At 37.5% G+C, this 270,683-nt stretch overlaps 4 protein-coding genes across 11 annotated transcripts; 3 read left to right on the forward strand and 1 right to left on the reverse strand.

The window, feature by feature from the left end:
• Positions 1–21,624: 21,624 nt before the first annotated feature.
• On the forward strand, positions 21,625–90,322 carry arhgap29.L (Rho GTPase activating protein 29 L homeolog). 5 transcript variants are annotated; one of them, XM_018258552.2, is made up of 24 exons: positions 21,625–22,340; positions 29,267–29,604; positions 55,197–55,340; positions 66,994–67,090; positions 69,674–69,746; positions 70,991–71,054; positions 71,496–71,633; positions 71,840–71,904; positions 72,188–72,298; positions 72,928–73,008; positions 74,182–74,370; positions 77,273–77,410; positions 79,609–79,799; positions 80,728–80,891; positions 80,982–81,110; positions 81,198–81,296; positions 81,575–81,738; positions 81,952–82,140; positions 83,880–84,017; positions 84,612–84,841; positions 84,994–85,288; positions 85,380–85,488; positions 87,171–87,272; positions 88,360–90,322. In XM_018258552.2, exons 2-24 carry the CDS (start codon positions 29,346–29,348, stop codon positions 89,247–89,249), a joined length of 4,059 nt encoding a protein of 1,352 aa, XP_018114041.1. In that variant the 5' UTR covers positions 21,625–22,340; positions 29,267–29,345; the 3' UTR covers positions 89,250–90,322. The 5 variants fall into 5 exon arrangements, with proteins under 5 accessions (XP_018114041.1, XP_018114038.1, XP_018114040.1 ...); XM_018258549.2 differs by having other exon boundaries at positions 21,625–22,301; XM_018258551.2 differs by having other exon boundaries at positions 21,625–21,889.
• A 4,433-nt stretch (positions 90,323–94,755) lies between these two features.
• abca4.L (ATP binding cassette subfamily A member 4 L homeolog) lies at positions 94,756–202,642 on the forward strand. 2 transcript variants are annotated; one of them, NM_001095553.1, is given in 54 exon segments: positions 94,853–94,887; positions 103,921–104,012; positions 106,510–106,603; positions 108,916–109,057; positions 113,465–113,604; positions 115,740–115,867; positions 123,716–123,913; positions 130,476–130,565; positions 132,706–132,946; positions 133,912–134,051; positions 134,794–134,910; positions 135,169–135,366; positions 141,186–141,391; positions 149,302–149,478; positions 151,449–151,671; positions 155,015–155,236; positions 155,899–156,103; positions 160,202–160,285; positions 161,846–161,911; positions 163,503–163,709; positions 164,838–165,015; positions 166,001–166,132; positions 166,253–166,392; positions 166,765–166,902; positions 167,191–167,272; positions 167,274–167,282; positions 167,285–167,384; positions 168,059–168,143; positions 168,335–168,540; positions 168,640–168,688; positions 170,472–170,555; positions 172,753–172,961; positions 173,181–173,305; positions 173,570–173,668; positions 175,571–175,763; positions 177,011–177,105; positions 182,080–182,112; positions 182,472–182,577; positions 182,672–182,746; positions 183,207–183,376; positions 184,131–184,308; positions 184,903–185,018; positions 185,470–185,617; positions 187,687–187,810; positions 188,237–188,366; positions 189,039–189,159; positions 189,918–189,980; positions 192,329–192,435; positions 195,232–195,373; positions 196,277–196,411; positions 196,818–196,921; positions 197,022–197,114; positions 199,210–199,459; positions 200,642–202,642. In NM_001095553.1, coding segments are annotated over 53 exon segments (7,089 nt in total). In that variant the 5' UTR covers positions 94,853–94,887; positions 103,921–103,946; the 3' UTR covers positions 200,768–202,642.
• Positions 196,877–233,051, reverse strand: MGC146850.L (uncharacterized protein mgc146850 L homeolog). Of its 2 annotated transcripts, XR_005967025.1 has the most exons (14): positions 232,779–233,051; positions 224,107–224,157; positions 220,803–220,854; positions 217,848–217,892; positions 216,609–216,712; positions 215,921–216,036; positions 215,729–215,834; positions 213,568–213,640; positions 213,438–213,481; positions 211,450–211,507; positions 209,976–210,064; positions 206,319–206,364; positions 205,298–205,480; positions 196,877–196,960 (listed from the first exon to the last, which is right to left on the reverse strand). XR_005967025.1 is itself a non-coding variant. In XM_041590533.1 (13 exons), exons 1-13 carry the CDS (start codon positions 232,857–232,859, stop codon positions 205,353–205,355), a joined length of 993 nt encoding a protein of 330 aa, XP_041446467.1. In that variant the 5' UTR covers positions 232,860–233,051; the 3' UTR covers positions 204,546–205,352. The 2 variants fall into 2 exon arrangements, 1 of the variants encoding a protein (XP_041446467.1); XM_041590533.1 differs by lacking the exon at positions 196,877–196,960 and having other exon boundaries at positions 204,546–205,480.
• Positions 233,052–254,561: 21,510 nt separating this feature from the next.
• Positions 254,562–268,680, forward strand: gclm.L (glutamate-cysteine ligase, modifier subunit L homeolog). Of its 2 annotated transcripts, NM_001086944.1 has the most exon segments (7): positions 254,655–254,913; positions 257,877–257,942; positions 259,584–259,668; positions 260,445–260,501; positions 263,431–263,633; positions 265,194–265,308; positions 266,310–268,675. In NM_001086944.1, coding segments are annotated over 7 exon segments (825 nt in total). In that variant the 5' UTR covers positions 254,655–254,787; the 3' UTR covers positions 266,483–268,675.
• Positions 268,681–270,683: the final 2,003 nt, after the last annotated feature.

Genomic DNA, 270,683 nt, shown 5'->3' on the forward strand with positions numbered 1-270,683 from the left:
CGCCATGTCTGTCTGCACCTGAGTGGAAACAATGCTTCTGGTTGCAGGCAGAGCAGGAGTGGAAGAGTAGCATGGCAGTGGATTGTCGGCCTGAGAAGAAACTCATGCTGAGATCCGCCATTGTCTGGGCCCTGGCCTTAGAGATACTGCCACAGAAATCCCTAGACCCCCTATAAACATTGATGTGGTTGACAGCTACCCCAAGAACAACAGCAATTTGTTACATACTGGGTGGCCCTCTAAGGGTCAGGGCACACAGGCAGATTCGGGGAGATTAATCGCCTGGCAACAAATCGCCTCTTCTTAACGGCGACTAATCTCCCCGAGCTGCCTTCCCTGCCACTCGGAGCAATTCGTTTTCCGGCGATTTACATTTTTGCCGGGGAGAAGGTAGGGGAGGCAGTCGGGGAGATTTGTCGGTGGGCAATTAATCTCCCCGAATCTGCCTGTGTGCCCTGACCCTAAGAGATTTGTATGGTTTAAGAAATGACTTTGATGATTTTAAGTTCTTTGGGGGGTTCCTTCCTTGTGAGGCAACTGCGGGCGACTTCTGAAAACTGAAGCGATGCTTATGTCATCGCACCGGTGATTCACATTATTGCCGGTGGGAAGGCATTTCGGGGAGATTAGTCGTAGGCAGTAGCAATGATTTATCGCTGGTGACGAAATCTCCCCATGTGCCACCACCCTAAGCTAATGTCACTGTGTGTTTAGTGTGCTCACAAGTCCTTTATCTTTATGGTCTTGATAAGAACAGGGTGACCTAGGGTGGAGGAAATGTATGGTAACACATTCTTACTTTAAAAGTTCAGCAATATTAACATTTCTAAAGCATTTACAAAAACGCTGAAGTGACAAACAGCAACATTAGGACAAACTGTTTCATCCTTAGACAAATAAAGGCAACCAGATGAACGTTCCCCATTAACTCGTCATGGGCAGCCAGTCTGATGTATGTGTGTTTATTGGCACAGTAACAATAAAGCACATCCTTTGGGCTCTGATTTACCACCAGTCCTAGCACTATAACTATAGCACTATATAAAGGCCAGGAAAGACCACTTAGACACAATGATGTCACTTTGTGTTGTTTCCATTCAGACTATAATTTGAGCTGATAGTAGCAGAATGATAAGCTCTAATGAGCAGGGTCCTCGTTATCTCTTGTATCTCTCAGTATTTGTATGTGATCTGTGTTTGGTGTATAACCCTTCCCTTGTGCAATGCTGAGGAATGTGTTGGCACTTTATAAACACATATTATTAATAACAATGTCATTATATCAGTGCTTGTCTTATGGAACTTTATGGCATGCCTTTTTTTTCTTTTTACTGTGTTAGGGCAGACAGATTTCTCTTGGATGTTGTACTACAGGCTGCACTGTATTATTTCATCAAATATAAGCAGAAGAGTAGTTAAGGCAGAAAAATGTATCTATACTATTGTGTACCTTTTATTTTAGTATGTTATAGAATGGTCAATTCTAAGAAACTTTCCAACGGGTCATCATTATTTTTTTATAGTTCTTGAATTATTTGTTTTCTTCTTCTGACTCTCCCCAGCTATCAAATGGGGGTCCCTGACCCCCTTCAAAAAACATATGCTCTGTAAGGCTAAATATTGTATTATTATTGCTACTTTTTATTACTCATCTTTTGGTTCAGGCCTTCTTCTATTCATATTCTAGTCTCATATTCAAATCAATACATGGCTGATATATAAATTTGGACCCTAGCAACCAGATAGCTGAAATTGCAGACTATAGAGCTGCTGAATAAAAAGGCTAAACAACTCAAAAAACAGAAATAATACCAATGAAACCCAATAGCAAATTGTCAGAGAATATCACTCTCTATACCATACTAAAAGTTAACTCAAAGGTGAACAACATACATACATGGTACAAAATACATATAGGGGGCAATGTACCACAGTGACACAGTTATAACACTAGCTATACCCTTAAGAGTTTACATTGTTAATTTGGTGAAGCCATTAAGATGATTTTGATCCTGACCTGCATTCTCAACAAACTGAACAGTTATTTCCCATGTAGCCCCTTTAAGTTGATGACTGACTAACAGGTTAGAGAGCTGCATAAAAGGAAGTAGTGTTTTGGCTCTTATGTTAGACTTCCATTCACTCCAGCCTTTTTTGGCTACCTAACTATATTACAAACATGTTTTATTTTGCAAAGCCTGTCTATTTACTCAGTTTTATTTTTATACTGAACCCTGGTGACGGGGTAAGATCAGACATCCATCTTGAAAAAAGCCTAACTGGGATTTCTAGGGATAAGATATAGTTATGGAACCTGTTATGCAGAATGCTCGGAACCTGGGGTTTTTCGGATATCGAGTCTTTCCATAATTTTGATCTTAATACATATAGGGGGTTATTTATTAAAGTCCGAATGCAAAACTCAAATTTTATTTTTAAACCCGATGGTGTTAAAAGTCCGAATAAAAAAGTACTCCAACTCAGACCTGCCGAGTTCATCTGGAAGTCAATGGGAGAAGTCCAGAAAATCCTGATCTGCGCTGGGTTTTGTGCAATAATCCATAGACCTCGTGGTTTTCAACAAAAAAGCAAAAAATTTGTACGATTCGATTTTTCAGGAATTTTTCGTAAAAAATTATTGATAATGAGAAAAAAACTGGGGTGGATTTGGTCGGAGTAGCAGTATTTTCAGATTTTGATAAATAACCCCTAAGTCTGCTAGAAAATCATGTAAACATTAAATAAACCCAATAGGTTGGGTTTGCTTCCAATAATGATATCTTAGTCTGGATCAAATACATGGTAATGATTTATTACTATATAGAAAAAAATAATTTTTACAAAAAAATATGGATTATTTGTTCATAGAGCCTATAGGAGATGACATTTCCATAATTCAGAGCTTTCTGGATAACAGGTTAAGATTAATAGATTCCATACTTGTACTCACAGACAGCTAGTATTGTGGGAAAGTGTTTCACAAAAGTACTGGCTCATGTATGTTCCCAAACCACATGATGTCCACTTTGATATTGCTCAAATATCAATCAGGGTGGATTCATTCCATATCTCGTAACTCTGTATTGTCCCTCCATGTGATTTCATTGAGGGCTAAAAACGGAATATTCTCTGCCCATTATGGCCAGAGTTACTTTTTTTGGTAATCATTCTATGTACAGCCAGCTTTAGTTACTAATAACATAGGTTTTATTAACTGAAACACAGCTGAGCATAAAAATTGTTTGCAAGAAAATGTAACTAACAAATAATTGATGTACTATATGTGACCTATGAAACATCTTGGCAAATACATAGCAATATATTTCTATATTACAGCTTTTACTTTTAGCCACTATTTTGTGATCTGTGTACTTTGTTATGTGGGCTGCACCAATGGCCATGTCAAATTAGCTTGAATGCTGAGTTTGGGTTGTTTAGGGGTATGGTCAAGCAGGCATATGGCCCCTACTGGTCCTCAAGGAAACCCTGTGGCCCCTCACATAACACTCAACAGCAATTAGAAAACATTTATTTACTAACTATATCAGGAATAAATCTGAGAGTAAAAGACACCCCTCCATTGTCCATTCATTGGCTGATGTAACCTAGCATGTATGCGGTGCCCTTGGTTTGTGTGTTAGCATGCTTGCTCATAGTAACATTAAGTAACACTTAAAGAGATTCTGTCATGGGAAAACTTGTATTTTTCAAAATGCATCAGTTGATAGTGCTGCTCCAACAGACTTATGCACTGAAAGAGATTTATTTATATTAAATTTTGAAATCTGACATGGGGCTAGACATGTCAGTTTCCCAGGTGCTCTCAGTCATGTGACTTGTGCTCTGATAAACTTGAGTCACTCTTGACTGCTACACTGCAAGTTGGAGTGATGTCACCCCCCTTCCTTTACCCCCAGCAGCCCATCAATGTAACAGCTCCCTGACACAAGATAACAGCTCCCTGGTAGATATAAGAATAGCACCCAATAGTAAAAAAAAAAGTCCTACTGCAACTCATTCAGTTACATTGAGTTGGAGGAACAATAGCCTATCTGAAAGCAGTTCTATTGTGTTTCTGAAAGCACATGACCAGGCAAAATGACCTGAGATTGCATATACACACCAATATTACAACTAAAAAAAATATACTTGTTGATTCAGGAATAACATTTTATATGGCAGGGTGAATTATCTGCAGTGTAAACAGTGTAATTTAGAAATAAAAACAACACCATATCAATCATGACAGAATCCCTTTTTAAATCTAAAAATATATTTTTGATAAAATGTCTTTATCTACAAAAGTTGTGAAATATGGGTTGTTTTTATGTGGCCTGCAATCATTTCCCTTTAATAGCACTTGATACATGTTGTAATAGATGGTAGATCTCAGCGCTGTAATGAAAAAACAAATATTTGCAGATTTTTCATTGGCTCCAAGCCAAAGCTAATACTGCAGCACAACACTATAAATGCTAATCCCTAGTTAGATATTTGCCTAAACCGTTAGAAACATTACACAATCTTCGCCTGGAGTGTTGGTTACATTTTGTATGAAACTAATTCTTTCTTTTCCTAGAGGGTTTACAGCACAATACTCAATGGCAATACCACATAGAAAGCGTGAGACTACTTCTCACTTGGTAGCTGCTGAATTGTAAAAACCTCAGGACCCTGTCTATTTTGTTTAGATGAATCTGCTGATGCATCATCCAGTAGCACACAAACAGTGGCTTTCATTAGATGACAATACAATGATCCCTATGTTAAAGGGAAAATGCCTGCTATTTATAAATAGGGATTATTTTCTATTTGTGTTAGACAGTAAAGTATCAATTCACAGGATAAAACCCAGAATATTGCTTTCCTAGTATATAATATACTCACTTTTTCCATGGAGAACTATCATCTGGGGATCTAAATAGATGGGACTGTAGCAGTTCTGTCTTGTATGTAGTGATATAACGTGTCTCTGCCACTCTTTTTAAAGGAATTGTTCAATATAAAAATAAAAACTGGGTAAAAAGATAAGCTTTGCAAAATAGAAAAATGTTTCTAATATAGTTTGCCATAAATGTAATGTATAAAGGCTGGAGTGACTGATGTGTAACATAATAGCCAGAAGACTACTTTCTACTTTGCAGCTCTCTTGGTTTCCACTGATTGGTTACCAAGCAGTAACCAATCAGTGACTTGAGGGAGTGCCACATGGGTCATACATGTTGCTTTTGAATCTGAGCTGCATGCTAAGGTTCAATTGCAAACTCATTAAACAGTTATGTCCCATGTGGCCCCCCCTTAAAGGCGCTGATTAATTCAGAGTTAGAGAACTGCAAAGCAGGAAGTTGGGCTCTGTTATGCTATGTTAGACATCTGCTCACTCCAGCTTTTATAGATTATATAACTAGTTATAACTAACTATATTAGAAACGTTAGTTATTTTGCAAAGCCTACCTATTTACCTAGTTTTTATTTTTACACTGAACTGTCCTTTAAGTGAAAATTGTGCTTTTCTATAATGGGATTATACAATATAGAAGCTTTACTTGCTGCATAGATTGAAGTGTGGGCAGAAACTATAATGGGGCATCATTTGCAGCTCCTTTGCACACAGATTTCATCAGGCAAAAACACCCACTACTGACTCCCAGTGACTTAAGGAATGTATAGGTACAAATATAATGGACAGGTCATGTCACACATTTATTAGTAATGGTTAAATGACTAAAAATTAGACACAGTAACTAGAGCTTCTGAGCAAGGACCGTGGTGCAGCAAAATGATCTCTTTGGAGTATAATTAACTCCAAGTAATCACAAACACATACGATTAAAGCACACAGATTTATAATCCACTAAGACCGGTTCAAATATTTGATCTTTCTAGGAAGAGGTGACCTGCTAGAGTTATTTGCTATTGGACCAAGTCATTTTATGACTGTGAAAGGAAAACAGAGTTAGTGTGTATTTGACTTCTGACAGTTTTATTCCCAGTTTATGAATAGTAGGGGGGCTTTTGTTCCAACCTTGGCTTTCTTTCTCGCAACAGAAACTAAGTACAGAAGTCAAGCAGTGCTAGGTCTTTATCGCTGAAAGAGCTGTTGCCAATAAATGGAGTTTCAGCGATGCTTCAAAAAAGTTATTTTGTTAAAACTGCAATTTAAAGGTAAACTATAGATCAGAGACATCCAACCTGTAAGCCTTCAGCTGTTACCTAACTACAACTCCCAGCATGTATGGACAGATTTAACTGTCAAGGAATACTGGAAGCTGTAGATCAACAAAAGCTGGTTGGATATCTGGAATATGAGGAGAGCTTACTAGCACTGGTTTAATTTTTACCAAATAAATGACCTTCTAGAAACCAGTCAACTATTTATTTTATTGGTCTATTGCAATCAGATTAATGAAAGGCTTCATTTATCATAAATCCCAAAGGCAATTTGGCAAATATCAACCATACTGCCCAAATATTTGGGCAAATATCAATGACCTCATGAGGTTGGTTTACATACCATTCTCAGTTGAACTGTCCAAACTGAAATGTCTTCTGCTGATGATCCTTGCTGTATTTGCAGATGAAGAATGTAGTGGAGCCCTAGCTCCATTGTGCTTTTGTTTGGTCCAACAGTGCAACAATAGTATCTTACCACCCCCTATATACCTGATTGTATAGTATGTATCCATTTAGCCTGTATGTGATCATTGGGATACCATGGAGGTTGGTCACTGTGGTCAACTTTATTTGTTATTGATTGCTTTGATAATTAACTACTATTCTAGTTTTTCTATATTTTTTCTTGCCCTTATTGTACCCTCCTTAACATGTTATCTCTTTACTTCTACTGGTTCTAGAATTGCCACCTTTTCCAGAAAAAAATACCGGCCTTCCTATATATTTATCATTTTTCCCTATTAATAACATTGGGATCAACCATCATTTTTACCAGCCAGGTGGCAATCCTAACTGGTTCCAATACCTAATTTGCTCAGTTAAGCATGGGAAGTCCTCTAAATACAAGGGCAGAATTATATATCTTGCTTGTGTATTTGAAAATGTCATAAATCATACTGTGCAAACTTATCAGGACTGGAACTAGGCGTAGGCAGAAGAGGCGTGAGCCTAGGTTCCAGCAGTAGGGGCAATAGGCACATACCTTGTCTGTCCGCTACACCTAGTTCTGGCTGTGGGTGGGTAAATTGAGTATCATTGCATTATTATCAACAAAAGGACTGTGGTGAAAATGCTAGAAACAACACAGAACCTATAATAACACATAAGGCATAGGTAGGGCTAAAGAAGCAGAAACAGACAACAATTCACAAAGAAACAAACATCCAAATGGTCTCAATTCAATCACATGCATTAACTGCATGGACAACTGACACACCGTTTTGTTGAGTTGTAACTGTAATTAGTAAAATCCTCTGCCAACTTGAAATGACTGACCATGAACTTGACAAGGAAGGTGGCAGTGGTTAACTGCATTCATTTTTAAAAAGCCACTAAAATATTAAAGAACTCTGCTTTAGAAACATAACATAAACTCAACAAGGGAAGCTATTTAGCGAACCATTACTTACCTTTAAAACTGCCATTCAGTTTTTAAAAAGCCACTAAAATATTAAAGAACTCTGCTTTAGAAACATAACATAAACTCAACAAGGGAAGCTATTTAGCGAACCATTACTTACCTTTAAAACTGCCATTCAGATTTAGTGTATTATATTACAAAGACCTGCTGCTTGCACTGCATTATTTATGAGCATTTGTTATAACACCTGCTGTGACATTTTACTGCTCACTACATACACATACACTTCCAAAAGCCAGCAGGTCTATTTGTTAGGAGTTACAAAGGAAAGGGTTTTTGTTTTAGGTGTGTATTAGCAGCTGTATCCAACTTGGCACAAGCATGTCAAATGATGGAAATCGCTGTTTTTGGGTGTAGTAACATCAGATTTTTGTGTCATATAATAATACATTGTTTAAATCACCCAAAACAGCCCTATGTGGCATTACAAATAATTCCAGTTTACTTGGTTTTGTGTGTATGCAAAACCCATGATGCAAAAAAGTATAGACAAAATAAAACAGGAGCTTTAAATGTCAGTGGTTCTAGGATATTACTAGCTAGATCAGCAACCACGCAGACTGGTAAAAGGTGTTCCTTTATGAAGTTTCTCCTCAACTAAAGTAACGGCAACCTTAACAAACAATGCGCAGTTGTGTGAATGCCCTAACTAAGGAGAAGCGTCATAATGGAAAACGTTTCACCAGCCTGCAATGTCATCCACCTAGCTGGCAGAGGCATGGGAATATAAGTAAAGCTGGTCGTACATGTTCAGATTTTATTCATCATATGTTGAGCGTTAGGCTATCAATCGTGCATTTTACTGCCAAAATCTAAAACTAACATTCAGATTTAAACTTTAGGAAAAATAAGAAATCAGACAATGTTCTGCCCATTTAACTGACAGACTACAATTGTATGTTGTCCCAGTGTACCCATGGATATTGGCAGATACATGCAATGATATTATTGTTATATGACAGAAATTTTATAACTTTTCCGATCGACTTTCCGATTTGGAGCACACACGTTCCAAAAATCGAATGAAACAAAATTTCTTACAATTATATCTGTGCGCATATGGCCAGCTTTAAGCTACTTTTTTCTTATTTAAAAAACAATATCCATAAGTAGACTGTAGAGAATAGAAATTTATTTTCTGAAAATTTAACCAGATTCCCTTATCTTCTGACAGGCATTTCTCTTTTTTTTTATTTGAATGGGGATCAAGCCACCTGTGTACCAGTGAGTGAAGCACAACCTTTTAAAAATTATTGTATAAACCTCCTGTTTGTCTCTGTCTAGCATGGTTCAACAATGTAGAACCCACTTGACTATGCAAATAAAGCCACACACATGAAGAGCTGCAAGGTACTTAATCTATTTATTAAAGCCATAGGGGCACATTTACTAAGGGGCACATTTACTAAGGGCGAAGTGACTAACTCTGGCGAAAATTTACCAGCGTGAAGTAATTTTGGAAATTCGCCGATTTACTAGCAGTCGTTGGCATAACTTCACTATTGAAGGAGATAGATTCTAGCGGTACTTCCCCCTGTGTAGGGCAATAATACAACTCTATTTTCTTTTATTAAGGTTTCCCGGGCTTGTGTAGTGTAATGTATTTGCTGCAACATATACATCCATTGAACTTTAACTTCCCACCGTATGCAAATTAGGCAACGTTAGCGCAACTTCGCTTCGCGCAGTAATGTTAGCGAAACTTCGCCAGCGTTTGGTGCCCTGGACGCAACTTTGGATTTTAGTGAATTAGCTTTGTCCTGGCGGATCTACGCCTGGCGAAGTGTTGAGCTGTCAGCGAAGTCGTCGCTGGTGAATTTTTGGAGGTTAGTGAATTTGCCCTTTAGAGAATGACAGGCAGAATAATGTCTCTGGGGGGATACCCTCCCTGTTCATGAGCTACCTGTGACAGACCCGGCGACTTCGGAAAACGAATCGCCGCATGTGATTAGCGCCAGCGGTTTTTAGTTTTAGCTGGCGCAGAGTGAGGGAAGGCATTTGGGGAGATTGGTCGCCGCAAAGACGAGGCGATTAGTTGCCAGGCGACCAAATCTCCCCAAAACGCCCAGTGTGGCCTTAACCTGTACATACCCCAGTTTCCTAAAATAAATTAATTATTATTAAGGTTCTCTGTGTTTGCATTGTTTAGCTTGTAAAGGCTGCACTCAAGTGCCTTCTGAAAAGAATCTCCCTATCACACAATCTGAGTTTTATGAAAAAGATATGCTGTCATAAGCTCAGTGTAAAATGCTTTCATTAGCATGGAATGTGAAATGAGTCATTTTTCTATAAACAGAAGCTAAATATTATTATCAAAGGCAGGACTCATAGCACGGCCCAGAAGAAAATGACTGATATGAGGTCATTATATTAGAACAATATTGCGTTCTCCACCCTAAATGTGTATATCAAAGGAATCTGTGTGCAGCAGGGTGACTTTCTCCTGATTCTTACAAATCAAACAAGAGGAAACATACGCTATAGTTTCCTAAAATATCCTCATTGGCCAACAAAATATATCATGTTTTTGAACTTATTGATATATAGGGGCAAATTTACTAAGTTGTGAAAATTCGTCAGCGACAGATTTGCTGGCAGCGCAACACTTCGCCAGGCGAAAACTCGCTCAGACAGCGCTAATTTTGTAACATTCGAAGTTGTGCTCTAGTGTTAATTCAACAAGCAGCATTGGCTAATTTGCATACGGCGGGAAGTTAAAGTTCAATGGACATATATATTGCAGCAAATATATTACATTATACAAGCACAGGGAAGCTTAATAAAATAAAATAAAGTTGTTATAATGCCTTACACATCAGCCCAGTGTATAGTTTATGTGCCATATGCTAGGAAAGGTAGGGGGGAAGTCGGTTACCCCCCCAAAAAATGTATGCTCTTTTGCACCTATCACCCTGAAAAAAGGAAAAGACGCCAGTGTTTTTTGGGACTTAGAAAATTTTTCAACTAAATTTTGAGGAATTCCTATCTACTCTATTGCACTTCGCCTGGTCTGAGGTGGTGAAGGCATGTCTGGCACAAGAGGGAACGTTCAGTAAAACCTGCATCTTCGTGAATTTGCACAGTTACGTCCCTTCGCCAGAGCGCAACTTCGCCTGGTGATTGAGTACAACATGAGCTCCAGCGTCAGTCTCTTCAAAAAAGAGACTTTACTGCTGTACTGCAAGTTGGAGTGATGTCTCTCCCCCTCCCTCCAGCAGCCTAACAACAGAAAAATGGGAAGGTAACCAAATAACAGCTCCCTGACACAAAATAATAGCTCCCTGGTAGATATGAGAATAGCACTCAATAGTAAAAATCCAAGTCCTGCTGCGACTTCAGTTACATTGAGTAGGAGAAACAATAGCCTGTCTGAAAGCTGTTCTATTATGAAGTGCTGGCTCTTTCTGAAAGCACATGACCAAGCAAAATGGCCTGATATACAGTAGAGTGAATTTGCAGTGTAAACAATGTAATGTAGAAATAAAAACTACACTATAAAAACCATGACAGAATCCCTTTAATAACACAGATTAAAGAAAGAAGCACCAATGTATTTTCTAGACATTAAAGAATAATGCATGCATAATAATGTAATAGATTTCTCACTGGAGTATGAAATGCCTCATTCACTTAGTAGTCTGCAGTGACATCAATGTTATTTATTAATCACAAGCACAATTGGAGTAACTTAAGAACATCTAGAAACATATTAAAATAAATATTAGAATGTAAGTTCCACTGGGTAGGAACTGATGTGCATGATGTAGAACTTCTATATAACACTATATAAATAACAGGTAGTAATAATATAATAATATTAAATGAATATCAGACATATGGGTAGAAGTACATTTTGTAAAGGAAAAGAAAAACCTCAGTCACTGCCTGAGTTTTATTTTGATTTCAATTCACTCCCGTTAATGATCCAATATGTTATTACATATCTTTGAGCTATCTTTTGCAGGCACCTTTGTAAGGCTTTGGGCCAGGCGACACAGATTTTCTGCAGGTGGAGAATCTGCTCTGCTGCCCTACCGCTCCCCTTCTGTTCTGCAGGCACAGCAGATTTCTGTGCGAAACGCAAAATCTAACTGAAATCTCACGGTTTCTGGACGTGAACAGAGAAGAGAATTCAGGCTAGCGGTCAGGAGCTAAAATTAGCCTGCAGATTTCTGTCCTTAAACCTGGCTCAACCTGTTTCCAACTAAAGGTGCCCATACATGGAGAGATCCGCTCGTTTGGCGATGTCGCCAAACGAGCAGATCTCCCTCCGATATGCCCACCTTGAGGTGGGCAATATCGGCTGATCCGATCGTTGGGCCCTAGGGCCCAACGATCGGATCCTAACTATGCCCAAACGGGCGGTCGGATTGCGGGACCGCATCAACGAATAGATGCGGCCGCGATCCGACGGGATTTTCTGTCCCATACGATCGAGATCTGGCCGACTTTCGGCCAGATCTCGATCGGTGAAGCCCGTCACGGGGCCCCATACACGGGCCAATAAACTGCCGACACGGTCTGTCGGCAGCTTTTATCGGCCCGTGTATGGCCACCTTAAGGCCCTGGGTTCCCAGTGAGAGGCATAAGCTATTATTCATCGCACCCATCAGAAAGGCCTGATAGTATCTTTCAGATAAAGGGTAATATACAAGATGTACATATTACTGTACTTTGTGTTTAATGAGTGAATACTCTGTATTAATTAAATATCCCTTTAATTAAAATACTGCTACTATAACAATAATGAATACTATGGATAGCATTGATCATCTGACTGTATGTTATATGGATTTCAGCAATAGCACAATGTTTCTACAACACAAATTTTCTCACAAAGGTTGAGGCAACAGAATGTGAGGACTGCGATTATTTTTGGCAGATGAGCTAAAATCTCTTGATACATGGTCACCATTTCCTAATAATGTTAACAGGAAGGAATTTATGTGTATAAAGAAGTTACAACATTTAGTAATTCCCGGCATTTTATTGCCATCGTTTTCTGAGAAAAAATGCCAACAAAGCAAACTTGTTGCACTTTCTCTTATGTATATACAACAAACAACATAATTTAGTAATATTCTGTAAGGTTTATGTCGCACAATCAACTTTTTTTTTGGACTAAGGTTAATGTAACTGATGCAGAGAATCATCCCAAACAGAACAAAAGCCCTCTATGGTGAAATCCACAATCCACTAATCTTTCCAGTCACTGTAAATTCCCAGGCTATTCACATGTATCTGCTTTGCTTGCACTGAACCCATATGCCACCCATGACTGACTGGTTGGTTACCAATTACATTACAATTAGGCCAATTGCTATTAACCTATCTAGTATGACAGTCACACCTCTGAAGAAGCCAAACAATCAAGCAAAATCCATCAAAAATCTTTATTGTCAATATGCTTGTTACAGTATATTGAAATTTCCATTTCACCCAGGCACCCCTTTTTTTGGTGCAGACATAAAAACTATTAAAACTGCACCAGGAGGGACCCGTTGTAGCCACTGCAACCTAGTGCGCCGCCAAACAAGCCAGGTGTGATTCCTTAGTGTGTTCTGGATAAGCGGTCTTTTCTTAATTTGGATCAAACCATACCTTATATCTACTAAAAAATATTTAAATATTAAATAAACCCAATAGGATTGTTCTGTCTCCAATAATGATTAATTGTAGCTAAGCTGGTTTCAAGAACAAGATACTGTTTTATTATTACAGTATAGGAAATCATTTTTAAATGATTATTTGGATAAGGTGGAGTCTATGGGAGACTGCCATCCCAAAATTCTTAGCTTTTTGTATAACGGGTTTACAGATAACAGATCCTATATCTGCATATGTTTTCAATGACCTCCAGATAAAATATTTGTTTTGTGATCACAATTATTTTTTTGCTACGATTGAATTTTTTTTAAAAAAAATTGAAATCTTGTCAGATTTTAGGTGAGGCTTTGTTGCACAATGAATAAATAATAATTACTTCTTAACACCGCAGTTTATTGCAAACAGACTGAAATAAAAAAAGAAGACCTTGATTAAAGGTTTTCCATGACAGAAACAGTATGACAGTATATCAGGTTTATTTATTTATTATTTATGTATTTTAGGGCAAGTTATGACCTAAGCAAATATGGGTCCTAGTGCCCTATTCTTGCTTAAAGGGGAACTCCACACAAACATAACTTAAGCTTTTTTCAAACTTAACATAATTTCAAGCAACTTTGCAATATACATCAATTAAAAAATATGCAGACTTTTTATTTTTTTTAATGGTTTGGAACATTCCTTAAGCCTAGCCCCCTATTCTCCTGCTGATCTGTCCAACTACTTTGCTGAGCTGGCTGACTACTGTTACTTTGTATCAACAGCCATCTGTCCTTAGCCTGCATCCTCCAAACCCCACAATTCCCTGCACACGTAATTTCAAAAGGAATGAAACATCACAGTGCAATGCATTGTGGGTTATGTAGTTCCTGCATGCTGTCTGTCAAGAAGTTGTTACAATTTGTAACATCAGTGTTTAGTCCCTCCTTCCCTGCCATGATTTCAAATGATGCAGAAAGAGAAGAACTGCTAAACAGCTGGATTGCAGCATAGAAAATGGCATTTATTAATTTATTTTGAAAAAACAGGTAAGTGTGATGGGTATATTAGGGGTTTCTGTGTTATGTGGGCCTCTTTATCAGACTTTGGAAAGCAGGAAAACTTAAAATCAGGGTACTTAAAATCGAGGTTTCATTGTATTTTACTTTTACAAAAATCCAGATTCTGTGTGGTGACTTAAGAGGTGCTCTATCTGGAAACTCTGTTGCTCAGGGGTTCCAATTACAAACAGAACAAGAAGGGAATCAGATGGCACTCACGCAAGCATAATGTGCTAAATATTTTTGGTTTATTGAGATCTCCACGTGTTTCTGGGGATCTACCATCTTTCTCAAGTGTTCTGGCACTTGATAAAGGGGGTAGATCCCCAGAAACGTGTGGAGATCTTAATAAACCAAAACCAAAAATATTTAGCACATTTTGAATGCGTGAGTGCTATCTGATTCCCTTCTTGTTCTGTTTGTACTATTTTGGCAGAGGGTACAGCTTGCACCTGGGGCTGCAAAGAGCCATTTTCTACTGTGTAGCACACTTCAACTGATTCTTTTATGCAATTGTGTTCCCTTCTGCAGTGTGGATTCTGTTAGTCTACAGTTCCAGTGAGGTAAACATTGTGTTAGGTGCCCTTTAATTAGAGTGGCCATCTGTAGGGTTTTGACCCAGGCTGTCTGGGTCAAAACTGCCTGCCTGGTTTTCCAAAAAAAAAAATCCGGACAGGACTCCCACGATTGAGGTGATGATCGACCAATCATTGATCGCAACGTGTTAGCCCCCCCCAAATAGCCCTGCCCCTGATGGCACTAGCCCCACCCTGTAACATCACCCCACTGCTCCCCTGTCCAGAGTTCAAGGAAAGGCGCCAACCCTACCTTTAATAATCACTATGGATTACAATTCTGATTCTTAAAGTATTTCTTAAAGGGACACTAAACCCTGCTGCACTGCACTGCTTAACTACACTTTACTGAGCTGTTGCTGGACTCCAAATCACAGCATACTTTAACATATCATCAAAGTTAAAGCATGCTGGGAGCTCTATTCCAGCAACATCAGGGTTGTATTCTTAAAGCAACATTGCTCCATAAAACTACCCAGCTGTCCAGGACCCAAGGCAGCAATAAAATGCAAAATAATCCTCCAATGAAAATCCCAGCTGATCTGTGTTCCTGCATTTGGAGTTGGAAGCATTAAGCACAGTTTCCCAGCACTGAACAAGTCTGGCCTTCCTCTCCATGTCTGATTCCAGTGTCATATAATGAAATTAAAAATGGCACAATAATCTCTGGATGTAAGATAAGAGCAAGATGCATGACATGTGACAAGTGTTGGGAATCAACATTTTCACTGGTTGATTCTTTTGCACCTGTAATTAATTTTTTGGTCAGTTGAACTGTCATAGGTGAATTGGTTTCCATGTATAATTACATTTTTCCTCAACTTCAATAGAGTAAATGGGGGTGCAGTGGAACACCTTCATGGTTGGGTTTAGTGTACCTTTAAGTGAAGACTACAAGCTACTACTTAACTTTGTACTTTTTTAATTTGTTTCAGACTATGCAATTACAATGCAGTGCAATTACCTAGTGGTGCTCTCCAGCTCATTTCCAGATATAGGCAAATTATTATATTTTTTTTATTACATGAACCTTTTGAAAGCTGTCTGACAAGTAGAAAAAATACAGCTTGATTGTCGATTGTTGTGTTTTTAGCTCTCTCGCAAGCTGTGGTCTCAGTGGTGACATTTTCCTGTGGTTTCCAAGTCTGCAGACTTCCTGTCACTAATGTGCTCTCCAATTCAGGTTCCATTTCAACTACAGGCATTGCAGACCAGTTCTTTGCTTAAAGGGCATATACCACCCCTACCTAATCAAAGAAAATATAATGCATTAATTTATGATTTTCAATAGTTTTAAAGTTAGTTATTGCTACTGAAAGCAGTACGGGTTTCTTGGTATTCTCTGTCTCTGTATTCTGAGTGCTGAAACAATGCAACAGACCTGTGATATTGCATGCAGGGCACTGTGGGAAATTAAATCATTTCTGTTGGAGAGTTTAGTTCTACTGAATATTTTCAGGCATCAGAGCCAGAAGTGCAGAAAGACAAATAAATATCTTCTTATGGTTACAATTAAATTTACAATGTTTAATTAATGCATAATGGAAAGCTACTTAGAACATTTTCTTTCATTAGGGGAAGTTTGCTTCAACAGCTGAGTTTATAATCATATACAGTGTAAATCATAATCCCTTTCATCAAGTACCCTCATTGCGTATATACAGTATATATATATATATATATATATATATATATATATATATATATATATATATATACACAGATATGACTGATATTTCTCAGTTTTTGTATCTCTGTGTTTGTATCTCTCAAATAAATTAGACTTCATAAATGCTTGAAATTACATCCTATACAGGGAGAAAGAGTAGTGTTTCAAGATGCACACAGTGCCACTATGCTGTAAGGTTCAGCTGATGGTATCGAGAGGTACTCCTATAACCCAGCTTGTTTAAGGTGGATAAAACATGAAGGCTGCATTAAGAATACCGTACACTTCCTGTAAATGTTCATCACATGACAGGAGAAAATGTTGAAATGGAGCTTAGTACCCAAAAAAACAGTATAAGTATTAATTAAGAAATATTAATTTCTAAGCTGGTGATAAGTGCAGCCTATAATTAGTAAATACTGAATTCCCGAACATGAGCAAAAGGAGTCATAATGACTTAACAAAGGTCACAGGGAGAACATGGAGAAAATAAAGCCAACTCCCTCCATTCACATGTTAATCACTTAACCATAGGCTTTCAAACCTGTTCTCATGTCTTCTCAATGCACATGAGACCAGCATAGGTGGATTACTAAATGAAACTATAATACTTCCAAATCCCCCTGAAAGTCATACTGGAAGATCAATAGGAGAGGGCCTGCAAAGAAAGATAAGAAATTAAAAATAGCAATAGAATTGAATACCTACAGTCTATTTGTTTTTTGTTGTTGCCAGGGTCAGTGACCCTTGGAAGCAAATAGAATGACAGTTAGAGGCACATTTACTTAGCTCGAGTGAAGGAACAGAAGAAAAAATACTTTGAATTTCGAATTTTTTTTGGCTACTTCGACCATCGAATTGGCTACTTCGACCTTTGACTACGACTTTGAATCGAACGATTCGAACTAAAAATCGTTCGACTATTCGACCATTCGATAGTCAAAGTTTTTTATAAAAACTTCGACCAAGTACCTAAAACCTACCGAACATCAATGTTAGCCTAGGTGGAAGGTCCCCATAGGCTTCCTAACAATTTTCTGATCGAAGGAAAATCGTTTGATCGATGGATTAAAATCCTTTGAATCGTTCGATTTGAAGGATTTAATCATTCGATCGAACGATTTTTCCTTCGATCGTACGCTCGTAGGAAATTCAGTAAATCCTTCGACTTCGATATTGGAAGTCGAAGGATTTTACATCGATGGTCGAATATCGAGGGTTAATTAACCCTCGATATTCGACCCTAAGTAAATGTGCCCCTTAGTTTGCCCTTCTTGGCAGTGCATGTTCTCCAGTTGCCGTTTCCCCTGGTACACAAATATAGGAGCAAACTGGAACAGCGCCACAAAATGATTCCAACGAAAATGCCTTTGTTACACACTTAGGACATTACAGTACAGTTTCAGGCCATGCGGCTTTTATCAAGATCAGTGACCCAAATCAGATAGCATTTTTAGTGACAGGCTGGTCCCTCTTTCTGCTTGAAAGACTGTTAATTTTCTTTTTTTGTACATATCCCATTATTCCTTATTGGTGCCCTTAAGTCTTTTGCTCATCCAGTGCCAAATGGTGTTGACATTCCATGTGATGCCATCATGCAGCACCCAACTCTCTGTAGTTGATGGGACAGTATAATACATTCCTCCTGGGTTACCATTTTACAAATTGTTGCACATTCTTGTGAAGAAAAATATACTTCCCAGCAACAGTAGTTACTAGTCAGCAACAGGAGTCACTCCAAACAATTATGAAAAAAAAACCCTCCTGGAGGTCGGACCCAATTGAAAGCATCTGAGATATTATGAAATAAAGGGACTGTTATTAAATTAATGATTACTCCACCAGGACAAAACCCCTTCCAGGACAGCATGTAGCCATTAACCAACACCACTGCAGTTGCTGAAACCAGAGAAAACAGAAGGGTATGTAGGCTGCACCCCAGCCTGAAGAGCTATATTGCTGGGTGTCCATCTAATCAGAACACAATACCAAGTAATGTAAATGAAAAGGGAACACAGAACTGAGTGCCAAGAGCAAGCTGGCAGCCTCGTAACTTTAGTTGGTCCTCTCCAAAAAGAGTCTGATGTTTACAAGATCCTATATTGGGAGATAAGGGAAGGTCCACTGATCAGACAATTAAGATGGTGTCCGTTCTAGGCACATCTGGACTACAGATTTCCTAACATGAGGGGTTTGATAAGGTGGGGAACATGCTGCACAGATTAGGTGGTATCTGAGACTTCCTCTGATAAAATGGGGTAGAGCCCATCCTTAGGGAACTGTAACACAGCTGAAATATTTAAAGGGTGATTCACTAGATTTGTGAAACATAGTGTTACAGCTATTACCTCTGCAAAGTCTTAGATAAACATTTTCTGTTATTCTATATTCTGATACAGTATTATTCATCATAATATTGTCCAGATAGGGGACATAATTGTAAAGATCCTAAGTTCCTGTATTGGGTGGAACCCTTCTTTGCATTTATTAAACACGTTTTTCTGTTTAAAAATACAGTCTTCTTGAAACATGGGTAAATCCATATGCGGTAGGGTAAAAAAATCAAACTCTTTGATCACGTAAAATATTTCTATGTACAGTAGGATGCTTTATGAAATTAGTACAACTATATCTTTAGTATAGAGATAATAATAAGAAAATAATTAAAATAACACTAATAACAACAAACACAAACCTCTCTAGTGAGGCCTCTCTATGTACCCTGTTACAATAACAAATGTAGAGATGCACCATAAAAAACTTCATGCAAATGTGGCACTTTGGAGCTAACTGCTAGTAGGTTTCATAAACTTCTTTGTTTCTTTACGCACAAGTAGCCTTTTCTGAGCTCTGCTACAGTAAGGGCTACACAGTCATTTAAAGGAAACTATACCACTGAACATTGCAGGTTTCTATAAAACATATATTTCACATAAAACATTGTTTAAATAAACTATTTTTTTTTACAAATATACTTTTCTAGTAGTGTGTGCCACTGGATAAATCCTAAATAGAAAACTGCCATTTTAAGTACTAAGGGCTGCCCTCTATGATATACATGCATATGCATTCACTTTTCTCCTAAGCAGGTTTGTAATTATAGAGTCAAAACTCTATAGGGCAGTCCCTGATTTGTGCAAAAGCCCAAGCCTAGGGTGGAATGCTGCCAAGTCACTTCTAAATTTATATGAAAATTGTAGAACTGGGCATGCAGGAGATTTCACTGCTCTAAGTCCTGAAATCAGAGGAGCATGCGTGTGCAAAACAAGTGGGGGGAGCGAGCAGGAGTGTGGATCGACCATCCTGAGGGGAGCCGGGCTAGCAAATCTGGGCTTGGTTTGGGGGCAATTCTACAGGGCAGGGACCTCCTTGCTCTTATATCTTTAAAGGGGTTGTGCACCTTTGAGTTACATTTTATTATGATGTAGAGAGTGATATTCTGAAACAATTTGCAATTGGTTTACATTTTGCATTTTATCTTATTTGTGTTTTTTAAGTTATTTCATGTTTTGTTACCCTAGTAACCATGCATTGATTTGAAATAAGACACTGGAATATGAATAGGAGAGGCCTGAATAGAAAGATGAGTACCGGTAATTAAAAAGTAGCAATAACAATAAGGGGCAAATTTATCAAAACGTGAGATTAGAACTCACCACAGAAAAACTCACTCGCTTTCTGTTCATTCCTATAGGATTTTTAAGAACATATTTATCACATGGTGAACTCCATTGATAAACACCATAGAAATGAATAGAAAGTTAGTACGTTTTTCTGTGGTGAGTCACATTTTGATAAATCTGCCCTTAAAGGGTCAGTGAAGCTGGAAAGAATTTAGAAGAAAAATGCAAATAATTCAAAAACTAGAAATACATAAATAATGAAGATCAATTGAAAAGTTGCTTAAAACTAAGTAAACTTAAGGGCAGAGACACACGCTCAGATTCGGGGAGATTAGTTGCCCAGCAACAAATCTCCTCTTCTTTGGGGCGACTAATCTCCCCAAACTGCCTCCTGGCGGCTACAATGTAAATCGCCGGCAGGATGGCCTTGTTTTCTGAAGCCGCCCAAAATTTCCTTGTGAGGCAACTTCAGGCGACTTCGTAAAAAGAAGTGCACAGATTGCTATCCCGCAGGCGATTTACATTCTAGCCGGCGGAAGGCAGTTTGGGGAGATTAGTCGCTCCGAAGAAGAGATTTGTCGTTGGGCAGCTTATCTCCCCGAATCTGAGCGTGTGTCTCTGCACCTTAAGTTTACTTAGTTTTAAGCAACTTTTCAATTGAAAATTGATGGTGAACCATCCCTTTAAAACTTAGCTCTTCTTAGGGGGTTTGAACATGGGCAATAACCCAAAGCAACCAATCAGCAGGTAGCATTTGCTGGTCACCTGTTTAAAAGCGAACTTCTTATTGGTTGCTATGGGTTACTGCTCCTGGGCAAACGTAATGCCTTTTATTACATATAGGGTTTATGAAGCTGTACTTTGTATCTTTTAATGTAATGAACCTGTTTATTCTATGTATTTGTCGTTCTGCTGTACAGTGCAGCATACATAAGTAACACTATATAAATAAAAATATACAAACACAGTGGCACACAAGGTCAATCGCCCCAATAACTGCTTGCCTTGCTACCCAATCAACGAATAGTAATAAGCCCACGCTTACATTTTTATATACAAAATGTTTTCCACAGGGAGCGCTGCTGGACAACCTCCTTACTACTTTCCCCTAAATGTAATAAAAAGCACTAAGTTTGACCAGGAGCAGTAACACATAGCAACCAATAAGATGGTTGCTTTTAAACAGGTGACCAGTAAATGCTACTTTCTGATTGGTTACTATTGGTTACTGCCCATGAGCAAATTTAGTGACTTTTATTAGATATCCCCTATAGTATTTATTGGCCAACCCTTCCACGCTGCAGACATCATGAGACCATTCCACCTGTTGCTAGTCTCCGCCTCTAATAATTATGCGTGGGGGCAGACATTGGAACGTCTCGCCAACAAAGTTTCATTAGTCTGAAAAGGAGTTTTGGTATGTGGGCGGGGCCAGAGCGTTCCAGCGGCGTAAAAGAGGTATAGCTTGTTTGCATACCAAAGCTTCATGCGCGCCAAGTGGCTAGTGCTAGGGGAGGCTCGAGTGTGAAAGGAAGTGTAGCAGAGAGGGGCGGGCTTAGGCTAATTTGAAGGCGTGGCCTCTAGTGGTGTTTGCTTCGCCGTAGAGTGCAGAGAAGTTGCTGTATTAGTTGGTCAGAGGAGGCGCTGCGCGGCGTGTGAGTGAGTGGGTGCTGATGAGGACTGAGTATCTGCTTTAAACCGTTACGGGGACTCCGTACCAGTTTAAAAGAATTGGGATTCACTGGTGCCCCGTTCAGGGATGCTTCGGATACGCTGCTCAGGTAATGTGCCAGCTACTGGGCTGATATCGGACACCCGTGCTCTCTACGCTGCTGTGGAATTTGTTCTGATTGTTCTTTACTTGAGGAACTTACTTGCGCGACGGGGTCTTGACTGAGAGACGGCGGAGCCAGAGTCAGGGACGCACAAGCCAATCGCGAGCAGCGTGAACTGAACCAGGCAGAGCGCTGCTGCTTTCCTACTCGGAACAGGCGGCGGGGGTCGGACTGAGAAGCGAGGCAGGGTCTGTGGCCGGACTGGGAGTGCGATGATGAGAGTCAAAGTCTGAGGGGCTGCTTGCACTTTGTACTGGGACCTTTGGTGGGAGGCTCACTACGAATTGTCAGGTCTTGGTGGGGCTGCTTGGCTGACCTGGTGACTAATGTTGGCTGTGTGACGAGAACTAGTTACCTGGTGAGTAATGCTGGCAATGTGGAGAGAACTAGTAACCTGGTGAGTAATGCTGGGAATGAAGCTGTAGAACTAGTAACTTGCTGGGAATGTGGAGAGAACTAGTAACTTGGTGACTAATATTGGGAATGTGGAGAGAAGTAGTAACCTGGTGAGTAATGCTGGGAATGTGGAGAGAACTAGTAACCTGGTGAGTAATGCTGGGAATGAAGCTGTAGAACTAGTAACTTGCTGGGAATGAATGTGGGACTTTGTTGCATGGCTCAAATTAGGGTAGTTCAGCAAGAGCATTTCTTGGACAGTGCCCTCAGCATGACAGGGGCTCCTTGAGGGGAAAAGGTAGATACAATTACAAAGGAAAGTCAGGTGGGTGGAAATATTTTGCTAGGGGGCATTGTAGCTAAATGGTTTCTGATATAATTGCACTGTGACTGCTAACACGGGCCTTCAGCTGAACATGTTTGAAAGTTCTTTGATAGTCAGTTAGGGTCATTGACACTATGTGCAGCCTGTATAGTCCGTTACCCCGAGGGTCTATTGTGTCTCTGAAATACCCCTTGGTAACCTGGAGAATAGTGTTGTGAGTACTGGATAGGCAATATGAGACTTGGCTGAACTGATAGTAGGTGGGAAAATCCTGGGTGCAGGTGGTATAACTGATATTTGTAAATATACTATATGACTAGTGAAGGAGATGTGTGGGAGCATAACAAGTGTCTGGTTATTCTAGTCTGGTTGATAAAGGACAGATGCACAGAAGAATTCATGAATGGAATAGAAGCATCTACTCTATTATGGAAGTATGTATATATATATATATATTATTTTAATAATTGTGTAAACCGCACTTTACAGTATAGCATGATTTCATGTTGAGGGAGTCCCATAGAAACCTAGAAGTAGAAATGAGGATTTAGTGATGGAATGTGCGCTATCTAGTGTTGGGGATATGTCTGAACATGGGGTTTCTGTTTGATTGACATGTAGGCACTCTCTCTATATCTATATAAATATGTATAAAGAGAGAGAGAGAATGAATGTGTATATATATATATATATATATATATATATATATATATATATATATATATATGTGTGTGTGTGTATATATATATATATATATATATATATATATATATATATATATATATATATATATATATATATATATATATATATATATTTTCAACTATTGTTTTGTGGAATTTCCATCAGTTACCTTTTCTGTTGGTCTTCAGTCATTTGAAGTTATATGATGGGAGTTTGAGAATACAGCAAGGCATTTGTTTTGTGCCATTTTAGGATCACATGGTGCCGGGTGTTGGAAGCAGAAACTACTGCAGCTTATTAAAGTATGGAAATGTGCCATATTAAGCATCGTCTTCATGTTTTTTTTGGCAATGCTGGTGAGGCTATTAAAAAATTCAGTTGTCTCTCAACTTCATACCCATTTGCCATGCACTTTAGCACTTTTTAAGTATATATCCAACCTACGTTGTACAGATGTAAATATTTGTGTATGTTTTCTCAACAGTTCATAAGACCAATGCAATGAGTTAATAACACCTCTTATATTTTGAGTGGTATGGGTGTTTAAGAGTATATGAAATCTTAGTCATTTTGAACTTGCATTTTCTTTTGTGTTGTTTTTTGTGAAGTGCTAGAAAATCCCTTGCCGATATGTGTGCTGAGAATCGCCACATGTAATAATACACTGTAATCACATAATTGTGGGAAAATTACTGTAGGTATTTTCTGCGATTACATGATTTGAATGTTGTACCTGCAGTGAAAGCGGTGTCTGTTCCTTTCTTTTTCCCGGGTTCTGACTCTTAGCACCATGTAACAGGGTACCATTGGGTCCAGGTCTGTTAATCAGCTGGCGTGCAAGATTGTTTCAGGAGTCGGACCCAGAAGTGTAGAAGTGTAGAATAAAAAACAGGCATTGCTTATAATGACAATTATGTTTACAATAAACAGTTCTTAAATGGTTTTAATGAATATTGTGAAGTTGCTTAGAATTGCATTCTCTCTTATTTTTTTGGTGTAATTCATACACAGACAACGGAAGTGCTGCTGGTTGTCAACAAGTTATCTGGTAATTTTCTGGTGTAGGTTGAAGACCAAATATTCATATCCACCAGTCTATCATGCATTTTATATCAGTGATATTGGGGATAGCTGTTTTATTTACTCTGAAATACAAAAAGATCAGTTTTTATTTTCTCGTGTTTGCCAGCTGTATAGAGAGCTTTCTCCATAACCTTCGTTTACCTCTTAGAAAGTATGTTTTACCTCCAGATTCCATGTATCCTATTTTGTAAAAATCTCTATTCTTCTTTCTGGCTCTGTCTACATACTTTGTAATGCAGGACAGTTATCAGCTCAACTCTCTCCTGTCCGTATTTATGTTTTCCTGTTAGTGAGTGCTGTCGATTGTATTTATGTATACCAGAGAGCGTGCAGTTTGGCAGCTTTTCATATTCAAACTTTTCACTGGGGCCCACTGCTTTTAAAGGTTTAGGAATTTGAGCTGTTCTGTAAAAAAAAAAAGCCAGAGGTGGGAGAGAGACTGGTTTGCACACGGCAAAGAATATTTCTTCTCTGTCTCTGAGTTATTAATGTGTGTTAGCGTGTATATGACTAGCTCACGTCAAAGGATCACATATGGTTTTTATATGATTCAGATCAGACTGAGAAATCACACGATTGCCTCGGTTTCTTCTCTAACCAGTAGGATTGAACTGAAGGTACAACATCCTGCAACTGACATTCTCAGTTTGATATGCTTAAGTCGATATGACTGTGGACTGTGGGCCTCTTCATTCGAAATGCTTTTTATGTGGTTCCACTTCCCTAGTTCTTATTATGCCAATCAGAAAATCTTGGACTGCACTGATAAATTCTTAATAAAGGGGACACAGGTCTCTACTTGAGAGCTGGCCTGGCTGTGTTTTTAAAGGAGACATTTTGTGTAAAAAAAATAAGAATGTACCAGTGCATTATACTCATTTAGATATAGAAGAATTGTGCTTAAAAAGTAGTGTTTCAGGCTGATTTATTGAATATTTCGACAAAAACCCTAATAATCCCTCCCTTCCACTTCCTGCTCCCTGAATTCCCAGACTGTGCGAGGGGAACTGGCGGCTCTCGGCTCATTGCACTGTAGGACATTAACCAATCAGCAGCCAGCAGGGCCTAATAGGGAACTGACGTGTGACTGCAGGGCTGTGATTGGCTGTCCCCCCTCCTACTGTGCTTCTAGCAGGGACCATTAGGACACACCCACCCCTCATTTGAAACACAGACAGGGACCAGGGAGCTCCAATAAAGGGGCTATTTTTAAAGATAATAATAATTTTTAGCACCATGTAAAAACAACACCATATATTACTTATAATTGCCTACAAAATTAGAGTTTTTTTCATTTATCCTATATGTCTCCTTTAAACCCAGAGGGTTAGTCTCTGTCCTAATCTCTTAGGAGGGGCATAAAAAAAGAATGGTCCAGGAAAATTAATAATTAACCTCTACACCCTCCTTACTTGCCAAAATAGAACAAATTTTACTGAAGCCCAATAAGATTGTTTACTTTAGCAAATACACAGCTAACTAGAATTTAAAGGAGAAGGAAAGTTAAGGTCGAGGGCCAGCGCATGCATGGTCAACATATTAATATCCTCTGTGCTTTCCCCAAAATAACTTTCTATTGTATGCCGAAAACAAAGTTGAGAACATATGCAAAAGAATGAAACTCAGTGGGTAGTGATGTAGGCCCAATAGAAAATGGTGCTGGCTAAGTTTAGGAGAGAGAGAAATCGGGTGCAGGAGCAGAGGTTTATCTCACTTTTTGAGAAATACAGTGGTTAGGGCCAACACAATCTGGGGTAGGGTAATATCTATGTTTTAGATTTTCTTCTCCTTTAAAGGGGATTAGTCACCCATGGTAGCAAAGATTTATCACAGGCTCCCTAAGGGTGCTGGCACACAAGGTTTCCATGCTAAATCTACTCTACTGCAGGTGCCAAATATCCTGAAAATGCCTTCCCCTTGAGAAAGCTTTGGATCACCAAAAGTAAAACATTTGACTCGTGGTGATCTGGCTTAAAAATGCCTTCGAATTTTCCCATGATTAAGACGGATCTCTGCAAGTAATCTGATTTATTTGCGGCAATTTGAAGAGGATTTTCAGGAAATTTGTCATCTGCGGTAGAGCAGGTTTACAGCGCATGACAAATCTCCTTCTGTGATCTTTGCAAAGACTTTTACAAATGCTGTGGACAACAAGGAAAACAAACGTGCTTCAAAACAGTAAGAAGTGTGGATTCAATTCCTTAGACCTATTAACCACTGCTTCCACCCAATGAAGCCAGTAATCGGCAAACCAAATGTGGTAATAAACGGTCAAACGCAGGTTGTTGCTGCAAAAGTTGATGTGTGGATGTAAGGTTTCTTTGAGAAGAAACATGTAGTTTTCAAATGCACTTGTTTTAAATATTTGCTTAAAGGAAAACTATACCCCCCAAACAATGTAGGTCTCTATTAAAAGATACTGAGTAAAACAGCTCATGTGTAAAACCCTGCTTCATGTAAATGAACCATTATCATAATAATATACTTTTTTAGTAGTATGTGCCATTGGGTAATCATAAATAGAAAATTGCCATTTTAAAAAATAAGGGCCGCCCCCTGAGATCGTAAGATTCACTGTGCACACATACAAACCACATGTAAGGTCACATGAGCCAATTAACAGACAGAGTTGTGCCTTTTGCTTCCTCACTTCTTCCTGTTACAGTTAGTGTTGTAGTATTTCTGGTCAGGTGATCTCTGAGGCAGCACAGATAGAGTCACGAAATGGTGGTTCAAGGCAGGAGATGTAAAAGGGCAATATTTATGTAAATATTTATTCCAGTTTGGTAAGATTCTTTAATATGTCATTCAATTTGATATAAACTATCTGTTGCTTAAGTATTCATTTTGGGGGTATAGTTTTCCTTTAACTTGATTGATTGGCAGAGGAAACAAATTTAAACAGACAGAAAATATTCTTTTGGTTACGTTGTACTTGGTTTTTTAAAACATTTTCATAAATGGTGAAAAAATTTTCATAAATGGTGAAAAAATGTTTCCTGTTGGCCTAAAATCAGTTTAGTTATAGGCGCATGTTGAGTGTGTTTATTCATATTAGCGAGTGTGAACCTGCAGTTTGTTTTAGTGCCCTGACAAATGGGAAGCTTCATCGCCTGATGAGAAATCTCCTGCAGACGATGAAGCGCACAGCAATACCTGCCCCATTACAAGTGTAAGAACTTACCAAAGAATGCAATGTAGGAATGCAGGGATTTCAACTAATGTAAAGGGTTTGTGTGTTTCATTACCCACAATGTCCGTGCCCTTAAAGGGATTCTGTCATTTTATGGTGTCCTTTTTATCTCTAAATTACACTGTTTACACTGCAAGTATAAATCTGACATGGGACTAGACAAATTGTCAGTTTCCCAGATGCCCCCAGTCATGTGACTTGTGCTCTGATAAACTTCAGTCACTCTTTACTGCTGTACTGCAAGTTGTAATAATATCACCCCCTCCCTCCCCCCCCCCCCCCAGCAGCCTAACAACAGAACAATGGGAAGGTAACCAGATAATAGCTCCCTAACACAACATAACAGCTCCCTGGTAAGAACAGCACTCAATAGTAAAATCCAGGTCCCACTTTGACACATTCAGTTACATTGTGTAGGAGAAACAACAGCCTGCCAGAAAGTAGTTCCATCCTAAAGTGCTGGCTCTTTCTGAAAGCACATGACCAGGCAGAATGACCTGAGATGGCTGCCTACACACTAATATTACAACAATAAAATATACACTTGCTGGTTCAAGAATGAATTTTTATATTGTATAGTGAATTATTTGCAGTGTATACAGTGTAATTTAGAAATAAAAACATCATCATAAAAATCATGACAGATTCTCTTTTAGCTACTTTCTGTAACTGCGTTGCATTTGGAGAAAATTACTTACTGCTGGCAAGGTCTGGACTAGGGTTGCCACCTTTTTGCACGGGGCGGGGCAGTGACGTTGGGTGAGGCTATGACCCGGCGATTGGTCGGTCACTGCTTCAATCATAGCAAATCCTGCCCAGTTTTCCTAATTTGGAAAACTGGGCAGGCAGTTTTGACACTCAGCCCTTCAAAAAACCAGGTCAAAACTGGGGCAGCTGGCAACCCTGTCAAAACTGGGGCAGCTGGCAACCCTAGTCTGGACTGAGATCCAAAATAGGCCTGGTATTTTAGGTACACAGTGGCCCAAACAGCCCCCTACCAGCTGATAAATAGTGACTGTCTATGTCTCTATGACAATTTACAGCAGCATTTGCCAGAACCCACAGATTATTTCATTTAGTAAACTACACATTTCTATTTAATGAAGCTTATTTGAAAGGTACCCTAACTTAATGTTTAAATGATTTTTAGCATTCTTAAGTTAGCATTCTACATGCAGTTATTTTGTTCGTGCTGGAAACCGTTATTTGAGTTAGCTCTAATACATCTGCTTGGAAAGGGAACCCCCCCTTTCCAAAGAAATATTTAATCTGTCAATCAAAATTAGAATCATGCATGAGATGAGAATGAAGAGAAACAGATACTGAGAGGGAAATATTGTAGAGTTTATCAATTTATTATGTTTAGAAAGTTTCTTATTTCAGTGAAATAAAACTAAAGTTCGCCTTTAAATTAAAAACTGTGCAGCCCTTATATCCTTATTAGCAACAAAGAATTGTTCCTAATAATTAGTGTGTTCAAGATGTTGTGGAACGCTAGAAAAAAACCATCAAGCATTCATAGGACATGCATTGATACTGAATACAATTCTAATTGTATACATCTACATGCCATTTAACCCTTTTCAGCGATAGAGTATTCATGTACAAGGGTTGTAATCCTTCCATATAAATATCTTTACAGGTTTGGATATTTGGCCAATGGGCAGCAAGTGGCACTGAATGGTAGCTGAGCAGCTCTCCAAAGCATTGCAGCAGCTGGGATGTTGCGCCAGAACGGAGGAGGTAACAGACGTGGTTTGGGATTTTCCCGGTTCTCTACCTCAAACTTTTTTACCATATCGAACTCTGCCAGCTGGGGAATGGGACGGAGTACAAAAAGCAATTCGCTGAGCAGTATCAGCACCAATTCGGATTATGACAACTCCGCTGTGGATCCTGAATACATTATGTTGCTTGTGAATGATGTTAGGAAGTTTGCCGACGTACTTCTGTACCTCAAAGAAGCATTTGTGTCAACAGGTGAGTTGTGATTCTGCTGCCTGTTAAATGAATGTGTGCATTAATGTCGTGTTTGCTGTAGGCTGTTCGTAGGAGACCTTCAAACAGCTGATCAAGGAATTTAAATTGGACCCCTGCCACCTGTACATTAACTGTCTGTGATGCTTAGGGTAGGACGCTGCGTTTTTATCCGACAGTCGGATCAATGTAGTTGTTACCTGCGATTTCTCCTTCACTTCCTTTATCTTTAAAACATCCGACACGTCGCATGTGTAAAGTCGCATTGTGACGTGTCGGCTCCTCGCGCACCATGAAGTCCTACCCTTATCTTTGGGGCTTTTATAAACAGCCCGTGTCTAACTGCAAGTTTTGCTTTCAAAATTATACATGCACTATGTTTAGAGTTTCATTTTCAGGGCCATCTTTGATGAGCTACATTTTATAAATTAAAGGGATATTGTCATGGGAACACGTTTTTTTCAAAACGCAATTGTTAATAGTGCTACTCCAGCAGAATTCTGCACCGAAATCCAATACTCAAAAGAGCAAACAGATTTTTTTATATTGAATTTTGAAATCAGACTTGGGGCTAGACATTTTGTCACTTTCCCAGCTGCTCCAGTCATGTGACTTGTGCCTGCACTTTAGGATGGAACTACTTTCTGGCAGGCTGTTATCTCTCCTACTTAAAGGAATTGTTCAGTGTAAAAATAAAAACTGGGTAAATAGATAGGCTGTGCAAAATAAAAAATGTTTCTAATATAGTTAGTTAGCCAAAAATGTAATGTATAAAGGCTGGAGTGATTTGATGTATAACTTGTCAGTCAGAACCCAACTTCCTGCTTTTCAGCTCTCTTGGTTTACACTGACTGGTTACCCTGGCTACCAGGCAGTAACCAATCAGAGACTTGAGGGGGGGCCACATGGGTCATATCTGTTGCTTTTGAATCTGAGCTGAATGCTGAGGATCAATTACAAACTCACTGAACAGAAATGTTCCATGTGGCCCCCCTTCAAGTCGCTGACTAACTCCGTTATAGAGCTGAAAAGCAGGAAGTTGGATTCTGGCTGTTTTATTAGACATCTGTTCACTCCAGCCTTTATATATTACATTTTTGGCTAACTAACTATATTAGAAACATTTTTTATTTTGCACAGCCTATCTATTTACACAGTTTTTATTTTCACACTGAACTATTCCTTTAATGCAACTGAATGTGTCTTAGTGGGACTTGGCTTTTACTATTGCGTGTTCTTCTTAGATCTACCAGGAAGATGTTATCTTGTGTTAGGGAGCTGATATGTGGTTACCTTCTGGTTGTTCTTTTGTTAGGCTGCTGGGGGGGGGATAATATCACTCCAACTTGCAGTAAAGAGTAACTGAAGTTTATCACATGACTGGGGGCAGCTGGGAAACCAGCCCCGTGTCAGATTTCAAAATTGATTATAAAAAAATCTATATTCTTTTTTGAAAAATGGATTTCAGTGCAGAATTCTGCTGGAGCAGCACTATTAACTGATGCATTTAAAAAAAAACAAAAAAACATGTTTTCCCATGACCGTATTCCTTTAAGTTGCCACTTGCCAGTTTACTTGCTCCATTAAAGCTGGTATTTCCCATAATCTATATTCATATATTCTAACCCTAAAGGTCACATGAAATTCCACGATTCTGTCAGTAGCTACCTTCTATGGATGGCTAATAGACCCCTTTTCAGGTTTATTTTGCTTTTTCTGCATTGCTGATTCTTTGCATTTCTATGTCAAAGCTTTATTATAACACCTTCTCTATTTATATATTTTGAGTAAATCATTTTACACAGTTTTATAAATATGCCCTTCGGGCAAAGGCACATGTTGCGCTTTTTAAAGGGATGATTCACCTTTGGGTTAACTTTTAGTATGACGTAGAGAGTGATATTCTGGGACAGTTTACAATTGGGTTTTAATTTTTTTATTGTTTGTGGTTTTTGAGTTATTTTGATTTTTATTTGGCAGATCTACCTTTTGCAATTCCAGCAATCTGGTTGCTAGGGTCCAAATTACCGTAGACCATGCATTGATTTGAATAGGAGACTGGAATATGAATAGCAGAGGCCCAAATAGAAAGATGAATAATAAAATGTAGAAATAACAATACATGTGTAACCTTACAGAGCATTTATTCTTAGATGGGGTCAGTGACCCCCATCTGAAAGCTGGAAAGAGCTGGAATAAGAAGGTAAATAATAAAAAACTATTAAAATAATAATAATATAGACCAGTTGAAAAGTAGCTTTGAATTGGCTATTCTATAACATACTAAAAGTTAACTTGAAGGTCAACCACCCGTTTAAGCAGCCTGAACGCTCTTTTGCAAGCACATGTCAAGCAGTAGATGCATGGAAAAACGGACTGTAGTGTTTACAGGTAACTACACTGTATCTCCCGCAGGTCTGGACTGGAGTTAAAATAGGCCCGACATAGGCCCAAACAGCCCCCCCCCCCCCACCAGCCCAGTAAATCGTGACCGTCTATGTGGCATCTTACAGCAGCCCCTCTGGCATTTTCCAGAACCCACAGATTGCCAGGCCGGGCCTGATCTCCCGGTAGTGGAGAAAAGCTTTAAAACCCGTTACATTTTTAGACTATTGAAAAGCACAACACAAAGCCATTACCCTTTAAAGTTTACTTGGTGGTGAGCTTCTATTGCTTTATTAGGAAAAAATGGTAGCTGTTACAAGAGGTAGGGTTTACTACTCGAATGAAATGGGTGACTGTTATCTATGATCTGAAAATATAATGTATTGGTGTGAAGCGATTAGTGCTTTAGACTTAACCACTTATCCAGTGCCTTTGTAATGGAAATGGCTAGACAAGGCGAGAATGCCTTTCTTTTCATGCTGGGACATGGTAAATGAGAAGGCTTTTATGTTTTAAGTGCTGATTTTGCGGGAATTTTTATTTTTCTCAGAACTTCAATTTATTTTTAAGTATGTTTGTATGGGTAATACATGAAATAACAGCTGGAATGGAATGTGCAATTTAAACAAGAGGCATATATATATATCCCTAATTCTTAATTTTTGTTTTTATTGCATTAGTTGATTAATTGGACTCTATTAAAGCACAAGTCAACCCCAAAATATAAAAGCTTGCCTAATAAAAGAAAGCATCTTTCGAAGAATAATATTTAAATAAAGAATAAATGTTTCAATATGCATTTATTTAATTTTAGTGCTTTTAAAGTTATTTGTAGAAGCAATTGCTGTTGAAATTGCTGCTTGTTACTTTTTAAACAATGTTGCAAAATCTTAGTTCAGGTCTGTTAATCCGCTGCCATGTCTTACATTGTAACAGTCTAAACCACCAGGGCAGAAAATAGAAAGAAACAAACACTTCAATGTTAGCAATACATATACAAATAACTTTAAAAAAAAACCAGAGAGATTGTAATGTATATTACAAATTACTTAGAATTATGTTTTCTTTTATTAGGGCGAAAACTTTTGGGTTGACATTGCTGTTGATTAACTGTGCTCACATTAAAGGCTAGCAATTTAAATATACTGAATTTTAAAAATAAATCATTGGTTAAAACAATTGAATGAAAGGATAGAAGAGTATGTAAGTATCACACTTATACAGGTTATAAAGCTTCTGATTTTTATTGAAGACTTGACCCCCCTTAAGTCTACAGTGCTTGAAGGACCTGTGACCCTTCAGAAAGCATGTAGTGATTTCATATATTGTTTCCTATAATTTTGTCTCTTCTTTGCAGTTTGAATAATCAACATATGTGCAATTACTCAAGCTTTGTTGTGTCAAAATAAAATAATTTGACTAACCAGTGACCCTACTCTGAAATTTGTCGGGGTAATTAGCAAACCATAAACTGCATGGGTGTTACTTTTTCATGGTACATTACAATTTCGCAGTCTACTCGTATAAACTACTTATGAACCAAAGTCCTTATTGACCAGCTGTGTGTTAATAGGATAACTTGATGGTCACCAAAAGTCTCACAGATGACACACGGGGGCATATTTACCATTGTGAAATGAAATGTCAAATTTGACAAACTTTACCCCAGAAAAATTAAAACACAAGCAAGGTAGTTTTTTTTTTTTTTTTCGTATTGACTAACATTTTGCGACTCTTCACCATGGATAATTACACCACTGCAAAACTTCAAAAATATACCAATTTACCAGGAGCCCTAATGTGTTATTTATTTTTGGTTAGCCAAAAGTAGTTTGGCCAGATACAGGCTGGTGAACTACCAATATAAAGATACTGCAGACAATTTAGTATATTTTTATCTGCATCATATTCTCCGTGCTAATATTATGAATACGTCATTGCTTGTCATTAATTACCCAGGTTATTCACCCATTATAAATGTATGGAAAGATACACTGGCATAATTACACAAAGCGTTTATACAAGCAAAATTTGGGCACATTACACTTCAGTGGGGTAATTACTATTTTAGAGAAATGTGTTCTGTTCCTGCTAAAATACACTTGCTGTATGCACATAAACATTGTCTGAGTTAAGGCCCCCTTACACTGGCCAATAAAAGCTGCCGACAGACCGGGTAGGCAGCTTATTGGCCCGTCAGTGGGGCCATCCGACGGGTGTCCCCGATCGGTATCTGGCCAAAAATCGCAGGGTGAAAAATCAGATCACTGCCGGATCTGTTCATTGATGCAGTCCAGTGATCCGACTATTTGCCTCCATTCTGATCCGATCATTGGCCCCAAGGGGCCAAGATCAGATCAGCCAGATATCAATCAGCTCAATGTGGGCATATCGGGGAGAGATCCTTGTTCAATGTAATACTTAAACAGGCCCTTATACTTGATCCAAACTAAGATATAATTAGTCCTTATTGGAAGCAAAACCCTAACGGGTTCATTTAATATTTACATGATTATCTAGCAGACTTAGGGGCAGATTTATCAAGGTTCGAAGATTATTATGGCCAAAACTGTGAAATTCAACTAGGGAATTGTTAAAATTCAATTTAAAATTGCAAGTGGTCGAATTTATGGGAGTTAAATGACTCCCATGAACTTTGGTCAAAAATCGCTGTAGTGCTCAGTTTTTTTTAGCTAATTTTATTGGTTACAGCCCTTTCGTTGTAAAACTTGTACTAATTCTTTTGCACATCCCAACATCTAAGGGCAATGACAGACTTTGTCGTTGCTTTGCATGAGGTACTACTATCATTCTGGTTCAAAGTGTGTTCTTTCACCCACAAGAGACCCACAAGTGCCCTGAATGTCATTGCCCTATGGGGAAAACTCTTTTGTGTTGGACACTGTATTGTTTAGAAATGGTATTCTATGCTGGCAAGATAAAAATCTGCTGCACCTATGCTATTTGATGAAATACTGGTTACCTAGTGATTGTAAATGTATTATTTAGTTAAAAGCCCCTATCAGCCCCTAAGGCATGTGAACTCTTGTCATGCTAGGGTCAGTGCTATGTGGAATAATTGCACTAAACCAACCTGTGTTGCTGAACCCATGACTAGCTTATATGCACTTTGTACAGTTCAGCACTATACCGCTTTAATTCTGCTCACTGCAGATTTGATAAGTGCCCCTGCTCCATTCATTTGAATTCCATCATCTTTGTGAGGTCACACACAGTCTGAGGTCATCCCAAATACTGACCTCTGCTTCAGCTTCACTGTGTGTCACTGCACACAGGCTGACTGGATTCAAATCAATGGAGCAGAGGCACTGAGCAGATCTGTTTCTCTCAGCCTGCAAAATTACTCAGGCCAGGCCCAGACTGGCAATCTGTGGGTTCTGGCAAATGCCAGAGGGGCTGCTGTAAGTTGCCATAGACCCTCCCTATTTATTGGGCTGGTGGATGACTATTTGGGCCTCTGAGTACTTGGAATGACAGGGCCTATTGTGAATCCCAGTCTGGACCTGACTCAGGCTGACAATAGCCGCTAACACCAGCCTGTGTGCCTATAGCCTAAGGGCAGAGACAGACGAGAAGATTCCGGGATATTAGTCGCCCGACGACAAATAGCCTCTTCTTCGGGCGACTAATCTCCCCGAACTGCCTCCATGCCGGCTAGAATCTAAATCGCAGAGCGGGATGGCACTCGGAGCGTTTTGTTTTCCAAAGTATCCCGAAGCATGAGGAAACTTCGGATGACTTTGGAAAACAAAGCGTTCCGAGTGCCATCCTGTTGGCGATTTAGATTCTAGCTGGCAGGGAGGCAGTTCAGGGAGATTAGTTGCCCGAAGAAGAGGCTATTTGTCGCCGGGCGACTAATCTCCCCGAATCTTCTCGTCTGTCCCTGCCTTAAAGGTCGCACATTTCAATAAAAACACGTTTATAGGAACATGAAATTAGTTTGTGTTTTAATATATTTCCATTTAGCATGTGTAATGTAACTTCAGCTGAAACGTCTTTGCTCTATTGTCACAGTGACCCAGACAGACATTAAATCAGATGAAATTGGTAATATACTTTTCCCAGTGACCTGTGAAAAACAGCTACTGAAGCAGGGGAAGTTCCCATTCTTACTTCTGTTTCTCATGCTCGAGGCTTTGTAAGAGATGTACAGTCGGTTAACTTCCTAAACAGTCTATGGGGGAAGGCTCTGTACATTTCAAAGACTTGTTTTATAACCTCTGGAAATGTGTGTCTAAAACTGCTTGAAATCACTGCATATATTTTAGCAGCTGCCTTTTCCCATCCCTTTAGCGTATTATGGGACATATTTATCAAAGGTCAAGTTTTTGAGCTTTGTGAGGTTTTTTTTTTAATAGCTCGACTGAACTCACTAAAAGAATGGTTTCCAATTTAAGAAAAAAACTAGAATCTGGAATTTGGTGAACAATCCAAAAACTTAAAAAAAAAAAAAAAATTAATCGAGTTTTCTGCGAATTGCTTGAATTAATGGCGTTTTTGAGCTAAACCCCAAGTTTTTTTTAAACCCGACAATTCTGGATTTTGACTGAAAACTACCCTTGAAAAACTTGAATTGTTAAGGAAAACACAACCCGACCTTTGATTAATTTGCCCCTTGATGTTTATTATTATAAAGTTTTCTAAAACTAATAGTATATTCTCTCTTTCTCTGTGAGAACCTAAATGACAAGATCCCTATAACATTTTTTTTCATCTGTCCCACTATAACTTCAGATAGTCTTTGAAATGGAATTTGCTGTTATCACATTCCTTATTGCTGTGGGGATAATTTAGAGATGATTCTATAGATGAAAGCCCACCAAAAGGAATCTGTGGGATTGGAGAGTGAACTGTGCTTCTCAGCTGTATCCCCTCCCCCACACACATACCCTGCATTCCTTTGTAACAAACCTCTACTTGTTGCTATAGTGTCTCACATCAACAGTTATTAGGTGTGTGACCGGTTTCCTATCTTTATGTTTTACCCTAATTCAGTATCATAATGCATTTCCTATTTCATTGCAATGTATGTGTATAAATCCTTTTTAATATTGTATCACTAAAATATATTGCACAAGCACCCAAATATATACAGTAGTTAGATGGTAAGCCCTACAGGAAAGAGATTGTTGTGTCTCTGAGCACCTGGCACTATGTGTATTCATATGTTTAATTATTTGTCCAGCCTGTTTGTACTGTATTGGAGAAATCTATACAGTTACACATTCAAGTAGATGTATATCTAGATCAGGGGTGTCTAGCCGGAGGGCCGCATGCGGCCCAGGATGGATATGAATGCGGCCCAGCTTGAACTTCCGCCAATCCAGGAAACGTCATGTTGCAGTGTCACGTACAGAGCGTATGTACACGGTCGCTAATTGTGTGCATGTGTGGTTTAAGTTTAACATGGGGTGTGTGGCTTTCTAGAGCAGGAAAAGTGGTTAACAAGTGAGTGTTCGGTTACTTACAAAGGCAGGTAAGCATTCTTCAGTGGCATTGCCTAATATGCTAGGGATATATGCAGCACCTACATTTGTGAGCAACTTATTTAAAAAATGAACACACTTGGGGCGTTATTTACTAAACTCCGAATTTTCGGACTTTTAAAAAATGTATTAAACACCAAGGATGGAAAAGTCAGAATCAGAAAATCCTGCATCTCAGACCTGTTGAGGTTGCATATAAGTCAATGGTAGAAGTCTCAATGATTTTTTGATGTGCGCTGGGTTTCGTGCAATACCCCAAAGTTTTCAAGCAAAAAGCCGAGTTTTCGGATGAAGAATCAGAAAAAATCGTGAAAAACTGATGAAAAATCAGAAAAATCCGTGAAAATCAAGTCAACCCCAAAATATAAAAGCTTGCCTAATAAAAGAAAGCAGAAGAATAATATTTAAATAAAAAATAAATGTTTCAATATGCATTTTTTTTAAATTTTAGTGCTTTTAAAGTTATTTGTAAAAGCAATTGCTGTTGAAATTGCTGCTTGTTACTTTTTAAACAATGTTGCAAAGTCTTAGTTCAGGTCTGTTAATCCGCTGCCATGTCTTGCATTGTATTGTGAGGAAACTTTGGGCGACTTCAGAAAACGAAGAACTCAGAGTGCCATTCCGCCAGCGATTTAGATTCTAGCCGGCGGGAAGGTTTTTCTGGGAGATAAGTCGCCCGAAGAAGAGGCGATTTGTCGGGCAACTAAATCTCCCCGATTCTTCACGTGTGTCTCTGTCCTAAAGGGTAAATTAATTCTTATATTTTTTTGATAAAGCAAAACATTCTTCAGATGGCATAGTGATTGTTATATATTGTATGTAATCGATCCATTTTACTTACACAGGATGTAAAGTCCCCCCAAATTTTAATTAGCTCAGAGTGGTTTTATACTTCCAATATATGCCAACTTCAGCAGCTTCACCCCTTCAGTTTAGCAAATGTGCATCCATATTTGTGCCTTCTGCACCTTGTATGTGCAGGACATTTTAACTTTGTCATTACAATAGTATATGTATGATTTCAGTTACAGTGTAAACCATGACCGTGGCCATACAGTGAATCATAGACATAATCAGATATATACATTTTTACCACACTATATGGGTCTGTCTACTGAACAAATAAATATAATTATAGTACTATTTTAGTAAAAGTAGCTGATTAGACATTAAAGGAATTGTACCCTGCAAAATTGCTGAGTTGGGGAAAATGACTACTATAACCAAAAATAACCGTTTGTGTAAGGGAATAAATGAAAATCTATTTATGGTGATTATTTCTGTATTGTACCCTGTTGTGTTTGAATAATTACATTCCTTTTGTTATTTTTCTGTGTAAAGTGACATCTATCCATCTCAGATGACAATGGAGCAGGGATTAGATTGCATACTGTATAATGACTGAGTGCAGTAAGCAGAGATCATGGTGCATAATGATGGTGGATGAAGTCAATGGTAATTGCAGCATTTAGCACTTGACATGATAGCTTCTTGATTGTGATTGGTTGGTTAATTATCCTCACAGACATGGGATCTATTATTTATAATGCTTTTACACAAACAAAAAAAGCAAATCAGTCAGAAATGAAGAATTGTTTGTTTAACAATCTTTGTGTGTTTCTAAACCAACCTTCCGAATGAGTATGCAGGTAATAGGTCCCTACCTGCACTCTGAGAATAACTTGCATAGCTACTTGATTGAGAGTATGTTCAGGCACCTCCATTCAGCACTCAAAAACATATTATGAAGAACTAAAATATCCCATTTATATGTCTCAAATATATGCCTGCACCAGCATCCCATCGGCCCCTATCTTAGGGATGTGTACTTCCAGAGTTATTCACTCTAGCCTTTTACCCACAGAAGAGCCTAACGCACACCCAGAAGTCCGGAGCTTCTTCAGCTGCTCATGTGCAAATCTGGCCCAGTACTAAGATAAGAGAGCATTTATGGTCTGTTACAAACCTGTTGAAATTAGAGGCTAAAAGAAAAGTGTGTTGCAGGGAAGTAATTCAGCAGGTAGGAACCAAATATGTGCCTCTACTTACGGGTATATTATTTGGAGGGCTTTATTATCCTTTATAATTAAAGTCACACTAGGTAGTAATTTCGGTGTCTTTTACAGTGACATAATCAACAATAATATTAAGGCAGTTCTTTATCAAAGCTTGAATTTTAGAGCTTTGTTCTTTCTTAGACCGCAAATGAATTCACAGTTTGAATGGTTTTCTAATTTAAGAAAACTCCAATGTAAAAAAACTTAAACCAGGTAAGTCGGGGTAAATAATCCGAAAACTTGAATTGATCAAGTTTTTGGAGAGAAAACAAACTCAAATTGCTCTAATTGATTGAGTTTTCGAGCAAAACCCACCGAAAAAAGCTCATCATCAGTTCCCCTTTGTGCTTTTGTTCCTCATGCTCGAGGCTTTGTAGTAGATGTACAGTCAGTTCACTTCCAATACAGTATATGGGGGAAGGCTCTGTACATCACATTGCCCTAGGCTTGTTCACAAAAAAATACTTGTTTTATAACCTCTAGAAATATGTGGCTAAAACTGCTTGAAATTACTGGATATATTTTGGCAGCTGCCCTTCCCCATCCCTTGCAAAATAGGCTGCAGCCGCAAAAAAAAAAAAAATCAGCATGGGGTGGGGCCCGCACCAGGGCCCGCCCCAACCTAGTTCCGTTACTGCTGAAAAATACCAGTGAAAACACAAATTTTTTGTGGAAAAAGCAACCCTACCTTTAATAAATCTGCCCCTAAATGTTGCTTCATGCCAATTCTGGGATCCATGTCACGGCAGTTTTTCCCATAAATAGTCACAGAGATCTAATACCCAGTATTGTTATAGTCTAAGACAGCATAAATGCTTAATGGGAGGGTCTGGACATGCTTTCACTTATTAATAATTCCTGCAATTGTTCATTAGGAATTAAAAGCGTTATTAGATTGTATAATATTTGTTGTTACAGAGTTAAAGTATAAAATATTAAAGTAAAAGTATAACAATGGGTACCGTATGTTATATTGATACGTTACACAGAAAAAAGCAATCCTTTGTTGTATTTTCTAATTGGAAGAGTTCACATCAGATTATAATTTTATATCTGTATAGCTGCCTATGCACTTAAAAAACTGCTTATTTGGTAGATCTTTGCCCAAATTGCTTACCCACGCAATTGCCTTCATAAGCTAACCGTGGGCAGCAATCGGATCTTTATGTCAGAAAAGGCCTGCATCAATATTCAAATACTATCTTGACCTGACAAGATTTTAAAAAGTGACTGATTGGGATTTGGCCAGATATCAGGCTGGCACCATTCATGGCACAATAAGCCTTTTATCAACCTCTTTATGAACAGCTTTAAAGGGGCGGTTCACCTTTAAATTAGCTTTTAGTATGTTATGGAATGGCTAATGCTAAGCAACTTTTCAATTGGTCTTCATTATTTTATTTTTTTAGAGTTTCTAATTATTTGCCTTCTTCTTCTGGCTCTTTCCAGCTGTCAAATGGGGTTCACTGACCGCTTCCAAAAACAAATGCCCTGTAAGGCTTCACATTTTTTGTTATTGCTACTTTTTATTGCTCATCTTTCTATTCAGTCCCTCTCTTATTCATATTCCAGTCTCTTATGCCAATCGGTGCAATGGGAGAACTGCTGGATAAAAAGCTAAATAACGCAAAAATCATAAAAAATTAAAACCAATTGCAATTTGTCTCAGAATATCACTCTACGTCATACTAAAAGATATTTTTAAGGTGAACAACCCCTTTAAGTAGTTATATGCCCAACTGCATATAATTCATGTGTGTGACTCCGTTCACAATACCATTACATACCTGAATTTGGTCAGACTGCCTGAGCAGCCGTGCATATATCTTGCTTCCGTAGTCCCTTTTGACAAATGACCCTGACATTTAGCACTATCATGTCACTTTTACAATAAACCTCAGATACTAGGGCTCTCTCCTTTATGGTTTTAGTCAGGCTGCTGCTACACCAGTCAGTCAATGGTTTAACAAAATTGGAATTCAGTGAAATGTCTGTCCTGCATCTAGATACAGGTTGACTGGTGGCATGGCTCTGCAGACAACAAGCTTTTTTTTGTGGCAACACCATTAAGGGTCATAAAGGCCACACTGGGCGTTTTGGGGAGATTTGGTCACCTGGCGACTAAGCGCCTTGTCTTTGCGGCGACCAATCCCCCCAAACGCCTACCCTCACTCTGCGCCTGCTAAAATGAAAAAAATGCCAGTACTAATCACACGCGCCGATTCATTTTCCGAAGTCGACCAAAACGCCCAGTGTGGCCTTACCCTTAATGTTTTTGTAAAATCCTTTACAGATGTTTACTTTACTTTTAGAATGTCTTAAATATAAATTAGTAATGCTATAACAAACTAAAGGGATGCTTACATTTCAACATTCCCCTCTACAATGGATCTTGCTCAGTCGTAGGATCTTAATAGTGCTAAATGTTCACAGGTATTGGGGTCACTTTAATTTTCTTGCTGTTTATGGTCTTCTAATCGCTGGCAGTGAAATACAAGTACCATCTTTCAAGGTTTCCATTTTGCTGCGCCACAAGTTTACTGACAAATCTTGCACCGCAAGATCAAAAGGGTAATGAAAATGTAATTCTAAGCAAATAAATTAAACCATTTCTATGATGATAAAGTTGTAAATGGAATTTGAAAGCAGTCGCCTTCTTTTTGCTAGACTGCAGAAACAATGTAGCATAAATCAACTTCAATGCCCACAGTGTGCTGCATGCTGTTCTGCTTTTTCTGTTGATCACAAAACATGTAAGGCATTGTAAGGTACAATGTTTCAATGGTTTTAGCAGTTTTCCAGCGTTAAACAGTGTTTTTTTTCTCCGAAATCATTTAGGTGTAGTGTATAATAAATGCACTGGCAGACACGGGATCCACCTGTTAGTACAAACAACAGAATGAATTTTGGCACAAAAGCATGTATTTTTGCTCAGAAATTTGCCTTATGGGACGTATTTATAAGCACTAATCAAACTTGAACCTGGGCAGTGTCTCATAGCAACTAGTTATTAACTTCTTTCAATCAACTGCAGGTACAATAATAAATATCTGATTGGTTGCTGTAGGTAAGTGCCTGGGTACAAATTTGCCCAGTGTTTGTGTGTGCACTGAGAGACGGGTACCGTTACTGTCAGAAGACGCATCATGTGAAATTAATCTGAGTGGTTATAACTTTGAGTCGGCTTTTCTACCTATTATTATAGGAGTACTGGTAAGGAGGGCTGTGTCTGACACAAGTTATAATGACTTGAATGACTTTGAATGACTTGAAAGGCATTTTTAATAGGCTAATCTTTGCAGCTTTGCTCAAGCAATTTCTATTTACGTTAACCATATCCAAAAAAAGTAAAAAGGCAAAATTTTTGATGTTGTTACTGTAATAGTTGTGGTTCACAATATTTAATCTGTGTAGACCTGTGTTTTCACAAAATGGCTCTAAATATAGTACGTTGGCACCCTTTTCTGCTGGGACATGTGTTTTCCTGGTATGTTCCTGGGATTAAAGTAATGTGTCTGGGAGCCCAAGGGTGCAATTACAAGGAAATTAGGGGTTATATAGCTGCTTGTATAGAGGAGACAACAGGCAAACCTCCAGCCTGCAGTCTGTTAATCAGACCTCAGTCCTTTGGATGTAAAGAAAAGGTCAGTTGAAATTTATGGCTTGCTATTTTTCTCTGAAAACAGAACAAGCTGACTAGCCTTACAGTTCAGGATATTTAAACTCAGGCATTTGTTGAACCTAATATTCTTATAAATAGATGCCCCCTCTCCCCCTTTTGATCTGGTCAGTGACCCAGGGCCCAAATGATCAGATGAGGATAATTTTGCCATTAACTTGAGCTCAGACAACAAGCACATCTACACGTGTCTTTCTAGAAAAAAATAATGGGGTTGTATATAGGGATGTACTGAATTCAGGAATCCTAAATCTAAACCTTAATTTGCATGTGTAAATCAGCACATACAGTATGCAGCATGTCCTGTAGAAGTCATTTGTGGCATTTGTGTTGAGAGTGACATTCTCACCATTCGTTTCCTGCATGAGTGCTGCGCCTATTGATGCAGGCTGCTTTGGGAACCCTGCAGCCACTGGGGGTGGGGGTAGCTCCAGGGTTCCGCTCTGTCCATAGGTACAGCAATGCTTTATTTGGAAAAAGAGACATGGGAAGGCAGCACAACAAGTGCAACTGTATGGAAGTGGAAAGAGCATGTAGACAAAAGTTGCAAATATGCAGGCCCAAAACTGCAGTGTCGCAAGTAAATGATTCCTAGTTTTTTGTACTCTGTGGCACACACTATTATATAAATAGTCTTAATTACTGGTGAAAGAAATTAACCCTTTACATAACACTATTACTATGAATGACACTTCAAATGGTATCTTAGACCATAAAGTCTACAGAATAGGCTTTGTTATCATACTTATTGCCATTAAAGGCATTGTTCCAAACACGTTTTCAATTCAGTTGTTTTTAGATTGTTCACAAAGTCATAAAGACTTTTTTTCAGTTGTTTTCCATTCTTTAGCATATTTTTTTTGCGTTTTTCCAAAAGTGAAGTTTAACATTTAATGCTCATGTCTCTGGTGTTTCAGTCTGGCAGCTCTGTAATCCAGATGTAGATTCTCAACTGTTACCATTTACTACATTTGTTTCCAAAGAAAGGAAATGTATCTATTTAGAACTGTTTACTGAGTCGGCGACCCTCCCCCCACTCCCAGAGCTGATTCACAAAGACATAGGAAGGTGAAAAGTGAAACATTAATCCTATAAGACTTTTTTTTCTAATATTGATTTCTGGTGAACTATTTTAAAACAATTTAACCAAAAAAAATGTGTTGGAAGGTGATCCACCATTTTTGGCAGGGTCACCAAATGAGTGATTCAGACTTGGCCAAATTAACATAACATGAGCAAGATTGCCCCATCTGACAGTATCCATACACCATGAGGTTCACCTGTTGCTACTTTTTAATGTAAGAGAAATGCTCTTTTAACGCGCACAGAGGTGTCCTAGGCAAATTTTTGCTCAGAATGCTTAATGGATCATTTTAAGTGGAGGTCTGCCTGTCATTTTGGATGGTGACAAAAACTTTTCTAGTAGCTCATGGTTGCCTTATTATGAAGTATGTCTTAATATCACTGTCTTGTAGGAGACGGATCTACTTTATAGCTTTATCTTCTTGGCTGAATGTTTTCATTGGCATCCAAAATTTACTGATATTTAGTGGATCTATTTTTTTCCTCTAGACGTACAATGTTTCCTGTGGCTCTGGCTGCCATACAGCCCCAAAGCATAATAGATCCACCCAATGTTTAACAGTTGGCCAGAGAATTAAATTTTTATTTCATCAGTTCACAACTGTTTTCAAATGGCCTCTGTCTTGTCTGGATGCAGTTTTGCAAACCCCAGGCATTTCTGAAGAGGTTGCAGATAAAGCTTCCTCCTGATAACTCCATTCAGTTCATGTTTGTGCAAGCACTCTGCACAGTGCAATGGTGCAATTACCACTGCTGTGGTATTCCGGGTCTTGACTTCCATATTTTCCTTTAACTGACATTTCTAAATGACATTATGGGCAGTTGAAACTGTAAGTCTTTTGGAGGCAACAATTAGCTTTATTTTCATATCCTCAATTAGTTGCTTAGCGGAGCCCATGGTTGTTGAGTGACAGCCCAAAGTTTCAGTTTTTCATTCATGGGACATGCTTCAAGGTAACGTGTACGTTAACACAGTCCATTCATCCCTATGTACTGATGTATATATTTCTACTTGGTAATATTCTTGAATAGGCTACTTAATATAATCTAAATTATTTGTTGGTAAAGTATTCATTATGGGGGTACAGTTTTCCTTGAACTTGTGCATTGCCCTTCAGTGGGGACCCTTATGGTTTCCTTTGTTCCTATGTTCACAAAATAAAATTCAACTGTGGCGTAAGATTGCTGTTTACTACTTTTCGCTAAATATGTAATTTGTCTAGGGGTGCCCAAACTCTTGCAGACAACTGTATCTGCATTTCTAGTCCTAGTTAGGATTTTACTCTATTGCGTAGGTGCAAGTCAGTCTGCACTAGGGACCACTGGGAAATTCAGGTAAGGTGGCCGTGCTGGGTGGTAAATTTCGAAGGCAGTACATTTTTTATTCTTTTTTTTAAAGAAGCATCAACTGGGGAAATTCTTAGTGATAAATTTCACTGTGTGTGTCTTTGTTTAAAATATTAACATATTGCCCAAATTGGACCAGTAACCAAATGTAGCACATAACAGTGTAAGGCACTTTTGACATATTTCAACCTGCAGAGGAGCAGCCTAAATTGCCTCTCTTAAATTGCTGTCTTTCAAAGACTGCAGTGAGACCCGCATGAAAGTGCCAGGAACTGCTGGTTCTTGGCCTAAAAATGAAACTAGAATATTTATTTGTGTATTTCACTTTACAGCTAGGATTGCCTCCTTTTGGTTGGCTCAATACTGGCCTATGCCTTGGATGTGGGAGCAGGACCAAGAAGGGGTGGTGCTATGATGCAACAGGTACAGGACTATGACATAAATGCGGGTGGAGTTGCGGTGTTGGCTTCCAAAGGGGAGGCAGAATCCAGAAAAAAGTGGTTGAAAGAGGTAATGGGCGGTATGGAGGCAATGTAGGGAGCAAAATTGTTGCAGATTAGTGTAATGTTGTTTCATCCATTCCTAAAAGAATGTTAAATGTTCATTTTAATATTCATTAGCAGCTTAGCACTGGGTGAGTTATGAGAAGTTATGGACACAGGAAGGGGAAGTGAAGGGGGAGGAGCAGACAGGGAATAAAGATGGCATCTCTGTGTGGATTCTTGGGGTTGTACAACACCCTGCACTGGGTTATCACAATCAGGGGTGGGCTGGAGGCAGAACAAATAGGGTTTAAAAATTTACCAGCAAGTACACGACAAGTCAGTAAATTTGTAACACCAGCCCTGGCTGTTATTATACCGGCTAGGCTGGTGAAATACTGGCCGGGTGACAACCCTATTTACAGCCAACAGTAGCAGCATGGGCATGTTTGGGCACCCCATATATGCTTGGTTTGATGCTGTGTAAAAAGCAAGGAGGAAAATAAAGGTATGCTAACATTAGGTAAGAGCAGAATGTTGTTGTGAACCTACAAAGCAGACATTTGGATTTGTTTGTTTTAGGTCTCTTAATGTAGTAACATCTGTTTCTACAGTGGAGAGAGCAGACTGCTTTAATTAATACGGATGAGCAGCATACATACATTTATATCATCCTCTGCAAACTGCATGCAGCATTGTTTTTGCAAAAAATTGAGTAGATAAATTATTCCAGAAATTAAAATGCATGAGTGAGTACGTCTAGGTTAGATAAGATTGGAATCTGAAGGCTAATAAATACAAACTCTGGTATGCAGCATAAAGCATACTGAAATAGGATAATGAAAAGATGTATTGTGATGGTCTCCTTGTTCCTAGTGGGGGAAGGAGATAATGTATGAATTTCATTGTATAGCGAATTCTGAAACCACAAGTATAGGGAGTGTTATCCAGTGACTAATCTGTTAGTTTAGTCAAATATTTGCTAAATTTGCATCTTAATTGATATGGATAAAGGGTAAGTTAAATGTGCTTGATTTCATTATTCTTTTATGGATTGTATGAGGAGAGAATAGGCCATGCATTTATCATATCCATAAGCATTTTTCTTAAAACCCAGAGACATCAACAAGATAACGGTGCGTGATCTAGGTATGAAAATTTTTAAATTTGAACTCTGAAACCACACATGGCCACGTTTGTTCAGGCATATTGGACAATTACAGCCATAATGCCCCACTATTTGGGAATATATGGGAAGTCAGAGAGTCACATCAAACTTTAAAATTTTCTTCTTGCCAAAATGTCAGCAGATCATTGTGAAGAGGAGCTACATCTCCTCTTCAGTCTATGCAGTTCTAGTCATTCAGACTCTCAGCTAAATGAATGGACCAATGGGATGTGTTTTTTGTATAGCATGGCATTGTATGGCATTTGTCTGATTGCCTGCACAGCATCCAGGTGAATACTGTGGATTAACCGTGTATGCCACCGTCAGTGTAATGTCATATTGGACACTTTTTTTTTTTTTGACTATACAGCACCAAAGCACCCTTAGTCAACCCCCTTTGACTTGCATCTTAATCACCTGGAAATGTTCGTTCATATGCGTACCCACTCCCAAAAAAGATGCAATATTCACCAGTGAATGATTTTACACTGTGAGCAGCTCTAAACATTTCCAAAAACACCATTTTGAACATTGCTTGCAATTTTTAATTACATTCCCCCTAAAGTGTTTAAACCTTTCTTAGAAATATCCATATATTTTAATATTTTTTTTTTCTGGTCCTTTAGACCTTCTTGTTAGCATTAGAACAGGTCTGTCCTCTGTGCCATAGAAATATGTTTTGACTACAGACCAGTTGTTTTTTATTTTTTTTGTTTTGTTTTTTTGCTCTTATTTTAAAGGAGAAGGAAAGGTTAAAACTAAGTAAGCCTTTTCAGAAAGGTCCATCAAAATATACCAGTAAACCCCAAAAGTAGTGCTGCTCTGAGTCCCCTGTCAAAAGAAACACTGCATTTCTTTCCTTCTATTGTGTACACATGGGCTTCTGTATCAGACTTCCTGCCTTCAGCTTAAACCTCATTGCCCTGGGCAAGAGCATGCTCAGTTTGCTCCTCTTCCCCCGCCCCCCTCCCTTCTCTACTGTAATCTGAGCCCAGAGCAGAGAGAGACTCGGGCAGGAAGTGATGTCACACCATGTTAGTACTGCAGCTCCTATCCTAAACAAACAAGAGAGTTTCAAGAGCTTTTTACTCAGGTATGGTAAAACATTATACAGAATAAATATATCATTCTAGCTTGCTATATTGCAGCTAATCTATTGGCAATACAATGCCTCTGTAGCTTTCCTTCTCCTTTAAAGGGATAATTCACTGTCACAAAAATGATTTCCAATTGCTTGCTGTTTTAAGCTGCATCTCTCTGACTTTCTAAACTGGATGGTTTAGGACACATGGATGATAAAGCCAATATGTTGACTTCTCTTATATGTGGGCATGGGTATCCGCTCACACTACAGCGGAAAAACTCTTCTTAAAGTGATGGTTCACCTTTTAGTATGTTATTGAATGGCCAATTCTAAGCAACTTTTCAATTGATCATCATTATTTAATGTGTATACGTTTTACATTATTCTCCTTCTCCTTCTGACTCTTTCCAGATTTCAAATGGGGGTCACTGACCCCATCTAATAACAACTGCACTGTAAGGCTACACATTTATTGTTAGTGCTACTTTTTATTACTTGTCTTTCTAGTCAGGCCTCTCCTATTCATATTCCAGTCTGTTATTCCACTCAGTGCATGGTCGCTAGGGTAATTTGGACCCTAGCAACCAGATTGATGTAATTGCAAACTGGAGAGCTGCTTAATAAAAAGCTAACTCAAAAACCATAAATAATAGAAACTGAAAACCAATTGCAGATTGTCTCAGAATATTGCTCTACATCATACTTAGATTTATTGAAAGGTGAACAACCCCTTTAAAAAGACATATTCACTACGAAATGCGCTCTGTGTACGCCAATCCTGTGCCTTTCAGTGGACACACATATGAAGTGCAGAAGGTGCATTTATTTGTACATTGCTCTGCAGAAGTCACTACTATTCATGCTCTATTGTTTTTGTTACGTTCTAAAACCAAAAGTTCACTCAAAGCCTGCACTTTGCTATGTGGTGGTACCCACTTTTGAATGAATGAAGAGTCTTCCAAATTATCTGTGCCCTCGTAGTCTAATTATCTACCTTGCCAGGACCAAACAAGGAGTAACTCCTGTTTCCGTGTGCCCTGTTTCCTGTAGCTCAAGAAATAACAATTTACTAATGGTTTTTGGTGATTAAAACAAAAGGAAAAAAAGTATGTTCTGCACAAGCCCTATTCATTGTTGGAAAAGGGGTGGTGGTCCTTTAACTTGTGGATTCACATTTGCATTTGTAAGGTGATGAGGATACCTCTTTTTTTGTAGAATAAGTGATGCTGGTTTTCTTCATATTGATTGAATTCCACTGTGGAGCCTATCATTTCTGGCAAAGAGAATCTTTCCAGGAGTTTCCGTAATCCCCTACCTCAAAGGGAGCTAGATTATGTTTTATCGTCATTAGACAGGGTGCTTAGGTTATTGAATTTTTTGCTATTATCTGTATTACACAAACGCTATAGTTTGTTTCTTTATCTCTCCTGTAGATACCATTTTATACGAAGGGAAAGTAGAACAAGAGGTATTCTGTTCTAGCTTAATCAAATGTGCTGAGTTCAGTGCTACCGTGGATTGTTATTTACATGCTTTCACTCAGCATTGCCAACACCACAAAACCATTGTTTGCTGATTTACACTGCTAAAGAGAATGTAATCAGAAAAAAAGTATTTCATCTCTAAATATGTTTTTGTTGTGTATGTTCAGAAAATTTATTGGCATACTAAGTTACTATATCATTAAAGGAGCAGTATACCCCCTTATTCAGTGTGAGTTCAATGAATAGGGCTTTTAATCAATTTACCTTTTACTTATTTAATCATGAAAAGCCTTTGGTTTTTGTTCTTTCTTTAGGCAAATAGAAATTGAAGCATTCTGCTCCATGGAAAATGTTACTTAAAGGGATCCTGTCATCGGAAAACATGTTTTTTTTTCAAAACACATCAACTAATAGTGCTACTCCAGCAGAATTTTGCACTGAAATCCATTTCTCAAAAGAGCAAACCGATTTTTTTATATTCAATTTTGAAATCTGACATGGGGCTAGAAATTTTGTCAATTTCCCAGCTGCCCCCAGTCATGTGACTTGTGCCTGCACTTTAGGAGAGAAATGCTTTCTGGCAGGCTGCTGTTTTTCCTTCTCAATGTAATTGAATGTGTCTCAGTGGGACATGGGTTTTTACTATTGAGTGTTGTTCTTAGGTCTACCAGGCAGCTGTTATCTTGTGCTAGGGAGCTGCTATCTGGTTACCTTCCCATTGTTCTTTTGTTTGGCTGGGGGGGAAAAAGGGAGGGGGTGATATCACTCTAACTTGCAGTACAGCAATAAAGAGTGATTGAAGTTTATCAGAGCACAAGTCACATGACTTGGGGCAGCTGGGAAATTGACAATATGTCTAGCCCCATGTCAGATTTCAAAAATGAATATTAAAAAATCTGTTTGCTCCTTTGAGAAATGGATTTCAGTGCAGAATTCTGCTGGAACAGCACTATTAACGGATTCATTTTGAAAATTATTTTTTTTCCCATGACAGTATCCCTTTAAATACTGATTTATTGGAAAATGTATATTGCTATATTTAACAAACAACTATTTCTTATGTAACCTTAACATAATAAATATCTGAATGAAAAGAATGAAAAAGGAGGGTGATTTAGACAAGCTGTTTGTTGACAGTATCTTGAGATCTATTGATCACCAGTTAAAGGTCTACTGGTAGATCCCTTTTGGGCACCCCTGCTCTACATTCAGAATTTGTGCCAAAGTCAGTTATTTTGTTAGGTTTTGTTTGTGCTGGAATCCATTAATTGAGTGAGCTGTCAATGAAAATCTGACACCCAACTCCTGCATGATGAGAGAATGAAGAGAAACAGATGCTGAGAGGGGGATTGTGAAGAGTAACATGATTATTTCAGAAATGTTTCCCGAATTTTGAATTGATTAGAACATTTTTGTTTTCGCGATAGTTACACTTTAACTGTGTGGGTAAAGTAGGCCGCAGCAAACCTGATGCAATGGTTGGTGTCTGCTTTGGAATACTAAGTGCAACTGAGCACACATTTTGTTGCAAATCGGACTCAATTGCACGGACGTGTGCCTGGTGTAATTTCCGGTGTGAGTGATGTCTGCGCCTAATCCTTTAGCACAAGTGCTCTGCACCTGTTGATCCTGAATGAGAAGGTAACCTTTAATGAAGGTCAACTTACTGTGGGGAAAATTGTGGGAGCGCAACTATACTTGCAGTCATAAATGACCTCTTATGTGCATTGAAGGCATTATTTTCCCTTTTAATAGGTGAGTAAATAAGTTAGCATTGTACAGAATGCAGAAGAACTAGTTATGTGCAAATGCTTAAAAGCCTTTGGCATGAGGTTTCACCTTACCTGTTCTAATTCTGAACTCTTTCTGCTTCCAGATTCTTTATTGAATTTGGTTAAGTTGCTCTTGTGTGTGAGTTGATCTAACTGAAATTAATCTGTTTAGATGTCCACTAAAAAAGTGTATAGTGTAGCAGATTCTACAACATTTCCCTATGGATTTTCAAGAACCTTGTCTCATAATCCTAATTATTTTAACTTTTTATTTATTTAACTGCAGTTCAATGGGTTCCATCTCAAAGCATCCATTTATCCCTGCGAGTCAATAAAAACAAGGGTACAACAGAAAAGTGTCAGACTTGTGACCATTACACCATTTTCTGAAAATCTGGTTACAGTATTACACAGGATCACTTGAGTTGAAAAATCTTTGGCACAGCAAAAAATATTAAAAATAATACAATTATACATAAAATGAAGGTTCTGTGCTGGACAGCACCCATTTTGCTATATTTATCTTATATATTTTTATACAGATGTGTGAAGTGGCTGCTGCTTAAAATGAACATTTTTTTTTCTTCAGAATGGAATGATCGGCTATTTTATTTCATTAAATACTACATTCGAATTTGCGAGGCCCAGTGCAATAGCATTTTCTGAGCCCCCCTACAAGTAAAAAAAAAAAAAAACATTGGTGTAGTGACCCCCCTACAAGTTGAAAAACCATAGGCTCCTACTTCGAAGCAACTTGGCTCCTACTTTGGCACAACCTGGCCCCTTTTCTTGGCACAACTTGCCTTCTACTTTGGCGCAACTCAGCTCCTACTTCTGCAACTCAAGGGGGCCCGGCTAATCCAGGAAATGCAGCACAGCTGGACCCCCCCCTTAACATATAGAAGTCATCAGGTGACGATTTTGCCCCCCTGATGCTGGCCCTGACTACAATATTATTAATTTGGTGAATCAATATGTTTTTCTGCTTCATCCCCATAGCCACCTTCTCATAATCGCATTACTTTGTTGGAGATCGCAACGCACATGGGGCCTCGTTTACTATAAGCAGGGTCAGAAATCCACACAAATTTGTGTCCACTTCACACTTGGACTTGTCACCCAGATGTAGCGTCAATGCTTTGCCTACTTGAGCCACACCCATTGCAGACTAGACTGTAAAATGGAGCACCCAGCCATGTAATCTTCAGCAACAGTTCCAAACAGTTCCAAACTGTTTCTGGAAGCAACATCAGTACAAAAACTATTCATCTGGATCGGATGGGTTGCCAGGGGCAAGAAGCTGCAGAAAAGACTAACATCACTATTTTCACATTAAAGTGTACGTTGGTGTGGTGCCACCTTTGGTCTTTGGAACCAGTGAATTTTCCTTCAATTCAACTGGGGGAAGACTCTGGATTTGCCAATGATTTCAGCAGCCCTTTATCTCTGGAGCCAATAATCTTACTGACATACATTTGTTGCTGATGGGCCTGTAAATCTCTAGGTTATTATTATCCTCTAATCAGTAGTTTGATGGGAAGAGAAAATAATCTGCCTTAATAACATGATCCTGTTTATTTCTGTACTGGCATTCTAATCATGAAGTATGGAGTTTCCAGGTTTAGCTGAAGAAATAAATGTTAAAAAAGTTGGAAGAAGGTGCTATACTACCCCTTTAGTATAAATTGAAGTCTCCTTTGTTACTTTTGTGTCTATGGCAGACATTAAAGACAGTGCTACCATGTGCCTGCTCTGCACTTCCATTCAAGTGTTTCTTGAATGAGCATGTTTGTGGGTTTCTCGCACATACCAAAATAATAAAACTGAACCTGCTGTGTGTTTGTTATAGGGATCTTTGATTGTAAACTCAACTGTGGCAGTCACTGATATAAATTAAGTATAATCTCTGTAAAGCTCTGCATATTAACCATGTTAAATATCGTGGCCATTTGGGTAGTTCCACATTGGGATGATCTCCGTGCAAAGTAGCTCACCCATGTATTTTCATGCTGAGAACTGCTGTGTATGTCTGCACCCAGGCCAACGCAGTGCCTGTGAGTGCAGACACACAAATGAGTAGACCAGAGGATCGGCTGATTTTTGACCTGCAATTATACTTGGCCAGAGTATCAGCCCCTTGTTATTATGTATATCCAGCCAACCCAAAAGTGATTAACAACTTACAGGGATTTTTTGAAGCTGCAAGAACAAAGAGTAGAGGCGAGGCAACTTTGGGTGACTGCAGAAAACGTAGGGTCTATGTTTTACCAGTGGTGATTTACTTTATTGGCGGAAAGCTTGTTCAGGATAATTTTCACCTATGAGGCACAGATTTAACTGTGGATGACAATTCACCCCATCTGCAATCACCCTTAAAGGAGACTTTTAGTATGATGTAGAGGGTGATATTCTGAGACAATTTGCAATTGGTTTTCTTTTTTACGGTTTTCGAGTTATTTAGAATTTTATTCAGCAGCTCTGGTAGCTAGGGTCCAAACTACCCTAGCAACCATGCATTAATTTGAATAAGAGACTGGAATATGAATAGGAGCAGGCCCGGATTTGTGGAAAGGCCACCAAGGCCCGGGCCTAGGACGGCAGGATTTTAGGGGGGGCGGCATGTTGCCGAACCACACCATAATTGGTTCAGAAATGCTGGGGATGAGCAGGAGATACAATCATTTTTTAAATTTTCTGTGCGCCAATCCCCAATTGATCCAGTCCAGATGAAAATGTGCACGAATTAAAGGGAGGGAACTGGGGCAACGAACAGCAGTGGGCCTAGGGGTGCCCACTATGTAAATCCGGCCCTGAATAGGAGAGGCCTGAATAGAAAGATGAGAAATAAAAAGTAGTAATAACAATGTGTAGCCTTACAGACCATTCGTTTTTTAGAAGGGGTCAGCAAGGCCCATTTGAAAGCTGCAAAGAATCAGAAGAAAAGGGCAAATAACTATTAAAAAAATTAATTAAAACCAATTGAAAAGTTGCTTAAAATTGGCCATTCTATTAGATACTAAAAGTTGCCTTAAAGGTGAACCACCACCTTTAAGCTGCTTCAGTTTGCAGAAACTGTTCATTTGATCAATATACAGGTATGGAATCCATAATCAGAAAACTCTGAATTATGGAAAGAGTGTCTCCCATAGACTACATTATAATGAAATAATCCCAATTTCTAAAAAAGATTTCCCTTTTCTCTGTAGTAATAAAACAGTACATTGTACTTGGTCCTAACTAAGATATAATTAATCCTTATTGGAAGCAAAACCAGCCTGTTGGGTTTATTTAATGTTTACATGATTTTCTATACTTAAGGTATGAAGATTCAAATTACAGAAACATCCGTTATCCGGAAAACCCCAGTTCATGAGCGTTCTGGATAACTGGTCCCATATCTGTAACTGGAAATGCATGTCTGTTGCCATTGTCTTTTATGTTGATATTTTAAATTGAACCTTCCTGTTACTGCATTTTGCATAATTTAGATGTTTTTGAGTTCATGGTACTTCTGTTTTTTTAACCATTTTTATTTGTTCCTTTGTAGAAAATCAGGAAAGCTTGCACCATGTGGTCCATGAGCGCCTTGGAGAGTTGTTACGAGTGCTGAAAGCTGTCATTAATAAACACCACGTCCTTAATTCTGTTGATATCCTTGGAGCTGCCGGCACAGTGATTGCTAAGGTCAAAGGTAGGTAAGGATAGCATTGTATTCAGAGTAGCTGCTTTGTATGTTTTAGTAACCAACAAACACAATAGATCAAACAGAATTGTGTCCTGTGTATATTAAGTCATATAATACAACTAAAAATGTCTTCATTCTTTAATAATAACAAACTTGCCTTCATCTAATTGTCCATGTAGTAGTGTTTGTTCCTCTCTATAGATAATGGCAGTTGCTGGTTCCTGTATGGTCTTTGCCACTGAAAGATGGTAATCACAAAAGCTCACATTGCTATGACTATATTCGCCTTGTAGGATATCAGTCAGAACACTGCTGTGGCAACAAAGCAATGGAAAATTCTACTGGCAGTGTGATTATGCTGCTGGCTAAAACACATTTATTGGATAACATGGTCGGACTTCGCTAAAATCGGGCGTTCGGCAAGCGAAATCTTTGCGTCTATGGGGACCTTTAGTTTAAGGCTCCTTCACTCAAAATACCTCCCAACTGTCCCATTTTTCCCAGGACAGCCCCAATTTTGACAGCTCACAGTCCCGAGTTTGTTACTGAAATCTCTTTGACCTCCTGCACTGAACACTGTATACAAAAATTGGGAGTCCACCTCTGATTTAAACTTAGTTAAGCCCAAGGGACTCGCCCCAGTTCACAGGCGATATATACATCAAGATTCCTTTTATCCAAAGATAGCTGTCCCAAGGCTTTCTTTTCCATAAAAAATTTCTTTATTTAAATTAGCATTAAAAGTTCAATAACAAACAGACCCCCCCAGGCCCACCTTACGCGTTTCGCACCCTCCGGCGCTTAGTCATAGGTGTATCCTGCACTGAACAGCCAAATAAAGATACAATGTTTCTAACTTAATTGGCTTTTGGCAGAGAGCCCAGAATAGATACTTTTGTAACAATTTAAGATAACCAGGTCTCTTTAGGGAAACTGACTTGCAGCTTAAAGGGCAATTCACCCTCATTAGCAAAACTGTAATAAAAGATAAAAAACACAGAAATGTGCTCAAACTTTCATAACCTACCAAATTTTGTAAAATGGACATGGTAATTAGGGGTTGTGTCCACAAAAAATGGGCGTAGTAAACACTTTGCCGCACTCTGCTTGGCAAATCTTTTTGTCCCTCATTCTATTTCCAAAATGTTGGGAGTTATGACACAGCATTTACTGTTTCAGTATTTCTTGTGCAGTTCATTTATAATATTGGTGAAGGCAGGCCTTTCTCTTTATAAATACCCACTGACAAAATTATACAGTAAAAAGCAGAGGGGTTTTTTGTTTGTTTGTTTTGAGGATCAAAAAATCTTGTATTGTATTATTATAGATGCATTAACTGTGGAACCAATAGAAAATGTACTCTGTTTAACGTGGAATAAATTGCTGGCTTTATCTGGCTGGTTGCTTTGTTATTTGCTTATATTGCAGTTGTTTGTAAGGGCATTTTGAAAGGCACAATTGCTAAGCAGTGACAAAGAAGCATTTTGAAAAGTTCTTTAGAACGTTCTTATTGAGGCAAAAAAAAAAACCAGCATCTGATAACATGCAAAATGCAGCTATATTGTAGATTAGTGGGCTGGCTGGAGAAGGAGGAGGGCAGTGACAATTGGGGGGGATACCCAAAGGTCCCGTTGGATTCTCTGTTAGATGTCTTTGATGGAAGGTTCATTTAGTGCATGCAATATGACTTTCCTAAAACTGGGACTTTTTGCAAGTACAGGTATGAGATCCATTATCTGGAAACCCGTTAACCAGAAAGCTCCAAATTACAGAATGGCAATCTCCCATAGACTCCATTTTATCCAAATAATCCAAGTTTTTAAATTGTTTTTTTTTCTCTGTAATATTAAAACAGTATCTTCTACTGACTTGATCCAAACTGAGATATAGGAAGCAAAACTAGCCTATTGGGTTTATTTAAGGTTAACGTGATTTTCTAGTAGACGTAAAGTATGAAGATTCATAATCTGGAAAACCCCAGGTCCTGAGAAATCTGGATGTCGGGTCCCATACTTGTATTAGTTCTGCATCTTAAGTAAGTGCTAATCAAGAAACGTACACAATCTAATTTAGTTAAATAAGATGTAACAAGATACCAATTGTTTTGCCTTTTGTATTTTATAAAGAATTGCAGTCATGGCTGTCTATTTTTTTGCATACCTGCTTAAATGTTTTTCTTGTAAAACAAATCTTCCTCTTTCATATCCTGATGCTGTTTCATAAAAAAACAATTAAGGAACTAGATCTTGTGGTTGCTATGTTATGACTAATTCTTGCAACAGTTTACTGAAGTTTGACTCCATTATTATCAGTGCTCTTTATGGTCTTACTCAGTGGCAAAACTTCTTGATCATCAAATAGATTTATTTCACAAAAAGACATGTGAACTAGGGACAACTCTAACCACTGGAATAGAACTAAGTCCTTTGAGGTTGTCCTTTAAAGGGATCCTGTCATCAGAAAACATGTTTTTTTCAAAACGCATCAGTTAATAGTGCTACTCCAGCAGACTTCTGCACTGAAATCCATTTCTCAAAAGAGCAAACAGATTTTTTTTATATTCAATTTTGAAATCTGACATGGGGCTAGACATTTTGTAAATTTCCCAGCTGCCCCTGGTCATGTGACTTGTGCCTGCACTTCAGGAGAGAAATGCTTTCTGGCAGGCTGCTGTTTTTCCTTCTCAATGTAACTGAATGTGTCTCTGTGGGACATGGGTTTTTACTATTGAGTGTTGTTCTTCGATCTACCAGGCAGCTGTTATCTTGTGTTAGGGAGCTGCTATCTGGTTACCTTCTCATTGTTCTTTTGTTTGGCTGCTGGGGGGGAATGGGAGGGGGGTGATATCACTCCAACTTGCAGCACAGCAGTAAAGAGTGATTGAAGTTTATCAGAGCACAAGTCACGTGACTTGGGGCAGCTGGGAAATTGACAATATGTCTAGCCCCATGTCAGATTTCAAAATTGAATATAAAAAAATCTGTTTGCAGAATTCTGCTGGAGCAGCACTATTAATTGATTCATTTTGAAAAATATTTTTTTCCCCATGACAGTATCCCTTTAAGCTGACTATAGACGCAAAAATCTGATCGTACGATTTTCGGACCGTATGTGGAGAGTCCCGACATTTTTTGTCTGGTGGAGTTTGGTCGTTTGGTTGATCGGACAGGTTAAAAGATTTCTGTCGGCTGCCGATAATATCTCTACATGTATTGCCAATCAGACGATTTTCAGAGGGAGACTGTCACTAGCTTAGGTCAGACATAACTTTGGTACGATTGCTGTCAGGGGCAGAACATCGGCTGATCTATTCTTTTCTACTTTATTTGATCGGAATGGTTAGTGGCAGGTTGGGAAAGTCCGATCGTACGATCGGATCTTTGCGTCTATGGCCAGCTTTAGTCTGCATCCCCATACCTTCTTAGCCTCACCTTGCCTTCCTCTGAATCACCTAGTGGCTATGCAGGTTTCACAGGCAAATTCGTTGAACTTGATGAGTGTGTCTTTTTCAACTTTATCTACTATGTTACCTCTTGCCAAGCTGTAGAAATCTAATTGGAGGAGCAGATAGGGCAGATACTTATATGGCAAATTAAAAAAAAATGTTGTCAGAAAAAAAAGTTTACTTTCTAGTGTCAGTATGTCTTAATGTATTTTTAATCTGTAGTTTTTACATCAATCCACATCATTTACAGTTCTAGTGTGGTTAAAAACACCCCCAATTAATAGGGTTGCTGTGATAGTATGCAGGATTTTTCCATTTGTTAACTAATCTAGTGTTGGATTTATAGTATAAATTAATGCTGAATAGGTTTCTGTTAAATAACCAGTTATGAATTTTATTGAAAGGTCAGTGAATTTAAGAACATTTCTACCCCTCTAAATTCTAAGCTAGTACTTGCCCTCCTCACTGCTTCATTGCTATTCTGTCTCCCTCTTTTTACACTTCCATGATCTCCTGGTTCTTCTCTCTTCCCCTGCCATCGGGGGGGGGGGAGACATAGGAAGTTGGACTGGTGGCAAAAATGAATAATTCTAATCATGAAAGCCCAGAGACAAATGGCATGAATGTGATATACTGTAATACATTTGCAAATAATTTATGCATCCTTCTTCCTGATCCTCTAGCTGTGTTATCCCCCTTTCAATGAATGGTTAACCTTAGGTAATAGTATAGTACAAACTATTCTTTCATTTTCATTTGAAGAGAAGGTAAATAAAACCTTAGCACAGTGTTTGCTTATTGGCAGTATTAATGCACAGTGTTGCTGTACTGATTCCTCTGTTTAAACTGAGGTAAGCTTCCCAAATCTGGCTTGTTTGGCCTTTGGTTGTCCTTTAATTATGTACGAACTTAACTACTTTTTTTTAAATAAACCCTGCTGTTTCAGTTTTTTTGGTTTGAAGCCAAAAATGTTGACCAACCAGTTTCCATTCTAAAAAAAAAAAACATGTTTTTTTTATTGATATCTTAAATCTTGCATGGTTATAGTGTAATGATATGTTGTTCAATTATATGTATGGGACCTATTATATAGAATGCTTATTTATATCTTAGTTGGGATCAAGAACAATGTACTGTTTTATTATTACAGAGAAAAAGGAAATCATTTTTTAAAATGAAAGTAATTTGATTATAATGAAAGTCTATAGGAGATGGTCTTCTGAGCTTTCTGGATAACGGGTTTCCGAATAACCAATCCCATACCTGTATTAACCTGGCCATGCATTTACAGATGGTTAGACAGCAAAAGAAATACTGCATTCATCGTTGCCCTTAGTCTAGTGTTGTTCTTGGATATAGCGTGCGTATTTAGTTTGATCATTTGGCACCTGTTTTTGGCTTGTTTAGATCTTGACATTTTTTTTTTTGATGTTAGGTACAATTTTATACTATCTTTGCTATATCTATGTCAAAAGAACAAAATAAACATACTTGTGCCATTAATATTTATTGATTTGTTAGTCTGCAGGTTTGAAATCAAAAGTGAGTTTGTCATTTCATCCATATGTTTGTACAGTACACAATGAAACTAAATGTTCCTCTAGGACCATGGAAATGTTTGTCTGCTTGGCTAAAGCTGGCCATAGACGCAAAGATCCTATTGTACGAATCGAAGATTCGTACGATTTTCAGAACGTGTGTGGAGAGTCCAGACATTTTTCGTCCGGCAGAGATCAGTCGTTTTGTCGATCGGAAAAGGTTTGATTTTGTCCCGACCGATCCCACCGGAGCCTGTTGCACTCTCATCGTAATCTGATTGTTCGGCCATAGGGCCGAGGCGTACAGATTACCCCCGATATAGCCATGCCCGTTAGTGGCATATCGGGGAAAGATCGGCTCGTATGGCGATGTCGCCAAACGAGCGTATCTTTTTGTCTATGGCCACCTTTAGACAAGTGATAGTACAGTATAGATCCATATATTCAGGCACCTCTTCCTGTTAGGCTGAGGGCACATGAGCACTGTCTCCGCTGCTCTCAGCCTCAGTTTTTTCTGCAGAATGAGAGAAGATCTGCTCCTTTCCAAGCTCAATTGATTGCTGTGAACAGTGCAGCTTCCTTAGGCACGGGGAGTGGAAATCAGGCTGAAAGTAGGCATTTTCGGGCTGCACTTTTCAGTGCAAATCAATAAAGCTGGGGAAGGGAAAGGATTCATTTCTCTCAGGCTGCAAAAATAGCAGTGACTAAAATCAGCAGAGCCAACGCTCCATATGCCCTGGCCCTTAGTTAAACTGGATAATTTAACCACACTAATTACTGACTTGGCCGTATTGTTATGACCATTTCATCTCCAGCATCTCCAGCAGCAAACAACTGGAAGTAGAATGGTTCATACTGAAAAGCTCTGTGACATTCAGCATTTCACCATCATATGATTCCAGCTATCTAACAAATTAGTTTCTCAAATTTTCAGGAATTTGAGTGAAATGGTTTCTCCAAAGAGTAGAGGCCGTTCTATCATCAAGTAAAAGACTAATTTAATTTAGACATGGTTTTTGGATAAGATCTTGGTCTGGCAGGTGTCTAGATACTTTTGTCAATATATATAGTGTATATGTTCGTGTAGCAGAGAACGTGACATGTTTCCCCACTGTCATCGTGCGCATTAGCGCTCGGCCAACCTCTCTTTTTATCATTGTTTTGTTATGACATTCAAACATTGCTTTTTGCATATGAGGAATCATCCCACCACTGCTGGGTTTTTTTGGGGTTTTTTAAGTGGTCACAATTAAAGGGGTGGTTCACCTTCACGTTAACTTTTAGTATGTTATAGAATGGCTAATTTTAAGCAAATTTTCACTTGCTCTTCATTATTAATTTTTTATAGTCTTTGAATTATTGCCTTCTTCTTCTGACTCTTTTAAATGGGAGTCACTGATCAATCAAATGCTCTGTAAGGCTACAAATGTATTGTTGTTGCTACTTTTTTTATTACTCCTCATTATATTCAGGCCCTCTCCTATTCATATTCCAGTCACTTATTCAAATCAATACATGGTTGCTATGGTAATTTGAACTGTAGTAACCAGATTGCTGAAATGGCAAACTGGAGAGCTGCTGAATAAAAAAGCTAAATAACTTAAAAACCACAAATCATAAAAAATTAAACCCAATTGCAAATTGTTTCAGAATAGCATTTTGTGCAGCATACTAAAAGTTAATTTAAAGGCGAACAACCCCTTAAATTCACAATCTGCTTGTCTCTTTGTATGATTGACCAAGCAAATTGAAGTGCTTTTAAAAGCCAGTCACAGAATTATGTTACTTATAATGCTGTCCACTTATTTTCCCTTAAGATTCAGTATTTCTTGCACATGTATTTACAGGTTGGTGACTCTTTTTTTTCCCCCTAGGAGCAGTATTTTTTAACAAGTAGCTGATATTTTCAGTAGTCAGTGTGCAGTCTCTGTAGGTGTCCTCTAACTGAAATGTTATTAGAGTAGTGCACAGTGTAAGAAATGATTATGTATTTTGACATTGAAGTCATGTCTATTGTTGGTTGTAGCTATTGTGTATAGTCAGGATGTCCTGGGGAAAACGTGTGTGTGTTTTAAAGAGCTATGCATAATCACTGTAGCAATGGACTCACTGACTAACCAGCTTTTTAGGCATACAATGTGAAGCCTGACAATTCTGTAGAACGATTTTATTTTGTATTCTCTCACTGGCGTTCATTCCTGCTGCATATGTTTTTCCCTGACACTGAGCAGTTCAAAGGCATAACACAACTGTGACGACAAAGCCTTCCTGCGACAGGAAAACTATTCACTACAGATACATTCTTCACGTTTCAGAGGAAGATAGCAGTCTAACAAGCTTTTCCAATCGTCGTGGTTAGCTTGTTGAGACTTTTGCTTTATTTCAGCTTTTTTTCGCATTCGAACTGATAAAATACATAAATACATTGAAGCCCTTGGAGCATTTTGGAATTACAGCTTCTATGACTAAATACTGCTTGAGTTTTGTAATATTGTTGGATCGGTTTTGGTAAGTAGCCTTTGTTATTCCCTTTTGGTCTATTGTGTTACACAGGTCTCCCCTTCTGTGATACAAAAAGTTTTGCGTTAAACGAAGTGGAAAATTGTGTAATTTTCACCTGTAAAACTTTGTGTGCATGTTCAGTGATTTTAGATTTCCCTATTTTTACTTTTTTTTTTTTATCAGCTATCATGGCAGCCCTTTTTGACTGTTTTCTGTTTTTCCTTTTAATAATAAAAAAAAATGAACTCTAACTCATGATAACCGTGTGAAAAAAAAGAGACAAGTGGTTTAACTGTTTCTACAGTTTTTCAAAAGTTAATGTATGTTTTCACTGCAAAATAGTGGTGTCAAGTTCGTATTTAGTAGGTAACTCAGTGTTATTCTGCTTCAGCTGATATTCCTAGTAAGAACAAGTGTTTTATGCACAGTTTGGCATAAACCGTTTACTCTGGGGTACCATCTGAAGAGCATAAGGGGCTCATCTGTATAAATATTTTTCGAAAGTTCACTTTAATTATTTAAACAGACAGTCGGAGCACTCAGTAAAATGCCTACCCAGAAGTGCCTGAGTGCTAGATCCAAATATACAAATATTTTGTATTTAAAGAGTTAAATAGAGATCATTATATCTATATAAACAGGCTCTTCCCTGCAGCCCAGGTTGATATGAAGTTGTTTATTACACAGGGACTGGTTTAATTGTGACTGTGAATCAGGTCTGCAACTAGGGGTAGGAAGAAGAAGCACATGCCCAGGGCGCAAAAATGTTGGGGGCGTAGTCTGCACTCAGGGGAAAATGATTGCCTTGGGCACCCTTAGCATTTGGCTCATCACTGCTGGCAATTTAAATATTTGCTTTGATTTGCCAAAAATCATAAATATAATTCCTATTCATTTTATATAATTTTGTAAAAAAAAATAAATAAATATCAAAATTATAGTATATCATGGAATGACACACTCTTATTGGAGTTTTTAATACCAATAAATATAATATGCGATTATGGCACATTTTTATACAAACTTATACTTCTTTTTTTTGGGGAGAGGGCAGGGAGTGTAGGGTTGGAGGTGCTTTATCTTTTTACAGTAGAACCTGTGGCAGATAAAATGCTGTAAAGTGCAAACTTTGAGAGCTTTCATAAAAACCTCTAACTAGCAATTTAGAATAGAACATCTTTACCATTTGGAATTCACTGCAATGTGTAATTTCCAGAATAAAATGTAGTTTTGTGGGGTCAACTTACATTTAGGGGCTTTTACTACACATAAAATGTGTTTCTGTGCTTTGTGGTCCCTAGAAGAAAGTATTTATGGTACTCACTCATTTGTGGTATCTACTTAAGATGTCTTGGAAGTCATTACAGCATGTTGTCTCGCCCAAATTAATATAAATGTCATGCAGGAAATGTCAGCATCCCTTTAAACTTGTCGATACACAGGTCAATAAAAGCTGCAGACTTTTCTGACCAGAACAAGTTGGCAGTTTTCAGTCCATGTTTTGGGGCTTTGACTGCCTGCCCACCAAAATCTGGTTTCAAACTGGCCAGATATCAATTGATCGGGGGTGATACTTGTTGATGAAGAGTCACCATAGGCCTGCAGTATGATCCTATCTTTGTTTGGTTGGCCTAACCGTGCAGAGATACGTTTGTGTGGTAACCTTGCCAGGCAAGCTGATATTCAGGTTTATGGCTATCTTAAATATGACATAGTACAAAATTAGCATCACAAAATTCCTGAGGAAGCATTAGTGATAATTACTCGCCATACTCGTGCAATTTAAATTGATTATTATAGGAAGTAATCAATGGCAATTTTCTGTGGTTGTTAAAATGTTTTAGAATTTTTGTGTTTCTGATTTTTACAGAAATACATGCAATAGCCAAAGGATAGGAAACCTGTCTAATCCGTTGTTGGTCATTACTCTTTTTACTTTCATTCATATATAAACTTTTTGTCTACTGTGTCTTTTTGAAATGGCTACTGCAATGGTACCCTCAGTGCTACAGGTTCTATCACAGGCCTTTCCACAAACCATACATATTCGGTTGGGGTGGTTTAAAGGTTCTGTACATTAAACATTAACCACTATGAAGTAATACAGGAATTTTAGCCGCTTTTGTCACCTCTACATTTCCTTGGAAAAGTAACAGCAGCTGGAAAATTGTCATCTGTTGGTTTCTGTAGTGGAAGTGCTTTTGTAGTTGTCATAGCTAAAACATACAATTTTAAAATAAAGGAGTCCACCATCCAAAAAAACAAACAAACCGTTTTTTACATTATGAAAGCAAATATAAACGTGAGCATTTGTAAAATTACTAAAAATGTTTGAATTTTGTCTTTTTTTTTTTTGGTTGTTTGAGTCTGACTCCTAAAACAAAAAAGAAATCCGTTGTCCTCCAGGTCTGTTAATGAGCCGGTTTGCAACATTGTTTCCGAAGTCAGAACCAGGAGCCCAGAAAATTAAAACAGACAGGCAAATACTACATATAAGAGCAATTACTTTTACAAATTGATTATTGTTACATGTACTTTCACTATGTCAAAAAAGTTTTCAGTGGAAAAACCATTTAAAACATCGGTGTTATTTTACTCCTGGTATTTTAACCACTTTTTATCTTGTATTTAATACAGCCTATCTGCATTGTGTACATGAGCCATTTTGCCATATTCCAATTGAATGGCAGCCCCCATGGCTACACCGCAGGTCATTTATATAGTGAATAAATTACCCCTGTGGTAAAATATAAGCATATTATAAGGTACATAGGCGTTCCATTCCCATATAAAAGCATGAGGCTGAAGGCCGAGTGCTTTTATACAGGTCATGGAACTCCGAGGTGACTTCTAATATCCTCATATTTTGCAACAGGGGGTACTTTATTTATTATAATACACACTTGTCAGTGAGTCATGTGACAGAAATGACATCACTAAACTCAGATTATAACCGATGACATCACTAAGCACCGTTTTTAAGGATATCTTTTACAGGATATTCATGGCTCTTGTGTATTATAAAAGTATTGTTATATAGTGTTAGTATAAAGTGGTGCTTCTGAAGCAAACAGGTTTTTTTTCACCAGAGCTGAGTAATGGCTTTATAATCAAATGCATATAAAAAGCTTTAGTCATCAGCCTTTCTAAATAGAATTCAAGGGTGCAACCACACAATCATATGCCAGTCATGAATGTCCAGTGGCTTTTATAATCTCACATACAGTTGTTCTTCACTTATAAGCAGCCAATCACATACTGATTGTCACTTTAGTCAAGGTCTTGTCTGTGACAAATTGAAACAGATAGTATAATTCTGATTGCATTAGTTGCAATGTGTCCTCAACAAGTATTTGGAACATTTTGATCACATTGTGATCCAGAAGGATAGATTCTTTATCTGGGTGTGCAGCTGTTGTTTTTAGTTTGCTAACTGTAATCCGAATAATGTACATTCGATTGCTTGCCAAATTTCTTTCTTTCTTCTATGACTAAGGAAACCCTAAATAAAATAATTGGAATCAAATCTGAACAAATTATGATTTTCTTCTCTTGGTTTATGTACACTAAAAAAATAAATCATTTTTAAAAATTTTGATTATTTGGCTAAAATGGAGCCTATGGGAGATGGCCTTTCTGTAATTTGGAACTTTCTCGATAACTGATCCTATATCCTATAAGAAGCAGGACAGGAAAAGCATAATGTTTTGCTCTGTGTACTAATATATTTTAGTAGCATTAAGATAAAGTGATACTGGCACATTCTTTAAATTGATAGTGTTACTATCAGTGAAGCAGCTCAGTGTTCTTTTTGTTTACAAAGCTGCCCCTAAGCAACCTACACCTTAAATGGTACTTACCTCTCCTTTCCCTTAACTATGAGGAGAGATGCTACACTGGGTTTGGGACAGTGTGATGCTTTGTAATGCTTGAGTACCAATGTAAACAGGACCCAGTCATAGCAAAGGATCTGCTATCTTCTGCCCAATCTGAGTGACAAAACCTGCCCCTTCAGTCTCAGACAACTTGGTCAGCATGTAGGCAGAGGTTAGGACCACTGAGTTGGATAAGGGGCAGCTTAGTTACTAGTAATATGCTTGATCAACTTGTCAGAAAAGGTAAGGACCTCCAGGGATCACCCAGTATTAATTCTTTTTTTTCTCTGACTTTCCAGCTGTGAACTTCAAAAACATTAATGAGGAGAACAAGAGGGAGCAATTTGGTGAAATCTTTTCATCCATTGACTCATTAGCCTTCACCTTTGGCAACGTGTAAGTCTGAGAGATTTTTTTAAAATAAAACATATCTTTACATAGGCGTTGTAAAATATTTATACAATGCTGGCTTGTTGTGTGTAAAATGTTGTTCTTCATCTAAAAACAAATAGTTCAAATAAGTTGCCTGCAAATATACTATAAGTGTGAAGTCCCTCTCTAGCAGTCTGTGTATACATAACACGTAAGCTTAGACCAATGGTATGAACAGATATACCCAGCATGGGTGGCTGCTTTATGGGAATTTCTGGGGGTCTTTGAGCTTGATATATCAAAATCCTATGCATTGACCCATATCAATATATTACTGGACCCACACATTAATGGGTACTGAGTGACAGGAAGTGCTGTAAAAATTGTAAGAAAAGAAAGGAAAGAGCTGGCAGTGAGGGGTGTGGGAATGAAGGAGTGAGCAGAGGAGTAAAGGACAGGCTTTAGGATAGGGACAGCAGGGGAAGGAGAGAAAGGGAAGACAGAAGAGAATGAGAGAGTGAAGAAATAGAGATTGGCATAAAATGAGAAACGTTATCATCAAATGAATATAAAATAAAAAATGTATAAATATCATTACCTTATGGCCTATGGCATACAGTGGTAATCCACAAGCTGGCAATAAAATGCTCAAAATCCATTTTACAGGCACACTTTCATGGAGGAAGATGGTTTGGTTTGAAATTGCGATTTAGTGCAGTTCTGAGCTTTTTGTTGCCTGTGGAACTATTAATTGCTTGGCCGGCAAATCTCCCATAACTGCACTGTTGCCATAGCGCTTTGTTTCAGCTTAATATGTGGGAAGGGGTTGAAGCTGTGGAACTTTCTCCCCAAGGTTGAACTTAATGGAAGTGTGTGTTTTTTCAGCCTCATCTACTGTGTTCTTGTGTTATTTCTTGGTTTTTAGTACAGGTATTGCACCTGTTATCCAGAATGCTCGAACCTAGGGTTTTCTGGATAACGGATCTTTCCTTCATTCATGCCTTAAGTCAACTATAAAATCATGTAAATAGTAAATAAACCCAATTGGCTGGTTCTGCTTCCAATAAGGATTAATTATATCTTAGTTTGGATCAGTACAAGGTACTGTTTTATTATTACACAGAAAAAGGAAATCCATTTTTTTCAAATTTGGATTATTTGGATAAAATGGAGTCTGTGGGAGATGGCCTTTCCGTAATTCAGAGCTTTCTGGATAACGGGTTTCCGGATAACGGATATCATACATGCAGTATAGAATCAAGTCGATGTTTTTACAAAATGTTCAGTGGTAATGGCACACAAAGAGATTTGTTGTCCATGGGATCACTGCACTAGCGCTAGCACAGGAAATTTCTCACATGCAGTAGTGCAGATTTCCTTGTGTGCAATTACCCTAAATGCAGTGTCCGACTGGCCCGGCGGGACACCGGGAAAAAACCCGGTGGGCCCCGACCCTCGTGGGCCCCCGCCGGGCCAGACCCCCTCTAATAGTATAAAAATTTTAAAAAAGCTTCTGGCGATGCGCATTGCATCACCGCTTGCGCATCGGCACTTGCGCATGCGCATCGGCACTTGCGCACTGAGAAGCGCCGCTCGCGCATGGCGGCGTTCGAGCGGCGCAGTAGAGGGGCGGGGGCCCTGGACCAGCAGTCCCGGTGGGCCCCGGGCCTCCCAGTCGGACCCTGGCTAAATGTCTTTTATGTATTGATATGGAAAAGTGCAGATGGTCTATTTTGTTGCCTACAAGTGTTATGTGGTCACATCCTCATTCCACCACCCCGCTTGGGATGTGGAATGAGTACAACGTTTTCGTTGGTTTTGGTCTGTGAACTTAAGACAGTGTGGAGTTCAAATAGGTAATTACCACCAACAAAGTAAATGAAAATAAAATAATTTCAATTGCAAAACCAGTTATTTATGTTCTGCAAAATGTGGTTTTATTGCAATGTCTTTTCTATTCACTTGTATCGGTTCGGGATTCGGCCGAATCCAAAATAGTGGATTCGGTGCATCCCTAATATATATATATTCGACGTGTGTATTTTATAGCTGTCCAAATTTAAAGTAATCTAACAAAATACTTCCTGTCAAACCAAAATTGTATTACAACTTGCTTATGATTTGCAGTGTGTAATTGCCATAATAAAAAAGGACATTTTACACAATGTAACGAAGGTGCACTGTGAGGTTTTTATAGATGTTTGTTTCTACATAAATATAGTGGAAACCTTTGTTATAGCCACAGCTTCTTACCAAAAGCCACTAACCCCGTGCGTCATCTCAAAGCATGGACACAGGGTAGAGCTTACCAAGATGAGTTATAAAGCTATTTAGGAAGCATTGATATTGTCATATTGATGTTAAAACCCTTTCCTCATACAGTAAGCCCATGCCTAAGGTATATCTTATATAACCAAAGACATTTCAGGCAAGCTGCAATTTGATTATTTCATTTAAGAAACCAGAAGGCAGGAGGAGGGTTGATACTTGAATGTTCAGCATTACAAATACTGGGCTTACATGAGTAACAAAGCTTGACAGAAACATTGTATGTGTATCAAGAATGTTTCCTTTGTAAGCCCTATTCATGGCTTATTTCCGTTACAGTGTGTCAGACTTCCTTATGGGAGATGTAGACAATGGGTCAACACTGGGACTTCATGCATCACGTAGGAGTCGGGTAGGTCTCGTTGTGCTTTTTGTGCTTCTCACTTCTATTTCTAGCTATGACATATTTCCCCGTGTACAAAAGAATCCCTTTTCCACCAGATTTGAGTTGCAAATACAACTTTATCTGGTCATTTAAGATTAAATATTTAGGTCTGTGGCACATGGTCTTAACTGTATATATGCAGTTTAATGCAAACGTTCGGTCAGCCCTTGCCAACTAACATATTTTGTTAATTATGTAGTGAAAAGTAGTAAACAGTTACTGCTGGAAGCATTGTGTTAAAAAACAATATATTTACAAAAGTTAATGTACGGTGAAGTTGCATGCTTATTTCACAAACTTCAAAACAAGGAACAAATACAATAGTGGCATCTGCAAAAGTTTGGATACCTTTTCCATTTGTTGACAACCACGGCCTCCTCTAAGTAACTAGGTGACTAAAAAAAAATTTGACGGATGCCTACAAAGCAGGGGAAGACTATGAAAGGATTCCAGATGCTTCCAGCTTGCAGTTTCCACTGTTTGTAATATCCTCAATAAATAAACAAATGTTAAGAGGAAATGTAAAAGTCAAGGCAAAAAAAAAAGTATTCTATTATATTGAACTTGCCTTTGAAAGGGTACAATTTAATATATTATTTTAAGGAATATAATTCCAGTATCTGATATATGTAATCCTCTTTACAGTTGTATGTTTTAACAGAACCTACATTAGGATGTGTAGCTATTACTTTGTGTTTGGTGTGAATGTACTATGGTCTGTGTTGCAGTTTATTGTATTTCTGTATGTTGCAGAGCTCTTCTCACAGTACAGTCATTCTTCCCACTGCACTCCTTTTTTTTTTTTTTCTTCGAAGGCTTGAAACTACATTTTTCTGATTGTGACAGGACAATGGCAGACTGAAAACTGCTCTTAGTGCTTAGCATTGCAGTCAGTTTTTTTATAATCTAAAGCAGTTTATTTTTACTCAAAAAAGCCTACTATCCCTTATTGTAAAGTGCTCAATTTATAATCTTGTTTATGTTTACAGTACTGTTAGGGGCATAAACATTGTTCTGCATAAATATAGGTTTTAAACTTAATTCATTGTTTAAACCATCTTTAAAACTGCTGGTGCTGGTACCATTACTTTCTTTTCCCCTTGTACATGTTATTTCCCTGTCCATTAATAATAAAAAAAAAACATTGTGTTTTAAGTATTTGCAAATTCTGACATTCTCTGTCTTATTTGTTTCTTTTATTTGTCAATTAGTCTTTTGAAAACATTTCTGTGGACGATTCAGCTGGATCAATTCATGAGAGGGATGATATTCCAGGTAAAACACTGAATGGACATGACTTTTTACATTGGAGTATATGCATTGCTATTATGTATTACATAGATTGCTTTACAGCAAATGTATTTTGTCAAGTAAAGGAATATGCATTGATTAACAGACCACAGTGCAGTAGTGTAGGAAATGTATTTTTTGCTCAGGTTTAGACATTATATTAGGTACAGAGCATAAGAGAATTTGGTTCAGCAACATGCACAGGCATTGCAGTAGTCATGTGGTAGGCAACAGAAGCATCTTAGTTGCTTGTGACTCTGACCCCTCTTGAAAATCCCTGTCAGTCCTATTTAGTGTCATCCAGCATTAAAGAACAATCCAAGATCACAGTAACTACAGCGTTCATGGTTGGCTGACACTGCCTCCATCTCTGTGCACGACATTGCAGAGAAATACATTTCTTATTCAACTCTTTTTTTGTTTTAGGGCACCTTAGGGCAGAAGAAGTGGACAACATGCTTCTGCGTTACGACAGTGGAATTGAATCTGCTCTATCATATGCTAAAGCTTGGTCAAAATACACCAAGGATATTCTTTCCTGGGTAGAGAAAAGGCTTAGTGTGGGTGAGTGGCTCCTCTTCATGTCTAATGAGCTTTGGAATGAAATCTGTTGTCAGGCATGTTCTATAGACTGTCAATAATGTGATTTCTAAATTAATAGCTGTGTCAGTGACTAGAACCACTGACTAATTTTATTCTATTCTGATTTTAACTTGTGCTGTTGTACTTCATGTTATGGACTTCATATTATGATCTCTTTGAATCCGTAGAAATTGAAACTGCCAGAAATCTTGCAAAAATGGCTGAAAATGCAAAATCATTGGTAAATAATCAGGTAAGTAAGTGTATTTACTATAAAGTTCAAAGGCTTTGTGTTGCTCAACTGAATTCTTACTGGTCACTAACTTTTTTCAAATGAAACTGGAATGTAAAACAAAATAATGGGCTATGTTTCTGTAATGCTAGAACTGTGTGTATTTGTTTAACTTGTTTATCTACCTATCTATCAATAGCATGTTCATGATATTATTTTTTTTTATTTCAAATAGTATAATGCCTTTGCATGTATTGTACAATTTGCTAAACTAATGATTAACTTAAATGTTATTTATTTTTAGGAATATATGCCATTCCAGTCCATCTTCACAGCAGCTTTTCAGAATGATATTGAGAGCAGCCAAGTATGCTTTCAAACAATCGGTGCTCTTCAAAGCAACAAGTTCATCCAGGTAAATATTCTAATACTATGACGTAATGTTAACACTAACCTTTTGGGAAAGCTTGTGGTTGGAACAATAAACAGATAGACACAGAATATATCTTGCACATGTTTCATTCAGCAGCCTTTTTGTAGGAAAAAAAATTAAGGCTAATCACTAAATTGGCAAAACTGCAGATGAGTGGCTAGATCTGGACTTTTCACAGCTTCAGAACCCAAAAAATAGTTGTCAGTGTTTTTTTATTAGGTTGGGGTCTGCAACTTTTAGCAATTTGACATTTCAATTGTCTTTTTTTAAATTATTATTATTACCTGTACCAGATAGGAATGCCTAGAAGTGTCTTTGAGAAAAGCTTGTCAATGGTATTAGTTACTTTCTGTAATCAAAGCTGACTTCTTTGAAGTCACTAATAAAGTATAACCTCTTATGTATACAAGAAAAATATTTCATGTAAGAACTGTAATTTTCATGTAAAATAACTTTAATCATTTACACATCTTATAATTCCATGTCCACTACTTTATATTACATCTCTCACAAAGTGTGGTGGAAAACCAAAAATTCCATTAGCGTGTATTGTGAATGCAACACTGATTTAGCTCATTGTGTTAACTTGTTTATTTTTAATTATTTTTCAGCCTCTCCAAGCTAGAAGATCAGAGCTTGATAGACAAAGGAAGGAAATGAAAGATCTTTGGCAGCGAGAGCAGAAAAAAATGGTTTGTTTTCATTGAGAATGTGAATACTATTTTCAGATCTTCTTACTTTAACAGGGAAATATACCTGAACAGTCTTGAAAAAATGTTTAATTGTTTTTAGCAGTGTCAATGAATGACACTTCAAATTATGGAAAGATCCATTATCTAGAAAATGCCAGAAAGCATTTCTGTATAGGAATATAATATTGTTAAATGCTAGATCTGGTCCCCCATGTCCTTTTTTTTTAATATAAGACCCTGGCACAGCATGTCCCTTTAATATTTTCAATAGTTTGTGGGTTTTGGGCTATGGTACCCCTGCATTTTTTCTCTGACAGGGACTAGTGCAGCTAGAGCTAGGCATTCTGTTTAAGGGCCATGATTCTAGCCACATCCTCTGTGCTGGCAAAATTATTATGATTACTAAAGCAAATTGCCAAAGTCCAGGTCCTTGACATTTGCTGTAGACACTTTCCACCTCCAAACGTACATGTTTCACAGGACATCTGTACTGAAGCCAAATGAAAGATGATATGCAAGGTCATGGTAAAATAAAGAGACAAAGGTGACAAAAGTGAAAGAGTAAAACATAAAGCAAGGATAAGGCCAAAAGGAAGGAGAGAAGAAGGAATATAAAGGGAAATTGTGACCATGGGAACATTTTTAAGAAATGGCAATTAGGGAGCAGAACTTAAATGGTAATTGGGAAGGTCATAACAATTGCTGAAAAATGGCAAAGCAAAATAGGGAAACCAAAAAAAGCTGAGCATAATAGCATAACTACCATACAGCAGACCCCACAACTCTTGCAGGGGATCTGGACCACAGGCTTTGCTGTATGGTAGTGCTACTCGCCAGCCCCTTCTGCTTTTTAAAATTTCACCGTCTGAGACAAAAAATAGGCAGTCAGTGAGAGGGTGGGTGGAGGCAGCTGAATTTTTTTACCTTTGCATGCTTAGCCTCCTGAACTTTTCTTTTGTGGGGTTGGGGCTTGACCATTACTACTTCTGCCACTGGTAGATGAGTCATTGAATCCTTGTGGAAGATATGCACAAATGTAATAATACCAGGGGTACATATTTGAAAGCCCTGATAAATACTGTACATGTTCACCATTTTCATTGCTGTATTTAAGGAAATCAGAACAAAGAATATAAATCTTTGATACCACAATACAATTTTATTTTTTTGCAGCAAGATCTGGAGGCAGCTTTACGCAAAGCTAAACTATTAAATGCCCAGCGACAAGATGAACATGAGAAAGCAAAGTCCAGTACAATTCGGGCAGAGGAGGACCTGCTCAGCCTAAGTGGGGGACTTCTGAAAGATGGTAGCAAACAGCTGGAAAAGAGGCGACGTCTAGAAGAGGAAGCTTTGCAGAAGGTCAGAACTTTTGATTGGGACCCAAATCTGCTGTGAAACATACTTGTTTCTCCAACTTTTGTCCTTTAGAACATAAGTTAACAAAAAAAGTTGTTGCTATTGGTTAATAGCAATAATAACAACGCAGGTAACTGAATGAGCAAAATATTCATATAATTATCAGCTAGCAATATAAATTGCCACTGATAAATTATCTCCAAGGTATTTTTACACAATTACATGATTTAAATAATTTACCCACAACAATTTACTTGCCACAGCTTTTCATTGTTGTTCCTTCCAACACCCTTTTCACTTCGGTTGGTTTCAGATAGTTTAACATAAAGAAAGACTTTTTCCAATTACTTTCTATTTTCTAAGTGTAACATGTAATTTTTCACGTTCTAAAGCAGCTCTGGGAAGGGGGGGTCGCTGACCCTGTGAACTGTTCTAAATTGATACATTTCTTATCTTTGGCCCTGCTGAGCACAATCCCTGAGTTTCATTAAAGGCAGTTGTTAGAATTGATACAATAGTTGCTAATACTTCACAGATACTGCTAAAAAATGTATCAACTCAATGTTGCAAAATTGTACCAGTTCAGATTCTGCGCCTAAATTACTGAGCTGCCAGACTCAAACACCAGAGACTGGGACATTAAACTTTAAACTCAGATTTTGGAAAAACAATAAAAAATGGAAAGTAATTGAAAAAAATCTTTATTTTTGGAGAACAGTCTGAAAACAACTCAACTAAAAAAAGTGTTGAAGGTGAACAACTTCTTTAAAGGACAAGAAAAGTCAAAAAACGATATTTTATCTATATATAAAAAACACTGTGCACAAGCAGTACCTGGGTTCATTTCTGCAGCATTTGCATGCCAGAACCAGGATTAAATAGTCTACACACAGCGCTGCCATTTACCTGACCCTTGTTAATGTATAGAAAGAGCAATTGCTTCTTTTTTTTAATGTTGTTGTTACACAGCTGTTCTGTTGTCACAAATAATTTACAGCAGTGAGATTAGATTCATTGTATGAAACCTGATTGATATAGATATCTTGATACAATGCATATGCTATGTTAAGGTAATTATTACAATAAATGGTTACATTCTTAGTAACATGGTTTCTTAAAAAGCTTCAGAGCAGAGGTTTTAGCATTCTGCTGTTTTTAAAATATAAGATAGCATGGGGGTGGAGCTGATTAGAGATGACTACATTAGGAGAAAGTAAAAGAAAGAATGGAAACTTACAGGAGAAATAATGGGAAATGGTGTGTGAGTTGAAAAAAACAGGGAAATACACTGGCAAACTGATCATTATAGGGGGAGGAAGTTGCAGTAGCATTTGTTGTTGACTTTTCCATATCTGAAAATGACCAGACATCCGGATTTTTTGTTTTGTATTTTTTTTTTTTTTTTTTTTTTATCAGGATTCTATGTACAACGGGTTTCTTTCTTTAAATGAGATTGGGAGAATTATTTACGAAGAACATGTCTTTATTTTCTGTTTTCGAATACCCTTATGCTAACATGTTTTTGATCCAGTCTTTTGTCTAATTGCCAGACAAAGTGTGATATTATTCTTATTCAATACTTGGCCAGTACATGGTTGCAGTTAAATCCTGGCACTTCCATTGTCCTTCTACTGTCGCAGTGTCACAATGTACATTACTGGTCATAGCCAGCATTTCATCTTAGGCTTGGTGGCATTTCCCCCATCAAGTATTTCTGCCAAAATGTTGCCTGCAGTTTTCAGGGAAAGGGCATATTTTATCAAGTTGTGTAAAACAGCGGGATAAAAATATCAACACCGATGTTGCCCATCTTTGCTTTTGATTTCTATCTTGTAGGTGACTGTTAAAGTCTAATTGGTGGTTGGTTGCTATGAGCAGCCAATCATCTGTGATGTTTTTTCTCTGCTGTTTTACAAAGCATGGTAAATAGGCCTCAAGTGTATAATTTCTCTTAGTATACGTTTTTCGATGACAAGTATTATAGGAGAATTTAAGTTTTCTATGTGAAGCCTGATGGAAAAAAAACATCTCTTCATGATCTCTGTAGTGACAGCGTACATTTAATTTTTATCACAGCTCTTCCTTGGTAAACTAGCTTACCTCTGGTATTTTGGTCTTGCTTTAGCTTCGTGTTTCAGTTATAATTATAAATGCACAATCCTCTTTTGTTCTTAGGTATGTTGTGGTTACATGAAACGTACATTGTTTTTGTCAAATAGTTTCATTTGCCACTACTGCAAGGAAGAAAATGCAGACCTGCTTTTTATATCACAGGCTGTCTTGAATATGTTATGATGCGAGAAACTGTTAATTATGGTAGTCTAGGCATTTAAATAAAATTAGTTTATTTTCTGCCAGCTGAAACTGCCATGCATTCACTGCAAGCAGGGCTGTGAGCTTGAGCCAACTTTCTGTTAAAGCTGCTTAGAGATTCGCTGTCCTCCTTTTTGGATGTAGTGGGTGCTCTGGGGCCCAAATTGTAATTAATATGATCATGTCAAAATCTGAAGTGTGTGAAGCCCTTCAGCAGGCTGGGTGCCCCAGAATTGTTTTTTTCTGAGACTGTACCTCCAATACCATACTAATTGCAAAGAAAATATCACTGTCTGCATCATAAGAAAAGGTAATTTAAAGATGAACTATCCCTATAACTGTATTGTCTTTCATAAAACAAGAGATGAAAACATAATTTGCCTCTTTATAGATCCACTCACTTGAGTGTCTTGACTGCTGCCCAGAAACAAATCTTTGTGTAACCCTCAGCCCTTTCCACTGCAGCCAAAAGGTGTATGGGTTGAAAAATATTTTGCGGCATTCAAGTAATCACCACCCGTTACAATTAAGTATATCATATTCTGAATCTGACTGCTTTTAGATGATTGTGATTTCTTTTCTCACTTGGCAGGCAGAAGAAGCTAAAGAATATTACAAAGTTTGTATGGCAGAAGCTGAGGAGAGGAGGAATTCTATGGAAAACTTTAAGAGTGATCTTTTAACTCAAATTCGAGAATTTATTTATCAGTGTGATCTTACTCTTAAAGCTGTAAGTAAATATTTTCTGGTGATTTCTTTTGTTTTCTCAAAGCATTTATTGAACCATCCATTTTTATATGGGAAATATACACATCTTTTTTAACATGAGCTTATATATTTGGGTTTCTGTAAAAAATGTGTGAACTTCCACAAAATAAATATAAATGTATTTTTTACAGACTTAACCGATTCCACAGATTGAATGATAATCTGTCTGTGCTGCAGGGACCATCTTCCCACTTCTCCCATTGACTGCCAAGATAATCCAACACATCCCTTACCTTGTTCCATTTGAAGTGATGAATTTTGGAACTTGAAGTCTCTTTGCTTTCCACCCAGTGTGTAAATTCAACACTTCCCAATGGAACAAGGTGAAGGAGTTGTTCCATTGCCCTGTGATTATAATAGTTCCCTTTCAATCTATGGGATCAGGCATGTCTGCGTAAATAAATAAATACATTTTTGGAAGTTTATGTAATGTTTATGCACATTTTCTACATAAGCCCTACTGAATGAGCTTGTGTCCGTATATTTTCCCTTTAAGAGCAGAATGTGTTATTTATAGTTATTTTTCCATATTTCTGTGAAAGCGTTGCTGATTCAGTTAGTTTATGCTTATGTATGCCTTTTTTGGGGCACTTCAGGGTGCTTTGCATTCAGATTTTATTTCCAGCCTGGCAGTGCTCAAAGCCCCTGAACAGAGTTAGCATCAGATTTATCATATGATGTTGCAGCATGCATAGGGAGCTCTTGAATTATCCCATCCTCACAGAGGCTGTTAATCTGAGTATCCTTATGTTTGTGCACTCTGTGCTTTGTACCTTTTTACCTTTTGCATTTGGATGGACACAATTTTGCACTTTTCACTGCACTTTATATTCGTAAATGAGCCCCGATATCTGTAATTAACAAATAATAAAAGCATTGACTTTGAATACCCATTCATGTCCATGAATGAAAGTGTAATTTGTGGTTGAGCTGTGGCAGTTAAGTTCTCAGACAACATGAAAATGGTAGATTTTAGAGCAGCAGCTTCCACTTCCTGACTCCTTGCTACTAAAGCAATAAAACCAATGGCATTGTTAAAACCATGACATGCGATAGAGTTGAGTGCAGCACTTCATTAAACCACACTTGGCAGGGGATGTGTCTAAAGTGGCAGTTTGCCAAGCTCTGTTTACATTGTAGTTATCTAGAGGTTTGATTACACACAGACTTGCAAAACTTTGTTTGTACCTAAATCAATATTTTCATTGTATTGAAAACCTAAGGTTATTACTCTATTGGAAGTGGGGATTTTTTTCTTAAAGGATCAGTATACTCCCCTTATTTAACTTGCACTGAACATTACCTTTTGGCTATTCTTTTAATGAGGAAATGTGTGTGTTTTTGTTTCTTGTACCTTAACAGGGTAAAATATGAAGTTGAAAGTCAAATGCTGTTTATAGCTTGTGTGAGCAACATAAAAACAAATCTGCATTGCACCGGGAAGCCCTCTGTATAAACAAATACAAATCCCTCCCTTACCCAGCTACAGCCTGTTAAGCTTTGAGATAAAGAACAGCTCATTATAGGAGAGCTTCTTGGTGGGATGTTGATTTGTTTTGACTATGCTCCTATAGACAGGAAGTAGAATGTGATGTTACTTATCATTTCAGATGTTGCTCTGTTTAATGCAAGAAATAACACATACATATTTCCTAATTAAAACAATAGGTAAAAAGTATGTTGAGCATCCTATTGATTGAACTAAAGTTGAAAAAGGTGATATACCACATTACATTTATGAATGGTGTGCTTAGATTAAAGCACTGCAATCTCTTTATCAATTGTGCTTCCAGCATAAGCATCCTTAAATGTTGAAGCCAATCTTCACTGCATTCTTTCAGCTCTCCTTCATTTTTGCTGGGATTGCACAGCACATGGTGCTTCAATGCTTCTGAGCTTTTACTGGTAACCAGTGTTCTCAGTTTTAGTCTTGGTAATGAATGAATTCATTATTACTGAGTGACAAACTGTTAATCCTTGAGGCGCTCTTTAAAACTCCAGAACTTCTATTTCTTTCCTGTAGCACACACATTCTATTTTATGTAATGCATACTGTGTTTTCACACAGTCAGCATGTTAAGACACAATGCTATTTTGCACTTATATGCATATCTTCTTTTATTTGATATTACAAGTACTAATCAAGTCATTTGTCTACAGGCAACAGTGAATCTATTCCAGTTACAGCATAGCCAAGTAGTATCCCTTCCGGTTAATTGCCAGACCCTGTGTGAGAATGCCAAACTTTATGAGCCAGGACAGCAGTATTCAGATTTTGTCAAAAACTTGCCCAAAGAGGACGGTCCCATTGAGACAGGATCATGTGATGCTCCAATTACAAACATTGGAGGGTAAGTAAACCTCCCATGACTCTGCACAGCCTGTTGTAGCAAAGACTATGTCACCTAACACTAATTTACATTTTTATGAAGCAAATGGGATACAGTGCCAGTTAGCTCCATACACTTCCTAGGGACTTTAGTTTTGCAGATAAGAGTCAGCTGTACGGAGTTAAATTACATTTTTTTAAGTACAAGTAAAAATGTATTTGTACATATCTTTTCAAACTGAATACCCTGTATTGTCAGAACTGTGAGAGGATTGTTAAGGGTCTCCTCCCATTCATGGCAGTAATTAAGTGCTTGAGTCACAGTAGCCATTCATTACAGTTTCCATAACAAGCAAATGCATGTTGGGTGACCAGCCAACGTACATGTTACACAGGCAGCTTCAACTTTCCACTCAACACGTAAACAATGCAAATGATCTGCTTTAAAAAATCTCTCAAAAATGGGTTCTATGAATTATATCTCCCTGCAGGCCATTTCACCATTTCAGCTAAAACTATATCCTGTCTTAAGAACACTTTAAAAAAAAGCATTAAATATGTTGCCTAGTTTATTTTTCCTGCTTAATAATAATGTGAATATATTATCATGAAATAAGCATTATGCATTCACATTTATTTAAGTGGGGCAGGCTGTAAAATCAATTTCAACCCTCAAGTTTTTTTTTGTTGCTCCGTCTTTCTTTTTATTAATGATACTTTCTATTTGAGGACATTCTGGAGACTTTCCAACATGGAGTTTATTGCAGATGTAGAATGTGGCATAAACATGCCAACTAATAATTACATTTAGATATACAAGTTAGTTTCTGTGTTGAGACTTGCATGATTCCAGGTTTTAATTCATACTACAACTTCATTGTAGAATAATTTCTATATGAGATTTTGCATTTACTTGGAGCATTAAAAGCAGAAAATCTTTCAATATTAAGGTCACTTCTGTCTAAGAGACAAGATGCCCACGCATCTCAAGGCAACTTATCTCAAGGTTCAGGAGAATTCCATTGTCAACCACCCGATGACATCGGAAGTCCTGTTTATAGGCGATCTAACAAGATGGAGCAGAAAAGGTCCAGCAGCAGCATAGATATTCCTGGTAAAAACATTGGTGATAACTTAATAGTGTTCAGTTGTAAATGGAAAACTGTTAGCTAAACATTATCATATTAATTTCTTATGCTTAAAGGAATAAGAGGACCACCACCTTTTAGATCTTGGTCTGTAGGAAACCAAAGTGGAGGCATGTGTAGTGATTCAGAGAGTGCAGGAGGCAGCAGTGAGTCTCGTTCCATGGATTCTCCATCTGCAAGCCCAGGTAAAAAAAAACTTTGTGACCAAATAAAGGTGTATTCATGTAAGAAGTAAATCTATTTGAGAATCCACATTGTACATGTAATTACAGGGGGGTTTAAGAGGAGGCTTCCCAGGACACCATCTACAGGAACTATGTCATCAGCTGATGATCTTGATGAAAGGGAACCACCTTCACCTTCTGAAAATGGTAAAAATGTTGCACTTTATATTTAATTATATTACCTTTTATGTTTATTATATTACCCATTTTTATATTTTACCATGAGCCATATGTTGTACTTTGCATGCTCACTCAAAAAAGTGAGTGAAAAGCTGGCCCATATTCCCCTTGTTGTTTGGCCCTGGGGCCAAATGATCAGATTAGCCCAATATGGCAAGAGCCACTCATTTGACTCAGGCTTTCCTTTAACACTACAGTGAACAAATGCATAATAGCCATTGACTTATAATTGCTGCTGTTTGCAGGTTTGAATGACCTTGTTTCTGAGATTGCCAATTCTCCAGGACCATTTAGAAATACCATTATGTCGAAGGCAGCCCAGACTCACAAACTGCGGAAATTAAGAGCTCCATCTAAATGCAGAGAGTGTGACAGCTTGGTGGTCTTTCACGGAGCAGAGTGTGAAGAGGTAAGAATAACGTTTTAATCAGAGTACTTTTCATGTGCAATTTTTGCCCCTTTCAGGAACATAAAGTAAAATTCCTAACTATTTAGACCTGAGGGTCTTTCAGGAGTCTGCACTAAATATACACACATGTTAAGTTAAGTCAATGATCACACAATTGGGACTAGTCAGAGCTCAATAGATCAACGTCTTATTCACAGTGTTTCTATATTTTAGTGTTCTCTTGCTTGCCACAAGAAGTGTTTAGAGACACTGGCCATTCAGTGTGGACACAAAAAGCTTCACGGAAGACTTCATCTGTTTGGTGTGGAATTTACTCAGGCGGCTAAAAACACCCATGATGGCATTCCTTTTATTATAAAGAAGTGTACAACAGAAATTGAAAGCAGAGCATTAACTGTAAAGGTGAGTTTATCCTGAAATAAAAGCAAAGCTTAGAGTGTTTTGGTACAAATTATGAGTGTCCGAACTCTCACAGCTATCATGCTATCCCTAAAACTTTAGTAAAGCTGATCTTCATTGCCGCAAAGAAATCAAGCAGTATGCCTATGAATTTCTTAGAAAGACACTTGCAGAGCACAGTCGAACACATCAAAGCCATGTATATACCTTGTCATGTGACATCACAAGAATATCGGCTACAAGGGTTTAATATTTGGCTTTCAAAGCACTTGGTAATTGGAAGTGCATTTTTTAAATGAAAGTCCTTAAAGCCAATAACCTCCTTAACAGTAAAAGGTAGATGTTTAAAAGTCATCTCATAAGTAGCTGTTTTGGATGACATTCTTTATAATTATGCTTAGCAATAGCTGATTGCTTCCAGTGATTACATACATACATACATACATACATACATACATACATACATACATACATATGCCTGTAGACTGCTTTGATCAGTCTTCTGCACTTTTTCTGGCTGTTCAGTGCAGACAACATAGGGACTTTCCAGTACAAATGAGGGACTGCAGGTTGAGCTGTCAAAAGAGGGACTGTCCCTCTGAAAAAGGGACAGTTGGGAGGTATGCAGTTTTTCAGGTTTTTTGTACTTTTTTGTAGTCTTTAATGGGGTGGTTCACCTTTTAAGTAACTTTTAGTATGATGTAGAGAGTGATATTCTGAGACAATTTGCAATTGGTTTTCATTTTTATTATTTGTGGTTTGAGTTATTTAGCTTTTCATTTAGCAGCTCTCCAGTTTGCAATTGAATTAGTCTAGTTGCTAGGGTCCAAATTACCCTAGCAACCATGCACTAATTTGAATAAGAGACTGGATTATGAATAGGAGAGGCCTGAATAGAAAGATGAGTAATAAAAAGTAGCTTTACAGAGCATTTGTTTTTAATTGGGTTCAGTGACCCCATTTGAAAGCTGGAAAGAGTCAGAAGAAGAAGGCAAATAATTTAAAAACTATATAAAAAAAAAAAATAATGAAGACCAATTAAAAAGTTGCTTAGAATTGGCCGTTCTATTACATACTAAAAGTTAATGTAAAGGTGAACCTCCTCTTTAAAGGTGAAGTATACCCCTTAGTCAGCACAAGTTTATTGAATAGGGGTTGTGCCGAACATGCTTTTTGCTTTGATCGTGAAAAGTCTATGGTTTTTGTTATTACATGAGCTAAACAGCTCAAACATAGAAATTAAAGCTATTCCCTATTTGGTCCTTGCAATATATATATATATATATATATATATATATATATATATATATATATATATATATATATATATATATATATATATATATATATATAGACATGTATATATATATAGACATGTGTATATATTATATATATATATATATATATATATATATATATATATATATATATATATATATATATATATATATATATATATAACCAGTATATAACACCAACCCTCCCCCTTCGTGGTGACTTTTTTTGTTAGCAGGTGTCCACTATGTAGGGGAAATATCTGCACTGGTAATCCAATTATCTTTCTTGCAAGAACATGGAGTAGCTTCAATTTCCATGTTTGTCCTTTTGAGCAGTATACATACCCATGCACAGCACTGCAGAATACGTTGGCACTTTAAAAATGTGTGCATTGCATTTGTCTAATAGTAAGAACCCCTGAAAAAAATGACTCCAGTATGTAAAAGATAAAATGTTTTTCCTAGGGTATCTATCGTGTAAATGGAGCAAAGTCTCGCGTTGAAAAGCTGTGCCAGGCTTTTGAGAATGGAAAGGACTTGGTAGAACTGTCAGATTTATATACACATGACATCAGCAATGTTCTTAAGCTGTACCTTCGCCAGGTAAGTCATATGAAGTAATACTCTATATTGCCTGGTGTGAAAATATATTTACTTTGATTTTTGTTTTACTGATAAAAAAAAGTTCTGTAACTGGCAAAATTCTGTGTCAAGAGCCACTTATCTGACAACCCCTTGTGCTATAGGTGACACTAGCATTTAAAGAGATTTCTCTTTGCATTTCATTGACCATGGGGTATCTTGCCTAGTCTGACACAGTGAGATGAAGTCAGGCAATTCAATTACATGTTTATAATTAAACCGATCAACATTTGACCAAATAAATCAGATTCCAATTGTACATACTGGTAAAGCTTTTGAGCTGTGAAAAGCACTTTTTTTAGAATTACCAACCAAACAAATGCATTTGTTTTAGCAATCTCTGTGTTGTCATGTGGCCGGTATTCTGGGTTTTCCACTTGTAACCCACTGAGATTGGCCCCTGTCCTTTGCTTACATTGTTCTGTAATTCATTCAGTATGTGCTGTATATCCATGCTTTTTTATACCAGTAATATTATATAACTGATTATATTGATACTTGAATTGCTGCACATGGTTTGTGATTTAAAAAATGCGTATCTTTTATTCCCTGTAGCTTCCTGAACCGCTGATTTTATTTAGACTCTACAGCGAATTGATTGGCTTGGGAAAAGAAAGTCAACGTTCTAGAGAAGAAATGGGGGTTACCTCAAGTAGCCCCACATTAAAGAGAGTGCCTTCAGGTGTTGAGCTGAACAGAGTCATTCTTAAAATAAGAGATCTGCTGAAACAGTTGCCAACACCAAACTATAACACACTACAATACTTAATTGGGCACCTACACAGGTAAGTTGGTAAATGGTTTTTTTTGTATAAGAAATATTATTTAGTCTTTTTTCCTAAAAAGAGTAAGAAGGTCTTTATTCATGTCATTTTTATAAAAAATCTTTTTCTATTTTGCCTGCTAATACAGAAAAATCTGTTGTGATTCCTTTCAGGGTAACCGAAGATGTGGAAGAAAATAAAATGTCAGCCAGCAACCTTGGAATAATATTTGGGCCCACTCTGATCAGACCACGTCAGACTGATGCCGCAATTTCACTTTCCTCTCTTGTGGATTATCCATATCAAGCACGAATTGTTGAACTACTTATAACATACTATGATAGGATATTTGATGTGTCAAGAAAGATGTCGAATCCTGAAGAAAGTCAACCTGAAACCTTGAGTTCTACAGATGAGAGAGAACCACAACAAATCAGGAAGTCACAGTCATTACCGGTCGGAAAGGAAGTAAGACCAGCAGTTTAAGTAAAATAATAGAGTTACGGTTTCTTTTTAAGGAATATTGTAATTAAATGAACCTCTCTTCTACCTTTACTAGGATTTTTTACTGTCAAAACGGGCCAGCTCTTTGGATGAAAATTCATTTGATTTCAAAGGTGCGGAGGAGAGAGAACGAAAACAAAGCATGGATGTACTAGAAGAAATTGGTAAGTATAGGTTTTCTACTTTTAAGCAGCTGTACTTCATTTAGGCGGTCTCTTTTTCAGTTAAGTGCCAAGATTCCTCTTATCATAAAGGAACAATGCCATAAGGGGAGGTTGTGCATTGGAATGTGTATTATAATTCAAATGCATTCCAATGGATGTGTAGGCAGAATAATGCCCTTCTATAGCAGTCAAGCTCTGTATAGTAGAAGAAATTAAATGAAACAATGAATATCACTCTGTGTCTGGTAATCAAATGTTGCATGTTGCAACTTTCCGCATATCAGCTGGATGTTATCATCTCCAGAAGTTCAGAAAGATGATTTAGAAGGGTGACAGTTATGTGTGCCTTGCTGTTACTGCGCAGAACTGTCACCTGCACTGATGTCTTGAATTACATTTGTTGAAGTCTTTGACATCATTTGCTTTAATAGGAACTCTTAGGGCTCCTATACACTGGTGATTAATATAGAATACCGATAAAGGAACAGTAACATTAAAAAATAATATTTTATAACACTTCCAATTTGTAGTGTTGCTGGCCATTTATTGAAAAAGTGACATGAGACACTGCATGTTTGATTGCAAGTGTTCACAGAGATATATGATGCAGGACAGTTGTGAATGTCACTTATTTTAAAGGGCAGTCAGAGCACCCATTTGTTACCTATACACATGAATGGAAAGAGTAACAGGCCATCTGGTACGGGGATTTTTGCCCAAGCACTTTATGAAGCAATAGCCCTTTTGCTACTAAAAGAGATACTGTCATGGAGAAAACATGTTTTTCCAAAACACATCAGTTAATAGTGCTGCTCCAGCAGAATTCTGCATTGAAATCCGTTTCTCAAAAGAGCAAACAGATTTTTTCATTTGAAATTTTGAAATCTGACATGGGGCTAGACATATTGTCAATTTCCCAGCTGCCCCCAGTCATGTGACTTGTGCTCTGATAAACTTCAGTCACTCTTTACTGCTGTACTGCAAGTTGGAGTGATAGCACCCCCCCCCCCCAACAGCCTAACAGAACAATGGGAAGGTAACCAGGTAGCAGCTCCCTAACACAAGATAACAGATATAAGAACAGCACTCAATAGTAAAATCCAGGTCACACTGCGACACATTCAGTTACATTGAGTAGGAGAAACAACAGCCTGCCAGAAAGCAGTTCCATCCTAAAGTGCTGGCTCTTTCTGAAAGCACATGACCAGGCAAAATGACCTGAGATGGCTGCCTACAAACCAATATTACAACTAAAAAAAAACTTGCTGGTTCAGGAATGAAATGTTATATTGTAGAGTAAATTTTTGCAGTGTAAACAGTGTAATTTAGAAATAAAAATCATGACAGAATCCCTTTAATGATTTGTGTTCCGAGGTGGAATGAGTAGCTACCCCTAGTAGCCAATTTATTGGAGAAATCACATAAGATTATGATGCTTTTAGAATGCGTACCGATTGATTACAAAAACTGTGACCTAATGACAAAGTTCAGTAAGGCTTCATGCCTTCAGTTTTCTGCTTTACCTGTTGTGTGCTGCTTATGGGGCCTCCTCTTGTTGGCAGTGGAAAGAGATGATTTCTGATTACCTATCTATATTGTGACCTAAACAGTTGGGAGTAGATAATGATCCCTAAATACAGAATATGTGGAGATGTTAATTTGGCTTTATATATGTTTTACAGAGAACAATTGCTGTCCAAGTGATGACAATGTTAACACGGATTCCTCCTCAGAAATGGTCAATCCTGTGTCTACATTGCATGACTGTGCTTTAGATGAGCCTGGTGAGTGTGTACATTTTTTTTTTATACAGTAGAACCCCCATTTTACGTTTTTCAGGGGGGAAAAAACTAAAATCAGGGAATTGAATTAAAACAATGTATTCTTCAAGTACTCAAACGATATACAGGAGTGTTTTCTTTAATGACATTGGTTAAGCATTGCAACATTAATGTTACACTGAGGGGGGGCATGTGCAAGGCCTTTCTGACAGCCACTGGCACAACCTAAAGCAATAGAGGGCAAACGGCTATTTTTGGGAACATAAGGCAAAATGCTTCTATAAAATCTTGGAAAGCATTACGTTAAATCAGGAAAAATCACCAATTGAAATGCATTATAACTTGGTAGGTAATTTATTAAAACAAAATGAATAAATAGGTAGGTAATAATGGTTACAAACTAAATATCCATGATGTGTTGATATAAATTCATACTAAAGATATTTTTACAGCTTTATCGGCAACACAGTTGAAAATCAAAACAGTTTGCAGTGGACGCTTTGTTACTCTAAAATGATTAAAGATGGCTGCTATTCTGGCATTACCGAGCCATCGATGTGTAATCGTATACGTTTTGAGACTTTTTGGGTTGTCCATATTGACACTTGACTGCTGTTGCTGACCAATTGAAAATATGGGTGCCGTGTCTGTCTGTCACCACTTCCAGTGTTAGAACAATTGCTGTATGTGTGACCTACCGCCAATGGTGACAAATTAGCATTTGATTTTTAGTCACTTTCTGTGGCAACACTGCAAAACTGACACTTTAAAGCAATCTTAGAAAGATTAGCAGAGGGGTGCAGATATTAAGAGGTTTTTATTTCCTGCCGACTACATTTGCTGTTGTAACCCTTTCATTTTCATTAGCTAATGAGCAGACATCAGAAAGGAGACATTTTACAGTGTATGTGCTACAGGGAAACCACAGTTTTACGCCCTCTGATTTTAAGTCTTCCCTTAATCCTGTCTTAAATTGCAAATTCTTGTTTAGCCTGGCTGTGTTTTGTAATTGGCCAAGTGTCACCAAGGTTAGGGCAGGTCCTCCTAAATATGTTTTTCATGAATGTTTTTTACTTTTATTCCTTTGTAGATTGTTGTATGGATACTATTTCAGAAGGAGAAGTCAGCCCTGCTAAAATGAACGTGGAGGAACTGTACAAAGCAAACGTTTCTGCTCATGGAAAATCTTATCAGCAGTTAACCAAAGTTCAGTTGAGGGCTCCTAGAGCCAGACCTGTGGTTCGTCCTGTTAGTTTACCTGTGGATCGACTTCTTACTTCCTCGGTGTTGAATGAAAAGAATTCCAGAAATGTGGGTGTTTCTAGCACAGAAAAACTTGGCAAGAGTCCAATTATTGAAGAAGTTTCTGAAAACAAACCATACCCTACTGTTAATTTATGTCATAGACTTTCCTGTTATGACACCCAAAGTCAAAGGAAAACCTGGGATAAGCAATACAAACAGTATGACATTACCCCACGGACAGCAATGATTATGACCAATGTTCCTCAAGAAATCAGAGCAGATGATTCCGGATCTGCAGTCGCCAGTTTGTCCTGTAATGTCAGTTCAGTTAAGTCCACACTTCCCAAAATACCTGCATCACTTGCCAAAGCTGCTGTCATGACAAGTGAAGGAAATTGTGTTGAGGCCAATCCACTTTTGGCTTTAAGGGCCCCAAGAACTTTGCAGCCTCCTCCGGGAACTTTTTACCTTCCGCCATCAAATAAGACAATGCAAAGTGAAGAGACAACACAAAGCAATATAGCAACAGTAAGCTCAGCTAAAATACACAGCCAGTTCAACAACAACAACGTCAATCTTGTTGCAGATTCCGATGTAAAATCTGACATGCAGGGACAAAACAAAAGCCCATGCAAAATGAATGACTTGCAAACAACAGAAACAAAGCCCGCATATCAGAGACTTAGACCAAAACGCATGCAGGAGCTAGAACACAGAGAAGCGCACTTTGTGTAGACAGAATTCAAGTGCTGCCATCTTGTAAATAATGGGAGAAACTTTGTGCCAATGTGGGTTTTTTTTTTATGACCTTAACTGGAAAAAAAAACGAAGTAAAGTCGGTATTTTTTTGTATATACAAAATATCTGTTTGTTTCCATTCCTCCAATAGAATCCCTGTATTCCCAGGATATTCAGGCTACAGCCCTCTTCCAACAGCTGGAGGGCCATGACATTGAATAGACCTGCTATATAAGGTGCACTTAGTGAGGTATGATATTAAAAGTAATGTGCTTATTTATAACAAGACACAGTATGGAACTGTGGAACAAAATGGTTTTTTGAACTGTGTAAATTTGTGTAACTAAAAACAATAAGGTGAAGAATTTCCTATGACTGCAGCAAAGCATTTGGACTTTGCTGATTGACCACATTTAATCTGTGCAATTCATTTGTGCTTCTTTTTAGATAATGGTATAAAAAGCCTTTATGGAATTTTGTGGATCATAACTGTAAATTTTACACCTTTTGTTGTCATCAATTGCTATTTTTTATCTGTTGTCACTTTAATGTATTTTTTTTTTTTTACAGAGATGATGCACTTACTTTGGTTGAATTTACAAAACGTGTAAAATATAACTTAAGATGTGAAATAAATTCAGTTTCTTATTTCTTCAGATCTATTGTGAATAGGTCAATATACAGCTTTTATTTTCTGCCACATTTCCATTGGTCAGGCTTGGATGAAAATCCTGGTTCTACAGACTACCAAAAATGTGACTGCATTCAGTATTTTTTTGTATATTTTTTTTTTACAATGTAACTGTTACATAATCTCAAACAAATATATTAACTTTTAACATATTCAGAGCTCTATAATTTTGGTTTCCTTTAACTTATTAAAGTGTAGATTGTCTGACTTTGACTACATTTAATGCTTGATTTCACTTAAGCATATTCTCAGTATGAAATGGAAAGCAATCTGTGCACACATGTATTGCAATGAGTTTTGCATATTATAAATATAAGGTATTTTATTACATTAGCCTATGAAGCTTTTTTTAAGACCAAAAATAAAATATTTTAAGTAATCAAACTGCCAAGGCTGAGTTGTCTGTAATGTATGCAGTATGATGTACCCACCCCCTGGCATCATTATTCTATGTATTAGATAGATTTCATGCTGTATGGAAAGTTGCATAGAATGTGGTGTGGAGTTATAGGGTGCAGAACCTAAACATTGCCATATTTATATATGGGGGACATAAAAAAATGGTTGAACTTTGATTGAATCTTCCTTCCTCATGGCAGTTTAGTACCATTCATTGAATCAGTGTGTGCCTCATGCACAGTAGTGATTGGATTGTCTCTCTGTGAGAAAGAAGTTACTTGTCCGTAGTTGGAAATTTTGTTTGGAAGGATAAAGAAAAGGATTGTTATTTAAAGGGGAACTCCGCTTCCAAACCAAAATTTGATAAAGAGGCCCACATAACACCGAAACACCTAATATACCCATCACAGTTACCTGTTTGTTCAAAAAATATGAATAAATGCCATTTTCTATGCTGATATCCATCTAACAGTTCTTTTCTTTCTGCATCATTTGAAATCCTGGCAGGGAAGGAGGGACTAAACACTGATGTTACAAATTGGAACAACTACTCCACAGCTTACAGACAGCATGCAGGAACTACATAACTCACAATGCATTGCACTGTGATGTTCCTTTCCTCATTGTGTGCAGGGAATTGTGGGGTTTGGAGGATGCAGGCTAAGGACAGCTGGCTGTTGATACAAAGTTAATAGTAGTCAGTCAGCTCAGCAGATCAGCAGGAGAGCAGAACTAGGCTCGGGGAACTGTTCCAAACCATTAAACATCATGAAAAAGTTTGCATATTTTTTATAATTGATGTATATTGCAAAGTTGCTTGAAATTATGTTTACTTTCCAAAAAGCTGAAGTTATATTTTTGCAGCGTTCCCCTTTAACATCACTAAATGAGAAGTATTGATATACAGGGGTGATTCCCCACCCATGGCCGCTTGTACTGGACTTTCTGATGCCACCTCCCCTTACCACCTCCCCTTACCAGGAGCAGCAGAGGTAAGTTTCTCAACTTGCCTCATGGTAGAAGCTCCCTTGATGGTACCAGGGCCGGATTTCTGAACTCGGCACCCCAGGCCAGATTCAACTCACACATCTAGTCCAGCCCCCAACATGTTCCAGCCCCCTGCTGCTCATGCAAACCCCTTCTTTAGTTTCTTTACTGCCACTGGGGACTGGTCACTTGGGAGATAAAGTAAAGCTGTCAAAATCTTTAGCACCCAGTCTCCAGTTCTCCAGTCCAGAGACAAATGCAGCCCTAGGCCCAGGCCTTTGATTCAGTGTAAAGGAGGGTTTAGTTGACGTAGGGGAGAATTCAGCAAAGTTGTTAGAAGTACATGTGACCCGAGTAAGAAGCATAGTGTTATGATAGGATGTGATTTTGCAAATAAATTTAAAGGATTTTAAGAATTAAACTGGATCTGTCACTGTCTCTGTTGACATTGCAAATGATTATTCCATATTCCAGGGTTACATCAGCTGGAAGCTCTATTAAATGAATAACTAGCACTTTATGTAACCCTGGAATATGTGTCATTATTTCCTATGGGGCATAATAGAAAACAATGAACCTTATTTGTATCCAGCTGCTACTAATCTTCCTTTGTAATGAAGTGAAATGCTGCAGCATGTCTGTATAGTTTTATGGTTTATATTTTGTTGCTTAGAATCTTGCAAAGTGTCAGCAGCGACTGCTTATTTTCCTGTTTATAACGTGGTTCTATCTTGACATCCTCTCATTTCTATTTGCTCGCAGTAATTGTGAGATCTGGTACGTTCTTTGTTTCCTGGAACTGGCTTTGTGGTAATAACAAGAAATCAGCCTCTTCTGACAGTGGGCAGGCAAAATACTTCAAAAACCCCAATGATTAAAACATGAAACAACTATTTGCAAATTGTCTCAGTATTTCACATCATTTCAAAAATCAATGAGACATACTGTACATGTATACAATTCCAGACACACATTATCATGCTTTTTGTTTATAATGCAACAATTTTTTTCCCATTATCTCACGCAGTCACGTGGGTAGGCCTCATGAGAAGTAATTTGGATGTAGGTTGCAGTTAACATGTTACATTGGGATTGTATCACTTATACCATTAGGGTAGAACTTCATGGGCGACTTTGGTGCGTTTCCGGCAGATTTCTGCAGAAGCTGAAACTTTAGGCTGGTGCAACAAGTTCATTATTTAAAAAATTGCATTTTTAGCCACATATTAGCCATATTCATTTTTAGGGTTTAGCTCATATTCTACTTTACGTTATGCTGTTTGCAGCAGGTAGAGTCCCAAACCTGGTTATCAGATATGTTTTTGGGAAAGCCAACACCATCAGCTCTTTGTATAGGTATGGGATCAGTTATCCAGGAACCTGTTATTATTGTACATGAGTTAGGGTCTGGCCACAGGGGCAGATTAATCGCCAGGCGACTAATCTCCCCGAACTGCCTTCTGCCGGCTAAAATGTAAATCGCCTGGGGGCAGGCACACAGAACGCTTCTGAAATCGTAATTGCCTCACGAGGAAACTTTGGGCGACTTCGGAAAATTTAGCTCTCCGTGTGTCTGCCCCCAGGCGATTTACCTTTTAGCCGGCAGAAGGCAGTTCGGGGAGATTAGTCGCCTGGCGATTAATCTGCCCCTGTGGCCAGACCCTAACTCATGTACAATAATAATACAGTAGGCAGTGAGTCAACACATCTACCGTCATACATGTCATATATCCACATGAACTGAACTGGGGACTTCATTCAATTTCTGACTCAAGACAGATTTCAACACACAGACATTTTTAGTTCTTATAATCATTATACATATGAAATAAAGTTTCTCTGCTTATACAATACTTTCTAGGAGGAAATAAACATAGTTTGTTTAAAACATTAGGGACATGTGCCAGATGCTTGCTCATTATTAGTTTTGGCTGTGGTATGTGAAAGTATGTGTATCTCAGGGCAGTCCCCTCACTGATGTATTTAGCAGAAGGTGCAGAACACATCAGCAGATGGTGGGTCATGTTCAAAGCTGGAATTTAAGCTCCTATTTAGCCGCTGAGTTTCCCATTCTATAACATAGGAAACAAGAAAAGACAAACACAATTCTGATTACATTTTCTTTAATGCTGGGCAGCATAGATAAGAAAAGAATAATATTAGCATATTAGCAACAGGAGATCTAGAAGGCAGCTGCAGATTTGTTTGCTTATACTGGTTGCAAATGGTTATTTTCCCTTTATTCAGTCATTTCTTGTCTTGGACAGGTTTTATTAATTTCTAAGAGTCTATTAGAGTATTTTTGTAGAACATTACATTCCAGGGTTCCTGCCAGAATTATTGCTAATTAACGTTTTATAATTCTACTAATTATACATAGTACTGTACACAGGATTATCCAGGCACAATACGTTTCTGCATTTTAATGCTTATAAAACCAGAAGCCAAGAGTAAACTAGAGTAACCCTCTATATCTAAATGGGAAAATATAAGTGGAGTGCTTCTAACAAAACTGCGCATAACAGCAATGCAGCGAAGACTCACCCCTAGCTGACCTGAGATTTACATGTGGGCTGCTTTCAATTAACAGATGTCAGAGAATGTTGGACTTTATAGGTTTAAGTTTCCCTTTGTGGTCAATCATTTCTCAGCCCCCCTTAACCCATAAATAAATATGCATGAAAACATTGCTGTGAAATCATACCACCAGTCCCAATGGTATCTAAAACAACAAGTAAATGTTCACTGCAAATATCACATAACTAAAATTCAAGCTGGATGATTCTCTAGAATAGCAAAAATTTTCCCCCAAAATCTCCCTCTAACAGGGACCCCCCCCAGCAAATACTGTGGGCCTTCCTTGAGGGCCAACCTCCCCCGCTTTATTTAATCTCTTCCAAAGTGCAAACAGTCCATTACCTGGCAGTGACTCCCAAAAATTTCGTGATACGAGGTGCCAGGAGTTGTTTAACTGTCAAGATTCAATGACTGTAGTAAACCACTTGCATTAATGCAATAGTTAATTTTTTTTAGGAAAAAACTAAAATATTTGAATAAACAAACTGGCGTCAGTAAATCTAGCAGAATATGTGCTTAACTGTTTCTTGCACAGCTTGTTATACAATGGCTAATTCTTCCAACACAGATGATTTGCCAGCTACTTAGGATTCTGCAGACTAATGACTTTCATAATTTAATATCCTAATTGGTCCTGACAGGTGTTCTGTACTAAAGGGTCATCCTTAACATCCCCTTAATTTACTAATTTGCTCCTAAACACCTCAATTGTTGTTTTTTTTCTTGGCCAGAGTTTGCATTTTTACCCAGTTATGTGTTGAAGATTTATTATTTTGTGTTTCGAACACAACGTACAGAGATTTAATTCGCTCATTGGGCTGCTCCATGTTGTAAAGGGGATTACACAAATCAGATTATTACTGAGCCGCCTGTAGAAGAAACGGCCTCGGGGAAATGCTTCTCTTTCATGAAATGCCTGTCTTAGACATTTCATTCATTATGGGGGCTTCTGCCGTGCTGTAACTTCCAAGGATATATAAGGTAAGATGAGTATCTTGTGCATAGCAATTTACTAGAGGTAGAGTTGCCTGTGTTGTGTATTTGTGTAGCCTGGTGCGGGCTGTGAGAATATGGCTTCCAAATGTGTGCAGACATTTCAGCACAACCCAGTACAATACAGATTTCCATAAGCCTCCTGTTTAAAAAGGACTGTTAAAATGAGGCATTAGCATGTATTGTTGGGCTTTTAGCCAACTGCTTTTATATTTCTTCCCAGTTAGAAAGTACAGTCGATACGGAGCATTATATTTACTATACCCAACAACCCTTTTGCCACAATTTGTGTAAGCAGAGAACTCTACAGCTCTGATCACATATACAGAGTTCTCTTCTGGCAAACTTTGTGCTCATCTTGATAAATGTGGCCCAGAACAGTTGTTTTACTACAGTGTGTCTGTTCCCTGTCGACTCGACTGTAAGTTGTATGTGATTGTGTCAAAAATACATGGCTCTGTTGTTAACAATATATTTTATACACAAAGCAACCAAGACATATTCTCTCTGGGGATGTAGAGGAATGTTGGGTGTTATGATAGAAGTACATTAATCAAATAATAAACAATGCAGACTTTAGAAGAGAGTATTCTCTCACATGGTTTATTTGCCTTCTCATCTTTACTGCGGACATAAGTTTTGCTTAATATTGGGAATGATGTCACAATTAGCAGCTTGCACCGTACAGCGCCCTGGATTTCTCGATTTGTAAGAAAAGGGTTTATTCACTTTTTATTTCCTTCTAAAACACAAAAACCACGCCTATCCTGTTAAATATCTCCTGTATAAATATCCAGTAAAATACAAAGGTACATAGTAACATAATAGATGAGATTGAAAAATGGCACACGTCCATTGGGAAAAAAATCCTTCCTGACTTCCAAGAGGGCAATCGGACCAGTCCCGGCATTAACTTTGTACCGGTATTGGATCCGTTATCCGTAAACCTGTTATTCAGAAAGCTCCGAATTACAGGAAGGCCATCTCCCATTCACTTATATAATAGTTCTATAAGTGAATTAATAATTAATTCAATAATTCAAAATTTTAAAAATGCTTTACATTTTTTTCCTTATAATAATAAAACAGTACTGGACTGGATCCCAGCTAAGATATAATGAATCATTATTGGAGGCACAACAATCCTATTGGGTATAATTAATGTTTAAATGATTTTGTAGTAGACTTAAGATGGCCATACATGGAGAGATCCTCTTGTTTGGCAATGTCACCAAACGAGCAGGTAATTGGGCTGTCGGATCGTGGGACCGCATCAACGATTAGATCCAATGAGATTTTTAGTCCCGTCCGACCAACATCTGGCCCACTTTTGGCCAGATATCGATCGGGGAAGCCCGTCGGAGGGCCCCATAAACAGGCCAATAAGCTGCCGACTCTGTATGATGAACCAAATTATGGAAAGATCCGGGAAAACCCCCAAGTCCGGAGCATTCTGCATAATAGGTCCCATACCTGTACTAGAGTTAATTTCAGTAACTTCATATTTTCTTACTTTCTAAAAAGGCATTCAACCCTTTCTTAAATCTATCTTATGTTTTCGACTCAGGTTAGCAATAAATTATTAATATAAAGGGAACCTGCCATACTAATTATTGTGTAAATAATTATCTGCATATTCTCTTCTAGCGTTTTTATGATGGAAAAGGGTAGCATGCTTACTTTGATTTACAAACCAAAATATTTTTAAAGAAACATCTAGGGCCGGGATGAGACATGTTCTGCATGTAGTACAATAAGTAACAACTGTAACACAATGCCAACATAATCCAAGGGAGCCTGAGATGCTGGGGTCTCAGCCCTACCCTAAATGCTACACTGAACACATCTTTTAGACCTGATTGTGAATGTGTTGGCGAGGTCATGTCAACCTGGCTGCTCAATATACTTGGACACCTTTCAACAGAGACGGCTAAATTCCACGAATAACAGTTTTAAGGATCTCTTCTCATTGTAAGCATTTAACCCCTCAAAAACAGCCATGAATTATCTATATAAACCATGGACTTCTGAACACTACTAGGGAATCACATGAAAGATCTGTACTAGGGAATGTGGTTTGTTATTTCTATATGCAAACTTTGCTCTCTGCTTGGGAATGTCTAGGAATTTAACAGTATTGCTTTATATATATTTACGTTTTCATAGAGGAAGTAATGTTGAGAAAATTCTCTGGATCTTTCTACGTGCAAGTGATTCGTTCGCCTTGGTGAAAATGAACTTCTAGTCTGAATTAGAGCATGATATTCTGAGACATTCTGCAACCAATCTTCATTTTTCTGTTTATATTTCAACGATTTACCTTTTTCTGCAGCAGCCTTCCTGTTTGCAATTATTAGCAGGTATCTGGTTGCTAGGGCCCATTTTACCCTAGCAACCAGGAAATGGGTTGAATGAAAGAATGGAAGATTAAAAAGAAAGGTTTGGAATTGAAAAAAGTAATAAAAAATAGTTTGTAGAAATTGTAGCCCCATTGAGCAATAACTTTTGGAGGCCAGGGTCTGTGAGCCTCCAACAACTAGACAATATTTCACATTTCAAGCTGGAAAGAGGCAGAAGAGGAAGGCAAATAATTAAAAAATGAAGACTATCTGGAAAGTTGCTAAGAATAGGACATTACAGGTGGACTATCCCTTTAACTGCATAATGTTTGTTTTTCTTACAGGAAATAAGAAACTTGTGGGTTTGAAGCATATTAAAACCAGATACCTTTCAAGGCAAATCTATATTTCACTCCTGTATTTATATGGTTATTGCAGGGCTTTGTATTGTGCGGATCTGCAAGTTGCAGCCTTTTCTCAGCACTGTGTTTATAGGCTGTCATTTCCCTGTTCACATTGCTAGCATTCTAGAACTTGGAGCTAAGGAATCTGCCTTAACCTGTATGTTTCTCTCCCAAACCACGGATATTCTCTGTATAGCTTGTGACTTCTCAAGGCCTGCCTTTGTTCTTTATATAGCACAAGTGCAATAGCTGTAAAAAAAAAAATTATTATTAATCACTGGCCTAGTTTGGTATTTACATGAGTAATGGGAAACTGGGGACATTCCAAATGGTGTCGAATAAAAATGAGTAATTCATAAAACTAGAATCCATCGTTTGTAGATTTAGCGGATTACTCCACAAAAAATTATGCCAACATAGTTTGAAGCCTAATTGGCACATTCAAGTTTTGAAGAAATCAAAGAAGTGCATTGTGTAAACATTCGTCACATTCAGCTGTCTGAAGATTTAAAATCGTGTGACTTTAATGGATTCAGTTTCACTCAATGCTTTCATTCGAAAATTCTAAATATGAATCCTGCAATAAATATGTAGTGCCAAACTGAATTCTGGATTTGGTGCAACACTAATTACAGCTCGTGTTATGGGTGATGGAAGATTGCCTCTTACCGATGTATGATTTACATGCCTACATCTCATTTAGCCTGTGATGAGCATTCATTGTAAAATAAAAAAGTTTATTGGAGGAAAAGTAGGTCAGATCAGTGAATAGATGCATCAGCATCATGTCATCCTTTTGTAATATATATAAGCTGCTTTAGCAAGATTATTGTGTATAATAGGCCTAGCCTGTGTGTGCATTCCAGAACAACCACCAACAGGAAAAAGCTGCCTTAGGCCAGGGCCATATCATTGTCATAATATTGCTTTTGGGTAATGATTAATTACTAGTACTCACTTCCCGTAAGACTTCATGGAAAGCTTGTAGCTAGAACTTTGCACTTCCATAGGTTCAAGGCAATACTTGTTCTGTTTGCTATACACCCAAAAGCATCTACGTGTGTTATGGGAAGTGACAACTGCCTATTCAATACTCTTTTTTTCCAGATGCAAAGGATTAGTGAGAAGTCACTTACTATGGCATTTATTTCCCAAGTAATGTAATATTCCATAGTGAATAGTTGGCTGGCTGTATCCGCTTTGACTTACAATTCCATATAGTATAGCAACTAACACACTGAAACAACCAATATCCTCTTTCTCCCAGCCTCTCATGAAAGGACTAAAACTGATTCACACAAGTTCTAGATATATTTGTACCGGGGTTTTGGATGTTTGATGTACTGTGTTCTTATTCCAACTGTATAACAAGGAGGTGTTATAGATCTGCAGTTTCTGAACTATTACAAGTGTCCCTCCAGCCCAGTCCAACCCTGCTGAGTAGTACTTAACTATTGTGGTGTTGCCATCAGATTGCAGTATTTATAAAGAGATGGTAATTCAAAGAATTGTGGTTGCTTCTATTATTGTTTCTGATTTTTGCATATTCATTAAAGGACAAGGAAATTCTAAAATAGAATAAGGCTAGAAATGCTGTATTTTGTGTACTAAATATAAACATGAACTTACTGCACCACAAACCTTAATCAAACAAATAATTTATGCTTTCAAAGTTGGCTACAGGAGGTCACCATCTTGTAACTTTGTTTAAAATATTTGCAAGACTAAGACTGTGCACATGCTCAGTGTGGTCTGGGCTGCTTAGGGATCGTCATAAACAAAGCTGCTTGAGTTCTGCATGGCTGGGAAGTAAGGTGGGGTCTCCCTCTGCTGTTCATAAGTATGATTGTTTCCCTGCTCAGCAGTTAGGGACCATCTGACAATTCCTATCCACAGCAGTAAATGAAGGGAGAATTTCACTGCATACAGTCAGGTTTCTTATAAAAACGGTACACATTTGTTAATTAAAGTATATTGGAGATAGATTTCTTTTTCATTAAAGAAAGTAAAAATGGGATTTTATTTTTTTTGCCTTTACATGCCCTTTAAGAGCACAGTCAGTATTTACACATCAGTGAGGAAAACCAAAGTAAATGAATGGCCTCCTTCTTATAAGGAATTATGTCCCTATAGCTTCTCAATAGAGAGTAGGGCTGTTTGTCTCACTAGCATATAAGAGCATCAGCCTGTTTTCAGTGATAGGCAGTGGCATTAAACCCCCATGACTAGTAGCATTTGCATAAGGACATCCTTAATTCTGCTGACAGTGTATAGGATTTATCTACACCTGCTGAGACCTGCAGGAAAAACCATTAAAAAAGTAAATACAATATAGGTATGGGATCTGTTATCCAGAAACCTATTATGCAGCAAGCTCTGAATTACAGAAAGGCTGTCTTCCGTAGACTCCATTATAATTAAATAATCCAGGTTTTTAAAAAAAACAATTCTGCGTAATAATAAAACAGTAGCTTGTGCTTTATCCAAACTAAGATATAATTAATCCTTATTGGGTTTATTTAATGGTGACATGATTTTCGAGTAGACTGAAAGAAAGATCTGTTATCTGGAAACCCCCAGGCCCTGAGTATTCTGGATAACCTGTATTATATACCAGTCAGGAAAGAAACATTAATGGGCCGAATAGTTGTAAAGAATAACATTTTTGTGTCACTTAATACATAAAGCTCCCCAAAAGATTTTTCTTGCCGAACGATTTTACTGAAGTCCGACAAATCCTTCGAAATTATCGTGCGGTTAGTGGGATTCGAACGATCGTACATCTTACGATTTTTCGTCCGACATCTGTCAGGGAATTGATCGGCCAAGTTAAAAAATCTTTGTCGGTCCCAGTGCAATCTATCTATGTTTGCAGGGCCAAGCAGGCAGCTCCCCTTTGTTTTCCTGGCAAATTGGTCTTTTTAGTTTATGGACAATTCGTACGATCGTTCCGAGATAATAGTGGTCTCACAATGAGGATCGGATCTTTTAAAAATCTCAACATCTATGGCCAGCTTGTTAATACTATTTTAATTCAGCATTTATTTGCCTTAATGTTCATGGCTGAATAGCAAAATTCTGTATTCTTAGCAGACAGGACTCCACATTCTTGGATGCAATAACAAGCTCCTGGCAGAAACCTTCAATTTAATTCTAGGATGGCAAAACTATTTGCAGACTCTGCATTCCCCTAACCTCCTCCACACTTACACTTGCACATTTTTTCTGCAATAAACTAGGAGAAAATAAAACAGAGTCTTAAGTTAGCATATCTGTGCTGGACTGCTGAATACCCGTTGCCTATTATAAACACTGCCTCCCTAGAATTTTTACAAGCTTCTAATATATTTTTTTTGCATGAAGACTTTATTTAATTAACCTTACGGTTACTTGTACAGATGAAGTATATTAGCTGAGATGGTATATTCACTTACTAATATTATTTTATAATATTTACTGCACCCTTGTTCTGTTTCCTATATGTCAAAGGGCGAAATGGTACAGTCATTATAAAGCTTTATGTAGCTCACCAGTACCCTGGAAAGTTATTCCATTTTTAATTTTGACTTAGTTTTAGCATGTGTACATAATGCATACTTTGTTGTGACCCCCCCCCCTCCTCATTTTTATTAGGGGTCAATGTATAGGCATTTCTAGCACAGCCACATTGATGTATAATCTCGATACAGTGTCTTGGATTTACTCTGTAACATTCCTAAATTGCCTTAATTGTGCCTGATGGTGATATTTATTTGTGGGCAATATTCTTCTATGGAGCATTTCTTTCAGTTTTCTGCAATGCAATAAATGAAAGGGAGAGTTTGCATGTCCTTTCACTCACAATGGCAGAGATTTGGCGAAAGTGAATTGGGCTTGGACAGAATATAACTATTCATGAGAACGTCTCTCTCCTTACTCTAACTGCCAGCTCATAGAATCTAAAATTTTCCTTTGAAACTGCCACTCACTGCGTGATTGTCAATTCAGCTGGAACAGGAGAAATTTTAGGACTGTATTGCAATTTGTATGACAAGGTTTAGGCCTTCAAATTAATAAAGAATACATTGGAAAATGGGGTCAATGTACAGGAGGCTGCAGGAGGGCAAGGCTATTTTGATCCCTGTTCTCCTACTTGACATGACCCATGTGGTTAAAATTCTGCATGTGCCATGCGCCTAAATCCTGAAGTGATGCAAACACTGCAATTTTTTATAGGAGCTGTGATAGTGATGGAAGACTATTTTAGAAAGATAAGATGCCATAAATCAGGACAGAACTGTCTGGTGTCTTAGACCTAGGAAAGGAATCAACTACATCAGAGACATGAAATGTATACATTTGTTCATGAATGTACTATATTGTTATATTGTTTTGATGCTTCTCGTTAATCATTTTTTCTCAGTATTGTACAGTATTTGGGCAAGTGTAATATACAAATTGGCTATCTTTTTAATGAAAACTATTTCAAGGATTCAAATGTGAAGTATAGAATAACTTTGTCCAATGTTATGCAATTTTATACATGTTAAGGGACAATAATTTGTCATACCGCATTCCCAGGTAGGCTTATATTATAATGGTAATGTCATACAAAGAATGTTGCGACTCACTAGGGCTCAGTGGCTCAGCATAGTCCCATACGTACAAGCAACATATTTTCGGACCATGTGTGGAGTGTCCCAACATTTTTTGTACCATTGCGAATGGTCGTTCAGTCGATCGGACAGGTTAAAGAAATGTCGGTTACTGATAAGATCTCTGCATCTGATGATGTCAATGGGAGATTGTCACTACTATTTGTCAGACATAACTTTCGTACAATTGCTGTCTGTCAATTAATGTCCCAAGCGTCATATGATTTGTTCTACTTACTACTTTATTATAATATGAATGGCTATAATCTGTATGTCTATGGCCAGCTTTAATCTCTACTTTTAAAAACTGAAATACATGGTTAAACCATGTTTTTAAATCCATGTTTGACTTAGCATGAAAACATGCACAAGATATGCTTTAAAACATTAATTAATTAATTAATTAATTAATTAATTAATATACCCATAGATCTTGATATATCTCTTTCTAACTTAAGGCTGTCTAGTTTGCTGAAATTGGGTGCTAGAAATGAAGTGATAATGAAGAGTAAAGCTCGGCAACATTGTAGTGCTATATTATTATTAGCTTCAATCTGAGTGTTTTATTATAAATCTGGTTTAAGCATGCAGACTTCACAATAAACTGTTTTTGCTACAAAAATCCAGCTCTTGTAGCTGTTTCTTGTGTGTCATAACATAACCTAAGTAGTGCAGCCAGTGTAGCACAGATACAATGTAAAACATTTGGGTCCTTAGCAATTGCGCCCCTTGTATGCCTTTTTGGTATAAGAGTGTAGAGATACTAAAAATGTCCTTTTTATCCAGCAGACCCTTAAAATAATGTAGTGTAAGTGCTTGGAGCTGCCTGTTGATACACTACCATGTAAGAATACAATATGTCAAACACTTCAGTAATATTGGTGTCAACATGTTCCTGTTTCCATTTTACACAGATAAAATTCTGACTGGAGAAATCTGCATTGGGGAGGTTCTGACAAGCCCATTTGCTTTGGGAAAACCCTTCGTAGAAGTATTTTGTTTTGTATAATAAGAAATATGAGCTGTAGATCTATGAAGACAAATTCCAGTTCTTATTTGCCACAGACAGGTTTGGGCTTAATTACATAGGAGGGTTATCAGGAGAGATTAGCCCTAAATCACCATAATTCTGGGAAAAAAATATTATAAAAGTATACGATTTTTGACTGAACTAGAGTTAAGATGTTTTAGCAATCTGAATATACCGTCTGCTGTAAGATGCCATAGACAGTCACTAATTAGTGAGCTTGTGAGGGGTTGTTTGGGCCTCTGTGTATTTGAAATGTTAGGACGTATTTTGAATCCCATTTCAGTCCTGCCCTGCCCTGATAATGCCACCTGTGGGAAGCTTCTAGATTTGTCTCATAACAAAGATGGCCCTGGTTAGGAGCTATGGTACCTATACCATGTGCTCTAATGAAAAACTATGTTTGTTGAATTGTTCTCTCTATTTGTAGATGTTCCCATTCAAATAAAAGGGCAGTGCTTTGCCTATGCTGATTTCAAAAACCTGATCTAATAACAAATGACTGCTGTTATTTGTAAACTGGTTCCCCTACTGCTGAAGTCACATGAAAGTCACATGCATATAAATAATCCCAGCACTCATTGATTAATAATTGTCTTATCTACTTTGTGCCCTAGATTGTTGGCAGTTTTCCTGCAGAAGGATGCGATTCAGTGCCAAAGTTAAGCTTTTGCTGTGGAAGAACTGGACGCTAAGGAAAAGACAAAAGGTATACTTGTTTTATTAGCAAAGCACTTAAAGGGCAAGACAACCCCAAAATAAAATTTTGCCTAATAACAGAAAACATAATTCTAAACAACATTGCAATATACATTCATTCCAAATTTTCTATGGTGTTTAAGTTATTTGTATATGTATTGCTATTGGAAGCAGTGTTTGTCCCTTTCTATTCTCTGCTCTGATGGCTCAGACTGTTCTTACAATGTAAGACAAGGCAATTTATTAACAAACTTGCTTTTGCTGGGGAACTAAGACTTTTGCAACACTGTTTAAAAAGTAACAACCAGGAGTTAAAGGGATACTGTCATGGTAAAAAACATTTTTTTCAATATGAATCAGTTAATAGTGCTGCTCCAGCAGAATTCTGCACTGAAATCCATATCTCAAAAGAGCAAACAGATTTTTTATATTCAATTTTGAAATCTGACATGGGGTTAGACATTTTGTCTATTTCCCAGCTGCCCCTGGTCATGTGACTTGTGCTCTGATAAACTTCAATCACTCTTTACTCCTGTACTGCAAGTTGGAGTGATATCACCCCCTCCCTTTTTCCCCCCAGCAGCCAAACAAAAGAACAATGGGAAGGTAACCAGATAGCAGCTCCCTAACACAAGATAACAGCTGCCTGGTAGATCTAATACCAACACTCAATAGTAAAAACCCATGTCCCACTGAGACACATTCAGTTACATTGAGAATGAAAAACAGAAGCCTGCCAAAAAGCATTTCTCTCCTAAAGTGCAGGCACAAGTCACATGACCAGGGGCAGCTGGGAAATTGACAAAATGTCTAGCCCCATGTCAGATTTCAAAATTGAATATAAAAAAATCTGTTTGCTCTTTTGAGAAATGGATTGCAGTGCAGAATTCTGCTGGAGCAGCACTATTAACTGATTCATTTTGAGAAAATTTTTTTTTACCCATGACAGTATCCCTTTAAGCAAATGCTGCAAACTGTCACCCGGCACCCACCCTGCCCCATGCTTAGCATAGGCATAGGGTTCTGCACTCCAAATAAATACAGTATTTAGTATTTGCTAAATGGTCCTAGTATGTGTTTTTTCTATTAATGAGTGATATAGGTTATTGATACATATCCCTATAGACAAATGTTAAAGCAAATGGAACGTAGGGTCCAGGTGCACAAGGCCCAGACCTTCAGTTAGTGGTACTGTGTGGAGTCCATGAGTGCCTGCCCTTTTGGTACTTGCTTGGTGAACATGAACCTCTGTTTGTATTTTTATTCTGTAACCCTTATTTGCTTAATATTGTAAGGCCCATGTTGTAATAAATGAATGTATTGTGCTGTGTAACTTGCTGGCACTATATAAATAAACAATGATGAAGATACGATAGGGAGAGTTTCTCTTTTTTAGCCTTATGAGTTGTGGGTTAGCATGGGATTTATTGTGTACCAGCTGTATCCTTGGTGAAATTGTGTGGCTAGAGCCTAGAGAAATATGTTTAGTGTTCTGACAATAAGGTTTTCAACTCCAACTGCAATTTGTATCCATCTGTGAATGTTCCATCAAAGGGACAGTGCCCGCAGGGTTACAAGTATTAAACTGTTGCCTATTACTGTTATATTTTTAAAGGACAAATAATTACTTGGGAAACTAGACATTTTTTCTAGGCAGTTAAATATGAACATCTGCTGAGCATCCAAGGTACTTCAGTGCCTTCACGCACATTCGCTGATATTAGAATAGATTCATTTTAGCAAATATACGTTAATATTTTGAAGTCTAAAGTGCTATAAAACTTTTTACCTCTCCCTTAAGTTGGCCATAGACACACCGATAATATCATATGAAACTCATTTCCATATGATTTTCAGTGCGTGGGAGACGAGCTTGTTGATCGTGCTGGACAGAAAATTTTGATTGGGAGCCTTTGAAGGCATCCGACATTTCCCATTGTTATTGCTGAATTGTCAGATACAGGTAGAATTCTATTGTTTCTACCTGTGTATCTGATGATTCGGCACTACACGCGTGTATTGAAACAATCTTTTTTGGAAAGATATTTTCCAGGAAAGATCGTAAATGTTATGTCTATGGCCACCTTTACTCTAGAGACTTCTTAGAGCATAGATTCAATAGGTCTTCTAGTTCAATGTAAGATCAACAGGTTTCTGAATATATTATATTAAACACGTGTCATCTTGAACTTGAATCCTACATAAGACATAGGGATGTGTCTCCTCTAGTCTTATATTTTAATAGCAGCTGAGTAGGGGAGTCTTTAGCCTTAATCCATGAAGCCATAGGTGGAATGGACATGGAGACCAATGAATGCTAAAAAAACCAATTAGGCAATGCGTTTATGTTGCATTCTATGAAAGTGCTAACATTCATAAACACTGATGATATGTAATGGACATTATAATAAATGTAAAAGGTGCTCTAGAGTTTAAAGTTTTCTACCTGACTTATAGATAATCCTTATTAACATTTTCTATTTATATTTTGTATTTATTTTTTCCAGCTCCGTCTTTTCGTGGAACTTGTATGGCCACTGTCATTGTTCATCATCTTGGTGTGGCTAAGGAATGCTAATCCTCTGTATGGCCAACATGAATGTAAGGTTCTGTTTGCTTTCTCTCAGAAATCACTATACAATACATTAAAAGACATCCTCTTGTTGCCTTTTGGCCTTTAAATGTTAATTTGTCAAACACAAAGAAACCATAGAAAATAACAGGGCAACATTTGTTATTTTAATGTTGAGAATGGGTTGCTCCTACGAAATCAGTCAATGTTCTAAAATGTATTAGTGTAATCTGCTTCTTTAAACAGTTTAGGTTTCCTTTATGTCACAATCTTATACCTTGTCAACAATTTGTTACCTTTTTCCAGAACACTGAATATCAACCATTACTCTGTTCTTTCTAATTATAGCAGCATAATTACATTGCAAACAGATGAGAAAGAACATTGTGCCTTTGACCTGGACTTCTGAAATTCTTATCACAGACAGTGAATAAACATTAAAGGAAACCTAAATATAGGGCTGTAAGCTTAGATGTGAAACTAGCTCTAGCCTGGCTCCTGATCACTTCTGGTTAAAAAACAAAATCACTGACATTATGGGCAATGGCAAATGTAATCTTTCAGTACTTGCAGACCTGACTGAACATATAACAATAACAAACAAACTCATGTGGGTTGCTTCCCACTAACAACACTAAAAAGCACTAATCATAGTCTAAAGGTGGCCATGCAAGGGCAGATTAAAGCTGCCGATATCAGTCCTTTAGACCGATTCGGCATCTTATCTGCCCATGTGTGGGGGCTCCTGACGGGTCCTCTGGATCGATATCAGGCCAAAAATTGGCCAGATATTGATCGGTCAAGTTTGATTTTTCTACGATCCAGGACACCGCATCAGCTAGTTGATGAGGTCCTGCGACCCATCGAAGCCCATTTGTAGTATTGTAATTCAATCTTTCGGCCCCAGGGCCGAACGTTCGGATTCATCCGATATTGCCCAGCCGTTAGTGGGCATATCAGGTTAAGATCCGCTCGTTTGGCAAAGATCTTATAGTGTATGGCCACCTTAAAACCTGGGAATGCAGACCAAAAAGCTCATGAACCAGCTGAATTGCTAATGGTTACTTTCCATTTAGTCCATTTAGAACTGGAATTGTGCTGCCTATGGTGCAATGTAGTGATTATTGTGAGAAAGAGAAATTCCATGTTCTCAAAAGATACTGTATTTACTACAGTGCACCCAAATCAACAGGACTCATGCTCAGTACAATGCCAAACGGTTGACTTCTGGCTCATTTTTATCTCCACATTGCTTTTGGATGCAACATTAACCCAAAGCAGGGATTTCCATCTGGAGGATCATGGCCTGGAAATGGCCCTCCAAGAAATTTGAATGGCCTTCACTTTGTTTGACAACATATTTTTATTATAAGGATGACCCCCCCATACATGTGATTTAGAGGGTAACTGGCCCTCAGTGGGATCACTATGTATATTAAATGATTTCTCATGATACGCTAGATAGATTTTTTTAAGATGGATACCTTGGAGTCTATGGCTGAAAAAAAGCCAAAATTATAAATTTTAAAGTTTGATATTCCCTTGCTGAACTGACAGGAAGCATTTATCCTTGTTATTGCTCTGATATCAAGTGCGGTTGGATACCCATGCTCTGCTGCTGGTCTGTTGGTTGCTTTTTAGCACATAAGCACAGCAGTGGATCTGCCTTTAAACCTGGGTAGATTTCAGATTTTTTTTTCAGCTGGTACAAAAATGGCCACAATATATCTCCCATTGAGTTGAAAGCCATATGCCGACAAAGACTAGTACTGGGCATGTTTTCAGGCTAAAAGGCTGTGGCACTGGTGTTTTCAGGCCTTTCAACTCAATAAGATGAAGCAGGGTCAATACTTTGCACTGGCTAAAATGCATTCTATACGGTATAAGGCTTAGGTGTACTATATATACACATTTGCTTGAGACTACCTTTAATAGAATGAGTGCATAATGAAGACTCATAGGTGTCCTATGTGGAATGCCACAAATCAGTCTATGTTCTCCCACGTCTGTTCTTCGTTACCGTGATATATTGCAATTAAACAGTGGCAATGAGGAGTGATTTTTATCTTCTGTTTAAAATGCTCTGCTATCAGGAACTAAAAAATTCCTCCAGCACCCCAGGCACCGTGGATCATAGGACATCTAGATGTACAGTACAAACACATAAGTTTAAGATATGCATACCTTCCAAAAGATAATAATATCCAGACACTTGGAGAGCAAAAGTAGGTTTAACATGAAAGGAATGCGACATATAGGCCTCTAGTGTTTTGACAAGTTTCCTTTTAAACACAAAGCTGAGTTTTATTATTTTTCTTCCTCTGTTTATTCATTTGTGCAGGCCATTTTCCAAACAAGGCTATGCCGTCGGCTGGGTTGTTGCCATGGCTACAAGGAATTTTCTGCAATACCAATAATCCTTGTTTCAAAAGTCCTACACGGGGAGAGTCTCCTGGCGTTGTTTCAAACTACAACAATTCCATGTAAGCAGTCATGCCTATACTAAGCGATTAACCTGGATGGCAATATATTTACATTCTCATGATATCTACTTGAAACAGTGCCATTGTTTGGAATTCTTCATACTGGCTATATGTCATGATGTCAAAACAGAAGTTCACCTCTAGGTGAAACATTCTCCTGCACCCAATGAAATGCTATTTTTTTTAAAATACCTTTCTGCTTATGTTCTTATGTTCTCTATGTTGAGAAAAAAACATATTTTCATGGAGAAAAAGATCCAGAATGAAAATGTCCATCTTGTAGCTGCAGAGGGTATCATGTAGGACTGGAGACTGGACAATTCTACTGTAATATGCCCCAGCCTAGATAATGACCCTGACTTTGTTGCATTTCGTTTCACAGAATTTGTGGCATAGAGAATATGTTTGCAATGAGGGACTAGTAGGAGTCAGTGGGCAACATCAAGTGCAAAATCTGGTACAGGGATCCCGCAGGAATCATATTAAGACCCCTAACTAGCAGTTAGTTAAAAGGTTGAACTTGATGGACGTGTGTCTTTTTTTAACCTAACTTACTATGTTACATCCCCACTGACCACCTGTTTCTTATATCTATCCCATCTATCCATCCATGTGTCTCTACATCTGCATATGGTATTGTACCCAGAACCTTTAAACTACTACAGGTTTCCTTTTCTTTTGTAAAAGATTTTATTATTTGGACCCATAGGTTCCCATTAGATACCAGTCTAATTCCAACCCTACCAACACTGTAGCTACAAATATCAAGGCGAACAGAGACAAAAATAAAGACCCGCCTTTGTTGAAAATAGTTGAAATCCCAAGTGCAATTTGATATGATAGCAATTTTTGGCAGGCCAATGGAACCTAAAGTATTATGCTGTTTGCTCTGATGTCTGAGTACCAGAAAGATACTGAATCCATTTATCATAATTACAAAGCAGTCACTTACAATTTCTTCAGGCTTGATATGACCCAATATTTTTTCAGGGATTCTTACATTGATTTGGTCATTTAGTACCTGGCAGTTATTGCAGTGTGTGTGATGATAAATTATAAAACAACCAATCAGGTTAGGCTCGATAGACAGATAGATAGAGTCAGAGAATTTCCCTGCAGGCATCCCCTTAAAGGAACAGTAACGTCAAAAAATAAAAGTGTTTTAAAGTAATAAAAATATAATGCAGTGTGTTTGCTTAAGAAACACTACCATTGTTTACATAAATAAACTGCTGTGTGGCAATAGGGGCAGCCATTCAAAGGAGAAAAGGCTCAGATTACACATCAGATAGCAAATAAGCTCTGTCTGTCTAATGGTGTTATCTGTTATCCATTAGTTAACCTGTGCCATATAGCCGTTTTTCAATTTCCGCCATTGCTACACAGCAGCTTGTTTATATGAACTATAGTAGTGTTTCTGAAGCAAACAGATCAGTTTTACCAGTGCAGGGCAACAGTACATTATATTTTCATTAAAACACTTTCATTTTTTGGTGTTACTGTTCCTTTAAGATCTCAGAATATACCCCTGTAACTGTTATATAATCTGATTATTACAATATGTCCCCCAGTATATCTGATTCACACTATTGTTTTAGTTTAAATGATTGCTTGCTCTGAATTCATTCAAGTTACATATTTAAGACTGATTTACTGTTTCATAGACCAAACAGGTAGCATCAACAAGCTCTTTCATTCCCCTGTGAATTGAGTTGCAAATAATTTCCCCACTTTAATTTCCAGAGTAATTTTGCCCACTGAAAACTACCACAAAATGTTACCGCGATAAGTAAATGATGTACACTTCGGAACACAAAAAACAGACAAAGTTACAACAATAATATTTGAATAAGGAAAGGGAATTGGAACTCTTTTATGCCAGATTTAAAACAACCCTGAGATTCTGTAACCGCTGAGGGTGTAATTGAATGATCAAATAAAGAAAGATGGCACAGACAACCCTCTTTTTGTGTTTACACTAAACTTACACGCAACAAAAATATGCCCATTCCCACCACAATGCTGACTGTTTTTCTTAAATCAAATGAATTGAGGGTGTAAAATACAGGGCTTCCTTGAAGTAGAATCTCAATTACATATCATAATAGTCCCTAGGGGCAACTCTTCAGGGGCTCTTTCCATTTACACTGGTAACACAATCAATGTACAGCAGTGTCCTTACTATATAATATACTCAAAGTACAATACAGGCTTGCTATCTGCAGCTCTGGTAATAGGCCTGGGACCCTGGTTGCCTAAGAAGTTCAAAGGAGCCTTCATTCAGATGGAGGATGTCCATGTAGCTTATTATCACAGAGGAATGTCAGTAAAGATCTAAAATCTAACAGAAATTAAAATCTATAAAAAGAAAAAATGGAGGACAATAAAAAGTAAATAATGGCATTACACAGCTGAAGAAATATTTGGGCATTACAAACAATAGGGAGTTCACTTCTTTTCCATGGTTTTTAAAATGCAATCAAATAATATTTCAGTTAATGCAGGAACAATGATAGAAATGCAGGCGATGCCTGTGCACTGCTGGGGTCACCAACCGACAGGGCAAAGACCTTTAAGTGCAAACACGGTACAAACACGGTACAATTGCAAACTCCACACAAGCAAACAGCAGACCCTGCCTTGCCTAACATTCTGCAGTGTGTTATCATTGCAACACAAAAACCTCATTGTCACTGACCGTTTCGGGATATGTGACATATAAGATAAGAAAATAGGTGGCGTGGTATTTATCAAGGGTTTCATTGTAATGACTTCTTTAACCCTTTCTAGAATAATGTATGGTATGCAAAGAAATGCTTTTGCAATAACTGGGCCATTACGTTTCCATGCCTAATGACAGCTATATTCCAAAAAAGGTTACAAGCTACCGGCCTATAGCAAGTGGCCTGTCTTGCACCATGCAATGCTAACTAACTGGATCTTCTGAAAACAAAAATTTTTCTGGTATCAGCTCTTAGCTTACTTACAATCAACATAATCACTTCAGAGAATTCTTTCAGCCATACCCTCTCCCCACCCCTTGTCTGAGCTTTTGTTTTATTTAAAGGCAATGCTACCTCCCCAATACCTATTCTTGAAGGGCCAGAGATCACATGTGCCAGGCATGGTGTGCATTGCAACTCCCCTTAACAACTTTCCGAAGTTCACTTGCTAACCAGTCTGATTTGGGGTCACTATTTTTACTAGGAACGGATCACGTGGCCTTTCCTCGTACTGACCTCTAAGGTTATATCACCTTGGGCTAGGGTAAAATATAATGAGATTTTTTTTGCAGAAGAATTTTGTCACTTTCACTACAGCCTGTTAGAATGTAGGCTTTACAAGGAGCAGGAGTTTGGGCTGGGGGCGGCTAAATACTCAGTCTAATAGATAACAAATAATGCTCATTTGTACTACCTTTTCCCAACATCCATTGCTGTCACTCAAGCAGTTGTATGAAGCAACACTCTTCCTGCTTTTTTCCCAGGGACTCTGCACATGCCAATAGTCACCTGATTCGTGGGTTTATGAGCATAACCTGTTCTCTTTCCCATACAAGTACATCACTCATTAACACAAAAAAAATCTTTTACTGGCTGGCTAAACAACAGGGGCCAAAAAAAATAACAACACCTGAGGCCTTTGGATGTATTTGTGAGTACTGCTTTAAGGGTAATTTACCACAGCCCTGCATATGGTCACACATGTATCATGTTGCAGCTATCCTCAGTATTAACAATCCTGATTTACACACTCAGCTGCAGTGTAAAATGCACTATTTTCCTGTATAAATAATATATAGTGGGAGACATATGGTTACAAACATTACCTAAGGCAAAACAAGCATTTGTACTTAAGATGTTTTTGCACAGAAGCTATAACAAGAATATGATGCAAATGGGGGATTGTAATACAATGTAATAAATAGTCTCATTGCGAACAATTTTGCCTTAGCGAACATTTTGCAAACCGTTTACCCCTTGCACAACAGTAGAATAGCAATTGGGAATTTTATAGTTTGTGATAGTGCACAGTTTATGTAATAAAATTTCTTAATGAAAAGGTTGTTACATTTGCTCTAAAAGTTTACGCCACCTTCAAACACATCTTAAAAGTTTGCAATGCATAATTAAGATTCGCAATGCAATTAAAGCCTAATGGAGAATATAACATTACGATATACAAATCTGTATTCACATTATTTGTGCACAAATTTGTTCTCTTTGCAATTTTATTACATTCCTCCCTTAGTTTCTTAATCAATGAAGGATGTTCTTGGTGGTATCACTATTAATATGTCTGTAATTAAAGAAATTCTGTTAATTACAAAACCAGACTTTAATATGATTACACCCTGGTTTACATAATTAGCGTGACTATAATCAATTTTTGTCTTCTCTTTCCAAGCCTCTCCCGGGCCTATAGCGATGCCCAAGAACTACTTCTGGAAAAGCCAGAGATCCATCACTTGAGTAGGATGTGGAAGGAGCTTTATGCAATGTCCAACTTGATGGATACCTTACGGACCAACCCTGGAAAAGTTTCAGGCAAATCAATGTGTTTTTGTTTCCATTAGTTTTGGTAGATGATGCGCCCAGTTTCTATATAATATATGTAGGAGATCAGCAAGATATATCAGTGTGTTATTTGAGAACAATGAGTGTTTAGTATAGTATATAGTATATAGTATCTATATATAAAAAAAAAAAACAATAGGATATTCTGCCTCAATTAAGGATTAATTGTTTCTTACTTTGGATCAAGTACAAGGTACTGTTTTATTATTACAGAGAAAAAAGAAAATCATATTTAAAAATATTAAATATTTCCTTAAAATGGGCTCTGTGGGGACAGATAACAGGTCCCATACCTGTACTTCCTAGGGTTTAACATGAAGCATCGATTGCTGGAGGCTACTTAGTTTATCAAACCAATAATGACAGTGACATTTTATTTTTATTTACATATTGAGCTTATGGAAATGCAAGGCTTACTGTTTATACTGTTTATAGGTACTGTGACACTCTGCTCCATAGCCAATATTTATTCAGCCCCCATAAAGTGAATACATTAGGTGGATCTCTTCTCAAATCATAAATAACATATTCATATTAGCTATGCTTATACTGTATGTTCTGTTTCACACACACACAATCCACAAATGTTAATTGCCCCTCCGGAAACACAGTAATAACGTAGTCTGTTTTCTCTTTTGTTAAGCAGTTATTGGAATGACAAGGGAGAAGCATGATTGTTATTAACTACTATGTCTAATTATTTGATTTATTAGATATCTATTATACTTGCATTTATAAGGGTATACTATCAAACAGTGATCAATTAACTCACAATTACAGCTGCAATGCAGTGCAAGCAAAGATCTGCCTTTCTCATTGAGGCATTTTTTAAATGAAGTTTTGGTGTGAATGATCCCCTTAGGGCAAGGGCCACATAGGGGTGTTTCCATTCATGATTTAACAATGGCAGTCAGGTCATTTTATTAATGAACTCTCCTGGCTGGATCTTCCCCAGGAACGCTTTGTGTCCTCTGAAAGAGCAAGTGGTGCAATGTATCAATGGGCCTGGCCATTCCTCTGAGCACGACTCTTGCTCCTAACTACAATGTGCAGACTTCTGTAACACCACATCCGGGAACTATGTACTTCCAAGCTGCACTAACTTAAATTATATAAGCACTGGCTCATGTGAAGCTCTTTGCTTAAAATGGCAGCACATGTTTTGTTGTGAAATTAGCCAACGGTACATATTATTAGAATAATATATTTTTCATGAAAAAGCCTTTATGTATATTAAACAGTGGTTTAAATATGGACTGTTTTAAATAATAACTTTTTAAAGAGACCTGCAATCTTCAAGGGTTATGGTTTCCCTTTAAAGAGGCAGAATACACCTATAAACTCCATTTTTCAGCTTTTGCTGAAAATATATTCTGCGTATTATTTTATGTTAAAACATATCATATTTGTTAGTATTATTATAATGGAGAAACCGACCTTTATTTTGCTTTCACACTTACCATTAATTAGCTGAGTTAGTTCGACTAGTGATGCTGAGCTCTTTATAAACAACCCCCACCCTTTACACTTTGCTATGGCTGTTTTGGCTTACAAATAAGCAGAAGTCCTTAATCATGGTGTCCCAATTACTAGTCCACTGGTTACCCCTGACTGGTGAGCCCTGCCAACAAGTCAGAAAATATCCCTTTATGCCCTGATCCAGCCCAGGCATTCCCTAGTTATCCCAAACTCCACCACTTACCCCCCCCCCTGCCCACTAACACAAAACACACAGAATTGAGTGTAACAAATAAATACACTTCAATAAAAGACAAGCCGCCAGTTTCAAATAAACTATCTTAGGCACCAGTGAATGCAAACTGTCAGAGCTGAGTGCTGCCTTGAGGCGGTTCACAAGAGAAAACCCTTCCCCCTATTTGGTCTCACATGTTGTGCAGTTGAGACATAACAGAATTAGGATACAACACTTTTAATTCCAGTCTCATTGGTTTGGCAGGCCCCAAACTTATTTTGTTTTACCTGACGTCATATACAGTATATATATATATATATATATATATATAGATATATATATATATATATTTATAAATATATAATTTATGTACCAGCCTTGAATTATCTGACTCCCTTTTCTACCATTGTAGGACGTGGAATACGAGTCAAAGATATCCTAAAGGACGATGAGATTCTGACTTTGTTTTTGTTGAAAGATATCGGCCTTTCCGATTCTGTGGTTTATCAGCTCATAAATGCACAAATCCGCGTTGAGCAGGTGAGAACAAGTGGGTTCATAAGTGACAAGTGTCTAGATCTATTTTGCCCTTTATTCTTCCCATTCTTTTTTTAACTGCATCTCCAAGAGGTCTGTTATTTTCTGTACATCTACTGAGGATCATCAGTGACTCTCCTGCAGTTGGACAGATGTGTTGTTATTTGATTGATTGGTTGACTAATAGGCCAGCAAGTGGGGGAGTGATTCTGGCAGATGATTTAACACATCTCCTGCATTTCTGTTAGTTTATTCTGAATATAACAAAAGTTTTGGGGAGGGTCTAGAAAAAAGTTTCAGAAACCACCAACAGAGATGATTTAATCGGAAATTCCAGTCAAGTTACTCATATAGACACAACAAAGCTCCAGGCTGTTATCTGTCTACATCAAAGAACAAAGGTCTACAGTACCTGAATAAAATCTGAAGGTGGTCAGCTAGAACCAAAGGCCCAGGGGCTAAATATTAATTTTAGAATACGCATATCAAATGTTAGCAAGGTTGGTAACATTATCCTACATCATTTATGGCTGGAGACTAATTAGGGAAGTGATTCAGGCATCGGTATCATGTTTTGCCTCTTTTGAAATGAAACCTTTAAAGAATGGAGAGGATTTCTTTGCTAAATATAAATCCCTGAACTGGTCTTACACCTGCAAGTTCAATCTTTTTATAAATCAGCACTTTTAAAAAGCAGTGATATTTAGTTATATTCTGTATAATTTTACTTTGAAAAGCTCCAGATCTGCAATAACTTAAGACATATTTATTAATGAAATTATACTACTTCTGAACATTGGAGTTAATACAATTCTTGTTATCACAAAGTATTTATTTATTTAGTCCAGTGAAGTGACTGTTATATTAATACTCTGCATTCACCTCAAGAGATACTTTGAATAAATGATTAAAATTAAAGTTTATTAGAATTTCTTCCAGTTCTGTCCGTACAACATATACTTTAGTATGTCATAAGAAAAACCTTTTTATTGTTGAGGACTGAAAAGAGCAACCAATACCTAAGTTCCATTTCAGACGACACTGATCCATTTCCTTCCTCCCTAAAATCACTGTGCATTGACAGGCATGGTTATCGGCCTGTTATTGCAAAGATATGGTGGATTTCGTTTTTTTTAAAATGATGCATCCACCATGTCTGCTCATTAACAGGCTGATGCAGTGCACAGCGATGTTGGAGCAGAAGGAAGCAGATCAGAATTTTCTCCCTCAGCATAGAAAAGCCAATAAAGAAAAAAAAAACGCATGTCCAGTGGCGTAACTATACAGGAACATGGTCGCAGGTTGGCCCAGACCACGGGGTCTGCTTCCTCTAAAGCAGTAAAATACTCCCCCCTCCCCAGTAAAATACTCCCCCCTCCAGCAATTGCAGGATTATAATAGGCAGGCACTGTTTAACTGTTTAGAAAACCCTGTAAGAATGTTTGCTTTCCAGCCCTTTAAGAATATTACTATAGCCTAATGATAACCTACCCAATAGACATCTGGTAAATTTTCTGCCAGATATGTTTACTAGGCAGGGATCAATAAAATTCTGGCTTGGTCTGGAGGGACCAAATTGTCAGTTTATATTGGCCCGTGTATGGCCCGCTTTAGTGCTGGTCCAGATAATTCTTGCTATCATGTGTCCCTATCTGTATCTCTTGTGAATAGTATGACTACAGTATATACAACTGAGCCTCATAGTAAAAATATTTAGTCCCTTCATCTTGACAAATATCCATAATCTGTTTTGAACAAATATATCAAAGTAATAACATTTCAGAACCCCCACTAGATCCTCAAACTATCCCATGGGATACCCATCAGACATAGCTCATTAACATGTCTGCTCCAGTAGATACAATATTCCCACAATAAAGGTGGCCATACACGGGCAGATAAAGCTGCTGATATCGGTCGTTTGGACCGATTTGACAGCTTATCTGCCCGTGTATGGGGGCTTCCGACGGGTCTTCCCGATCGATATCTGGCCACAATATCGATCGGGAAGGTTGGATTTTTACCCGACCGACCCGTTGGAGCCGCTTGGCGCCATACGGCCGAACGTTCGAATTACCCCCGATATAGCCATGCAGTTTAGTGGCATATCGGGGAAAGATCCGCTCGTTTGGCGATGTTGCCAAACGAGCAGATCTTGGAGTCTATGGCCAGCTTAAGACCCTTACAAAGAGGAGGTGGCTTTGTATCAAATTTGTAAATCTCTGACTAGTGCTTAGTGCTTTGTATCAAAGGCCACCCTACTCCTCTTAGTCCTCTAAATTAACTGAGCCCATTAGGGCTCTACATTCTGTGTACTAGGCCACAATTGTTTTTATAATTTCTACAATAATGTTACAATTAAGTAAGATGTACTTCTAAAACTATTGAAGAATGGTTTTAATGATTGTTTTTTCATATCTGTTAAACTAAAAATTGGGCCATAAAGGAGAGGTAGTTGCTATTAATTTATAATGCCTTTCAATTTACAAAAAAGGTATGAAATGTTCGACCTGCAGCCCTCTGACTGCATTCAGCTACAACTCTCATCTTTCCCCAATAAATAGCCTGGACCCCATTAATTAAGAAAAGCATACAAAAAAATAAGAGCAGCTTTTTCTTTTGGATAGCAGTCACCAAAGTGACTTTAGAATGAGTGCTGGCAACACAATAAAGGTTGAATTACTCTCTGGGAGGTATTGTCCGTCATTCCCATCCTCAGTTGGTCAAATGCATCAGAGGAATTCCCATAGTCCTGTCAGTTAATCAATTTTCAAGGGATTTGGTTCCAAGTGGCCAAATCTCCTTGATGGTGGGGAGTCGTTTGACCCTGTTATCTCTGAACTTTGCCTGATCGGCAAAGCATCTGAATATTGTCTGTCTGACCTGTGATCACAGAGAATGTTTCTGGGTGTGGTGAGCAAATAGAGATGGAGTGGCCATGATTCTTTCTGCCTTGCAGTCCTTTCTTTCCCACAGATGCATGCTGAATGTGTTTAACAATCACAATTGCTAATTGACTCAGCCAATGCTGAAAAAGGAAATTGTGGTCAGGCAGCTGATCTCTACATTGCCTCTGAGTCAGCACAGACTGTTCATACACAGCTTCATACTTGTGGCTATTGGTGTCCTGGGAAAAATCTCCCAGAAGTGAAAGGAGGCTCATGGTTCTTTTTGTACTGTGTGGGAGCTGAAAGCACATATCTGGCTTAATCACAGAGTTATTTCTTAGGGCATTGCAACACAAATCCTCAGCTTTGAGTCATTGGTTGGACAGGAAAAATCACAAAAAGCCCAATAAACCTGTTTCATTTCATTGAAAGTCTTGCTCGACAGGTTTCATGTTTGATGGATACTTGGGTGTTTTGTCATGGCTTTGTGGGTGATGACTTCATTGGTATTGCAGAGTGTGTAAGAATTAATTAATGCATAGTATTTAAGAGATTTGGCACATGTTTAAGTAGAAAAAAAGTACAATGTGTTTACTTAAGTGTTGTATATTTTGCTGTCAATACATTGTTGTCAGTACAGCAGTTTTAGTGTAAATAAAGTGATATTTATTTCAAGTTTAATTAGCATATCTGGGAAGACAAAAGGTTTTAGATCAGCTCTACAGTAAAACAAATGAAATTTAAAATATGAGTGGTTGCTAAGGGATAGTCTACCAGATTCAAAAGACTTTGTGAGTTCCTGAGTCTCAGTGTCTTGCTGGGCTTTCTGAAAGACAAAAATATCACACTGGGTCACTTCCTAGAGCTGCACGTAAACCCCCAACATGGGTGTTCCAGGATTGGCAGCCCCTTGTTAGGATTAAGCAGAACCTGACTCCTTTTTTATACAGTGGTTGTTATTAGTGATGCACTGGAAAGCTCAAATTAATCAGTTGCTCAATCACTCAAAGGCAAAGGCTCAGAGCCACCCAGAGTATGGACCTCCGGGACATCAAGACAGGAGACCTTAATGCGTGAGTGTCTATCTTTACACTCATGTTCCTTACTACAGAGCTGCATATCTTAGTAGCACTTTATAAATAAAAGTATTCATACAAACACACATGGATAGATACAGTCATTGTCTTTTGCCAGATTAAATATCACGCTGAGCAGGTTAAGTCTAGGGAACTGTTTTTCCAATATATTAGGAACAGTTTTATGTCTTGGCCTTTGTACTTATGGACATTTTATGCCATGCTGTGATTGGGGTATGGTGTTTTCGGATACATTTTCACAATGTACCCAGAATAAAGTAACATTTTAAACTTTGTATCTGTGCATAAAGCAAATTATGTGCCTGTGTTCGTGCTGCGGTGCTGGCTATGATCAAGCTACACTCTGCTCCCCATTTTATCTATTGGCCCCATAATCACAGTTTGTTGAAGGTCTGATGACAGCACCCATGAATGTACCAGTCCCCAAACTGCTGAATGGTTGGGTATGTGAATATTTAAAGAATATTTATACATAAAGACAAGGTAAATAATATTGTAGGCCAGAAAAAGCAATGGCAACTGTACAAACTCAGATTTTGTCTAGGAGGTTAAAGGTGATTTGGAAATGTATATTTGCCATAAAATATTATAACAACAGTAAAAACTGTGGCTTTGTGCTGTTTTCAGGGCGCACGACTACCCCACACTGTCTCAAATTTGTATTGTATCCTTCTAAATCTATGACACATAGGGTATTTTGACCACTGCTGTCCTCCTGTGGGTCAGGCCAAAACACAGAATATCCAGAGAGCAAATGAGGGTGGTTCCATCTGTTAGAGGTCACTGCAGATTTTAGGGGTTCAGGTAAACCTTTGTTGCTAAAATAGTTTTGCATTTCTTGAGTATGCATAGAGACACATTATTAGAGCTCCATTAAAAATTTTCCATTTTAGCTTAACTTGCTGTTTAAAAACAAAATCAGAATAAAGACCCTTAGTCTATGTATCTTCTCTTACTGGAGAAACAAAAACTGTTTCACTACATACATGTAAACGTGTCTTTATATAACACCAACAATGCATGCAATCCTTTACAAATTAAATAAATACAGCAGGTGCAATAAATCTCACCATAGGAAACCTTCCTTCCCTGGGAGGTCACATGGAGTTTCTGCATCCTTTCTTTTAAATGACAGATAAAAGAACAATAAAGTTAGCCTTTTTACGCCCAGTGAGGTAAGCAGAATAATAGCACAATAATACTTATTCATGTTTTCCCTCCCTTTTTTACATGTATAGTTTCCGAACTCACAGGAAAAATATCTTGATATGATCAGGTTCTGTCTGCCAAGAGGGTCCAGTAATGCATTTCAGTATCGCGCAGACCCATTTGATAAACACAGTTAACATTATTTTCACATTAAGAGAGGAAATGTCATTTCAGGGTCAAATAAGAGAATGTTTGTAGCTATAGTAATCAGTACGCCTGTAGGGTTTTTGCTACATTCGAAGCACTATGTCCCCTACCTTTTCGGTGCCAAGTGGTTTGATGATTGCCTTATGAATGTGTACTCAAAGCCGGTATTGTGCTCCACAGCTAATCGTTTCAAGCATCTCTCCTAGCCTAAAATGAGAAACAGTAATAGGTAACTAAATCCATCTAGACTGACATTAGTTCTCCTCTAGTAACTCGTCATTTCCCATATTGATTTAAAACAAAAGACATTCCATTATATTTCCAGTAGATAAATAAACCTTTGGTATGCACCAACTCTATTACATTGTTTGTCATACTAACCCTCACTTGGGCACCAGAGGGAGCTCACCTGCAGACTCCAGAAAAGCCTCCGTTTTCATTTAAGTGCAGAGAAAGACTAGAACACTATGGTGCAAATTTGTCCACTACAATATCCTATACAAACCAAACACTTTAATTAATTGAAATAAGTCCACTTGAGTAATTAAAGCCTAATGATAATTGTTGTGGTTTATTGCACTGGATCATATTTGTCATATTTTTAATGACATTGTCATTGGGTGGTTACCTTTTGGTGTAAAAGATATAGACATAGGGATTTTTAATTTAGTAACAAATGTGGTCTGAATTTTGCCATGCGTTCTATTTCACCAGAAGAAAAATGTGTTCTGTTGCTCTTACACTCAAAGACTAAATTATTATCTGTCCCTTGTCTTCCACATCAACCAATGGGAACCCTCCCTAGCCCTCCTCCTGTCTGTCCAATAAGCTGTCCAGGTGCCATGTTTGGTAAAAATTGGAAATGAATTATTTTCTATGAAGAACAGTTGTAGCATAGTGTAAATGTGCTTCTCTAACAAGGTAGGGCAATGTTTATGCTATTGTTGAGTTAAAAACGCTTTATCCACAGTGTAAATTTAGCCTTCCTATTGACTCTGATGCATTACAGCGAAATATAAGATTTTGTGAAATTTTCAGTGAAATGAAACCCTGCAAGTTTGTTAGTTTGCTCATCACTACCCAGAATCTTTTCCAGTTCTCCCAAAGCCCTCAATATGTCTATGTATTCAGCTGTCCTCTTCCTCCTAGTGGTAGTTTTCTGGATGGGTTAGAACCTTTGTGAGTACACCCAACCCTTGGTATTCCTCAGTATTCAGATTTTATTGCCTATGCTTTCATATAGTCCTAATGTGTCTGGTTGGGAAGGGAAGTGTGTGATTCTGAAAAAAGAACTCTCATTTGCTTATCCTCATTTGCTCACAGTAGGTAGATTATTTTAATTATATAGACAGCAAATGAGAAACCTATGGCACACTGTATGGAGTACTGCACAGACATGCTGATTGCCACACTTGTATGGAGTGTTTTCCATTCAACCTTAATATGAATTAGGGCCCCAACATTCGGTTATGCCTGGTGCTCTCAGCTCTAGCCCCTATTGTAGAACAATAATTTTTTTCTAGTAAGGCATTAGAAACAGTACTAAATATCCTCGTAGACAGCTACTTGTCTAATAAAGTAAATAACTCACATTCTGTAAGCATTTTGGTTTCTAATGAATACATAAATGTGTCACCTTTTATTGCAAAATAAAGAAGCAATCATCACTACAAATAATTCATAATAAAATATGTATCATTATAGTGAATAAAAATGCATTACACAACACTAGATAACATAGACCACTTGGATACCGATGATGCTGCACATGCTACAGCAAGGGGGTGGACTGTGAAATAATAAATTATGTTACAAGGGACAAAATAATGAAAGGGGTCCAGTATACAAATATGTGATTTGCAATCTTGCCAGAAATGATGTTATTTAAAGCAGACCTGTCACCCACAAATGAAAAGATGTAATCTTGTATAATGAAAGTCCTTTGCAAGTTAAACAAGAAATCCAAATTCTTTTTTTCATTGAAACATCCATACGTCTAATAAATGTATTTGAATATCTGAGCTGTCAGTCATATTTTTCCTGCACCGCCTTTATGCCTGAAACTTTCACTTTCACTTTGGCACTTCCTAGATGTCACTGCCCTCCTATCATTCTCCCTCCCTCCTCTATAATTCTGGTGCATATGCAAGATTTTGGGGTGATACACAATTTGCCTTAATAACAGTGCCCACAAAATGGCACCTGTTGGCTTCCTGTGATTGTGTAATTCCAAGACGAAACAAAACTAATTTTAAACAATATATATACAGTATAGTGTAAGTAAAGTATATTTTGCTCAACTAACATGATAGAAAAGGATTTGGAATTATTTCTTAGGGTGACAGGTCCCCTTTAAACTTAAAAACAAACAATGTTTAAAAATAAGGATAAAAAAAGTACCAACTTTATCCATGACTTTTTAATACATTTATCTAGACTCAACTTGTCACAAAGTCACTGTCAAGAGTAAAGTGAGCAAATGCAATACTAACAGAGACTTGTCATTTCAGTTTGCTTACGGGGTTCCAGATCTGACTCTGAAGGATATAGCCTGTAGCCAAACTCTCTTGGAAAGATTCATCATTTTCAGCAGTCGCCGAGGAATGCAAACTGTACGCAACTCCATGTGTGTCCTGTCACAGCAGAGGCTGCAAAGAATAGAAGATGTTTTGTATGCAAGCATTGATTTCTTCAAACTATTTGAAATTGTAAGTATTTGACAGTCACCCTCCTAGAACTAGACATACAAAGGCCACTAGATATGGCGTGGGTAGAATGGACAGTAGGGGGAAATTCTATTGGGTTGAACTGTGGGGTTGTATATGGAAGTATTCCTTTATGTATTCATTATTAGTCACTGGGTGAAAAACACCACAATGGTTTGAAATCTGTTTCTCATTCCCCTATCCCATTTGGAGTGAATAAATAAACTGAGAATGACGGGCTAAAAAAAATGAAAAGCTTATAGTATGTTCTGTCTGACCTGTGCTTCATTGTAGCTGATATTTTTATTGAATGGGGCTCAGAATCCACCCTAAAGAGTCATCCCACTTACAAAAAATGTGATTATGCAATGAAATGATTTAGCCCCCTAGGAAGTCATTGCATTTTGTTGGACCTTAGAAAATGCACCAAAGAGTAATGTCTAAAATTAAGTAGTTACTGTCTGTGTTTGTGTCTGTGATAAAGAGAATCCCTACAGTGTCCTTTCTTTGTAATCATATTGGTAGTTATTATTTTAGCTTAAAATGTAGCCAGGGTGGTATCCCAGTTGGCACTGGTCAAAGTCCGTTCAAATCAATGGGAGCAAAGACTTGTGTAGAAACCAGCATAGGTAGCATACGGTCATACGCTATGTCACTTTCTTGTTTCTGTTTGGCAATATGGCATAGTGGACAGTTCTTTGCATCAACACAGAGAGAACATAAAAACTCAATAGAGATATCACTGGTTTCAGGGCTGAACTCAAAACCCCTGCGCTACAAGGAAGCAGTGTTAACCAACATGACACCCCAGAGTGCAAAAACAGGATTGTTTGATTACTCACACAAGTCCGGCTAGAACATACTAAGTGGAATCATTTTACTATGACAACAAATATAGGCTTATTCCAACTGGGCAAACAATGACAAGTGAGCATTACAAGAGGATTAAAACAATGATTATGGCTCAGATTATTATCTTTTGCTGTACAATTTGGCAAGATCATTGTGCTAGTGTTTCTAATGTACCAGAGCACAGGTTATGTGCAAGTTATGAAAGTGAAGGTTACGTCTGTTTTGTACATTTAATGATTAATTAAAACATGTCTCCTTTCTCTTTTATGCCTTAATGTTTGTCTTGGCAGTACTTGTGTTTGTGAAAAATATACTTTAGGGCGCAAGTGATTTCAAGTATTTAAACATACCTTCCTCGTGATGCAAGAGACTACTTGTTGTTATGGTGATGAATACAGTCATAGTAAAGATTTCACAGATGGCACACTTGAAGGATTTAATAAGGGTTGCCATACACAAACCCCATTCAAGAACATTTTAATGACAAAGGAAGATTTAGTAAGGAACATTTCCAGCATTTGAATATATATTTTCTAGTGCAGGGATTCTCTGCTCTAGTTGACTGGTTTTCCTAAAAATACAAGTTTTGTGCATATACTGCAGACAATATAGGCAGATGGCAGGTGATTTAACTACTTTACACAGATGGATGGGTATAGGGTTGCCACCTGGCTGGTATTTTACCGGCCTGGCCTGTAAAATTGATGGTTGATCCCAATGTTATTAATAGGGAAAAAAAGATAAATATATAGGAAGGCTGATATTTTTTTCCAGAAAAGGTGGCAACCCTAAATTTTACTGAGATCATTACCCACTAAGACCATCAGAAGATAAGCCATTTTGGGCTAGATATAAAGGGGTATATTTATCAAAGAGTAAAGTTAATAGTGACGTTCCGCCACTAGAGTGAATTTTTATAGGCGTATTTATCAAAGGGTGAACTTTCACTTTCACCCATTGATAAATACGCCTTTCAAAATCCCATAGAAATTAATTGGGAGTGGCGGAACTTCACTCTTTGATAAATTTACCCCAAAGACTTATCTCCTTATTCTATTCCAGATTGTCCCATAGAGCCAGATGCAAGTCAATGAGAAAATCCCATATTTTAACTATGGCTATTTCTAAAATCACAACTAACCAATTTGTGTTGTAAATAAAAACACTTGAGGATAGGGATTGATGCTGTGTTCAGATTGGCTGCTGCACTGCCATCATTGTAGTATACTTGTTTCACAGGTCCCGATCACCATTTCTGTGACAATAAATATACGTTTGTTTCTGCAAACCATTTTTTTGGTGCTGAATTGAAATTCTTTTGCTTTACAGATAGAGTTTTCATAAGAAAACATCTCATTGTTTTATATCTAGGAAAAATAAAGTAACACTTTTTTTGTCTTGGCACAAAACACAGAGAGATGTACTGAATGTTCACAGAGCAGGGGACAAGCCATGGGATTATTTTATTCAGCTGTGGCTGGTAAAGTGAGCCTGAGTTCAGAGCTCTCCTGTTATTACAGCTGGATGGCTTATTATCCCAGACAAAATACTAGCAAAGTGCATACTAGTAAAAGAATGAAAATATGCCTAAGTTCAAATACATATCATTGATTGCCAGCATAAAGCATTCCTGTTGTAGATCCGTGTACTCTTGTCCACAAAATGATTGCTCTAAGAATGCTGAAAGTTCAGCAAGATGTGAGAAGCTAAACTATCATTCTTATTTTGTATTTTTCCTTCCTTTAATTTAATATATGTGCAATGTAGGCATATATCTTCCCTTAATGAAAGACCCTACTAACAAAGTTATAGTACACAAAAGCAAAGGCAGCCATAAGGGGTTCTTGTTAGGCAAAATGTACTGTTCAGTGTAAGATCAGGCCCCAAATATTATATGGGGTTTCAATGGGGGGTTGAATGTTCAATGTCAATGGGAGACTTTTTGATGGTTAGCCTGCTAGAGTCAGCCCCCATTTCCAGACAGGTATTTTTTTTAAGCATTAAGGGTTACCCTACTTTTATTCAAAATTTATTTAAGTGTATACCTTCAGTTTTAATCTATGAGTCATAGCCTTTGATAGTTTCCTGAACTTATTTTCTTGTACAGGTATGGGACCTGGGGTTTTCCGGATAATTCTATAATTTGGATCTTCATACCTTAAGTCTACTAGAAAAACATATAAACACAATAGGCTGGTTTTGCTTCCAATAAGGATTCATTATATCTTAGTTGGGATCAAGTACAAGGTACTGTTTTATTATGACAGAGAAATCACAGGAAATCATTTTTAAAAATTTGGATTATTTGATTATAGCGGAGTCTATGGGAGATAGCCTTTCCGTAATTCGGAGCTTTCTGGATAACGGGTTTCCGAATAACGGATACCATATGCTATACACATAGCAAGTAGTAGCAAGTAGCAAGTAGATGTGTGAGCATCATCACTGAAGCAGGATATGTACAAAACTGTGACCCAATTAAAAAGTACAGAGAGAAGATTTCTAATAGTTGGGTGTGAGCTGTTTCAACCTACAAGCACCCATTTAGTTTGTCCTGCTAATAAAAGGTTGCTGCTCATAGTTACAGTCACATCATGCAGCAACCAGCCACGGACAGTGAATGTAGCACCAGAAAAGTAGAAATAAAACCATTGTATATTTGGCCTGCTTAACAAATAAATAAATAAAGCATATTTTTCATGCATACCCTATTTATTTTATTCAGGCGGATCATAGATATATTGTCCTTTTAAATGGTTCAATTTCCATGCATACAAGCAATCTGATTGCTCCAGCTCATTTGTAAATACAAATATGCAGACAAGAAATGATCTGTTCAAACAATAAAATATGTGCTACCGTAATTTATACAAAAATGAAAGAAAGGCATTGTTTAAAAATAAGCTATGCATTTCTTTCCACAGCATATATATATAAATATATATATATATATATATATATATATATATATATATATATATATATATATATATATATATATAAAAGATTAACCCCACTGCTATAACTGGTGCCTACTGGGAATTTGGACAGATTTATCAAGGGTCAAAGTTCGAAGTTAAAAAAACTTCGAACTTCGACTTAAAAAAGACCAATCGAATAGAGGTCGAAGGTTTTTGGGGGTTGAAGTGGTCCATATTCGGCCTACTTCGAGGGAATAGCACCTTTGATCTACTTCGATTCAAAGTTTTCCCCCCAAAAAACTTCAATCTCTCAAACTCCACCAATTGCCTCCATATAGGTTCTAGGAGGTCCCCCATAGGCTAAAACAGAACTTCGGCAGCTTTTAGGTGGCGAACGGTCAAAGTCGAAGCTTTAAAGAGACAGTACATGATAAATTTCGAATTTCAAAGTTTTTTTCAACTTCAAATCGAAGTTGGACTATTCGATGGTCAAAATACCCAAAAATTACTTTTTTTAATTTAAAGTTTCACTTCAACCTTTGATAAATTTGATAAGTCCCTATGATAAAAAATAAATGATTGGGCAAACATTTTTCCCTGTGACCAATGCCTTTGTTTACAGAATGTTAAGTAAGAATTTCATTTTCTGTATTAGTTTACTCAAAAGATTTCTCAGCATTGCAAAATCCAAATAAGTATAAAAGTGTTTCCTGCTATGAACACTCACATCAGGCCAGATTCAAATCAGTGAGAAAACATTATTATGTGGTTTATCATGTGAAAACCTATGAGCAAGATTCAATTTAAGTAGCTTTAAGCTACACTCACTGTTAAGGTCAAAATACCTGGGTGCACATCACAGGATAAGGTAAGCAGGGTCAGACATGGTGGGTCAGGGCCCACCGTTGCTGCCACATCAGGGCCTCCACCCCCGGTGCATAACTGCTACACATCTTCTTTAAGCAATTGGGCTGGATGGGGGAGGTCAGGAGCGCCGGTTCTGTGGAGCGAGTCTGGGCCTGTTTTTTTCCCTCTGACGCTTAAGGCAAGGCACTCACAGGATTTGATAGTGTGAAATAAGTGCTTCTTTATTTAGTTTGATCTTATCTGAGACCTTTGTCACTTTTTTCAACACTGATGTTGAATGCCTGTAAATGCTTCCCTTGTCTGGGGTTATGTGCATATAGTCATATTATTTATTTACTACCATCAAACTTTGATGAGAAACTTTCTGAGAAAAGAAAAACCTTGGAAAAAATTAAACCCCAGCGGTCTTCACTTTAAAATAAGACATAATAACACATACTTATTCTATTTTGTTGTTTTTTGTTGTTGTTGTTTTATTCAGCCGTCAGCTTGTTTGTGAGCAAACATTGATTGAAACACTTGATGCAAGAGCCCACAAGGCCCATGTTTTCATGTTCTTTGTGGTTCTGGTACATTGTGAGCAGGGCCTTCTGATACTTTTTTTCTAACATTTGTTTGTTAAATTACTGTTAAATTACTATAAGACCCCTGTGTGTTATAAATTAATGTAAAGGGGTGCATAACTTGCTGGCGCAATATAAATAAATGATCTTTATTATTATAAAAACGCATGTGCATGTTCATATAAGCTGTTTATGTTGGTCTGTTCGTGTGGGCTTTTATTAGCACCTTTAATCATGTCTGGGTTTTTGCACATTTATGACATTTCACCATTCAGTAGTGTTTCACTGCTATTATTATCATTGTGTTTGGCTTTAGCCCATTATTGCATTAATAAACTGCCTTATATAATAACAAACGTAATTTCATAATAACATAATGAGGGCTGTATGCAATGTAATGCACACACATTAGCCAAAACCTTCAATTAGCATAAGGCTTACAGCACATTTAAAAATAGCAGCGGGTCATTAACATATTTGTTTTCATAACAATCATTCTGCCTTTCTGCATATTCCTACACTTCCCTCCACTGTTTCCTTAATAATTATTGTTTCATTGTGTGGTAAAGAACAGGGAACTTTCTTCCACTTCTGTTATTTCAGCCTGAATTAAGGTTTAGGCAAAGTCTTTGTCAAGGAGCAAGCCACCTTAAAGGAGAACTAAAACTCGGCTAAAAAAATATGTTATATTGTACATAATGTTTTGGGTTTCTGTACCAGCCCAAAGCAACCCCAGCCAAAGATCCAAAGATCCAAAGATGCCCCAGTACTGAGCTTAGGGATCAATGCATAAGATTATATATAATATAAATGTCAAAATACAAGGCAGATTAGTAATTAACACAGATAATTACTACATGGCAGTACAGAAACCAGGGCATCTAGCATCAGAATTTAATACTCAGCCTTGTAGCATCAGTTGATATAACAGGTCAGCTTCATTTTCTGCTTGATCATTTGCGATGACCCCTAAGCTTAGCTTTTCAACAGCTGCTCAGAGCCCACTGAGCATGTGAGTATCGCAGACTCTTTCCAAGATGGTGACACCCCCTTGACAAGTCTGAAATCCTGGATCATTGCTGCTAATAAAAAGCTAAAAACTTTAGGCTGGTGCAATAAGTTTATTATATAAAATATGGCATTTTTAGCCATATTCATTTTTAGAATTTAGTTCTCCTTTAAGCAGTTCAATACAGAATACTATAGCATCTGTAGAGTCCTAATGAATATATTCTAAAATAATATTCATTTGCAGATTATATAGTGAAAACTGATCTGTGTGTGTGGGATGCCAAAAAGATATAAATATCCTTGCTTTGTATCCAACTTTATTGTGTTTTTTTTCTTTTTGCCTTTTAACAGCTTCCAACTGTGATAGACAGCAGCTCGCGTGGAATAGATCTCCGATTCTGGGGGAAAGTTATGTCTAATTTGTCCGATTCTATAAGAGAAGTAAGTTATGTATTGTTTCAGATCTAGTGTCCTTTATATTTAACTTTTGTTTATACGAGTGATTAGAATAGGTGTTCTGAACAATTCCCATGTTTCATGTTTTTCATTCTAGGCCGTCATATTTTTCTCTCCTTAGCCTCTAGGCTTTCTGACCCTTGGAAAAAAAATCATGCTACCAAACTCGGAATATAGGGAATGCATGAAAAAGAAATGATGGGATTGATTTTAGGATTGATTCAGGGTTTTGGCCAAATATATGTATGAGGCTGCAAGCTTTGCTGATAAAGGGTTTGTAGGTTTCAATTAAATGTCTATTGATAGTTTCATTTGTAACTCTTCTGTACAGAAGCGCTGCAAACCAGAAGGGGCTGTTTTTTATAAGAAATAGTCTTTTGATTGCTGAATGACTTTCTGCTATTAGGGTATCTATCCACAGCGATTAAATATATGTTTGCTCTGTGGTGAAGTTTTCTGCATTTCACCACATGGCAGTGTGATAATTGATCTCATTAAGTTTATTGTAATTATAATTGTGATCTCATTCTGCTCATTGCAATTATTTTTTTTGTTTCATTTGTTGTTGGCATCCACTTCCACAGTTCCAGAGCCACAGGGCAGAATCAGATCTGTTAACTAGGGCATTGCCACATTGTGGGGTGCCAAATATATGTACCTTTATTAAGACCTTGATAGTCTTTCAGGACTTATAAACACTGGTAAAGTATATGTAGAAAATGTATTATATTTTTTTTAACAACATTTTTGTGAGAATAAAATATTAGGAGAAGGAAAGGATAAAACTAAGTAAGCTTTATCAGAAAGGTCTATATAAATACACCAGTAAACCCTCAAAGTAGTGCTGCTCTGAGTCCTCTGTCAAAAGAAACACAATGTTTCTTTCCTTATATTGTGTAATTGTGTACACATTGGCTTATGTATCAGACTTCCTTATTTCAGCTTAAACCTCCCAGGCACAGGCTTGAGCATGCTCAGTTTGCTTGTCTCTCCCCCTCCCTTTTTCCTCCTCCCCTCCCTGCTGTAATCTGATCCCAGAGCTATGAGCCAGCAGGGAGAGAGTGATGTCACACCAAGCTAATATGGCAGCTGCTTTTCTAAACAAACATAGGGAGCTGTTTATTCAGTTAAGGTAACACATTCTACAAAATAAATATAGCATTCTAGCTTGCTTTCTATTGTGGCCAATCTATTGGTAATAAACTGCCTCGGTAGCTTTCCTTCTCTTTGAATACATCTTTTTTTTTTATTGTGTGTTATGATAATACTAAATAATAAAATTCGTTTTTTCCACTTCATTCTGCACTCTATAGTTTTGCGGTTCTATGACCCTTTAGGTGACAATCCGTAAACAATATTTACTTATTATAATTCAAATTCTATTGGGCAAGTGAGCATGCCAGGGATTACCCTTAAAGGGATACTGTCATGGGAAAAAATTTTTTTTCAAAATGAATCAGTTAATAGTGCTGCTCCTCCAGAATTCTGCACTGAAATCCATTTCTCAAAAGAGCAAACAGATTTTTTATATTCAATTTTGAAATCTGACATGGGGCTGGACATATTGTCAATTTCCCAGCTGCCCCAAGTCATGTGACTTGTGCTCTGATAAACTTCAATCACTCTTTACTGCTGTACTGCAAGTTGGAGTGATATCACCCCCTCCCTTTCCCCCCAGGCAGCCAAACAAAAGAACAATGGGAAGGTAACCAGATAACAGCTCCCTAACACAATATAACAGCTGCCTGGTAGATCTAAGAACAGCACTCAATAGTAAAAACCCATGTACCACTGAGACACATTCAGTTACATTGAGAAGGACAAACAGCAGCCTGCCAGAAAGCATTTCTCTCCTAAAGTGCAGGCACAAGTCACATGACTGGGGGCAGCTGGGAAATTGACAAAATGTCTAGCCTCATGTCAGATTTCAAAATTGAAAATAAAAAAATCTGTTTGCTCTTTTGAGAAATGGATTTCAGTGCAGAATTCTGCTGGAGTAGCACTATTAACTGATGCGTTTTGAAAAAAAACATGTTTTCCGATGACAGGATCCCTTTAAACACACTGATATTGACCATTTTGTATTTTAGAAAATTTTCTAAATAAAGTTTCTCCTTTACTTTAGTTAGTACAGAAGCCAAGTATCCAGGATTTATTTTGGGTACTTAGGCCGCTTGTGCAAGATGGAGGACCCACAACCTTTACGCAGCTCATGAACTCTTTATCAGACTTGTTCTGTGGTTATCCTGAGGGAGGTGGAGCCAGAGTTTTCTCTTTCAATTGGTATGAAGACAATAACTACAAAGTCTTTCTGGGTGTAAACTCTACCAAGAAAGAAAGCTATTACCTTTATGACAAGACTACCAGTAAGTGTAAACTAAGAATGCCAATGTACTATACTAACTATAGATTTTATCATTTTTAGCTATGCACATGCAAAAATGGTCCTATATGGAAGAAGAGTGTCTTACCAATCAGATCATGGGTCACTATTTCAGATATTGCACAATTTGACTGCACTTATTATTATTTGTGTTTGAGGACACTGATCAAAATTACTATAATAATCCTTAGTTACTGGCCATGATTTCCTCTTTGGTCAATCAGCTGTGGTGCTGTTAACATCGCCTTGAAGTTCAATGACCTGTATAAACAGTACTCAGCTTGCAACTTTGGGCTTTAAATGGAATTCTTGGATGTTAAACCCTCATTTACAGAACAGTAGAGACATCTCTTGCATAGGATCAACCACATTGATCCATAATTAGGCCATAGAAATTATTTTGTGTGTTGTTTTGAACAATATATTAAATATTAATTAGTGACAGGAAGTGTCTTTGTCTTAATCCTTATGTAGCTTAATGGAAGGAAGTGAGAGGGTGATTTATAATAATCTCTTTATAATAAAAGGTGAGTAAGGTACTTATTGTACAGAGGGAATGGAACTGATTGAAAAGGGTATGGCTGTGCCCATATTCAGGCCAATAGAAACCTGCTTGGGTAAGAAAGGGCAAGTCAGCTTCCACTGTCTTTCTGTGTATAGGCCATTCACCAAAAATAAACTTATAAAACAGTAAAACATAACACATTGCCATACAAACATATATATATATGTATATATATATATATATCTATATATATATATATATTGCTTTTGTAAAATGTTTGCAATTAATGTTTTGTAATTAACCAGAAATTCAATGGGATCATGAGCCCTATGCTATAGTGTATTTGCCTCTGACTACAATATTGATGCAATTAAATTTACCAATGTATTTAACTTGTGCTGTTTTTTTGCCTTACATTGACTATCATGTGATTTATTCCACAGCGCCATTTTGCAATGCCCTGATTCAGAGTATGGAGTCTAACCCTGCAACAAAAATAGCTTGGAGTGCAATGAAGCCTCTTCTTATGGGCAAGGTCCTTTTCTCCCCTGATTCGCCTGCAGTAAGGGAGATCCTTAAAAAGGTCAGGGATCAATGTTCCTTGAAATGAAAGCTCCTTTTACTACTTTTGTGGTTATGGTTCATGGAGTTCCCAGCAGGTGCTATCAACCACTTGTAATTAATCTTGTTAGGAGATGTTAAAGGGGACTTGTCATCCAGATGTAAAAACCTGTATAATAAAAGTCCTTCTCAAATTAAACATGAAACCTAAATTACTTTTTTTATATTAAAACACCCAGCCTGGTATAAATGCATTTAAAACCTGCAGCTGTCATATGTATCATTTATCGGCTTCCCCTCCTCTATGACTCAGACACAGCCATCAGTTTTATTTGTGCCCTTCCTAGATGTCACTGCTGTCCTCACTTTCCCCCTCCAGATCCTCCTTTCACATGATTTTGGGATGTTGCAAATCTTGAACAGCTTCCACAAAATGGCAGCTGCCTGCTGGTTGTGGATTCTAAAAGAAGAAAGGAAACAATATTTCAATCATTTATAGACTTTTAATAAAGTGTATTGTGCTTGCACAATAAAATAGAATTTTATAGTAGGGCTTGTGTGTGTAGGTTAGTTCCTTTACACTAATTCAAAACCAGGCTTTTTATTCCATTTTGCAGAAAAATGCACTTCATTAAGACATGACCTTCTTCTGTCTGAGGGTGCTGGCAGTTATTTTTTATTAACAGCTGAAGGCTGCATCATATAAGGGCTAAACAACACAAGGCAATTGCACTTAGCCCTTTATTTTCACCTTTCTATTTCAGGCAAACTCAACCTTTGAGCAACTGGAGCGCGTCAGGCAAATAGGAAAATCCTGGGAAGAAGTGGGACCTCAGCTTTGGAACTTTCTTCACAACAGTGTTCAAATGAATATAGTGCGGGTAGGTGCAACACACATAACTGCCATCAAAAGATGTTGCAAACCACACTCCCTATCCTTGATACACCTGTTCCTTGCATTTATTGTACCTCAGATGGCTTTTCAATGAGTATTTCTGTAAATGTTACAATTAGCACTTATAAGACTGCGTCTCAGGATAATACTGGACATTCCGATTCCCCCCCCCGTTAATATAACTGCAGTGTGCTAACTGGATAGAGGGCAAATTAAATAATAAAAGCTCTTCACTTGTCTTTAGGACACCATCAAAAATCCCACAGTGAAGGAATTCCTCACGAGACAGCTGGGTGATGAAGGGTTAACAGCTGATGACATAATCAATTTTCTTTACAATGGAAATCCAGATGAGCGACCTGAAGGGCAAGTGAATTATGACTGGAGAAATGCCTTTAACATCACTGATCATGCTGTGCATCTATTTAATCAATATATGGAGGTAAGAAATATACAGAGTTGGAATATGTTTATTATATTGACCAGAGAATTTAGGATTTGGGAGATAGGAATGCTTTAGAACAAGTTTAGCAGGTTAGGGTTAGGCTGCAGGGGGTAGGGGCCTAATGAAGGCTAATACATATACAATTTCAATAAGTATTGGTAAAATATATTTTGGGGGGCTTGAAAAATCATTCCTTTGGGGGGCCTCAGTAATATCTAGTTACACCACTGACCACCATACTTCACTGTAGTTATGGCTCTGCTAAATCAAGAGTTTCAATAATATTGACCTGTATGGGAGGGTGGCAAAAAACACATCTGAAGTTAACAACCCAGCATTAGTATAAGCCAGCTGTGATGTGGGAACTGGTTTTGTGAGTAGAAGAGACTAGTTTAAATAAAAAACACCATTCCTCCACTGAAGTATGGGGGCTAGCATTGTACTGTGGAGGTTATTTTATATCAGTAGTTAGGCATGTGACTTTTTTTAACCTAACTTACCATGTTACTATGTTACATTGCCACAGACAATGAAACAAGTCAGTGGTGTAACTACTGTTGAGGGGCTGCCTCATCTCCCAATGAGCACCCAATCTCATTCAAGGATGCAGTTGCAAAAACATCTCTGCAGTTTCACATGCAATGAAAAATCATTGCATCTCCTGCAAGCTCCAGGTGCAATCGCACTCCTGTATATGGACTGAAGGAGATTATAACTATAACTGATGTATAGAGACATAATCATGTATAACATACTCAGTAGCAGTAATAGACTATTTCTGTACATTTGTATTACTTGTTAATGCTGTAATAAAAGACTGACTGGTGTACTCAAAACTTGCTAACACAGATATTAAACAAAATAGGACATAAGGGTAACATACATTTCACGTCTCCCTACTGTTATTCCCAGAATTTCAACTTAAATCAGCTACTCTAGGCATGAGCAGTGATACTTATATATTCTGCTAAATTTAATGAAGTGGACTAGGTGGTCACAAGCCATTACATGAATCCAGGCATGTTATTTGCCTCTGCTTTCACAATGTGCATACAAATAAACACAAGATAATGACACTATAATAATAACAGCAGGAAGTTAACTTAGAGCCAGTCAGGCATGTTCCTTCTAGTCAGTGGGTAAACAATTCCATTCGTTTTGGATGTCATCCCTTTGTTTTGCCATCTACTTTTATTTTATCAGCAGGGAATCTTGAACAGCCTCCACTCCTGATGGCGCTATGGAATGGTATCAAAGAAAGGCTGATAATTGAAAATAAGGGGAAATGAGCTTACGCTTGGAGACAAAGTACAACTGTTGCCTTCAGTCATGCTGAACAATGAACGTTCTTATGCACTCCACATACCGAAGAGAAACCCAGGCAGGCTCCCACAGAAAAATGTCTAATCTTTAAAGAGTCACTATCATCACATTTTATTTATAAACTGCTAAGCTATAAAGAGCCTTAAAAAGAATAAATATAATTTATTACTATGATTTATCCTTAAATAGCCCATTTTAATGGTATCCCTTAATGTGGACACAAACAATATTTTCTACATTGTTGGCATATGACTAGATGCTGCTTTGATTTCTTTGTCTGGGTGTAAATCTTAACATGCCATTGACAACAATAACATTGTGGTCATAAATGATTGCTTAGCCAATCATGGACCAATGTGTAATCTATGCCAATGAATCACATGGATACCTGGATTTATCTACCTGCAATGCCACTTTTTAGAGCATGGGAATAAGTTTCAGTTATTAATTAATGGGAGTTTCTGGGCTAGAAAGTCAACTTTCTTGTGGTGACTGCACAGGAGTGGTGACTGCACATGAACCCCAGAGGCAAGAGTAACTCATCTGTAAACCACATTGAAGATTTGCCATTCAACATGACAGGACTGTCACAAGCAAGGCTGTACTAAGACCCATTATCCCCTTAATACCAGACCTCAGCCTTACCCCCTCATCCTAAATTCAATGCTTTTGCAGACAGGCCTGCTACACTGTGCATGCCCAAATCAAGGAGGAAGGTACCCCATCATACCCTTTAGCTCTGCCATGGGATTTAGCCAAATATTTGGCTGCAAGCTGGAAATGTTTTTTTTATTTTAACAATTTTTAAATACCATATAAGCACCTGAAGGCTGCCCCCTGACTGCTGTCCTAGGCACAGACCCTTAGGCAGTAAGATGGTAAATACAGCCCTGATCACAAGGGAACACTGAATGCAACATTTTCAAACAATGATAAATGATAAAGTTGGATAAGGTTAATTCAGGTATCAATGCATCAAAACAAGAAACCTTCAAACTGTTCGTAAGATCAGCTTTACAGCATCCCACAAAATCACATGTTTCATGACAAGATTTTGTGGGACAGTCTAACCTACCAAAGTTTCCCTAAAGGTGGCCATACACCTAGAGATCCGTTCGTTTGGTGAAATCTTTGAGGTGGGCGATATCGGCTGATCTGATCGTGGGCCCAACAATCAGATCATATTGCAGGCTTAACAGGTGGTCGGCGATCCGACGGGATTTTTAGCCCTGCCCAATCGACATCTGCCTGACTTTTGGCAACATATTGATCGGGGAAGCCCGTTGGAGGGCCCCATACACGGGCCAATAAGCTGCCGACTCTGTTTGTCGGCAGCTTTTATTGGCCCGTGTATGGCCAGCTTTAAAATAGTTCAGATTGAGCATTTGATAAAATAAATTACACCTGCTTATAGCAGTGAGTATTAATCCTTTCCATGGCACTTTTCTTAGATATTGAATCACAGCATAGAAACCTAGAACCGTAGAATCTATCATGTTGTTGCCATATTTTTATACATTTTTATCACTTTGTGCAGAGGGCATATATTCTATTTACCAGCCTCAGATGGACAACCATGGGCAATAAAATGTACTTGATAATAATATGTTATTTATATATTTGTGATTTTTCCATATGTAGGACATGATTTGTTGTTGAACCTCAACTCTATTAACAGTAAAGCTACCTATGACACAAATGGAATATTCACGACTGTGTTTCTGTCTTTCGCACACATGCCGTTGTTTTTACAGTCAATATTATTTATTTATTTTCTGATATATTTGATGGGAATTTCTGTTCCGTTTGACTAATAATAGAAGTGCTCAAGCCTCCCACCCCATCAGTATGAGTGTCCAGTATATAATTGACTGCTGAGAAATATAATGGCTTGTATTAAATTAATCACTTCTTCAGATTTCATTTCATCTGTTGTGCTAATACAAAAAAAAGAAAACTCCTGAGAGATGTTCCAAAAGTCAGCGAGACTCATTTCAGTAAATGGGAAATTGAAACAAAGGCGTCTTTACTTATGAAATGATGTCTGCCAAGAGAATAAGCACTTGTGTAGTCAGACTTTGATGTGGGATAATGGTTAGTTTGTGATGCGCAGAAGGTACAGGTAGAAGGGATCAAACACTGCAGGCCGGCAATCCAGTGCACCATTAAAGGGGAGGTTAATTTTAAGTATGTTATAGAATGGCCAGTTCTAAGCAATGTTTCCATTGCTCTTCATTATTTATTTTTTATAGTTTTTTTTAATTATTTGCCTTCTTCCTCTGACTCTTTTAAGTGTTCAGTAGGGGGTCACTGACCCCATCTGAAGCTACAGATGTATTGTTATTTCTACTTGTTATTACTCATCTTTCCATTCAGACCTTTCCTATTCATAATCCAGTCTTTTATTCAAATCAATACATGGTTGCTAGGGTAACTTGGATTCTAGAAACAGCCAAATAATTAAAAAAAAACACAAATAATAAAAAAGTAGAAATTGTCTCATAATATCACTCTCTACTTCATAATAAGGGGCGGATTTGTTAAGGTTTGAGTAGTTTTTTCCACGAAAATTGTATTTGAAAACATTTTCCGGTTTAAAAAAAAAAAAATTTAAATTGATCAAGTTTTTATAAAAAACCTTGAATATTCAAGATTTAATATACCCAGACCCTGGAAATAACTCAAATCTGAAAATACACCACCTAAAACCTGTCAAGGTTCAGTAGAAGTCAATGGCAGAGGTCCTTTGAACCATTTGAAGAGGTTAACAGCCTGCTTATTCTTCGAGTTTTTTTCGATGGGATTTGCCCGAAAACTCGAATGATTCGATTAGTTCGAGTTTTCAGGTTGCCGGACTCCAACTCGCAGAATCAGGTTTTTCACATTCAAGAATTTTTTATTTATTTTTTTAGCTAAAATACCATTCAAGTTTCGAGTTCAGGTAAAAAAAAACTCTACACGCTAAACTCAGCCACTAAACGTTTATTTAAAGGTGAGCAACCCCTTTAATGTCTTCCTGTTCTTTTTGTATGTGAAATAAGACCAACTGCAAGAAAGTCAGTAAAATATTGAATTAACCATTTGTTCTGGGATTATTTGACTTCAAGGAATTCTAATTCCCTTATTGTAACTGCCGACCTAAGTCACAGGGCTACTCCTTCATTAGCATGTGATTAACCCCAGGCTTAATTCAGGTGCACTGAGTCACTTGGGGTCATACAGAGTTCACTAGCATGAATAAACCAATCAAATTGCAGGCTGCTGTACCGTCTCTTCCCAGCTAGCATTTGTGAGCCAGCATGTTAGGGAGTCCACAAGATAAGAAACACATCATTGGCAAATGAAAGTGCCATGTGAGCCAGTAAATGCTCTGCCTAAACACTGCCACAATAAACAACACACACACTACACATCTAGGCCAGAAAGACAAATCATTCTCATACGGAGACACTCATTTTGCAGAGTTCTATACACAGCAATGCGTTTAACCCCTGCCCCACAGCAAGTGGCCACGTCTCTGTTTTAAAGTGCCATACAGGGCATGTTTTTGACACTTGAGATTCTGCAATATGAAGTGTACAGCAGCTATTTGCAATTAATATTGCTTGTTCATTGCTCTACTTTGCTGTTTCATGGTTGCCTATATAACTGCATATAGTAGTGTGTAACATTATTATCTAATAATACTTTAAGAGGGTGATATGAAAATTTGAAATATATACTTTTTATATCGGGTCCATAACTCTTTGCTAGTCAGCAATAAAGTTCTGGAATATTTGCTTGTTGTAGTTATATGAAGGGGTTTAATGCCTTATTAAATACATCCCAATGTTCAAGGTTTTGTTCTTGTAGGTGGAAGTGTATTAATTAATATTACAGCAGTTCCCCAGTTCCCCACCCTCCCCTATGCTCTCAGTACAATGCTACCCCTCCCTCACCTTGTTCCAATGTGAAATGATTCTGGGAATATGTGTCCAGAGAATATGTGTCCAGAGAATATATGTCCAACTCATTATGGAAAGCAGAGGAACTGTAAGTCCCAGAATCTATCACGTTACAATGGAACAAGAAGAGAGATAAGTTGCATTACACTGTGATCCTAAGGAGGAGGAGGCAAGATGGTTCCTACAGTTACACAGACACACTATTGGTGTTTCCTTTCAATCTTTGGAATCAGGTATGTCTGTGAAAAAAACATATATTTATGTTTCTTTTTAAGCCCAACTGAGCAAGCTCCTGAAAAAAGTATGGGTATTCCTTTAAATGCATGTTTTTATTCAATATACACATCAGACATCTGACACATACTGATAGTGTTCACTACCTATAAGCCAGCCGGTATACTATAAACCTTACTTATATTTCTGATGTTTTCCATATCACTAAAGCATGGATGTGTAGGAGTCATCTGTAACTGACCAACTATTCATTCATTATGTCCATTGGTATGCACTGGCTATGTGTAATAACAAAATTACTCTTGTTATCTGCAGTGTTTGACGTTGGACAAATTTGAAGGTCATGACGATGAATCCCATTTGACACACCATGCACTATACTTGTTGGAAGAAAATAAATTCTGGGCTGGCCTGGTGTTCCTAGATATGTTTCCATGGACCAACAATATACCGTCCCATGTAAAATATAAGATACGGATGGATATTGATGCTGTGGAGAAAACAAACAAGATAAAAGACAGGTACTTAGTCACTTTTTGATAAATACTATTCTGTTCAAATACTAATAGATAAACTTTGCAGATTTGTAGTGTTTTCTTTTAATTTCTAGCTGCAGTCAGTCATTGGGGTTAATTTATAAACTCTGGGCAGATTTGCCCCTGGGCAGTATCCCATAGCAATCAATCAATGATCTGCTTTTTTCAGCCAGCTGCAATGATCTGATTGGTTCCGATGGGTTACTGCCCAGGTGCAAATTTGCCCAGTGTTTATAAATAACCCCCAGTTTTTCTTCTAAGGCCAAGAGCACATGGAGTGTTGGCTCTGCTGCTCTCAACCTGCGCATTTATTTTAGGCTGAAAGAAGTGGATCAGCTCCATGCTCCATCTTCATTCATTTGAATAAGATCCCTTGCGTGCAGATACATGCAGCAGAGCGGTGGACGGCCCAAATGCATGAAAGCAGGAATATTACCATATATTGTACGGGTCATGGGACTGAGGTCACTTTTAAAAATCCTTCTATTTTACAACAGAGGGAACATTATTTATTATAAAATACAAGTTTAAGGGAGTCATGTGATCACTAAGCACTGATGACATCACTAAGCACTGTTTATAATGATGTAATTTACAGGATATTCATGGCTCTGGTATATCATATATATACATATATATGCGATATGTAAACATTTCAAATATGTTGTAATATGTAATGCTACTCAGTGTTCATATGTGTCAGCACTCTGTACTGACATTTTTGCATATTTCAAAATAGGGTTTCTTTTGTTTTTGCATTAAATTTCCCTTTCAGTACTGCATGTGTAACCTGGGAATCGCTGTGTGTAACAAATACTGATAAAATTAATACTGATGAAAGATTGTAAATGTTTTCAAATTTTTTAAACTTGAATATTCACAATTAATTTATACAAAAAATATTCTAGTGAAAAAACTTTGCTACCTAAGACCTGCTAAGAATCTATAGAAGCCAGTGGGAGGTATATCTGAAGCATTCAAGCCAGTTTTTTTCTTTTTGAGATTTTTCAAAATGTTGAGATTTCACAGCCCCGCTGAAATTAACAGAAGAACAATGTGTTTTTTTTGCTTTTCTTAAATAAGCTAGCAATTGACAGAAAGAGGAACACAACCGCAGGGGGAAAATTCACACAAGTCTTGTAATTTTTTTCCTTATTCATGATTTCTTTCTATGTTCAATTTTTTTCCCTAAACTTTAACATAAAAAAATATTGCCCTCCCTTACAGATGGCCATGCATTTCAACCAACCAGACATGCCAAGTGCTTGTTTTATAATTAAATTTATGTAGAGCTGTTGTGTGAAGCTTAAAATTGCCTTATTGACAGGGTCTTTAAAGATCACACAACAGAGAAATCTCATTGGTATATATATATATATATATATATATATATATATATATATATATATATCTATATGTTTACATAAATCACTGACAACACATTCCTGTTCAGTTAAGCAAGTTATTTATGAAAATTGATTTTTTCAAGGAGAACTCCATTATATTTTTAAATACAATATCAAATATCAGTTTTGACCATGAACTAATAGTTAGTTTGTGACTATAATTGTGCTTTCATTTTCAGCATTCTAATAATTCATTATTATTTATATATAATTTAACGTACTAGGTTTTCTGTTTCAGGAAAATCAATTAATTTGTACTGTTGTACAATTATAAAGGTATGTGCCTTTATTATATAGCTTGCAGGTAATTATCTTCTGTATCTACAAAGCAGCTATGTTATTTCACAAAAAAACTAAATAAATCTAAAGGTGAATGTGAATCTTTTAAGGTGAATAACAGGATATGTCAATTAATATGAAGGAAAAAAAGATCATAAAAATTAAAATGTTTTTTACATATTCAAATGCTGATACAGGTGAAGGATCTGTTATCCAGATAACTGTTGTCCAGAAAGTTCAAAATTACAGGAAGGCAGTAACATAACTAGAGGGGGCGGGCCCTGGTGCCCCCCCCTCCGTACGCTATTTTTGCCCGGAGTCCAGTGACGGGCAAGCTGCCGGGCCCTGAGGGGGTGCGGGCCCTGGCCCAATGGCACCCCTGCTCCCCTGGTAGTCACTGCAGGAAGGCCATCTGCATTAGAATCCATTTTACTTAAATAATTCCATTTTTATTTATTTTGTTTTCTTTGTAATAATCAGACAGAACATTTTACTTGATCTTAAGTGAAATATAATGAATCCTTATTGCATGCAAAATAATTCCATTGGGTTTAGTTCATGATTTAAAGGATTTTAGTAGATTTAAGGCATGGTGAGCCAGATTATGAAAAGACCCTTTATCTCGAAAACCCCAGGTGGAGCATTCTGGATAAGTTCAGTGAATACATTTGTTCTGCAAACACATATTGTGTCAGGGCCCTCACTGCATCTTCTATACTTGTGGGCTCCTATCAATCAATCAATGGATCTGATGTCTTCACCCCAGTAAAAATACAAATAGAAATCCAGTAGCCTGGCTTCCTGCTCGTTTCATGTTTGTTCAAATCTAAACAAGTAATGCATAAATTATATTACCAAGCATATAAAACGTCTGCATGGAAACACCAGCAATTACCACATTTTTTTAACCACCCAACACTGTTTAATCATGTATTAAGAGATTCAAAGAACAATGCACGAACAATGTAGTGATATATGTGCCATTATGTTGTCTCCAAGCAACCCTGCATAATATTAATATAACCTCACCTGGATAAAAGACTCCTATATTAGACACACTTGACTTGATTCCACTACCTTCAAGCCATCCTGCTGCAGTGTAGTTTATTTCAGTCTTTTTATTTTTTTTAGAAAACTTCAGGCACTTTAAGCAACACTTTTAAGCTCTTTTTAAATGATTGTTACCTCCTGAAAAAGCCTCTGTATGCGATCACTTGACAAACACTCATTGGCTGACTGCAGTGTAAGTCTTGGGAGGCTGCTGAAATTTGTCTAGGCTGAATCTTCTTAAACTTACAATTTTTTTACCCTCAAACTAAGTATGAATTTGACTTGCTTAAAAATGTTGTGTCTAATTTGACCCTAAATAACTGGCTGGGCTCTTGCTCTCAAAAACATAGGAACCTCCAGAAAGATGCATATCCATATACACCTTAATATCCATTCTTTATGTAAACCTATGATCTACAAACAAAGGACTTTTGATCAATTTGTATGTGACTTTTAGCTTCCTACAAATTTGCTTCTATTACTAAGGAAGTAGGCCACTCATTTCACAAAATATTGCTGCAGACAAAACAGTCTCTCATTAATTGGATTTGGGGACAATTGCAGATTTCATGGCATTTGTCGTTAGTTAACTCATCTGCACCTTATACATGTGGACAGATATATAAATAGCTTGCTATTTTCTGGTGAACTTATCATTTGCTTGACACGTTCTTTAGTCTTCTGCCCACTAACCTATTAACCTTTTTGTCCTTTTCAGTCTCTTGTTTCTACTTTTAAAGGGGTACTGTCATCACATGATTTTTATTTTTTAATAATCCTCGTTATTTTCCTTTGTGAGCTCAATAGTGGTGTACAGTTTTCATGGGGGTTTTAAATGGTCACATGGGTTTATTTAATCACCATGGGAAAATGTTGCAAACTAAAATCAAAAGCCACCTACAGGGATAGAGTGACATCTTAACATTCATTTATTGGGCAGAAACTTTCTAGAAATGCTTGTCCATTGCTGGGAAGATTCAGAAAGTTCATCTTTGACATAAGAAAAGCAAAAGTAGGTCAGTGGGGCAACCAAAACAAAGCATTTAACAGTCAAAGGAACCTTCTTGTGAGGACTTACATCCTAAATGCCTGGAATCCCTGGATCATACTGTCTTACTTTCCCAACTTTCTGACATTTGAGGTCCTGCCCAATCTACCAGATCTACCGGTATCAGCAAATTGATACTGCACTGGCTTAATAGAGAAAACTGGAAAGTATAGTGGATGAATATGCAACACAATGACTGCAATTGTGTGTGCTCTTTGTGTAGATTGTGAAGATTTACCATGAATCATGTGGTGTAAATGCAGATTCATAGTTCCTCTCCAAAAATTACATTCTATCCCCATACACAGGCCGGTATAAACTGCAGACAGACTAAAGGTGGCCATACACGGGCCGATAAAAGCTGCCGACAGACCGTGTCGGCAGCTTATTGGCCCGTGTATGGGGGCCCCCGACGGGCTTCCCCGATCGAGATCTGGCCGAAAGTCGGCCAGATCTCGATCGGATGGGATTAAAAATCCCGTCGGATCGCGGCCGCATCTGTTCGTTGATGCGGTCCCGCGATCCGACCGCCCGTTTGGCGAACGCTAGGATCCGATCGTTGGGCCCTAGGGCCCACGATCGGATCAGCCCGATATTGCCCACCTCAAGGTGGGCATATCGGAGGGAGATCCGCTCGTTTGGCGACATCGCCAAACGAGCGGGTCTATCCGTGTATGGCCACCTTTAGTCGGCAGCTTATCGGGCAGTGTAAGGGGCCCACCAACAGGCCAGATATCGATTGGACTGGTTTAAAAATCCCATCAGATCGAGAATTGCGCTCCTCACCAAACAAGCGGATCTCTGCATGTATGACCACCTTAAGTCTCAAGCCTCCATTCCAGTCTAATTTCTCCTACCACAAATTTCACCCCTGGGGAACCCATCTTTACTGGCCATGACATCAAAGTGACCTTGCTGATTAAAGGGATACTGTCCTGGGAAAAAAATGTTTTTTCAAAATGAATCAGTTAATAGTGCTGCTCCAGCAGAATTCTACACTAAATCCATTTCTCAAAAGAGCAAACAGATTTTTTAATATTCAATTTTGAAATCTGACATGGGGCTAGACATATTGTCAATTTCCCAGCTGCCCCAAGTCATGTGACTTGTGCTCTGATAAACTTCAATCACTCTTTACTGCAAGTTGGAGTGATATCACCCCCTCCCTTTCCCCCCAGCAGCCAAACAAAAGGACAATGGGAAAATAACCAGATAGCAACTCCCTAACACAAGATAACAGCTGCCTGGTAGATCTAAGAACAACACTCAATAGTAAAAACCCATGTCCCACTGAGACCCATTCAGTTACATTGAGAAGGAAAAACAGCAGCCTGCCAGAAAGCATTTCTCTCCTAAAGTGCAGGCACAAGTCACATGACCAGGGGCAGCTGGGAAATTGACAAAATGTCTAGCCCCATGTCAGATTTCAAAATTGAATATAAAAAAATCTGTTTGCTCTTTTGAGAAATGGATTTCAGTGCAGAAGTCTGCTGGAGTAGCACTATTAATTGATGTGTTTTGAAAAAAACATGTTTTCTGATGACAGGATCCCTTTAACTACTATTTAATTACACATTTTCTTGTCCTTAAGGGTGGTGGCAAAAGGGGAGATTAGTCGCCCAGTGACAAATCTGCCTGAAATGCCCTCCCGCTGGCAAGAATATGAATCGCGGGCGGGATGGCATAAGAAACGCTTAGGATTTCCGAAGTCACACAAAGTTGCCTCACGAGTTGCTTGAAGTAGAGAACATTTGTCGCTGGGCGACTAATCTCCCCATCTGCCACCACCCTTAAGGGTAAGTCCACACAGGGCGTTTTGGGGAGATTTGGTCGCCTGGCGACTAATCGTCTCGTTTTTGCGGCGACCATTCTCCCCAAACGCCTTCCCTGAAGTTGCCAGGTGACCAAATCTCCCCAAAACACCCTGTGTGGCCTGACCCTAAAGGTTGCAGATGTGTTTTCAGAAGATAGACCACAAGATACATTTTATCTTATCTTCTTAAATCTAGCCCTATATATTTAAAACCTGGAGACTGGAATACATTGGTTTCTAAATCTTGTTAGCTTGGAAGAGCAAATAACAAGAACAGTCAGTAAATCTATTAATTGTAACATAGTGCTATTACTTGCATGAAACATTCAAAATTAATTCCACATATCATAATTTCCCTTGTTTATAAGAAATCAGTGATATGCCTACAGTATATATCTGATTGTTTCCAGAGCAAATAAGAAAATTGCATAAAACAAACAATTTTTCCAGTCCTGAATGTTAAAAGATGGGGTACAGTATACGTACTTAAAGACATAATAAAGATAAACTCAAATGCATTCCAGTATTAAGAAAAGTGTACCCCCCCAGAGCACCACACATCTTATGGCATCATGTGATTTATTTCAGAAATGTCCAGCACAGGTGCTAGGCATTCCTGAAATAAATCACTTGATCATGCCATAAGATGTGTGGTGCTCTCGGGGTATTCTTTTCTTTATACTTTGGATGGTAAGCAATGTACATGGGAATTGCAACCTGTTGTGAAGCACCCTATACTACACCAAATTAAAAGGACAAATTAAGGACTGGAAAAATCTATCTTCTTTGCATCACACTCATTCTCCTACATCAAATATTTAAAAATATAAAAGCCAACTTATATTGAAGGAGAACTATCATGCAAGCATACAGTTATTATAAGCTTCATAACATAGAAATAATACACTTTATAAATATAATTATTTACCAATGCTGTACCATTTTAGAAATAATTAGTTGCAGCAATCTCTCAAAATAAAAAGCTGCATGTAGAAAGACAAACTGCAGAGGGGGGAATAACAAACATTAAATTGATTTTTTCATTATGAAGTTTATATTTCATTTTCATGATAGTCCACACTTAAAGTCAGAACTAAACCAACCCTTAAAGCTGCAAAAGGGGAGAGAGAGAGAACGAAAAAGTGTTTTACTGAAATAAAAACTAGGGTAGAGACAGAGAAACAAGAACCGATTTTTTCTTATCTTTTCCTATTTTGCTTCTTATCTAACTTTAACCTTAGTAGAAATTGATATTTTTATATGAAATGTATAAACCAGATTTCTATAGGGATATGGAAATGAAACACAGCATAGGACAATTTCTATTTAAAAACAAAAGAAAGAGGAAGCTGTTTGTTATACTCACGTTTTGTGTAGTAAAATATTAATTCAGCAATTTAATTTTAATTTAATTTCAAAATTGTAAGAATTCTAGTCCTTTGTAATACACACTCTTAATAAGGTAATCCGCAGATGAACTCTTTCCCTTGCTTGCTGTGCCAATGCTCTGCTTTTGGGGGCCTCGTATTGGTGTTTCTGCTACAGCACTTCAGCCATGGTTTCTAAGTAACAGGATTAGAGTGAATAGGAATGCAGGTGGGTGGCCCACATTAAAATATGCAGGTAAATCACATGAAATAAAATAGAACTTTAAACCTCTTAATTTCTTTGAATAATCTGGACATGTATTTGGCTAGAAACTGATGCACACGGCAAACTGCTAGCCTTTGGGTTTGTAGAGCAAATTCATTTTGTTTAAAAATGTTTTTGATGATAATTATATTCTAGAATATTTGCTATATTTGTTAAATAGTCAAATTCAGTAAACCATAGAAAATGAATGGTCTGTTTGGTAGGACTGGATAAAATTTGCTGAATTCTGAAATTCCACTTGACACTTTCAGTTGGATTAGACTGGGTGTAAAACACACTGATGTGTCTTGGCAGAACCCCATTCCAGATCTGTCTATATTGATAGAGGCTCTTGCATTTTTCTTTGTGCTTGGGCTACTTCACTCACATGCCAATATGTGTATCACAATGTGTTTGTTTCAACTCTGATGCATGGTCATTTGATATGTACATGTAAGATACAGGGATCCAGAGCACCTGACAATAGCTTAGCCAAAGAACTAAAGCCCTAAAAATGTTGTTGTGTTTATTTGTGTGCATATGTTCCTCCAGCTTGCACCATATATGCAATAGAAATAAAATATCAAATGAATGGGTTGCTTAACTGCCATCTCAGTGAATGGATGTTAAACATATTTATGAAATGAATTTCTCTTGTTCACATTAGATACTGGGATCCAGGACCAAGAGCAGATCCAATTGAAGATATGAGGTACATCTGGGGAGGCTTTGCTTATCTTCAGGATATGATTGACCATGGCATTATAAAAAGCCAGACAAGCACTGAGGTGCCAGCAGGAATCTACTTACAACAGATGCCGTACCCATGCTTCGTAGATGATGTGTAAGTGAGACAATTCTGTGTTTCTTAATTAATGGGATGTGTGTGAGCTCTGGAATTTTTATGAGCTTACAGGTTTGACCTCACTGTGCCTTAAGATATGTAAAGATTCATGGATCTTTGCAAACATGGTGTGTGTCCAAGCCCTTACAATGCCCCTATATGCTATACATCAAGATAAGAAGGAAAGTAAATCACCATTTTTCAGAAAGTACGGAGAAAGGGTATGCTGGTAACTGTTACAGACTAGTAACTGTTACAGACTAGTCTTGACGCATGACAGGAATTATTTTCAGTAGTATTGTAATATCCAGACAAGCCAGTTTTAGTTACTACTGAACTTTATAATGTACATTCACTGTATTAAACACTAGCAATATTTCAAAGAGATGAGTTGACAGTGAGTTGGCCAATGTATCACTCAACAACTCTCATTCCATCCTGTTTTCAGCTTTGTAATGACCATGCATGTGGGTAACTGAAATGCTGGCCACTTTAAAACTGGATGGGGAAGGTACTTCTTTTGACTAAAGGTCACAACATCATGTAAGAAAAGCCATGACTACACAAATATAATATTTAGGTGCACCCAGCCTCCTTGGAATGTTTCAGCAAGGTGCAGTGACAGGTGCATTCTTGAACTCATTTTCAGACAGTTCATTCATGTTATATTCATGCTAAATTTATACATATTCTTTCCAAAGGTTCATATGCTTGTTGTTAAACATAGCTTTTTTCATGCTTTGTTCCATTACCATTCGTAATTTAGTACATAAATCCTCTCCATTTTCAGTATACTTTGCAATTCACAGCTGATTGCTTTGTTAAATTGTTCTTTCAATCACACCTACATAAAAGAGTTCCTTCATGAGCTAAACTAATTGATAATTGTTAACGTTCTATGAAACTTTATACTAATATAGCTGAGAATGCCATTACAAATCCTCAAAGGATGTATTATAAGTATAAAGTTTCATAGAACGTTAACAATGATCAATTACTTTAGCTAATTTCTTGTGCTTCTGCTTGCATGTTTTTACAATGGTAACTTGTTATGTGTAACATTGGGTTCGGGTTGAGAAAGGTGGCAATAGAGCAAAGGAGATGGGCCTTATGACAACAATATTTAATCATAGTTATCAATATTATATAGTTCAATCTAATGCAGAGAGGTATAGACCCCCCCCTCCAGAAATATTGTTCGGATTGAATATGTTGCAAATTGCAGAAATAGGTGAGTGCTTTGACTTCTTTCGGTATGAACTGTTGCTGAATTGAGAAGTGGACATGCACCCAGAAGTAGCAATGGTTTAAAAAAGTTGAACCAGCACTAGATGGTAACTTGAGGGTAGACAACACAAAAACCAAACAAAAATATTTTCTAATATAGTGTAGTATTTCAAGGCTCTGTAGGACACATTTATATGAATTCACACTTATCAGGGGAAGTGTTCTTTCGCCTTCACCTTTTGGTTTTATATGACCTTTAACCAATCTTTTTAAGGAGGGACACCTTCAGGGGTGTGAGATTGGATACTTACAAATGTTTATTAAATTTGCAAGCCTTGATATAATTGTTTTTTCTCCAGTATTCAGCCACCAATAGTTCTGAAAGATGCACTCAAAATAGTGTCAAACCCTTTTAATCAATTTTTGATAAAAATTACACTCGCGTGTTTCACAGCTTAAAATTCCACATAAAGATCTCTCCCATAAGCAACGTCTCCATAAATCTCTCCAGATATTTATCTCCAATGTTAGTAAGCATGCCCCAAGTCCTGTGCAGCCAGTTAAAGCAAACTGTGGGCCTACAGTAAGTAGAGACTATCATTTATATTTTTATACTTAAGGATCCCAACTCTATGGCGACTGGATGGCGGTACATAAAATGGCAATAAAGTTCTGTTCAATATGATGGAAAGATAGAAATAAAGAGTAACCTTTGGCTTAATTTGCTTGTATTTATTTCCTAGATTTATGATTACACTGAATCGCTGCTTCCCAATTTTCATGGTGCTTGCTTGGATCTACTCAGTCTCTATGCTGGTGAAAGACATAGTTCTAGAAAAAGAGTTACGGTTGAAAGAGACTATGAAGAATATGGGTGTAACAAATGATGTCATCTGGTTGACATGGTTCATAGATAGCTTTACTGTCATGACAACCGGCACCTTCCTTCTTACTTTTGTTATTGTGGTAAGTGGTTATTTTGTCACGAGAACTATATAAAAAATTCATATGTAAGATGAAAATATCAGTTAATTTCTGTCTTAAGTAAAATAATAGACTAGAAAACCACATCAAGACAAGAATACCATAGCACCTTGCGTGTCAGCTATACAAAGAAGTAGCTGAAATGCCTGTTAGGGTATGATTGTTTTCATGCTATAAAAAGATTTTTTTTAAAAAGACCAAATTGTCATTTTATTGTCCGTTCAATAAAGAGTCAGTTTGTTCTCTTTATATCTATTCCAAGAGGAGACAGTTTTGGCAGACTTCATTGATGCATCTAATGCACCAGGTAAAAGGTACTCCAAGTGAAGTTTATATTTCTATAGTATGTTGTTTAATTCCACTAGCCCTGGAAACAATTCTTTTAAATATCTTAATATCTGTTTTAATATTTATATTCTGCACATATGTGATGACATTGTTTGCGGCTGACACAGTTTGAATTACTAACACTATATATACTATATCTAGGATATATATTACATCTAAATCTCGTTTTTATAATGGTGCAGCATGCAAAGTCGTAAAGACCTCCTCTGCATTATGTGACACAGGTACTTATTTTGTCGCCATAATGCGCACGTTAATAAAGGCCATAACATGGTCCTGTCTACATCCTCATTTAAATATACAGGTTCAAGTGCAGTAGGTTAAAATGGGTGCAAATTAGTGTGCATATTCATCTGCAAGGAGTTTGTATTTTCTTCCGTGACTGAATGAATTTCCTCCACTTCTTGCACTGGCAATGGAGCACTGAGCACTTCTGCAATTTACATTCATTTTCTAGGATTTGTATTTTTACACAGCTAATACCAGACTTTTGGTTTATAGGAGAATCAGCAACCCTAGGGCAAAAATTAATTTAGCAAGTGCATAGACAGTTAGGGTCACAGACACGCTGACCTTTAGGGAGAGCTGTTGAGCTATAAGCTTGCTATTAGCAGTCTAAAACCACTAATAGCTCTACTAACCCACTAAAAACAAAAAATTAAATAAGTGCAAAAATGCTCAGAGGACCACTTTGAACAAGTTTACATCAATGTAAGTTTGAGTTTAGATTTATTTTAAAAGGATGGTACATTGTTCCCTCTAATTGATTAGTGGCTTCGTGTACATATGATAGTTCATGCACACTTTTAAAACTGCAGCTATGCATATTTTACTAGAAAAAATGCACAATTACATTTTTGCTCACAAAATTCTATGTAGACTGGGTTTAATGTTATGCACATGTGCATGAGTGCACAGTTTATAGGAAATATTGTGGGATTGATTCTAAATACCTGGATTGCTCTGTGGGCCAGTGGGCCATGAATTTTAGCATTGTTTTTTGTACAGGTATGGGACCTGTTATCCAGAATCCTCTGGATCTGTGGTTTTCTGGATAACCGATCTTTCTGTAATTTGGATCTTCATTACTTAAGACTACTAGAAAATCATGTAAACATTAAATAAACGGAATAGGCTGGTTTTGCCTCCAATAAGGATGAATTGTATCTTAGTTGGGATCAAGTACAAGCTACTGTTTTATTATTACAGAGAAAAAGGAGATAATTTAAAAATATTTGGACTAGTTGATTATAATGGAGTCTATGAGAGATGACCTTTCCGTAATTCTGAGCTTTCTTGATATTGGGTTTCCCAATAACGGATCTCATACCTGTACTAAAATTGATGTAGTGTCACTGCACAGACATACAGTACATGCTGCACTTATTCTATAGCATGTTGTTTATTTATTGTTTTAGTTTAATTACAGTACCACTCAATCATTGCTAACTTACCATCAAACCAGTGCTAATTTGTAGGTTCTTTGTGCTATAAAACTTTTGTCTGTTTAACATACCTCAGGGGCAGAATTAAAGCACAGGTCAAACCCCCCTTTCCATTAGCAAGCTACCAGGTATGTAGGAGCAAGAAGCAAGAAGGGCCGACACTGATATACAAAGAATTTCAAAGCTGCCTTAGCTGTGTTTTGTCAGATGAATTACAAGTTCCATTCAGGTTCTAAAAAGAAGTTGCAAACGTGCAGACTTGATGTTGGCGTATATGTGTCTGTCAGCAGGGTGCATAGCTCTCCATCCTCACTGTGTTTTATCAGCTTTGTCAGATCTGACAAGGAGGAAGGCTGTGACTGGATCAGGGGTGTGGAATGGAATGCACAAACATACTTCCTCACTCTAAACTCCTTAAAAAATATTAAGATTATTGGAATGCTTAAGTGCCTTTCAATGGCTTAGCAACATAGCTGCTACCAGACTGAAGACGTGTTTACAAGCTAGCGGCAGCTTTATTGCCAGCAATCCTATGCATCTTATTATCTAGCCGGCTGTCAGCAAAGTAAAATGGCTGTAGAACCTACTCATGAAATATGACAGGTTTATAGCTAAGGCACTATGATTATGACTATCTAGGACTAGATGGGAAATGCCTTAACAAACAATAAAGTATAAGTCCTTTAAGTTTATCAGGATAGACATCAACAGAAACATCATCAATTCCCTCATAGTTGCACCATGACAGTCCATAAGTTAAGATACTGGAGTATGAATATAAGTAGAGTAGCAAGTATCCTGCCAGCCATGTGTCTTGGACACTTCCCATAGTGGGGCCCTGCTGAGAAGGACTTAGGTGGGATAAACATGGAAACTTGATAGCATGTGCCAGATAGAACCTGGATTATTGCCTCTGGGAAGGGCCTGTGGCTCTAGTATAGGGTGTAATTAGGGTAAAATGGTGTAATCTACAACAATATCTGAAGCACTATGGGATGCTGCTTGGTATCTCTACTTTGTGTACAGAAACCTAGAAAAATGTCTCTGCAGAGTCTAGTGATGGTGACAGTTCCTTTTAGATCAATGGTGTGTGATTTCTTTAACAATAAGACATGCAAATTGTTGCTAAATTGTGTCCAATCCTAGCAACTAGGGAAGCATCTACAGTATATTGGCTTAACTGCATAAATTGTATATAGTAAAACTTTGCCCAGATGCATTAAGTGACCAATAAGATGTTGACAGGTGATAGATTGATTGCTATAGGTGACTAGACCTGCAGCAAACTTTGCACCTTTTATTACTTGGCCACATTAATGTTAGAAGCTGGAGCCCTTTAATAAATAAAATTGTTGAAGGTTTTATTATAATTCTTGTGAATAGGCTAAAATATTTGTAGACTGGAAGAGAACATCCCATGCAAAGAATCATTCTTATTCTCCTTTGTTACATTCATTATGTAAAAAGTCAAGTTTTGCTCTACTTAGAAATAAAGGTGTCCATGCTGATGGCTGTTCCTTATCTATTTACAGGTCGGTGGAGTCCTACATTACAGTAACCCGCTAATTCTATTCTGTTTCTTGATGGCCTTCACATTAGCGACAATCATGCAGGCCTTCCTGATGAGCGTCTTTTTCTCTAAAGCCAATCTGGCAGCTGCCTGCAGCGGAGTCATTTACTTCACACTCTATTTACCGCACATCCTCTGCTTTGCTTGGCAGGACCGCATGACCATCAAGCTGAAAACCTTGGCAGTAAGATTTCCTTTTCTTTGCTTGACCACAAACTCAATCTTGCATGCAGTGGTATGTTTAATGCTTCAGGAACCAAGCCGCTATTAAAGAGTTTCTAAAATAGTTTTAGAATTTCTACACAAATTACCAGTGTAGAAAGAGGAACTGTACAATCGGTAAATTTATATGGATATTATAAGTTACCAAGAAGTTTTATATAAAAGCACAAGGGTGAAGGCTTTTATACAGGTCACGGAACTCCATGACTTTTAATATCCTCATATTTTACAACAGGGGGTACATTATTTTTTACAATACACAAGTTTTGGTCTGACATGTGGCAGAAATTACATCACTAAGCACCAATTATAACTGATGATATCACTTAGCACTATTTATAAGGATAAATTTTACGGGATATTCATGGCTTTTGTGTATTGTTTAAATGTATACTGTATTTACTTGGGACATTGTATATTATCTGTTTTTGTGAAATGCGAATTGTGTGGTCTAGACAATCTTTGATGCTGGACTCTATTCAGTAAATGAAGGGGAATATTTCTTCTAGACAGTATTTGATGACAAAAACAGCTACATATCTGCATTCTTAGAAACAGAGTGCAGCATTGGTGTCTGCAAGGTGTCCAAACTGGTGTCTAAATTGTACTATTCTGCTCTTTTAGAGTTTTCTCTCACCAGTAGCCTTTGGATTTGGAACAGAATATGTATCTAGATATGAAGAGCAAGGCATTGGGCTGCAGTGGGGAAACATCAGACAGAGCCCTCTGGAAGGAGATCAATACAGCTTCCTGTTTTCCATATTTATGATGCTTTTGGATTCCCTCATTTATTGGACTCTGGCTTGGTACATTGATCACGTTTTTCCAGGTATGTTTAGAAACAGTTAAGGACTAACCTACAAACTACCTATAACTAAAATATAAACGGTATATATACATATTTAAATATCCTTACATCTGTAAGTTTCCATTAATACTGAGAATAAAAGCCTATTGTGTCACTCTTGCCTGGCCTTCCTGACTGAAATGTTAGCCGAGTCACTGACTTTATGGAATCCTTCGCTAACAACTCGTTTCCTAAGCATGCTGTCTCTGCACAGACTTGGCAGTGTGCTGTTTATTTGAAATCAGTGTGTCCTAATAGAGAGCAGTCAGAGCTCTGGTGTGCCTGCAGCCTCTTGTCCTTTCCTTTAAATCCAATACTGCTCCTTTGTGAAAAGTTACTTGCCATTTCTGCTTTTTCCCAAAGTTTCATTTATCTATGTCAGTGCTGTCCAGCTTTTGTGATACCGAGAGCCAGAATTTTTCTGGCCTACATGGTGGGGGCCAATAATGGAAGCCAGTGTTGACTACTCCCCTTTTAAACCACACCCACTTTAAGCCACACCCATGTTACCATAAGAACTTATAAGACCATGTCCACATTAATGGTGGTAGCACACCAAAAAATACAATGGTTGGTGCTCGCTGCAGGGATATCCCTCATATGTGAAAAATTTAAGTCATTAAAACATATCCTTAAATTCATATGCCTCCTCCTCCTCTGTGGATAACACAGCACCCTCTAGCACATGAGTAAACACCTAAGGGGTCACTAACAACTATTTCCAAATACTAACCATCCCCCAGAATAAACCCCTACCAGGCTCACGTTCCACAGGTAGCATAGGGCAGGCAGGGCATGGCACACAAAAGGAACATAGGGCAGGAAGAGTATGGCACACACATGGAGCATAGGGCAGGTAGAGTATGGCACACACAGGGAACATAGGGCAGGCAGAGTATGGCACATTAAAGGAGCATAGGGCAGGCAGAGTGTGGTGCACACACAGGGAACATAGGGCAGGCAGAGTATGGCATACACAGTCACACTTTTAATATAACCAGTAACGTAATCTTATAAAAAAAAAAAAAAAACACAGAGATAGAACATTCTCTGCAGGGAGCAGGGGCCTGTGTCTGAAATAACATTACAATGGTAAATGTATGTTAAAACATTACAGTATCATTGGGTGTGTACTCTGAGGTGTGGGTGTAATTAAATACTGCAGCAAAGCACCATCACAAAAATTACAGTCACTTTATTCAACCATCATACTGATACTAAAACTAGGTTATACACACCTGATCTATGATGAAATTGATGTAAACAGAATTCCAGCATCTCTTTTGTTAAAGAAAGTCTCAGAGTTTTGAAGTGGGTATCTGCATTTAAGCCTTCAAATGAATTAAAATCAGAATGCTAATTTCAAGTGTGCCCAGGCCTCCAGGACAGTCATTGAATAAGGTCTACACTCTGTGAATCCTTGTATGCACTTTCAGGGAGTGAATGTACAATATATCTGTCAAGGTTTCTATATTTTGCTGATCTTGGGTATCAAAAGCATCCACTCCAAGTGCAAAAAGAATGCAAGGTCAGGGATGGTTTAAAAAAGGAGCAGAAGAGAAGCAGCTTTTTCTAAATGGTCAAACTCCTTTGGTGCTGTTTAAGTCTGCAAAACCAATTAACCTTTGTAAAGGCTTGCCATTTCTAGTGGTCAAGACAAACCAATATAGAAGACACTTGAATCAAAATGGATTTTTGTGGGAATACCACATCCAATGAAGCTTCCAGAATTATTCTTAGCAAAACATAGAGTGGAATGTAGCAAAGTCTTTGAACAAATGAAATCATTTATGTACATAATAGTGAACTTGTCATTTACATACCATATTGATATTTACTGAACCTTAATATGCTTCAGTAAGCCTAAACTGCAGTACAAGATACTCAAAGTGGCCACAAATTGTTACAAAATCTTAGGCTTTTTTTTATAACACTTTATTCCAGTTCCAGAGGTAGTATATAAAGAAAATTAGAAAAATAAACTCCATGTGTAGGCAGAACTGAAGTTACATCATACATTTACTAAACAAAATAAACCAAAATTCAAAGAAAACAAAGAAAAAGGGAACAAAAAAAAAACAAAATTACAAAATAGTGTAACAATGCAAAGGTGTATCTAAATCACAATCTTATTATGGACATTCCAGCTGCTATGGTTTATTGACAAGGACACTTGCCACATGATGACCAAATGGCAATATGGAGGTTTAGTTTATCATCTAGGAGGGCTGAAAGGTAATGCCTATAAATGACCAATGTGACAGAAAGGGAGGGGGCTAGCCAATGTAAAGCGGTGACCCCGCAGGTAGCTGCCAGGAACTAAGAAACAAGATTTTGTGGCTGTAAAGCAAATTTAAAATAGGGTACGGATAATAAAGCGGATTCAATAGTAGGTTCAATGGTTACCCCAATAATCTGAGGGGCCATTTGATAAATTTCAGTCCAGAAACAATAGGCCAATGCCACCAAGTGTGAAGATAGTTTCCTCTAATCGAGCAGCCCCTAAAACATGTATATGGCAAAACTGGATTGATAGTGTGCTTATGAATGGGAGTAAGATACCAAAGGAACATCACCTTACACGCCGTTTCTTTAACTTCAACATTGGGGGATAGTTTCCTGATGAATAACCATATTTTTGTCTAGGTTTTGGGTGTAATAGTAGAACTGGTAGCCTAGGAAATTTAGAGAGAAGAGAGGAAAAACTGTTACCAATTACCAATTCATTAATTAAACCAACTTAATCACCTTAAAATCAATTCACCAAAATTCATTAAATGTTCATAATCAGTATAATTTAATACCCAATAAGTTTATTCAATCAATTAATTTTAGTTATTGATTAATTCAGAAACCTTTTACAGAAAGTGCATAAGTGCTTGTAAATAGTGAATAATAAATTACTTATAACCTCAGTGAATAATCAAGATTGGAAACTCTATTAATTATATTGACCATATAAACTTAGTTCATAAACTTAGTTCATTCAGTTAACTCTTTGATTTTATACTGGTTTCTTATTGGAAAAATGAGAAAAGTGCAACGTGCTTATAAAAATTAATCTATTCCAAAGTATTCCTAATATATATTAAAAAAAAAAATAATAATTACCATAAATTCCAAATTTAGTTAATTAAAGAAATTGTTAATTAGTGAATGATAAAAATCAATAAATTAAAGCTACAAGATGAATTGATATCGACAATTAATTAAAACTCTTGGTTGAATTCATGAAATGAGTTGGAAAAGGAAAATAAGCTCCCGCTCTCTTATTTTCCTTTTCCAACTCATTTTATGAATTCGACCAAGAGTTGTAGCATCTGTAGTTTGCCTACTGGGAACAAAGCCGGTGGATCAACTGGGGAAGGTATGCATTTAAGCAAGCTGTTGATTTTTGAAAATATGCAAATATCCACAATAAGAACTGAGATAGGATGGTAGATTTGGACGCAGGTTACGTCTTTATTGGGTTTGGGAAGGAGGGAAAGATTGGCATATATAACATTTCCTGAGGCAACAAATGTCCTTGAACCATCTCGTTAAAAAGTACTAGTAAATGGGAAAGTAATAGATTGTAAAACTTTTTGTAGTAAGAAGGGGGGAAGCTATCAGGGCCTGGACTATAACTTTAGCTGGTGAATGGCTAACTCTATTTCTTCTGTAGTGATGGAGGCGTTAAAAGAGGAATTCTCCTCGAATGTCAATTTCGGTAACTTAACAGATGTCAGAAATGCCTCTTTATCTAAACGAGGATGTTGCGGAGCAAAGGAATATGTTTGCATAAAATTTGTAAAATTGATTAATAATATCCAAAATCTTTGTTTTAATCCAGCAGGCATGTTACAATATTTTAGTACAGATTGTAACAACACTTCAGATGAACACAATCGACATATTTGTAGTAGGCTTTTGCTTTAATCTTGCCTATGATGCTCATTAAAAATGTATTTCCAATCTATAGTGCCATATTTAACATTTGCTAGCTTTCTGTCAGTTTGTTGAGTTTATGTAATGTTGACTGTGCAAACAATGAAGCATTGTATAATGTTCTAAAATATAATTCTGCTTTATGTTTTATAGGGGAATACGGAATCCCAAAACCATGGTATTTCCCATTTTTGGCAACCTATTGGTGTAAATTTGACCATGAATTGGTAGCGGATGGTAAGTAGCGACTGATACTAATTTAGTTATACCCGAGGACAATGTGCTGTCATTGTTTGACCAAGTAAAAAGATTACACACAGTATGTTATTCACTCACTTTGAACTCTTAAGTGGCTCATAATTATTATTATATGAATTACGAAAAGCTTAGTCATCTCATGGTCTTTGATGCTACGAGAAAGGCTAAATACAGTAGAATTGAATTGCTTTAATGCAAAGCAGTGGGTGAAAAACTTCTCAGACATCATAATCCCAATTTATACATGAGTGCACCATCCCTCTGGCTTTAGAGTTGGACAGGATCATTTCTGTCTCATCCTCTAAGGAAAAAGGTCAGTGCTAAGTCATGTTAATTAGCGTGTAGCTCACTTCCTGACTCTTTCACTAAGGTTTTGTCAGTTTTAGTTATAAGAAAAAACAAATGTCTATTCACTGATTAGAACTGGGGAAATTACTCGGAAACATGATTTTCAAAACACATATAAGGTTTATTTCTAAATGAAAGTGCAATCCACAAGGCACAAAAATGTTTGCAAGCACCTTTTTGAATTAAGTTTAAGCATGTGCAAAATTTAACACATTTTGCTCTATTTGTTTACATTCTTAAATAAGACCTATTGCCTTCACTACCTAATGCACTAGCCTTTCCTACCTTGTTAGAAAGGCTCTTTTCCACTATTTTACAACTGTTCTTCATAGAAAAAAGGCTTCCATGTTGGCAGTTTATTCCAAACACATTGCCCAGATGGCTTCATAGAGAGTCAGGTTGTTTGATGTTGAATGCTCATAATGATGACATGCAAAAACCCACTTTTACAGGTGAACAAAACACATGGCTAAATTCTAGCACAGATTTGCTATGTAACTGTACTAGGCAAAAGAGCTGGCTCATCAAGAGCCACCAGAACAATCATAAAAACCGAGCTGGGGACTTGTTTTATCTTCCCAATGAAAGTGCAGCTCTATATTCACACATCACACTTTTTGAGGAACAATGAGAACATTTCTGCAGTTTGAATAGTCTGCCCATGGACACCCAGGGAATGCACGTTTTGTGATACACGATATTAGTGTGTATCTTTGTAGTAATAAATATTCTGAGAATTCTTAGCAAAATATATATACAGTATATATATATATATATATATATATATATATATATATATATATATATATATATATATATATATATATATATATAATATATATATATATATTTATGTATAGTATATATATATTTTATATATAGCTTGTAAGACTGTTGCACACACTTCAAAGGAGGATCATGCCCTGGTGCCAACAGAATATGTATACATAGAATCTGTAGAAAGAAAGCTGTTGCACGCAAGGGACTTTTGTCTGAAGGTAAAAATTTAAGTTTTATTTAGATCGACGTTTCGACCCTCACGGGGCCTTTATCAAGATATATATTTTATATATAGTATAATATATATTTTTATATATATATATATATATATATATATATATATATATATATATAAACATATATACAGATGCGTGTAATAAACTTCTGGGTTTTTTTTTTGGTTCTGTAAAGGTGATTCAGTACAGACTGAGCTGTCGATTCATGAGCATGTTGAGGAAAATCACATAGAGCCAACAGGTAAGGATACGCCAAGCTCACATAAATGCAGGTAATAACTAAGTGCATGTAGGAATGACATAAACACAATATTCACAAACATCATTATAGATAAATGTACTCAGACTTAGGGGCAGATATATCAAAGGTCGAGTTGTGTTTTGCCAAACAATGAGTTTTTCAAGGGTAGTTTTTGTGTTAAAAAACTAAAATTTTGAATTTTTGCGGTTTTTATTAAAAAAAAATACTCCAGCTAAAACCTGTCGAGGTCATGTAGAAGTCAGTGGAAGAGGTCCCTTGAACCATTTGAAGATGTTAATGGCCATCTTGATGTTCAGGTGTTTTTTTGGTGGGTTTCCCTCAAAAACTCAATTAATTTGAGCAATATGAGTTTTTTCTCTCTGAAAACTCGGTTTTTGGGTTGTTCATCCCAAATTCACTGATTCGAGTTTTTTTCCATTCAAGTTTTTTCTTAAATCTGAAAACATTTGAGTTGTGAGTTCATTCAAGGTATAGGATGCTGGGGGCACTTAGGATAGAGAGTTGTGCAGATGTGACCTGCAATTTATTTGTATGATATTAATCAGCTCTGTTTATCCTGTCAGGTATAGGATCACTTATTTGGAAACCTATTATGCAGAAAGCTCCCCTAGAGTCCATTTTAAGCAAAACATTTTGAATGTTGATTATTAAATCTATGCTCATGCCAGGTGCAAGTTTAGTAGCTGGCCTGAAAATGACAAGGACAAAGCCCCAATGCATACTGAATCACAATTAAAGGCTGCAGTAAGCACAAGCATTTGCACACCAGGCCATTTGCACACCAAGCCCGAGAACTGAGAACCTACAGTATATGCATAAGAAGAGTGACTTTTTGCAGCAATTATTTTCTAGAAAAAAATCATCCAAGTCACAGTGCACCAATTTTTTATTTCCTTTTTAATATCTTGCCTTCTGTGTGCCAGAGGATTCAGCTGCATGTGTGCCAGAGGAGTCAGTCATAAAATGTTAATCATTTGCAACACAGTGTTTGTCCCTGTCAGTGACAGAAAAATTAAAAATCAAATGTTTCATTTGTTGTTATAGTTCTTAAAATAAAAATTCTAATTTGTTGCATTAAGTAGAAATTTTCCCTATGGGCTGCAAGACACAAAACTGTCTGTGACTACGCAGACATTTTATAGCTGTATTATTTTGTTACTTTGAAAACTCTGCTTTCTAAAAATGAATATGATGTACTTATTATTGACTTTCCAAAGTAGGCAAGAAAGTTAAGCAGTTTTATGTACCTGGATAGAACCAATTGAACAAACATATTCATCTACAAGTGAACAAAGTGTGTATGACAGTGGCAGTAGCAGGTGTGGACAGCAATGTCACTAGTAATAAGGGTCTGAAATGTAACCAAGGGTTGTGTCTGGTTGTATGAAACAGGCAACAGAAATCAGCTGTCAACAGACAAGGGCAGTTGACATGTTGACATGAACAGAAAAGAGGTTAACATGCTCCTGGATGTTACATTCTTGGCCCAGACTCATTTTTTTTTTTTTTTTTAAAGCTAAACTTTTTTTTCATTTATTTTTTAAACATTATTATGTGCTTTTTTCTTTAGATAGGCAACCTGAAGCCCTCTCTGATGGTGTGAAAGAAGAAGCAGAAAAATCAGTGAAGCATGAGGATTTAACAGTTAACAAGGATTCCTCTTCTTGTAAACACAAGGTTAAGAAAGAAAAGGAGCAGGAAGAAAAGCAGAAGAAAGATGAACAAGAAAAAGAGAGGAATGATAAAGATGAAATGAACGACTCTGAAACCAATACAGGTGCTCACATGCATGTTGTTTCCAATACATAAGGATGGCAATGTACTGTTGATACTGTGTTCAGAGAACATTCTAATATGAGTGGGGACTTCCTTAACTTATTACCTTGGCAAAATAATTACTTATAGATTGCAACATTACAGCTCTGTTAAGATGTTATCAGTACATAGTGCTATTGCGTTGTAGTTAATGAAAAATGATTCTGCTAAGAAAAGCAACATGGCACCTTATACTGTATATGTAGTCCAGACAATAGTGTTGTGGCAGCACTTACCGTCCAATAGAATCCCTTTGTACTACACGTGCACTTTGATCCCAAACAGTTTATATAGTCCATATTAAAGCCTTAGAATACAAAGCACCGGAGAGGACATTCACTTATTTAAAAATCACATTTCATTTCCAACTTTAAAAGCGTCAATTCACACAGGACAATAAGCCATCCATTGTATGCATGTCATGCATGAAATGCGTAAAGCAGATCGCTTAATATCCTGTGTGTATGGAAATAAAGTTTGATCTTTAATCAAGTGGATGTCATCTCTGGTGCTCCATATAAGGCTTTTATATGCACCTTACATATGTAACTGCAAAGAGAATAGCTGCATGTTTTCCTGTTCACCAACTTTCTCTTGAAAAGTCTACTCCATAGGAGCAGAAAAACATGGCCCAAAGACGCTAAAGGATTCTACTGTACTTTTCTAGAAAAGCTCTAGACCAGTTGCCCCCAAGCAGTGGCTCAGGAGCAACATGTTCCTGGCTTGGAGGCAAGTTATGGTTGCATAAAAAACAGATGTACTGCCAAACTGAGCCTCCTCTAGGCTACCAGGTTACACAGAGGCTGTTATAAAGCCAATCACAGTCCTTATTTGGTACCTCCCCTCCCTCAAGAACATTTGGTTGTGTTGCTCTCAATGTAGCTCATAGGTAAAATAAAAAAAATAAAAAAGTTTCGGGACCCCTGCTCATGATTATAAACTGTCATTTGGGACATGAACCAGTAGATATCTAGCATTGTCAGCTCAGAAACAGAAATCCCACAAATGAATTAAGCACACAAACATAAGTCCTATATATATCGTATGCAGAATGTTCCTGATACTGATTGTAATACTTTCTCTTTGTAAGGTAATCCATTTTATGAACCTGAGCCACCAGGTATGGTTCCAGGAGTCTGTATTCAGGACTTGGTGAAAGTGTATGAAAATACATACAAGCCTGCTGTGGACAGGATGAATATAACATTTTATGAAGGGCAGATAACAGCTTTCCTGGGTCACAATGGTGCTGGAAAAACAACAACATTGTAAGTGTGCCCATGTATAGTTTGAAATATTACTGAAGAAAAGGTGCATTATTTTGCCAGGAATTAAATAAACATGCTATGTCTAATATATAACAATATGGAAACTGTATTATATGTTAGTTTATGTTTAGGTCTTGGTAAAGAGCATACCGCTTAGTCTTCATTCTAAGAGCTCTGGTGAACCCCCTCCCCCCCTTAGAGGCATTATGGGATTCTGTTTAGTTCCTTACTTCAGTTAAAAAAATGCTTTAGAGGGATGGTTCATATTTAAGTTAAACTTTTAGTATGTTATAGAATGACTAATTTTATAAGCACCTTTTCAATTGGCTTTCATTTTTTCTTTTTTTATAGTTTTTGAATTATTTGCCTTCTTCTTACTCTTTTCAGTTTTCAAATGGGGGTCAGTGACCTCTTATAAAAAATGCTTTGTAAGGTTATTTTTATTGCCACCTTTTATGACTCCTAATTCCTCATGCCTAATTACTAATTACTCATAATTCTAGTCAGCCCCTCGATTCATATTCCAGTCTCTCATTCAAATCAGTGCATGGTTGCTATGGTAATTTGGGTCCTAGCAACAGATTGCTGAAATTGCAAGCTACTGAATAAAAAGCTAAATAACTCAAAAAAAACACATATAATTAAAAATGAAAATAAATTACAAATTGTCTAGGAAAATCACTATCTACACCATACGTAAAGTTAATTAAAAAGGTTGCCAAACCCTTTAATGGGCATTTCATATACTTCCCACGATATGAACTTCAGGAGATTAAAAAGGTCTGATAAGCAAGTTGCAAAAGTAGTTGGAAATGGAAATCAACTTTTTGTATAATAAAATGACATTTACGATGGTTAAATAAACCAGTTGTAATTTTTTTCTGAACAGTCAGGATGGCTCATCTAGAGGGTCGATGGCCTTGAATAGGGGTCTCCCAAGATAGGCAAAAGCACTAAATACTACTATCATTTCTCTTTATTTTAGATCAATCATAACTGGCTTGTTCCCACCAACATCAGGAACAGTATGGATCCGGGGAAGAGATATTCAAACACACATGGATTCCATCCGACAAAGTCTTGGAATGTGTCCACAGCACAACGTTCTTTTCCGCCAGTAAATATTTATTGTTATCAGTTGTCATTTTCCTCTTGTTCATTTGTCTATCTATATTCTTCATTCTCATTCATTTAATGACATAAGTCTCATTGTACCTGTTTATCTTTCCATCTAAAGTTTGACAGTGGAAGAGCACATTCTCTTTTATGCTCAACTGAAAGGCAAATCTAAAAAGCAGGCTGAAAGGCAAGTGGAGGTTATGTTGGAAGACATTGGCATCCCCCATAAAAGAAATGAGGAGGCACAAAATCTATCAGGTATTCTGCTGATTTCTTTTTTTATATCTAGTAATTATGACTTTCATTGTGTGTGTGTGTGTTTTAATAATTGTTTGCTTTTGTGTTGATTGTGGCTTTGCTTTTATAATATAATGCTGGGAGACTAGTATATACATCTGTTACTCAGACGCAAAGGGTTACCTTGATCCCATCATTCTACTGGAAATTACACATGCGTAGTGTAATAAGTCGAGAAAAAAACGTCAGAGAATCAACTCACATATCTGGAGGGCAAAGAACTGAAAAAAAAGTGGTAGAACTGACCACGAGAGAAAAATGACAAAAATTGTACATCTGTAGATTAGCTTATGGGACCTCATCTACATTTATTTTTTATGTTTCTATGTTTAGGTGGAATGCAAAGAAAATTGTCTGTAGCTATGGCATTTGTTGGTGAATCAAAGGTTGTGGTCTTGGATGAACCCACTTCAGGTGTAGACCCATACTCCAGAAGGTCAATATGGGATTTGCTGCTCAAGTATCGCTCAGGTAGCAATTGGCATTTAGCCACCTGTCCCGTATAATTAATAGCTGTGTAGATATGAAGTAAATCATTAAAACTGCTATTTTGATCTGGAATTTTGATATTGTTCTCTATAGGCTGACCATAATGCACTATGTATGGCAAGTGCAAGAGAATGCTCTTTCTTTTATATAGCCTGAAAAACACATATCATTATAAGAATTAAAGAGCAAAATACCACATATTCAAAACAAAATGATTCATTAATACTAAAAGCAAATTAAATGGATACATATATATATATATGTTTTTAGGAAGAACAATTATCCTTTCTACACATCACATGGATGAGGCAGATCTACTTGGGGACAGAATTGCAATCATATCCCAAGGAAAACTCTTTTGCAGTGGCTCACCATTGTTCCTAAAGAACTGTTTTGGCACAGGCTTCTACCTTACTCTTGTGCGTAGGATGAGAAGCATCAAAGACACTGGAAAGAAAGATTCTGTAAGTAATAAAATCACTTCTCATTCAAAAATATGTGTTTGTGCGCATTTCTTTTTTACGCAACTAGCTGTATTATTTATGGCTTGGATAGCCATGACCATATAAGTTCCAGCCTAAGCTGTGAATTTATTTGAGGCAAACCATCTTTTTGCTGAATACTAGGAATCACATCATGATTGTAATTAGATTTTAATGCACGCATGGGGATGCTAAGCCAAAGCAAACTCATAACTCATAACTTATAACAAACTTATAACTTGCCTATGTGAGTATCTTCTGTGACTCAGAGCTATGGGTGTAGGGTTACCTTTTATGAATGTGAGGTGTCACAGATCTATTTGGCCTGCTCTGTACTGAATGAGCTGGGGCAGAAAAGTATGTCTTGTGTCAGTGGCAAATGACATCTTTGAGACAGTAAACTAGGCAGGGATATTTTTGAGCAACTTTTTTGTGATGTGGAATGTTTAAAAGACAGGTTACTAAGAAATAAAAATGGTTCTCAGGCTCAGTTAAGCTTAAAAGTGCATTCTCACTTCAATTGAAAACCTTAGCAAGTACTACAGAGAGTACATTTTGACACAGTATACAGACTAGGGTAGAGTCAGTTTTTGACCAAATGTGCTTTTGATTAGTCTTTTTAATTAAAAATAACCTAGTGTCTTTACATTCTCCAGGCTTCCTGTCGGTCTGACTGTTCCTGTCCATGTGCAAGCTGTACACCAAAAGCGAAGGAAGATCCTCTAGAACAAGAGTTAGATGGTGAGGTAGATCTGCAAGTTGGATTGTGTGACTGATGCTTTGTTTTGTGGGAGAGGTTCTAAAGAGGAAAAGTCTCTCAGTGGAATAAGAATCATTTTATTTTAGATCCAAAATGTTTTAAGTTGCACATTATTTTTCAAGAAAGTTTAATATGAAAATAAGTGCTCTAAATGTGTTTTTAATGTACACAGGCGATATCAGCGGGCTTACAGAGTTAATTCATCACCATGTTCCAGAAGCAAAATTAATAGAAAGCATTGGGCAGGAGCTGATCTATCTTTTACCAAGCAAAGATTTCAAGTTCCGTGCCTATGCCAGCCTCTTCAGAGAACTAGAGGAAACTCTTGGGGACCTGGGACTAAGCAGCTTTGGCATTTCTGACACTCCACTTGAAGAGGTAGTGTACTATATCCCGAACAAGCATAGGCACAGGCATGTACAGGAAAGTACAGGTACATCTTGGCGGCTTTATAATGTAAGGGTGTTTTTCTTTCAGATTTTCCTGAAAGTTACAGCAGAATCGGTGACTGGGACAGAGACACCAGGTACCACTTAAAATATTCACATAGAAATATGTGAAAGGAAATGATAATGTTTCTAGACCCAATACCCAATATATTAATGCAAATGTATTTTACAGTTTAGTCATGGTTAGTGGGAAAACTGTATTACTGGCCGCAGGAACTGATGTCCATCAGCTTGGCCATTTTTGAACAAAATTATCCTGATACTTGTGTGGATCCATTTGGGTATCCAACAGGTTTCAGATTTGAGTGGATCTGACATTGGCCAGTCATAGACCTGGACCACTAGAATATGGTAATTGGTACAGACTGTTGGACTACAAGATGTGTACAGTAGGGTTTGTGTCAGTTTAATTAGAGTTTGTATAGATGGTTTGTAGGACAGTGAAGGAAACATGAAGTCAATCTCACACATTCATTTCACTATGATTTCACTATTAATTGGCTGGATTAAAATCACATCTCAGAAACATCAAACTAGCACTGAAAAATGTAATTTTCTAATACCGTATATACTCGAGTATAAGCCGAGTTTTTCAGCATCCAAAATGTGCTGAAAAAGTCTACCTCGGCTTATACTCGGGTCAGCGGTACCCGACCCGAGTAGCTGAGATTGCAGTCACTTTTAATCATTCCTATACCAACAGTTCACTTGGGGAGAGACTGCAATATCCCACAATGCCCTCTTTTGGTTTTATGAAAGAATAACAGTGCACCCTTTGTTGGTTATATGAAAGAATAACAGTGACTGCAATATCACACGGCGCCATCTGTTGGTTATATGAAAGAATAACAGTGACTGCAATATCACACAGCACCCTCTGTTGGTTATATGAAAGAATAACAGTGTGCCCTCTGTTGGTTATATGAAAGAATAACAGTGACTGCAATATCACACAGCACCCTCTGTTGGTTATATGAAAGAATAACAGTGACTGCAATATCACACAGCACCCTCTGTTGGTTATATGAAATAATAACAGTGACTGCAATATCACACAGCGCCCTCTGTTTGTTATATTAAAGAATAACAGTGACTGCAATATCACACAGCGACCTCTGTTTGTTATATTAAAGAATAACAGTGACTGCAATATCACACAGCGCCCTCTGTTGGTTATATGAAGGATTAACAGTGATGGCAATATCACACAGCGCCCTCTGTTGGTTATACGAAAGATTAACAGTGATGGCAATATCACACAGCACCCTCTGCACATGGTAGTGGGACAGTGGGACAATGCACACAGTAATCCGTTTGGCAATTCTCTGTCACCATCAACTTTGCAAAGAAGTCTGGTTAATCGATGGGGGGGTCGCTTTGGCAGAGTGTGCGCTGCTGGGAGACAGGGCTGTAGTTGTGTCTAGGTTTATACTAGAGTCAATAAGTTTTCCCAGTTTTATACTCGAGTATATACGGTATATATATTCTATGTAATTTTGCATTAAGAGGTAATCTGCTTTAAACACATTTTATTTGCAATAACCAAAATATAAACTTATTGATATGAGCTCTAATCTTCTGAATTACCTTTGATCAAGTAAAAACTTTGAAATATAAATGTGTAAAAAAGGATATTCAATAGGATGGGGATGTTGCAAGCCCTTAAATGTATATGAGCACTGGCCTGATGCACTGGTTTTATGCACAAGGTGACAGATTATTGGTCTATATTCCCATAGAGCTTGCAACTGCCCCAGTATCTATGAAGTGCCGCCATTTTTCAAAATGGTATTTTGACTTTTTATGAAATTCTGTTATGAATTGTGTTGCTTTGTATTTTGTGGCCATTCTTAAAAATAGAGGAATGGATGTTACAACAACGGAAATCCCGAACAAGTCTAGGAGTGGATAACCAGACAACTGTAATCAATATTGATAATAAAGGTAACTCACATCAGGCTGGATAAAGATGGGTAACAAAGAAGAAAAGTCATTAAATGGCAGACTATTATTAAAAGTGATAATGGTGGCTACATTTGCATGCCATATATGCTTGTTTACTGTTGCCACAGTTGCCTAAATTTGTCCATCGCTCCCAGGTTTTGAGATGATGTTAAAATCCTCTATTTTCTTCAATTCATACAATTTACTAGACACATGTACTTTTAAGAAATACATCTTCTGGTAGCAGGCGTTTGTACTGCACAATGTGGCTTCTGTAAGACAAGCAAAACAAACAGGTTCCATCAAACCAAATCTCATTTTACCCATCTTTTTACTGCCAAATACCATAAGTAAAGAGATGCACTCTAGACAAGGCCATTAGCTCACTTTGCTTATTTGGTGTAGAAGCATTATATAGATACTGAACCATACATGCTATCTGCAATGCCTTACTGCACTCAAGGTGTTTTATTACTGACACTGATAAAACACCATTAAACACTGCTAGTTGCCTCTAGTTATCTTCTATGGGAACCACATTAATTATGGCTTATGGGAGTGATAAAGCACTATCGCTAAATATTAAAATGGATCTTAGAAAAACTATATGCTTGCAAACTAGCTAGCCTATCCCCCCCTCCCACTGCATAGAGTATATTTTTTATTACATTGATTTAGTTTTGTTCAAGTGTGGTCATGTGGACTATTGCACTGGGCTTTTGTCATTAATGAAAATAGCAAAATAACGGAGCAATATTTATTGTATAGATAATAGGTATTTACACTGAGAGGCAATGGTCATACTCCCCTTCTAATCTGTATAGTAGTGGTTCTGATGGTTACTTTATAAACAATGTTGCAGAGTCCTGCTGATTAACAGAACAATGAAGATGCATGCGTGGCTGACATCAAGACTGACTCAAAAGACAGCATAGAATAACAATTTACAAACAGCTTTAAAACCATACTGTATATAATAAAGTATAACATTATATTTTTACTATGCAAAAATAGTGATCACATCCTCGATGCAGCCTTAGCTAATGGCTGGTGACCAAAACACCCAACGTATCATACAGTTCTTCTCTTACACAATGACATAGAGGTTGAAAATAGGTATTGAAAGAGGTATCTTTCATTCCTTGCTAGCTACAAAGTGATCCACAGAAAGGATAAAAACCACGTATTTAAATGTGTCTATATATCTGTCAGTCTGTCTTTTAAAAACTTGGCTACAATGTGTAGTAAGTTTGATTCTGTGTCTACATTCAAATATAAGAGTTATTGATGTTTTGTATTGAAAAGAATTTTGGAAGAGTTATGATTCCCTATTCATGCAATCTCCTGTGATGGGATTTAGGTAGTCTTCCCAAGCTCAAAATAACATATCCGTCTTATGTGTTACAGTAGTTCATACTACTAAGTTTTCTCTATTGGTTGCACAAGTTTTCGCCAGAAAGCAGTACTCAGCAGCAGAGTTGTTACAGTGATATTGTCAGGGAGTCAGGTACACAACATGCAATACAAACTGTGTTCCCTATAGCTAGGCTCTAACATATTGTAAAGTGATTCACAAATAATTACTTTATTAATGTGGGTAGATCTCTGGTTCTTAATAAAAGCTTAGCTAGTCAAACTGTTCTAAGAGATCTAGAAATGACCTACTGTGGTTTAAGCAGTGATACTAGATACCCTTTTTTTATTATATATACCACTTTATACCAGTGGGGAGCCGATTGGTGTCTGACCACTGGTATATATATGTAGCATGCCCGTTTCTAAACCATTCGGGATGAATCTGGAAATAAATTTATATTTCCTATGTTAGCTTATGTAGCTTACATATTCATACAAAATACTTGCTTATTTAATTGCACTCATAGCTGTTTGCTGCCAAACCACAATGAATATGCATTACTGTGTGACAAAATGAATGTAATTATGCCATTTATTAGCTGAGAGTGCAAGTGGTTTGTTATTTATGCTATTGGAGGCTGCCAGACTGGATACGGAACACACTGCAACACAACTGTACTCTTTATACAAACTGTACTTAGTGTTTTTTGTATTTTCTGTTATCTGAGGCCACATTGTAGCATGGAACCCACCAAAACCCAAAAACAAATTAATAGCAGTTAGTATATACTGTACAGGACCTGCATGTGCTTAGTGCATTAATCTCTATCCACAACTCAAGGACAAGAATCTTCCATCAGAAAGGATACTCATCACTGTGTGGCTGATAAAAATCCACCAAATATCAACGAGCCTCCACAAGGCAAAAAGCAAAATGGAAAAGGGTCGCGGCAAATAAAAGGCACAGAACTTCTGCAACAACAGTTCAATGCCCTGATAATTAAACGGTTTAAACACGCTACCCGGAGCCATAAAGATTTCTTTGCACAGGTAATAAATTCCGTTATCAGATCATCTGTTCATCTAAGGTTTTTTTTCATAATATTATTGTATATACACTTTCTGATTCAACTCTTCTTGAAACCAAATACATAATGCCAGTTGATACCAAAAACTGGTTATAAATGCTTTCTACTCATCTGTTTACATGTTGGTGTTATACATGATAACCTTTGTGTATGCTTATATGCTTCTTTCAAATCTCTGCAGATTGTGCTTCCCGCCAGTTTTGTGTTGCTGGCTCTTGTATTTACTCTCATTGTTCCACCCTTTGGAGAGTATCCCAGTCTAACCCTTCACCCCTGGATCTATGGGCAACAGTTTGTTTTCTTCAGGTCAGCAGAACAAGTAGATTAGAAGTTCCTTTTCTGCGCAAACTGTAGCAAACTTTCATGGGTATAGTCACAATCAATTTCCCATTCTATCTAGTACTGGCTCTGTTTGGGTCAACTACCATTGTCTGCCTATGTTTTTCCTCTCTATCAATAGGTTTTCCTTTGTTGGCCACTGTACTATTGCCTTTGTAGTAATTTGTAGTTAATAGATCCACTTATGAAAATGTTATTATTTTTTGTATGATGGTTTTGCATTCATTTTAGCAATGAGCACCCTGGGAATGAGCAGATGGCTACCTTTTCCAATGCATTCTTAAACAGTCCAGGGCTTGGAACACGCTGTATGAAAGATCAACCACTCACGTAAGTTACTTTCTGATTTATATGTATAGGTATGGGATCCATTACAGTAAGGCTGTCTCCTATAGACACCATTTTATTCAAATAACCCAAATATGTAAAAATGATTTCCTTTTTCTCTGTAATAATAGAACAGTACCTTGTACTTGATCCCAACTAATATATAATGAAAATATATATTATTTATAATATTTATTATGGAAAGATCTTTTATGCAGAAAACCCCAGGTCCCAAGCATTCTGGTTAGGGATGGGCGATTTTTTTCAGCTTGTTTAGCCGCGAAAATGATACCCATAGACTTGTATGGTGTTGTGCATCAAAAAAAAAAAGACGCGCGTCAAAAAAAAAATTCGCCGCGCGACAACATTTTTTTTGCCGCCCATAGACTTTGATGGGCGTCAGCAACATTTCGCCAGCAGCGAATCTTTGTCGAAACAAAATGGCTCAAATTCGCCCATCCCTAATTCTGGTTAACAGGTACCATACCCACATGTAACTTTCAGCATATCAAAGCTGGAGAGTTAAAATGTACTTGGTGCACTAAAATATGAAATATATAAAGAGAAATTATATCAAATATTATGTAACATATGATTATCAAGGCAAATACCAAAAAAGGGTAAATGAGCAAAAGACAGATACAGGTATAGGATCTATTATCCAGAAATCTTGGGTTTTCTGAAAAAGAAATATTTCCATAATTTGGATAATCTCACCTATATCACCAGCAGGCCTCCCCAGGACCAGCAAAATGGAAGACCCTTCCCTCTTAGATATGCTAGGGACTACTCTACAATAACAAGCCATATTTTAAAGTAAAATAAAAACATCAGAATTGAGATTACAAAATAGTTTTTGCAGAGTTCCAGTAAGTATATATCAGAAGCAAAACAAAGGATATGAGGTTTGGAAGATATCAAGAAGCAATTTAAGAATAAAAAAAAAATGAGGGATGTAAACCAGAACACTGGATAGGAATATAGATTAAGGCAACATTGGACCAACTTCTCTGTTATAGAGAGGATCCACTGCATTCCCACTGGACAACGACTTCTATTTACAAGTGGATATGTAAATATATATTTATAAAAGCTATATAAATCAGCGTAGTGATTAGCAAAGGATGTAGCTACCCTGATTAATTGGGAACCTACTGATACACGACTAAAAAGCCAAAATGCCATTAAAAAAACATTGTTTCTATCCACAAGAATAGCATACGTGAGGATAAGGTCTGAAAATTCCACTTAAGATCTTGAACATCTCAGTCCAAGTCTACAACACATCCTTCTAACCTAATCACACAAGAGAGGCATTCCCTGACATTGTTTGACATGGTCGTAAAAGAGATCAGCACCTTAGATTATCATTTTCAACTGACCACACTAGTTAGTTAAGTTAGTTAGTTAAATGTTAATCCATATACAATATATATATAAACAATGGACCACAACAACAATTACAATAAAGATTATAGATTCCTTACAACAGTTAGGTAAGGACAAAAACATCAGTCACCAACTTTTCCATAGGGAAGCCACTCCATGCTTGTATATAGTTCATAATACAAACACGTAAGGATCTCAACACATGCCAGTTGTCAATAGCATCAGCTCTGTGCCATGTGATATCACTAAACACTTTGCTGCCATGCTAACATTTAGAACCCCAAGGATTTTGTCCACAAAGTTTGTGGGATTATACTAGAGACAGATGAGGCAATTGTGTGCTTGGATGTCACATCACTATTCACATGCATACCTACTACGCAGGTAACTAAAACAATGAAAGAACAGCTGCAAAGAAACAAAATCAAATTCACAAGGAAACATCATCAGTACCCATGATACTGTTTATATTAAGCAATACATTTTTAAATTAGAAATAATTTTATTTTGTTTTAGCAAAAAGTTCCCATGTGCTAATACTTCAAATGAATGGACCATGCCTGTTGTGTCTCCAAGTGTAACCAACATACTCTTATCTCAAGAATGGACCCGTGATAATCCATCTCCGTCATGTACCTGTAGTACCAGGAGTAAGTTGATGATGCTCCCAGAATGCCCTGAAGGTGCAGGGGGGCGCCCTCCTCCACAGGTAATGATTGATCTATTACTATGCTTTCTTATTTTGCAGGAAAGCATTTTCAGTGATTTAACCATATTTATATATTGTACCACTTGATTGATTACCCTATGTACAAAAGTGTCATACAACCCATAGAAAACAGTCAAAGGTAATTGCTACCAGTAATTGTTGGTTGCTGTAGATTACTTTACTTAGGGGCAGATTTATCAAAGGTCGAGGTGAATTTTTTGAATTCAAAAAATTTGAATTTCAAGCTATTTTTGTGTACTTCGACTAGGGAATAGGCCAAATTTGATTTGAATTTTAAAAAAAATTGAAAATCGAATGTACTGTCTCTTTAAAAATTCGACTTTGACCATTCGCCATCTAAAACCTGCTGAATTGCTGTTTTAGCCTATGGGGGACCTCCTAAAACCCATTTGGAGTGAAATGGTGGACTTTGAAAAATCAAAGGTTTTTTGGGAAAAACTTTGATTCAAATTGAATCGATTGCGATATTACTTCAATTCGAACTATTCAAATTCTGCCGAATATGGACCTATTCGATCGAAAACTGACCTATTCAGCCAAAAAAAACCTTCGACTTAATTTCATGTGGTCTTTTTGAATTTGAATTTCGAAGTTTTTCAAATTCGAAATTCAACCCTTGCTAAATATAACCCTTAAATATGTATAAGCATTTACAGTAATTGTCCCATAAAGAGAAAGTCTTTCAGTGCCTATGGCACGAGGACTTTTTAGGGAATTATTTACTAGATTATTTATTATCCACTATCTGTATAGTGTGAACAAATTCCACAGTGACATGTCTAAGAATATAAGTTAATTTCAAACTACATGTGAAATATTTCTTAAATCATGGGCAGTATTTTAGTCCAATACAAGATACATTATATTATTATATACATGCTAAACTATTTTTCCTATACAGTATTGTATGACTTTGAAAGCCTGGCAGCTCATGTTTTAGAAAAAAATATTTGAATCAAATATTTGTTATGCGTTTCTCCTCTCGGCAAATCTTAACATTCAGGCAGTGGATATCGTCTAGTGGTGCTGTGGGTTTTTCCACACACTAATTGCTTGCTCTCTCCTTCTCTTATAAACATTTCATTCCATTACCACTCTAGTTCCAACACTACACAACTCAAAGGTTATCATTTTGGAGTCTGATTCAAGAGAATGTTCCCAAGAGGAGAAGGTTATCTTGCTAATTCTAAATAATGATTGTGAAATGGAATTTCTTGTTTCCTCAGCGGATCCAGCCCAGCTCTGAGATTATTCAGGACCTCACTGAACGAAATGTTTCAGATTTTCTGCTCAAAACCTACCCTGATCTGATAAGAAGCAGGTGCGCTGAATATAACATGCTGTCATCAAAGGTTTTCATCATGTTACAATAAGCGTAAAGACAAAAAGTAGAGATGGTTAAATCATAAGTCCTTAGAAGTGTAATCTAAAGGCTTATCTATATAGTTAAAGAGAAGTAGTACATAGTTCACAATTTCTATGCAACTTTTGTCTGGTATCTGCCAACATTTTAGTACAGATTGGATCTTTTTTGTGTATGCAGAATGTTAAATGTTGACATAAGGCAAAATATCTGAAATAATTCACACATTTCTAATGCCTGAGAAGCATTAGGAATTATAATTATATGTTTCTTCATCTTTGAAGTTTTAAATACCTTAAGGTAGGGAGAGTTTTTCTTCCTGTTACACAGCCCTATAGGGGCTGTTGTGGATTAAAATATTATTATACTTTGTAATAACTGATGCCAACCTGCCTCCCTCCTGCTGCTTTTGAACTACAACTTCCAGCATCCCATTAATCGAAAAATTAAACAGGAAACTTTTAGTGCAAAAAACACTGCTACAAGGATTAGCAATTGCTTGCATAAAGTCCCACAGATGCACTGGCAGGGTATGTTTCAAAAGTTTAAAGGTAAACAAATGGGATCTGCCCATCACTGTAACTAAACATTAACAAAAGCTGTAACTGCTTTCCATTCCAAGCCTGTAATTATCTACCTATATAATGGCAAATCTAAATCTTAAAGGTATCACTGGCTTTTTGTAACTCAAATAGCTAAAATCACTAGTGTGTCATCCCTCTGGGTAAACATCAAAGAACTGAACAAGTGCCTACAAACATTTTTCTTAAACACATTCTCTAAATATTCTTTGTTAACTGAAAATGATAACTTCCTATTCCTATTGCATTCTAGATGGCTTAAAGCTATACAGTTAAAAACCATACTATCCCATAGTAATGTATTGCCTAACTAATATTTAATTTCAAAACGATAACATGTGGGAATAATATTAAAGCAGAATAGTGTGCAAGTGATGATCCCTGAGAAAAGAATCCTTCAGGTATTTTAGAGATATTTGCTGCCAAATGATGTATGTCGAGCAGAGCATGATCATTCTCAGCTTATTGTACAGGTATGGGACCTGTTATCCAGAATGCTCAGGACCTGGGGGGGTCCGGATAACAGATCTTTCCGTAATTTGGATCTTCATACCTTACGTCTACTAGAAAATCATGTAAACATTAAATAAACCCAATAGGCTGGTTTTGCTTCCAATAAGGATTAATTATTAGGGATGCACCGAATTCGGTTCGTGATTTGGCCAGGATTTGGTTTTCTTCAGCAGGATTCCGATTCAGCCGTATCCTTCTGCCAGGCCGAACCAAATCCGAACCCTAATTTGCATATGTAAATTAGGGGTGGGGAGGGAAATCACGTGACTTTTTGTCAGAAAACAAGGAAGTAAAACATTTACCCCCTTCCCACCCTTAATTTGCATATGCAAATTAGGGTTCGGATTCGGTTTGGTATTCGGCCGAATCTTTCACGAAGGATTCGGGGTTCGGCCGAATCCCAAATAATGGATTCGGTGCATCCCTATTAATCATATCTTAGTTTGAATCAAGTACAAGGTAATGTTTTTACAGAAAAAAAGGAAATCATTTTTAAAATTTTGGATTATTTGGATAAAATGAAGTCTATGGGAGACGGTCATTCCAAAATTCGTAGCTTTCTGGATAACGGGTTTCCGGATGACAGATCCCATACCTGTACATTGTTTTATTTCAAACCAAATAATTTTTTGTAGAAAACCGAATGACCATCACATCCAGTAATAATAAACCTTTTAGTGGCACAAATCAGTCAAACATATTATTACACAGTTGGTTCGACTGTCAGGGAAATGTTTGCCAGTCAGAAAAGTTTTGATAAAAGAGTAAAAATAATGATATTTCATAAATCACCCCCCTTTTATTATATATATATATATATATATATATATATATATATATATATATATATATATATATATATATATATATATATATATATAGTCAATAGGGTGGCACACCGCTTCTTGGTTCTATACCTGGGTGCCCGGTAAAAAATATGTAGTGCAAAAATGACCAGCAACACCAGGGTTTCAGTGAAAAAGCAATATATTCATATGTGCATATGTAGCCAACGTGACGTTTCGGTCCTCTCAGGGACCTTTCCCTGAGAGGACCGAAACATCACGTTGGCTACATATGCACATACGAATATATATATATATATATATATATATATATATATATATATATATATATATATATGCTGTATACAGTAGAACCCCCATTTTAAGTTTTTCAGGGGACCAGAAAAAAATTATGTAAAATCCAGGAAAATGTAAAATCAGGGAAAAGTATTATGCATAATATATAGGTGGGACCACAAAACAATAATGTAAAATGAGGGAAAAATTTATATCAGGGGATGCAAAATGAGGGTTCTACTGTATATCTTATATGCAGTTTGCAAAACAAATAAAAAGTCTAAAACTGTAATATTTTAACAGTCTCTCTATAAGAGCCTTAAGTAAAGTACATTGAGTAATGAAACAAAACTAGTTGATGATGTTAAAATGGAAATTTAAAAAAATAAGAAAAAGAATCAATTAAAAAAAAGCAATGGGAAAGGTTCTCATTTTGTGCTCAATTTGAAAACAATAGGGCTCATTTATGAGAAGATATGGTGCAAATTGCAAAACGCAGACACAAGCTGACATGTTTTTCAAACTTTGCGCCTTGTCCCCACCATGAGTGCACTTGCACTTTCTGCATGAATACATCATGCATCCATCAGCTCTGTATAGCCATCAGCTCTGTATATCCATCAGCTCTGTATATTGAGAGGAGGACTTTGAGAGGAGGACTTGGAAAGGCATTTAAATATCCCCCATACCACCACCTATCTGTCCCCAGTTTGTGCAACATTGCACTGGACGACCAATAATGCAAAGAGGCCGTACCCTATCCTTACTTTCTGCCCTATGGCAGGCATTAATAACAGGACAGGGCTGCCTTGTGCTCCCCAGTACTGTGCTCTCAATTTACGCCTGATTTTTTAATCCAGTGTGAGGTACAAAATGAAGCAATGCCTCAGATGCGATTAGCAGCTAAATGAACATTAAAAGACTTTTACCAGGGGCATGAGTTAATGACCCCCAATAAGTTTTGTGAAGGTGAACTAGCCAGAACCCACTCATATGTTACTGCAAACAATGAACATTCATCCTGTACATTTTTCTTGTCAAACAAACCCTTTTTACACACTGAAATATTGTTTCCATGTACTATACAAGTATAGGGCCGCTTTTTATATTTCTATTTTTTGATGTTGTACTTTCTGAAACTGATTGTGGGTTGATTATTTCCCCTCAGTTCCCAGTGAACTCAAAGAACTAAAGATTATCCTGTTTCTTTGAGGAATAACAAATAGGCTGTCACTGATTGTTTTTGTTACTATTGTTCTTGATATTTGGATTAGTAAAGCTTCCCTTCCCTATTCCCTTATTCATGCATATATGTGAATGAGGTACCCATCCAACTGAAACTGCTCCATCAGTTAAAAGTCTAAAGAGTGTATCTTAATGGATAATTCATAATTCATATCCATAGTAATGTGCAGTTAAATTAAAGAGGCTATCCCTTCAAAAACTGGTTTTGAATAACGAACATGTACTTCTACACTTTTCAAATAAGTGTTTGTTAAAAATATTTTTATAGTTCTTTGTAGATGTAACTATTGTAAGCAGTATTTGTTTATCCATATTGTTGTCTGCACTCTGACCCTTGAAACAATGTAGCAAGAAGTAAGTTCTCCTTCAGATTTGTTAATCAGTTGCATTCTGCTATATTATTCCCGTCAGAATCAGTAGAGCAGAAAATATAAACAGAAGGGCAGAGATCAATAGCACTTATATTGCAAATAATGTTAAAACTAATGAAAATATTTAATTATATTTTATGCCAAAAACTATTTTTGGTTTTTATGTTGCTTAAATATGAAAGAGCATCCATTATGGGTATGTCCACAAGTCCACATTCTATGGTTTAGTTTACTAGATCATATAAAAGAAATGGGAACACTTTTTAGAAAATCCAGTTGAAGGGCACAGCCCAGCAACTTGTATTTATTAGATTTGTCCTAAATGATCTAGTAACCCTTATACTAAATTTCTGTAATGCCGTTCCTTTTGTTCCTGGCAGGACCTTTATCAGGTCCATTGCGCTAAATGATCTAAAATATACAGGGGCTTTTTGTTATGAATGGAGGTGCTCATTCACACAAGCAGAAGTGCCCATCACAAGCAATCAATGATATGTTTTGAACAGTCTACAAGTTAGAAAATGAAAGCAAAGACCTATAGCCTCATTTGTAAAGTGCAATGCACTGTGTAAAGTGTAACAACTGCCACATGCTGACATGTTTTTTGGAGCACAATGACCTGTGCTTCTCCCATGATACCTCTGATTGTTTGCTACTGGCAATTTTACTTGTGCACTTTATAACCCATGTTCATAAATCAGCCTCACTACTTCATAAAAGGACCTCATATAGATTCGGAACCAAAGTGAAAATTTGGAAATGTTGAATAAACAAACAACAATATGCGGTTAAGTTGTTCACATAGAACCCCAATGTTGTCAAAAATTTCGAGTGCATCTTTTGCAATAAAAATATTTTATAAAATATTGCTATTTTCATTCATATTTAAGCCAAGAAATGCATGTCCAGGGGACAACACATCAGTGAGCTAAAATTCAGCACGTGTATATAATATCACTGCTATCTCTGCATGAATGGTGCTTGTCCCATAAAGAAAATTAATTAAGGGGTATGTTATAAAGTGTAGTAGACTGTATAATATAGATGTACCAGCACTTGGTCTGGGACAGCAAAATGGGACTATAAAAACAGTCATACATATTTTTACTAACAAAATATTTGTTTTTCTTCCTGTTCTAGTATGAAAAGCAAATACTGGGTTAATGAACAAAGGTAAGTACTTTATATTCATAAGCTATAAATATTAGTTTCATGTGAAAGAATAATGAAGTTCAGTTGAATCATAAGAAGCAATGCAGGATTGACATTACACGAGCTCACACATCACTGTATGCAAATGTAATTGAAATGTTATGTTGGGGATCCTTAATATGTTCATTGATGCAAAGTAGGACTTATGATTCTTAACATAATCTTTGTGTTATGGTCCATATTAAATGCCTAAATATTGTATATGTTTATACAGTAAAGACACAAAAGGCTGCCCTAACTGTTGTTCAAAACATCCTCCTTTCCACGGAAGACAATGTGGTAAATTATAATGATGTGTTTTGGGTTTTTTTTGGCAATAGGTATGGGGGAATTTCTGTTGGTGGAAAACTTCCTGTTCTGCACGTGAAGGAGGGAGATATTATTTCCTTTTTCAGTCATCTTGGTAAAATGACCAATGTGACAGCTGTGAGTAAAGACTAATTGCTTTAAATAGAATAATTAAAATGTATCATTATTAAATATGAAAGTATCTATTTACATTTAATGATGTTTTGATTAGGGCACAACAACAAAGACTGTTTCACAAGAACTGCAGACCTTCCTCCAGCATCTGGAAACTGAAGACAACATCAAGGTAGTCCTATAACATGTTCATGAAAGTATTTCATTCACTATACTGACTTTGCTGCATCACATCTCTGGGTTTTGCTCTTACTTATAATGTTTGGGGTAGAGACTGACTTACACAATACCATTGACATGTGTTCTCTGCTTACCTATCCATTATATTTAGGTTAATAATTTTGCCCAGTCAAATTGTGTTATGATAAAATTAGGAAGGCTTGTGTTTCAAAAGCAACACAGTTTGCTGCTTTCTTCAAATATAATAGTAATATCAAGAATAATATAATGTTAGTTTTTCAGTTATTGTTTTTGATTAGTAGTAGGTATACCCCGGCTCATATAGCAACATATTTGTTTCAGCAGCCAAGAAGCCTGGGAGCCTGATTAAACTCAAGTACTTTGTCACAACTGTTGTTCACACACAAGTCAACTGTGTAACATTACAGATACATCATTCTGCTTTTTTTTAGGTATGGTTTAACAATAAGGGTTGGCATTCAATGGTTATCTTTATCAATGTTGCTAACAATGCTATATTACGAGCCAATCTGGGTGAAGACAAGGATCCTGAAGAATATGGTATAACTGCAATGAACCATCCTCTGAATCTCACAAAGGATCAGCTTTCTGAAGTCACAGTGTAAGCAGATGATTCAGTCTAGGAACGGTAACTGTTTTAGAATTGGGCATAGTTTCATCTCCACCCCCTCCCACTAATTGTTTTTTCTTGTTCAATTGACTTTAAATTCCACTAACTGTTTTTTCTTGTTCAATTGACTTTAAATTCCTAGTCCATCTCCTTTCTCAATTCCACTACCAATTAAGGGGGCAATTTATCAAAGGGTGAGCATTTTAAAACCTTAAATGATCTTGAATGAACTCACAACTCAAATGGTTTCTAATTTTAGAAACAACTTGAATGGAAAAAACTAGATTCAGTGAGTTAACAAGCCACAAATTTGAATTGATTGAGTTTTTTGTGAAAAAAACCTTGAATCGATCAAATTGATCGGGTTTTCAAGCAAAACCCACCGAAAAAAACTTGAGCATCATGAAGGTTACTAACATCTTCAAATGGTTGAAGGGACCTTTGCCATTAACTCCTACATGACCACGACAGGTTTTAGTTGGTGTATTTTCAGATTCAAGGGTCAGGGGATAATAAAACTTAAAAAATAAAGGATTATAATGCAATTCTAAGTCCAAATGAAAAACAAATTCAAATTTCAATTATATTCAAATTCCAAATCAAAATTCTTATTTTACTACCCTGTACAATATTTATATTTCCAGTGGGTTTTTATATTATTTCATCAATAGTCTTATTTTTATCTCTTTATATGTCTCTTAATTGTACGTGATTTCAGATATAAGGATTACTATTCTCTTTCCAGGTTGACAACCTCAGTGGATGTAGTTGTTGCAATCTGTGTGATTTTTGCCATGTCATTCATCCCAGCCAGTTTTGTTCTCTATTTGATTCAAGAAAGAGTGTCCAATGCCAAGCATCTTCAGTTCGTCAGCGGCGTTACTCCTGCTATTTACTGGCTCACAAACTTTGCTTGGGATATAGTGAGTAATAAATGCTTCACTCCTTTACACACAAATTAAGTTTAAAATGATTGCACTGCAAGACAAAGACCAGCTGGTGTATATAATGGGCCTCACTCCAGTTTTGCAGTAGTACAACTCCTAACATCACCACTTTAGCAAGAACAGCTGTGGTTACCAATAAGTTGCATTGTCAAAGGTTTCCAGTTGCAGGCATGGCATTGAGCAATACTATGGGAATTGCAGTGGTTCTTGATAGAGCTGTTCCGGAGCAATGCCTCCCAAAACATGAGAAAGGTTACTCTATTTTATAGAATGAGCTACACAAACCTTTGCCCAGTAACATAACAGGCTGTTTAAAAAAACTAGCATAAGAACCCTACAGGACCCTACAGACTGTTGCTGCTTAAGTAGCAATGATCAAGAATAGAGTTCACACAAAGGAAATATTTGTAACAATTAAAATAAAGATGTACTTTGGCTTTTAGAGCTAATTTTTCTAAATCTGTCATTACTATAAATATATAGATTCTTAGTATGACTACAGCAAACATACATACCCTTGTTCTATATCATCTGCCAATAAACTCACCTGCTCTCTTTCCCCCACACCAGGTAAATTATGCTTTAAGTGTTGCCATGGTTGTCATAATATTCTTTGCTTTTGACAAGAAAGCCTACACTTCTTCCACTAACCTGCCTGCGCTGATTGCATTGCTATTTTTCTATGGGTAAGTATGACTCTGTGAACTAATTATTCTGTTTAGTAGTAGCAAAAAGGGCCTGCTGTAAAGTTATATTTTACAGGTTTCGGTGGATCTGTTAAAATGCTTAAATGTTACAATCACTTGGATGACTTGCTGTCCTTAGTAAATACATTCACATATGCCCACTTTGAAAAATATTGATTCATAAAAATGTAGCACAGATTTTAAAATAATATCAAGACATTGATTTGAAATGGTCAGCATGACACATCCTAATACCTGTGAAAGCGTGCATGGAAGGCTTTCTACAGGAAACGATGCCATTTGAAATGTGGGTCAATGTTGTAAGCTCCTTTCATAGCATACAGTACACAGAGCATACTTCAAATTAAATTAGGACTCACATACTATATACAAAGAAAAACACTGTCATGTGCCTAACAAGTCACTTTCTCTTGTGAATTTTGCTTTACAGGTGGGCTGTGATCCCTATGATGTATCCTGCCTCTTACTTGTTCAATGTCCCTAGCACTGCCTATGTTGCATTATCTTGCATCAATCTATTCATTGGCATAAATAGCAGTGCCATAACATTTATCCTGGACCTGTTTGAGAACAACAGGGTAAGTCAAACTGTGGTTGTTATGATAGCAATTCATAGTTGCTATACTATGCCCTATATCCCCTTCTATTTTTAAATACTTGTTATGAACAGTGCTTCAGTTATTTGTATGTACAGGTATGGGACCTGCTATTCAGAATGCTAAGGGATCTTTCCATAATTTGGATCTTCATGCCTTAAAGGGGTACTGTCATAGGAAAAACATTTTTTTTCAAAATGAATCAGTTAATAGTGCTGCTCCAGCAGAATTCTGCACAGAAATCCATTTCTCAAAAGAGCAAACAGATTTTTTTATATTCAATTTTGAAATCTGACATGGGGCTAGACATATTGTCAATTTCCCAGCTGCCCCAAGTCATGTGACTTGTGCTCTGTTAAACTTCAATCACTCTTTACTGCTGTACTGCAAGTTGGAGTGATATCACCCCCCTCCCTTTCCCCCCCAGCAGCCAAACAAAAGAACAATGGGAAGGTAACCAGATAGCAGCTCCCTAACACAAGATAACAGCTGCCTGGTAGATCTAAGAACAACACTCAATAGTAAAAACCCCTGTCTCACTGAGACACATTCAGTTACATTGAGAAGGAAAAACAGCAGCCTGCCAGAAAGCATTTCCCTCCTAAAGTGCAGGCACAAGTCACATGACCAGGGGCAGCTGGGAAATTGACAAAATGTCTAGCCCCATGTCAGATTTTAAAATTGAATATAAAAAAATCTGTTTGCTCTTTTGAGAAATGGATTTCAGTGCAGAAGTCTGCTGGATTAGCACTATTAACTGATGCATTTTGAAAAAAAACATGTTTTCTGATGACAGGATCCCTTTAAAGAGATACCGACACCAGAAATTAAACATCTGTCATAATAATGCCTTTGAGAGCTACTTATAACTTTGCCATAAAGTATTTGCACAATGCTTTTACAGATGCCCCATGACAGGCTGAGATGGGACAGTCAAGTTGGCAAAACAGTCAGGTTAAGAAACTTCAACTAAAAATTACATACAAAAATAAACCTACTAGAAAATCATGTAAACATTAAATAAACCCAAAAGGCTGATTTTCCTTCTAATAAGGATTAATTGTATCAGTTTGGATCAAGTACAAGGTACTGTTTCTTTATTACAGAGAAAAAAAATCATTTAGAAATTTTTTTTGGATAAAATGGCGCCTATGGGAGACAGCCTTTCCATAATTCAGAGCTTTCTAGATAAGGGATTTCATGATTATGGATCCCATACCTGTAATATGTATAACAAAACAACTCAAGGAAGCTTGCACGGAACTATCTTGATATTAAGATGAGAGTAGAAATGTGAGTTGAATCAAAGGGAATATTAACATAACACAATTATATTTGTCAATATGTCACATCTTTTATTATAAGAGTACAAAGCTCTTAATCACAACTCATGACCAGGTTTTATTACCCACAATGAAGCAATTTTTCCCAACATAATTGCAGACATTCTAAGTTGCATAAATCTAAACTCGCATGTGACAAATAGCTCACATGTTGCCATAGAAACAAATTCCATTTGATTCGTGTTAAAATGACAACATTTCCAGTGTGACTTTTTTAATGGCAATTTGCCTGCCAAAAGTCAGTTACAGTTATTGACGCAAGGTACAGTACTAGTGGAACTCTGCTACCACCACGTCCAGCCTAAGCTCCTTTGCGTCAATGTGTTCACTTGTATGTAATTTATCAGAACACAATAGGCAGATGTATATTGTTAGGGGCATGTATGGGTGCAAGTATTCAGGAATGGCAGCAATTACTACTCAATTGGTGCTATCCTATATCTTTGCTATCCTCCTGTGACTCATGCACCAAATTCTGGCCCTGGGCTCTAAATATCTAATTGTCTATATTGGTAGCATAATGTAAGTAGAAATGTAGGGATACAACACAGTGTACACAGTAGAAAACCTTCCATGGGAATATAATTACATGTATGTGTAATTTTATGGTAATAGCTACACATTGGTTCCTCTGCCTTTTACAGTGTATTCGTCTAGTGTATTCGTCACTTTTTAGTGATCTTGCTGACAAAACTATCTTTTTTTCAGTCTCTATTGAAGTTCAATGAGAAGCTGAAGGATCTGTTACTTATATTCCCACATTTCTGCCTGGGCCGAGGACTCATAGACTTAGCCATGAACCAAGCAGTGACAGATGTATATGCTCGATTTGGTGAGTTCATAAAGATGCTCCTCAATATTCAGACACAAATTGTAAAACAGGTAATGGCATGTGGCCAGCTCACAGCAACAAAATATCTTGTTATTTCTGAGCACATTATGTTGTGGCATGCTTTTTCAAATGATCCTGTTAAAAGTGTAGAAACAGGCTCCCCAAAAAGAAGTAAAGAGATGTAATTCAGTATAAGGACATTCAATACAAGGATGTGGTATAGTTCATGTAAATATTATAGTTCTGAGGAGCAACAATGATATTTACATGCTTTCTCACCGAGGAGAAGCAGAAAGGGGTGTATGTGAATGCTTAATTTTCAGGCAAACTTCTATGCGTTGTCTATTGTTAATTAATATCTATTGTTAATGCAATGCATCTTACCACAAACTGCATATAGTGACAACAACATGTCAATTTTTTTAGGTGAAGAGCATATCTCAAACCCGTTCCAGTGGGAGTTCCTGGGCAGGAATATCTTTGCAATGGCAGTTGAAGGAGTTGTATACTTCACTTTAAATCTCCTAATCCAGCACCGCTTCTTTTTAGGCACATGGTAAGTACTGTGCTCATTGCACAGCAGAAAGGTCAGAACATTCATTTTAGACTGGCAGAGTAATTGGACTCCTACTTTGCCTTGTTCCATGGTGAAGTGATGGATTCTCTGACTTAAAGGCCCTCCACAATGTCTTCTCCAGCTAGGTTCCTCTCTGCTAGTTGAAACCAGGTCTCCTGTCTGATGCCTCCACTTGGCTCTTCTTTGGAGAGTGTAACGCAACGTCACCCACAACCAGGCCTGGATTTGTGGAGAGGCCACCAAGGCCCGGGCCTAGGGTGTCAGGATTTTAGTGGGCTGCATGTTGCCCAGCTACACCCACATTGGTTCAGAAACACTGAAGAGGCGCAGGAGATAGTTTTAAAATTTCCTGTACGCCAATCCCCATTGTTCTGGTCCGATCATGAAAAATTGATTGAATAAAAGGGAGGGGACGGATTGACAAACAGCAGCGGGCCTAGGGGCGCCTGCTATGTAAATCCGGCTCTGCCCACAACCTGCTTTCTCTAACCTCACTTGTTGAACTAGTGAACTGGACATTACGCCTTCTGATAACTGTAAACATAGTGAATTATAAGATCTATCAGTAAAATGATGGTCAAAACTATAATAGTATCAATAACGAAATGTCCATTTAAAAATGTTTTTTATAATTCATTTTCTCGGGTGCAGGTTTGCAGAACCTCCTAAAGGGTCTATAGATGGTGAAGATGAAGATATTGCACAGGAAAGGCAGAGAGTCATGAAAGGGGGAGGAAAAAATGATATCTTAAAATTGAAGGAATTAACTAAGGTAAGGCTGTGTTTGTTTTCATTCTAATTCTTTTTGCATACATGCAGTGATGGACATACACAGCAGAAGGCCCCTGTAATAAAAGAGTATGTGAACTTTTTAAAGCACTTTTTTAAGTGGGGCATAGGGCCCCACCAGGACTGGACTGGGATTCAAAATAGGCCCTGTCATTCCTAGTACACAGAGGCCTAAAACAGTCCACTTAATAGTCACTTTCTATGGGACCTTACAGCAGCCCCTCTGGCATTTGCCAGAACCCACAGATTGCCAGTCCGGGCCTGGGCCCCACTGACCCAACTGCCTCCTGTGTAGCTGCATACACTTCACATTAACACTGTCAGTAGTTGATTCTCATAGTTGCAGTTATTATTTCAAATGACAAGCCCATGCTTGTTAACCAGGCCACTGGGGCTGTGCTGTGCAACAAAAGGTTATACAGGTATAGGATCTGTCATCCAGAATTCTTGGGACCTGGGGTTTTCTGGATAAGGAGCCTTTCTATAATTTAGATCTGCATACATTAAGTTTGCATAAAAACATTTCAAACCCAATATGGATTCATGCAGTTTAGTTACCATCAAGTACAAAGTACTGCTTTATTATTACTACAGAGAAAAAGTAAATAGTTTTGATTTTTTTTTTAAATATTTGATTAAAATGGAGTCTATGGGAGAGGGACTTTCTATAATTTGGAGCTTTCTGGATAACAGGTTTTCCAAATTAGTCTGAATCTTATTAATGAGATTTATTCATTGCAGACATATCCAGGGAAACAGAGTCCTGCAGTGGATAGACTCTGTCTTGGTGTCCGGCCTGGAGAGGTATGTCCTTTGGCAAAGAAATAGCATTTAAAGGAAATAAAATGTAACTATTTGTTTTAATTAAAGCAGTTCTTCACATGACCCAATATTAACCAGACTGGCAATATTTTAATTTAATAATAGAAAAACATTATACTAAAGGTTCTTTTATATTAAATCAGGTTCAAACTCAAAGTTTACTTAATATTAGTAATTTTGATAAATTAATCACAAAGAAAAAGATACATTAATTTAGGCAATCTTTTTTTTATTAAGGCCCCTATAGTATAATGTCTGAATTTTTTAAGATAATCATAATAAAACAAACCAGTTGTTTTGGCCATACTTTTCTCTAACTTGCCAGTGTCTGGCATTACAACAGTGTATTTACAGAAAGATTCCAAAGTCTAATTGCACCATCTGGTGGTCAGCTGTGCAAATTAGGTAATATGAAAAAAATATTGTTTAAAATTAAGATTCAGGGTGATTCCTCAGAATCTGGTTACGGGTAGCTAACCCTATATCCCCCTTTAAGGGCACCTGTTACCAAAAAATATTATCAAATGAAGAAAATGGTGCAAAATGCCAATATAAGCACATACCACAGTAAAGTCCAATAGCTGGGATTATGAAAAAAGGGGAGAAAATATACTATACTGTATATGAAAGTACATCATGAGAAAATGAATACATAGTAAATACCCAAATAATGAGAAATGTGAAAATATGAAAATCAAAATAAAGGATAAAAAGTAAATGAATGCTGATCAATGAGTACTACAAAGAGTACTTCAAAAGCATTTTTTCTTACTAAAGCGAGGTACTCAGGGAACAAGATGTAATATAAATCTAAATAGTAAATAATAATGAATATTATACTGTAGTATAAAGTTAAAGTAATGAAATATTGACATATAATCAGTGATTAGTGTATCTAAGGATTACTGTATGTTAGAATAAGTTCGTTATTGTTCGACATTTCCCAGCCCCACATCAGCCTTCACCTGTATGTCCTAATAAATGCATTTGAAATTTTAACCACCTTTTAGTTATTATTTTTTGGAGAAAACTCCCAATTTCAGATGTTGTCCTAAAAATAAGATAGGCTAATAGAGCCTATACTCAGTAGTTTTTTTTTTTAATTGCCCCCTGCCAGCAGTAGGCCATCCAGACTAGGAGGGACCGCTGGGTGAGAGCGGCCATGTTGGGGCACACGCATGCGCATAATGAGCGAATGCCGCAACTTACTCATTATGCACATGCGAGGGTCCAATCGCTGGTTGAGGGCATTTATAAAAAAAAAAGCTACTGTTATACCCAACCTTTGGTTTGGGATAACATTTCTTGACAACATGTGCCCTTTAATTTGTAAGGGGTGATTACGAAGAGACATCAAGGGGGTTATTTATCAATGTTTTTATTTTTTTTCTGCAATTCAATCTGTTTTGCACAAAAATAATGGTTTAAAACACAAATTTTTGTTTATTTAGAAAAAAAACAACACACCATAATCACATGTAAAACAGCATTAGAAAGCTTGCAAGGTCATGTATACGTGGGCGCTGTCCTATCTAAAATGTCAACTTTTTGTTCAAATTAAGCTAAAACACGAATTCAAGGTATTCAAGAGTTTTTTCTGCGATTTTTTTAAATTTGATTTTATTACATTCAGACTTTTTTTTTTAAAAGTTGATTCATTCTCATAAAATATGCTTTCTTTAAAGTCCTAGTTTGTATGCAGCATCTTTGTTCAACTGCCTGTAAACTGTTGTCTTCACAAAATCCCATTGGACTCAAAAGAACCTTAGTTAACATACTGTATTCATAACCCGTCCCAAAAACCCCTGGAAAGACAAACAAGACAAATAAGCATTTTTATATGGAAAAAAGCACACGATGCTTTTATTGTAAATGCTAATTTAGAAAAGTTCATTCTAAATCAACTGCATGTGATCATTCTTTTAGATTGAATGGAAAATATTAAGAACTGGATGTACTGAATGTGAGTTTTGTTGACATTATGATTATCGACTCTGCTCACAGTTATAGAATTGCTTAAAAAGCCAGAAAAGGGCATGACCTAGAATTCAAGGGATGTTGTAGACACCATAGGGGGCATTGACCAACTGAACAGGGCTATAAATGGGAAACTACAAAGCAGGAACAACTCCATGTTTTTTTGGTAGCCTGTATAGTTTACACCAGCACAAACATTCCTCTCTGTACTAAGCACAGTTCTGCTGAATAAAGTAAGGGTACATTTCATGTAGCTTACTCATGAAAAATGTGAATATTTATAATACAATATTTGAATTGTACTTCAGATATAAGGAAATGTTCAAGAAATAATTTTAATCATTTTTCCGCAGTGTTTTGGCCTGCTGGGAGTTAATGGCGCTGGAAAGACCACCACATTCAAGATGCTTACTGGAGATATTCAAGTAACGTCAGGAGATGCCTCTGTGGCTGGATACAGGTGTGAATTGATATTCTTTATGGGTAAAAATTAAAATCCACACAGAGTGTCACCATCTCTGCAAAAGCAATGAGCCAAAAGGGAATTTTATTTTCATATTATGAAAAGATGAAACTTTGTAAGTCTGTATGTAATGAAACAGAGATGGAGAGGTTCTTCGTGGTTACGTTTTTAGGAAGCTGTTTGGCTAAGCCTGCCGTCATATATAAAGATGTGAGGCTGAAATCAAGTGCTGTGCAAGAAATTTCAAAGTATAAATATTTGCACTCATTCAAAAATATGGCAGATTTTGTAACATATAATAATCTCTACCATTTTTCATACTTAAAAAGCTCATACTATCATCTGATATTTTTCTATTAATACCCTTACAACCATGCAAGGCAACCAGGGATTTCTCTGCTACCCATAATGCTTATGAACTATCCTGGCACATAAACTGACCAGGTTCCACCACTCATACTCTTGCAGTACAGACCTCTAATAGACAAAACCATATTTAAAAAAATGTTTCCTTTATTAAAAATAAAGGTTTAGTTTTCATTCCCTGTCTAACCAAGCACACACAAGTCCACATATTCTCAATATCTTTCAAGCCTAAATAATTATCTCTTTTAGTTTCTACTATTTCCAAAACAGATCAATGCAAACTTCATGTAGTAACTGACTAGGTCAAACAAAGATTAAAATATTGCGAAGGATTTCTAGTGCAGTGTTGGAGTGGACATGCATATGCATAGTATACAAAAATTAGAAATAAGCACAGAATCTTACCAAGATGATGCAAGACCTGTTGCATAGTGTCTACTTGTCAGCATATCACAGCTCAGTTCTCTTTATACTCATTTCAAGGTATTTAAGCCCAAATATATCTTACAGCAGAATTTAGCAGCCTCATATTGTTTTTAGAACTGGCCAGTGAGAATGTCCCAAATATGTGACAACCCATGTATTTTTCTCTTCAAGCCTCAAAAGTCCCCATATTATAATTGACTGATTTTGTTGTTTCAGTGCAAACTAATTCACAGTTTCATTATGACAGCTGAATGCTAACTTTGGGGCTTAATGAAGTTATCAGTCTGTGAAATTAAATGGGATAAATTCCTTATACTGTAGATACATCTGCCTTGAGAAATATCAGTAATCAGTATCCAGTAACAAAATGGTTATATCATTTGATGTGTATGTGCAAGATGTGCAAGCTCTTTCTTTTTTTTGTATCCTACTGGCTGCATTTCTAATTATTTCCCTCAAAGCTTTAGTTATAAGACTTGGTATATTTAGCAGTGGACTATTGTTGCTTTCAGATATATTACTGTCTAATAGGATATTAATCAGAATTATGGAATATCAAATGTATGATTATCAGTCTTGTAGCATTTAGTGATACATAAAATATGTTTGCTAAGGAAGGTGATTGCTTCCTCTAAAAGATTTGCTTCATTTGTCATCCTCATTTAATTATATAGCGTCAACAAGTTACATAGCTCATTGCAATATAGTAGTAACAAACAGGAATCTCAATTAATAAATAGACAAGGGCCCAGCTCACATAGAATTTATATTCTAGGAGAACAACAGACACATTAGCCACTTCCAGGAATAGCACCCATGAAGAGGAATTTGCTTGGTCATTTCAGGGAGCAAAGTGTGCAGTTAAAGTGAAATTATGGGTACATTTATAACAAATCAAATGTAATTGCTAAATTAATTGTATTTCACAGCAAATGCATCCTCTGTGTGGTAGAAAATTGGGAGGTAGGTTTAATAACTCCTCTCCTTGGTTTCCCAGAAGCAATGTCAGCATGTTTTGCCAGCATCTGCTACAGCAGGTTGCAGAAAGTCATTATACAGACTATTTGTGTAGAAAAAACATCATTAGCAAAATTAATTTCTTGAATAGAGCATGGCAACAAAGGCCTATTTTTTGTCTCATTTCAAAAACAAGTTTCTATTATTGGAACCGTTAATGTAAAACATAATCTCCACCATGAATTATCTTCGTGAACATGACTCCAACGGCACACATTTTGCCAACAGTGCCCACACCTGTTAACTGTAAGATGGAGCCGCAAGCAGTGTGAGTGTTTACAAGAACAGTCGGAGATGGTATAATATGGACCTTATGCAGTATAAGAATGGAGCCTGACAGGAGACTACATTAAAGGGGTGCTTCACCTTTAAGTTATAGAATGACCAATTCTAATCAACTTTTCAATTGTTTTTATAAACTGTTGTTTAGAGTTTTAGAATTATTTGCCGCCTTCTTCCAATTTTCAAATGACCCCATATAAAATATAAATGCTCTGTAAGGCTACATTTATTGTTATAACTACTACTACTTTTTATTGCTCATCTTTTCATTTCAGGCCCTTACCTATTCATATTCCAGCCTCTTATTCAACTCATGGTTGCTAGAGTAATTTGCACCCTAACAACCAAATTGCTGTAATTGCAAACTAGAGAGCTGCTGAATAAAAAGTTAAATAATTCAAAAATAATACAAAATCAAAACCAATTGCAGATTGTCTCAGAACATTACTCTATACATCATACAAAAACTTAATGTAAAGGTGAACAACCCCTTTAATGAGTTTATTTGCTACCAGAATGTGACCAAAATGCCTTTGTGGCTGCATCCACTTGTCCCTGTGACATTTGAATGGAAATGCTGCACTGTATTATACTGTATTACTCCAGTTGTGTAGCCTAGGTCATTGGCACTTACACGGTAATTTTTGTTTTTGTGTATTAAGTATCCATAAGCAACTACTGTAGGTGTATTTGATCTTTCAGCATCCTGCAGGACATTGCTGATGTGCACCAGAACACGGGATACTGTCCTCAGTTCGATGCCCTTGATGATCTCTTGACTGGCCGTGAACATCTTCAGCTGTATGGGCGATTACGTGGAGTACCTGAGGATGAAATTGATATGGTAATAGCGAGGGTCCCCAACCTTTTTTACTCTTGAGCAACATTCAGATAAGATAAGTTAAGGAGCAATGCAAACATGAAAATATGTCCTGGGTGGTGCAAATAAGAGCTGTGATTGGCCATTTGGTAGCCCCATGTGGTCTGGCAGCCTACAGGACACTATATTTAGCAGTTTTAATGCAACCAAAACTTCCCTCCAAGCCAGAAATTCAAAAATAAGCACCTGCTTTGAGGCCACTGAGAGCAACATCCATGGGGTTGGAGAGCAACATGTTACTCATGAGACACTGGTTGGGGATCACTGATAATAGTGTTTCTTTTTTCAGAGATTTTGGCTGCTTAACTGCACAACGTCTATAATTTTCTCGTTGTCTCATAGGTGTAATCAAATATTGCATGGCCTTTCTTTGTGTCTGCAAAGTAGTGTCTGATTAAAACATCTAGATTTGGCTCATAAATATAATTGTTCAGTTTCTTAAAATCATCCTCTCATATCTCTGCAGTCATGCATTCTATATTTTACATAATCCTTATTTCCTAACAAACATATCCTGGCAGTAATCTGTGGCAAGAGAATGAATTGGAGGCATGGTCTTGCAGTGAAGAATATGGTCTGATATAATGAGCCCTAAATGTTCTATGCCACTATCTATTGCCATTGCAACACAAATATTTCCATCTAACCAATGAATCCTACTAATTAAATAACCAGAATGAACAAATGATCTGAAAAAGTGACCAATTGCATTTTAAAATGACAAGTGGCAAAGAGAAACTGTTATAGGAGTGGATATCCATGCCATTGTGTTATTCTCTGCCTTCTAATTCTAAATTTTACTTTTTTTTTTTTTTTTTCATTTTATTTCTGTCACTGTATTGATGGCATCATGTATCTTTTATACAGGTTGCAGACTGGGGCATTGAAAAACTGGGAGTTGGAAAATATGCAGACAATCTAGCTGGGACATACAGTGGTGGAAACAAGCGCAAGCTGGCTACTGCAATTGCCCTCATAGGATGTCCTCCCGTAGTGCTGCTGGTTAGTTCTGTTTCCTTGTATCTTTATATCTCTACATTCTGCCTAAGATCCATGTGAAAGGCTCTTTGGCTCAGAGTGATAGTCTGCCAGTCTAGGTAATAAGGCTGAACTGGGTAACCTTGTGACACACAGAATCAAAATGTCATTAAATTTGTTTATTGGTTGAGACCAGGCAAAATGTCATTATTTTTATTGCTTTAGCTGTAGAAAGATTTTTTTGGCCAAAATAAGAGAAGAGATCAGCAATTTTTTTCTACTCTTCAATAAGTTCAACACTTGGAATGGAAAATTGTTAAAGCTTTATAAATAGCAAACGCAGTCAAAGACAAAAACCTGTGAAATTACATTGATTTAGTAAACATTACTATTTTTGACACTTTGCTAATGATTTCAATCTTTTGTCCAGGATGAACCAACAACAGGTATGGATCCTCAGTCACGCCGATTCTTGTGGAACTCCATAGTCAGCATCATTAAAGAGGGCAGAGCGGTGATTTTGACTTCTCACAGGTATTTTTGTTTGTCTGGTAATGTCCACTGCTCATAGTGCTGAAAGGCAAAACAAACGGATGTTATACGAGTTCATTTTCTTGTCATTTTATCAACACAGCATGGAAGAATGTGAAGCTCTTTGCACTCGTCTTGCCATAATGGTCAAAGGCAAGTTCAAATGTCTTGGCACCATACAACATCTGAAGTATAAGTAAGTTTTATTTGTGCTAATTAGATATATATATATATATATATATATATATATATATATATATATATATACTGTAATTCCCACACCTTGTGTCTCATTCCCTTCTCCTTTAGATTGTAAGCTCTTTTGCACAGGGCCATCCTCACCTTTTGTACCAGCAATGGTCATTATGTATGTAACTCTGTATGTTCTATGTATGTAATTCATGTGATTTCTTTGTATAAAAAGTTTATTTTACAGCACTGAACAATATGTTGGCACTTTAAAAATACATGTTAATAAATTGTATCGATATTGAAATATTTTATCACGCTGTAGTAAATTATCAATAAATATATATATAGTTATATATATAGTTATATATATAGTTATATATAAATATAGTTTATCTCACCCTTTCTGTGCTGGTAAATTTAGACACAATTTAGACACAGTCAAAATTATATATATATATATATATATATATATATATATATATATATATATATATATATATATATATATATATATATATATATATATATGTATAAGCCGGTGTCTACCTTTCCAGCATCATCCTGAACAATAAACCTTGCAAGATAATTTAACAATAACAACACTAAGGGGCCAATTTATTAAACCTTGATTTTTTTTGGTCGAGGCTTTTATGGGGAAAACTCCGTTTTTTTTTTGTAAAAATCTGAAAATACACCATCTCAAATCTGTCAAAGTCATGTAGAAGTCAATGGCAGGTGTCCCTGAAGTCTGGTCTGCACTGGATAATCTGAAAAAGTCATGGTTTTCACCAGATAATCTGAAAAAGTCGAGATATTGCAGTGAAAATTCGTTAAAATCGAGTTTTCGGCTCATCAATCGTATGAAATGAATCGACACTCAATTTTGTTGTGACATTTTGTCGCTGCGATTTTTTCGAGAAAAATCATTGATAAATGAGTTGTTGATAAAAAAATTTGATCAATTTGAGTTTTAGTAAATAAGCCTCATAAACTAGAACAACACTAAGGGGCACATTTACAAAGCTCGAGTGAAGGATTCGAATTAAAAAAACTTCGAATTTCGAAGTGTTTTTTTGGCTACTTCGACCATCGAATGGGCTACTTCGACCTTCGACTACTACTTCGACTTCGAATCGAACGATTCGAACTAAAAATCGTTCGACTATTCGACCATTCGATAATCGAAGTACTGTCTCTTTAAGAAAAACTTCGACCCCCTACTTCGGCAGCTAAAAGCTACCGAAGTCAATGTTAGCCTATGGGGAAGGTCCCCATAGGCTTGCCAGCGTTTTTTTGATCGAAGGATATTCCTTCGATCGTTGGATTAAAATCCTTCGAATCGTTCGATTCGAAGGATTTAATCGTTCGATCGAACGAATAATCCTTCGATCGTTCGATCATAGGATTAGCGCTAAATCGTTCGACTTCGAAGTCGAACGATTTTAGTTCCTAGTCGAATATCGAGGGTTAATTAACCCTCGATATTCGACCCTTAGTAAATCTGCCCCTAAATGAAGGAAGGAAAATATTGGATGGAAAACTTATTTAGAAACTAAATATTGTTATAATGTAATTAAAGGAACAGTAACACCAAAAAAATAACATTTGAAGTAATGAAAATATAATGCACTGTTGTGCTGTGCTGGTATAGCTGGTGTGTTTGATTCCGAATCTCTACAATAGTTTTTATAAACAAGTTGCTGTGTGACCATGGGGGCAGCCATTTAAAGCTGAAAAGGGAGAAAATGCACAGGTTACATTGCAGATAACAGATAAAGCTCTCTAGTATACAATGGGTTTCTTTAGAACTTATCTGCAGTCTACTGTGTATCCTGTGCTTGAATGGCTGCCCCCATGGCTACACTATCAGCTTGTTCATATAAACTATAGTTGTATTTGTATAGCAAACACCAATGTTATTAGTGGAGGCCAACAGTACAGTATATTGTCATTCCTCGTAATTAATCCAAAAGCATATATGTATAATAGCATAAGGACCTAGAAGTAGAAGCCATGTTTATAAAAACGTTTTAATTTTTAAGGATTATATAAAACTTATCAAACCAGGGGACCATAATGGTGTAATGCTTTATTTGCAGGTTTGGAGACGGTTACATTGTGACCATGAAGGTGAGAGCCTCAAAGCCAGGTTTCGCCCCAGATGCAAGTCCTGTAGAGAAATTTATTCAAACTAACTTCCCTGGCAGCGTGCAAAGGGAAAAACACTACAACATGTTACAGTACCAGATATCCTCATCTTCACTGGCAAGGGTATTCCAGCTTCTTATCTCCAATAAAGACAGCCTCAACATCGAGGAGTATTCTGTGTCACAGACTACTTTAGATCAGGTAAGTCACTAAAAACCTAAGTAGATCTGTCTGCTCTCACTCATGTCACTGACTATTCCTTAACAGCATCTATGTTTTGTCTCCCAAAATAATGACCCTGACAAACAAAAGACTAAACTTTATAGCAACATGTGAGTTTGGTTGTTTCAAGAATGTAAGTGCCACAATGCTAAATATCATTATTATTATAATACATTATTTATATAGTACCAAGTTTTTTATTTTTGGAAAGTGGCATGAAACTGGCATAACTGGGAGAACCCCACCCAAACACATGCCTCGCAAGGATACTTCTGGCATCTCTGGAAAACCAGTGGAAAAGCTTTTGCAGGAGATTAGTCGTCCACGGAAGAGGAAATTTATTGCTGGCAACTAACTCCTAGTGTGCCATAGCCCTTAGGGCTAAGTGACATACAGGGGCAAATTCACTAACCTCCGAAAATTTGCCAGCGACGGCTTCGCTCACAGTGCAACACTTTGCCAGGCGTAGATTCACCAGGACAACGCTAATTCACTAACATCCAAAGTTGTGACCAGGGCGCCGAACACTGGCAAAGTTGAGCTAGCATTACTGCGCCAAGCGAAGCAAAGTTGCGCTAGCGTTGGCTAATTTGCATATGGCAGGAAGTTAAAGTTGAATGGACTTATATGTTGCAGCAAATACATTACACTACACAAGCCCGGGAAACCTTAATAAAATAACCTCAATCCCCTTCATCGTTTGACATAACCCTGGAATCCACTAGAAAAAAAGAAACCTGAAAAAATAAATGTTATCATTGTTCATAGTTTTCTATGGAATTTGATATCCCATTTGCTATGTGATAATGAATCCTAAAGGCTTGTACAATGATAAATACCTATTTTAATGAATATTTATTGACGCAAACAAACTGGCTAACTGATTTGATCTGCCGGTTGGATCACTTCCATCAAGGTTCGTATTTTTGGGAATCCTGTCGCACAGTTATTTACACAGATGTTTCCCAATACAATTGTAAACTTTAGTTGCATTGTATAATTTATATTTTAATCTGCGGTTATAGTGTGATTGGTTATATTGCCAATACCTGTACCGCTGTTTGACCATCTTCTCCTTGGGTTAGCCTTTTGCTGCATTTCACACTGCCATTTTACACTGTTAATAATATATATGGGGTTTCTCAATTGTCTGCCTTATAGGTATTTGTGAACTTTGCCAAACAACAAACAGACGATGAAGATATCCATTTGCATCCTCGAGCTGCAGGGGCCACACGTGATGTGAAAGTAGCACCTGCTCCACCACCAAAAACACCTGCACAATAAAGGGCAGCCGCATACTGAATAGTGACAGATATTTTATAATAACAAAGTTGCTTTTTGAGCTGCAAAATGGTGATACAAATATTCACCAGTAATCATAGTCCCGGCAGTCATCCCTAGTACATAGGTGAGCAACATGCGCCATTGCAGCTACTGTGCTCTAATTACACAGTGAGTAACTTAAGCAGAATACTAATTTTTTATCAGTGATACTTTTTTTTTAATATAAAAAACAAGCTTACAAGCAAAATATTTCTATATTCAAAAAAACACAAGTCAACAACAGCACCTTCACATATTTTCATACATAATTTCCTAAAATGTTACAACCTACTGTGTAATGTTTATAGTATCTGACCGCTACCCTCCATTATTTATATGCTGATTATAGAAATAAATTACTAAGAGTTTATGTACAGTGCTGTTCTGCAATGCTAAAGAAAGGTATAGGTTGGATTAAGATTTGGATGCTGCCCCTCACACATTAGAATTTGCAAATGTTATTCATAATTTTGATTTCCTACTAACAACGGATTCACACTTAGGGGGTTCTTTATTAAAGTCCGAATGCCAAAAACTAAAAGAAATCATTTTTTTTACTATAAAATACGTATTTTTAGTGGGGAAAAAAAACTTGATTTTTTTCCTGATTAATTATACCCTGAGGATGGAAAAAGTCTGAATCCCACAATCTGGCATCTCAGACCTGCCGAGGTTCTATATAAGTCAATGGGAGAAGTCCCGAAGATATCCTGCGCTGGGTTTCGTACAAAAAGCTGAAGATTTGGTGGTTTTCATGCAAAAATCTGAAAAAAAATAGAATTTTTTTCAGATTTTCACAATTTTCGAGTTTTTTTTCTGCACTGGAATTTTTCGGGAAAATGTATTGTTAAATAAGGGGAAATAACCCGTGCGGATTTGGTCGGTGTATATTTAAAAAAATAATGGGATAAACTCAGATTTTGATAAATAACCCCCTTATTATAAGGTTCAGATACAAAAGGTAACTGAGGACATGGTATTAGTCTGTGATACCTGAATACTATTACTGTGCTTGCAGCCATCATTCTAAATAGAAATACCCATGATGGCAAATCTAGGGGCTGTTTACCCATTAAAGCAAGAAAGCACCGCAGTTATCACTGATAACGTTTCACCAACTTAAGTTTTAGTTATTTTTTTAGTTATTTTTAATGATGCTTTAAAAGAGATAGTTAACAGATTCTTCTGTTGCATAGGGGAACATTTTATATTAAAGGTGTTTGGCTAAAAAACATATTTTTTAAATAAAACACTGAACTATTTAAAAGCTGCAGTGAGGGAACAAGGAATAAATGCTGCCATACCAGAACCAACCCGTTCATACCAAAAATGATACAGTCTAGTAATGTTCTAGATTTAGGAGTGTCCCATCTTACATAAAGGCATGTGCTTGTGAGTTGGAATGGAGTATTATGGCTACAGTGATTGTCTCTTCCCAGCTATGCCTGTAATGTTTCATTTGTGCTCAGGCAAGAAAAAAATTAAAGACTGGCCATTCTGATACTGACATAACCCTGTTCTAACTATACATTCATCTACTCCACTGGATTTATACTCACTATTATTACTATTTGTAAAGAAATAAACACCTTTTTCTAAATAAGATGGGTGCACCTTTAAATATAAATATCATCATATTAAATAAAAAAATAAACCTGAATTTAACTGTGGAAATGTATCTTTGAAAGGCCTGTGCAGCTGTTTTACTTTAGATGGCTGATATTTCATGTCTTTATTTTGCACGGCACATAAAAATAAAAGCTCTCCTGGTAAAATAATTTGTATGGCAAAGTTATGCATTATAATTAGATCAATAAACGTTACAGAGAATGAAAACAACTGGTTAACAAATTCTTTATACACTGTTTATGAAGGAAGTTTTCTAAGAAGCCATAACAAAGATCAGATAGTGGTATTTTCTTTTTTCAGGGAAGCTGCCAACCCTAAAAAGGAACATATCAAGACTGAAAGTACAACAAATACAATCATTTACTAGATTTACTACTTTCATTCTTTGACCTATGTTTACAGATATAATAATTCAGCTACTATGTGTATATTTATCATGAATAATAACTCTATGTTTCAAGGCTTTAGGGGCCTATTTATTAAATCTCAATTTTTTTTTCTGTTGGGGAAAACTCTGATTTTTAGAGGAAAAAAAATGAGATTAATTATGTAGTGGAGTAAAATAGGGGATGAAGGAGCCATGATACAGGAGGAGCAGATGACATCACACAGCATAACATCAAAGGGAGGAGCAGATGACATCACACACTCCATATCTGGCAACTTCATTGAAGGCAATACAAGAGTGTACTGACCGATGAGCTGGGGGAGGTGTGTTTAGCCTCAGAGGAGGGTGTGGCTTGTTTGTTATCTGCCTGGTAGATAGAGCTGCCTAGGAGGCATCCTTCTTTCTCTATTCCTCCCTACTCCATTTATTATACCCCAAAGCTGCTAAAAGTACTCCAGCTAAAACCTGTTGAGGTCATGTAGAAAGTCAATGGCAGATGTCCGTGAAGATTTTTCCTAACATTGTGATCTGCGCTGGGTTTTCATACGATAATCCAAAAAACGACAACTCGAAAAATTCAAGCAATTCTGGGGCGTCTTACTCCAAAAAATTAGTACGATTCGAATTGTCACACGATTTTGTCGAGACCTTTCTTGCACATACTTGATTTTTTGATAAATTAGTTAAATTCATGGCGCAAATTCACTAAAGGGCGAACGATCTGCCACACTTTGCTTTATTTTGCCAGGCGCAAATTCACTACCACTACACTAAAATGCAAAATTGTGTCTCTGTAGCCGAATGCAGGCGAAGTTTTATGACTTTCTGGCATACAGGATATGATGTCACTGACATAAGATTGAGGAGGATGTAGCTTCATCTTATCAGTTCCTAAGGGAAGGAAACTGGTGAAAGAGGTAACGTTCTGTAAAATTACACTTCAGTGAATTTGCGGAGTAACGATCATTTGTTAAAAATTCTATCTGGCGATAGGGCGCGAAACTGCACTAGTGACTGTCTCTTTCGCTAGGGAATTTTCCTCTACGCCTATTAGTAAGTTGGCAATGTCCCCACGGATGAGATTTCTGGCGAATTTTCACTAGCGACGGTCACTTTAGTAAATCTGCCCCGTGGATGGGACTTAAGTCGGCCTTGTGTTAATATGAAAATTAGATACATAAAATTGGGAGATAGAAAGAACAGCCAGGTGAAGACAATGACCAATAGGCCAACAAATAGCCTTGGGAGAGTGAAAATTTAAATGCTTTGCTGTTGCAAAGACCTAATATATTAATTTGACTGAGGTGTTAAACTACTTCTAGCAAACTACACATAACGCCAGCACTGAGCTGGGCCAGGCAGGTCTGCACAGACCCCTACGACAAACCAAAAGACTGAGAAGTGAAAAGCAGGTATGATCAAAAAATGGAACCTTCAGAAACAATGGGAAGAAAATAGTATATTTATTTGCATAAACAAGAGATTGTGAAATCTAACTAGTCCTCTATGTTTTGGGATATCTGGGAGGGTTACACTGTTTAAAAAGAAGGAATCTTTATTGCTAGATCCACCCTTGGTACTTGCCCTGACATATGGTTGTAAATGATACCAACATGTTTCAGTTTATGCTGGACCATGAGAAACTCTGCAGTTAAATATACAATACACCCTATATTAACAAGATATTATGACAATATTAATAACTGATAACTGCACAACGGAGAAAATGAGAAAAATATTTTTTTATTATGTTATGTATTCCTTTAAAATGTGCAGTAAAGTAAAAAGTTTGATCACCGACATATTGTGCAAATAGTTTGGATTGTTGAGCCTGCTCAAGGTAGGTGAAAAAGATCTTATAATAAAAAGGTAACATTTACCAATGCTGTAAAATACAATTGCGTTTCCAATCACCTCTGTAAACAGTTTTCAAGGCTCAGAATAACCATCTGCATCCATGTAACCCTCATCACTTCTACTTTCTACATCACTTCTTAATTCTGACTCCCTGAAATTGGGGGGGCCGCGTGTAAAAATGGCTCATCCTAAATGGCTCATATGATATTTTTGTTAAACGCCTTGAATTAAAGGTGAAAGTACAATTCAATCACATCAACTGCTTCATTTGTGGTGGGGTACAGAGTCAAAATAATGAAAACTGTTTCACTGACCTGGCTGCATATTTTTAATTCAAGGCCATAAAATGATTATGTGTCCCTCGAAGTAAAATATTTTATATTAACTACAATTAAAGAGTGTGTGAGATCCTGAATTAAGCTTTGTGACTACAAAAAAAAAACCAACTAATTTTGCCATTTTGCAATAACGTGGATTGAGGAGTAACAGGTGGAAGAGTCAAACGAGGACATTTTTTTCTATGTCTACTAATCAAATACATCAGTTAATTTCAGTTCCAGGCACAGAGTTTTTGCAAGTAACATTAGCATTCTCTCTGGGAACTGTCTTCCACAAACCTTAATAACTATTTCACACAACAGCATGTCTTCTTTCTATTAGCAGGTGCATTTTTCATAGCAAGAAGGGAACGATTGACATCCGCAGCCTGGGATAGTCCTTGAACTCTTTCACATATCTGTGATGTTTATCTTTTGCCCAAATAGTCATCTGAATGAATCCAATCAGAGTAAAAAGTCCAACTGAAACAGAAAAGTAGACAAGTAAAGTAGACAACTTATGGGAATCTGATGCTGTGAAAGCTTAAATGGAAAATATACCAGACTTTGTTGTCATGAGCTCATTCAGTAGAAAAGGTGCATAAACCCTATCAGAACTAAATTGTAAATTAGGGATGCGCGATCTACGATTTGGATTAGGATTCCGCCTTTTATAGCAGGATTCAGATTTGGCTGAATCCAAATCCTTAAAAACATGTGACTTCTCATCACACAAACAAGGAAATCGCTATTTCTTTTCCACACATGAATTGTTTTAAACCTTCCCTGCCATTTAGGTTTCAGATTTGGTTTGGGATTCAGCCAAATCCCCAAATAGTGGATTTGATGTATCACTAATGTAAATGTACTATATGAATTTGTTTTTTACATAAACATATCAGATTCTTCAGAAAGGGAACCATGATACTAGAGCAAACCATTTCCTTCTAGGTTCAGAATGTAATGCAGCCTCTCTCTTACCTTGTTCCATTGTAAAGTTCTAGATTCTGGGTACCCCTGCTTTCCACAGTGGGTGCACAGATTCTCTGGAGAGCAGAGGGACTTCAAGTACCAGAATCCAGGACTTCACAATGGAACAAGGCAAGGGAAGCATCCCCTTCTATAGGAAAATAATCCTGCACTATTGTACATTGTAATAAACGTAGAGACTTACTAACACTTTGAAAATTTGCATATTTTCATGTTCTTACTGGGTCAGTCGTTGGCCCAGGTTAGGGTTTCTGAATTTTTGGGGGTAGATGATTAGACTCTGTTGGAGGTCTGTGCACAGATCACGTTACATGCAAGTAAGAATTCATACCTGGAACACACTGGGTCATGACTGTAAAACTGATCCAGCTTCCAACCTAAAACACATAAACACACTATGGTTATATAACATACTATAGCAAAATAGCAACAGTAATGGCATAATTATTAAGTTATACAGAGACACATATAAAATAACTAACCTCTAAAGTTCTCAGACTGACTCAGCTGTCTCCAAATACTGCATCTCTGAAAATGTATATCCAGTCTTTTTCCATGTTCTATTTTCATTATGCTATATGCACTTTTTACAGTTGAAGGTGAGGATTGACAACTGATCTTTCCTAAACTTTTCCTATATCTTTAACGCTTTTCTTTTCCTCACAGTTACATAAATTAAAGCAATCAGTAACTGAAATACAAATTCAAAGCAATTATGCAAAAAGAAGTAACAAATAAAGTTTGGCTTTGCTATGAATTTGTCAGAAATCTGTTCCAGCAAACACTTCTGAGAAAGTGGCAGCTAAATGGATTGCAATCAGATAATTCTCAGAGCATGGCAATTGGCTGGTGAATTGAATTACATTTTCTTAGTAATGTTAAAGTGAAAAACATCACATTAACAAGGTTCATGTCCATTTTGGCTTCTTGCATTAAAGCTGGGTCAGCTGGCATGGCATTAGATAGTCTGTGTACGGGGTCCTAAAAACCAGATCTGTTATTTGACTCTGATGATTATAAACTCTTTCAGTCATGCAAAGGAAAAATATGATGGATGAATGACAATTTCTTCCCACCATAAATGGCAGAATATTAAATTGTGACACCGTGATTAAAATATAAAACTGAAACTCCAAAAAAAACTAATTCAGTTCAGATAAGCCAAAAAGTGTGATACCGGGAATAGAGCTAACAAGATAATTTTGTAGTTACTGTGAAGGGTTCGATCATATAGCAAGCTGGAAGAATCAAATACTTGATTCCATATTTGTTCAATAGAAGTTCTCCTATTAAAATTGTGCCTAATCTGATAATCAACTGTAAACCAAAAAAAGAGAAATGATGAACAGTAACCAGCTAAAGGAAACAAGGAAACTTCAGGCGACTTTAGAAATCCAAATTAATTTGTATGCCATCCTGACGGCAGTATGTATTCTTGCTGGCGGGAAGGCATTTTGGGGACATTAGTCGCCCGCAGAAGCAAAGATTTGTTGGGCGACTAATCTCCCCATCTGCCACCACCCTAAAGGAGAACTAACCCGTTCACCCTCTCCACCCCCCTCCACTGTTTGCTTCACTGCCCCCCACCTCTGCAGTATTTATTCTTCAGCAGAAATCTCCCCTCTGCTGACCTGCTATAAATTTGCAGAGTTGTGCAGCGGAGTTCAAAGGGGCCATCTTCTGTCTTTTTGACAGTTGCTGACATGGATCTTGTGGGAGCATACACAGTAGATGCTCATTAAGAAAAAAGATTACGCATGCTCCTTCAAAATCTGCATTGCCTGCTCTACAGAAGAGGATTAGAACACAGACAGAAGATGTGCCTTTGAACTCCACTGCGCAACTCTGCACATTTATAGCAGGTCAGCAGAAGGGAGGCTTCTAAAAAAGAAAAAAAAACTGCAGGCAGAGAACTTGGAGCAGCGGCAGTGAAGCAAACAGTGAAAGGAGTGGAGGGTGCCAAGGGTTTATTTCTCCTTTAAATAAACACTTTTTAACTGCTCCGCCTTGGTTTTGTTGGTCCAGTTTTGTGCCAGCATGTATGACTCTGGAATAGCAGTTTCCTATCAAGCCTTATAGTAATTATTCTGAGAATCTATATTCAAAATCAAACCAATAAGGTAAATTCCAAATTACAGAAGATATATCAGGTCATGTGTTTAGGGCACTCCGTCTATGAGGACCATTCCCTTATAAAAAAAAAATAAAAAAAAAAAGAGAAATGGGGTAGAAGTGGAAAATTCTGGTACCTTCCAAACAGTATACCATGGACCAAAAAATACATAATTTCACTTGCAATCAAAAGTGTATATTTATTTTGTGTAGTTCAGCATGACACCAAATTCACACCACACATACAAACTATCTAAGGATTCCCTTCAAAGCTACAACAGAAGAAGAGTGAAGGGTGAAGGGATGGGAATCCTAGTTATTTTTGCATTAGACAATACCACATTTTAAAAAAACTAAAAAGAAAGTTTTATTCTTCATTTAACAAACATTATAAATATATATATATATATATATATATATATATATATATTTTTTTTTTTAAATAGTCATTATATTCGGATTAAAAGGCTCTCTTTTTTTTTTTTTTTGCTTGGAGGTATGGCTTTGTCTATGCAGTGGCCAATTTGCCCACATTAGTTAGGCCTCTGAGAATGTTTTCTTCAACTCACATAGCCTTAGTGAAGTCAATCTGCTGCCGGGTATAGTAGTTTATCTTGAAGTGAGTGATAAGAATACTAAGATTGCCATTTCAATAATGTCAGACGCAATGCCCTTTTTCAAATATTTTAGCCGACTGTTCATTGAGTGACTTAGTGGAGAAGTAATAAATCTGCTGAGGAATATTAAACATATCAATGTATAAAAGCAACTCTAAATAGGTTAAGCTAAATTAAACTATGTAATGTAGAAATTAACCTTTCTGAGAACCTTCTGAGTGCCAAAATAATGTTTCCAAGGTTTCTTTTTATAGCACTTAAAGGGCACCTGTTGGGCAAAAATATTGTCCCCAACCAAAGGTGCAGGCTCCAGTAGGGGTAAAAGTAGTTTTTTTTTTTAAAAAAAAATTGCCCCCTACCAGCACTAGGACACTCCCCAGAGGGAGCTCCCTGTGTGAGCGGCCATGTCATACATAGCACATGCGCATAATGCGCTTCTGACATCACGCTCATGTGCATAATGAACAAGTCACATTATTCGCTAATTATGCACATGTGCATGCCCCAACAAGGCCGCTCATACTGGGAGCTCCCCCCAGTACGGATTGCCTATTGCTGGCTGGGGGCAATTTTTTTTAAACTGTCGTTGCCCCCAACTGGAGTGCGGGCTCTATTAGCCACACATTTGATTGGGGATAATATTTTTACCAAACACATACTCTTTAAGGGGCTTGTTTAAAAAAAGTGGTGTTAAAAAGGGCACAGAAACCCAATCTGGATCTTGACTATTTACAATACAACACTGTTTGCCAAGAAAAAAACATTGAAGTTATCAAGCTCTGTTGTACTGATGTAAAACTGATTAGGAAACTTCTGTAACTAACGGGAATTCTAGGCAACTTTTCACACTTGCAGTTTTTTATTCCTATTTATTTCTAGGGATATAAATTCTGTGTTGATGTAAAATAATTCTAAAAGGACCAAAAAATGTCTCACAGCATGTTTCAGGTCATAAGAACCCTCTTTCCACTTGAGAAAGGGTCTGTGATTCTAAACATGTCATCAGACCAATAATACTAAGCAGCAAAGTACTGCATTTTGTGTTGACATTTCATATTTCTGCTTTCAAGTCATTATTTTGGTCTAATACAGTGAGACCTTTTGAAGGTTGAGCATTTATATAACATTTGGAATGTGCTAGAGAACTATTTTGAGCAAAATAATTCTGGTGTTGCTCTGAGAATTAGGTTTATAATGTGCATCACAACTTTTTAAAACATTAAAACAATACCACGAAACGATGAGTTATTCCTGTGTACCTCATATGTGTAGTTAGGGCAGGATACAAAGAGAAATAGCCACGTAAAAGGATTTCTTGTTGGGAAAGGAATTCTCCGGGATCTTGAGCCTAGGAAGATAGCCAAGATGTTATGTGGTTTCATCTCAAACACTACAATCATGTTCATCTATAAATACGTTTGTTTTCATACATTTCGGTCAGGCAGCTCAAACACAAAACTTAGCAAGTGTCCTTAACCTAAACTTTGAAGCTTGAGAACCACTGGTCTACTGCTCTATTTTCTGTTCAGACTAGTTTTGTTATGTTGCTAAATAAAAACCATTATATATCAATGAGATCTACTATTCTTAGTGCTGACACATTTGGGGGCACATGTGCTGAGTGCAGAAAGCAAAATGATTGTGACAGTATCCAAGGGAATTCTTTTTTTTTTTTTTTTTTTAAAGATTTTATTTTCAAGCTTGATACATCCATGAAAAAAAACAGTATTAAACAGGTCAAATTTACACCAGTCTATCGTGTCCCTGCATATTCATCATTGCAGCAATGCCTACTTAGACTGAAACAGGAAAAGATGGTACAAGCATTTTTAACCTTTTTAACAGAGGATAGCAGGTTTAATAGAGGGAAGGGTAACAGAAAGAAAAGAGGGGGGGTAGGCCGAGGGCGATGCATCATAAGTGACGCAGTATATATATCTTGTAGCACATTAACCATTGTCCTGCACATAGGCTGTGTCAAGTTCATCTAACTATGGCCCCAGATCTTTCCAAGCCGGTCCGGGCAACCTCTACTTAGGTATGTTAATTTGTATAGGGGAAGAGCTGCATTTACTAGGGATTTCCAACATTTTAAGGAGGGAGCTCTGGGTAACTTCCAGACTAGGGTAATCGCCTTCCTTGCGTAAAAGTACAGCAACCTCAATAAAATACTTTGGTATTTGTCAAATGTTTTCAACCAAACCTAGAAGGCATGCCTCTGGTGTCTGCACACTCGGTATATTAAGAGTTTGTGTGACGTAGTTAACCACCTTGTCCCAAAATTTGATCAACTGCGGGCATGTCCAAAAATCCAAGGGACTTCTTAGTTTATGTAGTGCCATAATTTCTTCTTTAAAAATTATTTTTCATCTCTCTAGGCGCAGCTCACAGAGCATTTCTCAATTTAAATTTTTGTTTACACCCAAAGGTTTATTTAGACTGCTCTACAGTCTGAGCAACTGTGGAGAAGGAGTATATTTAGTTGGATTCTCTTTCCCAGTTAAATCCTAACAGAGAACAATGAAGGGAAAGTAATAATGTATTGGGTGTTTAAACTAACATTACTGATTGCAGGACTATAACTAAAAATTGAAATTGAAATTTTTAACTACAAAACTAATTTTCTAATTTAAAAGGCATAACAAATTTTAAATAGAATTTCAGTAGTAGCCCTATTAGATTGTAAACAGACAATGCCCAGCATGTATTTTATTAGAAAAGTAAATTACTTACCATCTTGCCTTAGATTACTAAGTGCCACGTGGATAGAGAAATTACCAGTTTCGCATATCTGAAGAAAACATGATTGAGAGGAATTTAAAGGGATTCTGTCATGATTTTTATGGTGCAGATTTTACTTCTAAATTACACTGTTTACATTACAAATAATTCACTCTACCATATAGAATTTTATTCCTGAACCAACAAATGTATTTTTTTAGTTGTAATATCGGTGTGTAGGCAGCCATGTCAGGTCATTGTACCTGATCCTGTACTTTCAGAAAGACTCAGCACTTCATGAAGGAACTGATTTCAGATAGGCTATTGTTTCACATACTCAATGTAACTGGATGAGCCATGGTTAGACTTGACTGTTTTACTATTGAGTGTTATTCTGATATCTACCAAAGAGAGCATTTTTAGCAATGCAGGTGTCAGGGAGCGTTACATTTTGCAGAGCAGCAGTGACTGAAGTGTATCAGAGCACAAGTCACATGACTGGGGGCACCTGGGAAATGGACATCATGTCAATTTTAATATATAAATATTAAAAATATCTGATTGCTCTTTTGAAAAACAGATTTCAGTGCAGAATTCTGCTGTAGCAGCACTATTAAATGATGTGCATTGAAAAATAAACATGATTGCCATTATAGAAACCCTTTAAAGTAATATACAGGTGCAGTATTTAGAAATGCCTATTAAGGTACATACAAATTATATTATCTTTAGATGCATTTATGTTTTTAGGTTTTTGAGGAAAAACATAACAAAATAAGATCTAGAAACTTGATAATGCCATGAGACATATTTAAATATTCAAAATCAAAGGGAGGCTAAAACCTCTTAGAAGAAAAAGGACAATACTCTGGGTTCCTGTTAGTGATGTGGGTTTGGGTCAAAACCCATGTGTTTTGCGGGCAGGTATATATGGGAACGTAATGCCTTTATATAATGATGACAGTTTACAGGACTGCTGTGCCTGAACTGATCACCCTCCCCCCAAATAACTTCAACCAGATGATGGCACTGTAAAGCTTTTCCTTTGGTGCACTATACAATGGAAATATCGGGTTGCAGTAACGGCAGTAATGACCCACCATAACATTAAAGGGCACCAATCATGACCAAAATCATTTACTAAGTAAATACACTATGTGAAAGTTCAAGAAATCCGATTTTTAAAACAGTTAGAATTGTTTGTATAATGTAAATGATCAGCTCACTATTCCTTCTGCAAGATCTCCCCTATCTCCACTGCAGTTCTAGCTGAGGCAGGCATCTTGGATTTCACTGGCTCCTCCTACCTATATCTTCCAGCCAACTGCAGCTCTGAAATCTCGCACATGCTCAGTTCAAATTCCTTGTTTGCTTATCAACCCTTCTAAGCTATTTTCAAATGAGCCAAACCTGTGTGTTAGCTGCTGTACAGTAGTGCTGCCACCTGCTGGAAGTTAGCAGGTGGCAGCACTTCTAGTGGATACTTCTAGTGGAGGAGTTTACTAAAACAAGGCATTCTGGGTAGAATACTCAAAGCAGTGTTACAATCTGAGCATGCTCCTGAAATTTGCACATTAGAGTCTCTGTTAGAGTCTCAATATGGCCTCCCTCAGTGAAAGAACCCATTTGACAAAGTAAGGTTTTTTTTTTAAAACCTGCAGTTTTTTCAAAAAACTATATATGTAGTTTGATTAAACGTGTTTAGCTTGTACTGGTCAGATTGTTAATATGTGTTTGATTTTGGCTGTGATAGGTGCCCTTTAAGATGCAAATGTCAATTGTTAAAAACATATATTTGGAACAAATGCTGCTATATTTTATATTTGACTGAGCATAATAGTCACATCAAATTCTTGGAATTCTTTGAAATACAAATCCATAAACATCTTATTATAATACAGGCAAAAATGTGTTGTTATTGATGACAATGCCACTTTGAGCAGCACATACACACGTCTGGTAAAGATTTTATATATGTAAAAGAGAATACGTTAACCTACCAGAAACATGATCATTGCTAGGCTTATTTGTTTTTTTCCATATGCTGCAACACAAGAGAATAAAAATGTTATTCACTTTAAGGAAAATAAAATGGAAAATTCAAATGCAAAAAGATGTTGTTGCACTTACAAGGCGGTGTATATAGAGGGTGATTTATATAATATGCAAGCCAGGCCGCAAAGCCCCAGTAATAGAAGCAGTTCTATAATACAAAACAACATGTTACATTATTTTCTAAATAACTTCTGATAACTTGTAAATACATCTGCTTCTGTTTGCCAAACCACATGGGGGAGTTCGGTCGCCAGCATGAAATTGCTTCATGCACGGGCAACAAAACACCCAACATTACTTTTCCACCTCAAACAATGTCAAACACTGCACTGAAACCAGCTGAATAGCGTAACTGTGCAATGATGCTTTCTTCTGCAACTTCCCGAGACTACACCATTCAGCTCGTTTCAACATTGCAATTTCCACAAATGGAAAGGCATTTTGGTTTCTCATTGGGCCTCAGATACACATACTCACTGGTTCATTTAAAAAAAAAAAAAACACAAAGAATTTGACATTACCAACTAGAATGATATTAACATATACATTGGATGAGTTCTGGGAAGATGGAATTTTGGATGAAACATATAATGAAGGAGCTGGCTGACTTACTTTTTAAAGAGTAGTAATAAAACTAAGTCCATGCTAGATAACAGCATGAAAGAAAATAATATAAAAGCAATGCTGCATCTCAGTTACTTGTAAAACTAATTGGAACCTCTTTGTACACTCACTGGAACGTCATTATTTGCAATACTCTTCTGTGTGTCTATATGCAGCTATAAAGAACCTGTCACTGTACATACCCTGTTCCATATAATGACAGATACTGGAACTGAAATATATTGTATAATATATACTATAGCACTGCAAAACATGCTAGTGCTTTAAAAATATGTGTTAAAAATAAAAAGAAACAAACCCATGGAGTCCAAGATACCCGGACAGGCCTCTTCAGCTAAATAAATTGCCTCTCTCAGTTCTTCTATTGAGCCTACATTCCCACCACATGCCTGAATTCAGCAATTTGCATCTTAAAATTCTCCAATGGCAACAACTGTCTGTCCCTACTTCTTTTCTAACTTTCTTTTTATATTTTTCATTTCCAACCTTCAAAATCCTCTGGTTGCTACTGAACTATAACCCTGAACACACACACACCCAGTCCAAAAGTCAATGTCTGATTTTAACCAATGTTAAAATGCACATTTTTGAAGCAGTCCCTTTTAAATAATGATCTCTATCATATCTAAAGCAGATGCTTTCCTTGACTCTAAATGGCATTTTCTGAAACTCTGCAATGTAGCATTTCATTGCATTCCACCTTTTCATCCAGGCACAACTTTAGTCATTATTAAGGAATGAGCTATTTCTTCAAAATGAGAGAGTATAATGTGCATACAATTATGACATTGTTGTCTTGTTAGGACGTACGGTATCTATCCAGTAAAGAAATAATCGAATGGTTCATTGAGTTGCATGAAAATGTTCATTATTTTTTTAGTTCCAGAGTGATCCATCCTCAGTATGCCTGCTGCCTAACATAGGGTGAAAAAGGACATTTGTTCATCAAGTTCAACCTTTCATGTCTTAGTGACCTAACCTGCCTACACTTCTACACTTTGTGCCATTTCTCACATGCAAAATTCTGCAAAAAAATCAAGATTTTTTTTTTTAAATTCTGATAAATATTCCCTTAAAATTGAATTTAGTTTAAAAGTTATTTTATTCTATGAGTTGTCACTTGGGAAACCTATCTGCACTCCAGTTGGGGGAAATATTTAATATTTATAGCGAGAGCTATGCCATGTTACGACACAGAGCAAAGTGCTACAGATCTTCATTGTTATGAGCATGCATGTGAAAGAACATGGCTGCCCACAATGGGAACTTCCTCCTGATGTGGGTGGCATAGCACTTGCCACCAACCAGAGTTTGGGTTATTTTACCCTATGCCTCCAGTGGGGAAACAATTTATTTTACGATAGGTGACCTTTAAACCAGGATTAGCGGTACTAATTGCTGCTAATAATCACACTTACCTGCCAGTTGCCTGAAATGGTGCTAGTTGTAGTAAACCTACTGATCAACTGCTAAACCACTGGCCCTTAAGCTGTGACCTTGAATCTGGGCTTGGTGTTTTTACTGTGGCTTAATAATAAAAATAACTCCCAATATATGAGCTAATGTTTCTTTCTCTAAACAGTGACCTTCAGCATGTAAATGGGATGATTACCTTAACAATACTTCTTAGTGGCATAGTTCCATGGGAAAATCGATGAACAAAAATTGTTTCAATCAATCGTTTAATGTAGTGAAAAGAATGACAGCAGCATGCCAAGCTGGAGACAAAATAAACACAGAAGAATCACATAAGACTTGAATTGGTTGTTTTTAATGGATTGTTTTACAATGTTAATGAACTTACTGAACTACTGAATGTGGACTGGAAGTAAATGCCTTGGCCAAGCCATAGAAAAAAGGCATTCTGAAGTAAAACAAAAAATATACAAAAAGTGGGCCTGCATATTCGGTCAGAAATACCTGCAAATTAAAAAAAAAGGAACACATAGTTTAGCAGCCCACAATATGGGATTATGGGCACATGCATGTGTACGTATGAATACATCCAGCTGAATGTGTCCTGTCCTACAGATACAGGCTGTGGTGATACTAGCATTTAGAAAAAGCTGAAAGAATACAGTGGGAAAACCAACTATGAATTTATGATTGTGAAAGGGCTGTGTTTATGCCTGGATGTGGCATTTTAAGGGTATTTTACAATAGTATATAAAGGACGCAGCCTAAATATAAACAGAGAGAGAAGAGAAAGGGCATAGATTCTCTATAAAATACCATTAGCACACAGAGAAAATGTTTCTAATTAGCAGGAAGCAGAAAAAAACTAATCAACCATCCCATCTACATGTTCCACCACCACAATTACTGCCAGTATGAAGGGTACAGCTGTCAGTACAGCAGGCCAGCCCCAACTTGGAAAAACATGGTACAGCTATTGCAGCTCAAGAAGTGCAATGTAATAAAATGTAAATATGTAACTCCCTATCATGTTATGTGGACATATAATATATATATATATATATTGCTAGTATTACCAAAGTCCACCCAATCTGAGGGCCCAGATCCTTAAAATATAATGTAGCAGTTGTGCCAACTGGGAGGTCCTGCAGGATTTCTTCATCCTTTAAAGATCTGCCTTCTGAAATGCAAACACAGAAATAAGGGCAGACTTTTTACCCAGATACAAATCTAAAAATGCAGCATGTGCAACACTTTGCTTAAAGTATTGACTGGGGCCACACAAATCCCACGAGATGTGTGAGGAAGCTCAATCTCGGCAACTTCCTGCCAGTAGAAGATCTTCCAAACACACTGTAGGAGATCACCAACTAACAGTACAGTTATAGGAAATGTTATCCAGAATGCTCGGGACCTGGGGTTTTCCAGATAATGGATCTTCCTGTAATTTAGATCTTCATACCTTAGGTCTACTAGAAAATCACGTAAACATTAAATAAATGTTTTGCTTCCAATACAGATTAATTAAATCTTAGCTTGAAACAAGTAAAATGTACTGTTTTATTATTACAGAAAAAAGGGAAATTATTGTTAAAAATTTGGATTAATTGGATAAAACAGGGTCTATGGGTGACAGCCTTTGTATAATTTGGAGCTTTCTGGATAACAGGTTTCTGGATAATGGATCCCATACCTGTAGCTTCTGTCTCAATTTCTACCCTACCGCTGGATGTTGATATCACATTGTGCAGGTGATGGCAGTTCATTTTAAAGGAAAATGTGTATCATGTAGGAAGACACTGGAAATACCCATGCAGATTCCTTATTACTGTGCCATTCCCCAGAAAATGTGCCAGCGGACACAAGCAGTAACCCTCTAGTTACCTGACAGTTACCCCACAGGGCTTCATTATGCAGGAGGGTAATGTGCTTTGCATTGTGCTGGATGCAGTCTCAAAAGTGAAACTGGCACAAGGGTATAGAGAACACTTGCTCTGCAGAAGGACCAGACACAACTATGTTACTGAGCACAATTTTGCACCCATAGGTAAACCACATAGCATTAATAAATGAGCCCTTATGTGTGGGCTCTAGCATCTTTTGTGTGTTCAGACATGCATAGTGTAGCTTATAGGTAATATCAGCTGAAAAAAAATGTTCATTGGAATTTTAGAATGTGAACAGAATTAGGGGCATTAAAATCAAATGAATAATGCTTGCGTATTTTTGGAATATCATATTTAACCTTATCAACATTCAGTATTGCAAGGAAAAGCAAAGTTATAGGAAATTCCCGTAATGATTGTCAGACATACTGGGCTCCATCCGGATGGACTGTCTTGCTGGATACCACTGGGGGTCTACAAAAGAAAAAAAAATGCCATTTTTTTTTTTTGCATATATTTTCACATTGTATATATTGTCCAAAAGATAGCAGTTCAGTTATATACATCTATAATACACAAAGGCACAAACAATAATGATAGAAAAAGTCACTTTGGAATTCAACAACTGCATAAAAATGACTTCTAATATCCTGATATATTATAATGGGTGGGATATGGGAATCGTTTGTTTCATTGCTTTAAAAGCTAGCATACACCTCTCCTATATCTGTTTTATAACTGATTGTCATCAACAGCTTCTACTGTATGTAAGAATAAGGGAGTTATTTACTAAACTCTGAATGCAAAAATAATTTTTTTTAAAATCGGACTTTAAAAAAATAACGAATTTTTCGGAATTTATTAAACCCTGAGGATGGAAAAGTCCAAATCAGAAAATCCGGCATCTCAGACCTGTCGAAGTTGCATTTAAGTCAATGGGAGAAGTCCCAATGATTTTTTGATGTGCGCTGAGTTTTGTGCAATACCCTGAAAAATCCGAAAAAATCGTGAAAGCCGGATGAAAAATCCAGAAAAATTGTGAAAATCATATTTTTTTCGGGAAAATTTAATGATAAATAGGTGCAAAAAACCAGAGCGGATTTGAAAGAAGTTTGTAGCAGAAAATATTGAGATAAATTCGGACTTTGATAAATAATCCCCTAATAGTGATGATTGCTTAATTGTATTAATTAAAAAACAAAATATTTTCCAGTGTTTTTAGTTTTGGGGGGATAATGATTTTCATACTTTTTAAACGTTCTAGTCCCTTTTGTACTTGCACAGGGAAGCATGACCAAAAAAAACTGCACAATAGTTTATAATATGTAATTTATAACACCTTTTATAATAAACTAATTTGAAGAAAAAGAATAAATAATAGAAACATTTAAAATCAACCTCCTGTGATGATTCCAGACATTTATAGCAAACGGCCTCTGACTTTTCATAAAACATTACAGCTGAGAGATGAACAAGTGCTCATTACCAAGACTGTAATGTCATAGTTTCATGTGTTAATGGGCAGATTTACACTGTATACTTTGGCACTGTCGTGCTGTACTAGTGACGAGTAACTTGAATAATTGATTAAATTAAGAAAGTATTTTTTTTTTATTTCCTTGAGATTAAGCTTACATTATCTTTTAATTTTCACAACTCTAAAGGGGAACTAATGCAACAATTATAATTTAATCTAAGCTTCATCATACTGAAATAAGAAGCTTTTTAAATATTACCCATTAAACATTCTGTACCATTTTGGAAATAATCAAATTACTCTTCACTTTCTCCTTCTCAGCATCTGTCTTCAATCTCCCTTCATGTCAGGAATCTGATTTTGAATGACAGTTAGGTCTAACACAGCCTTTGGGGGGAATTGTTTGCCTAAAAGATGTATTAAATCTCACTCTTTCAAAATGCAGAATTTGTGCAGAATCCACTTATTTTGTTGTTGTTTGTGCTGGAGTCAGTTATATGAGTGAGCTCTAGTACATCTGCTTGGAAGGGGAGCCCCCTTAAAATATATATTTGATCTAATGTCAATCAAAATCGGGCACTCCTGCATGAAAAGAGAATGAAGAGAACAGATGCTGAGAGAGGGATAGTGAAGATAAACTTGACTATTTCAGAAACGGTACATCATTTCCAATTTGTTATTAAGTATGATGTTGTTTATATAACATTTTCTTGATAGTTCCCCTTTAATAAGGTTTGAACTGCTGTTGAAGATAAGAATAGAATGCTATGAATAATCAGGTCCACATTTCTGCCATCAAAATTGCAGACAACAGATTTGGCTGGTGCATGAAACAGTAACCAGTTAAAATTCATGTATAAAATGTAATTCAGTCAAGGAAGGCATACAATTTTGCCTGTGAATGGCTTTCCAGATAATGTTATACACATGTTCACACAAAAGGGACATATCATGCAGATAATAATGTAGAACACATCAAAAGTTCAGATATCCTCTAAATATATGGGGTTGTTCATCTTTAAATTAACTTTTAGTATGAACGTGATATCGTAAAACAATTTGCAATTGGTCTTCATTTTTTATTTTTATTGTTTTTCAGCTATTTAGCCTTTCGTTCAGCAGCCCTCCAGTTTGAAATTTCAGCAGTTCTAAGGTTGCCTTATTTACCATAGTAACCAGGCAGTAGTTTGAGACAGGAAGATGAATAGAAAGATAAGTAATAAAAAGTAACAATAAACTTGTAGCCTCACAGAGCAATATTTTTTTGGCCACTGGGGTTAGTGACTCTCATTTGAAAGCTGGAAAGAGGCAGAAGAAGGAGGCAAATAAATAAAAAACAATAAATAATAAAAACCAACTGCCAAGTTGCTAGGAATAGGACATTCTAGAACATACTAAAAGTTAACTTAAAGGTGAATCCCCACACAAAAATAAAAAAAAGGGTTTTTTTGCATAATTAAAGAAAATGTAATGCTAAGCCACTTTCCACTGTATAAAATAATCACAACGACATTTTCTTTCATTATGCAAAACACAGGTTTGGGGATGTGATTCGTTTATAGATCAGTGCAATGATTATATTTCAAAACAACTGCATAATTTTTACACATATGCCCATAGTAATCTCTGTAGTCGCAGTTTTATTGTAGGCTTTCTTGCCGCCAATGCTGTTGAATAGAAAGATAACAGAAAGCTTTGCTGGTACCATTACCAAGATGCAGCAGTACATACAATAAACTTACTGCTCTTTCAAAACACGCTGAGTCACTAGTTGCCAAGAAATAACATAACAAGAACAAGAAATATTAAGAAAAAAGTCATAAATTAACATTTCTGAGAAATGGACATAACAAAGAATGGAAAGCAAGCACATATTGAATAAGCATGACATATTCTGTGATACTTACAACATTTATGAAACATCAGTTTTACATCATTAACTGTAAGATGTGGCTCTACCTAAATGAAGAACAGATACACATAGTTAGGATTATAATAGCTCATTTAAGACTGCAAGTGCAATTTCTGAACACCATCACCATGTTTTTTTACCCACAGAGTGAGGTGTAGATTTTCCCAATAAAATTGTTACACTTATAGACATATGAAAAAGTTTGGGGACCCCTCTTAATTCTTTGGAGTTTTGTTTATCATTGGCTGAGCTTTCAAAGTAGCAACTTCCTTTTAATATATAACATTCCTTATGGAAACAGCAGTATTTCAGCAATGAAATAAAGATATTGGATTAACAGAAAATATGAAATATGCACCATAACAAAATTAGACAGGTGCATAAATTTGGGCACCCCAACAGAGATATTACATAAATACTTAGTTGAGCCTCCTTTTGCAAATGTAACAGCCTCTAGATGCCTCCTATAGCCTTTGATGAGTGTCTGGATTCTGGATGGCGGTATTTTTGACCATTCGTCCAAACAAAATCTCTCCAATTCAGTTTAATTGACGGCTGCCAAGCATGGACAGCCTGCTTCAAATCATCCCATAGATTTTCGATGATATTCAAGTCGGGGGACTATGACGGCCATTCCAGAATATTGTACTTCTCCCTCTGCATAAATGCCTTTGTAGATTTTGAAATGTGTTTAGGTTCATTGTCATGGCCTGCGTAACTTCAACTTTGTGACTGATGCGTGAACATTATCCTGAAGAATTTGTTGATATTGGTTTAAATTCATCCGACCCTCGACTTTAACAAGGGCCCCAGTCCCTGAACTAGCCACACAGCCCCACAGCATGATGGAACCTCCGCCAAATTTGACAGTAGGTAGCAGGTGTTTTTCTTGGAATGCGGTGTTCTTCTTCTGCCATGCAAAGCGCTTTTTGTTATGACCAATTAACTAAATTTTTGTCTCATCAGTCCAAAGCACTTTGTTCCAAAATGAGTGTGACTTGTCTAAATAAGCTTTTGTATACAACAAGCGACTCTGTTTATGGCGTGAGTGCAGAAAGGGCTTCTTTCTCATCACCCTGCCATATAGGTTCTTTGTGCAAATTGCGCTGAATTGTAGAACGATATACAGATACACCATCTGCAGCAAGATGTTCTTGCAGGTCTTTAGAGGTGATCTTTGGATTGTCTGTAACCATTTTCACAATCCTCTGCATATGCCACTCCTGTATTTTTCTTGGCCTGCCAGACCTGGGTTTTACAGCAACTGTGCCTGTGGCCTTCCATTTCCTGATTACATTCCTTACATTTGAAACTGACAGTTTAAACCTCTGAGATAGCTTTGTGTAGCTCTCCCCTAAACCATGATACTGAACAATCTTTGTTTTCAGGTCTTTTGAGAGTTACTTTGAAGATCCCATGCTGTCACTTTTCAGAGCAGAATCAAACAGAAGCACAACTTTCAATTGGCCACCTTAAATGCCTTTTCTCATGATTGGACACACCTGCCTATGAAGTTCAATGCTTAACAAGCTAATCCAACCAATTTGGTGTTGCCAGTAATCAGTATTACAGTTACATGCATTCAAATTAGCAAAATTACAAGGGTTTCCAAATTTTTGCACAGCTAATGTTTCACCTTTGATTTAATTTCAAACAATTGTATACTGCTTCACTAAAAACCTTTGTTCAGAAAACACTCCAGTTCTCAGATGTTCCTGGGAAATGAAAGACAAACCACTGTTATCTTTTTTGTTGAAAGTGGAGTAAATTATTATGCAGGCTGAGAGGGGTTCCCAAGGAAGTAAATATTTAAAAGTAAAGATACAGCATGGGAATTTTCTGATTCATAGAAAGGGACTTTGATAGGAAATAGCAGACATCTAAGCTCAAGGGGCTTTTACTTCCAAACAAATTATGTACAACAGGTTTCACCTAGTGAGTATATGTGTTGTGTCAGCTGTAGTATTGTGAACCCGCAATCCTCCTCTAAGACTGGGCACTCAATGATATGGATTTGTTGGATTTCTCTAACACAATGCTGCTGCATTACCTTACTGAAGCTCAAGATATGGAGAGGTCACGACTTTAATGAAGATGCATGAGAAAAAAAAGAAATCTGTGAAAACTGTGTCTATAGCAACACAATCTCCCCTAGAAATTAAAGAGAAATATAACCGACTATGACAAATGGAGCCAAAATGACACAAGAGTGTTGTAATAAAAAGTGAAGTACTCCTAATAAGCATAAGGGCTCAGCTGTGGTTATGCAGATTTTGGTGCAGTCCTTGCACAACATTCATTAAAGGGTACTTTACATATTTAAAATTGAACCCCCCCTCTCCTTGCAGGCACTTACACACAAGTAAAGGGTGAGTGCCCCAGCTTGATCTTATGTGTCTGCGTGTGATATATGAATGGTCAATGCACCCCCTGATCCTACATCATAGGCATGCACATTTTGAGGGATATAGGGCATTTGGTCATCAAGAGGAGTGTATCTACAGACATAGGGGAACCCTTAAGCTACTGCAACCCTAGAGTCCTGTAGCAGGTCGAGTACCTGCGGGTCACCCGTAAAAACCTGCGGTACCCTGCGGGTTGCGGGTAAAAGTTCCGGGTACAGGTATAGACGCGGATCGGCGGTTCTGCAGGTTTGCAGGACGCGGGTTGGGCCGCGGGTCTTCTCAATAGCGATTTTTACTCCTTTTATCTGATCATGCCTACTTCCGATTATGTCACTTCCGGTTTACAATGATATCACTTCCTGATTCTTGATGGTTGTGGGTCGGGTAGCGGGTCCCAGCAGGTAAGAATGCGGGTTGTGGGTCCAGCTTGCGGATTGTAGGTACGGGTAGGGTACAGGTTCCAAAAAATGGACCCATGCAGGCCACCCTGAAATGACAACATCCAGGCACTGAAGATCCTAAGCGCAATTGAGTCCATTAAATGAATGCATGGTTGCTAGGGCCTTACCAACCAGATTGATGAAACTGCAAACTGGAGAGCTGCTGAATAAAAAGCTAAATAACTCTAAACCACAAATAAAAAATGAAAAACCAATAACAAATTTTCTCTCAATATCACTCTCTACATCATACTAAAAGTAAATGGTGAATAATCCCATCAATGCATTTCCGATCAGAGGTTGCAATTTGTGGGGAAAAAAACACTCCATTGTGGGTAAAAAACATTGGCATGTCCAAAACTGCACATTACATACTGTGGTTTGCGGTTGTAAATGACCCATGTACTTTGTCAATCTGAAATGAATGTACTATTTGCATATAGCTGCTTCTTACCTTATCGAAAAAGCATAACTGTCGCATGGTTTTACAGTCTAGAATTTCCACCTGAAAAGAGAATTTTACATATAAGATTTTAAATGTGTTTTTGTTGATCTTTAAAAGTCTTGAATTTAACGTTTTAACCAAATATCACCGAACTACTGAAATCAAGTTAAAAGCCAATTTTAGTATAAAGTCTCAGCACACTCAGCTGTGTCATTGTAGAAGAGACATTTCTAGATACTTCTTTTCTTATAGCATTGTGCCATTCTTTCAAACTGTTTTCTCTACCTTCTTAGACTCAACTAACCACCATATATTTTCTCCTCCTGTTTGTTAAGTATTGAAATTTACATTCTTCTGTTCTGGAAATCTTTAAAATGATTGAGGGTTTCAGTTTGGTTCAGATGAATATAAAAATTTTCTACCAAAAATACAGGTAGACCCCCCCCCTCCTACCCCCAGGCTGACTACCCGCCCCCCCCCCCCCGGGAAATGCCCCATACTCCATACTTACCCCTCGGCGCAGATTCTTCCAGCGAAGTTCCACGCGTCCATCTTCTGGCTCCTCTGTAAGCAGACTGGGAGATCGGTATTTCTGCGCATGCACAGTTGGAGCAGTTTGCCGGTTTGCGACAACTGCGCATGCGCGGAATTACACTGAAATTGTCGATCTCCCAGTCAGCTTACAGAGGACGCGGAAGATGGATGCATGGAACTCCGCCGGAAGAATCTGCTAAGTATGGAGTATGGGGCATTTCCCCGGGGGGTGGTTAGCCTGGGGGAGGAGGGAGGGGTGTCTACCTGGGGTCTGGGCATGGGTTTTTTTGCAAAAGGGTTTCCTTCTCCTTTAAAGTGGCCATACACAGGGAGATCCACTAATTTGGCAATTTCGTCAAACGAGCGGATCTCTCCCGATATGCCCACATTGAGGTGGACGATATCAGGCTGATCCGATGGTGGGCTCTAGGGCCCAAAGATCGGATCAGAATGGAGGCCATATGGGAGGACGGATAGCGAGACTGCATCAACGAAAAGATGGGGCCACAATCCAATGTAATTTTTTACCCTGCCCGATCGGCATCTGGCCAACTTTATATTGATCGGGGATGCCCATCGGATGGCCCCACACACGGTCTGTTGGCAGCTTTTATCGGCCTGTGTATGGGGGCCTTTACCCAGAATGTGTAAATCTTGATAGTAGACCTTAAAACGGAACACTGTTAAACAGATGTATTATCCTGTTAGTAGGAAGGTTGGCTTCCATGCTATTGACCAAGTGGAAGGCAACTGGAAGACAAATAAGTATAACTTGACAACTAATTTGAGCAGTACATTTGTTTACAAAACTTAACAGGTCTATGAATCAAGGGAAATTACTTTTTAGCATCACCTAGAATTCCCAAACCAGTGCTACCCTTGAATAGCTCTTGAATGCCTATGGTACTTCATAAGCTAGTCACATCTAGGGAGTTATTTATCAAAGAATTTTAGAGCTATGTGAGGTTTAAGAAAAAACCTTGAATGGAAAAAACTGGAATCAGTGTATTTAAGGTGAACACCCTGATTTAGTTTTCCCCTGGAAAAAACTCTAATTTATTGAGCTTTTGAGTGAAACCCACCAAAAAAACTTGAACATCATAAAGGCTATTAACTTCTCCAAATGCTCTAGGGACCTCTGTCATTGACTTCTACATGACCTTGACACATTTTAGATGGTGTATTTTGGGATTCTGATTTTTTACCAAAACTTGGAAAATTCAAGTTCATTTGAATTTTTTAATTTTAACCTGAAAATTCAAGTTTTGACTGAAAAATACCCTTGAAAACTCGAATTTTTCGGCTTAAACACTACTCAACCTTTAATAAATCTGCCCCTAGTGTTGTCACCTATATGATGTCTTTCTTACTTATTAATAACATTAATAAGTAAGAAAGACATCATATAGGTGACTACACTAGGGGCAGAAGAAGTAAGTAAGAAAAAAAACTACAGTCTACGTGAAAAAAACTATGTTTCAATCATGAGTACGCATCAGAAACATAGCACATATTTTATTATTAAATGTCTAAATCTAATTTTGTGCTGTGTTCTCACCCTTGATAAACTGATAATAGCGTTGCTATCACTTGCATTTTTACATATCCAGCCACCTGCAAATCACATTGTGAGGCTCCGGCTGTTTTCTTGAAACCCTGGGAACAGAGTTACTCCTCAGGGATTTGGTCCTTTGTAAAGGACTGATGCCAAAAGCAGATATTTAACCTTTTGAGCAATAAAACAGCGGCTTATAATTTACAAATTGTATTTGGAATAGCTGACTCATCATGTTATATAAAAATCAGTGGCTTATCAAGGATTTCAAGGTAAGATTTCTCTGCCCAGTATTACCCTACAAAAATTGCTCTTTACAAACCTGAGGCATTGCTAGCTTGGCAGAACTATCTCTCATAGTCATTTTTTTAAATACTGGCTAATGATGGTACTGTGTAATAGATTTTATTATAAATTACTTAAATTCTTCCTACCAAATAGGATAAATAGCTCCAAGCTCTAACCTCGCCCATACTAAGCTGGCTGGGAACACACAGTTTCTCCAGGGTGACATATTTAGCTGTCTACCTCATACACATTAAAGCCTTGGAGATTTGGAAAATTACAGTCATACCCAGAATTGTTTTATACTGCAGCTGGCTCTTCTTATTTATGTGTTTAAACAAATGGAAACCATGCTACAAAACAAAGGGGCACATTTATTATAGTCTGGGGAAGGATTCTCAGCAGTCTGATGAGTTTTGGTTTTTTTAAATCTGAAATGAATTAAAAAGTTAACAAATAGACATGTATCAAAGCGGATAGATGTGCCCATTTATCTCAAGGTGTTTGACTGTATTCATTTCCTATGGGTGTCTGTATACAGCGCTGTTCAGCAGTAGGAGCATTGTGTACTAAAATTTAGCCTAATAATGCCCAAAGCAAATTGAATGCAGGGATTAGACAATTTCAGACAATTCTTTTCCTCACTGGAATAGATTATTTTGCTAAAATTTAAGGTGAGGGACACACATGGGCAAAATCAGCCTGCTGATATACACAGGCCGATTTCAACCCCTACAGCAAACAGTAGCCATTCTATCGGCTCCAGAGAGAACATACTTGGTGGATTTTGGCAAAGAAATGTGAAACTCTGCATTTTGAGCTGATAATCCTCCAAGTGTTGTTCATGCCTGAGCCGACACAATGGCTCCTGACATGAAAGAAGAAGAAGGCTACTACCCACAGTAGGGGCTGAAATCGGCCTACGGATTTCAGCAGGCTGATTTTGCCCATGTGTGTGCCTAGCTTAAAGGAATTGTTCAGTGTAAAAATAAAAACTGGGTAAATAGATAGGCTGTGCAAAATTAAAGATGTTTCTAATATAGTAAGTTAGGCAAAAATGTAATGTATAAAGGCTGGAGTGATTTGATGTATAACATAATAGCCAGAACACTACTTCCTGCTTTTCAGCTCTCTTGGTTTACACTGACTGGTTATCCTCGTTACCAGGCAGTAACCAATCAGAGACTTGGGGGGGCCCACATGGGTCATATCTGTTGCTTTTGAATCTGAGCTGAATGCTGAAAATCAATTGCAAACTCACTGAACAGATATGTACCATGTGGCCCCCCTTCAAGTCACTGACTAGCTCAGAGTTACAGATCTGAAAAGCAGGAAGTAGTGTTATGGCTATTATGTTAGACATCAAGTCACTCCAACCTTTATATATTACATTTTTGGCTAACTAACTATATTAGAAACATTTTTTATTTTGCACAGCCTATTTACGCAGTTTTTATTTTCACACTGAACCGTTCCTTTAAAGTTTCACATGTGGTACACATTGGGACTCATTTATAAACACTGAGAAAATTTGCACAAGGCCAGCAACCCATAGTAACCAATCTGTGATCAGCTTTTGTGAGCCAGCTGCAAGTAGAACAATGAAATCAAACATCTGATTAGTAGCCACGAGTAACTGCCGAGGTGCAAATTTGACCAGTGTTTATAAATGAGCCCTATTACGGTATGTCCCAACTACCAAATTTTAGTTTCTGGTCTGAGATCACCTGTCCAATCTCCCACGGAACTGTCAAGTACTTTAAAGCTCACAAGAGTTTATAAGCTGTGACCAGTGCCAGCCCACTCAGACCCATGTCTGCCTTGAGACTTTGCAGAGGAGAGTGCTTTCTCATCTCTGAGCTTTAGCAAATATGACATGAAAAGGGGATCATTTTGCTAAACCGGTTGTTTACCTTTAAATTATGTTTTGCTATGATGTTAAGAGTGATAGTCAATATGCAAATGGTTATCATTTTTTTCATTTGTGTTTTTTGCGTTATTTAGCATTTTATTCAGCAGCTCTCCACTTGCAATTTTAGCAATTTGTTTGCCAGGGTCCAGTGGCGTAACTATAGAGGAAGCAGACCCAGCAGTCGCAGGAGGGCTGCGGACAAAGTGGGCCCGGATTGTGTGGTCTGCTACCTCTATAGCCAACAAGAACCCCCCCTTCCTTCCCCTGCCACTCTCTTACCTGTTGTTTATCTGCTGTTGCCTGTTTCGGGCGTATAGTGGGCTGGGTCTGTGCGGGGAGTAGGTGGAGTCTGAGCTGGTGGGCAAAGTCTGGATGGGGAGTGGGTGGGGTCCTGGTGGGAAGTGGGCGGAAGCAGGAAGTGGGTGGGAGGATGAAGATTGGAGTGTGATGGGCCGCTCTTAAAGGAAAACTATACCCCCCCAAACAATGTAGGTCTCTATTAAAAGATACTGAGTAAAACAGCTCATGTGTAAAACCCTGCTTCATGTAAATGAACCAATAAATAATAATATACTTTTTTAGTAGTATGTGCCATTGGGTAATCATAAATAGAAAATTGCCATTTTAAAAAATAAGGGCCGCCCCCTGAGATCGTAAGATTCACTGTGCACACATACAAACCACATGTAAGGTCACATGAGCCAATTAACAGACAGAGTTCTGCTTTTTGCTTCCTCACTTCTTCCTGTTACAGTTAGTGTTGTAGTATTTCTGGTCAGGTGATCTCTGAGACAGCACAGATAGTGTCACGAAATGGTGGTTTAAGGCAAGAGATGTAAAAGGGCAATATTTATGTAAATATATATTCCAGTTTGGTAAGATTCTTTAATATGTCATTCAATTTGATATAAACTATCTGTTGCTTAAGTATTCGTTTTGGGGGTATAGTTTTCCTTTAAGATTTTTTTTCAGGGGGGCCCTGTACACTCCAGTTACACCACTGTCAGAGTCAAAATCCCCCTACCCTAGCAAAATAAAAATGAAGGTGAACCGCCCCTTTAAAATGCTTTAGAATGCAAGTACGCTGCAGTGATTGATACAGGCCAATTTGAGAACCATGGAGCTGCCCCCATCTAGAGGTTGTGATAGCTCCAGGGTCCCCTGGGTCAGTAGGTGCACTGCTCTCAATTCAGAACTGAAGGCAGGGCAGATAGTACAGCCAAGTGCACATTTGGACAAAACTACCATTAATTATTGGGTTTTTTTTGTGCAACAACCATAAGGAAATGTGTATAACCACAACTGCACTTGCAGATGTAAATGACCCCTAAGATCTATAAGGAAATCCGGCAATAACTTTATCTCTGCTCTAAATCCAAACTGAAATTGCCTGTGATGAGGGTGCAACACTGATGATCTAGGTTTGGAAAGTATCACTTTGGAAAGAATTTGTCCAGGGTGTTAAATGCAAGTAAAACCACCCTAACGTATCATAGTCATAATACTCTAGTCATGGGATATGAGGAATGTCCCACTAAACACTGTGGGAGAGGATGTTAATATGCTTGAGTTACTCTCTTCTCAGAGGAAGGAAAGATAATAGATGAAACTGTAGGTGTGTGTGGCTTATTGAAGACTTAGCTTTTTATCTCTATGATAATGTTTAAGTCTGCAATAAGGAATGTCGGTTTACAAGGGCAGAGTTACAAATGTTCTCATACTAAATATTAACCTTGTCTGACATCTCTGGCTCACAGTGTGATTTTGTCCTTTTTCAGCAATTTCTGGAGAAACGCACATTCTCTGCTTAATTGCAACATTTCTTGCCAGCAGGGCTTTTACCATATTGCAGCTAATCAACTCAATTGAGTGGGCAATTGACTGCTGAGTCTAAATACTTCAGTGGTTAACTATAAGTGAAAATGAGGGGTGTCACAATTGTGTCTGTTTGGCTATTCTTAAGTACAACTCCCAGCATTTCTCTACAGCCAGTAGCATAAAGGAATGATGGGAGTTGTAGTTCAAAAGTTGGAAGAATACAGTTTGGGCACCACTAATTAATATAATAGTAATATGTGAACTAATAATTTGGCTTTTCGTGTCTCTGGTATAATTACACTGGCATTTCTGTCAGATGAAAAAATACAGGAGGCTATTATTATTATTCTTTATTTAAATATTCTATTTATATATTGCAAACATATCCCACAACACATCATTCACATAAGTGCCAGTGCAGCTTAGATTCTAATGCACCTTTGACATTCACACAACACACCCTAAAGTAAAATGTCATCAGGAGCCAACTAAAGCTGGCCATAGACGCAAAGATCCGATCGTACGAATCAACATACAATCGGACTTTCCCATCTCCCGACCCCCAACTAACCATTTAGATCAAAGTCTTACCATTCCGATCAAATAAAGTAGTAAAAGAGCAGATCAGCCAATGTTCTGCCCCTGAGCAATCGTACGATTTGTCTGATAAAGCTGGTGACAGTCTCCCACTGAAAATCGTACGATCAGCAATACACGCAGAGATATTATCGGCAGGCGACAGAAATTTTCTAACCTGTCTGATCGACCAAATGACCGATCTCCGCCTGACAAAAAATTTAGGACTCTCTACACACAGTCTGAAAATCGTACGAATCGTGGATCGGATCGTTGCGTCTATGGCCAGCTTAACATACCTGTATGTTTTGGAGTACCTGGAGGAAACCCATGCAAGCCTGGGTAGAACAAACTCCTAGCAGATACTGCCTTGGCTGGAATCGAACTCAGAACCTCAGAGCAGCAAATCAGTATTGCTAACTGACAATAATAGCAAAAAAAAAATTCAGACAGTTCAGTTCAATTGGTTGATTACATTCTTTATGACTTTAATTGCTAGAAAACTGAAGGCCATTCAGTGCAAACGTGCAGCTTATCCAACACCCTCTATTTACACATGTCCCACTACTTCCACTGTTACCAATATCTCATTTTCTGTGTTAAGAGGGTACTGCAGTCAAGAGCTCCATGGCAGAGGGGGGCCATGAGATGGAGAAACACAAAGGGGTGAGGCTTACATGAGAATGGTCTGGGTTTAGGGGGATTTTGGTCAAAATTAATTGAGTGGTGCCTGGGTAGATAAGGGATTTGGCTGTACATGCATGGGCCATTGTTTTTCATTGGAGCCCTTATTTTACTTGTTGCCAAGTCAGTGTCGGACTGGGGGTCCTGGGCCCATTGGGACTGCTACCTCAGGGGCCCCCACACAGTGTCAGACTGGGACACCAGGGACCCACCCAAAAACCTTAGACATGGGGCCCACTCTCAGTACTATTATTCTTCCTCTCCTCACTCAACCTCTATTCTCCTAGTCTATTTTCTTCACATACAACAGGCATGTCCAAAGTGTGGCCCGGGGGCCAATTGCGGCCCATTTTCAAATCTGGCCCTCGTTGCAAAAAGTTTGGGCACATACAATAATCTATTAATCCATCTATTTAGCTTCTTTGTTCTCATAGATATTGATAATGACCATGAAATAGGCCAAATGAAGGGCCATCACCCCCAGGGGTCCAAATTATCATATCCCGGGGGGCCAGTCCGACACTGTGCCAGGTGACTAATGGGCTGATAATTTGGACCCCTGGGGGTGATGGCCCTTCTCTATTCCCCCCTTCCATATTCACCTCCTTGGGTGCCAAGGTCCAGGTAAAATCAACTGCATCCCCCTGTAGCTGCCACCCTTGAATTCTGGATTTGGCTGAACCCCAAAAAACTGAAGACTGATGGCATTCCTAGTAATTACACAGAATGATACCTCAGCACTCTCAGAATGAAAGAAGTCAATCCCCTCGCTGCCCCATGTAAGTGCATTCAGCCACTGACTAACTGCTCAGCTCTCCAAGAACTTCCACCGTAGTCAAAGTCCTCCCGTCACTGCCAGATTTGCATTTATTCCAAGACAGAGATACAGAGTTTGTAACTGTCCTTGGTGTCACAGTGGAAGGTTTTATTTCTAATGCATCAGCACCCAGCAGCACAGGACATTCATTAAATAGAACTAACTACACTGGATACATATAAACACACCCAGGGCATCCCTCTACTGAAAAGCTTGCAATCTACTTGTCATGGAGGACAATAGCAGTATAACTGAGAATCACTCGTCAGCAGCACTAAACTCCTGTTAAAAGTAGAACTGCTTGATGTCCCTTATAGTAAAAAATAAATAAAAGTGTGTCTCTGCGAAACAAATAATCACTGCACTTCAATATACACCTAATATTGCACAGTCCTCCTTCCCATAGATAAAGACGACAGAACTGACACAGATAAAGAGAAGAGAACAGGAAGTGAAAGTGCTGTATAATAATACTGTCACTCTCCGGCTTCTGCACTCACCTCAAAGAAACTGATCCTGCTGCTCATGGCCGCTTTGCAGGGATCTCTGCGGGGGACTCCTCTCCAGCAAGCCATGCACATAGCCAGTTCGGGATAATACCGGCTCGAAGCCCGAGAAGCACGCAGCCAATCCGGGGAGTGCTAGTGAGTGAGGGGAAGCGCGGACTGATATTGCTTAGTGCTGGGTCTCTCTCCTGCTCAAAGTGACGAGCAGCATCAGCATCAGCTCCGCACTGCTCTCCTCATCCCGAGAGGCTTCGGTTAAGCTTAGCAGAGCAGGGCTGGAGTGGGAAACTAGCCAACACCACAGGAAAACTGACAGTGTATTTCAGCATAGGGGTGAAACAAGTTTATATAGGAACTACAAAGCCCCTTGCTTTGAGATAACTTTTAGTATGATGTAGAGAGTGATATTCTGAGACAATTTGCAATTGGTTTTCATTTTTTTTTATTATTTAAGGTTTTTGAGTTATTTAGCTGTTTATACGTCAGTTCGTCAATTTGCAATCTGGTTGCTAGGGTGCAAATCCCCTAGCAACCATGCATTGATTTGAATAAGAGACTGGTATTTGAATAGGAGAGGGGTTGAATAGAAAGATGAGTAATAAAAAGTAGTAATAACAATGTATAGCCTTACAGAGCATTTGCTTTTTAGAAGGGGTCAGCGACGCCCATTTAAAAGCTGCAAAGAGTCAGAAGAAAAAGGCAAATAACTATAAAACTATAAAACAATAAATAATGAAAACCAGTTGAAACGTTGCTTAGACTTGGCCATTCTATAACATACTTAAAGTTATCTTAAAGGTGAACCACCCCTTTAAAGGGGTTGTTCATCTTTGACTGTAGCAAGATGTACAGAGTGATATTCTAATACAATTTCAGTCACACCAGTCTGAAAGCTAGATTAGAGGCAGAAAAGAATGGCAAATAATTAAGTCACTATAAAAAAATAACAATGACCAATTGCAAAGTTGCTAGAAATAGGACATTCTGTAAAGGGGAGCCACCCCTTTAAAGGGGTTGTTCACCTTTAAGATAACTTTTAGTATGATGTAGGAAGAAATATTCTGAGAAAATTTGAAGCTGCAGCTTCATTTTCTGTGTTTTATTAATTATTTAACTTTTTGTTCAGCAGCCATCTGGTTGCAAGGATCGAAATTACCAGGGGGTGGTTGCAGTGAGATATTGGTAAAGGAATGGGAGAGAACTGAATACAAAGATAAGTATTAAAAATAAGAATAACAATACAATTGTAACCTCACAAAGCAATAGTTTTTGGCTGCTGGGGTCAGTGACTCCCCATTTGAAAGTTAGAAAGAATCAGAAGAATGGAAACATGGTCAAAAACTAAAAAATGAAGACTAATTGAAAAGTTGTTTAGAATTGGCCATTCTATAGCACACTAAAAGTAAACTTAAAGGTAAACCCCAAAAATAGCCAAACTACTATTTGTTCATATATGATAAAAAGTTTTACATCTTTCTATTGGTAACCCTCCCAAATACACGTCTCACCCTCATTCCTGTCCATTAATTCACATAACTGGATATATATATAAGATATAAGGATATTATAAGTTACCGAGGAGTTTCATGACCATATAAAAACACGAGGCCGAAGGCCGAGTGTTTTTATACAGGTCATGGAACGCCGAGGTAACTAATAATATCCTCATATTTTACAACTGGGGGTACTTTATTTATTATAATACACAAATTTTAGTGAGTCATGTGACAGAAATGACATCAGTACTCACCGTTTATAACTGATGACATCACTACTCACCGTTTATAAGGATATAATTTACAGGATATTCATGTCTTTTGTGTATTATATGTTGTTATAGTTTTTTACAGTTTAAAGAGACAGTCTGAGACTTGCTCTACTGAAAGCATTTTTGTAGAATATAGGTGATTCAGGGACATATTTTCAATATAGACACCTAGGGGGTCAGTATTAGGGGGGGCAGCTCTTGTACATTTTTCTATTTAGTCCACCCCCAGTCCAGGGGCAGGACACTTGCTGTAAAATCTGGTGGTGGAACTGAGGGGTTGGGGGTACCCTTCTCCTAATGTATTGGTGAAGAGACTGTGTCGCACTGGCCTATTGGTATACCAGAAAAACACAGGCCTGGATTTGTGACAGGGCCACAAAGGCCCAGGCCAAGAGCTGCAGAATTTCAGGGGTGGCATGCTGCCCATCTACATCCTAATTAGTTATTAGCTGGAGACGCACACCAATATCCAGTGCTGAGCCAGACCTTGCGGATGTGCACATAAACTCACGCACAGGAAGGGGAGGGGGACACGTTTGGGAAAAGGGAGGGGGAAGCAGAAAGGGGGGGTATGTGGATGGAGAAAGGGAGGGGGCGTGGAAGGGAAAGTAGATGGTGAGGGAGACACAGACCGGGACATGTAGAGGGAAAGGGGATGCAGACTGGGAAGGGGGGCGATGAGCAGAGCCAGCCAAGGGATGCAGGTTTGTTAATTCGGGCCTGGGAAAGCACCAGGTGGGCCCAGGTGTTAGTAGGCCCTTCTGATCCTAAACTGTTGGCCTATTTCATGGTCATTGTCTATTTTTGTAAAAAACAAAGAGGCAGCATAGGTGGAAGGATACATTGTAGTATTCCAACTAAGGAGACTAAACAGGTTAAGTCTCCTTGGTTGGAATCCAAATAGTTTGGAAAGTGGGCCTATAGTCTAGGTTGTGGGCCCATGACATTTCAGTGCAACACTGTACATAGACTATAGTGCCCATGTGCCAGTCATGTGGGGGACAAGCCTATGGCAGCTTTATATATTAACAAAGCACTGTTTATTCCAATGACTGTGGCTAGCAATTGAGATTGGAACCCCAGTTGCAGTCAGTGCTACTGAAAACTCTGCCTAGAGTATTCGCAAGCCTGAATTAAAGCAAATGCATAGGTGCCTGCAGCAACTGGTTGCTCCAGTAAGCATATCTGTATTTGTCTTGGTTAGGGTTAACATGTTTTCTATAAATAAATTCTGGCCTCTTCCTTTCTTTGCAATTCTTACCTTTTAAAGAGATACTGGCATATCAATATGTCTTTGCAACCCCCAAAGAAAATGTTTAGATCATACAGATGTACAGGGCAACTAATAAAGATACACAGGCATGGTTTACAAGAGCAACTAACAGCGGCAGGGCCCAGATGCAGAATGTACACCCAAGCCCGTCGCCAGTCCCCCTCCCTTTCAGACTCACACCTCCCAGACAAGGCGCACACGAAAAATAAGCACTGCCAAATGCATTTATTGCAGCTTCAGAGGGGCCCCCCTGCACCGCTGGTAGTTTCTCCACTGCCAGTTAAGGATGTAAAGGAATAGATAAAGTATATTTACTGTGCCCCTAGTACCCCCCCAACACACACACGGCTGTATTTTGGTCCAGTGCTGCCTATAAAAAAACAGGCTGTGTGGGGGGTTGGGCATCCCTGAATACATATTGTTCCCATAATTGTGTATATGTGACCCAATAGCAGGTACACAGTTCAGTTTTTACACCCTTGGATAAATGCAAATAGTTTACTTTGAATCTGAACAATGGCAATGGTTTGCACTGTAAGACAAATGCGTGACTGTCATTTGCTGCCCAAAAAGGATCGTACTCTGTAATAATAACATTTTACAAAAATAAAATGCCAATGTTTATGGATGAGGTTGGACCATTAAAACTGAAATGTAAAATGTACTTCTGCTAAACTAAGCTATTAAGGGTGGCTGTCACCTCTTAGTAATATTGATGCTGGCAGATAAATGTGACAAACAACAGACGCACATTCCCACGGTCCACTTCACAATTTGGGTGGCATGCTGTGATTAAATAAGTCAGCAAATATATTTGCAGATAGTTGCTGCAAAGCAGGTTTGGCTTATATGGGCAGTAACTACCCTTTACCATTAAAGGAAAACTATACCCCCTGAACAATGTAGGTCTCTATAAAAACCATGTGTAAACCCTGGTTCATGTAAATAAACGATTTTCATAATAATATCATTTTTTAGTAGTACGTGCGATTGGGTAATCATAAATAGAAAATTGCCATTCTAAAACATAAGGGCCACCCCCTGGGATTGTAGTATCCACTGTGCACACAAACATACCAAACAAACTATACTTGTTAGGTCACATGAACCAATTAACAGACAGAGTTCTGTCTTTTGCTTCCACACTTCTTCCTGTTACCATTACAATTGTAGTCTTTCTGGTCAGGTGATCTCTGAGACAGCACACAGACCATCACAAAATGGTGGTTCATGGCAAGAGATGTAAAAGGGCAATATTTGCTTAAATATATATTTACCAGTTTAGTAAGAGTCTTTAATATGTCACTTAATATGATATAAACTATCTGTTGCTTAAATATTTATTTTAAAATATTTCCCTTAAATAAAAAATGTAATGTTTTAGAAAAAGGACCCGGAAGTGAAAACTGATTACAGTGCCTATAAGCTATTCCAAGCCAATAAGCACTGTAACATATTGTTCCTGTAACTAAAATAAGAATGGTTACACTCACTGTACTTAAAGGATGTTTTGGATGTGTAAAAAAATTAAGCTTTGTTTTCAGCATGTGCTAGGCTGCTTTGCCACCATTTATATTAATGCATGGAATATAACAGTGCATTTATTAATTCCAAAAATATGTTCTCATTTACAGGATAAGTGCAATGTTTCACAGCTATGCAGAGGTGTGTAGTAACCATTCTCTTTAATGCACGTGGATAAGCTTTGCACAGGTTTAAGCGCTATGTATGTAACAAGAAAATGGGTCACTCTTTTCCTCACATATAATTCCTGTTAAGTTAAACTTTTTGGGTTTTTTTTAGAGTTATTTATAAATGCCATTGAAAGCAGTATTTGGCATGGCATTAACAAAAAAAACTTTAAAATGTTTGGACATTTCTAATTAAAATACAATATATAAGAATTAGATAGTTGCTTAGAATTACATTATTTTCCTTCCTTGCCTAGTCCATCCCAGCTTCTTCACAAACGCCTCTTATTTCTCACTTTTTACATTCTTCTTCCCTCTCCTGTACAGGTATGGGACCTGTTAACTGGAATGCTCAAGACCTGGGGTTTTCCAGATAATGGATCATTCTGTAATTTGGATCTCCATACCGTAAGTCTACTAGAAAAGCATGTAAACATTTTATAAACCCAATAGGCTGGTTTTGCTTCCAAAAAGGATTAATTAATTATATCTTAGTTTGAATCAAGTACAAGGTACTGTTTTATTATTACAGAGAAAAGGGAAATCATTTTTAAAAATTAGGATTCTTTGTATAAAATGGACTCTATGTGAGACAGCCTTTCTGTAATTCGGAGTTTTCTAGATAGCGGATCCCATACCTGTACCGGTATATTTTCCTTCACTGACATTGCTCCATCTCATATCATTTCCAGTCCTGCCTTATCCATTACCCTTATGATATTTCCCATCTAACAATTTAGCATAGCTATAAAATCCACTTTTCCTCTAACTGTGATTTTTCCAATCCTGTCCTGCATTACACTAATATAACGCAAAATTTACAGGCCAATAAATTATTATATGTGGCCTATGATATTAGAAGACTAAAGTTTCAAGCGTGAATCTATCATTTTAGCAATGATTTGTAGCACTAAAGTTCCATAATCCTCACTTGCCCAAGAGTAGTCCACTTTCTTGACTTGCATCTTACAATTCACTGACTACAGGTATGGGCCTGCTGCTCCCTTCTTTTGCATGCATCGATCATTTTTATTTACCAATTATTATGATGATTTTCCAGCCTAATTATTATATACTGAATAGCTAAGTGATCTTACATTTTTGCAGCGCGAGCATGCATACTAAGCAGGGTCCCATGCATACAACTAAACAGCTATTTTTGTGTCAGCTTTCCATTTTCTCATCTACTAACTTTAAGTATTTACATACCATCAGATCAGATCTGGTTCAGTAAACAGATGAGTAGTGCAAAAAATTATTGAATTCATTACCATCCCATTGCGTCATAGTGCTCAGCAATGGCTTTTCTTCCAGCACATTTCCATGCGCAAGTGCAAACAGTGCACTTTTTTTGTTGTAATGCTTTTATTTGTTTTAACAGTCAGAGGCAGAATGAATTGTTTATTGATTAGGTTTACAAGATTCAAGGGTAATGCTGTGCAGCTACTATGAAGCTCTTTACACTGGGCCTTAGTTACTAGGCAGTACTAATCCATAAACAAGCAAATGCATGAGATAACTTCAAACCTACTCATTTTACTTGAACGCAGTCCATTTCCTGAACTGGTATTAGTGTGGGTTTCACATTTTATGGCAGGTGTTTTTTTTATTTCTGAAAATAGACAAGTAAAAACAAATATCTGCTAATAATATGTGCATAATATTAGAATACTGGGCTTGTTAGAACCATTTTAATGCAGCATGCAATTATATGTACCCTATTTTCTCAGTATATCCTCTATGAGGCTTTTTTCCGCACTCTTTTCCCCTTTCCTTTTTCTGCTATAACACTTTTCTAGGTGTCTCCTTTGTCTTTTTTGGAACTTTTTATATTTTCCAAACCTCATGCAAGCATATTGCTCTATATTCCAAGTTGGTTCATATTTATCTCCCATCGTGTTTATCCTGGATTAGCCATCTAGAAAATTGTGCAGTGAACAGTGGCAATGCTGAAATCTGGATCTCTAGTTTCCAGGCAATCTGACTCTCAGGGTGGTATTTGAAAACACGTTCCTCTCTTGGACCCCTTTGAGATGAAAAGCTCCTCCAAAGCCATAACAATTTACAGAGACATGTGTATATTTTTATGTATAAATAACTATTTGTGTCACATCACTTTATATTTTAAAAAAAATAAATAAATAAAATGTTATATATTTTTTTATTTATACTTTAAATATAATAATAAGCAGCTTTTATTATTATTATTAACATTATTTATATAGCGCCAACATATTGCACTTTCCTACAGTATATACTTTAATTATTGTAAGTATATGTCTGGCTGCTTCCATTCTCTGTTCTGTTGGTGCAGACTCCTGAAGAACTGAGTTCTGCTACGTTGTTTTAAGAGTCAGAACCAGAGAACAGAACAGGATACACAAATATACTGCTTTCATTTGCAATTCCATTTACAAATGACATCCCCATTAAGAATACAGATTGGGGTAAAGCACAATAAATACAGAAGATATACAGTAGCACAAATAGGAATGTAATAGATACAGTAATTCACAGTTATGATGTATTGTGGGTGGTGTAAAGTGTTGGTACTGAGAGGAATGAAGAAGATGACCAGTATATTAATGTTTGAAGAACTTTGAAGGTTATCAAAGATATTCTATAAGCCATGCATAACTGGGGGCCAAAAAAGGTTTCAACAATGGAAGCAGGTTTCCTCTAAACTGAACTCTAGCAGCAGAGATGAGGATAGAGTAAAGGTGGCCATAGATGCAAAGATCCGCTCGTTTGGCAACATCGCCAAACGAGCTGATCTTTCCCCGATATGTCATTAACAAACATGGCTATATCGGGTATAATCTGATTGTTCGGCCGTATGGCCGAACGATCTGATTACGATGTGCCGTGGGCTCTGGCAGAATCGGTCGGGTCAAAATCAAACCTGACCGATCGACCAAACGACTGATCTCCGCCGGACGAAAGATGTCGGCACACGCCACACACGATCCGAAAATCCTACGAATCCCCGATTCGTACAATAGGATCTGTGTGTCTATGGCCACCTTAAGGGAGAGAGGTGGGGTCTGAGAGGCCGGTAAGTAGTAGATAACAGTAGTCTAGGGATGATATCAGGGCATGAATGAGTGTAGTAGTTGCTTGAGTGAGAAAGAGGTGGATCCTAGTGCAAAGGAAAATTCAACTCAACGGGGGTAGCAGAGACACATCCTCGATGTGATTCAATTTTGGATGTAAAAGAGAGATGCAAGTCAAAAGAGACTCTGAAGTACAGAAACTGTGTGGTTGAATGATAGGTGACGTTAACTGTGAGTGAAAGCTGAAATATAGTTTGCTGGATCTGGATCCAAAATATGCTTCTTCCATAGGAAGATGGCTAGTGAAGTAAGGTTAGTAATATTAGAAAAGACAGGACAAGAGAATTGCATTTGAGAAATAATCCAAAACTGAGGAGGGGTGTAATGAGCATGTTCGAGGTTGGAAGGGGTCATTGAAGTCAATAACAGAGAATAGAATAGAGCTGACAAGAAAATCAGTGGTAAACTTGAGGGAGGAGAGAAAATATTTTGGAAAATGACTAAAGGTCCCCATACTGTACACAGGCAAATATAAGCTGCCAACAGATTAAGTTGGCAGCTTATAGGGCAGTGTATGGGGCCCTCTGACACGTTTCCTCGATCGATATCTGGGCAGAAGTCAGCAAGATATCAGTTGGGTAGAGGATCGAGGACTGCATCGGTTCATTGATGTGGTCCTCGATCCGACCACCCATATTCTCCTCATTGTGATCCGATTATTGGGCCCTAGGGCCCATGATCGGATCAGCCTGATATCACCAACCTCAAGGTGGGCATATCGGGAAGAGATCCGCTTATTTAACGAACTCACCAAACAAGCAGATCTCTGTATGTATGGCAGCTATAGAGCCAAATGATTGGATTACAACAGCAGAAATACAAGTCGTCCTTAATCTGACGTGCATATTAAACCTGTCCAATTGACATCTGCCTGATTTTTGGCCAGGTATTGGTTTGGTGGCCTAGTCAGAGGCCCCCTATACATGGGCAAAAAAGCTGCTGAATTGGTCTGAAGGGACTGAATTGGCAGCTTAAATCTGCCCGTGTGGGGCCACCTTAAAGGAAAACTATACCCCCAAAATGAACACTTAAGCAACAGATAGTTTATATCATATTAAGTGACATATTAAAGAATCTTACCAAACTGGAATATATATTTAAGTAAATCTTGCCCTTTTACATCTCTTGCCTTGAGCCACCATTTTGTGATGGTCTCTGTGCTGCCTCAGAGATCACCTGACCAGAAATACTACAACACTAACTGTAACAGGAAGAAGTGTGGAAGCAAAAGACACAACTCTGTCTGTTAATTGGCTCATGTGACCTTACAAGTATGGTTTGTTGGTATGTTTGTGAGTACAGGGAATCCTCGGATCCCAGGGGGCGGCCCTTATTTTTTAAAATGGCAATTTTCTATTTCTGATTACCCAATGGCACATACTACTAGAAAAGTATATTATTATGAAAATGGTTTATTTACATGAAGCAGGGTTTTACATATGAGTTGTTTTATGCAATATCTTTTTATAGAGACCTACATTGTTTGGGGGGTATAGTTTTCCTTTAATGCCTGTAAGGAGTTACCAGTGAACTAAAAAATGGGTGACATGACTATTTTTAAGATAAGGGAAGACCAAATTTAAGTAATGCTGCACAGATGGCAAATGGATTTTGGATGTAAAAGAGAGATGCGAGTCAAAAGTAAATCTGAAGCAGAGAAACTGTGTGGTTGAATGAAAGACATTAAGGGGGTTATTTATCAAAGCCCGAATTTATCTCAATATTTTCTAAAAAAAAAAACATATTTGTTCGGCTTATTTATTAATACAATTTCCAGAAAATTTTGTTTACGGGAAAAAAATCATGATAAAAAAGGATTTTACAATTTTTCGGAATTTCTACATAATTTTTTCCCAAGAACAAAGCCGATCTGGGACTCAATATGTCTGAACCAGTTTCACTAGAGATGGAATGTATAGTGAGAAGAGAAGGGGGTTTACAATGAAGCCTTTCTCAGTAGAGAAAGTGTCAGAAATGCAAATAAAGTATAAAATAACTAGAAGTGGATGATCACCTGTATCAAAGATTGCAAAGAGATCTGAGCATAAGAAAAGAACAGTAACCTTTAGATTTCTTGTAAATGCCGTTGGCTGCTTTACTGAGTGCAATTTCTGTTGAGAAAGCAAGACAAGATGCAAAGAGTTGAGTATGGAGTTGATGGCAGATGATGAACCAGTTGGTCATAGATAAACCTTTAAAACTATTGTAAAATAGATTAATAGAACTATTAAAATAGATTTGAGGAGTGAGGATGGAAAAATATTGCAACTAAAGGTAAGGGTGGTAAGTCCATTTAATGTTGCTGTGGAAAAAGATAAAAGGGTAGATGTTTGTGTTGCCAGGTATAATAGGTTTGCAGCTTAATGGAATGTTTTGTAATGGAATGCTAAGTCTAATACAGTCTATTTATTCTTGCCAGGGGGCACAGGGGGAGTAAATGTGGAGATTAGAGAAGACAGGTAAACTTTTTTTAACCACTAAACTTTACTTGTAGAAGTAAAGCAAGAACTTGATGTGTATGAAATAAGGATTAACTGTGTCTTTCTACACTGATGTTCCTAGTGGCTATGGCAGTTAGTGTGCTAAGGCTGGGGTTTCACTGAACAAGAATAATGAGTGGTGGGAGAAACGAGTGTGTCAACAGCTGATGAGAAGGCAGTTAAGGATGTTACCTATTGCACACACTAAAACTGACACAAATGAATGTGGAATTAAATGCATAAACTATAACCTGATCTTATTTTAAATCCACTGACATATTTATTGAATGTCTCAGTATGGGTTTTTGTTAGTAGTATCCATGAAAACTACAGTTCCAACATGTAAAATGAATGTAAACATTGGAATCTATATTTGAACAAAGCATTTCAAAACAAATGTGACTCCACTAGGCAGAAACTGATATGAATGATGTATAATCTCTGCAACAACGCTGCAAAATATGTCGGCACTATATAAATGGAGGATAATTATCACATTAAATCACACTATCACATTAAAAATTTACATTAATGTATTGCTTGTCATTAGTCTGATTGTTAATCATAGTTGTTCAATCAACTTTATTTTAACACAATACCGGTTACTCTAACAAATTTCACACCCAGTGTAGTAATCTACATTTTTTTTTACCATCATGACCTTTATTGTGTGTATATCATTTGCTTTCACGATCATTCTTTACTTTACATGTTTCATTGGTATTATACATCCATCATACAAAAAAAGGTCCATACCTAGTGCATGTCAAGTTGCAAAAGTGTTGTGAACAGTACATTGAAGAAATTACATTTTTTAACCAACTACGGGATTGTGCTTTTTGTTTTGTCGCTTGGTGGCATTATGGGGATCATGTTTGGGGGCAAATGTTTGCCTGGTAACCTTAGGGGGAGGGCCAGTTGCCCCATACTGCCTCAAACTTTTCTGGGGTTGATCTCTTAGTGTACAGGTATTGCATTCTGTTGATATATTTTTTCAGTTGTTCCAGCCATATTTGGTGTGTTGGGGGTTTGTCTTTTTCCAAAGCATGGTTAAGCATCTGTGGGCTTGGAACAGGCATTGACATATGGTTAGTTGGTATTTGTTATATTGGGAGTCCTCGCATGTGTTTAGTAGGGACAGTTCTGGAGAGGGTTGTAGGGGTATTGCTGTAGCTTCTGAGATTGTTCTGAAGACTTCTCACCAGTAGTGGTGCAGGCTTGTACATTCCCGCATCATGTGTATAAAGGAGCCTGGAGCTACTTTGCATCTGGTACAAGTGGGGGGATGTTTGGGGTTCATTGTATCCAACCGCGTTGGCGTGTAGTACGCTCTGTGTATAATGTATCTCTGTATCATTTTGTGGTCAGCGTTAGGTGAGTGTGGGGATGTATTTTTGCCATATTGTGAAAAGATTTGAGCTAGATTTATCATATTTACAAAATCTCAGTATATTGTACAGATTGGACATTAGGTGCTGATTGTCTTGTAGTTCCATTACTCTGCAGAAAGGGGGCTTTCCTATTTTGAAGGGGTCAGTTTGGAATGCATGCTTGACCTGTCTGTACATTAGCCAGGACATTTCTGGGACCCCAAGCTCTTGTTTGAGTGTTTCAAATGGTTTGAGGGTATTGTCTATGAATATGTCTTTTATTAGTTGTATGCCTTTGCTAGTCCATGGCCTTGTTGCTTCAATGTGTATGAACTCTCGAACTGACAGATTTTCCCAAATGGGGGTGTCTGGGTATTTTGCCTGGAATGTGCAGATGTGTTGGGAGCAGAACCACATTTTCTGTCCCAAGTGGATTAGGGGGTGATCTGGTCTGGAGGCACTGCTTGGCGGTGATCTCAGTATCATTTGCAGGATCATATGAAAAAGGAGAAAAACCGGCTCTAATCTTCTCAGGACAATTATAGACACATACATTAAAGCTATATTGATTTTAGATTACTTATAAATTTCACGGGTTAGGTCCCTTGTAGGTGAAAATAGTATATTATTAAATGAATCGCTTGGCAATTCTTACCAAGCAGAAAGGTTTGACCTGGGTGTCCAGACCCCAGGCCCTTCACTTAAATTAGTCAATGAACGGAAAACAGCCGAAGGGCTTTGACTCACCGAATTAGCCGAATGGTCCGGGTGCCGTGCCCCGAACCCGTAGCTTAGGCAAATTCTATCTTCACAATAAAGCAGCACGCACTCCTGCGACCATAGCCATGAGGATAAAATTGTAACTTTATTCCATGTAGTTAAAAAGTAAGCGTCCTTTGCAGGATCGGTGTCTCGGGTTCACTTGTTGCCGCTAGAATGATGGTTGATGGGCAGCGGGGGTTAGTAGAGATCCAGGGTTTTATGTGAGCTAATTGCGTGGCCAGGAAATATAGTTCAAAGTCTGGTAGTGCCGCCCCTCCGTGAGCTGCAGATCTCTTCAGAATGTCAAGTCTTAATCTAGGTCTGCCTGAGCCCCAGATAAAGGCCCCTTTAGTTTGTCCAGTTTCCGAAAAAAGCTTAAGGGGATGACTATGGGTGAGTGAGAGAGCATGTAAAGGATTTTTGGTAGTATGGTCATCTTGATCAAGCTAATTCGTTCATTGCCCAGTAGGATGAGATGTTCATTGCCCAGTAGGATGAGGTCGGTAATGAAATCCCTACTCCCAGAAATTTGAATTCTGATACTATGACCAGTGTATGCCTATTGGAGGTGAGGGTATCTGCTTGAGTATCCACTGGAAACAGGCTCGATTTGGAGAGGTTTACTTTCCGGCCGGAGTAGTTTCCGAATGTTTCAAGGGTATTGGCCAGATTGTCTAACGAAGTGTCACAGTCCACTAAGTAGACTAGGGAGTCGTCAGCATAGAGTTGTATTTTCTCCTGGATGGGCCTGCTTTTCCAGCCAATGATCTCTAGGTCTTTCCTTATAATGGCTGCCAATGACTCAATTGCCATAGCAAACAAGAGTGGGGACAGCGGGCAACCCTGTCTCGTCCCACGCATGAGTGCAAAATGCGGGAAAGGTATGCCACTGACTACCACCATGGCTGAGGGCTTAGAGTATAAAAGTTGGGTGGCCAATCCTCATCTTGCCCATCACCTGCCACAGGAATGGCCATTCTACTGTATCAAAGGATTTAGCGATGTCCAATGTCACCAAGGCTCTTTTCCCTTTGTTGTCATACTCCATGTACAAGTTGGTGTATAGCCTTCTTAGGTTTACTGCTGTGCTTTTGTGCGGCATAAACCTCGTCTGATGCGGGCCTACAAGGTTTTCTATGACCTGTATAAGTCTCCTGGCCAATAGCTTTGCTAATATTTTGGTGTCGCAGTTCAAAAGAGATATAGGTTTGTAGAACCCACATTCTAGTAGGTTTTTCCTGGATTTTGGTAGCACTATAATTGTTGCCTCTCTCATTGATGGGGGAGCATCCCTCTGTTCAAGGCCATTGAATACACTGCTAGCAGTTGGGGGGTCAGTGCTTCTGCATATGTTTTGTATTTTTCAATGGGTAGCCCGTCTTTTCCTGGTGATTTCCCATTGGGGAATGCCTTAAAGTGGACCTGTCACCCAGACACACAAATTTGTATAATAAAAGTCCTTTTCAAATTAAACATGAAATCCAATTTCTATTTTTTATTAAAGCATTCATAGCTGTTGTAAGCTCATTTAAAAATCTCAGCTGTCAATCAAATATCGTCTGCCACTCCTCTATGCCAGTGTCATAGAGGCGGGGCAGACAATTACTTTCACTTTCCATTCAGCACTTCCTAGATGCCATGCTCTCCACACATTCCCCTATTCTCTTCACCATTTAATTGTGTAACCAGTGCATGGGAATGGACATTGGGTCCCCCATTCTGGTGCACAAACAAGATTCTGAGATGATACAAGGCTTGTCTTAATAACAGTGTCCACAAAATGGCTGCTGCCTGCTTGCTATAATTTTGAAATCCCAGACTGAAGGAAGCAAGAATTAAATAATTTATATAGTGTAATTAATGTTCATTGTGCTTGATTAATGTGATAAAATAGGATTTTGAATATTTTTTTTGGGTGATGGGTCCGCTTTAATAGCCATTTCTGTTTCATCAACTGTGAGCTCTGATTCAAGTATAGCTCTGTGTTCAAGGTTGTTAAATCTATTTCTGTTAAGTAGTTTGGTAGCTGGCCGCCATATAGACCCAATTGCGATTGGTACAGTTGTACATAATAGGACCCGAAACCTGCACTAATGTCCTTGGGGTTGTCTGTGATTACCCCCTGTGTGGTATGGATCGTTGGTATTACCGTGGGGATGTCTCCGCTCTGGCCAGGTGTGCAAACATTTTCCCAGTTCTGGCCCCTTGCTTAAAAATATTGTGCTTAAGGAACATGAGGTTTTTTTTGGGCCATGGACTCCAAAAATTGGTGGTATTCATCCTGAGCCTGTTGTAGTTTTAGGTGTGCTTCTGGGGTGTGGGTCCCCCCAGGTCCATACTATTTTTAGCGGGGCATGGTTCGAGATTCCCCTTGGGAGGTACTCAATGTGTTGGATGAGTGGCAACATGTCCCTGGATATGAGAGCCAGGTCTATTCGGGATAAATAGAGGAGTGACTTGGAGTAGCAGGCGTATTGTTGTGTGGAAGAGTGAAATGTTTGCCACATATCTAATAGGTTTAAAGGAGAAGGAAAGTCTAAAATTAAGTAAGCTTTATCAGAAAGGTCTATATAAATACACCCGTAAACCCTTAAAGTAATGATGCTCTGAGTCCTGTCAAAGGAAACAATGCGTTTCATCCTTCTATTGTGTACACATGAGCTTCTGTATCAGACTTCCTGTTTTCAGCATAAACCTCCAGGACTAGGGCTTGAGCATGCTCAGTTTAATCCTCTCTCCCACTCCATTTTCCCCCTCCCTCCTCCCCTCCCTGCTGTAATCTGAGCCCAGAGTTATGAGCGAGCAGTGAGAGACTCAGGCAGGAAGTGATGTCACACCAAACTAATATGGCAGCTGCTATCCTAAACAAACAGAGAGCTTTTAGAGCTGTGTACAGTAAAGCATTCTGCAGAATAAATATAGTGCTATAGCTTGCTCTATTCTGGATAATCCATTAGCAATAAACTGCTTTGGTAGCTTTCCTTCTCCTTTAAGGATGGCACAGTGCCACTTGTGCCATCCTTTTTCCATCTGTCTAGAGTTGGATTTGAGGTGGAGTTAAAGTCCCCAGCTATTAGGATAGTGGAGTGGGGATGTTGTAGAGTGTATTTGGTAAAGGGTATATATATTAGCTAACAAGAACTTTCTTGCAAAGAGTTTGCAATGGAGGAAAACATACCAACCTTTGGGGTCTATTCTGAGATGAAGTAGAGAAAATACTATTCTTTTGATTATTATAACAGATACTCCTCCTATATATACTGAGTAGGTGGAGTGATAATGCCACCCCCCACGGTTTTTTGAGGGTTAGGATAGCTTATCCTGTTAAATGTGTCTCTTGTAGAAAGAGTATGTCAGGGTTCAGCTTTTTGATATAGTTTAAGGCAGTGTGTCTCTTAATTGGGTCGTTTAACCCCCTGGTATTCCAAGAAATAAGTTTCAGGTTACCTGCAATGACAGTTGAATACATACTGTATGGTAAATATGTCTTCCTATTTGCCCTTTTCCCCACATTGAAATGCCACCAGGTGGGTTCTCTCATAGCAACTTTTACCTGATTCACAACATTCCCGTTTTACAAAAAACATATAAAAATGTTATAAACAACATTACATGTCTATGAATCCCCATCCCTCCCTGTTGCCCCTTTCCTAAACTTAAGGCAAGCTTTTCCCAAAAACATAACTGAAACCAGGGTGATTCTAACTCATATGCAAGTGTTTACCCTAGGTATGTGGGGGGTTTGCTACCCTTGCTGGTTTTTAGTTAGGTATGTCCGAGTGTTTTATCAGTCACGTTACCAGAGTGGTATAGGACCGCGGCTCGCTCTGTGTGGTGATCAGGGGGGAGTACTGTCCAAAGTAACTCCTGGACCTGAGTGTGACTGGGTAAGAAGGCCATCGTGGCTGGGCTAGAAAGTCAGTACCCTTTGCAGAGGGATAAGGCCTATTTGTATAGGTAAAAAAAGGGAAATAGTTACCAACTCCAGTTGTGTCTAGTCCATTCTGCCATTGTGCTAGTGAGAGGGTTTAGGCCTCCATCCATTGCCGTCCCAGTGAATCCAGCCAGGTGCAGGCTTCTGCCAGGTTGTCAAAGAACTTGGTGCCCATGGCTGTTTGCATTCGTAGACGAGATGGGTACATCACGGAGTAAGGTATTTCTTTTTGGCGTAGTCGCACCATAACATCCAGGAAACTTGCTTTTTGCTTCTGGAGCTCAGCGGAGTAATCTGGGTAAATGGAGATTTTGGAGGAGTTGTGTTTAAATTGGCCCTTTTGACCGTGCCACTGCCAGAAGCTGCTATCAGGGATCTTGGCGGGGCTCCAGGTATAGGAGGTCTGGTTGCTATTCTGTGTGCCGCAGGGGTAAGGGCATCCAGGCCTGCACAGGCTTTAAGGAGTCTCTCTACGAAGGCCTCTGGGTGGTCACCTTCTTCCCTCTCAGGGACGCCTATTAGATGCACATTGTTGCGTCAAGCCCAGTTTTCCAGATCATCTACTGGGAATCCGTGAATTGCGGTGCTGCTTCTGCTGGAGTAGGTTCAGGTGCCATGTTGGATTTAGTGGTGTTACGGACCAATTGCTCCATGCGTGTGGCGGCTTCCAAATTTTCATTAGTTTTGCTGGTTTTAACCACCCATAGCTGGCAAAAGGTTTAAAGCCCTTTCGGGTCTGTTCTTTGCTTCTCACTCTGCAGATTCTCGGCAGGATAGATGATATATAAATATAAACATGGCGCTATGTACTATATTTGACATATATAACAGTTATCCATGTCTTGTTTATGTTGATAAAAATGTTTCTTTAAAGGGACCTGTCATCAAGACATAAAAAGCTGTATAATAAAAGTTCTTTTCAAATTAATCATGAAACCCACATTCTTTTTTTTATTAAAACTTCCATAACCATCATCAACTCATTTAAAAATCTCAAGTGTCAATTTTATTTAAATGCTATGCCTCAGGTTCAGCATTTACATTCACTTTAATTTCTAAACTTCCTAGATGTCACTGCCCTCTCCACATGGCACCTCCCTACTCACTGTCTATAACTGTGTAGCGTGTGTGTCGACATGTGTATCAGGTCCTCCTTTCTGGCACATACATTATATTTTGGGATGATGCAAAGCTTGCCTCAAAATTAGTTTCCACAAAATGGCATCTGCCTGTATGTTAAAATTATATATTCAAAAATAATGAAGGAAATAATTTATAGTGTAAGTAAAGTATATTTTTCCCACATAAAATGACAAAATAGGATTTGGAATTTTTCTTAGGGTCCCATTTAATTTTTGCATGTGAATGTATCCATATATAAACAGTTACATTGAAAATTAAATAAATGTATTATGTAGATTGTCTCACAACGATGATGTATTATTTGTATCTTTCTAATAAACATTAATTCAAAATAATCATTGGTTTCAAGTTATTTGAAAATATAATTGCAGTTCTTCTTCACTGGTCTGTTCATCAGCTGGCTTCTGCTACTTGGAAGAGTCAAAACCAGTAGTGTAGTCAGAATCAAATGATAACTTCTTTTAGTAGCAATTACAAATATCTATAAAATCATTGACATTGTTATCAATATATCAATGTTACTTTTTCTTTCATTATGCAAAAAAGGAATGCTGGCCAGTGGGAGAAGGTGAGCAGGCAAGCAAAAAGTGGTCAAGAGATAACAAATAGGTCATATGGTGTAGAACAGAAGGAAAGAGAAGAAAGAGTGCTTAGGGTCTGAAATTTACATTTGGCAACATTTCTAGAGTAGCAACATACCCTAAAATCCATTAAACACGTTACAGTAATTTATTTACCTTGTACACACAGGCTAGCACGTGATTACTCTTACCTGTGATTTTGTGTTCACAGTAGAGGGAGCAACTGCTCCATGACAATTTTGGATTTACTGATCCATGACCTAGCATATTTCTTGTTTGAGCAGTGAGCTAGAAAGAGCGATTCTCTGTTGAGGGTACAGAAATGTTTAAGAAGCCTTTTAATAAAAGATATACTGACTGATTGTGAGTTTTTCAATAATCTCACAATCAGTCAGATCCCTAACAAAAATGTTTTAACCTCCACAATAAAGATGCTTCATAGTAGCCATAATGATTTTGGGAGTAAATGGTAGGGCAAATAGAGTCTTACAAAAGTGAACAATAGGAAAATGGATGATGAAGGTTGAAGTTCAAACTGCAGTTGGTTTTTCTCATCATGGGATGATTATTATTATTTACTGCACTTCACACTCCAACCTTCATCTTCCTAATTGTCCATTGGTGTAGCTAAGGGCAACAAGGTGCACAGAGAGAGGGAGACCATTAAGAACCTGCTGAATCCATGAGGGGGGGGATGCCCAACTATTTATTCAAATGTAACAAGAAAGAGAGCACTCAATGATCCATCGGGGATGTTCCTCGGTGCCTCTACGTGGTATCGCCCCCAAAGCGTGATAAACAAATTATTTATATCCACGGAGCACCAGCTGGATTAAAACCATCCTTTTATTGAAAAATATTAAAAAACATGAAGCACACCCTTGTCTACATGCTTGATGCGTTTTGTATTCACAGCCACTTTTTCATAAGCAATTGAAAAAGTGTCTGTGACCATGCAGGGCAACAGTACATGATATTTTCATTACTTTAAAAACTTTTTTAGTGTTACAATTCCTTTAAACTAGTCCCTCTTCCACTGGGTCCTTATCTGAACAAAGTACTGCCAGGACAATGGTCCCGTCCTCACTCTTCATTAGAGCCTTAATTGCTCAATTAACTAACATGCCACTAACTTTCACCGTCAGCAATAAGCTCCACAAAACTACTTTATAACTATCTAGCCTAATTAACTACACCTCTTGGTACTTCTTTGAGGTGGCAGGCTTCAAGCTCCCTGGCGTCGTTCAGTGTTCCTTCATCTCAGCCAAAGAGGAGGTAGTACCTTGTTTTCTCCCTTATATAACTTGTGCTGGGGACGTCTCTTACTTAACAGCACCACCTGGTGACTGAACTATAAATAACAGTATTTTCATAAAAGATCCCTTTTCACTATCTACCCCTTACATTTCCCAGTTCCCAACACATCAAAAATAAATTAAAACACACCTATACCTAACCCTGCCTTTCACTTATCTAAAAGCCTAACATAATCAATTATTATTTTGTAAAAAAGCACTGGAAATGCCTTTATTGCTTATCTATACTTACATAGTTGGTAACACAGGACTGTATAACTCTACAAGTGAAACTTTATGGTTGTGGCAGACTTTTAATAAAAGCACTTTAAAAGAAAAAAAAATTGGAAAATCATATCCTATGCCACATTTGTACCAGTCATTTTTCTGCAGCAAAGGACACTCTTGACTAACCTATATACATTTAACTGTAGATTACAATAAATAATGTACCCCATGCTAAAACGTATATTATAAGATATTGAAAGTCACCTGGGAGTTATGTGACCTGATAAAAGCACTCGGCCTTGCAGCGATGTGCTTTTTTATGTACCTCCTTGGTGACATAATATCTCTATATAATACACAAGAGCCATGAATATCCTGTAAATTATATCCTTATGAACAGTGACTAGTGATGTCATCAGTTATAAACGGTGACTAGACAATGCCAATCAGCAGCATCAAAGGCAAATAAGGTCTTGAGCTGTATTAAAAGGGGCATAGATTCATGGAAGGAGGGAGTCATTCTTCCACTTTATAAAGCACTGGTAAGGCCCCATCTAGAATATGCTGTACAGTTTTGGTCTCCATCACTCAAACAGGACATTATTTTATTAGGAGGAAAGACTGGCCATATTGGGGATGTTCACGCTGGAGAAGAGGTGCTTAAGGGGAGATATGATAACTATGTATTAATATATAAGGGGATCATATAATAATCTCTCTAATGCTTTATTTACCAGTAGGACTTTCAAGCTGACACAACGTCACCCATTCCGATTAGAAGAAAAGAGGTTCCGCCTAAATATTCGGAAGGGGTTTTTACAGTGAGAGCTGTGCAGTGCCGGGCCAAGTCAGTTGGTCACCCAAGGCAACCCGACCGACTACATTGTCCCCTTCTGAAGTGCATGCACGGGCGATCAAGCGCACAAGCCGATTGTGCGCACGAGCAGGCACAGAAGAGTGCGCGTCTAGGAACGGTGTGCATCTGTGCGCGCCTAGGAAGACATCGATTGTTGCTACAGGTGGGGAAAGAAGCGGCCGAACTAGGGGCAAGGCACAGAAGAGGTACGGTGCCTGGCGCCCCTCCACATTTGCGCACTAGGCACGTGCCTCTTCTGCCTACCCCTAGTTCCGGCCCTGGAGCTGTGAAGATGTGGATTTCTCTCACTGAATCAGTTGTACAGGCTGATACATTAGATAGCTTTAAGAAGGGGTTGGTGGCTTTTTAGCAAGTGAGGGAATACAGGGTTATGTGACATAGCTCATAGTACAAGTTGATCCAGGGACAAGTCCGATCGCCATTTTGGAGTCAGGAAGGAATTTTTCCCCCCTCTGAGGCAAATTGGAGAGGCTTCAGGTGGGGTTTTTTTTGCCTTCCTCTGGATCAACTAGCAGTTAGGCAGGTTAAAAAAAGTAAAAAGGTTGAACTTGATAGGCGTGTCTTTTTTCAACCTAACTTATTATGTTACACAGTGTCGGACTGGCCGGGCCAGACCCCCTCTCCCAAACAGGTTTTTTTAATGCGCCATATGCGCATGCGCGCCTAGTGATGCAGAGCGGCGCTTCGCATAAAAGTAGGTAGCGGGGGCCCTGCACAGCCGTCTCGGTGGGCCCCGTGGTCCCCCAGTCTGCCCCTGATGTTACAATGTTACTAAGTAGTGATGTCATTTTTGTCAATCACGTGACTCCTAAAACTTGTGTATTATAATAAATAAAGTATCCCTATGAGGAAATTAAAAGTCACCTCGGCAACTGCAAGTGATTCACCACAGCAAGACTATAGATTTAATGCTTTAATCACTACTGGATTTCTCATACTGAGATATTTCTCTTCGTAGCTCAGATATGTCACTGGGCGTTGGTAATTGTTGAATTGTCAGCTATGACAACGCCGCTGTGACTGGAACATTGTAACCGTACGCACAGCTCTGGGCCTCTGGCGCGTCCCAAGAATAGCGGCTTTAAGAACCTCGGCAAGAGAATCCGGTATATTTATATCATACAAAACACTTCCTGGTCTAGCAAAAAGCTGGGGCAGTTTCTAAACATCTTATGATAAGCCAATAACACACCCCCACATACACGCGCAGATCAGATGATCCAGTGTAAAGACGCGGAACTTCCAGCCGCTAGATGGCACTGTTCTCCCCGTGGCCCTGTGAAAGAGCGCACCTTCAGCCTGTGGGAGTTGCACATGGTGCTCTACCCACCGGTAGCGGAGGTGTGTGCAGTTTCTCGCGAGTCACGGTTACACAGCACTTTCATAACGGGGACGGATTTCTGCCAAGTCACCGTCCTGTGCAAATAAGACCGCCCAGCAATTTACATTCAGAGAGGAAACGGCAACTGGACGCACTTTAGCTGCGAAATGGGGACAGACAGCACTGCCGCTCGCACCTTGCTGGACAAGGCGGACACACTCATCCTACAGACTGGGAACCTGCTAAACTGGGGATGCCTGAAGAAGAAATGCCCGACCACCCCCAGCGAAGAGGTGAGTTCGCCCATGGCTGACAGGCGCGGGCTGGGTGTGTGGGGTTAGAATGTGTCATATTCTTTTGTAGGAGCCTGTTTTAAAGCTGCTACTTGGACTCTGTCTCTGAGCTGCTACTTAGACTTTTCTTGGCATCGAAATCCCTGTACTTGATCTCTTGCCCTGCAAATCTTTTTTTTTTTTTTATACATTCAGCTGTGAAGCGTGTGCGTTGGGCCCTTAATTCCCCCCTGTCCTTACTTAACCTTAGCTAACTGAGCCATGATAGCTGTGTGCTCCTGCGAGCTTGCATTGTAAATGCCTGTGTGCTGTTGGGCTCCTGTGTGTTTGCATTCTATATGGCATAGGCATAGTTGTGTTTTCAAGATGTGGCTGGGGCAGCAGCTCAGCCAGTAGTGCAGTTAGTATACATGTATAACCTGTCCATACCCCTCTCTCTATCTATCTATCTATCTATCTAGTCCACGAGAAAGTCAGCACTCTAGAAAAAGTAGTTTAAATTGCCTGGGTGCAGTATCACACATATTTCAATGTATATCCAGCAAGAAAGATCCGCACTCACAGGACTTAGGCAAAGAATAAAATATTCATGGCCATGAGGAAGGTCCCTGCGTGGACCAAAACGTCACGTCGGCTATACATGCAATAATTGAATACACTTTGTTTTGATACACAAAAATCCTGGTGTTGCTGGTCTTTTTGAAGTATTTGGATTTTTTACCGTGCACCCAGGGAACATGACATCAGCAGGGTGCTGCCCTAGTGAAGATATATATATATATAGATATATAGATATAGATATATATTACAGTCAGAATTGTCATGTATACAAACACAGCCTAAAATGTGTTACAAATATACCAGCTGATCTCCCTACAGATGCAGAGAAGTACTATGGGTTAATTTACTAAGCCAGGTATTAGATTGAACAGGTTCAGTTGCCTGTAGCAACCACACAAAGCTTTGTGATTGATTGAACTGTGTTGGGAATAAACTGACTGATTGTGCTTAGGCACAAATATTTTTTTAGAAATATTCACTGAGCCACAGATTAGGCATACAAGGGGAAATGTAGAATTAAGTTAAAATAGAGTTTTGTACAGAAATTGCAACATTGTAGACTGCAGAGCCTTAGTGATTGGACCAGAAAACGCTTAACTATGTTTTCGTGACCTCCAGTGCATTAATTGGAAACATGTTCTTATTTTGCCAAGTCACTGTGTTCCTTTTCTTGCCAAAATAACAACTCTTATAGTGCTACAGTAGCTAATGGCACATGGAACATTTTTACCACTGCTGACATCCAGCAGGAAACATTAGCGATTGACAAAATACCCCTGTTTGTTTGTCACTAATCCTAATGTTCTGCAATGGCAATAGTAGTGCTTGTCATTTGAAAAATGGCAGGTGCAGAGGGGCATTTTGCCTGTCTCTTTTCACCCCCTGAAGGCAGTAGCAAACATTTGTCAGGGGCTTTGCAATGGTGGGTCCTGACATGATAATTTTACTAAAATTAATATTTGCACTGCATTATATCAACTGCATTCAGAGCCACATGCAAATATATTCTTTAGAATGGTAAAATATATGCCAAAATATGGTTTTAAACCTTGCTAAAACATGTTTTTCAGGATGTGGCTTTCCCTCCTCAGTGGGAATTAAGCTGTCAGTGTATGTTTCACTTCCTTCTGGGGGCGTTTTCCATCGGCTGGATAACAGCACTTGCAAGGAAAAGAGAGATACTATAACTTATAATAAATATAGATATATATATATATATATATATATATATATATATATGGAGAGAGAGACTGATTATCACACATCAGTTCACTTCCTCAGCTTCCAAAATGTAATATATCTGCTATCTGATGCAGACAGTTGCCATAACATGGATTGACAGATTTGTCTAGATTTTAACCAAATAAAATAGAAGAGCCTGCCTAGGATAGGAAACCAGCAGAAAGATAAACACAATTTTGAGTGTGTTTGACCATACATAATAGTAATTTGGTTGGCATTACAGACTGAGCTACCATAATCTACAGTTATGATAGATCGTCATACAGAATTTATTTGGCCTTTCTGGAAATGCAGATTATGATTGGCAGAAGCCAGTATTACTCTGCCTTTTGTCTCAAGACAAACAATGGATTGGTCATGTGTGGTTTAAGTAGGTTAAAGGTTTAAGTGGTTAAAGGAATTAGCCCATGTGAGGCCACCTTTTAGTTCATATCCGATCTTCTAGGCCTCAACACAAGCAGTGTGCTTTTTATTAGACCAACATATTAGAGGGGTGGGCAGTCATTCCTAATGCTTCACAAAAGTAGTTCATTAATACATCAACATTAGAAAATACATCTTAATATTTCTCTTTTAAAGGGGTTGTTCACTTTTAAATACATTTTTAGGATGTTCTATTCTTAGCGACTTTTATCACTGACCCCTGCTGCCAAAAGACTATTGCTCTGCGAGGCTTCAATTTTGTTGTCATTCTTATTAACCAGTTCTTCCAGTAAACTGGAAGTCCGTAAGCAGATAGCTGCTGATATTCTACACTGGAGAGCTGCTGAACAAAAAGCTAAATAATTTAAAAAAATGAAAACCAATTGCAACTTGGCTTAGAATATAAATGTCTGAACCACACTAAAAGATAATTTAAAAGGTGAAACGCCCTTTTATTGATTTGTCCTATTTCCATTTTCCTTCAAGGTCACAGGAAATTCTGGTAAAACCCAGACTATTGTTGCTACTCCCTATTTCGTAGGCAGCAAGTATTGGCCTGTGTTTGGCCATTTTTGGAAATGACAAGTCTCGTGGGTGATAATCAAGATGCAGTTTGCAGAAAAGTTCTTAAATATGCATGGATGTTAATTGATCTTTCAGAGTAGGCACTGTTTAAAATTTAATTTTATAGTATAATATGTCTACAACCTTTAGTAAAAATGCCTTTGTTTTTGCAGCTACAAGATTGTATCAGAACAACATTAAATGAATGGAACCAAAAAATCAGTCCAGAACTTGTGAAGGTAATCCCAGTCTTTGCAATAAGTGCCTTCTTCAAACTGCTGACTAAAATTTAACCTGCTAATTTAAGTGTTTTGCAAGGGTAATATTTTGAAATAAGCTAGAAGCATTTTTACCAGTGTGAAGGGATTTATTGCCATCAATATTCTATGTGTGCCATAAGCCGTCAAAAGTAGATACAATTAAAGTAATAATGTCATAGGAAGGCAATTTAGGGTGAATAATTAGCTATTTTTTGGAAAAACAAATATCCTGGGTTTTTTTAAACAAAAATTCCTGTGTAGCTTGGTGTTTTAGATTTTATGTATGAACAACCACTTCATGTTCTATATGTTTTCAACCAATAAGCAGGTAGCATATACTGGTTACCAATGTATGTACACATCATAATGGTTGCTATAGGTTACTGTACCTTCCACGTTTGCTGCCTTTTATTTCAGAAAAAGGATAGGTTTTGAAAATTCCTGAAATTTTCCCCTTCTTCCTTGACTCCAAGATTCTCTGTTGGCTATTGTGATTGTTAATTGCATTATGGGCAAAAAAAATATCAGAGTCTGTCTTTGCCGAGAGTCACCAGTGTAATTTATATTTAACTAGGTTTTTGTCATTGACCAGGCAGTTGTTTTAATAGACACATTCTTGCCTCTCTGAGTTAAACTAACAGGAATTTATCTTTCGTTAACCATGTTCTATAATTTACACAGTAATGAAAACATTTTTAATGCTTCAGTGCTTGTTTCATTAAGTTGGGAAAAGAATCCCCTTAGAATCTGTGTATGGGAATGTATGTTTGGAATGTTGAAGTGCACTGGCACCAATAATAATACTGGGACAAAATATTTTTTATTAGAAAATCTGTTGAAAGGACTTATTTGCCCCTACTTTAATAAGGAAACTATTTACCCCTTCTAATGCCATGCATGGTTGTTGACAGTTGACTTTGAAGCAGGAATATAATAAGATATTATTTCTAAAGACTTATTTGGTTTCCCCTGCACCCTCCAAATTTCATGTGTTCTAACTGTTGCCAAGATTAGTGCTGTAAGTAGGTTTGGATTCAGCTTGTTTTTACCATGACACGGCTATTGTTTGCAGAAAAACAATTTATAAAACTGAGAAATTGTTTGAAAGGAAACATAAAAACCTTTACAGCTATATTTTGATTTCCACACTTTTTTAATGCAATTTGAAGTGGAGAATGTGCTAATGCAAATAATACTCTCCACTGTTCACAAACTGCAGGGCCTATTTATCAAACTGTGTAAAACATTGAAGACAAACCTCACCAGTGATATTGCCCTTAGAAACCAATCAGATCTTTGCATTTGTTTTCTAACATGTAGGTTGCAATTGAATAGCTGAATGGTTGCTATGGGCAACATTACCAGTGATGTTGTTCAATGTTTTGCACAGCATGATAAAATAGGCCCCTAAGTGAACTTAGTTTGTTTAGGGGCATGCCTTTGATTTGTCACCTGCAAACAAGGTGTACATACTGAGATTTCAGCATCTTAGCTTAGGCCCACCCCTCCTTCAGTATTTACTGGCAAGAATGATAAGCCTATTTGTTTACACTAAGGGTGAATTTCAGCATGGAAACTTAAATATATGCACTTATCTAAACTGCCTGCTTATTTTTCTAGGACATCTCTCAAACTCTTGAATGTACAGTTTCACAGGCAATGGAAACCATAAATCTTGATGAAAGGGAAGAAATGAAGGTATCAGGCAAGTAAATGTTATGTTTTTATTATTATGTATGTGTATTTTTATTTGTATAGCACTCTTGAGGGTGAAGCACTGTACAGCAAAGCAATACATTTGTAGTAACAAAGAAGGGGGTCATTGCAATAAGTAACAATAAGTGCTTTATGAGAAATACAATTCACAAATATAAAATAGAATTACAATACAGATTAAGAGCTCATGTCAAGGAGACAAAAGGATGAAGGACCCTACCCCGTAGGGCTTACAGTCTAGATGGGTGGGTAAAGCTGGCCAGAGACTCAAAGATCTAATCGTATGAATTGAGGATTCGTACAATTTTCAGACCGTGTGTGGAGAGTCCTGACATTTTTTGTCCGGTGGAGATCGTCGTTTGGTCGATCGTACAGGTTAAAAGATTTCTGTCGGCTGCCGATAATATCTCTGCATGTATTGCTTTGGTCGGACATAACTTTCGTACGATTGCTGTCAGGTGCAGAACATCGGCTCATCTGTTCTTTTGTTCTTTATTTGATCGGAATGGTTAGTGGCAGGTCGGGACATGGGAAAGTCCGATTGTACAATGATTTGTACAATCGGATCTTTGCATCTATGGCCTGCTTAACTTACAGTCACAATTTGGAGGGGTATTAAAGTGCTGTAGGTTACAGTGTGTGACACTGTCATAAGTATATAATATTTGTGTTGAGCTTATGAGTGACTCTTAGAATGATAGCAGTATTACACCTGCTTATATGGAAGCCATCAGTACTTAACTTTTGTTTGTTTTCCTTGTGCAGTGAAATTGTTTATTGTGAGTCCCAGTCTTTCATCAGTCACAGAAGCCATAGATATGGGTAAGTACAATTGTTGATTTACAAATCTACAGTAGAGCCTTCATTTCACATTTGTTATGGGACCAGGAAAATGTAAAATATGTGAAATATGTTAAATTTATTCAAGTACTGAAAGGATATAAGCACAAGTCTATTTTAGTAAAAAAATACAACATTTACTGTGTTAAGAACAATGGTTAAGCATTGCAGCATCAATGTGACACTGTGGGGGGTGGAGGCCTCTCTGTCACATGCACAGCCTAAAGCAGGGATCCCCAACCTTTTGAACCCATGAGCAACATTCAGCAGAAAAAGGAGTTGGGGAGCAACATAAGCATGACAAATTTTCTTGGGGTGCCAAATAAGTGCTGTGATTGGCCATTTCTAAAATCCAGGAAAACATTATGTAAAATTAGGGAAAAGCATCCACTGAAATGCATTATAAATTGTTGGGACCACAAAAAAATACTGTAAAATGCTGTAGTCAGGTAGTGTACAATTGAGGTTGCACTGTATTTAGCTGCCAATAGCAACCAATTTGCTATAATTTTGTAAGTTGTACTGTTGCTGGAATACCAAACCAAATATAAACCATGATTTGCATATTCACAATTGAGCAAAATAAAAAAAATTTACATTTGTGAATAAAAATAACTTATTTAATTTTGCCAAAACTTTAAAGTCAACAGACTTTAAACCATTTGGACTGGTTACTAAAGAAGGGGTTTGTATATGTATACCCCTCCAGTTTAAAGGGCACCTGGTGACTGACTCTTTTATTCAAGATATAAACCTTTAAATCCCCCCCCTATATCTCTTACTGTACTTTTTTTCAGGCCAGGGTCTGTGCATAAGCACAGTGATAGATTCTAGTAATGGGACAGTATAGGGGGCATTGCTCAAATTATTGAATTGCTGTTCCTCCAAATATGAACGGCAAACCTGGAACAGAAAATAAAGTAACCGTTGGGTTTAAGTTGCACTTTAAAGGGGCATCATTAAGATACACACTGTAGACTAGTAATTAGTTGTGTATACTCCACAGTTTGTGTGTGGATATAGTGAATTTTCATATTGGAAAATATATGTATAATATTTATCACCAGGCGGCTCTGTGTCGATATAACGTTACAATGCCAAAGGCCAATGTTATAGCCTCATATTTTAAAAAATATGCATAATACACAAGTTTCACAGTGCTATTTAATAAAAATACATCACTAAGCACCGATTATTAAGTAATGTACCCCCTACTATAATTTATAAAGATATAAGTGACGAGTTATTAGGCCTGCGGCCTTGTGTTTTTATCCAGGTCACGTAACTCCAAAGTGGCTTTTAATATCTTTATACATTTAATGGCGGATACATTATTCATTACAATCTACAGTTAAATGTATATACATTAGTTTAGAGCTTTCTCTCTTTGGTGCAGAAAAAAGGGTGGAGCAAATGTGGCATAGGGTATTATTTTCCCGTGCTTTTGTAAACATTAATAATTGCTTATGTTAGGCTTTTAGACGAGACCGGCAGTGTGCAAGGGGAGAAAGTTCTAGAAGACATCACCATAAGTTATAAACAGCACGTTTATAATGAAGTAGGAGTGTGCTTTTTATAAGGATATTATTTACAGTTTGGTCCCATAGAGAAATGACCACTGTAGATTGTATAGTGAATATAAACCCCCTCTTTTAAAATAAGGATATTATAAGTTACAGAGGTGGTCCATGACCATATAAAAACATGAGGCCAAAGGCCAAGTGTTTGTATACAGTCATGGAACTCCTCTGTAACTTATAATATCCTCATATTTTGCAACAGGGTGTACTTTATTATGATACACAATTTTCAGTAATTCTTGACAGAAATGGCATCACAAAGCTCCAATTATAAGCAATGACATCACCGTTTAAGGATATAATTTACAGGATATTCATGGCTCTTGTGTATTATAAGGATATAATTTACAGGATATTCCTATTGTGTATTATATGTAGTTATTCAATTCTTAGTTTCTTGGATTAGGCCCAAAAATTTATGTAGCCTGATGTGACCTTGTTTCCCCTTAAGCTAGCAGCTATAAAAAGAAGGGATAGCACTGCCTGAGTTGGAAATAAACTGTTAAATTAAATTCCCAAAGCCTGCCAAAGGCCAACTTTGTGCCCTGAGGTTTCCTGTATTGAGTTCAGGCCAGTAATATTAATATCACTCCTGAGAATACTATGTGAATTTGAGTTGCAATACTATCAGGATTACTACCATAAAGTAAATGCCATATATTAAAGGGGCATTATTTATATTGTCTTCAATAATCGCGTTACTTTTGACTATCATCACTATCTGCAGTGTTTTCTCCATGCATGTTTGTGTCTGTCTGTTTTTTCGATGGACAGTTGCTCTAATCTACATCACAGGAGTGTTTTCCCTTTGACTACTAGGTGATGTGTTTGAGCTGTTTTTTAAAGATCTGTCAGAAAGGAGCAAGTGCACATTACCTTGTTTAACTGCATCAGTTTGTTGGGTATTTTTGTGGCACAAAAAATTTTTTCAAGCATATTGTGTCAAAATTTTGCTGGCATAAATACTTTAAAATTGCTAGTATATTAATGCCATAAAGCAATTATGCATGTGGCATATTAGCATGGAGGATATGACATACTGTAGATAATGAAATGCTAAAGCGATTGCTGTGTAATTATATTGCAGCGGTCAGAATGCCTTGTGTATCCTAGCATACGGGAATGAGTAAGTGAGTGACCATATCTCCCCCACCCAAACCCTATGGTCAGTGGAAAAACTGTAAACTCTACAGATACATGACCTAAATATTTTTATGAGTTACATTAGTATTTATAAATAGAATGCACATAACTATAATTATGTTTAAGATATGAGTTGTAAATATTTTAATGTAATTTTGTAATTACACACTTTTTATTGTTTCACTCAGCCTGTTCAACACTTGGAGTTGCCCAGATAGATTCAGTGATTATTGCTCCACCTCCTTTGGAAGATGGAAGAAGTGTTTCTTTGGAGAATTTACAGCCTTACTGGGAGGAGCTTGAAAGACTTGTTCGGGATGCAAAAGTGGTTTCCATAGGAACTTCCGACTTGGATAAAGCACTTTTGGAACAGCTCTACCTCTGGTCACAGGTGAGGCCCTCATGACATATCTAATGATAATCAGCACTAATAACCAATCAGCCTACAGTTATGTATGAACTGATTTATGATACACAAAAAGCATATTGTTTGGATTGTATGATTTTTCTGCTTTTCAAACAAAACTCTTCCATCTAATAAAAGTGACGAGGCACTGATTTATTTGAGATCATTTGTGCAAAAGTTATTTTCAACAATTTATGTTGAAAATAGGTTTAGTAATTTCTCAGTGACATCAACCAAAAAACAGTTTTGCTAGTGTTTAAACAGAAAAAAAGGGTAAAAGCGCATAATTTAAATTTAACTTCTGAATAATGTTTTAATGAGACGAGAGAAGAGGATCCACAGTCAACTGTCATAAAACGGTGATACAGTACAATAGTAAAGGAGTCCTCCACCCATTCCATAAAGAAAGCAAATGTAATTTTAAGCAACTTTCCAATATGCATTACTTGTGTTCAATGGTTTGCAAATGTAACTGCAATATGAATGTGCTGGTATCACTTCAAGTTTATAAAAAATGAGTGGAGTTCAATTTCAGACGTGCCAAGGAGATGGGACAAGTGTTGGTTTCATTTCCTGTGCTTTCTATCTACAAGTGACATCTCACATTCATTTTATGAGAAACAAATATCCCTAAACATTGCCTGTCTATATAAATATATATTGCAGCCCATATGTAAAATTGCCACTTAAAGCTTAATGGGCTACCCCCAGCTTATCTGACTCACTTTGCTTACACACAGACCAATGGCACACATACATACACATACATGTTGGGTTACACCAGACAATGAATGAACAGAGATCTGTCTCTTACTTCTGCATGTCTTCCTAGTACAGTACAGAGATGCATTATTTTCTTTCAAAACGGCGTTGCACCCTACTGTTTCTTCTTGTTACCTAAAGACAACATTTCTCAAACTGTACGACTAGCCCTGCTGGTTTCTGATACATGGGAAAAAAGGAGTTGCACCCTACAATTTCTTCTTGTTACCTAAAGGCAACATTTCTCAACAGTACGACTAGCCCTGCTGGTTTCTGTATGACCATGGCTGGCCCTTGCCATATTGGACCTGTTTGATCATGCATAAGGGAGTGCACTAGATTGGGTTTTTAAGCTGTTATATAGGTATAAGGCCAAAGACTACAGTAAAATCTATATATACACTGAAAGGAAAGAGATTGTAGCTAGCTTTCAAGCAGCTGTAGACAGAGACCTTTGTACTTTTTATGTACCAATTCTCATAATGTCACTCGACAGTACCCCACCACTGAAGGTGATATTAATTCTAAGGCCAGCCTTGATAATATCAAACCTTACTGTATGTTTTGTTCAGTGAGCATTGCTTTCTCTGACTATTAATACAGGTAATGTTAAATGGTACTGCCTCTAGTAGAAGATATTTTGGATTTATCACATGCATACAAGCCATGTAGTGATCTTGCATTTGTATTCTAGTGATTCCTGATTTCATTTGAAAGCACTGAAGGCACAAGTCTGTCATAATAAAAGAAGATAACCTTATATTCTGTTGATTGTTTATGCAGGTAAAGCCAGCCAGTAACCAAGTGAACCTTGCATCATGTTGTATAATGCCACCTGATCTTACAGAGTTTGCAAAACAGTTTGACATTCAGCTGCTAACACACAATGACCCCAAAGGTAAGTATTATACCTAAAATATGTGGGATACAGAAATAATACAGTAGTACAAACAAATGGAAACCTTTTTCCAAATAGAGCTACTTTTCATTAAACTGTTATTGGGATGATGCTATTATAAAATAGCCCCACCACCACTATGTTGGGAATTACACAGGGGAATTATTTCAAAAATGAAAATTTAATTTAAGCGTCAGCATACTGAAACAAGAAACTCTAAATAAAATCAATTAATAATTCTTTATCATTTCTCAAAAAATCAAGTTCATCTTCACTAACCCTTCTCTCAGCATCTTTTCCTCTACATTCTGTCTTCATGCAGGAGTTTGGTGTCAGATTTTCATTGACCGTTTCATCCAAAAGCACATCATTTGTGCTTTTGGCACTCATCCTGAATTTAGAGAGACAGGATTTCTGGTGATTTTAATAGTGAGCTCTAATAAATCTTCTAGGCAAAAAGAGCGCCCCTACATGAGATATTGGATTTAACCTTTATTCAAAATCAGACTCCCAACTCATGCTTGAAGAGAGGCAGATGCTGAGAGGTGAATAGTGAAGAGTAACTTTAATATTTCAGAAACTTTTAAGAATTTTTAATTGATTATATTTAGAACATGTCTTATTTCAGCATGATGACGCTTATATTAAATTTTCATTTTCACAATAGTTCCCCTTTAAAGAGAATATAATCCTTCCCACTGTTTGTATACACAGTGATGGGCACGTTTAAAATAAAACAAAACAAACACGCAGTTTCAAACTACTTGTAACTGTCTACAGTGTTCCCTATGGACACATTTCAACATATATTTCTATCTATGTTTGCAAAAACAGGCAAACCTGTATTTTGGTATAATTAAGTTGTGTGGTTTACAAAGAACTTGTGCTGATTTATCCACAAGCATGGCATAGGTAATAATGCTCTGGAATTTATTGAAGCAATGGCATAAAATAAATAAGTTCTTGATTTCTGAAGTATATATGTTTTCTTGTTCTTGTAGAGCTCCTTTCTGAAGAAGACTTTCAAGAAGCCCTGAAAGAATCTGTACCAGAATGTCATTTCAATGCATGGTCACCAATCTGGATTTTAAAATACTCCGTCATTGTGAAAACACGAGGCATTATTAAATTAAAAGGATACATTTTGCAGGCTAAAAGGAAAGGTTCCCTTTAGTCCCTTAAATCAATAAACCACACTGACCTGGTCCTCAGACGCACAACTGTTTTGCGTGAATAGTGGCATTTATCCACAAGACCAAATTTGCCAATTCAATTGCAGTATCTAAATATACAGAGATTTGTTTACAAAGCAAGCTTATTTATGACAAGCCTGTAGTATGGATATAGCATGCTATGCTATTGTAGGAAGTGTGTATTGTTTTAACGTGTCCTGCACTGAGCCAACATTTATAAAATCTATCGATAAAATCACTGTTTAATGTTGGACGCTACTGAAAATTTTCTTTAGACATTTTGTTTTGCTAACACAGAAAGATTTAAGTCTCATGAATCAGTACAGTATATAATGTTTTGTAGGTCATTTTTTAACTTCAGAGATGAATCGCAGTATACCAAAACCAGGTCATAACCTTTTGGATGTCTAAATTGTATAATGCGTTTATACAGAAATACACATTTGCCTATTTGTGGCACAGAAACTGTAGCAACAAGACATACAAACAGCTTGCTAACACCGTTTGTAAACTTGTTGCACATGCAACTGAATCTTGACTACATTTCCATGACCATTGTTTGAAAGGACAAATGATAGGGCTTGATAGTATACTAGGGGGCAAAATTTTAGTAATGGAAATGACAGTAGGGCTATGTGGGAGCTGTAGTTTAACAGGTTGCAGAACTACAAAATGCATAAGATAATTTAAAGAATATGGATAAATAGTATTGATTGATAATGCTGAGTGATATATAAGACATATGGAACCCCCCTTATTCAAAAATAAAATTAAATAGTGTCTAATCTTTAACAAGTTAGCCGCTTGTCTGGTGAACCTTATATAGACGTATGTGTAGATGTAATCCTAAAAAGATATTGGAAAATAAGCAGTTCGAAACATAGTTATAGATTAGACCAGAAACTAGGTATCCCTTCAGATACTTTCAATAGCTAATGCCAGCAGTCATAGTAAGTACTGCAACATTGTAGCCATATCAGATAGGGCTGATTGACACAAAGGAATAGTTGATACTTTATATCACCCCATCGCAAATAGGGTAGGATTATTACACTAAGGAATTGGTTGTATATAATTCTCTTTTCCCTAGGGAAATAGCAAATCAGATGAAAATATTCATCGTGATGCTTTCATTGAGCCCCATTGGACCCAATGCATTCATTCTAAAAATCCATTCGCTTTCCTTAGATAATAGTGCCATCTCAATATCGCCTCCTCTAATCCCAAAAGAAACTCTCTGGAGACCCATAACTCTAAGATTTTTACTGGAGTTGTTATGGCATTCCAGAAAGTGGCGGCTAACCGGTGGCAATTTCCTATGACACTTTAGCCAATCTGGTGCATTTTCAATGCTAGCCACATGTTCCAAAATGCGTTTTTTGAAAGAATATGTTGAAGTAAATATGGATTACTCAGAAATCATTCCCAAACTTGGTCTAAAAGACTTAAATTTTATGGCTATTCAGCAGGCAAGGACTCTATTCTAATATGCATGTGGCTACTAAAGCCGTTAGGAATACCAGCATAATCTACAGATACCACAGTTAAACTCTACTAAAGTTAGCTAAGTATTATACATATTCCAAATCTAGTGCTAGTATCTCTCGGGTTTTTTGACAAAGTTCAGCAAAGCTGAAATCAAACCATTCCCTATACACAGTCCGCTTTGGGTAAATAATGCAACACAGTGGTATTAAAGCTCTATATTTGCATAAAGACTGTGCATGGAATTTTAATGGCATTACTGTTTGGAAAGTCTTTAAATCGAGGGCCCTCAACTTTTATAACCCATAAGCTACATTCAGATAGAGAGTCTGGGAGCAACACAAGCTTGAAATTAGTTCCAGGGGTGCCAAATAAAGGCTGTGATTGGCTATTAATAGCCCCTATGTGGACTGGCAGCTGACTTGAGGCTCTGTTTGGCAATAAACCTGTTTTTATGCACCAAAACTTGTCTCTGAGCAAAGAATTCAAAAATAAGCACCTGCCTTGAGACCACTGGGAGCAACATGTTACTCACAATCCATTAGTTGTAGAACCCTACTTTAAATGATAACTAGACAACCCCATTCAAAGAAAATTATGATCTACGTGAGTGTAGTTGCAGATTTCTCTTTCATGAGAATGTGGTTATAATTCTTTGTAATTCTATTAAAGATGAAAATGTTAAAATGCTCAATATGTGTGTATCTTTTCTCTTTACACTTCTATTTAATATCCTTTTATCAAGAGGAGGAGCAAGACATTTCAAAGGTCTTTAGATTAAGATTAAAGTCCTAAATAATAACATACAGCCGGATGGACCTCCAACAATGGTAACAGGAATTAAAAAAAAAAAAAGTAGTTACCCAAAATACCAACTGGCTAATATGATGTATTAATGTACATATAAACGTGTTCTAAAATAAAAGGTTCTTGAAAAAATGCTGAACCATAAACGGGGTCGTGGGTCTGGAAAAGCTGAATAACCCTGCCACACAAACTAGCAACTCATTTGTGGTGTTTTGTGTAAGCATTTGATTGTATGACTTTTTTTATAGCTGTCTCTCAAAGAATAACTGGGTTTTTAATACTTGATGGCCTATAGAATTGCTACAATTGCTGTATTGGACTAAGCTGGAGATTTTGTAGGATGGTGTCCAATCGATGGATCGCATCCTACAAGTCTGTTGCATGGGTCAAAATATAATACGGATTCTGATTTGTAAACTACATGAAAGATTTGACATCTGACTTGACACACCTGTCTGATGTGAACGCTACATGTTGGACTTTATTTTCTCGTTCAAATACATTGAATGTCGGGTGTAGATGCATGAACAAAACAAACCATCTAACTTTATCTGTACGATTTAATATTATAGCTATGGGGATTAGATTTTGTAGAATCCTAAAAAATCTTGTTCTGTCGCATTAGCCCTTTCTGTCTCCCTCTCTCCTTAACAATTCAGGCTCTCTCTGCCAGCCTACCTAATTCTTATTTAATGTCTCTTTATACAGACACAACCTGAGCCATGAGTGCATGCAGTTGGTTCTGATTCCTTGTGGATGAGAAAGCCAATCTGCTTGTTTCTGTGTGAGAGAGAACTGAATCTGCTTGTGTCAGAGAGACGGTAACTTTTTATTGTGTCAGCATTATTGCATTTTAAATATTAAAGGTCTGACTAAGTGCTGTTAGCTTAGAGCATAGGAAACTGTGGCTGCTGCATCCAGATAACGCAATAAATAACAGTTTAGTAGGACTGTTAACTTGTGCAATACTTTAAATTTCCATAAAGTATACAACAAACAATGACTTTATTCAGTTGCTTTCTAGTTCACTTTTTTTTTAGATGTTATGTAATGTGACATATGCATATGAGCATTTAACTGCATTTTTAAAATGTGCAAACTGCTGTATCTATACATATAGTAGGGAACAGGTAATTTGCATTGTATATGAAGGCAAAAATTATCACCTGTTTGAAACATATGGGAATAGTGAACACATTTACCACAGGTGCAGTATTTTGCCTACGTGTACAATGCATCCCTTATTCTTTTATGCTTAGGTGCTGTGTTAAGTGCATGTCCATGGTGTACCCAAATACATATGCATTAGATATATAGACAAACGTAAATGCCTGGTCCAGGCGATCATCATTCAGGGCAATTGCAAGTGTTTTACTACCCGCTGAGCTGTTTATGATTGCCTTAAGGGCAATGTCACATGCTGCATTTTCATCACTGGTGTAAATACCAAAATGCCCATCAACCAATAAAGCACTGTTGCACATTTTCAAGTTTGATTCAGAACATGTGGCATAGCTTTAAAGGGGTTGTTCACAGTGCCGGATTCGCTGGGCAGGCGCCCCTAGGCCGTGCGCTCCGCACGGTCCTAGCGCCCGCACTACCACACGCTGGCGCAAAAGCGAGTGCCGAAGCACCGGGGAGCACAGGCGGCTGGGCGGCATGCCGCCCTAGGCCGGGCCTGTGTGGCCTCGCCACAGATCCGGGCCTGGTTGTTCACCTTTGAGTTAACTTTAGTGCAATGTAGAGAATGATATTCTGAGACTATTTGCAATCGGTTTTATTTATTTTTTTTAATATTTGTGGTTTTTGAATTATTTTCAATTTTCATTCAGCAGCTCTCCAGGTTGCAATTCCAGCTAGCAACCATGCACTGATTTGGATTAGAGACTC

Source organism: Xenopus laevis, chromosome 4L, assembly GCF_017654675.1.
Source record: "Xenopus laevis strain J_2021 chromosome 4L, Xenopus_laevis_v10.1, whole genome shotgun sequence".
Taxonomy (NCBI): Eukaryota; Metazoa; Chordata; class Amphibia; order Anura; family Pipidae; genus Xenopus; species Xenopus laevis.

Coding starts and splice junctions, on each gene's coding strand:
- MGC146850.L (XM_041590533.1), bottom strand. CDS start 232,859: ATGTGCATGGCTTGCTGGAGAGGAGTCCCCCGCAGAGATCCCTGCAAA. Junction 215,835..215,920: donor AGTCCACATTCAGTAGTTCA/GTAAGTTCATTA, acceptor TTTTGTCTCCAG/CTTGGCATGCTGCTGTCATT. Junction 213,482..213,567: donor CCCTCTATATACACCGCCTT/GTAAGTGCAACA, acceptor CTTGTGTTGCAG/CATATGGAAAAAAACAAATA.
- gclm.L (XM_018256481.2), top strand. CDS start 254,788: ATGGGGACAGACAGCACTGCCGCTCGCACCTTGCTGGACAAGGCGGAC. Junction 254,914..259,583: donor CGACCACCCCCAGCGAAGAG/GTGAGTTCGCCC, acceptor TTATTTTTCTAG/GACATCTCTCAAACTCTTGA. Junction 263,634..265,193: donor AGCTCTACCTCTGGTCACAG/GTGAGGCCCTCA, acceptor TTGTTTATGCAG/GTAAAGCCAGCCAGTAACCA.
- arhgap29.L (XM_018258552.2), top strand. CDS start 29,346: ATGTTGCGCCAGAACGGAGGAGGTAACAGACGTGGTTTGGGATTTTCC. Junction 29,605..55,196: donor AGAAGCATTTGTGTCAACAG/GTGAGTTGTGAT, acceptor GTTCCTTTGTAG/AAAATCAGGAAAGCTTGCAC. Junction 81,297..81,574: donor ACCTTCACCTTCTGAAAATG/GTAAAAATGTTG, acceptor TGCTGTTTGCAG/GTTTGAATGACCTTGTTTCT.
- abca4.L (XM_041589396.1), top strand. CDS start 103,947: ATGCGATTCAGTGCCAAAGTTAAGCTTTTGCTGTGGAAGAACTGGACG. Junction 132,947..133,911: donor CCTTTATGACAAGACTACCA/GTAAGTGTAAAC, acceptor TTTATTCCACAG/CGCCATTTTGCAATGCCCTG. Junction 192,436..195,231: donor GCCTCTGTGGCTGGATACAG/GTGTGAATTGAT, acceptor TTGATCTTTCAG/CATCCTGCAGGACATTGCTG.